At 36.2% G+C, this 287,083-nt stretch overlaps 18 protein-coding genes and 1 long non-coding RNA gene across 27 annotated transcripts in view; 8 read left to right on the top strand and 11 right to left on the bottom strand.

Annotated features, from left to right (window-relative positions):
* Positions 1–80: 80 nt before the first annotated feature.
* Positions 81–37,112, bottom strand: LOC125673678 (X-linked retinitis pigmentosa GTPase regulator-like). Of its 3 annotated transcripts, none has more exons than XM_056159331.1 (20): positions 37,049–37,112; positions 34,513–34,638; positions 33,691–33,783; positions 31,890–31,952; positions 30,435–30,587; positions 29,325–29,474; positions 28,284–28,436; positions 25,638–25,790; positions 25,148–25,272; positions 24,561–24,767; positions 22,382–22,511; positions 13,460–13,542; positions 12,700–12,765; positions 11,352–11,675; positions 7,878–7,961; positions 7,472–7,619; positions 7,048–7,208; positions 5,815–5,938; positions 3,081–3,220; positions 81–281 (listed from the first exon to the last, which is right to left on the bottom strand). In XM_056159331.1, exons 1-20 carry the CDS (start codon positions 37,077–37,079, stop codon positions 225–227), a joined length of 2,571 nt encoding a protein of 856 aa, XP_056015306.1. In that variant the 5' UTR covers positions 37,080–37,112; the 3' UTR covers positions 81–224. The 3 variants fall into 3 exon arrangements, with proteins under 3 accessions (XP_056015306.1, XP_056015307.1, XP_056015308.1); XM_056159332.1 differs by having other exon boundaries at positions 11,364–11,675; positions 37,049–37,104; XM_056159333.1 differs by lacking the exon at positions 11,352–11,675 and having other exon boundaries at positions 85–281.
* A 6,959-nt stretch (positions 37,113–44,071) lies between these two features.
* On the bottom strand, positions 44,072–54,957 carry LOC125673681 (GPI mannosyltransferase 4-like). Its single transcript, XM_056159335.1, has 3 exons — positions 54,813–54,957; positions 47,893–48,032; positions 44,072–46,398 (listed from the first exon to the last, which is right to left on the bottom strand). Exons 2-3 carry the CDS (start codon positions 48,026–48,028, stop codon positions 44,792–44,794), a joined length of 1,743 nt encoding a protein of 580 aa, XP_056015310.1. The 5' UTR covers positions 48,029–48,032; positions 54,813–54,957; the 3' UTR covers positions 44,072–44,791.
* A 177-nt stretch (positions 54,958–55,134) lies between these two features.
* On the top strand, positions 55,135–59,234 carry LOC125673725 (nuclear cap-binding protein subunit 2-like). Its single transcript, XM_048910506.1, has 4 exons — positions 55,135–55,292; positions 55,598–55,779; positions 56,287–56,425; positions 58,722–59,234. Exons 1-4 carry the CDS (start codon positions 55,221–55,223, stop codon positions 58,815–58,817), a joined length of 489 nt encoding a protein of 162 aa, XP_048766463.1. The 5' UTR covers positions 55,135–55,220; the 3' UTR covers positions 58,818–59,234.
* A 9,342-nt stretch (positions 59,235–68,576) lies between these two features.
* Positions 68,577–81,173, bottom strand: LOC125673742 (uncharacterized). Its single transcript, XR_008801395.1, has 6 exons — positions 80,781–81,173; positions 79,542–79,643; positions 76,105–76,263; positions 72,121–72,235; positions 70,593–71,083; positions 68,577–68,662 (listed from the first exon to the last, which is right to left on the bottom strand). It is a non-coding gene; the product is annotated as an uncharacterized LOC125673742 (long non-coding RNA).
* LOC125673691 (E3 ubiquitin-protein ligase Midline-1-like) lies at positions 69,043–72,089 on the top strand. The gene is made up of 2 exons (XM_048910380.2): positions 69,043–69,169; positions 69,433–72,089. The coding sequence occupies exon 2, from the start codon at positions 69,463–69,465 to the stop codon at positions 71,122–71,124; it is 1,662 nt and encodes a 553-aa protein (XP_048766337.2). The 5' UTR covers positions 69,043–69,169; positions 69,433–69,462; the 3' UTR covers positions 71,125–72,089.
* Positions 81,174–86,954: 5,781 nt separating the features above from the next.
* On the top strand, positions 86,955–101,009 carry LOC125673697 (uncharacterized). Its single transcript, XM_048910385.2, has 6 exons — positions 86,955–87,022; positions 91,443–91,594; positions 95,680–95,968; positions 96,859–97,044; positions 97,605–97,956; positions 99,745–101,009. Exons 1-6 carry the CDS (start codon positions 87,013–87,015, stop codon positions 99,824–99,826), a joined length of 1,071 nt encoding a protein of 356 aa, XP_048766342.2. The 5' UTR covers positions 86,955–87,012; the 3' UTR covers positions 99,827–101,009.
* Positions 101,010–106,823: 5,814 nt separating this feature from the next.
* Positions 106,824–108,888, bottom strand: LOC130053670 (uncharacterized). The gene is made up of 2 exons (XM_056161059.1): positions 108,541–108,888; positions 106,824–107,234 (listed from the first exon to the last, which is right to left on the bottom strand). Exons 1-2 carry the CDS (start codon positions 108,886–108,888, stop codon positions 106,824–106,826), a joined length of 759 nt encoding a protein of 252 aa, XP_056017034.1.
* Positions 108,889–115,154: 6,266 nt separating this feature from the next.
* On the top strand, positions 115,155–117,292 carry LOC125673726 (uncharacterized). The gene has a single exon (XM_048910508.2). It carries the CDS (start codon positions 116,444–116,446, stop codon positions 116,927–116,929), a length of 486 nt encoding a protein of 161 aa, XP_048766465.2. The 5' UTR covers positions 115,155–116,443; the 3' UTR covers positions 116,930–117,292.
* Positions 117,293–133,325: 16,033 nt separating this feature from the next.
* Positions 133,326–135,078, top strand: LOC125674511 (mucin-5AC-like). Its single transcript, XM_048911658.2, has one exon. The coding sequence runs from the start codon at positions 133,666–133,668 to the stop codon at positions 134,878–134,880; it is 1,215 nt and encodes a 404-aa protein (XP_048767615.2). The 5' UTR covers positions 133,326–133,665; the 3' UTR covers positions 134,881–135,078.
* A 2,965-nt stretch (positions 135,079–138,043) lies between these two features.
* Positions 138,044–141,867, bottom strand: LOC125673721 (perlucin-like protein). 2 transcript variants are annotated; one of them, XM_056159344.1, is made up of 6 exons: positions 141,747–141,867; positions 141,471–141,563; positions 141,048–141,151; positions 140,496–140,586; positions 139,301–139,559; positions 138,044–138,168 (listed from the first exon to the last, which is right to left on the bottom strand). In XM_056159344.1, the coding sequence occupies exons 2-6, from the start codon at positions 141,505–141,507 to the stop codon at positions 138,129–138,131; spliced, it is 531 nt and encodes a 176-aa protein (XP_056015319.1). In that variant the 5' UTR covers positions 141,508–141,563; positions 141,747–141,867; the 3' UTR covers positions 138,044–138,128. The 2 variants fall into 2 exon arrangements, with proteins under 2 accessions (XP_056015319.1, XP_048766457.1); XM_048910500.2 differs by lacking the exon at positions 141,747–141,867 and having other exon boundaries at positions 141,471–141,580.
* A 3,089-nt stretch (positions 141,868–144,956) lies between these two features.
* LOC125673727 (perlucin-like protein) lies at positions 144,957–153,626 on the bottom strand. Its single transcript, XM_048910509.2, has 5 exons — positions 153,472–153,626; positions 151,875–151,975; positions 150,987–151,080; positions 149,470–149,695; positions 144,957–145,050 (listed from the first exon to the last, which is right to left on the bottom strand). The coding sequence occupies exons 1-5, from the start codon at positions 153,503–153,505 to the stop codon at positions 145,026–145,028; spliced, it is 480 nt and encodes a 159-aa protein (XP_048766466.1). The 5' UTR covers positions 153,506–153,626; the 3' UTR covers positions 144,957–145,025.
* Positions 153,627–159,069: 5,443 nt separating this feature from the next.
* LOC125673722 (perlucin-like protein) lies at positions 159,070–168,927 on the bottom strand. Of its 3 annotated transcripts, none has more exons than XM_048910503.2 (5): positions 168,788–168,927; positions 168,161–168,261; positions 167,490–167,589; positions 165,451–165,682; positions 159,070–159,149 (listed from the first exon to the last, which is right to left on the bottom strand). In XM_048910503.2, exons 1-5 carry the CDS (start codon positions 168,822–168,824, stop codon positions 159,116–159,118), a joined length of 504 nt encoding a protein of 167 aa, XP_048766460.1. In that variant the 5' UTR covers positions 168,825–168,927; the 3' UTR covers positions 159,070–159,115. The 3 variants fall into 3 exon arrangements, with proteins under 3 accessions (XP_048766460.1, XP_048766459.2, XP_048766458.1); XM_048910502.2 differs by lacking the exon at positions 159,070–159,149 and adding an exon at positions 160,900–160,977; XM_048910501.2 differs by lacking the exon at positions 159,070–159,149 and adding an exon at positions 163,274–163,353.
* A 6,385-nt stretch (positions 168,928–175,312) lies between these two features.
* LOC125673715 (uncharacterized) lies at positions 175,313–183,631 on the bottom strand. The gene is made up of 6 exons (XM_048910487.2): positions 183,088–183,631; positions 182,220–182,317; positions 181,875–181,937; positions 180,327–180,457; positions 177,722–177,869; positions 175,313–176,175 (listed from the first exon to the last, which is right to left on the bottom strand). Exons 1-6 carry the CDS (start codon positions 183,161–183,163, stop codon positions 176,002–176,004), a joined length of 690 nt encoding a protein of 229 aa, XP_048766444.1. The 5' UTR covers positions 183,164–183,631; the 3' UTR covers positions 175,313–176,001.
* Positions 183,632–198,081: 14,450 nt separating this feature from the next.
* LOC125673732 (kappaPI-actitoxin-Avd3b-like) lies at positions 198,082–207,478 on the top strand. Of its 2 annotated transcripts, XR_008801392.1 has the most exons (4): positions 198,082–198,192; positions 199,879–199,979; positions 201,895–201,998; positions 203,707–203,749. XR_008801392.1 is itself a non-coding variant. In XM_048910514.2 (3 exons), exons 1-3 carry the CDS (start codon positions 203,330–203,332, stop codon positions 207,297–207,299), a joined length of 312 nt encoding a protein of 103 aa, XP_048766471.1. In that variant the 5' UTR covers positions 202,938–203,329; the 3' UTR covers positions 207,300–207,478. The 2 variants fall into 2 exon arrangements, 1 of the variants encoding a protein (XP_048766471.1); XM_048910514.2 differs by lacking the exons at positions 198,082–198,192; positions 199,879–199,979; positions 201,895–201,998 and adding exons at positions 202,938–203,345; positions 207,133–207,478 and having other exon boundaries at positions 203,707–203,835.
* Positions 207,479–207,700: 222 nt separating this feature from the next.
* On the bottom strand, positions 207,701–256,885 carry LOC125674512 (sialomucin core protein 24-like). Of its 3 annotated transcripts, XM_056159341.1 has the most exons (11): positions 256,668–256,885; positions 250,936–251,004; positions 239,960–240,052; positions 236,749–236,838; positions 235,838–235,924; positions 226,389–226,490; positions 222,326–222,415; positions 219,683–219,700; positions 218,071–218,115; positions 215,092–215,118; positions 207,701–211,771 (listed from the first exon to the last, which is right to left on the bottom strand). In XM_056159341.1, the coding sequence occupies exons 1-11, from the start codon at positions 256,738–256,740 to the stop codon at positions 211,599–211,601; spliced, it is 867 nt and encodes a 288-aa protein (XP_056015316.1). In that variant the 5' UTR covers positions 256,741–256,885; the 3' UTR covers positions 207,701–211,598. The 3 variants fall into 3 exon arrangements, with proteins under 3 accessions (XP_056015316.1, XP_056015317.1, XP_056015318.1); XM_056159342.1 differs by lacking the exon at positions 218,071–218,115 and having other exon boundaries at positions 256,668–256,870; XM_056159343.1 differs by lacking the exons at positions 218,071–218,115; positions 219,683–219,700 and having other exon boundaries at positions 222,317–222,415.
* Positions 256,886–263,762: 6,877 nt separating this feature from the next.
* On the top strand, positions 263,763–265,947 carry LOC125673724 (uncharacterized). The gene is made up of 2 exons (XM_048910505.2): positions 263,763–263,989; positions 265,402–265,947. The coding sequence occupies exons 1-2, from the start codon at positions 263,923–263,925 to the stop codon at positions 265,824–265,826; spliced, it is 492 nt and encodes a 163-aa protein (XP_048766462.1). The 5' UTR covers positions 263,763–263,922; the 3' UTR covers positions 265,827–265,947.
* A 4,739-nt stretch (positions 265,948–270,686) lies between these two features.
* LOC125673719 (probable serine/threonine-protein kinase dyrk2) lies at positions 270,687–272,741 on the bottom strand. Its single transcript, XM_048910492.2, has 2 exons — positions 272,458–272,741; positions 270,687–271,628 (listed from the first exon to the last, which is right to left on the bottom strand). Exons 1-2 carry the CDS (start codon positions 272,525–272,527, stop codon positions 271,120–271,122), a joined length of 579 nt encoding a protein of 192 aa, XP_048766449.1. The 5' UTR covers positions 272,528–272,741; the 3' UTR covers positions 270,687–271,119.
* Positions 272,742–277,090: 4,349 nt separating this feature from the next.
* Positions 277,091–280,141, top strand: LOC125673718 (uncharacterized). Its single transcript, XM_048910491.2, has 2 exons — positions 277,091–277,251; positions 279,137–280,141. The coding sequence occupies exons 1-2, from the start codon at positions 277,167–277,169 to the stop codon at positions 279,706–279,708; spliced, it is 657 nt and encodes a 218-aa protein (XP_048766448.2). The 5' UTR covers positions 277,091–277,166; the 3' UTR covers positions 279,709–280,141.
* A 6,279-nt stretch (positions 280,142–286,420) lies between these two features.
* Positions 286,421–287,083, bottom strand: part of LOC125674513 (tripartite motif-containing protein 3-like) — an 831-nt gene continuing 168 nt past the window's right edge. Inside the window, exon 1 of the mRNA XM_048911660.2 lies at positions 286,421–287,083. This exon is cut by the window's right edge and continues 168 nt beyond it. Coding sequence (XP_048767617.2) covers positions 286,421–287,083 — 663 coding nt within the window.

Raw genomic sequence — 287,083 nt, 5'->3', positions numbered from 1 at the left:
CAGTGATTCTCTATAATAATGACTGATTATCTATAATAATGACAGTGGAATACTATAATAATGACAGTGATTATCTATAATAATGACAGTGGAATACTATAATAATGACAGTGATTATCTATAATAATGACAGTGGAATACTACACTAAGGGAGTATGACTTGATGTACCTTCTTTTCCGGTGTCTTTTTGGCTGGTTCCTCCTTCTTTTCCTCTTTGGATTTCTCATCTTACCTCCTCCTCATCTTCCTCTTTATCTCCCTCCTTCTCCTTATCTTCTTCCTACATGCAAACATACTTTACATTACAGAATTGCCCAGACATGCTGAACTATATAGAGATTTCTAAAAACAATGTTCTACTAATAAAACCAGTCTCTCAACACCTCATGCAGGATTTTCTTGTCTCGGATAGAAACACACCGAGATGTACATTTACACAGAATTTCTAACTGAAATTTATAACGAATAATTCTAAATGATCTTCTACCGAATATCTAGAAACAGATGTTTATTATGAATAATTCTAAGTGATCCCTAACAGAATATCTAGAAACTGATGTTGATAACGAATAATTCTAAGAGGTCTTTATAGAATATCTAGATTGATTGATTGATTGCTCTTTTCTGCAACACTCAACAATTTGTCAGTTATCTGGTGGCGCCCAGTTTTTATTGGTGGAAGAGAGAACCCAGACACAATGTACTTGGGAAGAAACTACCGACCTTCCGAAAGTAAACTGGGAAATTTCTCACTTACCAGTACCGACACCACTCGGCACGGAGGCCCCAGAATATCTAGAAACTGATGTTGATAACGAATAATTCTAAGTGATCTCTTACAGAATATATAGAAACTGATGTTTATTATGAATAATTCTAAGTGTTTTCTCTAACAGAATATCTAGAAACTGATGTTTATTATGAATAATTCATAGTGATCTCTAACAGAATATCTAGAAACTGATGTTTATAATTACGAATAATTCTAAGTGGTCTTTAATAGAATATCAAGTTGAAATTAATGCGGGTTGGTGTTCTATATTTTGGCAGGTTTTCATTCAATGTAATGATAGTTTACATTGTACGCTGATAACTGCAATCTCAGCAGTATCTGTCATGTGTGACTCATAAGGTGCGTGAGTAACGACAGTCTCATTATCTCAGCAATATCTGTCACGTGTGACTCATAAGGTGCGTGAGTAACGACAGTCTCATTATCTCAGCAATATCTGTCATGTGTGACTCATAAGGTATGTGAATAACGACAGTCTCATTATCTCAGCAATATCTGTCACGTGTGACTCATAAGGTGCGTGAGTAACGACAGTCTCATTATCTCAGCAATATCTGTCATGTGTGACTCATAAGGTATGTGAATAACGACAGTCTCATCATCTCAGCAATATCTGTCACGTGTGACTCATAAGGTGCGTGAGTAACGACAGTCTCATTATCTCAGCAATATCTGTCATGTGTGACTCATAAGGTATGTGAATAACGACAGTCTCATCATCTCAGCAATATCTGTCACGTGTGACTCATATGGTATGTGAATAACGACAGTCTCATCATCTCAGCAATATCTGTCACGTGTGACTCATAAGGTACGTGAATAACGACAGTCTCATCATCTCAGCAATATCTGTCACGTGTGACTCATAAGGTACGTGAATAACGACAGTCTCATCATCTCAGCAATATCTGTCACGTGTGACTCATAAGGTATGTGAATAACGACAGTCTCATCATCTCAGCAATATCTGTCACGTGTGACTCATAAGGTAAAGGTGGAAAAGCCTAATAACTAGTGATCCTAATTGTTCAAGAACAATTAAAGGCCCTTCCATGTTTTACTTGCTTTTTCCAGACATTGTTGATCTTGGTCAGTTCTTCAGTTCCCATCGCCTAACTTAACAACACCCAAATTAAAAAAAACCCAGTTACCATCCATCTGAACAGATAAAAGTATCTTACTTGCATCATTAGGAGAAAATCTCTACCACAACACCAGACCAGCTTGCTTAGTAATGAAGGAGTAGAAGTGACACGAATAACGTCAGTCTCGTAATCTCATAAAGTTAGTGGATAACCACAGTTCTCAGTCATTGTACAGTGACAACAGTTCTCAGTCATTGTACAGTGACAACAGTTCTCAATCGTACAATGACAACAGTTCTCAGTCATTGTACAGTGACAACAGTTCTCAGTCATTGTACAGTGACAACAGTTCTCAGTCATTGTACAGTGACAACAGTTCTCAGTCATTGTACGGTGACAACAGTTTTCAGTCATTGTACAGTGACAACAGTTCTCAGTTGTACAATGACAACAGTTCTCAGTCTTTGTACAGTGACAACAGTTCTCAGTCATTGCACACCGACAACAGTTCTCAGTCATACAATGACAACAGTTCTCAGTCGTACAATGACAACAGTTCTCAGTCATTGTACAGTGACAACAGTTCTCAGTCATTGTACAGTGACAACAGTTCTCAGTCGTACAATGACAACAGTTCTCAGTCGTACAATGACAACAGTTCTCAGTCATTGTACAGTGACAACAGTTCTGTCGTACAATGACAACAGTTCTCGGTCATTGTACAGTGACAACAGTTCTCAGTCGTACAATGACAACAGTTCTCAGTCATTGTACAGTGACAACAGTTCTCAGTCATACAATGACAACAGTTCTCGGTCATTGTACAGTGACAACAGTTCTCAGTCGTACAATGACAACAGTTCTCAGTCGTACAATGACAACAATTCTCAGTCATTGTATGGTGACAACAGTTCTCAGTCATTGTACAGTGACAACAGTTCTCAGTCATTGTACAATGACAGCAGTTCTCAGTCGTACAATGACAACAGTTCTCAGTTGTACAATGACAACAGTTCTCAGTCATTGTACAGTGACAACAGTTCTCAGTCATACAATGACAACAGTTCTCTGTCATTGTACAGTGACAACAGTTCTCAGTTTTACAATGACAACAGTTCTCAGTCATTGCATGGTGACAACAGTTCTCAGTCATTGTACAGTGACAACAGTTCTCAGTCATTGGACAGTGACATCCACTTACCTCTCCTTCGCTCTTCTTTCCCTCCTCAGTCTCTTCTTCATCTTTCTTCTCTTCCTCCTCTTCTTCTTCCGTCTCACCTTTCTTCTTCTTGTCTTTTTTGTCTTTCTTTTTGTCTTTCTTTTTATCTTTTTCTTTCTTGTCTGCAAACAACATACATGTATATACCCAGCACCACTTAGAGAGAAATGACAGCTCTTACAAAATCAGAATTTTAACAAAATCAGGAACAGAAACTGAAATTACATTAATCTAATCAAACACCTGATAAATCTGCATATATCGGATGTTTAAAAAATCAAATCTAGAGAAAAGAAATGGCTTGGTGCTGCATTGCTTTCAAATGCTTATAAATGCAATAAACTAATAATTCATTTGGTATCTACTGTGAATGGGGGAACAATCACACAAAATCATTGACCAGTTCCTACTAACAAACCACACTAAGATGAGAGGGTTCTTTTATCCAGCCCCATTATAATGGACCCAGGTTCTATGCTGATGATTCATACGGAATCTGACAAATCGTTTTCTCAAAATTACATCAATTAAACACAAAAACCTTGCTATCTTTCAAACCCTGACCCTCACCATCTCCAAATGACCTAAGGTAAAATTCATGACCTATCCAAGTTCACCACCCAGAAGGCCGGCCTCAGCTAATCTGTGTTAGTATTTGATCAACACAGTCAGGAATCTGGATCACCATGTCAGCTTATTAGCAGGAAGTGTCAGCATTTAATATAAAGGGACTGGTTCACGTTTTTTGACAAAAATATTTTTTATTTTTTATGTTAAACATTAAAGATATAACTCATTTAATGCTGACAGCCAAAATTTAATCCTTCTGAATGTAAGAATAAAAGCAATACTTTAGCCTTAAATCTTTGCTATGTAAACAAATACTCGAGTCTTTTTATATTTACAAACAAGTGAAATGTTAATTTTGTAATTTAGAGCATCTTAATTTTGCACAGCCAAACATTTAACTTTTAGATGACACATCTTACCTAAAGAATACTTAAAATGTGATAGATATAATAAACTTAGATCGATGTCCATTTCTTTTTAAAACTGCATAAATTATAATATACCACAACCTTTGTTTACAAAACAAATGATAAAACTCTCTAAGATGAGCTTCTGTGGTAAAGTATAACCTTAATTGTTTTTGTAAAACCTTTTAAACACATTAAACAATTTTAGAGTTTGATCATTGAATGTAAAAACAAAATTTGGGGGAAATCGTGAATCAGTCCCTTTGAGGAAGAATATAACAATATCATCAAAGAGAAGTGTCTGCAGCATTTACTTTAAGACAAGAGGCCCATGGGACAAATCACTCACCTGAGTCACCTTGGCCCATATTTAAAGATTTTCCCTATATATTTGCATGTAAAATTTTGATCCCTACTGAGGCCCAAACCTAATCCTGGGGGCCATGATTTTTTTTACGAACTTAAATCTCCACTATGTCAGGAAGTTTTCACATAAATGTAAGCTTTTCTAGCCCAGTGGCTCTAGAAAAGAAGATTTTCCCTATACATTTGTATGTAAAACTTTGATCCCCTATTGTTGCTCAACCCTACCCCGGGGGCCATGATGTTAACAATCTTGAATCTAGACATGTCAGGAAGTTTTCATGTAAATGTAAACTTCTATGGCCCAATGGTTCTTGAAAAGAAGATTTTTTAAGATTTTCCCAATAAATTCACCTGTAAGAATTTGATCCCCTATTGTGACCCCAACCTACACCCGAGGGGGGGGGGGGGGGGGGGGGGGGGGCATGATTTTAACAAATTTGAATCTGCACTACGACAGGAAGCTACCATGTAATTGTAAACTTTTGAGGCACAGTGGTTCTTGTTGAGAAGATTTTTAAAGATTTTCCCCATATATTCACATGTAAAACTTTGATACCATATTGTGGCCCCAACCTACCCCCGGGGTCATGGTTTGAACATACTTGAATCTGTACTATGTCAGGTAGCTTTCATGTAAATTTCAGCTGTTCTGGCCCAGTGGTTCTTGAGAAGATTTTTAAATTTAGCATTTTTGTGATTATCTCCCCCTTGAAGGGGGCATGGTTCCTCATTTGAAGAAACTTGAAAGTCCCTAACCTAAAGATGCTTTTTTGCCAAATTTGGTTGAAATTGGCTCAGTGGTTCTGGAGAAGAAGTTGAAAATGTGAAAAGTTTACAGACGGATGAACAGACATCAGAAAAGCCCTCTTGATCTTTCAGCTCAGGTGAGCTAAAAAAACCTGATACCATCATCACAAAGAAGTGTCAGCATTTAAATCAAGGAAGAATGACACATCATCACAAAAGCTAAAATCAGAAATGATCCTTTCAGAATTTCCATCCATGTAGTTAGCTTGAATTTTAACATTAGGTGGGAACCTGTACATCTAATGTTTAGTTACAGAGGCATTTTTTTCCTTCATGTTTTTACATCAAACTTGCATGAAGTTGGAAATCTCCAAAACTACAACTACCTGTATATTAAGCATACTTACAGTCTTTAAGCATATCCTATACTTTCCATTCAGGAAGTTTGAAATCTAAATATGTATATCCTATAGTTTACATTCAGGAAGTTTGAAATCTACATTATGCATACCCTATAGTTTCCATTCATGACAAACGTGATATTCTTCCTTGAATTTTTTCCCAACAAAATGTCTGATATTAGCAGAATTACCCTCACAATTCAATGATGTTGACCCTATTCTCACCTTTCTTTTTGTCCTTCTTTCCTTTTGAATCTTCCTCATCATCTTCCTCCTCGTCATCTTCATCCTCCTCTCCTTTCTTCTTCTTTTTTCCTTTTTTCTTATCTTTCTTGTCTTTTTTCTTGTCCTAAAACATACAGTCACTCACTGTACATTCTTGTGAATGACATAGATTGGTTGGTTGTATATTGTTTAATGTCTAATGTCCCTCTCGAGAATTTTTCACTCATATGGAGACATCACCATTGCTGGTGAAGGACAGCAAAATTTAGGCCTACACACAGCAATTATGGCCTTTGAGCAGGGTGGGATCTTTATTGTGCCACACCTGTTGTGACACAAGATCTCAGTTTTTGCGATCTCATCAGAAGGACCATCCCCCAGTCAACTCTTATGACATGCAAGGGGTACTGAGGACCTATTCTAACCTGAATCCCCACGGGATTATATAGTGTTGTATAAATATCTGACATATAAAAGTTGAATGCATAAATATTTGACTACCGTATATACTCGTCTATAGGTCGGATTTTTGGGGAGTTGAAAATCAAGCGAAAGTTAGGGGTCCGACTTATAGGCGAGACATATTGTCGGGTATATTTTTGAGAGCAGAATTTTCTTTGATATTTTGGACGCCATTACAGACGCCATTACAAGTCACTTGTCAAATTTGGTCTTCCAATCCCGACTACACAGTTTAATTTTTTTTTATTACGAGCTAACTAAATATAAATATATCCCAAAAATTGTTGCAAAAAATCATGGTTTTTATTGCTGCATAAATATCTGACTATATACACGTTGTATAAATATCTCATAATCTGACTATATTAATGTTGTATAAATGTCTGATATAAAATTACATATCCGTTTAAAGAAAATGACAGTCATATCGGTTTAAAGATTTTTTTTATATATTCTACGACAAGTCTTTGGACCTAGCTTTACTGTGGTTCGGTCCCAATCCCTGTAATCAGTTAATCTGGGGTGGGGGGTGATCTTGGATGTGAATATACAATGTTATCACAGATAACAACTAAGATTGCTACGATGATTAAGTTTGGGGAGCCTAGGAGCCTAGTTGGAGACCTCTACTCTCTGATGTGCTATTCTCTTAATGCAGCTGGTCAACAGACTATAAACGCCCTAATCATACCCAATGGCATACAACATATCTTCCCTTCAGTGTTTACATAATATCTTCATGAAATAAAACCTTGGATCAGTAGACCTTACTTTTTTATCCTTCTTTTTGTCTTTCTTTTTATCTTTCTCTTTTTCTTCTTCCTTCTCTCTCTCCTCTTCTTCTTCCTCCTCCACCTCATCTTCCTCTTCCTCATCTTCATCATCGGACAATCCTGTCGACACTTTGCCAAACACCTTCAGGTCTTTCTTTCCTGGTAAAATAATCAATTTGAGATCTGTCACTCATATTACAGATTGAAGTATCTAACCTTTTTTCTGTTTGTCACACATACTACAGAAGTATCTAACCTTTTTTCTGTTTGTCACACATATTACAAAAGTATCTAACCTTTTTTCTGTTTGTCACACATATTACAAATTTAGTGCTTAACTTTTATCTGTTTCCCCCACACATATTACAAAAGTATTTACCCTTTTCTCTGATTTTTTCACACACATGACAGAAGTACTTTACCTTTTTTCTTGTCTTTCTTTTTCTTTTTGTCTTTATCCTTCTTTCCTTTCTGTTCTTCTTCTTCCTCATCCTCTTCCTTCTCTTCCTCCTCCTCGCTTTCCTTTGCTTTTGTTGGCCTGGGTTTTGGAATGGGAGGTTTTGGCATTGCCTGTTATAAAATGAAACTTGGTCATTAGTAATTCATTACAGATTACTCATTGTGTGAATATGGGATTTGGGATTTGAAATTACCTGAGTGGCAGGTCCAAGGTATTATTTTTGAAGATTTTTGATTTGCTGATTAGAGTTTTTCCAGAATTTTGATTGGCTGATTGGTTTTTTTTCCAGACTTTTTATTGGCTGACTGGGGATTTTCCAGATTTTTGATTGGCTGATGGAGGAGATGCATGTTATCTGATAGACTCACCCTGGTAGGAGACTCTTTGGCAGCTTTGACTCCTTCCTCTTCATCATCTTCCTCTTCTTCACTTTCTTCTTCTTCTTCCTTCTTCTGTGAAGTAAATTAAACATCTTTACCACAAGTCTTGGATTCTGTACTCTTTGCTTGCTGGTACTGATCACAAACATGGAACAGTAGTGATGTCTTACACATAGAAATACATTTAGAAAAGTTTTAAACTTTGCTTTTCTCAGTAAATAGATCCCATCTTTCACTGCGATTTCCAGCCCTAAATTTCATTCCCATTGTTTTTCTCTCTTTTATCCTACACTGTTTAATCTAACACCATGTCAATAACACACAGAGCAAGTCTGGACCATTTATCTATCTGTCTGTCTACCCATCCATCCTTTCATCCACCCATCTATCCATTCATTCATCCATCCATCCATTCCTCCACCCATCCATCCATCCTTTCATCTATCCATCCATCTGTGTAACTATCTATCTACTATTTCACAGTTCTATTTCACTACATTTCCCACTCTTTACAACAAGAGCAGTAACATTGATTACAAATTTAAAAATGAAAAATATCAATATAGAAATACATGTATGAAATTATCAAAAAATCAAATTAAATTAAAAACACATGTAAGAATAAAACAAGCAATGGATTAAAAGCTGTATAAAGAATATGAGCAGGATGATTTAAATTTGTTATAAAATTCAACATTTCAATTTTAGACTACAAGATACAATATGATGCATTTAAATTACAAATACAATATAATGCATTTAAATTACAAATACAATATGCAGTAAAATAGCAGTAATAGAGAATAGTGTAAGACGAGAGTGTTAATCAATAGAAATTTGATGCATATGTAGCCAAGCAAAAACATGTAATCACGTGCACACAATATATAGAGATTCTGGTGATCACTTCATGTCATCAGTGTGATTAGTGTAATCATCAGTGTGATTAGTGTAATCGTCAGTGTGATAAGTGTAATCGTCAGTGTGATTAGTGTAATCATCAGTGTGATTAGTGTAATCATCAGTGTGATTAGTGTAATCATCAGTGTGATTAGTGTAATCATTGGTGTGATAAGTGTAATCGTCAGTGTGATTAGTGTAATCGTCAGAGTGATTAGTGTAATCATCAGTGTGATTAGTGTAATCGTCAGTGTGATTAGTGTAATCATCAGTGCGATTAGTGTAATCGTCAGAGTGATAAGTGTAATCATCAGTGTGATTAGTGTAATCATCAGTGTGATTAGTGTAATCATCAGTGTGATTAGTGTAATCATCAGTGTGGTTAGTGTAATCGTCAGAGTGATAAGTGTAATCATCAGTGTGATTAGTGTAATCATCAGTGTGATTAGTGTAATCATCAGTGTGATTAGTGTAATCGTCAGTGTGATTAGTGTAATCATAAGTGTGATAAGTGTAATCATCAGTGTGATTAGTGTAATCATCGGTGTGATTAGTGTAATCATTGGTGTGATAAGTGTAATCATCAGAGTGATAAGTGTAATCATGGTGCTCTTGGCTACAATATAACTAGCATGGGAGAATCGGTCCGATATAAGTAAACGTGTGGTCGTGGAAATGACATCATTCTTACTACCATATTTCAAATTGTTAAGATACATGTAACTCTCTTGTTAGATAGACTAGGTAAGTAACTGGTTGTGGTAGTTCAGTGGTAGAACATTTGGAGGTTGTGAGTTTGAGCCCCATTCATGCCACATCAAACCTATGACATTAACATAGGTAGTGATTGCTCATTCACCAAACATTCGGTAATCAGAATTGAGAGTAATGCAACTTTTGGATATGACCATAAAAACAGAGGTCCCATGTCGCGGCAGGCATTGTCATGCTAAAGAACCCTCACTGCTACAGCCCCGAGCTTTGATAAATTACCTATCACGACATGTTTTACGCCACAAAAAGTCTCGATGCATTACATGTACTGGTATGATAACAGAGACCCAAACTGTCTCCATACTTCAGACTTGTTTCGTTTTAGTGTCTCAATGTTGACATGCTTGGTCATCATAGTTCCTTTCATACCAAATGTCCTGTGGGGATCCGGGTTAGAATATGTCCCCAGTACCCCTTGCTTGTCGTAAAAGGTGACTGAATGGGGTGGTCCTTCAGATGAGACCGCAAAAACCGAGGTCACCCTTCACAGCAGGTGTGGCACGATAAAGATCCCTCCCTGCTTGAAGGCCATAAGCGCCAAGTATAGGCCTAAATTTTGCAGCCCTTTACCAGCAATGTTGACGTCTCCATATGAGTGAAATATTCTCGAGAAGGACGTTAAACAATATTCAATCAATCAATCCATACCAAATATTTATCATGGCATTACTACTGTGTTTTTATATATACAAAGGTATAACTAAAATGTCAGTCTGTCAATATTCTTCAGAATCAATCAATGACATTACAATTCAGTATCAAAATACATACATTGTATCATAATTACTTAGGAATTACATATTTAAAAAATGTTGTCTCTAAAAACAAAATGTTGATTCTTGATTCAAGAAATGAATTAAATGCAATTGGGTAATTAAATAATAGTACCTGATTAGATCGACCTGATTATATTGACCTGATTACTAGATCGACTTTATTAGATTGACCTGATTAGATCGACCTGATTATATTGACCTGATTACTAGATTGACTTGATAAGATTGACCTGATTAGATCAACTTGATTAGATTGACCTGATTAGATCGACTTGATAAGATTGACCTGATTAGATCAACTTGATTAGATTGACCTGATTAGATCGACTTGATAAGATTGACCTGATTAGATTGACTTGATTAGATTGACCTGATTAGATCGATCTGATGATGTGTTGAGTACAGGTGAGATGTTACAGGTAATAAAAAGGGACCCCAAAAGCTTAGGAGTCCACTATAGAAAAAAATAATAGAAAATAAAACAAGAAGGCTGTTAAAGTCACACACACACATTAATCAGTGATCATTAAATTCTAACTACAGAGAAAATGATAGACAATAGAATAAGTTAAAGTCACACACACACTAACAGTGATTAAATTCTAACTACAGAGAAAGTGATAGACGATAAAATAAGTTAAAGTCACACACACATGTACACTAACAGTGATTAAATTCTAACTACAGAGAAAATGATAGATGATAGAATAAGTTAAAGTCACACACACACTAACAGTGATTAAATTCTAACTACAGAGAAAGTGATAGACGATAAAATAAGTTAAAGTCACACACACACTAACAGTGATTAAATTCTAACTACAGAGAAAATGATAGACGATAAAATAATTAAAAGTAAAATTGTTGAGTGTTGCGGAAAACATCAATCAATAAATCAATCACACACACACACACATTAATCAGTGATTAAATTCTAACTACAGAGAAAGTGATAGACAATAGAATAAGTTAAAGTCACACACACACACACTAAACAGTGAATGAACTCTACCACTGCACTAACAGCTTCTTTTGTCTCTGATTGGATGACTTCTTTTTCTGACTGATTAGTGTCTATCTGTGATTGGTTGGTATTAGCTGTTGGTGAAGCTGATTGGCTGGGGCCTGGCTCCTCCTCACTCTCCTCATCACTGACCTCTGACCCCGTTTTCACTTCGTCCTCTTTCCTCTCTTCTGATTCCTTCTTGACTTCCTCCTCTTTCCTCTCTTCTGATTCCTTCTTGACTTCCTCCTCTTTCCTCTCTTCCACTTTGTCTTTGTCCTTTTCTCCTTTGGAATCCACTGATTTTTTTCCCTCCTCCTGGTCTCCGTTGACCTGTAAAATTGTCTACTGTCTACGTTTCTACGACACTGAGTCAGTGTATGAAAGAGTACCAGTTTAATGCTATCTATCATCTAGCAGAAACCCTTATAAACAGACATTGTGATGAGAATAGGTCACAAAAGGGTCAGCCATTTTTTACTTAAATATGCACTACAAGTATGAATGAATCGAGGTTTTGATCCCTTAATTCATGATAGTCACCCTGTACAGGTAATTATCTATCTATGTATATTTATCTTTGTATGTGTGTGTTTTACCTAATTCACTTTCTTATAATGCACTTATCAAAATACCTGCCTATACTGAACCATTAGATGTACATTAACAACCCCTGATCTCTTCAAAACGGAAAACTTCTACTTCGTCAAAAGTTGCACGATTTGTATTTATTCAATGCATACTTTAAATTCACACTAATTTCTGTACACATCCTTTAAGGAGGCTCTTAACACCACGATTTATTTACTACTTTATGATACTAGGTCACAAGATGGTGATTTAAATATTTTGTGAAATAATTCGTATTGACCGGTTCATTTGTCTATCCTCGTAGCTCAGTGGACAAAGTATTGGGTTACTGACCAGCAGATCCCGAGTTTAAATCCACCAAAAATATTGTTCATATTTATTAAAATAAATGTATGAAAATCATGGGTTTTTTTAATCCAAAAATTACATTAATATTATTTGCCTTTTTGATGTATGTAGTTATTATATATTCAGTATATCTTTCATAATTAAATCATTTTGTGCTGATTTCAAGGTGTAGTGTCGAACCACCTTAAGTGAATACTGTACGTTTAGTCATTAATGAAACACAACTTTCTCAAGGGGAAATATGCTGACATTCCTTAATGCTAATCAATGAATAATTTTCCCCCTAGATATTTGTTACAAATCAATGTATGATTTCCCTCCTATATATTTGTTACACATCACATGCAGCTCTAGACATTCCATGCAGAAGCTATCTCTATATACATCAGCATCATCATTACATGCTAAACGCAGTTACCTCCTCTTGTTTCCGTGGTAACGGTCTTGGCTTTGGGACTGGTTTGCTATCACTTTCTTTTACAGCCTAAATCGTAAATATCAAATTACGATATTACTATATAACAATCAACTGTAACTCAATATCAAAACTGGATAGGTAACATACAACTTACCAGACTGAGAACATCATTTCTCAAGAAAACTATCACCATCACTGTTGAATTTTTAAATTTACACCAATAAAAACATTATAAAATTTCATTAAAGGAAGAAATCGAAGTTTTTGAAAACACTCGCTTACCTATTGCTACTGGTGGATGCTTTATAAGATTCCATTTGTACAACAACATCAAGAACAGAAATATTTCAAACAGCTTTTCTAATTTATCATAGACTTATCAACTTCATTTTGACTTTGAAAGACAAATAAATTATAAGAAAATTTAAACAAAATAAAGAAATTAAAAAATAATCAAAAACAAACAAAATAGAAAGAAAACCAAATTTGAATCACCATTCATATCTTTTTTGATTTGGAAAAATGAATTATCAATCTAAAAAAAAAAAATGCTGACCAAAGTTAAAGAAATTCTGTAAAAAAAAAATTATCCTTGTTTGAAAACTATAATAACACTTGATCACTTCTCACTATACATGACCCTACTCATCCTCTGCCAGAAATGTGACGCTTTGATCCACTCGAACTTTCAATCATTACCCTCCTTGACTCGCCTTTAACCTCTGACCTGTAACCTCTCAACCAACATGTGACCCCTGACCTGTGAATTCTGTACAGCTTTGTCTCCTTCCTCCTCACTTTCCTCTGACTCCGAAGACGATTCCTCCTCCTCCTTCTTCTCCTCTACAGAACAGAAATCATCACTTAGAACACTCCTCTACAGAACAGAAATCATCACTTAGAACACATGCACAAACAGGGGAGATTTAACAATAAAACTCACCAAGTTAAAAAATAATGTTTTAGTGAACACTGGCTTAAAAATCTTAAAATCAAATCTGATTATATACAGTCAGATATACTTATAGCTAAGTGTTGGCAATGTACAAGTTTGATTCGTTATAAACATAATATAGAATATATCAAAAAAGTTCATGATATGTTTTGAACTACAGGATTGCTGTAGGTATGAATTCATTATAAATGTGTTCATTATAAACATGTTTTACTGTACCGTACACAAATGCAATCATTCTTAAACACTCACACACACACACACATGTACTGTACATTAACAATAGATAGCTAAATACAAGAAAGAATTTCATGACAACAAATTGAAATTGATTCTTTTCAATGGAGTAGTCCCAAACATTATGCCACAACACTCACCTGAGGCACCTTGTACTACAGATAGAGTCCTTTTAGGCCACAGCACTCACCTGAGACACTTGTTTCTACAGATACAGTCTTAACAACATTTTCTGAGTGCTGATCATTTGAGCCTCTGTATCTAAGCTGTTTACTAAGCAGGGTTTGACACTAAGGCACGTCCGACCGACCGAGTCTACTAAATGATAGGTCAGGTCGGGTAAAATATCGATTTACTAGTCCGACTGGTCGTGTTGAAAAAATAAGCAAGAAACTTTAGTTTAAACCATAAGATATCTTATTTTTAACTAACAAAAATAACTGTAAAGAGTTTGCGAGCAATTTTGAACCGCGTGATGACAAAATCTCTATTTTTAGTTCTAATATATAAGTCGCTGTCGGAAGTGATGTTTTACGACATTTACTCTTTGTTAATGTGTGTAAAGCTATGTTTCGGATAAATAGATATAAACTTATTTATTTTCATTTAAAAAAACCAAAACAGATTATTTTAATTGAATATCAAATTAATAAATTACATCGTAAATAGCCATTTTTCGGTGTTGACACATGTGCGGGAATGTCTCGACTTCTCGTCCTCAAGGAAGGATGTTCCGAGAGAAAAAAAGGAATAGGTTGGGAAGAAACAAAACAGGGCTTGTGAAATAGAAATTTTGAGGCCATTTTATTCTAACAAATGGACTAAAGAATTTCTGTGCCGAGTAGAATTTAAAGAAACAGAAAATGTGTTTGAAAATAAAAGCATTAAATTGAATGATGAGACTAAAAGATGTTTTTGAGACAATTAAGTACGTTTTAGTTTAAACTTAACGTTTGTCATTTGAATTATGTACTTAAATATGGAGAAACCACCAGGGTTTTTTTCTCTGGTAAGGTTGGTCAGGGCTAGTTGATGTAAGGTCAGGTCTAGTAAAAATCATTTGAAGTAGCCCGACTGGTCTAGTGCTCAAAAAAGTAAATGTCAAACCCTGCTAAGACCAAAGAAAATTCACTGATCCAAATCAAACACGAACTATCACTTTTTCCAGTTTTGAAAAGAACTTTGTGGGAGAGAGTTCAAAAGTACTATTAGGTTTCTACTTAAAATGAGTTCAAGTGTGATAAAAAAAAAACCCCCGATATTTTACAATTAATTCTGATTACAATTATCATTTCCTTTGAATGTATGGCTATATAACTTTAACACAAAGTCAGCAATATTGATGATAAACCCAGACCTAATAGACTTGTATGTAATAATTCTTATTACAAGCCTGTCAGAGTTATTCTTATTACAAGCCTGTCAGAGTTATTCTTATTACAAGCCTGTCAGAGTTATTCTTATTACAAGCCTGTCAGAGTTATTCTTATTACAAGCCTGTCAGAGTTATTCTTATTACAAGCCTGTCAGAGTTATTCTTATTACAAGCCTGTCAGAGTTATTCTTATTACAAGCCTGTCAGAGTTATTCTTATTACAAGCCTGTCAGAGTTATTCTTATTACAAGCCTGTCAGAGTTTTTCTTATTACAAGCCTGTCCGAGTTATTCTTATTACAAGCCTGTCAGAGTTATTCTTATTACAAGCCTGTCAGAGTTATTCTTATTACAAGCCTGTCAGAGTTATTCTTATTACAAGCCTGTCCGAGTTATTCTTATTACAAGCCTGTCAGAGTTATCATATGTAATAATTCTTTTTACAAGACTGTCAGAGTTATTCTTATTACAAGCCTGTCAGAGTTATTCTTATTACAAGCCTGTCAGAGTTATTCTTATTACAAGCCTGACAGAGTTATATTCTTATTACAAGCCTGTCAGAGTTATTCTTATTACAAGACTGTCATAGTTATATTCTTATTACAAGCCTGTCAGAGTTATTCTTATTACAAGCCTGTCAGAGTTATTCTTATTACAAGCCTGTCAGAGTAATTCTTATTACAAGCCTGTCAGAGTTTTTCTTATTACAAGCCTGTCAGAGTTATTCTTATTACAAGCCTGTCGGAGTTGTCGCTCTTGATGACTATTGGTTACATCATTGGTAAGAAAAATGAACACTCTCGTGAGCAAGTGCGAGATTACCAGGACGTAAACAAAATGTTGACACTGTTACACCCCCCCCCCTTTCTTAAAAATAAAAACATAGTGAATTTTTAAATAAGATAACCATTGATGAAACTGCATTTTTAAAATGAAGTTTCTAATTAATACTAACATCAAAATTGACGGTTTTGAACTCCATCACACCTATTTTAAAAATTCCAAATATCATTGTTTTCTATCTGAAAACCATTAATTTTTTGTGATTTTTATAGTAGCTAAGATGGAGCTGAAAGATGTCAGTTGTATTAATTAGCGTTAAAAACGTCTTCTAAAATTTTAAAAAAAACTTGTACATTTTATGTAGTTTGACCAATGGATGTATTGGAAAAGAATGATGGGGGGGGGGGGGGGGGGGATACTTGTATGCTTACAAAGTCCATGCCATATGAACCTGTGCTAATTGCATGATAAAATGAACAAGAGGTACTGTGAGCAATGCTCACTAAGAATACCCCCCGCTTACCCCAATCTCCCAAAGGGTGTTGGTAATAGGTATAAACTACCTCTTTTCTGAATGTAAAAAACAAATGGCATGACAAACCGAACCATATTGCTACTTCGATGTCTAGTGCGCTTGACCTTTGACCTTTTGACCCCAAAATCAATAGGGAACATCTTCATCCCATGGGTAGTCCATATATATGATATGGTGACAGTAGGTGGAAAGGATAATGCTTTAGAGTCCAGAAACCATTGCGTCTACAGACGGACGGACGGACGGACAGACAGACGGACAACCTGATTCCAGTATACCCCTTCCCCCCACAACTTGTTGCGGGGGGTATAAATATCTGACAGTCTGACAGAGTAACTTTAAAAGCATATGAATCTCATTATTTGCAAGAAAAATTCTTTTGTTGGATGTGCATAGGTTTTTCCCTTCCACTACAGTTCTTGCAATTATATAATGCTTTATATTGGTCAAATTTGGCAAATTCAGTACCTGTGGTCCCTCACATAGTTAACAAGTTTTTCTTTTTTCTTGTTAAAATACTTAATTCTTTTTTACTTTAGAATTTTAATCAGTGTTGTAGTTTGCAGTAAATCAAAATTCATATTTGATGCAATATTACATATATATGCCTAATGTTTACATAATATATTGTTCCAGTAACTTTATGTGCCTTTAATTTGAAGAGTTCCACTTCAGTTTGCAGGCTACAGATAGATGAAGTTACGTGTCAAGCTTAAATGTTTGTTCCCTGTACCCCCTACATTTAGTAAATACCCCTTATTGTACCCCTGTTCTGTGTACTCCCTACATTTAGTGAATACCCCGTATTGTACCTCTGTTCTCTGTACTCCCTACATTTAGTGAATACCCCGTATTGTACCTCTGTTCTCTGTACTCCCTACATTTAGTGAATACCCGTATTGTACCCCTGTTCTCTGTACTCCCTGCATTTAGTAAATACCCCTTATTGTACCCTTGTTCTGTGCACCCCCTACAATTAGTAAATACCCCTTATTGTACCCCTGTTCTGTGTACCCCCCTACATTTAGTAAAGACCCCTTATTGTACCCCTGTTCTCTGTACTCCCTATATTTAGTAAATATTCTGTACCTCTGTTCTGTGTACTCCCTATATTTAGTAAATACCCCTTATTGTACCCCTGTCCTGTACTCCCTACATTTAGTAAATACCCCTTATTGTACCCTTGTTCTCTGTACTCCCTACATTTAGTAAATACGGTACCCCTTATTGTACCCCTGTTCTGTGTACTCCATACATTTAGTAAATACCCCTTATTGTACCCCTGTTCTCTGTACTCCCTACATTTAGTAAATACCCCTTATTGTACCCCTGTCCTGTACTCCCTACATTTAGTAAATACCCCTTATTGTACCCCTGTTCTCTGTACTCCCTATATTTAGTAAATATTCTGTACCTCTGTTCTGTGTACTCCCTATATTTAGTAAATACCCCTTATTGTACCCCTGTCCTGTACTCCCTACATTTAGTAAATACCCCTTATTGTACCCTTGTTCTCTGTACTCCCTACATTTAGTAAATACGGTACCCCTTATTGTACCCCTGTTCTGTGTACTCCATACATTTAGTAAATACCCCTTATTGTACCCCTGTTCTCTGTACTCCCTACATTTAGTAAATACCCCTTATTGTACCCCTGTCCTGTACTCCCTACATTTAGTAAATACCCCTTATTGTACCCCTGTTCTCTGTACTCCCTATATTTAGTAAATATTCTGTACCTCTGTTCTGTGTACTCCCTATATTTAGTAAATACCCCTTATTGTACCCCTGTCCTGTACTCCCTACATTTAGTAAATACCCCTTATTGTACCCTTGTTCTCTGTACTCCCTACATTTAGTAAATACGGTACCCCTTATTGTACCCCTGTTCTGTGTACTCCATACATTTAGTAAATACCCCTTATTGTACCCCTGTTCTCTGTACTCCCTACATTTAGTAAATACCCCTTATTGTACCCCTGTCCTGTACTCCCTACATTTAGTAAATACCCCTTATTGTACCCTTGTTCTCTGTACTCCCTACATTTAGTAAATACGGTACCCCTTATTGTACCCCTGTTCTGTGTACTCCATACATTTAGTAAATACCCCTTATTGTACCCCTGTCCTGTACTCCCTACATTTAGTAAATACCCCTTATTGTACCCTTGTTCTCTGTACTCCCTACATTTAGTAAATACGGTACCCCTTATTGTACCTCTGTTCTCTGTACTCCCTACATTTAGTAAATACGGTACCCCTTATTGTACCCCTGTTCTGTGTACTCCCTACATTTAGTAAATACGGTACCCCTTATTGTACCTCTGTTCTGTGTACTCCCCACATTTAGTAAATAACCTGTACCTCTGTTCCTCCTAATGACAATATATAGCATCATAAATACTAATTAAATTCTCCACTACAGGAGGGCAACATGAATAACAAGTAAATTCTACACTACAGGAGGGCATCACAAATAACTTCTACACTACATGAGGGCATCATGCAAGGTATAACAAATAAATTCTACACTACAGGAGGGCATCCTGAATAACAAACAAATTCTACACTACAGGAGGGCATCATGAATAACAAACAAATTCTCCACTACACAAGGGCATCGACACTACAGGAGGAAGACTCAGTTCCTGAAGGAATAATGTAAACCCTGTGTTAATCAGATCAGTTTCTGAAGGAATAATGTAAACCCTGTGTTAATCAGATCAGTTTTTATTCAGGTTTCCATGACAAACTTGTGTAGAACACTAGTACTGTACATATGCGATGGACATTACAAATTAAGCTAGCCTTTAAGTCTCTCAGTCGATCTATAGTGAATTTCATGTAAGCTATGAATCTCTCAGTCAATCGTTGGTGCATTTCACATATTAAGCTTCTCAAAGTCTCCCAGTCGATCGTTGGTGTATTTCACATATTAAGATTCTCCCAGTCAATAATTGGCGTATTTCACATATTAAGCTTCTCCCAGTCGATAAATAACCACTTTACAGTAACCCCACTAATGCGGGTTATGAATATTTTCTGCAATGCTTGCTTCTTTCATCACCCGATAAAACAGCAAAGATTCAATGGATTGACCTCTTCTGTTCAGCCCCCCACTGGTGAAAAACACTGCATATTACTCTGTAATTATCTACCCTGTGTATAGCACACAGTGAAACGAACATGTATAGTCACCGATCTTGTAACAGCCTTATCAACCATTCTCAGAGAAGAACATTAACAAAAAAAAAAAAACAAGCACGACTTTAACAACAGCAGTCAGAGGGGAAAAAGACTCCTTGATGAGGCAATAACTTGCATGCACAGAACACAGGAATATAACAGTTTTAGACAGACAATCAGTCTGATGATTTGAAAGAGTTAAGCAAAATGAAACCTGTTAGTTTGTGAAGATGTGACAATTCAGATTTGGTTATCATATCAATAGACACCTGAAATATGTGTGAGTGTGTGCAGGTGAGTATGTCAGGTTGTTGTGTGTGTGTGTGTACAGGTGAGTATGTCAGGCTGTTGTGTGAGTGTGTGCAGGTGAGTATGTCAGGTTGTTGTGTGTGAGTGTGTACAGGTGAGTATGTCAGGCTGTTGTGTGTGTGTACAGGTGAGTATGTTAGGCTGTTGTGTGTGTGTAGGTACAGGTGAGATTGTCAGGCTGTTGTGTGTGTACAGGTGAGTATGTTAGGCTGTTGTGTGTGTGTACAGGTGAGTATGTCAGGCTGTTGTGTGTGTGTGTACAGGTGAGTATGTTAGGCTGTTGTGTGTGAGTGTGTACAGGTGAGTATGTCAGGCTGTTGTGTGTGTGTACAGGTGAGTATGTCAGGCTGTTGTGAGTGTGTACAGGTGAGTATGTCAGGCTGTTGTGTGTGTGTAGGTACAGGTGAGTATGTTAGGCTGTTGTGTGTGTGTACAGGTGAGTATGTCAGGTTGTTGTGTGTGTGTGTACAGGTGAGTATGTCAGGTTGTTGTGTGTGTGTGTACAGGTGAGTATGTCAGGTTGTTGTGTGTGTGTGTACAGGTGAGTATGTCAGGTTGTTGTTGAGTGTGTGCAGGTGAGTATGTCAGGCTGTTGTGTGTGTGTACAGGTGAGTATGTCAGGTTGTTGTGTGTGTGTGTACAGGTGAGTATGTCAGGTTGTTCTGTGTGTGTGTACAGGTGAGTATGTCAGGTTGTTGTGTGTGTGTACAGGTGAGTATGTCAGGTTGTTGTGTGAGTGTGTACAGGTGAGTATGTCAGGTTGTTGTGTGTGTACAGGTGAGTATGTCAGGTTGTTGTTGTGTGTGTGTACAGGTGAGTATGTCAGGTTGTTGTTGTGTGTGTGTACAGGTGAGTATGTTAGGCTGTTGTGTGTGTGTACAGGTGAGTATGTTAGGCTGTTGTGTGTGTGTGTACAGGTGAGTATGTCAGGTTGCTGTGTGTGTGTACAGGTGAGTATGTCAGGTTGTTGTGTGTGTGTACAGGTGAGTATGTCAGGTTGTTGTGTGTGTGTGTACAGGTGAGTATGTCAGGTTGTTGTGTGTGTGTACAGGTGAGTATGTCAGGCTGTGTGTGAGTGTGTACAGGTGAGTATGTCAGGCTATTGTGTGTGTGTACAGGTGAGTATGTCAGGTTGTTATGTGTGATTGTGTACAGGTGAGTTTTTCAGGCTGTTGTGTGTGTGTACAGGTGAGTATGTCAGGTTGTTGTGTGTGTGTACAGGTGAGTTTTTCAGGCTGTTGTGTGTGTATACAGGTGAGTATGTCAGGTTGTTGTGTGTGTGTACAGGTGAGTATGTCAGGTTGTTGTGTGTGAGTGTGTACAGGTGAGTTTTTCAGGCTGTTGTGTGTGTGTACAGGTGAGTATGTCAGGTTGTTGTGTGTGTGTACAGGTGAGTTTTTCAGGCTGTTGTGTGTGTATACAGGTGAGTATGTCAGGTTGTTGTGTGTGTGTGAGTGTGTACAGGTGAGATTGTCAGGTTGTTGTGTGTGTGTACAGGTGAGTATGTCAGGTTGTTGTGTGTGTGTACAGGTGAGTATGTCAGGTTGTTGTGTGTGAGTGTGTACAGGTGAGTATGTTAGGCTGTTGTGTGTGTGTACAGGTGAGTATGTCAGGTTGTTGTGTGTGAGTGTGTACAGGTGAGTATGTCAGGCTGTTGTGTGTGTGTACAGGTGAGTATGTTAGGCTGTTGTGTGTGTGTACAGGTGAGTATGTCAGGTTGTTGTGTGTGTGTACAAGTGAGATTGTCAGGTTGTTGTGTGTGTGTACAGGTGAGTATGTTAGGCTGTTGTGTGTGTGTACAGGTGAGTATGTTAGGCTGTTGTGTGTGTGTACAGGTGAGTATGTCAGGCTGTTGTGTGTGTGTACAGGTGAGTATGTCAGGTTGTTGTGTGTGTGTACAAGTGAGATTGTCAGGTTGTTGTGTGTGTGTAGGTACAGGTGAGTATGTTAGGCTGTTGTGTGTGTACAGGTGAGTATGTCAGGTTGTTGTGTGTGTGTACAGGTGAGTATGTCAGGTTGTTGTGTGTGTGTACAAGTGAGATTGTCAGGTTGTTGTGTGTGTGTACAGGTGAGTATGTTAGGCTGTTGTGTGTGTGAGTGTGTACAGGTGAGTATGTCAGGTTGTTGTGTGTGTATACAGGTGAGTATGTTAGGCTGTTGTGTGTGTGTACAGGTGAGTATGTCAGGTTGGTGTGTGTGTGTACAAGTGAGATTGTCAGGTTGTTGTGTGTGTGTGAGTGTGTACAGGTGAGTATGTCAGGCTGTTGTGTGTGTACAGGTGAGTATGTCAGGCTGTTACACACCTGGTTTAGCTGCCTGTGGTAGTGGCCGTTTCCCTTGGGGTGAGGGTTTAGGGGGGTGAGTGGCACTGAGAGAATTGACATTTTTTGCGTTACTAGTGAGTGCTGGCAAAGTTCGGTTTAATGATGGTGCCTGAAAGGAAAAAAAAATTATATTAATCTAAATAAGCAAATGATTTAATTCATTCATAAAACATAATTATGTATTTTTTTGTTGATATACTAAAACATTTAATGTATTAGATTAATTACACTTCCTGGAAATCTGTTACTGATTTGTTTATGCATATACATGTAGTTACATCAGAAATCTAGGACACCAATTAAATTACAGGACAGTGGTTACCAAATTAAAATATATTCTAAGAATATTCTCTGAACCAGTCAGAAGGACTGTTTCCCAATGTATAAAGGGAGGACCTAAAGTGCTGTTACCAGTGTATAAATGGTGTACCTAAAGTGGCATACAGATCAGCATTTTCCACGTTGATAAAAAGACTTGGAAAGTGTATTTAACTCAATGAAGAGTATTTTGAAGGATTGATGTTAACATTTTTAAGCTAACAACGTTGTATTTTTAATAACACATCAATATTCAGAACTTCTCATACATGTATTTCAGCACCAACTTCCAATTCTATAATCAATACTTAAATTTAGAATGTTGTCTAATTCAAAAGTGTGGATTTCACCCCTTCAGAATGTATAATCTTTAAACAATGCTATGATTCTTATTTCAGCATCGTGACATCATGCTGATTTTTATAGGGTAACTCATGAGAGCTTGTGTCACTTTTTTGATGGTGAAATCATACTTCATACGAGGTATTTTAATGAGTCATTAAATAGAATTTTTGGTGTAACGATCCACCTTAATTTGGACTATAATTATTTTCAGTAAATGTGAATACATAGTTATCTACCCTTTGTCGAATGAAATTATGCTCCAACTTAGAATGTTTGTGTCCTTCGAAAGAAAGCCTTTCCACAAATAACGAGTACACCTAATCAAGTTAATAAATTTCTCTAACACAACACGGCACCAAAATTAAAAAACTGTAATTGATAAATCACTCAAACTCTCTGCCTGATTTTGATCGTTTATTACGTGGGCGGCTACAGAAGTTTTCTGACACATGACTTCTGACTGATTTATTACGCAGGGCTCGAAATTAACATATGCCCGTCAGTCTGTGACTGGTTAAAAGTCTGGCGGACTGACTGACATTTGTTTTAGTTATTCCAATGGGACTGATTAATTTTCTAAAGCATCATTTTGGAAATTATACTTTTGAAATTTATACACACATTTGGCATGCTTCGATATGTAGATATCAGAGGAATCTGATTTGTAAATATAAATCCCACATTTAAGTGTTACAATATTGTCTGAGGCATATTGAGTTAAATTTCATTTTAATAACATTAACGAAATATGTTTAATTATTTCTGGGAAAACTCTGTTGGACTGGTAAATTTTTCTGCGGACTCGTTGAAATTATACCCTATCAGTCCGGCTGGACTGGTGACACAAAAAGTTAGCTTCAAGCCCTGTTACGTGGACGGCTACAGAAGTTTTCTGACACACGACTTCTGACTGATTTATTACATGGACAACTACTGAAGTTTTCTGACACACGACTTCTGACTGATTTATTACGTGGACAGCTACTGAAGTTTTCTGACACACGACTTCTGACTGATTTTATTATTACGTGGACAGCTATTGAAGTTTTCTGACACACGACTTCTGACTGATTTTATTATTATGTGGACAGCTACTGAAGTTTTCCGACACACGACTTCTGACTGATTTTATTATTACGTGGACAGCTACTGAAGTTTTCTGACACACGACTTCTGACTGATTTTATTATTACGTGGACAGCTATTGAAGTTTTCTGACACACGACTTCTGACTGATTTTATTATTATGTGGACAGCTACTGAAGTTTTCCAACACACGACTTCTGACTGATTTTATTATTACGTGGACAGCTACTGAAGTTTTCTGACACACGACTTCTGACTGATTTTATTATTACGTGGACAGCTACTGAAGTTTTCTGACACACGACTTCTGACTGATTTTATTATTACGTGGACGCCTACAGAAGTTTTCTGACACTTCTGGTTAATCATTTATTACGTGGACAACTACTGAAGTTTTCTGAATAATTACCCGTTTGATAGTCTCCTGCCGCCGCCGATCTCTGGCCCCGAAGCTCCCACCAAGGTCCACAGAGCCGTCAACCTTTATCGATTGATTGAGGTTGGTTTTGTTCAGATTTTCATTTTCATCCTCCTCTTCTGAGGGCAGGCTGTCCATGTCGCCGTTCTGAAGGCGGAGATGTGCCAGTACTATCATGTGACATCCCCCACAGGCGACCTACAAATAAAATAAGGTCACTCCTAAAACAAGAAATAAATCTGGAAACCTACAGATAAAGCAAGGTCACTTCTAAAACAAAACGTAACTATGGAAACCTATATACAGATAAAACATTAAGTCACTTACTGGAGAAGTATTGATTAAAGCACCTGTAACAAAGATAAACTTACTGGAGAAGTACTGATTAGAGTACCTGTTTGAGATAGACTTACTCGAGAAGTACTGATTAAAGCACCTGTTTGAGATAGACTTACTTGAGAAGTACTGATTTAAGTACCTGTTTGAGATAGATTTACTTAAGTACTGATTAAAGCACCTGTTTGAGATAGACTTACTTGGGAAGTACTGATTAAAGCACCTGTTTGAGACTGACTTACTTGGCTGACATTAAACCTGCTGAAGCGCTCAGATTTCCTTGGGATGAATTGATTTGAGTAGTTTTCCTGATTAAGCCCCAATTTCCCATGACGTGCATCTCCAAATGTGAACAATTGACCTCTCTCTACAACAAACATTGTCAAATTGTTTTTAATATAATTTCATAATGGAATTTATTCTAGGCGGTGGCAAACAGAAATCCTCATTGAATACCCCACTCTGTTTGAGAAGCATTTATTTCTCATCTCTCCCGAGATGTATCCAATGGTCACAGGTAATAACAATGATATGATAAATCACAGGTAACAACATTTCATAGCTTTGGGTAGTCAAAACAAAAATATTCCAATCATTGGTGCCTCTTTATAATGCTTTCCAAAGAATACGAAGACTTGTTACCTGTAATTAAAGTGTTACCTGTAATTAAAGTGTCACCTGTAATTAAAGTGTTACCTGTAATTAAAGTGTCACCTGTAATTAAAGTGTTACCTGTAATTAAAGCTGTATGATTTTCCCCAGCGGCTATCTGTGTGACCTTGAACTTGAAATTGAGACTGTGAGGTGACGTGGAATTCTGTACTCTTGTTCCGTGACCCAGCTGTCCATGACTGCCCTCTCCAAACGTGTAAATTTTGCCACACTCTGAAAAACAATCAGTGAAGCTAAAATATCACAAGATATCTCTACTTATCAAACACTATCATTGTTGTCAATATCCTGAGATATCTACTTATCAAACACTATCATTGTTGTCAATATCCCGAGATATCTACTTATCAAACACTATCATTGTTGTCAATATCCTGAGATATCTATTTATCAAACACTATCATTGTTGTCAATATCCCGAGATATCTACTTATCAAACACTATCATTGTTGTCAATATCCTGAGATATCTATTTATCAAACACTATCATTGTTGTCAATATCCCGAGATATCTATTTATCAAACACTATCATTGTTGTCAATACCCTGAGATATCTACTTATCAAACACTATCATTGTTGTCAATACCCTGAGATATCTATTTATCAAACACTATCATTGTTGTCAATACCCCGAGATATCTATTTATCAAACACTATCATTGTTGTCAATATCCCGAGATATCTATTTATCAAACACTATCATTGTTGTCAATATCCTGAGATATCTATTTATCAAACACTATCATTGTTGTCAATATCCTGAGATATCTATTTATCAAACACTATCATTGTTGTCAATATCCCGAGATATCTACTTATCAAACACTATAATTACTGATGTTGATATCATAAGAGACATACGGTATCTATATATTAAACAATCATTCTCGCAATGATCTCGGTTAGAGGTCCTCAGTACCCCTTGATTGTCTCAAGAGGCAACTAAATGGGGAGGTCCTTCAGACGAGACCACAAAAACCAAGGCCCCGTGTCACAGCAGGTGTGACACGATAAAGATCCCTCCCTGCTCAAAGGCCGTAAGCGCCGAGCATCTGCCTAAATTTTGCAGCCCTTCACTGGCAATGGTGACGTCTCCATATGTATTGAGTGAAAAATTCTCGAGAAGAACATTAAACAACCAATAAACAAACAAAATTATAAATGTCACGATCACAAGATATTAATATATCAAATGTAATAATTATAAATGTCACTATCACAAGATATTAATATATCAAATGTAATAATTATAAATGTCACGATCACAAGATATTAATATATCACATGTAATAATTATTGATGTCAATATCATAAGATATTAATATATCAAATGTAATAATTATAAATGTCACGATCACAAGATATTAATATATCAAATGTAATAATTATAAATGTCACGATCACAAGATATTAATATATCAAATGTAATAATTATAAATGTCACGATCACAAGATATTAATATATCAAATGTAATAATTATAAATGTCACTATCACAAGATATTAATATATCAAATGTAATAATTATAAATGTCACGATCACAAGATATTAATATATCAAATGTAATAATTATAAATGTCACTATCACAAGATATTAATATATCACATGTAATAATTATTGATGTCAATATCATAAGATATCTACATATCAAACACAATCGGTGACATTAACATAAAAAAATATCTACACATTACATTAATTATTATCAGAATGATATTATGAAATCATAAAGCCCTTAACCATCTGCACTTTATCATTTGTCACACAGGTGCCAAGAAAAGGACAAGGTCACAATCATCCCACAAGTGAGATGGCGTTATAAATGCATTCACTTTTTCACATTCAAAATGGCTAGTCACAAAATATTTGAATAAAATTCATCAGACCACATTTACACTTGCAGTTCATAGCTTTAAGGTAGTCAAAATCAAGTCATCTGTGCCTCTTCATAATACTGAGAATTCTGATACAAAAATAGCTTGGTCATGGACAACAACACGACAGCTCTCTTTTGGATAGCCAGCCAATGACAAACAGGGATGGATAGATCTCAGGAATGCTCTATATATAAAGGGTGCTACGGGTAGTAAGCTTCATGCTGAACAGATATCAGACAAAGTGACTGCTGGGTAATATCTCAGCCATGTTTAACAGATATCTGACAAAATGACTGCTGGGTAATATCTCAGTCATGCTGAACAAATATCAGACAAAATGACTGCTGGGTAATATCTCAGTCATGTTTAACAGATATCAGACAAAATGACTGCTGGGTAATATCTCAGTCATGCTGAACAGATATCAAACAAAGTGACTGCTGGGTAATATCTCAGTCATGCTGAACAGATATCAAACAAAGTGACTGCTGGGTAATATCTCAGTCATGCTGAACAGATAGCAGACATGAAGAGTGCTGGGTAATATCTCACAAGACTATAAGAAATTTATAAAGAAGTCGAAAAATGAATATTTGAACAAATGTGGGACCCCCCCCCCCTTCCTCCCCAATCATACACAAGGTTTCCATATCATGTCCATTTACTGGTCAGGATTACAGTGTGGGTTACCTTATGGAGTCTGTTTACTGTGTGACCACTAAATGCCACAAACTGGGCTCTCTGTGATGTCCACTTACTGGTCAGTACTACAGTGTGTGACCCTCCACAGAACACTGATCTGCCCTTTTCTGGAATGTCCACTTACCGGTCAGTACTACAGTGTGTGACCCTCCACAGGCCACTGATCTGCCCTTTTCTGGAATGTCCACTTTCCGTGGTATGAAGGCTTGATCGCAGTCATCTCCCAATCCCAGCTTTCCACCGTCGCTTTCTCCAAATGTAAACACCTCTCCGTTTTCTACAAAATCCAAATTCTTCCATAAAATGCATTAAGTGTTATCACTTGCAGTTTTACCACTACACACCTTGAAGAACTTTTAACAGAATGTCCATCAAAAATTTGAATTCATTTTTTTTATTATTAATTTCACAGAACTATAGTTACTGTATCAAATTATCATGACTATGTAGTCAGTTTTTTGACATGTATTTTTGAGCCATATCTTTCAGGAGAAGCTCCGTGCTCAACAATTATATCACATACATCACATTGCTTCCCTCTGAGCCAATCAGAGACAAGAAGTCACTGAGAACTTGTGAAGCTTTTTGTCGTGTCTACTCATACCTCTGAGTACAGGAGACTGAGAATTTTTTATGTTGCAATCCAAAGATTTTATAACGCATGTAATTAAGGTAACCATGGATAATGTGAGAGTTTGTAAAATTGAACAGAAACTGGCACAGAGCCAGAAAGAAAATGAAGTGCACACAAAATATGGCAAAGGGGCTGGGAGCCGCCAGTGGGTCCAGGGCCCAGGGAGCGAAGACCCCGGAAGCTTCTAGGTTTTACCAATGATGAAATGACCTAATTTCTGTGCATAGAAACAGAGTTTTTTGTCAATTTCCAAACCCAAAAGAATTCACAAAATTATTTTCTAAAGTGTTTTATTATGCCAACTTACCATGTGTACTTGGACTGACTTTACATTTGTTTTACAGTTATTTTTTGAGGCATGGATAATTTAACGGCAAAAATCTCTCTCTCTCAAATGATGTGTACGCATTTGCGTACTTCGTATGGGCAGCTACGCGCCCGGGAATCACCTGTAACAATGTTCGTGTGGTAGTATATACGAGGACTGTACCTGTAACAATGGCCGTGTGGTAGTAAATATGAGGACTGTACCTGTAACAATGGCCGTGTGGTAGTAGCCACAGGCCACGCTGATGACCTTGTGGTCTGTTTTTAGTAAGGTCGGCTTGGGCTGGTCTTCCGTGTCTCCCATACCAAGCTGTCCTTCACTGCTCCCTCCCCACACATAGAGGTCTCCATCAGCTGGAATAGAACACAGTCATTATACATCATAAACACATCCCCCTCCCCACACACACACACACAACATAAACACATCCTCCCTCCCCACACATAGAGGTCTCCATCAGCTGGAATAGAACACAGTCATTACACTTCATAAACACATCCCCCTCCCTACACACACACAACATAAACACATCCTCCCTCCCCACACATAGAGGTCTCCATCAGCTGGAATAGAACACAGTCATTTCATCATAAACACATCCCCCTCGCCACACACACACAACATAAACACATCCCCCTCCCTACACACACACACACACACACACAACATAAACACATCCTCCCTCCCCACACATAGAGGTCTCCATCAGCTGGAATAGAACACAGTCATTTCATCATAAAACATAACCTACAACACCCCGCTCCATATTATATCAATCATCAACTAATTAAGTATAATTGTGTAAATCTTAATTAACATTACTACATTAAAGATATTGTATGTGTACTGTAAAACATCCTTAAAACAAACTGTTTTCCGTCTCCCTGGAGGTTCGCTACAACTGTGTTTTACTGTATAATAAAGTTTGGTTATAATGAACTGTTTACAATGTCCCTGGAGGTTTGCTATAACCCTGTTTTACTGTATAATAAAGTTTGGTTATAATGAACTGTTTTCCATGTTTTTAGAGGAGTTCATATTCAAAGGGGTTCATATCTCAGCAGGAGTAAAATTCTAGCAAGGTTCACAAATCAATGGGGGCCACATTTCAGCAGGGTTCACAGTTTGTTCATAGTCTGGTGGGGTTCATATTTTTAACAGAACTCAGTACAGCTGGATTAATATTTCAGCAGGTTCATATTTCAGCGGGTTTCACATTTTAGCCCCTGATCCACACTTTAGAGAGTGGCAGAGTTGTGTGCCCCTGATACAAACCTGCGAGAGCGACGGAGTGATCTGCCCCTGATACAAACCTGTGAGAGCGACGGAGTGATCTGCCCCTGCTGCCAGTGCTGTGTATTGTCGTGGTTCACACTCCACTTTGATTGGTGAGTTACTGCTGGGAATGTCTTCTACTCCCAGCTGTCCATCACCATTGGCACCAAATGTGTATAGACTGCCTGATTCTGAAACAAATGTAGATCATTGGCAAACTGTGAGCTCATGGAATACAAAATTTCTATTTAATACATAGACGTTACCCCTAATACATTTCCCCGTCTCCTCCTGTAATAGTATAAGTCTAGAGAGTAGTCATGTGACTACTGTTGTGTCAATATATTGTGACCCAACTCTTATTATCGACAACTTTATTTGTGATTAATTTACCAGATAATCTGAAACAAATATCAGAGACATTGCAGGACTGGTTCATGGCACAAAATATTTGTGACGCCATGGTTCTCACGAATCTCAGGGAAATTTCTCGCATGAAAATATAAGTTGGTTTACAGTAACAATCATGTTGGGACTGTCACTACTGTTTGTCTGTCAATACAGCGCACAGGGAAATGTTTCCCCTGTTTATTTTCCCTCCTTTCACCCTCGTTGTCAGTAAGTGAATTTAAGACAGGGCAAAATAGTGTTCTGTCTTTGTCTGGGAGGCAAAACCGTCTGCATGGATAGAAGGGCAAAAATAACCCTGTATACCGACTATCAATCATGTGGCTACCTCACAGGGAATTTAAATGAGGGAAGAGGGGTTGTGAACCAAAAAGATATCTTTTCTTCCCTATGAAATGGGACATGCACATACACACACACCCAAAAGGCACAAAATGATCCTGTTTGTTGAAGATTTCCAAAGAGATGGCAATCATGTGGGGTTGTATCCCCCATAACCCCCACTATAGATACATGTATGTCACAGAGCCATGTGACTACCATTGTGTTACTGTTATCAGTCAATACTATAAAGGTCTATAGTGACTCACCAGTCAATACGACAGATTTCTGTAGTGACTCACCAGTCAATATGACAGACTTCTGTAGTGACTCACCAGTCAATACGACAGATTTCTGTAGTGACTCACCAGTCTATATGACAGACTTCTGTAGTGACTCTCCAGTCAATATGACAGACTTCTGTAGTGACTCTCCAGTCAATATGACAGACTTCTGTAGTGACTCACCAGTCAATATGACAGACTTCTGTAGTGATATTTGTATGACTCACCAGTCAATATGACAGACTTCTGTAGTGATATTTGTATGACTCTCCAGTCAATATGACAGACTTCTGTAGTGACTCACCAGTCAATATGACAGACTTCTGTAGTGATATTTGTATGACTCACCAGTCAATATGACATACTTCTGTAGTGATATTTGTATGACTCACCAGTCAATAGGACAGACTTCTGTAGTGATATTTGTATGACTCACCAGTCAATAGGACAGACTTCTGTAGTGATATTTGTATGACTCACCAGTGGCTACTATAGTATGAATCCTTCCACAGGCTACCAAGGTCACCTTCTCTGGTTTCAGCTCTAAATATAGTACAATATACCATGAAAATATTAGCTAGTACTTAGTTACATTATCTAAAAGATCAGGTATATATATGATGTGCAATATTTCATGACATTACTGTAACAATATTATCATCAATAACATTACATTTATCAACTGGTTAATAGCCAAGTTCATGATGCACTACGACCTTAACTAAGACTGGGCGATACCTACCTATGAACAGAATTACCAGTCAATAAGTATCGTATCATACTAAACAATTCAAACTATTATATATAAGTACAGCATGCTGACAAGGTCAATCTACAGTTTTACTGCACTAACCAAGAGCACAATATTGACTGATCACTATATAATCACAGTAGTACTGACTTGCACTGGCCATTAATCACTTCTAACATGACTTGTACTGACCACTAATCACTTCTAACATGACTTGTACTGACCACTAATCACTTCTAACATGACTTGTACTGACCACTAATCACTTCTAACATGACTTGTACTGACCACTAATCACTTCTAACATGACTTGTACTGGCCATTAATCACTTCTAACATGACTTGTACTGACCACTAATCACTTCTAACATGACTTGTACTGACCACTAATCACTTCTAACATGACTTGTACTGACCATTAATCACTTCTAACATGACTTGTACTGACCACTAATCACTTCTAACATGACTTGTACTGACCATTAATCACTTCTAACATGACTTGTACTGGCCATTAATCACTTCTAACATGACTTGTACTGACCACTAATCACTTCTAACATGACTTGTACTGACCACTAATCACTTCTAACATGACTTGTACTGGCCATTAATCACTTCTAACATGACTTGTACTGACCACTAATCACTTCTAACATGACTTGTACTGACCACTAATCACTTCTAACATGACTTGTACTGACCATTAATCACTTCTAACATGACTTGTACTGACCACTAATCACTTCTAACATGACTTGTACTGACCATTAATCACTTCTAACATGACTTGTACTGGCCATTAATCACTTCTAACATGACTTGTACTGACCACTAATCACTTCTAACATGACTTGTACTGACCACTAATCACTTCTAACATGACTTGTACTGGCCATTAATCACTTCTAACATGACTTGTACTGACCACTAATCACTTCTAACATGACTTGTACTGACCACTAATCACTTCTAACATGACTTGTACTGACCACTAATCACTTCTAACATGACTTGTACTGACCACTAATCACTTCTAACATGACTTGTACTGACCACTAATCACTTCTAACATGACTTGTACTGACCATTAATCACTTCTAACATGACTTGTACTGACCACTAATCACTTCTAACATGACTTGTACTGACCACTAATCACTTCTAACATGACTTGTACTGACCACTAATCACTTCTAACATGACTTGTACTGACCACTAATCACTTCTAACATGACTTGTACTGACCACTAATCACTTCTAACATGACTTGTACTGACCACTAATCACTTCTAACATGACTTGTACTGACCACTAATCACTTCTAACATGACTTGTACTGACCACTAATCACTTCTAACATGACTTGTACTGGCCATTAATCACTTCTAACATGACTTGTACTGACCACTAATCACTTCTAACATGACTTGTACTGACCACTAATCACTTCTAACATGACTTGTACTGACCACTAAACACTTCTAACATGACTTGTACTGACCACTAATCACTTCTAACATGACTTACTTTTCACACAGCATGGTTTGGTGGACACTTTTATTGAATCCACACCCAGCTGACCCCAGTCATTCATCCCAAACGTGAAGAGGCGCCCACTCTCTGTTACAGGGATAAAAAAAAGATATAATTAGATAATATAATGTATCTAATGATGAACAATGTATATATAACATTGTGCAATTTACACAAACATTCAACTTCTAGAAGCAATTGAAATTTATGTGTTGCAATATCAGTACATTTATCTATGTATCATGTTAATAATCAGGCGTACCGCAACAGTAATCATCTTAATGACTAACGAGCTTGTTCATTCAGATTCTCACAAAAGTATTCTGAATTTAGATAGCTAGGCATTGCTATTTTGTCTTGTGATATATATAATTTAGCATTTTAATTTCTAAGTAAAAATTAACACATCTTTGAAATGATCAAATACTGCAATGAGATTACTAATCATTTCCAGTTGTTCAGAGAATATGACAGTAATAATTTGTATTGTTATCCTTTCATATAAATTAGATGAATTTGATTGGTTTAGAAACAGTCATTAAAAAGTACTGTTCCCTCTTGCATGCCTAAACCACACCTTCCGGGTAAAAGTGCATAGCAACGGTTGACAATGCATGACAACAGGTAACAGTATAAAAATTGTTAACTGCACAGAATGATTATGTGTACAGTTCAGTGTTTAGAACATGTAGAATATATACTGAAAAACATTCAGTATAACATAGAAAATATCACACGTTTTGTAGGGCAACATGTGGAATTGTCACCCGTTTTACATTGTATCACAATTAAGCAGGAAAAATGATGAAACTGTACCTGTGGCCAGTGCTGTGTGTTCGTCGCCACATACTACAGCATTGACCTTGTCACCTCTGACCCAGAACTTGTTGGGTATATTATCCGCAAATCGACTCCTCCCAAAAGTGAAAACTGCTCCCGACTCTGTAAAATCAAGAAAAGATTAAATCAAACCTGATATCGTAATGATGGAGTTCTAAACTTCTAAGTGTGCAACGTTTAAAGTCTGAAAGGATCAAAGCAGGGTAAAACAAGATAAAAACCATTGGGGGGGATTTGGTTTTAGTCTTTACAAAAAGCTGATCCATATTCATTGTAGGTTATCACTTTTGGCCTAACAAATGCAATAAAAAAAAAGTTGTTTTTGCCACATCGCAATGCCTTCAGTATGTGAAAAAAGGAGGAAGCCTTTATTAGATCTCTTACTACAATGCAGCGTGGTACATTGTATTGTGTGTGTTATTGTCAACTACTATTTTTGTAATTGTAATATCTGTTCTCAATCACTTTGGGGCTAATCCCATACTTGCTTACTAACCAGCTAACAATTTTTTTTATTTGCAACACTAAAACATGTCACAAATGTATGGTATCAAAATTATAAAAAGGAAATCTGAGAAGGGGGGGGGGGCGGGGGGGGGGGGGGGGGGAGGGGGGGGGGGCAGCTATACTGTTGTGTAATCCAGCAGTTAAAAAAAAATATCTAAACTTAGCATGCTTTTATACGTGGCACATGTATTTGAGTCTGATTACTGTACTCAGAACAAAGTCTGCTACCTCGAGATATAATCCACTTGTTTGAGTCTGTGTACTGGGAATTCACTTATACATAAATGCCTTTCATATAAAGTATGGATAGGCATCTTAACTAGATTATATCGCAGGAAAATATACACATTTTTATACAATATAAAAAAAAAATATTCAAAAGGTGAAAATAAAAGAGAATTTGAACCATGACAAAAAGGAACCTCAGAACACAGTGACAGTGGTGTAGCTTACTGAGCTACTCGACACACAGTGACAGCGGTGTAGCTGTCTGAGCTACTCGACACACAGTGACAGTGGTGTAGCTGACTGAGCTACTCGGCACACAGTGACAGTGGTGTAGCTGTCTGAGTTACTCGACACACAGTGACAGTGGTGTAGCTTACTGAGCTACTCGACACACAGTGACAGTGGTGTAGCTGTCTGAGTTACTCGACACACAGTGACAGTGGTGTAGCTTACTGAGCTACTCGACACACAGTGACAGTGGTGTAGCTTACTGAGTTACTCGACACACAGTGACAGTGGTGTAGCTTACTGAGCTACTTGACACAGTGACAGTGGTGTAGCTTACTGGGCAGTGAAATTGATGAATGGCTGTGATGTGACTGTGATGTGACTGTGATGTGACAATCTGATTAAAATGTGTAGTGACATATAACAATTACAGAGCGGATCAAAGATCTGATTTTAATCAGACTGGTGAGATGAATAACAGATGATGAGGAAGAAACGTCCCCATTAGTATCAGCCACATACTATACTGTTATCATATTGAATATATACAATAACATATTAGTATAACATATTGTAGTAGAGGAGAGGAGAAAATCTTGGCCTGGCAGGAATCAAACCCAGGACCCCTGCATTACTAGTCAGGTGCTCTAACCACATGGCAAGTATAGCCTTAACTACTACATTTCTCCTTCCTTCAATTTGTTTTTGTCATCAAAAGTACACAACATAAGATTTTCTTTTTTTGCCCCTGGCAGGACAACCTGCAGTTGTGGTCAACGGCCCCAACTGTAGTATAGGAGAGGTGAAAATTTGTGACTGGACCGAGAATCGAACCCGGAACCCCTGCATCACTAGCCAGGTGCTCTAACCACTGAGCTATCCTTGCCGATGTCCACGGTCTGTATAGCCCTATAAACTACTACTATATCAATTATTACATGGCATTTTCACATACAATGTTAACCCAATCTGATTAAAATCAGATCTTTGATCCACTCCATTATTGTTATGTCGGGTGGCGGATCAAATATCTGATTTTAATCAGATTGATGTTAACCAGAAATCATTTTATATCAGCCATCACACACCACATATTTTTACTAAATCATGCACTTATAGAAAATATAGAATACAAGATAGTTATATAACTAAATAGCCATGATCAATCTCATGTAAAGTAATAGCAGCATTCCACACTTCATGTGATGCAATATTGCATTGAAGCAGAACAGTATTAATTCTGGTGATTGCTTGAAATTGAAACTAGAGGATTTATCATAAATTACGATCATCAATTTCAGATTTCTTTTCAAACTCTTGCTATGAAAGAAGAACTATGTGCAGAAATATGTGACAATTTATCCCCCCCCCCCCCCTTCTCATTTTGAGAAACGTAAATTCGCACTAGATGCATAAATCCGTGTAATGCAGCATTTGGTGGGGAGTTGAACATGTTGCTGTTGTTCAGGGTGTTACCTCCCGTGCCCCCAACAGTCCCCCCATGGGCAGCTTGAGCTCGGCGGCGCCCGCCGGACAAGTTTAGACTTACCAGGAATCTCCGAGTCGTCCCCGGCCGCCATTACTGTATCCTAAACAACATTCTACAAGTACCCGGATGTTTACATTTTAATACCAACACGTGCGTTTGTTTATCATTGTGAAAGACACGCCCACATTCGATAATTCTCGATATCACATCGTGCTTTATTTATATAGCATACTTGATTCTGATAAAATCCGGCCGGGGTATACCCGGCGACTCGCTAAGGGATCGAGTGACTTTAAACTGAGAATAGACCTGAGTCTAAATTTCAAATCCAGCTAACTTTCGAAAAAAAATTCATAAACAAATAAAATTTTCAGTGTAGGCCTATATATCTGTTTGCATTCTAATTTTCTATAAGCCTGCATTTTTTAAAAACATCTGTGCTATAGATAAGATCTCAATCAAAATTTTGATCTAAATCTATTTTCAGCTTGGGGCCTGGCCTGGATTTCTCGAAATAATAATTAAGTTTGAGATTTTACCTGCTCAATTAAAAGAAAATCCAAGCTTGATTAACTTTGAGATTTTATTTCTTTTTTATTTTTTTTATTTTGGAGAAATCCAAATCTTGATTGTAAAGTATCTATTCGCATTCTCTATAACCATACATACAGAGTTTTGTTATAATGTACCAAAATAAACAGAATCATATTGTACTTCATAAAATGTTTATAATCATCGATCATCAATCTTGATTTTACCTATATTTATCAAGTTTAGTTCCGTCTTAGGGTCCTGGCGATGTACAGTAAAATGTAGATGCTGTTAGTTAAGATACGCCAGGATCTTTGTCTGAGATGATTTCACCAGTGGTAGGTTTGAAGTGCCACATTAATTCAAAATTCAGCGACCATTGCAGACCAATATAATGAATGTCATTGTTCGAAGTCTACCACGAATGAGTCTTACATAAGCTTGTTCTCACACATTAAGCTGGTTCTGACAAAGCAGATTAGCTTGTTCTCATACAGTACTAGATAAGCTTGTTCTCACATAGTACTAGATAAGCTTGTTCTCTCACAGTACTAGATAAGCTTGTTCTCACACAGTACTAGATAAGTTTGTTCTCATACAGAACTAGAGAAGCTTGTTCTCACACAGTACTAGATAAGCTTGTTCTCACACAGTACTAGATAAGTTTGTTCTCACACAGAACTAGATAAGCTTGTTCTCACACAGAACTAGATAAACTTGTTCTCACACAGTACTACATAAGCTTGTTCTCACGGTACTAGATAAGCTTGTTCTCACACAGAACTAGATAAGCTTGTTCTCACACAGTACTAGATAAGCTTGTTCTCACACAGAACTAGATAAGCTTGTTATCACACACAACTAGATAAACTTGTTCTCACACAGCACTACATAAGCTTGTTCTCACGGTACTAGATAAGCTTGTTCTCACACAGAACTAGATAAGCTTGTTCTCACACAGAACTAGATAAGCTTGTTCTCACACAGAACTAGATAAGTTTGTTTTCACACAGTACTAGATAAGCTTGTTCTCATACATTACTAGATAAGCTTGTTCTCACACAGTACTAGATAAGCTTGTTCTCACACAATGCTATATAAGCTTGTTCTCACACAGAACTAGATACATTTTTCCTTACACAGCACTTTATAAGCTTGTTCTCAACAGTACTAGATAAGCTTGTTTTCACACAGAACTAGATACGCTTGTTCTCACACAGTACTAGATAAGCTTGTTCTCACACAGAACTAGATAAGCTTGTTATCACACACAACTAGATAAACTTGTTCTCACACAGCACTACATAAGCTTGTTCTCACGGTACTAGATAAGCTTGTTCTCACACAGAACTAGATAAGCTTGTTCTCACACAGAACTAGATAAGCTTGTTCTCACACAGAACTAGATAAGTTTGTTTTCACACAGTACTAGATAAGCTTGTTCTCATACATTACTAGATAAGCTTGTTCTCACACAGTACTAGATAAGCTTGTTCTCACACAATGCTATATAAGCTTGTTCTCACACAGAACTAGATACATTTTTCCTTACACAGCACTTTATAAGCTTGTTCTCAACAGTACTAGATAAGCTTGTTTTCACACAGAACTAGATAAGCTTGTTCTCACACAGAACTAGATACGCTTGTTCTCACACAGTACTAGATAAGCTTGTTCTCACACAGAACTAGATAAGCTTGTTATCACACACAACTAGATAAACTTGTTCTCGCACAGCACTACATAAGCTTGTTCTCACGGTACTAGATAAGCTTGTTCTCACACAGTACTAGATAAGCTTGTCCTCACACAGTACTAGATAAGCTTGTTCTCACACAGTACTAGATAAGCTTGTTCTCACACAATGCTATATAAGCTTGTTCTCACACAGAACTAGATACATTTTTCCTTACACAGCACTTTATAAGCTTGTTCTCAACAGTACTAGATAAGCTTGTTTTCACACAGAACTAGATAAGCTTGTTCTCACACAGAACTAGATACGCTTGTTCTCACACAGTACTAGATAAGCTTGTTCTCACACAGAACTAGATAAGCTTGTTATCACACACAACTAGATAAACTTGTTCTCGCACAGCACTACATAAGCTTGTTCTCACGGTACTAGATAAGCTTGTTCTCACACAGTACTAGATAAGCTTGTCCTCACACAGTACTAGATAAGCTTGTTCTCACACAGTACTAGATAAGCTTGTTCTCACACAGTACTAGATAAGCTTGTTCTCACACAGAACTAGATAAGCTTGTTCTCACACAGAACTAGATACGCTTGTTCTCACACAGTACTAGATAAGCTTGTTCTCACACAGTACTAGATAAGCTTGTTCTCACACAGTACTAGATAAGCTTGTTCTCACACAGTACTAGATAAACTTGTTCTCACACAGCACTACATAAGCTTGTTCTCACACAGTACTAGATAAGCTTGTTCTCACACAGAACTAGATACGCTTGTTCTCACACAGTACTAGATAAGCTTGTTCTCACACAGTACTAGATAAGCTTGTTCTCACACAGTACTAGATAAGCTTGTTCTCACACAGTACTAGATAAGCTTGTTATCACACAGAACTAGATAAGCTTGTTCTCACACAGAACTAGATAAGCTTGTTATCACACAGCACTAGATAAGCTTGTTCTCACACAGTACTAGATAAGCTTGTTATCACACAGCACTAGATAAGCTTGTTATCACACAGTACTAGATAAGCTTGTTCTCACACAGTACTAGATAAGTTTGTTCTCACACAGTACTAGATAAGCTTGTTCTCACACAGAACTAGATAAGCTTGTCCTCACACAGCACTAGATAAGCTTGTTCTCACACAGTACTAAATAAGCTTGTTCTCACACAGTACTAGATAAGCTTGTTCTCACACAGCACTAGATAAGCTTGTTCTCACACAGTACTAGATAAGCTTGTTATCACACAGAACTAGATAAGCTTGTTCTCACACAGTACTAGATACGCTTGTTTTCACACAGTACTAGATAAGCTTGTTATCACACAGTACTAGATAAGCTTGTTCTCACACAGTACTAGATAAGCTTGTTATCACACAGTACTAGATACGCTTGTTTTCACACAGTACTAGATACGCTTGTTTTCACACAGTACTAGATACGCTTGTTTTCACACAGAACTAGATAAGCTTGTTATCACACAGAACTACATAAGCTTGTTATCACACAGTACTAGATAAGCTTGTTCTCACACAGTACTAGATAAGCTTGTTATCACACAGTACTAGATACGCTTGTTTTCACACAGTACTAGATACGCTTGTTCTCACACAGTACTAGATAAGCTTGTTATCACACAGTACTAGATACGCTTGTTATCACATAGTACTAGATAAGCTTGTTATCACACAGTACTAGATAAGCTTGTTCTCACACAGAACTAGATAAGCTTGTTATCACACAGCACTAGATAAGCTTGTTCTCACACAGTACTAGATAAGCTTGTTCTCACACAGTACTAGATAAGCTTGTTCTCACACAGAACTAGATAAGCTTGTTCTCACACAGTACTAGATAAGCTTGTTATCACACAGTACTAGATAAGTTTGTTATCACACACTACTAGATAAGCTTGTTTTCACACAGAACTAGATACGCTTGTTCTCACACAGTACTAGATAAGCTTGTTCTCACACAGAACTAGATAAGCTTGTTATCACACACAACTAGATAAACTTGTTCTCACACAGCACTACATAAGCTTGTTCTCACGGTACTAGATAAGCTTGTTCTCACACAGAACTAGATAAGCTTGTTCTCACACAGAACTAGATAAGCTTGTTCTCACACAGAACTAGATAAGTTTGTTTTCACACAGTACTAGATAAGCTTGTTCTCATACATTACTAGATAAGCTTGTTCTCACACAGTACTAGATAAGCTTGTTCTCACACAATGCTATATAAGCTTGTTCTCACACAGAACTAGATACATTTTTCCTTACACAGCACTTTATAAGCTTGTTCTCAACAGTACTAGATAAGCTTGTTTTCACACAGAACTAGATAAGCTTGTTCTCACACAGAACTAGATACGCTTGTTCTCACACAGTACTAGATAAGCTTGTTCTCACACAGAACTAGATAAGCTTGTTATCACACACAACTAGATAAACTTGTTCTCGCACAGCACTACATAAGCTTGTTCTCACGGTACTAGATAAGCTTGTTCTCACACAGTACTAGATAAGCTTGTCCTCACACAGTACTAGATAAGCTTGTTATCACACAGTACTAGATAAGCTTGTTCTCACACAGTACTAGATAAGCTTGTTCTCACACAGAACTAGATAAGCTTGTTCTCACACAGAACTAGATAAGCTTGTTCTCACACAGAACTAGATACGCTTGTTCTCACACAGTACTAGATAAGCTTGTTCTCACACAGTACTAGATAAACTTGTTCTCACACAGCACTACATAAGCTTGTTCTCACGGTACTAGATAAGCTAGTTCTCACACAGAACTAGATACGCTTGTTCTCACACAGTACTAGATAAGCTTGTTCTCACACAGTACTAGATAAGCTTGTTCTCACACAGTACTAGATAAGCTTGTTCTCACACAGTACTAGATAAGCTTGTTATCACACAGAACTAGATAAGCTTGTTCTCACACAGAACTAGATAAGCTTGTTATCACACAGCACTAGATAAGCTTGTTATCACACAGTACTAGATAAGCTTGTTATCACACAGCACTAGATAAGCTTGTTATCACACAGTACTAGATAAGCTTGTTCTCACACAGTACTAGATAAGTTTGTTCTCACACAGTACTAGATAAGCTTGTTCTCACACAGAACTAGATAAGCTTGTCCTCACACAGAACTAGATAAGCTTGTTCTCACACAGTACTAAATAAGCTTGTTCTCACACAGTACTAGATAAGCTTGTTCTCACACAGCACTAGATAAGCTTGTTCTCACACAGTACTAGATAAGCTTGTTATCACACAGAACTAGATAAGCTTGTTCTCACACAGTACTAGATACGCTTGTTTTCACACAGTACTAGATAAGCTTGTTATCACACAGTACTAGATAAGCTTGTTCTCACACAGTACTAGATAAGCTTGTTATCACACAGTACTAGATACGCTTGTTTTCACACAGTACTAGATACGCTTGTTTTCACACAGTACTAGATACGCTTGTTTTCACACAGAACTAGATAAGCTTGTTATCACACAGAACTACATAAGCTTGTTATCACACAGTACTAGATAAGCTTGTTCTCACACAGTACTAGATAAGCTTGTTATCACACAGTACTAGATACGCTTGTTTTCACACAGTACTAGATACGCTTGTTCTCACACAGTACTAGATAAGCTTGTTATCACACAGTACTAGATACGCTTGTTATCACATAGTACTAGATAAGCTTGTTATCACACAGTACTAGATAAGCTTGTTCTCACACAGAACTAGATAAGCTTGTTATCACACAGCACTAGATAAGCTTGTTCTCACACAGTACTAGATAAGCTTGTTCTCACACAGTACTAGATAAGCTTGTTCTCACACAGAACTAGATAAGCTTGTTCTCACACAGTACTAGATAAGCTTGTTATCACACAGTACTAGATAAGTTTGTTATCACACACTACTAGATAAGCTTGTTATCACACAGTACTAGATAAGCTTGTTCTCATACAGAACTAGATAAGCTTGTCCTCACACAGAACTAGATAAGCTTGTTCTCACACAGAACTAGATAAGCTTGTTCTCACAGTACTAGATAAGCTTGTTCTCACACAGAACTAGATAAGCTTGTTCTCACACATACATGTAGATAAGTATATCCTTCCTTTAATGCTATATCCTTACATCTTATCGGAATTGATTCCCATCCATTGACAATGTAATCAATATTAATCCTCATCTCCATTTTGCTCCATGTTATAACAGGTCCATAGTACCCCTTGCTTGTCATAATAAGCGATTAAATGGGGTGGTCCTTCGAATGAGATTGCAAAAACAGAGTTTACGTGTCACAGCAGGTGTGGCATGATAAAGATCCCTTCCTGCTCAAAGGCTGTAAGCGCTGAGCATAGGCCTAAATTTTGCAGCCCTTCACCTGCAATGGTGACATCTCCATGAGTGAAAAATTCTCAAGAGAGATGTTCAACAATATTCAACCAATCAATCATCTCCATATCTCAAAACATTTCTATGGAGGGAAAAGGATCAATCTCCATTATTTTTTTCAAGTGCATGGTGTTACCAACATTTAACAACCAAAAGTATATTTTTAAAGAAATGAGCAATTATATGAAACATGTCTATCTTAACAATCTTGGGGTGTCCCCCTCCCCCACTTGTATACTGTATACTATATATATCACAATTATGAAGAGATCTCGGCCCGCCATTTACTCTGTTCAATCTTTTTTTTTTTTTTGGCCACAACAAAATATCACCCTATTACATACCGTACTAATGAAAAATAATAAATCCTATAAATGCACTGTATAGCAAAACTGAAACTCATTCAAAAATACAAAATTAAGTTCTTGTCCATTTTATTACAAACTGTCCGTTCAGGTAATACAATACATGTACATGCATAATATGCCAAGCGCTCCAAATCTCAACATCTCTTCACAGTGATAATTTCTGGAATTCCCTCTCCAGTGATTGTGAAGTTTTTACACACAAGAAGACCACATCTCATGCTGATCTGCAATATTTGCATATCATTTCTTATCTTTATTTTCTTGAGCTGACATGCGATATTTATATACCATTTCTCGATCTGACCTGCGATATTTATATATCATTTCTCAATCTGACCTGGGATATCTATATATCATTTCTCGAGCCAACCAGCGATATTTGTATATCATTTCTGATCTTTATTTTTGCCTTAAGCTCATACCAAATTCATTTCGAGTCCTACATCTTTTAAAACTTATCTTTGATAAGTGTTAAAGCAAAAAGACGCCGAGATTCATGTCACTGAGGGTAAACAAAACAGCAACCCTCACTAGGAAAATAAACGTACAATAAATCAAACAAATCCAATAAAACACAATGGAATCCTGATAATTGATTAATTAGTATTGATAATTGATTAATTAGTACTGATAATTGATTAATTAGTACTGCAGTAATACACTTGTTATCATAATAATCTCCACAGCAGCATGGATTTCTCTTTGCGTGATATAAACATGTATATAACCAAATACAAGGCTCCAAACCCATTGTTCGAAATACACAGAGTTAATTCTTTAATTTGACGAGATAAAGTGACAACATATCAGGAAGTTTTGTTGACGCTGATTTGAAACTTTGCCAGAGTTCCCGCACGACCTCTAGCGGAGGAGGGTCCTCCACAGACAAGTGGAGCGGAAATATTTTTGTAACATCAAAACTGATGTTCTGTTGCACAAAGTCCTCCATGAGAGTTCCTGGAAGAGCTACATAACTACTGCCGAGCTGCTGTCTTTTTATGCTGTCGGTGAGATTCTGCATTGGAGATCCCTGAAGATCTATGATCTGTTTTAAGGATGAGTTGCTTAGCAACAAAGATCTTGGTGGCATGTATGTATGGTAGAAGAAAAAGTGATCCTGATGACTGAAAACTGCATCTGGACCATGTGAGTGTTTTTCTACATAGGACAAAAGGGGGACAACTCCCCCCTGATGTACAAATCCATAAAACAAGATGGTGGACAAATTAAATATACACCACAGAGATACGCATGTTTGTTTGTATCGGACATCTTGTAAACACAAGGCACACAGCAGAATTACCAGGGGTAGGACTGGCAGTAGAAAACGGGGCTCCTGATGAGAAAACATTGACAGAATCAGGATGGGGGTCAATACAAAACACAGCAGGAGACCACGAAGCGACATGGACCGTCTCAAAAGGAATACAAACAGTTCTCTCAGAAATAACAAGACAAGAGGCCCAAACAAAACCGGCAAGTTGACAAGGAAATGGGTGTAAAGGGGGTGTCGTCCATGTGAGGATAAATTGTCGGGGTCGGAGTTGTATTTCATGAAATTCCAAGGGGTCACCACAAACATCCCGAAAAAATCCTCCCAGCATTCAGCTACATTTTCAGAGGTCACCACGCATTGTCGAAATTTTGATAAAAAGTCAAGAACAGAAGTTCCATGGTAATACCGTGTGTCTACGAGAACGATTAAAATGGACGGAATCAGAGCACCGACACTCATGATGAATACGTACGACACCACACTCCTTCCACCAATCACAACGGCCGTGATAAGCCACACGATAGGACCAAAACTAAAGGCTGCAAAAGTTGGTCGGACAAATAATCCAATGGCCGTAACAACACCAATTAATAAAACAGTTAGTGTGGAGGAATCTTCGATGTGTTCACTCTCTGCACATTTTGAGTGTTTGTTTCGGAACTCCTCTAGAGTTATCCTACGATATTGATCATTCTGCCAAGTCTCAACCTCTTTAGATATTTTCGCTTGAGAACATTGGATACCTTTCACAGTTTTAGACACTAGAATTAAAAATAGAGAAAATACAATAGTCTCCAAGGCATTAGAGAAAGGTCTCGTTAGGTAGATGAGAACGACATACGACGATGCTAAAAGACGCAGAGGAGTCGCACTCTCCAAGCTGAACACACCACAAATACGAGCCATGGCGACATCCACAATCAAACTAAGAAGGCAGACGGTTAATCGTGGCAAAACAACGGCCCAGTAGGCTGTTCTAAACGAGGGTAACACCTTCATCAGATGGAATGGAGCACCCGACTGGAAGTACATGGGTGGAACGGATCGCAGTCCCGCAGAAAATTCCCAGCTCCGCACCACAGAAACATTCAGCACATCGCCTTTACAAAAGAAAAATTATAGAAGTTACAAGTACTTGTAAGAAACCAAATATGTTATGTGTTACATACAATGGGTTTCTAAATTTTAAAACAATTTAAAAGTCCTCGCTTGTCAATTAATGCAATAAGACATGATTCCTCTAACAAGGACAATACTTAATTATCTACTCATAAAATACAATTTAAAAGTCCTCGCTTGTCAATTAATGCAATAAGCCAAGATTCCTCTAACAAGGACAATATTTAATTATCTACTCATAAATACACGCAAAATATAATGATCAATTACTAGTATAGTGAAAGAATGATGTGTAGCCAATACTATAGACGCGAGGCCTAAGGGGGGATCCAACCGAACGCCCCCAGGGAGCAAAGCTCCTTAGAAGCCCTTGGGTTTTAGAGAAAAGGGACTTTGTTCACTTATTTGAAGGGAGTCTAAAATTTAGCACTTTGGCATAATAGTTCTAAGTTTTTGGCGTGGATGATAAAGGGTAAACAGAGATTTCCAGGTTTCAGTGCAGACCTGACCCAGTGGATACTTCACAGACGAAATACGACTCCTACAGAAATAACAACAGCAGTGTGGATACTACAGAAATAACAACAGTAGTGTGGATACTACAGAAATAACAACAGCAGTGTGGATACTACAGAAATAACAACAGCAGTGTGGATACTACAGAAATAACAACAGCAGTGTGGATACTACAGAAATAACAACAGCAGTGTGGATACTACAGAAATAACAACAGTAGTGTGGATACTACAGAAATAACAACAGCAGTGTGGATACTACAGAAATAACAACAGCAGTGTGGATACTACAGAAATAACAACAGCAGTGTGGATACTACAGAAATAACAACAGCAGTGTGGATACTACAGTAATAACAACAGCAGTGTGGATACTACAGAAATAACAACAGCAGTGTGGATACTACAGAAATAACAACAGCAGTGTGGATACTACAGAAATAACAACAGCAGTGTGGATACTACAGAAATAACAACAGCAGTGTGGATACTACAGAAATAACAACAGTAGTGTGGATACTACAGAAATAACAACAGCAGTGTGGATACTTTAATAAATAAACATTCATTCAGAACAGTAGTGTGTTTACATTCATCACTGTATCAAACATGTTACCAAAAGTCATACCGGTCACCATTGACGATGGGACACAATAGAGCCATTGTAGTATTCTACAGCACAAGGAGGTAAGAAAGCAGTCAGATGGCCCTTCAATAGAGCCATTGTAGTATTCTACAGCACAAGGAGGTAAGAAAGCAGTCAGACGGCCCTTCCAAACAAAAGCTGTTTCATTTGGAAACATATTTCAATGTGCATGCTACTGCATTTTTGCGAACATGTTGCTATGGCCCTGATAACAATGACCTCTCATTTACCTACGACAACCTCTTGTTTACCTATGATGACCTCTTGTTTACCTACGACGACCTCTTGTTTACCTGCGATGACCTCTTGTTTACCTGCGATGACTTCTGTGCTTTGGAAAAACTCATCAGGATGGATGTATCCTTGTTGCGGCAGAAAAACCAGACAGAACCGGAGAAAGACCAGAAAAAACCAGATCTTGTTGACCCGCAACCAGTCCATTGACATCATAGTTCTGAAGACAAAAAAATATACATATCAAGAGAATATACAGTAAAACAGTTAAACGATTAGAGCGAACACTTACAGTAAACCACACTTACAGCACACAATTATAATGTATTCATACTTACAGCGAACACGCTTATAATGAATTCATACTTACAGCGAACACGCTTATAATGAATTCATGATTACAGTAAAACACGCTTATAATGTATTCACACTCACAGTAAAACATGCTTACAACGAACACACTTATAATGAATTCAAGCTTACAGCGAACACGCTTATAATGTATTCATACTTACAGCGAACACGCTTATAATGAATTCATGATTACAGTAAAACACGCTTATAATGTATTCACACTCACAGTAAAACATGCTTACAACGAACACACTTATAATGAATTCACGCTTACAGCGAACACGCTTATAATGTATTCATACTTACAGCGAACACGCTTATAATGAATTCATGATTACAGTAAAACACGCTTATAATGTATTCACACTCAGAGTAAAACATGCTTACAGCGAACACACTTATAATGAATTCACGCTTCCAGCGAACACGCTTATAATGAATTCATGATTACAGTAAAACACGCTTATAATGAATTCATGATTACAGTAAAACACGCTTATAATGTATTCACACTCGCAGTAAAACATGCTTACAGTGAACACACTTATAATGAATTCACGTTTACAGTGAACATGCTTATAATGAATTCATGATTACAGTAAAACACGCTTATAATGTATTCACACTCACAGTAAAACATGCTTACAGTAAACACACTTATAATGAATTCACACTTACAGTAAACCACGGTTATAGCGAACACGCTTATAATGTATTCATGATTACAGTAAAACACACTTATAATGTATTCACACTCACAGTAAACCACGGTTATAGCAAACATGCTTATAATGAATTCACACTTACAGTAAAACACGGTTATAATGTATTCACGCTACAGCGATTACGCTTATAATGAATCCATGCTTACAGCGAACACATTTATAATGAATTCACAGTTATAGTGAACACGCTTAAAATGAATTCACACTTACAGTAAAACACGCTTATAATGTATTCACACTCACAGTAAATCACGGTTATAATGTATTCACACTCACAGTAAACCACGGTTATAATGTATTCACACACAGTAAACCACGTTTATAATGTATTCACACTCACAGTAAACCACGGTTATAATGTATTCACGCTACAGCGATCACGCTTATAATGAATCCATGCTTACAGCGAACACATTTATAATGAATTCACGGTTATAGTGAACACGTTTATAATGAATTCACGCTTACAGTAAAACACGCTTATAATGAATTCACACTCACAGTAAACCACGGTTACAGCGAACACCCTTGCAGTAAAACACGGTCACAAAGAACACGCTTATAATGAATTCATGCTTACAGTAAAGTGATTTTCATTCCCTTTAGATTTAAAACATGTTACTGGATATCAGGAATTATGTTCATATGATGAATCAAAATTGTTCATTCCCAGTACTTCACTACAAGTGTGTTTTACTGTACAACTTTGGTAAATGCTATGAATAAATTAATGAAAATCATAAGTTTTTAAACTCGGGGAGGAATTTATATGCAAATATATTACATACTTTAAATACATTTATCACTAAATATATCATCTTGGGTTAGAAAAAAATATTATATACCAATTAACAATATGCAAATGGTCATTTGATGATTTACATGAAGTACTGTGAGGACATTTAAGAAGAAAGGTTGATTGATTGAATGTTTTTATGTCCCGTCGAGAATGTTACACTCATATTGAGATGTCATCAGCTGTCAGTAAAACAAATTTAGACGTATTATATGCTTAGCACTCAGGACAGGGTCGTAGCAGTCAGGCAGGATTCTTTAATGTGTCAACGCCTGCCTCAACACGGGACCTCCATTTTAAAGGTAATATATGAAAGACCTGTGATTCTCACTTCTAAATGCCGAGCATTTGGCAAAGGAGCAATCATTACCTATTTTTTGACACGGCCATGGCACGAGTGGGGCTCGACCTCATGACTTACCTGTTATGAAGCGAACGGAATGTGGCAGTCATACAGGTTAAATTGGTAGGTCAGTTGATAGAGCACCTGAGTACAGATTCACTACAGGCCAACAGGGGGCTCTGATGAGTATACAGATTCACTACAGGCCACCAGGGGGCTCTGATGAGTACAGATTCACTACAGGCCACCAGGGGGTTCTGATGAGTACAGATTCAGGGGGTTCTGAGTTTGAGTCCAGTATGACCCATTGCACCATGTACAATCCCACAATCGGGGGTGCAGAATAGTGACCTTAGGGGGTACGGAATTCGAAGCATGTTTTACTAGACAAGTTGACATATTTAGCTTGGTTACAGCTATAGAGATAAAACTAGTCTTATATTAACATACGACGGAACACAGTGATGTCCCTGCTTACTCGTTTCCCGCCTTGCAGTTTGTGCTAGAAATAGGTGAACACTTCAACAATATTCGACAACCACACATAAGGATGCAAGTTTGATCGATATTTTGGTGAAATTTTTAATTATGCTGCCACTCCACACAATATGACTAATACGCATGGTTTCTGCACACAACTCTGTAGCAGATACTTCCATGATTTCCGAAATTTCACGTCAAATAAACGATGAAAACTTCAATTTTAGTGTGTGCCACTAGGGAATACAGCTTTCAGTGGAGGTAGAGGGCAATGAACCAATCTCTTAAGTTATTGGTTATTAAGGAAATATAGATTATTTCCAAAAATTCACATGGATCACAGCAATGAATTTGTTCAGGCGTTATACCCATGCTTTCTTTTTACGTTCTTTTAAATTACCACACATAAAAGTTTTTTTTATACAAAAACGCTATTTGGTATTAAACACAGTAACCCTTTATCCATAACCTAGTATCAAATATTCCTTCTATACTCTCAGACATGCGAGAGGAAAAACAAAATGCATGGCCTATGTAAAGGCTTTAGTACTCAGGCGACCGTTAAGGCTTGTGGGACTCTTGTCTAAAGAGTAAAGTCTGACGGTCTCCAAAAACAGCGAGTGCACTAGTGTGATTAATATGAGTTCCTCTATTGCAATGTGGAGCTTTAACAATAACACCCCCACCCACCCGTCTTTAGGCCAACATGAAATATATATGTGCTTCCTATTTCACTCCTAAATATATTTAGGTAGGGTTGTTAGGTAAAACTTTTATTTTATTAAAACATTTTATTTGAAATCTTAGTTTTTTATTACGCTTTCAATACAGGTCTATATACATTACAAACACCTTTTACACATTTTGAAGATCAATTACTAGTAGTTTTAATGTAAATCAGAGAAACTCGAATGCAAAAAGAATTTTGTTTCCAATTTCAGGATTTCTATTTTCTTTTATATACATGTATATTATCAATAAATTATTTAGGATCGGCAGCAAAAGGGTAGGTAGGGTCGGGAAATCGGAAACACACATACATTTTATTTTGGCCTCATCAGAAATATGTATTCCATGCAAACGGTGACTGGATTTTGGTGCAAACACTCTACATCTTTTTCAGTTGTATAAAGACGAGTGCCCATTCGCTTTTTGTTGATAGCATATTTTGGTCGTACATGTATTGCCCACTTCAGCCTTTTAAATATTTTGGTGTACGTGTATGTTGTAACTTTCTTTTCGGTAGGTTTAACCAGAGTTTACTTTAAAATTTTCTTCATGACATCACCCTGCAGTTACTAATAAAATCATTATAATTGAACTGACAGTGTAAATTAAATTTCAAGCCTGAATATCACAAACAACAAAGTAAATTTTAATCAGTAAGGTTTGCAACTCCTTGATATTCTTATTTACATACATCAAATATTTTAACATGTAACCACAGTGAAATATATTTTCCGTGACAACGACACAATAAGCGTTGCCCAAAACCAATTTCCCTTTTCTTAGATGACGTTAGTTTTGACACCCAATTTTGGAACATCTTGATGATGAAAGGTGAAGATAACGAACAGTGATCAACCTCACAACTCCTATAAGCCAGTTGGGCAAACACGGACCCCTGGACACACCAGATGTGGGATCAGGTGCTGGGAGGAGTAAGCATCCCCTGTCAACAGGTAACACCCGCCGTGATCAGGTAAACGGAGTTATCTGTAGTCAAAATCAGTGTTACCAAGAACGGTCTAACAATCGGTATGAAACACGTCAGACAGCATTTGACCCCATGATAGGTTGTTTTGACGTAAAAAATAATTCTCAGATCATAAATGTTAATGTACCGACTGCATTTATATACAAGCGACATTTCAAACCAAAGAATGACTACATCGCAAAGATGGTTTGATATTAATCTCAAATCCAAATGACACTTCCTTAAACTCATCACATTCAGATTGGTTCATTGCCCCCTACCTCCACTGAAAGCTGTACCCCTAGTGGCACACACTAAAATTGAAGTTTTCATCGTTTATTTGACGTGAAATTTCGGAAATCATGGAAGTATCTGCTACAGCGTTATGTGCAGAAACCATGCGTATTAGTTATATTATGTGGAGTGGCAAATATCGATCAAATGTAGTTGCCGACACATTGTTGAAGTGTTCACCCATTTCTAACACGAACTGTAAGGTGGGAGACGAGTAAGTGGGGACATCACTGTGTTCCGTCGTATGTTAATACAAGACTAGTTTTATCTCTATAGCTGTAACCAAGCTAAATATGTCAACTTATCTAGTAAAACACGCTTCGAATTCCGTACCCCCTAAGGTCACTATTCTGTACCCCCAATACTTCTCATTACCAGTTCATTAGAGTTATCGCGCTTTGATGACTCTTGTGCGTCATTGGTAAGAAAATGCACAAGTCTCGCGAGCAAGTGCGAGATTACTGGGACATAAACGAAACGTTCATAGCATCCCCCTTTTTCTAAGTTAAAGTACATTGTGTATTTTTAAATAAAATAGCCATTGGTCAAACTGCATTTTAAAAATATTCTACCATTAGTTTATCAAGGATGTTACATGTTTTTTTTAAAACTCTCCTACACCTATTCTAAAAATTCCAAACAACGATGGTCTCTGTCCTAAGTCAATCGATATTCGTAATTTTCAAAATATAGCTTAGATGCAGTTTGGAAACGCATTTGTTGTGTTAATTAGTGTTATAAACGTCTAAAAAAAGGGGGAAAAAAGGCAGTTTGGCAAATATATAACTTAGTCTAAAATATTGGAAAATGAGAGAGAGAGAGAGAGAGAGAGAGAGAGAGAGAGAGAGAGAGAGAAGGGGGTACATGAACGATTACAAAGTCCATGCCATATGAACCTGTCCGAATTGTAGGATAAAATAGAATGTCTTCATAGTCTGACAGAATAATTTTGATAACATATGAATCCCATTAATTACAAGAAAAGTGATTGTGTCGGATGTGCATATTGGTTTTTCCCTTCACAGTTCTTGCGATTGATGCTTTGACAGATTTAGTACCTGCACTCCTTCACATAGTTTAATAAGTTCGTCTGTTTTCTTGTAAGAATAATCAATTCCTAAATTTGCCTTTAGAATTTTAATCAGTGTCGAGGTTTGCAGTCGGTTATATATGTAATATGTATTCGATACCATAATTTATATTACGTATGCCTAAGTAATGTTTACGTATGTTGTCCCGGTATCACGACTTTACGCGCCTTTAATTTGAAGAGTTCCACTAATGGAAATTATAAGTATTGTGGGGTTGTACATTGTGCATATATGTTAAACGGCCCGAATCTGATTTTAGTGCATTGCAATTTAATCGAACCTTTTAATTTCAAACATCAAAGTTTCAAAATGTGAGGCGATCGAAGACAGGAAAAACTAATGCTTTAGATCTTTTCATCACAGGAGTCGGCAATTTTATCAATAAAGTAGAAATATATGAGAAATGGGCATGAATACTACCACCAAGCTTCGCGATAAAATTGCAGACTCCTGTACTTTTCAATCATGTTCTTGTACAATATGTATTTACACATTACAAAAAAATCAGGCACTATTTATCAATAAACAGATGAATCATGAGCATGCTTCATAATTTAGCAGAGCTGATTCACAGATGTTTTTCTCATGAAGAAAAACATTGTCATGTTTAACAGGTTGGGAACACTTCCCCTATAGCGAGATATTCTCGCTAAAACGCGATTATCCCTCTCTAGCGAGAATATATCCCGTACAACCGAGAAAAACACCCGTGGATTACATCTCTTCGTGTTTCACGTGAAAAAAAGAAAAAGTGCTAAAATGTCCGATACTTCTGCAAATATATTAATCAAAACAAAAACACTCACGATGTGTATTGGATTTCAGACTGCTTCCCTCTTACGCAGCAACTTTGATATGCAATTTCATGACTATGTTGTCAATTTCATAGAAACAATTCGCATCATTTTGAGTGTGTGTCGCACTTATTCAGCGTTGCACGGGATTTGCCATTATTTTCAATAAAGACGCCAAAAACACCTGTTTATGGTAATGTTTATTTCTCGCTAAAGAGGGATAATCGCGTTTTAACGAGAATATCTCGCTATAGGGGAAGTGTTCCCAACCTGTTTAACTCACGCCGCGCCGATCTAAGATCACATATACTTTCTCGCGTTTTACAGGAGTAACTCTGCAGGGAAAGAGCTGAACATTAGTTAAGGTCACGCTGCAGAAAGCATGCCTGTCTGACATGAGAAAAACCTTAATTAACTCATTGCTTACACTGTGTTGACTAATTTTACTAAGTTAGTCTAGTAGGTCATTTGTTTGTTATGCCCGTAAATTCCCTACTACACTGCAATCACAATGTTAATCAACTGGTGGCCGTGATTTCCATTCGGATTTCCTCTTGGTGTTGCCTGACCAACTCGTACCTAAGTCAACTTGTACCAAATTGGTCAACTACCCTGTCTGCAAAACTTATATCTTAAATAATAAAGATAGGAAGTAGCTATGAATATTTGGTAGATTTCCAAGAAAAAGCAGAATAAAAGTTGACCATTTGGGAAAGAATCATCCTTAGTACGAAATTGTCGAGGTACAACTTGACTGTGAAATAGTAAGTTCCGAAGGGAACTTAGCAGGAAAGCGTGCGCTGGGAACCAGTCCTAAAGGCAAACTACGACAAAAATGTCTGGGTTTCGAGCAAAATTTCCCTCCGGTTCGATAGCCCTTAGCTCTTACAGAGACCAGTTCTACAAGGTAATGGTTTATATTTGTACAAATGTTTATTTCTAGGAACCCCTTTCGCTAACGGTAATGAACATTGACCTGATCAGTATCATAGCTTATTAGCTATATTGTCCACGCCATGGCATAGGCACTCAAATCAAAAATATTCCATGCTATCGGACTCGAGGGAAGTATTTAGTCTTTAATGGAGTTTACTACATACTTTGATTTACTTAATAAACCATTTACTTATGCTAATGCCCCACTCAGACTTTACTATCCCGAGCGGAGTCTAGAGTAAAAGAGCTAGATCTGAAATAAAAGCTTTGTTCTAGGGAAGCCGGGCGGAGCAGGAGAAAGCCTTGCTGACCTCCTCCACATTGTATGTTGGAAACCTCTCATATTACACCACGGAGGAACAGATTCATGAACTCTTTGGCAAGTGCGGAGACATTAAACGTATCGTCATGGGCCTCGACAAAGTGAAGAAAACACCCTGCGGATTCTGCTTTATGGAGTATTCTTTGATGTTTCTGTTGATGAAACGGAAAAATCTTCAGTGATAATTAATGCAGTAGTTATAATCGAAAAAAAAAAATAAACAATAAAAAAAATATTCAATTATATTCTGAAATAGATTTTACAACTGCAATAGACGCAGAGGTGGACATGTGAAAGTGTTTATGTTTACCATTAAAAGGGTCGATTGTCTGATCAAACCCCAAAAAATTATCGTCACAACCCGAGTCAGGAATTATTTGTAGCAAAATTCAGGATCTATATTTATTTTCAAACAAACAAAGATTTACCAAAACCTTGAAATTTATCATTGTGACTGAAATACAACAATGATGATAACATTGACATTCTGTAGATCCCTGGGGAAAAAACCTACAGTTCTGTAGCTAGTGTGGGTATTGATCAGAAAGGCAAAGTTTCCAATGTACGATTATTTCCTTAGTAATTAAGATATTTTAAAATCTGAGTAAGTTTCCAACACATGATTATTTCCTTAATGATTAAGATATTATACAAGAGAAGATGCAGAGAATGCAATGAGGTATGTAAATGGAACACGACTGGATGACCGCATCATTCGGACAGACTGGGACCATGGTTTTAAGGAGGGACGTCAGTATGGACGAGGAAAAAGTGGGGGACAGGTAAGGTTTAGAGTACATTTCACAAAAATTTAGAATGTACATGTGCCTGCACAGGGTGTGTCTGTAATGTAGGGTGTGTTGTAAGATTTAGAGAGTACTTCGCATGCCTGTACAGGGTGTGCCAGTAATTTAGGATGTTGTAAGATTTAGAGGGTACTTTGCATGCCTGTACAGGGTGTGCTAGTAATTTAGGGTGTGTTATAAGATTTAGAGGGTACAATATATGTCTGTACAGGGTGTGTCTGTAATGTTGGATGTGTTGTAAGATTTAGAGGGTACAATATATGTCTGTACAGGGTGTGCCAGTAATTTAGGGTGTGTTATAAGATTTAGAGGGTACAATATATGTCTGTACAGGGTGTGTCTGTAATGTTGGATGTGTTGTAAGATTTAGAGGGTACTTCACATGCCTGTACTGGAGCTGAGTTATTCCAGCCCAGTTATGATTGATTTTTATATGCACTTGTAGATCACTTTATCATGTTTATGTACACAGTAAACAAAATTAGTTATGTCTTACATTTTGTCTACTGAATTACAGGTGTCGGAGATTATTTTAGGGTCTGTAAGGGGCTGAAATAAGGCCCCATTCTCAATGCTAAAAAGCAGTTATTTTTCCCAATTTGTGCTTTGAAATTCCCAAACCATGAGAACAGATAAAAGCAGGGTGACTTCATTATTCATAAATCTCCTTCACAGACCCACAGATTACATAAATCTCCTTCACAGACCCACAGATTTCATAAATCTCCTTCACAGACCCACAGATTTCATAAATCTCCTTCACAGACCCACAGATTTCATAAATCTCCTTCACAGACCCACAGATTTCATAAATCTCCTTCACAGACCCACAGATTTCATAAATCTCCTTCACAGACCCACAGATTACATAAATCTCCTTCACAGACCCACAGATTACATAAATCTCCTTCACAGACCCACAGATTACATAAATCTCCTTCACAGACCCACAGATTACATAAATCTCCTTCACAGACCCACAGATTACATAAATCTCCTTCACAGATTACATAAATCTCCTTCACAGACCCACAGATTACATAAATCTCCTTCACAGACCCACAGATTACATAAATCTCCTTCACAGACCCACAGATTACATAAATCTCCTTCACAGACCCACAGATTACATAAATCTCCTTCACAGACCCACAGATTACAAGTTTTGCTTCAAATTTGCCATTGGCAAGTAAACCTAATTATTTTGGCCTCTGATTATTTAAATGAGGTAAGCTTTGAACCAAAATGAAAGTCAGGAGTCCAGTTTATCTTTAATGCACTGAGATTTGTTTTCTCCTTCAGTGCTGAGTTTTATCCATAGAATATTTCTCCCAATTTCAAGCAAATGTCACTATTTTTCACAATTGGAATGGTCCAGGCCCATGAAATCAAGACCTTTAAAAAACCATGGGTGTTTGTGTTTGACATTTTGTTTACTAATTACAGGTGTTTGTGTCTGAAGTATTGTTTACTAATTACAGGTGTTTTGTGTCTGACATTTTGTTTACTAATTACAGGTGTTAGTGCCTGACATTTTGTTTACTAATTACAGGTGTTAGTGCCTGACATTTTGTTTACTAATTACAGGTGTTTTGTGTCTGAAGTTTTGTTTACTAATTACATGTGTTTTGTTTACTAATCACAGGTGTTTGTGTCTGACATTTTGTTTACTAATTACAGGTGTATGTGTTTGACATTTTGTTTACTAATTACAGGTGTTTGTGTCTGAAGTATTGTTTACTAATTAGAGGTGTTTTGTGTCTGACGTTTTGTTTACTAATTACAGGTGTTTGTGTTTGACATATTGTTTACTAATTACAGGTGTTTTGTTTACTAATTACAGGTGTTTTGTTTATTAATTACAGGTGTTAGTGCCTGACATTTTGTTTACTAATTACAGGTGTTAGTGTCTGACATTTTGTTTACTAATTACAGGTGTTTTGTTTATTAATTACAGGTGTTAGTGTCTGACATTTTGTTTACTAATTACAGGTGTTAGTGTCTGACATTTTGTTTACTAATTGCAGGTGTTAGTGTCTGAAGTTTTGTTTACTAATTACAGGTGTTAGTGTCTGACATTTTGTTTATTAATTACAGGTGTTAGTGTCTGACATTTTGTTTACTAATTACAGGTGTTAGTGTCTGACATTTTGTTTACTAATTACAGGTGTTAGTGTCTGACATTTTGTTTACTAATTACAGGTGTTTGTGTCTGACATTTTGTTTACTAATTACAGGTGTTTGTGTCTGACATTTTGTTTATTAATTACAGGTGCGAGATGAATACAGAACAGATTATGATGAAGGAAGGGGAGGCTATGGAAAGATTGTTGCTACTAAAATTAACCAATCTCGTGACCCCATGTGAATGGAATACTAAAATAAACCAATCTCGTGACCCCATGTGAATGGAATACTAAAATAAACCAATCTCGTGACCCCATGTGAATGGAATATTTGCCAATGAATGTTTGGTCTTATTCGTATGGAAAAATAGCCAGTGAAAGATTGTCATTTTCTGTGAAGAAGATCTAATGTTTAGTGTGAATGACGATGTGTGGATGATCAGTGCATTGGAAATTTTCTGTTTTGCTGTTCATATGTGAAACAATGTACATTTATTTTTAGTGACCATTCGCTGTCTGCATTCAGGGTTTCTCTGGTATACCGGGTGTATCTAAATATACTGATACAAAGACATGCACCGAGTTAACGGACGACTGATACAAATGTTTGTGTAATTAAATCGAACACTGTTAATTGATAAAGATTCTTATGTACATGTGATATTTAGTGGGTTTTTTTTATCGGAACAAATGCGGTATGTTATTTCACAGAAGTGGTAGGACGTTTTATGTTGTGGTGGTAAGACGGGTTTGATCGCCGGTAGCCCACATAGCTCAGTAGAGCACCTGACTGGAGATTTAGGGGGTTGGTTCATTGCATTGAAAGTAAAAGTTTTAAAGTTTCTTTGCCCAACTCTTTGTATTCCTTGTGGGAGTTGTGAGATTGATCACTGTTCGTTATCTTCACCTTTCATATATTAAAGGAAGGTATAAAATGCAATTGCCCAGACCAGGAGTCGAACCTGAACCCCCTGAATCTGTACTCTGTCAACTGATCTATCAGCCCACCAGCGATCAAGCCCAGCTAGTCACATCTGATAGAACCTGCCCACTGGCGATCGAGTCCAGCTAGCCACAGCTGATAGAACCTGCCCACTGGCGATCCAGCCCAGCTAGCCACATCTGATAGAACCTGGCCGACTGCCAGGAATTGTTTACATGGGTCTGGGATCAAATGATGATTATCTATCATTCAATTTGATTCAAATCAAAGTACACGAGACATGTTATGAACAAAACCTTGAAATTTTCTATGAATTTAATGAGAACAAAGTCACAAAATGTATAAAGTATTTATAAAATTGTATGTACCGTGACATTATACAACATTGTATGTACCGTGACATTATACAAGATTGTCTCTTGCTTATACGTGTTTGCAAATGGTGTCAGTTTCTAATTACGTATAATTAAAAAGTATACATACGGATTACAAGAATAATGTACAAATCCGAATAGCCCTGCTACATTAGGCCAAGTAAAATTAATTAGTAGATTATCATTCCCGCCCGCCCCTCGAAAATTGCCCCGCCCCGATTTTTTATATTTTTCAAAATTACGATTTCCGGATATTTTTATGTCCGGTCCGGTATCGTAAACGTACTTTGTTTCACTTTGCCTTTTAGAAACCCAAATACACATGTAATTATGATTTATAAAGCCTTTTCTCAATGAGAGAAGGCATTTTCGAGGTCAAGAATATCATGGCGAAAAATAAAAAATAAAATCCTCCCACCCGCCCCATTTTTTTGTGAAGTTTGAATGATAATCTACTAATCAATTTTACTTGGCCTTATCAAAATGCTTAAATAAAACGGACCCCTGGACATACCAAGGATTAGGTGCCAAGGAGAAGGAAGTGTTCTCTGTCGACCGGTCACACGCACCGTGAGCCCTCTATATTGTATAAAGAACAGCCTAACAATTGGTATGAATCGCGTCGGACAATATTTGACCCAATGACAGGTTGTATTGGAAAACTAGATAATTACAACTATATGATTTGCAAAATGCGGACAGGGGATGCTTAATACTCCTAAACACCTCATCCAACTTCTGGCTTATTCAGCCCAACTCTTAATTTTGTATTCCTTACAGCAGTTATGAGATACATTGCTGTCCATTATCTTCACTTATTCATTGAGCGGACAATGTTTTATTCAGTCCAGTTTAGCTTTTGACGTTTGATCTTGTTATCTCAAAATCAATCGGGGTCATTTTGTCTTAGACAGAACAAGTGTACAAAGTTTAACGCCTGTCAAGCAAACTGTTGAAGATATTGAGCAGACGATATCTTACTGTGTCCAATTTGATCTTAGAATAAGGAGGCTTCATATACGCTGCACCACTTAACTGTCGAGCACGTAATTATTTAGATATAGACCGACCAATTTATTGAATTTTTCAAGGGGGAGGGGGAATAATGGTCACAGTGCTTATTATTGAGTTGCATTGTTTTAAACGGCTTCTATTGGATTGAACATAAGGAATGGCACTTAAAATACGCAAAAAGTCGGCATATACAACTTTGAAGAACAATCTAGATAGGAACCATGCCAGTTTTGAAAATTGTACATACATGTAACTTGCAATGGCTTACCTTTGTATTTAAGATGGGATATAGAAAAGTCAGGTCTAAAAAAAGTTTTGAATTAATCAAACCAAATTTTTATATGAAACGTTGAGATCATTATCATGTCAAACTTCTAATTTCAAAAAGCAAAATTAATTTGTTTGGATGCCAAAAAATGACTTTAAATATGTTTGAAATGAAATATTTTGCGTAGTTTTTTAGTTTGAAAGCGACACAATTTAAATCGTGCGATTCGCATGCTTATTCCTCCTAGGCACCTGATTCCACCTCTGGTATATCCAGGAGGTCCGTGTTTGCCCAAATCTTTCAGGTACAGTGTGCAGTAATCATACTGAAATCGATTTCACCACTTTGTCATGACGCGTGATCTCCATTATATGGTGTTTGTATTGGGAGTTTCCGTCTGGAATTTTGTTAAGAATTATTTTCCCTATCTCTTCCTTCGGTGTTGACAGATATGTTAAAGTGAATCCTACACACCATAATAAACCAGTTATCTGACGTAGCTGACCAAGGTCCCGCGAAACCTTTCTTGAGCACGTCTTCATACTCAAACTCGAACTCTGTGCTCTAAATCGTACTCACGCATGCATTGTTTTCAATACTCTAGAACACATATTCACCTACAATCTTTCAAATAATCCATTCATATGCCTTGACTATGGATTACTCAGTTTGCCTGATCCAGATATGGGGCTCCGGCGGGATTCGGGTCAGAATAGATCCACTTGCTTGTCGTAAGAGACGACTGATTGGGGTGGTTCTATGGATGAGACTGCAAAAGCCGAAGCCCTGTGTCACTGCAGGTGTGGCACGAAAAAGATCTATCCCTACACGGATGACCCCGGATTTTACACCGTATTTCGGTGGCTACACGGACTTCTCCGTTGCTACACGGATGTACACGGTACCTAGACGGATCAATACGGAGGATTTTCTTCCGGGACGATTCGGGGTAAAAATTCAACATGTTTAATTTTTTTCACGATTTGGCTTCACCAAGCCGTATGGTTTCGGACGACGCCGGATGCATTACCGGTTTGTACACTGTGATGACGGATTATCACGGATTGACGATCCAGGATGATCCGGAGTCTCATCCGTGAATGTGTGAAATGGGCTATGACGCCGGATCACCGCGGATGAATAGAATTTTGCGTCCGGCCTCGACCGGTGTTATATTGTGACACGGAAGGGGGAAGTCTGGATATATAGTGAGTCCCCCAGGGGGAAGTATGGCTGTATAGGGAGTCCCCAGAGGGAAGTCTGGCTATATAATGAGTTCACCAGGAGGAAGTCTGGCAATATAGTGAGTCCCCCCAGGGGGAAGTCTGGTAATATAGTGAGTCCCCTAGGAACTTTTAAGGAATTGATGATATAATTATTTGTACATAATGAAAAGAGTATTAATTTTATAAAGGACCCCCTCCTCCTCCAAAAAAAAAACAAAAAACCAAAACAACTAATGATATTCATTCACTTAATTTATTCTTTAAACCAACAGATTCATCAGATTGATGGTATGTGTGTAGATTTGTAAATATTCAATCAATTCACTCATCAGTCGACTTGGCTTTAGCTGAAAATTTCCCTATACATGTAGGTTACACAATTCTTTCACACTTTCGTACTGAGTAAATTGACTAATTTAAACATACTTGGTCCATGGTGGTATTTTTTTTTTTTTTTTTTTGAATGCATAAACTTTTCTGATATCTGAATAAAATGGGCATTTCGGAATAAAATGAAACAATTCCTATGTCATTGCGAGCACATAGCGTATATAGACTCTCTGGGGCCTTGTGATATTCCAATAATGACCAACTTCGATGCATGCTTAACCTATGATTAGAAATTCTTAACTTAGTTATTTGTTTTCAATATTTGAAATCAGTTGCTTTTGTTTAGCAGGATTGCAAACGAAATCCATCAACATACTGAAAAAGTTGGCCTTTAGAGGGACGTGAAACCACATAGAACAGATGTTGTGTACACCGGTACATGTATGTAAATCAGATAATTATAACAGATGTTGTGTACACCGGTACATGTATGTAAATCAGATAATTATAACAGATGTTGTGCACACCGGTACATGTATGTAAATCAGATACTTATAACAGATGTTGTGTACACCGGTACATGTATGTAAATCAGATAATTATAACAGATGTTGTGCACACCGGTACATGTATGTAAATCAGATAATTATAACAGATGTTGTACACACCGGTACATGTATGTAAATCAGATACTTATAACAGATGTTGTGTACACCGGTACATGTATGTAAATCAGATAATTATAACAGATGTTGTGTACACCGGTACATGTATGTAAATCAGATAATTATAACAGATGTTGTGTACACCGGTACATGTATGTAAATCAGATAATTATAACAGATGTTGTGCACACTGGTACATGTATGTAAATCAGATAATTATAACAGATGTTGTGCACACCGGTACATGTATGTAAATCAGATAATTATAACAGATGTTGTGCACACCGGTACATGTATGTAAATCAGATAATTATGACAGATGTTGTGCACACCGGTACATGTATGTAAATCAGATAATTATAACAGATGTTGTGCACACCGGTACATGTATGTAAATCAGATAATTATAACAGATGTTATGCACACCGGTACATGTATGTAAATCAGATAATTATAACAGATGTTGTGCACACCGGTACATGTATGTAAATCAGGTAATTATGACAGATGTTGTGTACACCGGTACATGTATGTAAATCAGATAATTATAACAGATGTTGTGTACACCGGTACATGTATGTAAATCAGATAATTATAACAGATGTTGTGCACACCGATACATGTTTGTAAATCAGATAATTATAACATATGTTGTGTACACCGGTACATGTATGTAAATCAGATAATTATAACAGATGTTGTGCACACCGATACATGTTTGTAAATCAGATAATTATAACATATGTTGTGTACACCGATACATGTATGTAAATCAGATAATTATAACAGATGTTGTGCACACCGATACATGTATGTAAATCAGATAATTATAACAGATGTTGTGCACACCGGTACATGTATGTAAATCAGATAATTATGACAGATGTTGTGCACACCGATACATGTTTGTAAATCAGATAATTATAACATATGTTGTGTACACCGATACATGTATGTAAATCAGATAATTATAACAGATGTTGTGCACACCGGTACATGTATGTAAATCAGATAATTATAACAGATGTTGTGCACACCGGTACATGTATGTAAATCAGATAATTATGACAGATGTTGTGCACACCGGTACATGCATGTAAATCAGATAATTATAACAGATGTTGTGCACACCGGTACATGTATGTAAATCAGATAATTATAACAGATGTTATGCACACCGGTACATGTATGTAAATCAGATAATTATAACAGATGTTGTGCACACCGGTACATGTATGTAAATCAGGTAATTATGACAGATGTTGTGTACACCGGTACATGTATGTAAATCAGATAATTATAACAGATGTTGTGTACACCGGTACATGTATGTAAATCAGATAATTATAACAGATGTTGTGCACACCGATACATGTTTGTAAATCAGATAATTATAACATATGTTGTGTACACCGGTACATGTATGTAAATCAGATAATTATAACAGATGTTGTGCACACCGATACATGTTTGTAAATCAGATAATTATAACATATGTTGTGTACACCGATACATGTATGTAAATCAGATAATTATAACAGATGTTGTGCACACCGATACATGTATGTAAATCAGATAATTATAACAGATGTTGTGCACACCGGTACATGTATGTAAATCAGGTAATTATAACAGATGTTGTGCACACCGGTACATGTATGTAAATCAGATAATTATAACAGATGTTGTGCACACCGGTACATGTATGTAAATCAGATAATCATAACAGATGTTGTGCACACCGGTACATGTATGTAAATCAGATAATTAGTGTTACCGGCTTTGTTTACAAATGAATTAGTTATGGACTTATTCTAAGTCGATTTTGGAGATATATCAAACATGCAAAATAAAGGCAGGGTTTTTGGAGGGGGGGGGGGGTATTTTTTTATTATTATATTATTTTTTTACGGTTAATGATGCATACACATGCCTTGGTAGGTTAATAAATTTCGCAACACTTTTTCCTCAGCCTTCTTATATTGCTTGGTGTGACTGAAAGTGAATCTTTTTTTTTTTTTTTTATTTTGTAAAATAGAAATACAGTACCTGACCATAAGCAAGTCATCATTTCATTTTTTCACTATGTATATATTTCATGGGGAAAAAAATTATGAAGTGAATTTACTACCAATTTTCATGATTTTTTCACTTATGCCAAATTGTTAAAATTTCCTTTTTCTATGATGCTAAGCAAATTGTGATACCATGATCGTTGATAATAGTTCATGAAATCATCAAAGAAAATTTCTTAACCTTAAAATACCGTAATTTCTTAACAAATTTGTACTTTGCATTTGGCGTGTGATTTCATCGCAACACCTACAGTACCAACCAGACAGAAAGCAGTCCCAGGGCAGTCCCGCAGCAGTCCCAGTAAACAAACCGAAAAGCAGTCATGTGTGCAGCGGTCCCAGTAGGCGGGGCTAAAATAACTAGTGGGGAGGAGCTAAGCCGACAGTGAGATTATCAATAAACGTCGATAATCGCTGGAGCGCGTCAATACGGTAGTCGAAATTGAAGATAAATGACTTACAATGTAATTAAAGAGAAAAACAATACATTATACACGAAAACTGCACATATTCAAAATACTTCTTGGACACTTTTTCATGAATTTATATAACAAAATGATAGTTTATGAATACGAGTGAATAAAGATACATGCAGAGTTTTAGCTGCAGAGTTGACAGACCGGTCTGTCAGTATAATTTTTTTCCGGAGAGCTACAGTTCTGCAGCTAGCAGAGTTTATAAGTTTCACAATGTAAAATCAATTTTTGACGTCCTTATTCTGTCAGGCAATTTTGTTGTTATTATTCATTATTATTATTATTATTATTATTTTTTAGATATTTTATACATGTGAAGTGTATCTTGGGTTCTAAAAATTATATAGCATAATTATATTTATTTCTTAACTGGGTTGTTGAAATGAATGTGTTTAAAATCGCCTATATGATTTATTCACTTATCGTCTATATTAATTAAACTAACAAAAACGGCTTTCCAAAAAACGGCATCAATACGGTAGTCGTGTACACGTATTTTTTATTTGTAAATGATTGGTTAGATATGGGTTACTTATTGCCAGCGTTGTAAAATTGTTTAATTTCACTACAACATTTAGACAGATGTATATGTTGTTTTCATCTGAAATCGAAGGTACATTGTTTGTAAAGTGCATGTTCCCGAACAGACGTGTTCAAAGCGTTACCGACGACAACATTTAACTTTTCTACTCCTGATAGCCCTGTTTTGACACCTGTAAACACACGACGGCATTCCGCGTCTCCCGTCTCCATGGACACAGTATACCTGAGTAGCTTCCCCCTTCAGATCGAAGCTGCCGAGCCCATATTCCATCTCCCCTCAAGAATCATCTATAAACTCGTCCATCTAGTAAATGATCCAATGGATTTCATTTCTCAAGTGTAATTGACCAATTAAAATTAATAAAGCAAATTCTAATTGAATCCGAAAAGAGTAATTTTTCATTCTGGGTTAGAAAAATCCAACACCGAAGATGTCACAAAGACCAAAGCGGGAGCTGACAAACAAATAATTTTTTGCTTATTTATCACACGAAAATATCACTGAAGTACACATACTTTTAAATTGTTAAGTAAAATCATGATTTAGTGGAAAAAGAACATTTTTCACATTCATGTAAAATCTGCTTCTTTAAAAAACTAAAAAAGAAAAAAAAAAATGAAAGAAAAAAACCCTGTGCATACATGTGCGTGCACATGTAAGAAATCATGAATCAAATTGTTCTGGTTAAGACACTAATACTTAGTTACAAAGTAGAAAAAGTATAAAGTTACAAAATACTTGTGGGCTTATCAATCCACCATTTCCCATGACTTCAAAGACAGAACACTGCTTTTACCAAAGTAATTTAAGTGTGTTTACACACGTTGAACGTAGGTGCATTTGTTTGTTTGGGTTTTTTTTTCATGCGAATACGCCTCTGTACAAATGTTTCATGATTTTATATAATTATCCGCCGCCGAATGTAGGGAAATATTCTTGTTATTCTATTTCCATCCAATATTTTCCATAGTTCTCTAGTGAAAGTGTGTCAGTAAGCGGTGAAAAAAACTACTGAAGTCATTTGTGTATATTCTGAATACACGGTGGACAGGGCTTTCTTGTTAATCATAACATCACGTGATTCATTCATTCCCGTCGACTGCTGGGACTGCTGTCCCACTTTTTGAGAGAGCAGTAGTCCCAGTGACTAGCTCAGTAGATGTTCCCTATATATACTGTCTGCTAGCTAGCTCACTAGCGAGGCAGTAGAAGTTCCCTATATATACTGTCTGCTAGCTAGCTCACTAGCGAGGCAGTAGTTCCCTATACATCGCATGGGTCTTCTCTGACGATTCGTCTGTCCTCTAATAAAAAGTTTTTTATCAACGAACGCAGATGCATCCGTCAAAATGTATCATTAGTGGATTTTATATCATTAGTGGTTGCTACAGAGCTCCGAAGAGATTCTGCCTGAAGCAGGCCTCTCACCAAACACCCGAGTCCCTACGCTGCCACCGTTATGTAACGTGCAGCGATCTGAACACGCTCGTCTTTCTTTAACTTCCGTGATCCAGAGAAATATCACACCAGGTTTAAATGTACAAGTCCTCCTTTGACTGTACAAGTCAGCACTTCTCGCAAAAGTCCAGTAGGATAACTATTTATGCTACATTAATATGATGCGCATGTTTACATAGTTAGAATTAAAGCTTATCGCGAGTAACATTTCTAACAAATGAGTTATTTGTCATGTGACACTTATAATTTACATGTAATTGCTTTATATTCAGACGAACGCATTGAGATAGAATATCAAGTTCAGTTCTTGTTCAATTCAACTCTCCGACATCTCCAGTCAGCCTTAGTTGTATATGACGTGCATTGCACTCATCCTCTTTAAACGTGGTCAAAACAAAATATCGGCGTCAAGCAAGTTTTGAATTTGAGTTTAATGGAACAATTAAGCATGTAGCATTGTCGTTTCAGAGGATTGTTGGTTTTTCTCATTATATATAAACCTCCATATAACAAATAACACATCACTTTCCTCATTAAATGGATTCATACAAGCTTTTCTTGATTTGTGTTCCAATTCACTAGTTAAAAAAACCCCCAAAATATTCATAAAATAAAACCCGAACACGTGATATAGGACAAGTGCAACAAAAGTTTAATCATACACGTGTGCATGTACATAGATATCTGGAGGTTCATTATTCCACTCAACTCAACCTACAACAGAAAAAAGTGAAGTATTACTAAAACACAAATGTATATAACGCATTTCATACCATTCTCTCACCAGGGGGCGCGTAACGCAATCAACTCAACGGCTTAACCCGAGTTACATTTGTAAAAGACAAGCCATTGACAAGCACAAACAAATACGCAACAAAACGAATTTCTTGTACAAATCACGATTAATCCGAGTTGCATCGCATTTAAACAAAAATGGTGGCACTGAGAACTTATAGCGAGTCAGCGCGCTGCGATCACAAATGCGTTGGCACGATAATGAAGGTCTGTGTGAGTGCGCGTGTGCTCGTGTGTGTTTGTAATTTAATTTTCTTCTTTGAAAGAAAACAAGTATAGACCCTATCATCTGACGTCACCGACATGAACTAGGTCAAACAAACTTTAAAGCTATTTAAACACGAGATATCACGCAGATAGTGTATACAACCCGCACAGGACTAGACTGGAGGTCGAAAGAACAGGGAGGCCATGTTGGATTTACAGGTGAGACAAAATTTTATATACACCTTCTGGCATTACCGTGTCATTAATATCGATATTCAAGTGATCAATGAGATAGATCTCTTCACTTAAATTATAATTTCATACTATTCTGAGAAGGGGGAGAGGGGTGTCGTATATAGTTGCCAAATACATATCAGTCCAATTTAAAATATTAAAATGAATGTCCGTAGTTTTTATACCTAGCTTTTCAACTGTTTTGACCTAACAAAATCTTTAATCAAGATTCATCTCTTTATTGACAGTAAACAGCTTGTGTGATCCCGACATCAGAAATGCATCCCCGGCGCAGTGCCCAGGACGTCCTACTGTGTGACCTCTGTAAAACTGCCCCCCTACAGAGTCACTGTAAACTTTGTCATATAAATCTCTGTGTTATCTGTGTCGGTAAACATCTCTCCGATTCCTCTAAAGATCACAATGTCGTGCCCTTTATAAAACACATCAAGTCTACCCCTAACTACCCAAAATGTCCGAAACACGCCGACAAACATTGTGAACTGTTCTGTGAGAAATGTGACATTCCTGTCTGTTCTACCTGCATCTCCTCAGATAAACACAGAGGCCACAAAATATCAGATGTTCTGGAAAAACTCGGATCTAAAACAGAAAGTTTACAAAAAGATTTAGAAGAACTCGAGACCAGAATTTACCCGCGATATGAAGAAATGGCGTCCGATGTCCAAACTGAGAAAGCCGAGTTAGAAACGAAATACGGAAAACTGACAACAGTCGCCGATCAACAAGGAGAAATCTTACACCGGGAGATTACCGCCATTGTCAACAAAAGGAAATCCGACATTGTGGAGATGAAAAACAAACACCTGGCCGCTCTCAATAAAAATACAGATGAAATTACAAACCGAATTACAGAACTCGGACAGATCATTCAGGACCTGAAGAAAATACTGGACTCCAATGACGTCTCCTTAACCTCATCTTACAAATCTAGGAATTCCGAATTTAGAACATTACCGACTAAAGTCCGAGTCACATTACCGAGTTTCTCTCCTCAGAAAATAAACAAAGATCAGCTCAATGAAATGTTCGGTTCTCTGTCGCCATTATCCATTAACACAGAACATGGCGACACAATGAAGTCAGCAGAAGCTGTATCGTCTCCTCCAGTCAAACCATTACTTGATGAACCGCGCCTCACCGCCACCATAGACACTGGGTATAGACTACTATACAGTGTTAGCTGTCTGAGTGAAGATCAAGTCTGGACACGCGGGGATAGCAAAACCATGAAGCTCCTCAACCTCCGGGGTAAACTACTGACATCAATACAAACCAAGTCAGGGAACGATCCACAGGACATAGCAGTGACACGGGACGGAGATCTTGTTTATACTGACTATATCACTAGAACTATAAACTTAGTTAGGAATAAACAGATACAGACCGTGATCACACTACAGGGGTGGAGACCTCGCTATGTCTGCTGTACCGCCTCTAACCATCTCCTGGTTACCATGGTCAGTGATGATGGAGAACAATCCAAAGTCGTGCGTTACTCCGGCTCCACAGAGAAACAAAGCATTCAGTTTGATGATCAGGGTCGTCCTCTCTACTCATCTGGTTATAGCGAAAAATACCTCAGTGAGAACAGGAACCTGGATATCTGTGTGGCTGACTGGTTCACTAGAGCAGTAGTGGTGGTCAATCAGTCAGGAAAACTCCGATTTAGATACACTGGTCATCCCTCTAATACCGAGCAATCATTTAATCCAGTCGGCATCACTACAGACAGTCAGAGTCACATCCTGACAGCAGACGGTTACAATGACCGTATCCACATCCTAGATCAGGACGGACAGTTCCTCCGCTACATTCACTGTGGTTTAGAGTATCCATACGGTTTATGTGTGGACATCAGAGACAACCTCTTTGTGGCTGATGGAGATGATAAAGTGAAGAAAATTCAATATCTATAAACACAGTGTTAATTACAGATCTCAGCACGGTGTTAATTACAGCTCTACACAGTGTTAATTACATTTCTAAACACAGTGCAATTTACAGCCTTGTGTTAATTACAGTGCCATGTTAATTACAGTTCTGTGTTAATTACAGTTCTGTGTTAATTACAGTTCCTTGTTAATTACAGCCCTGAGTTTGAGATGTGTAATTAACATGTTCTTGTGTTTGTGTGTGTAAGGATAGAACACTAGTCTCTCACTGCTGTTTAGTAATTATATCTTACAATATCTGTATTATTATAATTAATGAGACACTGTTAATCTTAGTATACTAATTACATGTACTTATCTATTGACACAGTAGTTGTGTTCTTGTGTTTGTGTGTGTAAGGATAGAACACTAGTCTCTCACTGCTGTTTAGTAATTATACCTTACAATATCTGTATTATAATTAATGAGACACTGTTAATCTTAGTATACTAATTACTAATTTGACTGTATTACTAGTTATTTATCTCCATACAATCTTTTAAACACATGTGAGTCATGGACTACAATTTAATGAATGCATTAAAATTAGTTATTGTGAAGTACTTAGGAATTTCTCCTTGTCAGTAATTATTTTGGCCCAATTACTAAATTGACTGTGTTAGTATTTATTCATCTATCTATACAAAATCTTTTGAACACATGTTTATATAATCAATTAATTCAATGAAAGTAAATCAATTATTGTGATGTACTAAGAAATTCTATTTAGTGTGTAGCCATGAATTATAGTACATCCACTAGTGAGTACTTACATGTAATTAATTGAATTGAATTCTATATCCCTGAATTATAGTACATCCACTAGTGAGTACTTACATGTACCATTACTTGTTTTTGTGTGATGAACAGCTAATAGTACATTATTTTGTGAATTATTGTATTCATTATCTGTATTATATAACTGTGTATATATAAACACTATTTAGAGTTACAATCTTACATTATTACTGAGTACTTACTTAGATTTATAGTACTGTAACAGAGAGTGACCCCAAGCATCCTTCATCACAGATCTTCAGATTCAAGGTCACAGTCTTCTGTTTACTATCAACAAGGTCACAACACTCCACAGTCCTGCAAAATCAACACAGACAAAGTGTATTCATGTCAAACTGTATTGTCAAGAATTGTCTGTATTTGAACAAGGTCCATGGGCTACATTGCTCACCTGAGTCATCTTGGTCCATATATAAAGATTTCCCCTATATTTTTGCATGTAAAATATTGGTCCCTATTGTGGCCCCAACCTACTCCCGGGGTCCATGATTTTTACAAACTTGAATCTGCACTATGTCAGGAAGCTTTTGTGTAAATGTAAACTTCTCTGGCCTAATTGTTCTTGAGAAGATTTTCTCCATATACCGTATTTGTATGTATAACTTTGATCACCTATTGAGGTCTCATCCTTCCCCTAGGGGCATGATTTTAACGAACTTGAATCTGCTATATGTCAGGAACCTTTCATGTAAATTTATACTTTTCTGGCTCAGTGGTTCTTGTTGAGAACCACTAAATATTTGTATGTAAACTTTGATACCCTATTGTGGCCCCATCCTACCCTCGGGGGTCCATGATTTTTACAAACTTGAATTTCCATAATGTCAGAAAGCTTTCATGTAAATGTCAGCTATTCTGGCCCAATGGTTCTTGAGAAGATTTTTAAATGACACCTCCCTATTATTACATTTTTGTGATGATATCCCCTCTGAAAAGGCCCTTCATTTCAATGTACTTGAAACCCAAGGATAGTTTTTGCCAAGTTTGGATGAAATTGGCCCAGTGGTTCTACAGAAGAAGTTGAAAATGTAAAAAGTTGAAAGACAGACAGGCGGACAAGAGGGGATCAGAAAAGTTCACTTGAGCTTTCAGCTCAGGTGAGCTAAAAAGTCCATTTACAGTGGAGTATATTTACATGTTCATATACAGTTAAACCTTGGTATCTCAAACACCGATATTTTGAATACGGTGGATATGTTCAAGTGAGTTAGAAGTCCCAGCTACATTTTCTTTCCGTAGTTTTACCTCAATATCTCAAACCTGATATCTAGTTCAAGATACTGAGATTCGACTGTATAGGTAAATGTAATAGGAAGGACAAAATGACATTCGATTGTATAGGTAAATGTTATAGGAAGGACAAAATGAGATTGTAAAGGTATATGTAATAGGAAGAACAAAATGAGATTTGAAGGTATAGGTAAATGTAATAGGAAGGACAAAATGATATTGTACATGTAAATGTAATAGGAAGGACAAAATGAAATTGTATTGGTAAATGTAATAGGAAGGACAAAGTGAGACTGTATAGGTAAATGTGATAGGAAGGATAAACTGAGACTGTATAGGTAAATGCAATAGGAAGGACAAAATGAGATTGTATAGGTAAATGTAATAGGAAGGACAAAATGAGATTGTATAGGTAAATGTAATAGGAAGGACAAAATGAGATTGTATAGGTAAATGTAATAGGAAGGACAAAATGAGATTGGACTGTATAGGTAAATGTAATAGGAAGGACAAAATGAGAATTGACTGTATAGGTAAATGTAATAGGAATGACAAAATGAGAATTGACTATAGGTATATGTAATAGGAAGGACAAACTGATATTCGACTGTACAGGTAAATGTAATAGGAAGGACAAAATGAGAATTGACTGTATAGGTAAATGTAATAGGAAGGACAAAATGAGAATTGACTGTATAGGTAAATGTTATAGGAAGGACAAAATGATATTGTATAGGTAAATGTTATAGGAAGGACAAAATGAGATTGGACCGTTTAGGTAAATGTAATAGGAATGACAAAATGAGAATTGACTATAGGTAAATGTAATAGGAAGGACAAAATGAGATTTGACTGTATAGGTAAATGTAATAGGAAAGACAAAATGATATTGTATAGGTAAATGTTATAGGAAGGACAAAATGAGATTGTATAGGTAAATGTTATAGGAAGGACAAAATGAGATTGGACTGTTTAGGTAAATGTAATAGGAATGACAAAATGAGAATTGACTATAGGTAAATGTAATAGGAAGGACAAAATGAGATTTGACTGTATAGGTCAATGTAATAGGAAGGACAAAATGAGATTGTATAGGTAAATGTAATAGGAAGGACAAAATGAGAATTAACTGTTTAGGTAAATGTAATAGGAATGACAAAATGAGAATTGACTGTATAGGTAAATGTAATAGGAATGACAAAATGAGATTGGATTGTATAGGTAAATGTAATAGAAAGGACAAAATGAGATTCAACTGTATAGGTAAATGTAATAGGAAGGACAAAGTGAGAATTGACTGTATAGGTAAATGTAATAGGAAGGACAAAATGAGAATTGACTGTATAGGTAAATGTAATAGGAATGACAAAATGAGATTGGATTGTATAGGTAAATGTAATAGAAAGGACAAAATGAGATTCAACTGTATAGGTAAATGTAATAGGAAGGACAAAGTGAGAATTGACTGTATAGGTAAATGTAATAGGAAGGACAAAATGAGATTCAACTGTATAGGTAAATGTAATAGGAAGGACAAAGTGAGAATTGACTGTATAGGTAAATGTTATAGGAAGGACAAAATGAGATTGTATAGGTAAATGTTATAGGAAGGACAAAATGAGATGCAACTGTTTAGGTAAATGTTACAGGAAGGACAAAATGAGAATTTACAGATGTATATTTAATTACTGTTACAAAATTTAGAAATTCATTTCAAAATTAAGGATTATCTCCCTCACGCATAGTTCTTATCCTCAGACGAATTTGACTCCACTTTTTTAGTACACAGTTTTTCCTTAAAATAGCTTTAAAAATTCATTGTTATTTCGGATTTCAAACATTTCGGTTGAGCATCACTGAAGAGACATTATTTGTGGAAATGCACATCTGGAGCATCAAAATTGATACCGTATAAGTTTTACTGTATAGGTAAATGTAATAGGAAGGACAAAATGAGATTGTATAGGTAAAAGTAAAACTTATATGGTATAAATTTTGATGCACCAGATGCGCATTTTGACAAATAATGTCTGTTCAGTGATGTTCAAGCCAAAATTTCGGAAATTTGAAATCACAATAAACTTGTAAGAGCTAAAACTGGAGCCAAATTGTCCAAGAATAAGAGCTATATGCATGAGGGAGATAATCCTTAATTTTGAAATGAATTTCTAAATTTTATCCTATTAAATGTAATAGGAAGGACTAAATTTATGGCTACACCAGGAATCAAACCCAGGACCCTGTATTACTAGTCAGGTGCTCTAACCACTGAGCCATCCAGACCGACATCCACAGTACATATAGTCTATACTACATCCAGACCGACATCCACAGTACATATAGCCTATACTACATCCAGACCGACATCCACAGTACATATAGTCTATACTACATCCAGACCGACATCCACAGTACATATAGTCTATACTACATCCAGACCGACATCCACAGTACATATAGTCTATACTACATCCAGACCGACATCCACAGTACATATAGCCTATACTACATCCAGACCGACATCCACAGTACATATAGTCTATACTACATCCAGACCGACATCCACAGTACATATAGTCTATACTACATCCAGACCGACATCCACAGTACATATAGTCTATACTACTACAACATGTACTAGTAATTCTGTACTTATAAGCTGCACTTATATTTATAGGAAGAACGTTTCAATTTTGAATTTAAAAACTTTACTTTTATTTCTGATTAACAAATTCTTTTGAAAAATGTACATGTAGTAATTAAATTTGGTTGAGATGAATTCCAGATTGTTCAGTTGGTAGAGCACCTGATTAGAGATTCGGGGACCATGGGTTCAAATTCCATTCTGATCCATTGTATTTCCTGTAATGTAGAAAATTTGTGGGACACACAGTAAGACTAACCAGTCATTTATCAAAACAAAATAAATGACTCACACTGCCACCCCATCAATGCTGGTGCTCGGTCAAATGGTCAGGACATTCTTCTGCTGCAGGCTGAAGTCCAGCTGACTGACTTTGTGTTTCCCTGGATCTGGGAGAACTTGGAAAGTTCTGAACAACCAATCACTTCATGTCAAATTCTTCAGTCAATTTCTACAAGAATATCTAGGATGTATCAATAAAATGTCAACACAGAAAGTTAATCAATTAGAGCACTATGTTGAATCTATTTATAGCTTGGTAATATATAGGTAACTAGGTACATGACATTGTGTTCATAGCTTGGTAATATAGATATCTAGATACATGATCTTGTGTTCATAGCTTGGTAATATAAATAACTAGATACACGAACCTGTGTTCATAGCTTGGTAATATAAATAACTAGATACACGAACCTGTGTTCATAGCTTGATAATATAAATAACTAGATATATGACTCTGTGTTCATAGCTTGGTAATGTAGATAACTTGATACATGACCTTGACAAATGAATAGAACTCATTGTTCACGGTAGCGAATCCGCAATTGTCTAAACTTGGTAAATAAATCACTGATATACATCATTCACTCTTGTCTTTGTTATTTGCATTTTTTCACATTTTAAAAGTTCTTCGAGGTCCGCTTTCATGTGACTTCATGCTATTAATGGTTTAGAGTAGAAGAACTGTATCAATTTCTACTCTACTTAAATCACAATCAACAACCAAAGAAAACGTTTATGTTGTCATCTTTTTAACAAGAGGCCCACAGGCCGTATCGGTCACATGGATACTAGTGAAAAAGTTAAGTATCACTACTCCCAAGGGCTATGATTGATTGATTGATTAATGTTTCCGCCACACTCAACAATTTGTCAGTTATCTGGTGTCGCCCACTTTTTATTGGTGGAAGAGAGAACCTAGATACAATGTATCTGGGAAGATACCAGCAACCTTCCGAAAGTAAACTGGGAAACTTTCTCACTTACCGGCGCGAGCGGGATTCGAACCCGCGCCGACAGAGGTGAGAGGCCGTGTGATTTTGAGCATGATGCTCTAACCATTCTATAGAATAAGCTAAATTATAATGTTCAGCAACAGTATAAAACAAGATGTGTTCTTACAACTTCAATGCCCTCAAAAGTGCTTACACTGATGAAATGCTTTACATAATATCATAGATGTATCAACATTAAAACATTAAAAGATATATACCTAATTTGGAACCATTCTAGAGTCAAAACCCTGGATTGTGAAATTCACCATTTTTTTGTACATCTTTTTCTGCTATTCCTAAGTATGCATTTAGGTTGTATACAGTATCAGCAAACTTACACATAAACACTAGATACTAAGTTTGGCCTAACCCTGGGGTCAGAACACCTACCCCAGGGATCGTGAAATTTACAATTTTGGTAGAGGCCTTCCTGCTCTACATAATTATGCATTTAGTTTTCCTTAAACATGTGCGGTTCTACTGAGAAGAAGATTTTTTAAAAATTGGTAAATTTGGGGTAGGTTTTCCCCTGCCCCTAAGGCTCCAGCAATCCTGAAATTTATAATTTAGTCCCTTTTGTTACAAAGATGCTTCATATCAAATTTGAAAAGAATTGGTACGGTAGTTATCAAGAAGTTAAAAATTTCTATTGTTCAAACATTTAATAACTGACCATTTTGGCCCCCACCTGATACCAAAACCCCAGCCCCTGGGATCATCAAATTTACAATTTTGGTAACGGACTACCTGCTCTTCCTAAATTTCCACTTAGTATCAACAGCACCAAAGAAGATGTTATTTAAGTGTTTAACACTTAAACACTATAATATAGTAAATTTGGCCCTGCCCTGGGGTCAGAACCCTTCCCCGGGATCATAAAATTTACAATTTTGGTAGAGGCTTTCCTGCTCTACACCTCTAAGGCCTAAGCATTAAGTTTTTCTTATACATGTGTCGTTCTAGGAAAGAAGAATTTTGAAAAATGCTAAATTTTGGGCAGTTTTTGCCTTGCCCCTAAAGCCAGGGGGTGCAGGAATCCTGAAATGGCGTCAGTGGCCGGGTGGTTAGGCCGTCAGACTCTCGACCGAAAGGTCGTGGGTTCGAGTCCTGGCCGCGGCAGGGCTGACGTCGTGTCCTTGGGAAAGGCACTTTACATAAATTTCCTCACTCCACCCAAGTGTAAAAGGGGTACCTGGCTATAGACAGTGAAAGATATTGTTAGAATGTTAGTGCTCTAGCGCCTGTAACGGCAGCTTGCACTGTATGCTTCCTAGGAGGCTGAGAAAGTTCTAGATTGATATAAGGTCTGCCGGGGTAATAATGTACATTGATTATTGTAAAGTGCTTTGAGCAGCATACACTGGAAAAGGTGCTATATACAACCAATCATTATTATTATTATTAAATTTATGATTTATTTCCCCCTTTGTTCCAGAGATGCTTCATACCAAATTTGAAAAGAATTAGAATGATAGTTATCAAGAAGTTAAAATTTATATTGTTCACACATTTAATAACTGACCATGGCATTCTAGTCCCACCCTGATACCAAAACCCCTACCCCTGGGATCATCAAATTTACAATTTTAGTAAATAACTAACTGCTCTTTCTAAATATTCATTTAGTTTCAATTTAGTATCAATAGCACTTAAGAAGATGTTATTTAAGTGTTTTACACATAAACACTATATATATTAAGTTTGGCCCCACCCTAGGATCAGAACCCCTACCCCGGGAATCATGAAATTTACAATTTTGCTAGAGGTCTTCTTGCTCTACATCACTATGCATTTAGTCTTTTTTTTTTTTATACACGTGTGGTTCTAGGGAAGAAGATTTTTGAAAATTGGTCAATTTTGGGCAGTTTTTGCCCTGCCCCTAGGGCCCCAGGGGTGTAGGAGTCCTGAAATTTACAATTCATGTCCCCTTTGTTCAAAAGATGCTTCATATCAAATTTAAAAAGAATTGGAATAGTATATGTAGTTATCAAGAGGAAATTAAGAATGTTAAATTGTTAACGAACACGGACGTACGTCAACGAATTGCAATAGGTCACCTGGGTTTATTCAAGTGACCTAATAACCCATAAAATACTCTTTTTTGACCCATAGTAAATATCAAAAAATATTAGATCCCTGGGTCAGAACAATGTGAATATCATTAAATGATAATGAAGTATTGTACAAAAATTCAAGGTTATCTGATAAGCCATTTAGGAGGAGTGTAATTGTGTTCATGACTATTCTACACCCGCCACTTCTCTTAGTTGACTATGACTTCAAGGGGCATAACTCTGTCATAAATTATTGAAGCAGTTTCATTCAATAGTGAAGAGAATGAATGGGAACTGAATTATGACAGAGTGAAAGAAAAAGGCAACACTATATGCCCCAGTCTTTTCAGTGCCAGGGCATAAAAATAAAACATTTCACACAAATTTCATTCACAAACCTGACATTTTGTACAGCATTTGAGCTACCCAAGTCTTACAATGTATCACTTTCAGGAAAATTCTCCTCGTCAATCAGCCGGACATCTCCAGTAACAGCCACACTGCAAAATTCATTTTCAGGATAAGGATCCAGTTACCAAAAATTACATGTATGCAGCTTCTCATACGATTATATTATACCTTAAGAACACAAAACTATACAGTGCATTAATTCTAGATGTATCAAAATAAGACCAAACCTTGAAATTAGAAATATTTAACACACAACTCATTTGTAAAGATTAATTAGTCATCTACAGATGTTGTTGTCCATCCCTCTCACACCCCAACATAAAGTTCAGTATTCATAGACCAAAAATTGTCCATCCCTCTCACACCCGACATAAAGTTCAGTATTCATAAACCAAAAATTGCAAAACTTAAACAATTCTGCCAGTGATGTTGGCCTAGAAGTGTCACAGTTTTTGCAGCCCATTTTCAATATTTGTCAGTCACCAATAAAAAAAATCAGTATTATAGGAACTAAATAGAAATTGCTAAGTTTTTTTTTTTTTTTTTTTTTTTATAGATTCATTCCAATTTAATTACATTCTCAATTATTTTATTTCATTCACTTTCTCCGAATGCTTTTTTTTCTATCTGCATCTGTTTCAGGTTTTTTTAACATTTGGATTGGTTACACGTTATGAATTCACTACGGTTACTGTTCGATTTGATAAACTTAGTCAAAATTTAAAAGAATAAATTTTAAATGCGTAATTATAATCAATTGTTTACAAAGAAACTATTGTACAGTATTTGATGTTGGTAACTGAAATTATTTTCTGATGTGCATTTGGGCTGTTTACATGTGAAAAATACATGGTTTAGGTTATGAGGGTAGTTTTGTTTGTGGGTGAAAAACAATTTAGTCAATACCAGGTAGGGTGTTATTTTTCTGATGACATGAGGCATGTAAAATTTCTGTCAGTAACCTAATTTTCACAGATTTAACAACCTGATTTTTAGTTACATGTATTTGTTTTCCGCTGGTGAAGTAAATTATCAGCTTGATACAATGTATCTTGTATGACCGCTATTTAATGTTACAAAACAAAACTGAAACGGAATGGGTTTTAATGATCTGTAATATTCCCTACAAAAATAATTTAAACCGTTATACATGCACAAAACGGCAGAACATAAAATGATATTCGACAGCATGAAGTGAAAAAAATCAAAACAGAAAACAGGTCTACCTATATCCATCCTGTGTTGTACTGCCATGTAAAGTGAAGAAATGTTTTAAAGTTTGGTCTAAAGAGACAGGAAATGTTCCTGTGCCCAGGGTGTCACCATCTCTTGAGGCCCAGGGTGTCACCATCTCTTGTGGCCCAGGGTGTCACCATCTCTTGAGGCCCAGGGTGTCACCATCTCTTGAGGCCCAGGGTGTCACCATCTCTTGAGGCCCAGGGTGTTACCATCTCTTGAGGCCCAGGAAGCTGAAAAACCATTGTAACAATGAGTGCTGAAATAACCAGAAAATATAAACAGACCTAATCAGTAAGATTTTCTGGAAGTTAAAATTCTTAAGCATAATCTTGAAGATAATTTTGACAAATCTACTGTTTTAAGACGGAATATTAACTAGAACTGTCCCATCACTACCCATGGACCATATTGCTCACTTGAAATTTTGATCCCATATTGTGGGTTGTAAAAGGCTTACTGTGAACAAGGGAAGCAGAAATTACAGAAAGAACAGGAAGTCATCCTCAGAATCAACCATTTCATATAAATACCTCATACCAATGCATTATTTAATATGTATTTTAAAACGGTGGATTTTGCGGATGAATGTACCAACAGGTGCTTGCTTAAAGCTGTATGGTCCGAATTACATTTTTTTTTCCATCTCGTAAAAACGCTATAAATCATCGCACGTATGTAGTTATGAGGCTGTATGACATGTCATACATTATTTCACTTGTTTTAACCAAAATTATTTAATTCTAAATCGGTGTTTACAAACAACCACGTCACTCTGCCATTTCAAGCGACAGTCACGTGACCATACAGTTCAAACTTTCAGATCATCGGTGGTCTTATCTGTGTGAAGCTGTGTATTTTGTTACAACAGTAAAGTGCCATACGTTTAATAGAAATATAATCTAATTAAAATCAGATCCTAGGATATGCTCACAATCGCTATAATAGGATCTGACATAACCCCATTGGGGGTCATGTCCACATGACCTTTTGCTTGGAATATTCATGAGAACTATCAGCCAGTCAGATTGCACCATACAGACAATCAGTCTTCACGAAAACATTTAAAACTTGCTGGCCAGTCGGACCAGTGAACTGTCTGAATTTACTGGCCCACAGTGAAATTTACTGGCCCCCTAAATTTTCATATGTTTATCACATACATTATGGAATGCATTGTAAAATTGTACAATTTATTAATTTACTGAAACTATGGTTACTTTATGTGCTATTTTTTATTTATTTTTATTTTGATGGTAAATTTAAGCAAAGAAGACGTTTAGAATATTAAAATCCAACATTATATCTAATATGACTTACAAAAAATCTACAAGCCCGTTGGACTTCCTGATTTTTAATTTTCACTGACCCGACCGTAAAATTCACTGGCCTCGGTCTTCGGACCACTGAGTTTTCGTGAAGACTGGACAATGATGGCTTCAGGCGGTTCCCGGCAATTCGTAAACAAGTTGCAGTAATCGCTTTCCTACGAAGTTTATTGCACAGTGCAAACTATAAAATTGTTGTTCTCACACAAGGAATTCTAAACTTTCGCAATCATGCCGAATCTATTCTGTTGATACAAACAACAAGACGTACGATATAAAATACACCGAAATAAAATTAATTGTGAATTGTGATTTATGTATGAATAGGGATGGGTACGATTTGAATAGTTTTCAAAGTAGTTTACTTAATTAACGTGAGGAATATAACGCCAGTCGACGTAAACTGTGCATTGTGATGTCACATCTAACTGTGATGTGTTTTCTTTCAAACCAAACAACCGCAGCCATTTTCCTTGAATTGTAAACACCGACGGTTTCAAAGCCAACGCGCTGATTGGCTGATATAAAGTTCATCTGAACATGACCCCTAATCGGGTTATGTTAGATCTACTTACGCAGAGTATACAACGCAGATCTAAGAAGTCTGATTTTAATTAGATTGATAGAAATAAAAATATCAAATACCTCTAAGTAATTCGTTGTTATATACTCTTTCAGCCTTAAAACTAGACAGTTGCGTCTGAGTTAATACAACATGTGAGGATTCCCCTGACGCGTGTGGGGCTATTCATAGACGTCTAACACTGTATAATTTTAGTCTGGTCCCCCTTCCCCCAATTCCGTTCGCGCACTCTCTACATTGAGAGTGCGCGAAAGGAACTGTGGGAAGGGGGACCAGACTATGTATAGCTTATGCGTTATCTGGAACACCTCGGGCCTTTCACCGAATACACCGTGCTTTGGGTGAAAGGCCCAAGGTTTTCCGGATGATTTATATATGTACCGCACTATATTTACTTTCTAGATAATATTCTCACTGTTTTCTTTTACATGCAGATGTTTTCAAGCAGGTAATTAAGGAAAAGTTCATAACTTTGTAAAGTAATTAATCTACTTTAAAGTAATTATGTACAAAAATAATACATGAACATCGGGTCATACAGCTTTAATATTTTGCATAGTAAGTTTTTAATAAAATTTTTTAGCAAGTGCCTGTTGGCACCATCCTTTTTGCCAGCTTTGTCACCCCACCCCCCCCCACCCCCAAGATTTTGACAGTATGTTGTTTCACAAATGAAGAAGAGAAATAAGATAAACATACTGAAAAAGACTTGAATTATAATTGAATCCCTTTCAAATGATGTTACTTCTATCTGGCTGCTATTATGAGCCTATCAAATGAATAAAAGATTTCCTGTTTTCCATTCCACATTTTAGCAACACCCCATATTGTGGCCCCAACCTAGCCCCAAAGGATCACAACATCAATGAAAATAAATTCACGCAACACAGAAATGCCTCAACACCAATATGACTAACATGATCTTGCTGTTCTGGATAAAACCAAGGTCACAAATCACTGTATGATATGACTAACATGATCTTGCTGTTCTGGATAAAACCAAGGTCACAAATCATTGTATGATACGAAATACCTTGTCATAAGAAATCTATATACAAAATAAGAAAGTTCGATCTTGAATAGTTGAGGAGATATTAATTATTCAATAGGTCAGATTTTTATTAAAAGTAGGTCAGACTTCCAGGTTAAGATCACAAGATCGCACACCATTGCATCACATGAAATGCATTATCATAAAGAATGTATATACAAAATATGAAAACCCTAGCTTAAATAGACTTTTAGAGATATTTTTAAAGATTTTCCCCCATATATCAACATGCAGCATTTTGATTCCCTATTGTCGCCCCAGCCTGCCCTAGAGACAATTTGGATCTACTCTTTCATGTAAATTTCCACTATTCTGGCCATGTGGGTTTTGAAAATAAGATTTCTAAAGATTTTCCCTATATACTCGTATGTAAAACTTTGATCCCCTATTGTGGTCCCTTCTGGCCCAGTGGTTCTTGAGAAGAAGATTTTTAAAGATTTTCCCTATATATTTGTATGATCGATTGATTGTATATTGTTTAACGTCCCTCTCGACAATATTTCACTCATATGGGGACGTCACCACTGCTGATGAAATGCTGCAAAATTTAGGCCTATGCTCGGCGCTTTTGGCTATTAAGCAGGGAGGGATCTTTATCGTGCCACACCTGCTGTGACACAGGACCTCGGTTTTTGCAGTCTCATTCGGACCGCCCTATTTAGTCGTCTCTTATGACAAGCAAGGGGTACTGAGGACCTATTCTAATCCGGATCCCCACAGGATTATATAATTTGTATGTAAAAATTGGATCCCCTATTGTGGTCCCACCTGGCCCAATGGTTCTTGAAAAGATTTTTAAAGATTTTCCCTATATATTCCCATGTAAAACTATGATATCCTACTCTGGCCCCACCCTACCCCTGGGGGCAATGATTTTAACAAACTTGAATCTGCACTATATCAAGAGCTTTCATGTAAATTTCAGCTTTTCTGACCCAGTGGTTCTTGAGAATTTTTATAAAAAAATTACTCCACCCTATTGGTGCCTTTTGTTAAGTTTTGAACAACCTTGAATCCCCTTCAACAAGGATGATTTGTACTAAGTTTGGTTGAAATTGGCCCAGTGGTACTGGAGGAGAAGATGAAAATGTAAAAAGTTTACAGACAGAGGGACGACGGATAACAGGTGGTCAGAAAAGTTCCCTTGAGCTTTAAGTTCAGCAGGGCTAAAAAGTACTGGAGAGAAAAAGAAGAGGAAGAAACAGAGTAAAAACAATATGTTCTTCTATTATGCAAAATCCCTACTGTTTTGTAAAATTACATGCCTTTTCCTTTATTTTACATTGCAAATATTTCATTTTGATTCTGTAATAGTCTGCCCTTGTTAGGTACATGCCTCTCTTTCTGCCCGAAGGGTTGTTTCTTCATCCTCCATCATCTTTCGTCTCTTTGATGTAGATAGTGTTGGCAATGGACCCAAATCAAGCATCTGTGGTATATTACGACTAATTACTCAGTTAATTAAAACCCCAACTGTTCAAATTCGGAACTGTTCGACATGCTCTGCTCATTGTAGATCTACAACTACATGAAACTCGGGTATAGGTAAAGAACCAGAGAATAAATTTCAATAGTATACCCACAGGCATTTGTTTCTGTAAATAACTTATGACCTCTGTATACTAATATACAATGGTCATATCTCATAAGTTATTTACAGAAACAAGTGCCTGTGAGCATACCTAGTAATTTAGAAAATAGGCCCTATCAACTGATCCAACTCCGTACTGTGTCAATTTCCCCTATGAATAATGGATAGTATTATGTATAAAGGAATATACTTACCTGACTGGAGCTTGTAATTGTACTGTACCCGACAGTCACCTTTGCTAAATACCAGCAAAATAGCTTTCTTTCAGACTCGGCATCCATTTTCGTTTTCACAGCAAGTGTCTTCTGCTTCATCAAGAAATACAACTCTTGTAGTTTTTCCAATGGTATCAAATGAACAATGGCAGGAGTTGCGTTTCTTGCATTGATAACGTTTCTGGTCGTTTGTAGTGGCGGGTTAGAGAGGCTCAGGGACCCTTATAAATTCACATGGCATTAGGGGCGAGACCAAAAGTCCAATGTATAACAAAAAACTATATTCACCAAGTTTTTACCAAGACCCCCCCCCACACCCCCCCCCCCCCCCTTAAAACCTTAATAGAACATTAGAGCATATTTTATTTTCCAATCAAGGGGCAGCATGAAAATACAAATAATGTACATATACAATTACAAGTAAAGAAAGAAGTGATTACATAACACATAGTTATATACAAATACAGTGTCATATATTGTTCAAAATAAATTTTCCAGTTATATTTAGAATGGATGGCTCAGAACATAGTATGTAAATGAATTTTTGTTCATCATTGAGTTTAGTGAAAATTTTAACTGTTTTTTCTATAGCACCACAAAAAGATTTTCTTTCATCAGCAAACTTTTCATATTTAATCCAAAAATGAATCTCGTCTCCTAATGAACGGGAGTTGTATTTGTTACATATTCGTTCATTCCTAGTAATACCAGAATAACTACCAACTTCAACCATTAATTTATGAGCTGATACCCGTAACTTACAAATATAGATCTTCTAATATCAATTTTTTAAAATTTTTATTAAGATAGTTCTCAAAACCAAAGTGCTCCTTAAGTTTAAAATAAGTGCACAGTTTCCCATCAATTAATTTATTTCGATTATTGTACCAGGTTTCAGTGTATTTACCACAGAGTAATTTCTTTACAATTTTCTTAAATCTATACTGACTAAAATTTCTTAACGGATATCCAATTTTAACATATTCTAAAGCTTTTTATTATTCTAAATATGATGAATGTTAAAACTTATCGATTAAAAAGCAAAAACATACGAGTACAAATAACACTGCATACCCAGTGGCGGATTTAGAGGGGGCGCAGAATTTGTATATTCTGTAACTTATTCACTGTAAACTGGTATATATCATTCATTTTAATTTTTCCTTATTTTTTAGTTATAACAGTTAGGCCTACTGTACAGATACAATTATTTTGAAATCATGTGAAAACACTACTTGTAAACAATTCTGTATGTTTTGTTATTACATCCAGGAAAATGAGCTACAATGAACGCTGCAATAACTTTTTTTTTCTTCAGAAAGGCACTTTTTAATGAAATATAATTATAGTGAAAAAATTACCGTAGATTAGATGGGAAAAAAAATTGATCGGGATCGAGATAATCAATATTTCAAACAACAGCCCGAATTTTCTTACATTACGGGGATTCCGACATGGAGGAAGGTAAAGTGTTGTTATGGACGCGTTTTGATATCATTTGTTTTTGTTGTTGGTCAGACTGACCCTAACTGACCACAGGACTTGTCACATGATTTTATCGTTGTGTTGATTTTGATAATGTATAACGCGACTCACTAGTTTTAGGTGTTGTAAAGAGAAACAAATGTTTAATGGTTCATGACGATATATAAACAATGGAAACATGGAGTAACATGCCTAACAGACAAAGTTGATCATGCAGAAATTACTCCCATAAAACAAACAATATTGACATGTATTTAAAGAGGAATAGTGCATGCAAAGGGTTCGACACTTGTCAGAATTTTGAATCGCCATTCGGGCAACCTTAGTACACTACACTAGTCTACAGATTAGTCCGAAACATCTGACATTTTCCTGTCTTTTTTTTTAGTCTCATGCAACCAGACTCTCGGCTCTCTCCAAAAATCTCTGCTCGTCGGAAATTTGTGGAGACAGTAGAGTGTCTGGTTTAATGAGACTAGGCTTTTTTTATGAGTTTGATATTTACTGTGCCAGGAAAATGTCAGAACCAGCGCCATTACAAAAATTGGAAATTTCACTGCCTCCAGCTCGAAGCGGCGTTCTTGTGCCAATATTAAACACTTACAAACCGAACTTAATTTTAAACTCGCAACTAATCAATGAAACGATGCTTCTTGTACTTTACTATTGCATCGATTAAAAAATATCGCTCGAAAATTCGATAACAGAAGCACACAATTGTATTCAACCAAATTTTTGCTGTCATTTGAGCGATCGAGTCACGTGACTCAAAACAAAGGTCGACAATTTGTTAAATGTTTTCAAGAGACTATGTGATGAAAGAACCCCATATAATCAATATTATAGTAAGCACAAGAAACATCGTTTTATTGATCAGTAAAAAGTGTAAGTTGTGAGTTTAACATTGAATTCGGCTTGGAAGTATTTAAAATCGGCCCCTGAATGCCGCTTCCAGCTGGAGGTAGCGAAATTTCCAGTTTACGTTCTGACGTTTTCCTGGCAGAGTAAATATCAAAATCATAAAAAAAAGCCAGGAAAAGGTCAGATATTTCGGACTACCTACAGACATACACAAGTCAATGGCAAAATTTTACATTTCTTTTCGTTGCATTAGGGGATTGTCTACATGGGGAAAATGTACTAAAAAGACGTACCTGTGTTCAGTATACTTTGTCATTTCATCCATCACCCTGATAACTTTTCTCAAATGCCTTGGCAACGATCTGTAGAACCCCCGTATATAATCAACAGTCAACACTTCTGTATAATGGCATGTGAAAGTTCAGCAACAATCCTGTGTTCAGCACAATATTTCAATCTCAACATCTCTGGCTCTATGTATAGGGGCACTGACTTGTCATCTTGACAGAAGTTTTGGTCGGGGGAAATGCTGTGTGATTATTTTCCAAGTACCATCCACAGCAATGGACAACCTCAAATCATTACACTGACTTTTCGCTGGAATGGGGGACACACACAGTAGAGAGATGAGGCTTCATCCTTGCAGTGTCATCGGAAAATCCTCTTGTTTGCACCCAAAATAACTTAACTTTTGTCAGAAAAGATTAATTCGTCCCACTAACCATTTACATTCCACCTCATCTTACCCCTGTGCTAGTTCAGTCTCTTTTTATGGTTCGCTTCCCTTTTTTCCTCACTTTCTCCTGTGGTACCCTTGTAATAGAAACATCTCTGTGCAGTTCATTGAGATACTTGACTGTGTAGGTCTGTGTCGATTAAATCTGTTGGTTAAATGACTGAGAGGAGTTTTATGATTATTTCAAACCAGCCTCACTAGAAATCGTTCATCTCTGGGAACCAGCCTCACTAGAAATCGTTCATCTCTGTGAACCAGCCTCACTAGAGATCGTTCATCTCTGTGAACAAGGCTCACTAGAGATCGTTCATCTCTGGGAACAAGAATCAGTGGTCACCCGCTTGGAGATTTGTTTTCTGTGCTTCCCATTTTCTTAAATCTTACAATCACATCAAAAACTGTTTCACAGCGAATGTTTAGCATATCAGCAGTATGCTGCAGCGTATATCCTTCACTCCGTATTGATACAGTGATATTTCTAACATCAGGTGACAATTCTAAATTTTCCTGTTCTCATTATATTACATTGTTGATACTGTAGGTCTTGTGATTCTTAATCTTGAGGTATAATGCTAATGGACTATGACTTAGAAATAACAACAGAAAACTAAGAAATCTCAAGTTCTTAAAGTCACAGACAGTAGGATTGTGTTACACAGGCTGAGATTCAAACCCGGGTCCCCTGACTTTGTCAGTTCCACCAGAAAACCGACAGGGCTGTGTGTGGTTGTTATTAGTTGATGTCTGACAAATATGGAGAGTTCTAGGGAGAGGACTATTACAGTAATGCCTTGAAAAAAATGGTGTCTGTATATGATTTTAATGAATTTGTGTCTGCGTGGATCTGACAGTCCATTTCAGAGAAATCTGAGGTTGCAGTATCCCATGATGGAGTGTGTTCCAGAGTCAAACTTATTAAATCTTCGTGTAGCAGGTGGAATGCTATTGCTTAATTAGAATGAATAAGTGCATCGTGTTAATATGTGAAGTGTATCATGTGTCCTCAAACTGACATCAGGTGAAAATTTAGCTGGTAAATCTTAGAATATATATGATCCAGAAATCGGAGGAAAACTACAAAGGATGAAAACTAGTGTCAGGTGACTGGTGTCTGTGTATGAAGGCATGTGACTATAGTGTCAGGTGACTATCATGTGTCTATAGATGAAGGCATGTGACTAGTGTCAAGTGACTGTTATCACATGTCTATAGATGAAGGCATGTGACAAGTGTCAAGTGACTGTTATCACATGTCTATAGATGAAGGCATGTGACTAGTGTCAAGTGACTGTTATCATGTGTCTATAGATGAAGGTATGTGACTAGTGTCAAGTGACTGTTATCATGTGTCTATAGATGAAGGCATGTGACTAGTGTCAAGTGACTGTTATCACGTGTCTATAGATGAAGGCATGTGACTATAGTGTCAAGTGACTGTTATCATGTGTCTATAGATGAAGGCATGTGACAAGTGTCAGGTGACTGGTATCACGTGTCTATAGATGAAGGCATGTGACAAGTGTCAGGTGACTGGTATCATGTGTCTATAGATGAAGGTATGTGACTATAGTGTCATGTGACTGTTATCACGTGTCTATAGATGAAGGCATGTGACTAGTGTCAGGTGACTGGTATCATGTGTCTATAGATGAAGGTATGTGACTATAGTGTCAGGTGACTGTTATCACGTGTCTATAGATGAAGGCATGTGACTAGTGTCAGGTGACTATCAAATGTCTATAGATGAAGGCAGGTGACTGGTATACAAATGTTTATCACATGCATTTGTTTTTATACCCCCGCAAACGAAGTTTGGGGGGTATACTGGAATCACTTTGTCCGTCCGTCTGTCCGTCCGTCTGTCCGTAGACACAATTTGTCCGAAGTTTATTTCTAATACCACTGGACATATTTCATTCAAACTTTATGCACATATTCTATATATTATGTAGTTGTGCATCTCCTATTTTCATTGAAATATTTTAACAGTTATAGAAGTTACGCACATTTTCTTTTCATTTTGGGGGTTGCACACTTTGTCCAGAGTTTAATTCTAATATCATTGAACAGATTTGATTCAAACTTTATTCTCATCTTATACATATAATGTAGTTGTGCATCTTCTATTTTCATTGAAATATTTTAACAGTTATGGAAGTTACGGACATTTTCTGGTTTGGCATCCACATACTGTATCTGCAATCTTGTGACTTCTCGGTAAAACATAAAGTGGCTCATGTGTGTTGAATACTTATTTTTCAGATAATATTTATAATCTCAACTATCCCTGGCAATGGGATTCATAGTAAACTGCCTTTATTGCAGCTACTTAGAGTTGTTATACCAGTGGAAAAGATTACAATAATACCAATACTTGAGCTAATGTCATTTATTTACTGACAAAATCAATGACAAAGTAAAGTTAGCATAACATAATGATCTTTAACAAAGTGAATATAAACTAAAGACTAGATGAGTTGACCAGGGATTTGCAATCATACAGCCTAAAATGTGCCAAATAGTATTCATTGTTTATATTAAGCATATTTTTAATATTTCATGTACTGCTGTACTGTAGAATATACACTTATACGGGGGGTATTAGTCCCATTAGGACAGTTCTAGTTTTAACACAGTTTGCTGTGTAGTGGGTAATCACCAATGACCTATAAACAACACATGAAAACCATATCATGCCATGGCTTACTTGAGGTAGTTCTACTTTTCTCTTTCTCTCTTTATAACAATATACAACAGATTTGTTTTCTTTACGAAATTAATCCAGACATTTTTATTTTTTAGATGATGTTCCTCCACTGGAGGATATGTCTGACATTCTGAAGCAAGCAGAGGTCATTAGGTCAAAGGCTGATAGGTCACACATCAAACAACCAGCTGACTCCTCCCCCAGGGGACGAGTTCCACAGAACGGTCTCCATGATAAAGATACTGAGGTAAGACTGACATCACAAAGGTCAGACTCTGAACATCACAAAGGTCAGACTCTGAACATCACAAAGGTCAGACTCTGAACATCACAAAGGTCAGACTCTGAACATCACAAAGGTCAGACTCTGAACATCACAAAGGTCAGACTCTGAACATCACAAAGGCCAGACTCTGAACATCACAAAGGCTAACCTCTGAACATCTATAAAGGCCACACTCTGAACATCACAAAGGCCAGACTCTGAACATCACAAAGGCTAACCTCTAAATATCACAAAGGTCAGACTCTGAACATCACAAAGGTCAGACTCTGAACATCACAAAGGTCAGACTCTGAACATCACAAAGGCCAGACTCTGAACATCACAAAGGCTAACCTCTGAACATCTCTAAAGGTCAGACTCTGAACATCACAAAGGTCAGACTCTGAACATCACAAAGGCCAGACTCTGAACATCACAAAGGCTAGACTCTGAACATCACAAAGGCCAGACTCTGAACATCACAAAGGCTAACCTCTGAACATCTATAAAGGTCAGACTCTGAACATCACAAAGGTCAGACTCTGAACATCACAAAGGCCAGACTCTGAACATCACAAAGGCCAGACTCTGAACATCACAAAGGCTAACCTCTGAACATCTCTAAAGGTCAGACTCTGAACATCACAAAGGCTAGACTCTGAACATCACAAAGGCCAGACTCTGAACATCACAAAGGTCAGACTCTGAACATCACAAAGGCCAGACTCTGAACATCACAAAGGCTAACCTCTAAATATCACAAAGGTCAGACTCTGAACATCACAAAGGCTAACCTCTAAACATCACAAACTAACACAAAGGCCAGACTCTGAACATCACAATGGTAGATTTGATGACTGATGTAGTCACTAGTAGATTTGATGTCTGATGTAGTCACTAGTAGATTTGATGTCTGATGTAGTCACTAGTAGATTTGATGTCTGACGTACTCACTAGTAGATTTGATGACTGTCATAGTCACTAGTAGATTTGATGACTGTCATAGTCACTAGTAGATTTGATGTCTGATGTAGTCACTAGTAGATTAGATGTCTGATGTAGTCACTAGTAGATTTGATGACTGTCATAGTCACTAGTAGATTTGATGACTGTCATACTCACTAGTAGATTTGATGACTGATGTAGTCACTAGTAGATTTGATGTCTGACATACTCACTAGTAAATTTAATGTCTGACATACTCACTAGTAGATTTGATGTCTGATGTAGTCACTAGTAGATTTGATGTGTGACCTACTCACTAGTAGATTTGATGTCTGACCTACTCACTAGTAGATTTGATGTCTGACATACTCACTAGTAGATTTGATGTCTGATGTAGTCACTAATAGATTTGATGACTGACATACTCACTAGTAGATTTGATGACTGATGTAGTCACTAGTAGATTTGATGACTGACGTACTCACTAGTAGATTTGATGACTGATGTAGTCACTAGTAGATTTGATGTCTGATGTACTCACTAGTAGATTTGATGTCTGATGTACTCACTAGTAGATATTGATGACTGACATACTCACTAGTAGATTTGATGACTGACATACTCACTAGTAGATTTGATGTCTGATGTAGTCACTAGTAGATTTGATGTGTGACCTACTCACTAGTAGATTTGATGTCTGATGTACTCACTAGTAGATATTGATGACTGACATACTCACTAGTAGATTTGATGACTGACATACTCACTAGTAGATTTGATGTCTGATGTAGTCACTAGTAGATTTGATGTCTGACCTACTCACTAGTAGATTTGATGTCTGACCTACACACTAGTAGATTTGATGTCTGACATACTCACTAGTAGATTTGATGACTGACATAGTCCATAGTAGATTTGATGTGTGACATAGTCACAAGTAGATTTGATGACTGACGTACTCAGTAGTAGATTTGATGACTGTCATAGTCACTAGTAGATTTGATGACTGATGTAGTCACTAGTAGATTTGATGACTGACCTACTCACTAGTAGATTTGATGTCTGATGTAGTCACTAGTAGATTTGATGTCTGATGTAGTCACTAGTAGGTTTGATGACTGATGTACTCACTAGTAGATTTGATGACTGATGTAGTCACTAGTAGATTTGATGTCTGACGTACTCACTAGTAGATTTGATGTCTGACGTACTCACTAGTAGATTTGATGACTGACCTACACACTAGTAGATTTGATGACTGACATAGTCCATAGTAGATTTGATGTGTGACATAGTCACTAGTAGATTTGATGACTGACATACTCACTAGTAGATTTGATGACTGTCATAGTCACTAGTAGATTTGATGACTGACATACTCACTAGTAGATTTGATGACTGATGTAGTCACTAGTAGATTTGATGACTGACCTACTCACTAGTAGATTTGATGTCTGATGTTGTCACTAGTAGATTTGATGTCTGATGTTGTCACTAGTAGATTTGATGTCTGATGTTGTCACTAGTAGATTTGATGTCTGATGTTGTCACTAGTAGATTTGATGTCTGATGTTGTCACTAGTAGATTTGATGTCTGATGTTGTCACTAGTAGATTTGATGTCTGATGTACTCACTAGTAGATTTGATGTCTGATGTAGTCACTAGTAGATTTGATGACTGATGTAGTCACTAGTAGATTTGATGACTGACCTACTCACTAGTAGATTTGATGTCTGATGTTGTCACTAGTAGATTTGATGTCTGATGTTGTCACTAGTAGATTTGATGTCTGATGTTGTCACTAGTAGATTTGATGTCTGATGTAGTCACTAGTAGATTTGATGACTGATGTAGTCACTAGTAGATTTGATGACTGACCTACTCACTAGTAGATTTGATGTATGATGTTGTCACTAGTAGATTTGATGTATGATGTTGTCACTAGTAGATTTGATGTCTGATGTTGTCACTAGTAGATTTGATGTCTGATGTTGTCACTAGTAGATTTGATGACTGATGGTGTCACTAGTAGATTTGATGTCTGATGGTGTCACTAGTAGATTTGATGACTGATGTTGTCACTAGTAGATTTGATGTCTGATGTTGTCACTAGTAGATTTGATGTCTGATGTAGTCACTAGTAGATTTGATGACTGATGTAGTCACTAGTAGATTTGATGACTGACCTACTCACTAGTAGATTTGATGTATGATGTTGTCACTAGTAGATTTGATGTCTGATGTTGTCACTAGTAGATTTGATGTCTGATGTAGTCACTAGTAGATTTGATGACTGATGTAGTCACTAGTAGATTTGATGACTGACCTACTCACTAGTAGATTTGATGTATGATGTTGTCACTAGTAGATTTGATGTCTGATGTTGTCACTAGTAGATTTGATGTCTGATGTTGTCACTAGTAGATTTGATGTCTGATGTAGTCACAAGTAGATTTGATGACTGATGTAGTCACTAGTAGATTTGATGACTGACCTACTCACTAGTAGATTTGATGTCTGATGTTGTCACTAGTAGATTTGATGTCTGATGTTGTCACTAGTAGATTTGATGTCTGATGTTGTCACTAGTAGATTTGATGTCTGATGTTGTCACTAGTAGATTTGATGTCTGACATACTCACTAGTAGATTTGATGTCTGACATACTCACTAGTAGATTTGATGTCTGATGGTGTCACTAGTAGATTTGATGTCTGATGGTGTCACTAGTAGATTTGATGTCTGATGGTGTCACTAGTAGATTTGATGTCTGATGGTGTCACTAGTAGATTTGATGTCTGATGTAGTCACTAGTAGATTTGATGTCTGATGGTGTCACTAGTAGATTTGATGTCTGATGGTGTCACTAGTAGATTTGATGTATAATGTAGTCACTAGTAGATTTGATGTCTGATGGTGTCACTAGTAGATTTGATGTATGATGTTGTCACTAGTAGATTTGATGACTGACGTACTCACTAGTAGATTTGATGTCTGATGGTGTCACTATTAGATTTGATGTCTGATGGTGTCACTAGTAGATTTGATGTCTGATGGTGTCACTAGTAGATGTTTTTGATGTTTATAGCATTCTTTATGATCTTTATTTTTGTTATGTTTAGAAAAAGTTGGAGAAGTCAGTGCAGAGCCCTGCAGGAAAAAGTGAAAAACCTGTCAACACTGCATCCTCAAAATCTGACCCTGGGAACTTTGGGGGCTTCAGGAAGGGGTTCTTGTTTGGAGGAAGCAGTTCATCGAAGCCAAAGGTCAAAAGTTCATCTTCAGGGTCAAATGTCAAGAGTTCGTCAGAGATGCCATATATAACCCAGAAATCTGCTGACAAAGGTCACAAACTTCCAGAGGTTCAGCAAACTTTGACGAAAGAGGCACAAAAAATTGCAGAGAGTAAAGGTAAATATGTTAAATGTAATAGTGAGCTTTTTAAAGAAATGTAACGAGCTCACTCCAATAAATTATACATATGAATCTCGTAATTTGCTCTTCATCAGCTAAAAAATGATGAGGGTTACTCATAGTGCTCTGGAAAAATGTCGCTGTCACTCCAGAGCTATCGTACTTTCTTCACCTAGAATTTATCTTAATGACACTCCGTGAATTATGTTAGTTTCACTTGCTTTGAAAAAATATTAAATCACGGATGATGTATTGCAAATAGCAGTAAGCTCGGCTACCGATATATAGTGTGTCAAAATATATAACATCATAATACACCAATTTTTCACCAAATCTTCCACCAATACATACCATTAACTTACAGCCTCATAAAAACGAATTAAAGTCACAAGTAAATTTTAATGACGTGTTCATTTCATGTGTGTATTCCAACAGCCAATCTTCCATTGGTTTTTAACAACTCTTGGTTATTCGTCTCTTTCCATGACTGACAGAAGCTTGACATTGTCTGCTGTCAACCACTCAGACGTGCAAACTGTGATTGTGTGTCTGTGTGGCTCTAGTTATAGAAGCCTGGTGACAAACAGTACAGATTAGCATTTATCTGTAATCTGACAAGTCAGCACGTACCTTGTAAGTTTTGTTGCTGTTAATAATGATTTGAAAGAAAAATAAGTGAAGCTAAATATGACATCACAATACACTGTTTACATCAACTGTGTGATATTTCCTGCCTTAAATGAATAGGCAGATCAAATCTCTAAAATCATGTTGCAAGATGTTAAGAGTCATGTTCGTCTCAACGATCACATCATCAAACATATTACATGGAATGTAATGTTGAATGTGAGTTATTAGAGCTGACCGTGCATCTGTCTTTCTTACAGACGAATGGCTGACGGATGGCCTTATGAAAAAGATCGAGTCAAATGACAAACTGTTCAAGAAGCTAGGAGATAAGAAATATGTTGAGGCCGTGAACCAGTTTCAAGCAGATCCAGTCAAAGCCATGGAGCGGTACAAAGACGAGAAGGAAATCCAGGAATTCCTCACCTCATTCTGCAAAATCATGGGTAAATAATCAACATAGCAAAGACATTATAAACCTGTATAAAGAACATATTAAAAACCTTTGTGTATTTGTTTCTTGTTTGATTGTGTGTCTGATTGTTTGTGTGTCTGTTAGTGTATTTGTTTCTTGTTTGATTGTGTGTCTGTGTGTGTATTTGTTTTCTTGTCTGTCTGTGTGTCTGATTCCTGTTTGTTTGTATGTTTGTTGGTTTATTTGTTTCTTGTTTGTTTGTGTGTCTGATTGTTTGTGTTTCTCATTGTCTGTGTGTCTATTTCCTGTTTGTTTGTGTGTTTGTTGGTGTATTAGTTTTCCTGTTTGTTTGTGTGTTGGTTTGTAAACAGGATCTTGTAAAAGAGTGTTTAGTGGAGTTATGCAAGATAGGTTTAATAAAGTAAGGGAGGTAACTGTCACAATCTTTTAGAGTTTTCAAAATTTGTTTTCTACAGATTTAGTCATATCAATCATTTTACTAGTCCAAAGAATTTAAAATCTACTGTGAGGTCTTTAGTGATCAAAGCATTTGGACAGGTCAATTTTATAAACTGTAGTCTTTATTCTCAGGAGAACACTTCACTGGTTTAGCTGATGATCAAGACAAAACTGCAAAACCAAGCAAACCTGCTCCACCAAGTAAAATCGTGGAACTTAACTCTGAATCCGAGGTCCATGAAGCCAAGGCTAAACCCTCCCATACAATCAACCCAGGCAACACAGAGACTCTATACACAAGGTCACCAACAGAGGGCGCTGACATGTCAGTGAGGAGCTCCACCAATCCCAATCAGCCTACTGCAGAAGATGAAAGGAGGATGCAGGATATTTTAGCCAATCCAGAGATCCGTAACATATTAATGGATCCTAAAGTTATGAAGCTGATTGAAACTCTGAAATTCAATCCTAGTGAAGGAGCAAGGTATGCTAATATTCTGTGTTTGAATCGTATGATGATTTGATGTATACATGTGTTTGATATTTTCTGAACACGTTCTTAGAGGAAATTATTAAATTTTTTAGACATATATATATGATAATTTAATACATGTTTGATATTTAAAGCAATACAAGCTGTAACTGGTAGTATTTTTTCAACTATTCAATTATGCATTACATAACACCTATCGGTATAACTAATATAACCCCCTAGATCTCAAGAAAAATTCAGCAAAATAAACAAGGGAATATTGTTTGAGAGCACACCTACAATGAGCGTTTCGTATAAACCGCCATTGTGTCGTATACACGGACATTGCCGAACGTAATCGGGTTGCTGAGGCCGAGGTTTTATACAAAGACGGAAACTGACGCATTGTTTGTTTTAAAATTTACATCGTTTCATGAATGACACTACGTGGAAGAGAGTAATGATTACGCAAATGTGCTACTCAAATGAAATTTTGATAATGAATTTTGTATAAAATTGGCATGTTAAATTATTTACAAATCTGACACGTGCTCAGTGCCTCTTTTTCGCTTTTTCCGAACTGGTGACCCTCGAGGTCAATGCGCATCGGAGATTATGAGCAGGAATTACTGACAGGATGACAATGATTCATGAATCGATATTTTCTGCATATTTGACGGGTTTATTACTAAAGATTCACTCTGGTTCTATTAAGCTATATATATTCAATCAGAAATATGTTAGATATTTGTTCTTTTATATTTCAATTTATTTGCCGTCAGTTACAGCTTGTATTGCTTTAATCTTAACACATTCTTAGAGGAAATTATTTATCATAAATTATAAAAAATTTGATGCTTTATTGCGAATTTTATTAATTCTTTGAGACCTGTTTGTAGGATTGTCAAATTTTGCATAAGCATTGTAGTTCCAATCTGAGAATGTTACACAATTAGGAAATGTTACCCCGGTACACAATAAGGAAATGTTATCCTGGTACACAATAAGGAAATGTTACCCCCGCCGGTACACAATGAGGAAATGTTAACCCCGGTACACAATATTAAAGGCAATGTTTCTTTTCCCCCCCTCCCCCTCCCCCCCGGTACACAATAAGGAAATGTCTGTTTCCCCCCCCCCCGGTACACCACAATAAGGAAATATTACACACACCCGGTACACAATAAGAAAATGTTACACACACACACACACCCCGGTTAACAATAAGGAAATGTTAACCCCCCCCCCCCCCCCCAACCCCCCAACCCCCCGGTACACAATAAGGAAATGTTACACACACACACACACCCCTCCCCCATACACAATAACAATTCATAACACAGTAGCAATTCCTAGTCTGTGGTAAATAAACTATATAGAATGCCCATTCTGCCTGTGTTGGCTTCTTGTAATTAATCGATTAATTGTAATGAACTTGTAATTAATTGATTAATTGTAATGAACTTGTAATTAATTGATTAATTGTAATTAACTTGTAATTAATTGATTAATTGTAATTAACTTGTAATTAATTGTTACTGTCTCTGGTTATACAACTTCCAGGATTGTAGTAGTGTTACTACAAGGAATGGAGGGGGGGGGGGGGGCACAACAAGTGAAACTGGGAATAAAATTCAGTCATATTTATCAGCTTTCAGGTAAAGGAAAGGTTGAAGTTTTCTAACGTCACATCTGTCCTAGCTCCTGTCTAATGATTCCTCTACACAAAGCAAGACAGAGATCTCTGTCGGTATTTTGTAATCATTAGGTGAATCAGGTTTTGATTTCTGACATTTTCAGGATATTACAAACTGCTGACTTAGAGTTGAGGGGGAAGATCAACCAACTGGTGCAGTGTGGCCTGCTTCAGCTCCAGACCTAGGGGACCAGAGAGAGGGGGGGGGGACCAGAGAGAGATAGAGAGAGAGACAGAGAGAGAGAGGCACACACAGAGAGACACACACACACAGAGAGAGGGAGAGGCACAGAGAGAGAGACAGACACACACACACACACACAGAGAGAGAGAGAGAGAGAGAGAGAGAGAGAGAGAGAAAGAAACAGAGACAGACAAAGAAACAGATCTCCTTTACATTTAAGAACATGCATTTTTTCCAGTGTGTGAAGTTGTTATGACACATGTCTAGGTTTGATACCAGTATTGTTTTTAATTGATGTTGGAAGAAATAATTCTGATTTACCCAGTATTTCAGTAAATATAACGGAGCATTCCCCCAGTAAATATAACGGAGCATTCTCACAGTAAATATAACTGACCATTCTCACAGTAAATATAACGGAGCATCCCCACAGTAAATATAACGGAGCATTCCCCCCAGTAAATATAACGGAGCATTCCCCCAGTAAATATAACGGAGCATTCTCACAGTAAATATAACTGACCATTCTCACAGTAAATATAACGGAGCATCCCCACAGTAAATATAACGGCGCATCCTCACAGTAAATATAACGGAGCATTCTCACAGTAAATATAACGGAGCATCCTCACAGTAAATATAACGGAGCATCCCCACAGTAAATATAACGGACCATCCTCACAGTAAATATAACGGACCATCCTCACAGTACATCCCCACAGTAAATATAACGGAACATCCCCACAGTAAATATAACGGAGCATCCTCACAGTAAATATAACGGAGCATCCCCACAGTAAATATAACGGACCATCCTCACAGTAAATATAACGGACCATCCTCACAGTAAATATAACGGAGCATTCCCACAGTAAATATAACGGAGCATTCTCACAGTAAATATAACGGAGCATCCCCACAGTAAATATAACGGAGCATCCTCACAGTAAATATAACGGAGCATTCCCACAGTAAATATAACGGACCATTCTCACAGTAAATATAACGGAGCATCCCCACAGTAAATATAACGGAGCATTCCTCACAGTAAATATAACAGAGCATCCCCACAGTAAATATAACGGAGCATTCCTACACAGGGAGATTATGATATTGTTTGTCCGTCCAGTTACAATGATGTATTTTGAAGCTTTTAATGAATATTAAAGATTTTTGAGAATAGAATTTTATATGATTTTGAATTTGTACCTATTCTGTGATTAGCATGAAAATGTGTTATCCAGTGGTGCCATTCTGTGATCAGCATGATAATGTGTCCTCCGGTGGTGCCATTCTGTGATCAGCATGATAATGTGTCATCCAGTGGTGTCATTCTGTGATCAGCATGATGTGTCATCCGGTGGTGTCATTCTGTGATCAGCATGATAATGTGTCATCCGGTGGTGCCATTCTGTGATCAGCATGATAATGTGTCATCCGGTGGTGTCATTCTGTGATCAGCATGATGTGTCATCCGGTGGTGTCATTCTGTGATCAGCATGATGTGTCATCCGGTGGTGTCATTCTGTGATCAGCATGATAATGTGTCATCCGGTGGTGTCATTCTGTGATCAGCATGATAATGTGTCATCCGGTGGTGTCATTCTGTGATCAGCATGATAATGTGTCATCCGGTGGTGTCATTGATGGATGTTGGGTTGATTTTTGTAATTTCGAATTATGTCTCCCCATAACGTAACTTCAAAGATTTAGACTTCAATCTTGGAACATGAAGAGGTGGTATAAGGAGGGGTGCATGACGCCATTTTTTCTCCTTGTCACGGTCAATGTTTTACATCAGAATTTCGTCCAGGCCATAACTTTAGAACCCTTTGACTTTAGGACTTCAATCTTGAAACATTCAGAGAGGACATTAAGACAAGATTCATTTTATAAAAAAATGTACCTTGACCCATTTATTCATTTAAGGTCAAGATAAGAAAAATGTGACTCAACCGTAACTTTAGAACCTTTTAACATGAAGACTTGTAAATTGGAACAGCCATTAATGAGATAAAGCTGAGATGTACAGAAAACTCTGGTGACATATTGCAGTTGATTTACGCCCGTCATCTCTCATGCATTAACAATTGAACATTTTTAACTTCTTCATAACTACCAATTCTTTTGAAATTTACTACCAATTCTTTTGAAATTTAGTATGAAGTAATCCCGTGGGGATCTGGGTTAGAATAGGTCCTCAGTACCCCTTGCTTGTCGTAAGAGGCGACTAAATGGGGCGGTCCTTCGGATGAGACCGTAAAAACCGAGGTCCTGTGTCACAGCAGGTGTGGCACGATAAAGATTCCTCCCTGCTTTATGGCCATAAGTGCCGAGCATAGACCTAAATTTTGCAGCCCTTCACCGGCATTAATAGTATTAAGTATCCTTGGGTCCAGAGTAACACATAACCTTGTTAATTTCAGCACTCCTGCAATCCTTGGACCTTAGGGGTGTCAAAACTGCCATTTGAATATTGACCAATTTTTAAAATTCTTCTGTGCAACTGCAAATTTTTAAGAAGAACTAAATGCATAGTTATGGTGTCCGGATAGGGCCATTTGCAAAAGCGTGACTGCGCGTTAGTCACAACATGCCGTCACGCCAACAAGCAACACGCCTTCGCGCTCTCACGCCAACAAGCAACGCACCTTCGCGCAGACAAGCAACGCGCCTTCGCGCTCTCACGACAACAAGCAACGCGCAGACAAGCAACGCGCCTTCGCGCTCTCACGACAACAAGCAACGCGCCTTCGCGATCTCACGACAATAAGCAACGCGCCTTCGCGATCTCACGACAATAAGCAACGCGCCTTCGCGCAGACAAGCAACGCGGCGCGAAGGCGTATTGCTTGTTGGGGTGACGGCGCGAAGGTGCGTTGCTTGTTGGCGTGAGAGCGCGAAGGCGCGTTGGTTGTTGTCATGAGAGCGCGAAGGCGCGTTGATTGTTGTCGTGAGAGCGCGAAGGCGTGTTGCTTGTCTGCACGAAGGCGCGTTGATTGTTGGCGTGAGAGCGCGAAGGCGCGTTGATTGTTGGCGTGAGAGCGCGAAGGCGCGTTGCTTGTTGGCGTGACGGCGTGTTGTGACTAACGCGCAGTCACGCTTTTGCAAATGGCCCTATCCGGACACCATACATAGTGGTGTAGAGAAGAAAAGCCTTTACCAAAATTGTAAATTTCGCGATCCCTGGGGTAGGGGTTCTGACTCCAGGGCAGGGTCAAACTTGGTATATGTAGTGTATCCATGTGTGTGTAAAACATTTAAATAATATTTTCTTTGCTGTTAATACTAAATTGAAACTATAAAGATTTTTAGAAGGAGTAGGTAGTCCTTTACCAAAATTGTAAATTTCATGATCCTAGGGGATGAGGGTTTTGGTTCCGGGGTGGAGCCGGAATCATCATAGTGATTGTATTCTCTTTATCATTTGAAAAACTTTTTAAGACTTTTTTTCATTTCAAAATAAAGGATTATCTCCCTCACGCATAGCTCTTATCCTTAGACGAATATGACTCCATTTTTTGGCACACTGTTTTCCCCTCTAATAGCTCTAAAACTTCATTGTTATTTCGGATTTCAAAAATTTTGGCTTGAGCATCACTGAAGAGACATTATTTGTCGAAATGCGCATCTGGTGCATCAAAATTGGTACCGTACAAGTTTTACATTGGCTGATACTTTATAGAAATTAAATGCATGTTTAGGAAGAGCAGAAAAGATGTACCGAAATTATGAATTTCACAACCCCAGGATTTTCCTCATCGACAGGTTCATGTTAATCATATCATATTGATGTTACATACAATATTATGTAAAGACTTCCATCAGTGTAGGCACTTTTGTTTAAGTTTAAGGTACACACCTTGTTTGATACTGTTGCTGAATATTAGAATTTAGCTTCCACGTTCAGAACAGATTTTTTTTTTCGAGATTCCATAGCCCTTGGAACTAGTAATACTTGTAAATAATACACAGGTGACCACCAATAACGCCTGTGGGCCTCTTGTTGACCTTGACACATTTCTTCAAGCTCAACATGGTCAAATTATAAGAATACCAAAAAGTAGTCCTATGTTGCTAACCCTTTAACCCTTCAAACTTTTGACTACATTTAGCTGTACAATTTTATTGTAAGATGGATGACATCGACAAGATACAATTGTATAAATTTACAATGGCCCTCAATATTGTCTTCATCGTCCACTCATCAATGTTGCCCCAATATAAGAAAACCCAATCTCTGAAGGGAGACTTTTTATTTTATTGAGGGGGGGGGGGGTACCCACTAGTAATTCTGTATTTATAAATCGAACATTACGCTCACCTGCAAGTGCCTCCTATGTGAATACAACATTTTTATTTCCCCAATATCGAGCCAAAAATGATTCGATACCATCAATCTGATTAAAATTTGATCCTTGACGCCCCTGTATTTTGATATGTCATTTGAAATACAGGATTTAAAAGTCCTTAATTACAACGTTATTGTTTGGTTGTTGAATGAAAACTTGTGTCTGCTTACTTCGACGTCTTCTACTATAACTGTGAGAGGAGGGACTTCATTAAAACGTAACATCAAACTTAATCAGCTGTTAATGTGAATTAAAACGTAACATCAAACTTAATCAGCTGTTAATGTGAATTAAAACGTAACATCAAACTTAATCAGCTGTTAATGTGAATTAAAACGTAACATCAAACTTAATCAGCTGTTAATGTGAATTAAAACGTAACATCAAACTTAATCAGCTGTTAATGTGAATTAAAACGTAACATCAAACTTAATCAGCTGTTAATGTGAATTAAAACATAACATCAAACTTAATCAGCTGTTAATGTGAATTAAAACGTAACATCAAACTTAATCAGCTGTTAATGTGAATTAAAACGTAACATCAAACTTAATCAGCTGTTGATGTGAATTAACGTAACATCAAACTTAATCAGCTGTTAATGTGAATTAAAACGTAACATCAAACTTAATCAGCTGTTGATGTGAATTAAAACGTAACATCAAACTTAATCAGCTGTTGATGTGAATTAACGTAACATCAAACTTAATCAGCTGTTGATGTGAATTAACGTAACATCAAACTTAATCAGCTGTTAATGTGAATTAAAACGTAACATCAAACTTAATCAGCTGTTGATGTGAATTAACGTAACATCAAACTTAATCAGCTGTTAATGTGAATTAAAACGTAACATCAAACTTAATCAGCTGTTGATGTGAATTAACGTAACATCAAACTTAATCAGCTGTTAATGTGAATTAAAACGTAACATCAAACTTAATCAGCTGTTAATGTGAATTAAAACGTAACATCAAACTTAATCAGCTGTTGATGTGAATTAACGTAACATCAAACTTAATCAGCTGTTGATGTGAATTAACGTAACATCAAACTTAATCAGCTGTTAATGTGAATTAAAACGTAACATCAAACTTAATCAGCTGTTGATGTGAATTAACGTAACATCAGACTTAATCAGCTGTTGATGTGAATTAACGTAACATCAAACTTAATCAGCTGTTGATGTGAATTAAAACGTAACATCAAACTTAATCAGCTGTTGATGTGAATTAAAACGTAACATCAAACTTAATCAACTGTTGATGTGAATTAAAACGTAACATCAAACTTAATCAGCTGTTGATGTGAATACGACTGATCAGAAATTGTTTCAGACGTTTTAAATCTTTTAGTACCCTCTTTAAATCATTTAAGAAATGAATTCCATGAGGGGTATGTACTACAATATGCTGGACGCCTGCGCACTCCATGAAGCGTTGCTGGTCAGACTCTCATGTATTCTATATATCTTTTATTTTTTACTTTCTATTTCCAATTCTGTCTGGAAATTCCCAGTCGTTAAAATAGTCACGTGCACACTACAGATTCATACGAACATCGTTCACATTCATGATTGATTGATGGTTTCCGCCACACTCAACAATTTTTCAGTTATTTGGTGGCGCACAGTTTTTATTGGGGGAAGAGAGAACCCAGATACAATGTACCTGGGGAGACCACCGACCTTCTGCAAGTAAACTGGGAAACTTTCTCACCAGATTTGAACCCGCGCCGACCGGAGGTGAGAGCCGTGTGATTTTGAGCACATTCGTGAGAAAATGACTATACTTTCCATGGGTAAAAATATCAAAGGCAAAACTTGATTGATTGTATATTGTTTAACGTCCATCTCTAGAATTTTTCTTTCATATGGAGACGTCACTAATATCTGTGAAGGGCTTCAAATTTAGGCCAATGCTTGGCACTTATGGTCATTGGGCAGTGAGGGTTCTCTAGCGTATCTCACTTACTGTGGCACGGGACATCCGTTTTTTAGGTCATCTTCGAGGACCCGCAACATTCACACCTGATGACGAGCGTTTGGCGATGGAATTGTCACTACCTGTTTTAACGCCTTAGGTCTGCTGCGGCCGGGATTCGAACCCCGACCTTCCGCATGCAGGGCGAATGCTCTACCTCTAGACCACCGCGGCGGTTTCAAACATTGGAAAATGTAATTGTTTGGACACTTAAGGAATACAAACTCCTGTCTCTGATCACTTGTGTGTTGGGTCTTGCAGTCTATCTGTATATAAAGATGGCTGCCGATATATCGTTATGTAGCTCTAATGGTCTGTTCGATCATGCAGTGAAACAATTTGTTATTTTCTAAGTCAGTATGACACTTTAGCGACCCTACAGAAACAATATATATTCACCTTACACTCTGTGAATATTGTACTCGTCATTTACATTGTACCTAAACGTCATATTGACCTAATACAGGTTTTTGCACGTTGCAGTAAAATTGTAATGAAACCGACATAATATTTCTACTTGCCAACCGTTCTGAAATAAACGTAACTCGGAGCATGGTAAATGATGTCTGCCGAAAGAACAGATTAAAAGAGGCGTTAAACTTGACATTGAAATATTTTAATAAATTTGAATATATATATATTTTTTCATTTTAAAATACAAACAATTAATTCCAAGTAACAGAATTATAGAGGCAATCTGATTGGTTGAACTTGGACTGGTGCTGGAAAGTGTTCAGTAAGTTAACCGACTGTCCATCATTCCAAGGGGCGTAACTCGGTTCCTCGAAAATTCCCTCTGAAAACTCACAAAATGTTTCTATTTCCCCGGAATTATGTGAATTGTAGGTACAAGTTTGATCCATACGGGAGCAATCACGTGATGATGACGTCTCTGGAGAACAATAAGACGTCGAGAAGGGTTTGCTGGATCCCCAGGGGCCGGCGGAGGGAACTGTCTGGGGCCAAGGTGTTCCCGCATTAGTGGGTCTTTCTCTCAGACCGCCTGGGCAGATGGATTCTCTCAGACCGCCCGGGCAGATGGACAGTTTTTGGCCATTATACATTGCTTCCCAACCCTGAAAACAAAAGAATCTCGTGTTATTCGCTGTCTCTTATGCTAGTACTAACTAACAATTTCTTATTTCTTGTTGAATCAGAGCTAGAGAGAGAGAGAGAGAGGGGGGGGGGTAATTACCTAAATTTAAAGCAGTCTCTTTACAATATTTCTAGATCTGTGTTGTTATGTATTGACAATTAATTTAATTTTAAAACCAGAAAATGTAAGAAGTGGACATCACTAACATTACATGTACATGTAACTAATTTTCTTTCGGACGCCATGCCGGGCTTCATGGACTCAGCAGAACGATATGTTTGGCTTTTAAGTATCTCGGAGCCACAATTTGGCAAGTTTCTAGATTGTTCATGAATAAGTACTGCCTAAACACAAAAGTCGACGTTGCATTCATTCGTTTCCGTGTGAAAAACACGAATATCTCAATAAAAAAAAAAGACAACGAAATTCCTCGATACATTAAAACTACAATTCTGTTACATTCGTACTATTTTCCGTAAAAGTATTAAAACTCCGGTAACCTGATTTGACGTCAGTGAGATGATGGAGAATTCTGTGGATAGAACTTTTAGCCATTAATTCTTATTCTTAAAAAAGTCAGTACACATGAAACATTTCCATTTTGGAAAAGCTCCGAATTGTTTTAAAAGTTCCGAGACATTATGCACTGGTAAACATAAATTTCTTACACATAGATTATTATTTACTTATTATAGTATGTTTAAATTAGTTCATACACATAGATTATTATATACTTATTATAGTATGTATAAATTAGTTCATATACATAGATTATTATATACTTATTATAGTATGTTTAAATTAGTTCATACACATAGATTATTATATACTTATTATAGTATGTTTAAATTAGTTCATACACATAGATTATTATATACTTATTATAGTACATGTATGTTTAAATTAGTTCATATACATAGATTATTATATACTTATTATAGTATGTATAAATTAGTTCATACACATAGATTATTATATACATATTCAGTATGTATAAATTAGTTCATACACATAGACTATTATATACATATTCAGTATGTTTAAATTAGTTCATACACATAGATTATTATATACTTATTATAGTATGTTTAAATTAGTTCATACAAATAGATTATTATACTTATTGAATATGTTCAGATGAGTTCATATATATATGGATTATCATACTTAATTTGTTCAGATTAGTAAATTTCATATACATAAATTATTATACTTATTTAATATGTTTAAATTAGTTTGTAGATTATTATACTTATGAAGGGTGTTCCGCTGACGAGGAGTTATACCTGAGATATTGCTGGGGGGTTCTCTTTCATCTTGCCAGTCCCCATAACTCGGCAATACTCCACAAAGTTCCTGAAGCCCAGAATTTGACACATATACTCAATGTAGCCGATAGCGTTCGTCAGCACCTCCATCTTTGAAATCCTCAGTTCCGGATCCTGTCCGCACGTCGGGACTTTCCGTCGGAGTCCCTCAAACGCTTCATTTACCGCCTGTATCCTATTCCGCTCTCTTCTGTTGCGCCTATCAACATACTCGGAAGACCTCTGGGCGTGCGGGATATGCTTGCGTTTCCTTCTGGTGGATTTTCGGGTAGAATTCCAGTTTTCTGTGGTTTTGGAGATGCACATATGGGCAGTTATGGTATTGCTGTACATTTTATTACATAGAACCGTGCTGTAACGGTGCTGAACGATACCCAGTACTATAACAGTGCTGGGAAACTAACCTAACAGAATACCGGGTTTAGGGAGGGTCTTCTATATAAGGATATTTTCCTGAGAAATGTATTAGTGTCACGGAAGAAAGTCTTGATTTTTTACAAATACGAGCGTGGTGTCTTGGAGTGATAATTGTGGAGCGGACTAGGTCCTGAGAATCTTTCTCCATTCTGCGTATGTCAACGCTTTATTGCTAATCGTTCTTACGAATCCAAGCACAGCAAGCTCATCTCGAACCGATATCGCACGGCGCGATAGTTTACCTGCGGCGGCGAGATTTCTCGCGCCTTTCCGGTTTCTGGGCGGCAGTCCGTTAAATCAGTACCTGGTAGGAACAGGTGGGTGATGAAACGGAACTCTTACATTGATTGGATTAAATCACCGTTGATTAAGAAATGCGGCAGTTTACATACGGCGCCTTGGACGACTGGTATTTAACACGTCAAATTACATTCACCGAGAACGCGGTTTTCCCCCTTAATTTTAAGTATATCCAAAATTTGTTGGAACTTTAAATTAAATATGACTGCGATAATTACTCTTATCATAATCAGGTTTATAGTTATGAATATTGGGGTCTCTGTCTCTCTCTTTCTCTCTCTCTCTTTCAGAAAATTTAGTTTGTTAATTAATGAGCTAAATTGTGTCAGATTTAATGCATAATCATGCATTATTTATATTCATACAATTATAAAATGCTATTTGACATGATTTTACACTGAATAGAACGATTGGACGTTTTCTTTCCGCCAGTTATATTGAAAATACGCACGCTAATAAGTCATAGTGCATTAATTAGTTCAATTAACTTAATGTCAAATGAGATCTTCAAGTTCTCATTCTAGAACGTCGTTGAGACATTTTCGATATATTTCCTCCAACCAAATGGGAATGTTGGAGTACAAAAAAAAAAAAAAAAAAAAAAAAAAAAAAAAAAAAAAAAAAAAACAACAACAAAAAAACAGAGATAGAGGAAAAATAGGTATGCTTCGACAATTCAAAGAAAAGCAGCCATCTTTTCAGAAAAATTCAGTGATAAGTTTCTGTTAATTTCCTTTTGAATGACAGGGTTACACCCATCTTTATCTGTTTAATTAACAGAACAAGATTGACTGGTTGTCAGATTCTGTGATGTCCTAACGGTCCCCAGGACTATGGGATAGATAGATTGAGAGAGAGAGAGAGAGAGAGAGAGAGAGAGAGAGAGAGAGAGAGAGAGAGAGAGACTAGTTATTGAATTTTATTGGAATTAGATAAGTACACAGAAGAAATCATATTCAATGCATCCACTTTCAAATTTATAAACTAGGCAAATAGTATGAGGTTATTTCATTACAGTGTCGATCGATCCTGGAATACGTCAATTGAGGAGCCTGAATTCGTTGTAGAGTATTTCCTATTGATGTGGGTCAGGCTAAGGAATGAATGTCCCACATTGTCGCCAAAACAAATAAAAAATCAAAGAGATTCAAGGAGACAATTCGAAATTGATGGGGGAGGCTGAAGCTAGTAAAAGCCATATGATGATAAAAGTTTATATAGAATCAAATCGTCTAAGATATTGGGATTTCTGCAAAACCATTCATAAATCTGAAAATCATCGGGGAGGGGGGGGGGGGGGTTCCATCGATCTTCAATAAATCTGTATTGTGTTATCATTTTCAACTTTCCACAAGGAAAACCCGAGAATGGTTTGACAAAAAGGTGATTTTTTTCTCTCGTTATAAATATAGTATCGGATTGATTAGAAATACAGGAAAAAGCGATCAACACTAATATGTTTTCAATCTTGCGTACCAATATTCTGTCTGTAGTGTTCGGACAATAGGGATGTATTTCCCAGTATACTTATATACAAATTCAATTTAATATTACAGTCAGCATGCTTATTACGATGGACATGTATCTATCTTATTACCCTGTTTATAGGGAGAGGGCGGGCTAAACCAAACAAATAGATAAAGGGATAAAAAAGGGGGGGGGTAAAAAAAAAAAAAGCCAGAAAATACTGCCACATTTATGTAGTATAAGGCAAAATTGTACAATAGTTAGGAAGTATTTGATAAAATCAATTTTAAGGCATCTTTTTTCATTAGAATTCTTTTTGAAACGTGTTTGAAAATCGGTCATAAAAATGATTGTATGAATAAAATAATATTAGGTTATACATGTATATAAAAATTATGTTCATAGTAAGTTAAAAGAATATTCTGATAGTGAGAGATGAATGTAGATAGAGAGACAGAAAGAGAAATAAATGTAGATAGAGAGACAGGAAGAGAAATAAATGTAGATAGAGAGACAGAAAGAGAAATAAATGTAGATAGAGAGACAGAAAGAGAAATAAATGTAGATAGAGAGACAGGAAGAGAAATAAATGTAGATAGAGAGACAGAAAGAGAAATAAATGTAGATAGAGAGACAGGAAGAGAAATAAATGTAGATAGAGAGACAGGAAGAGAAATAAATGTAGATAGAGAGACAGAAAGAGAAATAAATGTAGATAGACAGAAAGAGAAATAAATGTAGATAGAGAGACAGAAAGAAATAAATGTAGATAGAGAGACAGAAAGAGAATCAGATAAAGAATACTTGCATGCGTGAATATTAACAGTGATGACCGCCATTTCATATTATAACAATCCCCTGTCTAGATCAGCGATCGACATCAATAAGAATGGTATTATACATCATTTAAATCTATCGATATATATGTGAAATTTACATAATACATGTGATTTGGTGTCAACACGTAAATACTGATTAATTGATATTCATAAATGCGCGACTGATCTAATCGATAAATTTTGTGACCACAAATCATAAAACCCTTCTCTCACGATACATTTCCCGTACATGAGAACATTTGTGAAGTTATAGATGGCATTCCTCTGACGACTACATTTGCGGACCATATTGTTCTCGGAGCTGGATACTGTACGTGTGTGTCCCCAAACGTGGTTTCTGTGTATCCGCAAATGTGTCTTATGGTTATCACGTGTTCTGAAAACTGGTTTTCCCAAAACTTTTATCCTATGTCCTCAGAACAAACATACTGGCATCCTGACAGTCGAACAAAGGATTAGGTTCAAAGAGTTTTATGATCTGTAAATATACATCACTCAAAGTTTTCAACTTCACAATTTATACTTACAAACTCACGATTTCATGTCTTTCTCAACAATGAAATCTGATATATTTTATACTAATATCATTATTCCACAAAACCATTTTTCCTCCATCTTTTTTTTACTACTGCAAATTCCCCGACTATTTTGGACTTTAGAATTGAGAAATAATGAGAATAAATTACTGTCCATACGTTAAATTGTATTTTACATATAAAAACATGTTTGTAATAACTTTCTCATCAAATATATTGCATAATTTAGTTAACAGGTGTGTCGTGATTTGAATGTATTGAAGTGCATTTATTCCAGGAATTAATGTGAAGTCTGTAGGGAGGGGGGGGGGTTGCAAATACATAGAACATTCTCTCAAACTTTCATTGTTTTACACACACACGCCCCACCCCTACAAACATTTTACATTGTAAAATTAAACTAGATGTAGACCTTTGGACGTCAGTATAAATTCCTACATGGGGATGTAAGGGCGGTTCCAGAATGGGGGGTGTTGTGTTTCCAGGAGGTCCGGACCCCTCCCCCTTTTGGTGAACCAAAAAATTAAGTTATTAAATTTTAACGAGACTTTGAGTCAAATGGTATGAAAGATGGACGCTTACATGTAATTGCGTCATTCAAATTGATCAACACCAGTGTATCATTTAAGAATTCTTAAAAAATATATAATTATACTTAACATAACGGTTTTTTAAGAAGTAGACAATTTAAAAGTGAAAAGGAAGTGCCTGGAAATCTTCAGAATGCAGGATTTTGCATCATTTACCCCAGGCCTATTGGGAGTAACCTTTAACTCGGCGTTTAAAAAAAATATTTGCAATCAGATCTGCATGATTATAGCGATACATGTAACAATGACTAGAAGATTAGGAAACAAGTAGTGAATGACACAAATCATTCTCATGTATAAGCTGTCACAAGATCCCCCCTAAAATGTTATGTACACAAGAAAAAGGTGTAAATGGGGTGGGGTGGAGATTGTGTAAAGTAGCTAAAAGATTAAGTGCTAGACCCACATCCCTTTCACAAATTCCTGGATCCGCCTATGGTATGTTTAAATATTGAATGCGGGAAGGATACTGATTGACGACACATTGGCGACTGTAAATATGTATATACATTATGTACATTGTAAGTATGATAGTGTTTCATCACGAAGACTCAGTATATTATATCTATTTCATTGGCCGTTTACTCTAGTATTCGCCACTGAAGGACTCGACACCTATAAATGTTTTAACTAAAGATTATCTATTTCAAACGTGTATACATACAAACGCACGTTACATAATGATCCCTTTATATATCGATGAAATTTATTGAAACATTTTATTAAATATCCTAGACTTTACAATGCCATAGAGCCGCGAGGCAACTCAGCACCTATTAATCAAGGCTAACAGACTGATTAAATCTATATACCTACTAAGTACATTCTCTGTAATCATTGCTTGAAATCTGCATATCATTAATTAAAATTCGGTCTATAAAGCGATTAATTAGCGGAAAGGACATCAATGTCAATTTTACATGTGAACCTGTCAGAACAGTTAATCAATTAACCTTGACATCGTGTTGAACATACACCTCCGGTTGAACTCGGAGTCTAGTAAATGTTTTGGTTATTCGGAACCCGTGGACGCTTGTAACTATAAGCTGTCAACACAGTACTTACCATTTTAATGTAAATTTTATGTTTTGCCGACACTGCAGTCATATGGTATACAAAGGAGAGGGGGGGGGGTGTAAACCTAAAATAAACCCCGTCTCCTTGCGTGATTTAAAATACCTTTGATAACATTTACATTCACTGAATCTTTTCTCTTATATTTCTTTTGAAATTGACATTGCTTTCATCAAAGACAATGAATGCATTGCAAACTCCAGCCTTTAGTACTGCCCGTTCACGTAATCATTACCAAATATGGAGCGTCATCAAGGTCAAAGGGTGCATTGGCTGTTCCAACGTAACGAATGGGTCAACCATCTAATATTTTAATTCTTAAATCTGGTATATATTTTTTAAAACATACACAGAAATATAAACAATAAAATGTCTTTCTTTGTTGTTTCATCGGGTGATGAAAGAAGCCATCATTGCAGAAAAAATATATAACCCGTTTACGCGGTTTATGAATTTTTTTCCCCCAATGCTTTCTACCTTCATCACCCGATGAAACAACAAAGAAAGTATTTTATTATTTAGATGATATAACATGCCCCCAAAAAGTGAACGGTGTGTGATTTATGAATATTTGTCAAAAAATTACAATAAAAAGCTCCACCCTCATGCGACTTTCGGCCAATTATGGGTTCAGAGTGGAAAAACTGTATTAATTTCCACTTAATACAGTTTAATTTAATCAATAACCAAAGAAAATGTATATTTTGTAACCTTTTTAAAGATGTCAGACATACAAAAGCGGAAGCATTAATTATGTCAACATCTGAAAATCACATATTTTCGTTGAAACAGCATACAGTAATATAAAAATATGTTGGATTTTTCTTTAAATGGTTAAAATTAAAAAAATCTAATGTTAACAGTTTAAAAAAATGCTACTCTATGAAAATGTATGAATTAATTGTGGATATGGGTGAAATCATTGTGTGCTAGTATTTAATGTATAACAGAAATGACCAGCATATGAGGAGTTATTGCCCTTGACAGCATTTTATACTATAGATACCGGTAATTGATTATTATAGAAAACTTATTTTTTTCATTATCAAATAGTTTACTATTCTTTTTATTATACCTAATGAATAAAAGTTCTCCAAAAGAATATTTCCAAGTTTGATCGATTAAAAGATTTTGCAAAATCCTCCGACATTATACAAAATTTGGGTGAATAAAACTTTGGTGAACGTGCATGTATACTACAAAAAACCCGACTATTCGGTATCTGAGTTTGTTTTACGTCCCGTCGAGAATTTTTCACTCATATTCAGACGCCACCAACTGTGAGTGAAGTACCATAAATTTAGACTCATGCTTAGCGCCCAGGGCTGTAGCAGTGAGTGTTCTTTAAAGTGTCAACGCTACATTCATAAAATAAATCCATGCTACTCTGCATTCACTATGTACCTTTGTAACTTAACAATATTCATGATACTCCCGAAGAAGCAAAGGGCTTAGTCGAGCATACTCAATCGCCTTCCTGATATTTTTATCATAATTGTATATAAAGTGATATGAAGGACTTTCATAGTAGGACATACCTCATATACCCGTGTCCTTTCGCCGATTGTACACCCTAGAGTCTAAGAATCATGCTGGCAGAAAACAAAGTTATCTAAGGCCAAAATCATCTGCCCTCGCCCCGAACAACTAAAATAAAAAATGGTGTCCCTACCACAATATATTTTTTTTACGCCTGAATTGAGAGCTGGTTATTGTAATTTGTATTTGTAAATTCTTCCAAAAAGAAAAGATTTTTTGCTTACCAATCTGTTTACATTTTCAATATAGATTCAGACTTGGGCAAGTAAAATTATCTTTCGTTTTAAATGTGACTCTACATATTTACACGTTAAACTGCGCTCGGCGTGTTCTGGTCCAAGTTGTTCAATTATCTTCATAAACAAACATCGATGAAGAAATTTAAAGAAGCTGCACAGATTTATCCGCCCCATAGACCTACTTCTTCTATAGTAAATTTCTCCGTCCTCGTCGAGTGCCCCGTTACTTAACCTGCGCGCACGCATTTATTAAGTTATTTCCCGCTCCATAATGTATTCTCTTACCTGCCCTTCGTTAATTCCCTGTGATAATTACATTATTGAGGGGAAAGTTTGTTTATTGCTAATATTAAAATGTAAATATGCATTCAGAAATTGAATAGTATGATTAATTTAATCATCTTATCATGACATGACACGCCGAAGGAATGCTCCCGTACAATGTCATGAATAATTCATTCTCCTTTTATCTGGTATATATAAGCTGAGGGTGGCTATGTCTTGTGTAGAATCAGTTTGTCAGAGTTCAAGTTTGCTTACATACGTCCAAAAAACCTGTCTATGAAAATGGTAAGCAGATTTATTCTCATTTTACGCAATGTAACTTTTTTTTCAGAACGAAAAAAAAAAATTCTATACAATTTTTTTTAAAAACAAAAATGAAACGTTTTAAATATATCGATTTAAAATCATAGATCTGATCCGTGAACATTGACTTACATGTCACTTTTCGTGTGATCACGTGATAATGATGTCATTGTGGCGCAGACTTTGCATTCATATTATAATCATATTGTCCTGCTTTATTTCAGGATTATGTCAAGTATCTTGCTCTGCTCCTTGTCTTACTCTCTGCTTCCATGGTTACCATGGCAGATGACAGTAGTGAGGAGAATGATGAAAACGAGGCTGAGGAGGAACAGGAAGACGCAGTCGAAGCCAACACAAATGACATCATGACAGCGCCATCTGTCAACTCAGCAGGGACACAAAATGTCGGATCCAAGGGGGTGATCATTCCGTATGGCAATGTACAAAAACCGAGCTCAACCTCCAAGTCTGTCGTAAAAGCAAAAGCAGTCATTTCCAAAATCACAAAGAAAATTAATCGGGTTGTGGGACTCCATCGCCAACGGTTCTCATTTTACAGATGTCAGACTTCCTGTCTAGTTGGCGCTATATCCTGCATGAATACTTGCCGTACTAAAGGAGCGTATACCTTTTACCGAGAACAGTACATGGTCTGCGGACGCAAATGTCGATTCAACCAGTACTGGTGTAAAAAGGTGTGCAAGGATGACCTCAGCAGGACCCGGGCAGAACAGATGAGGCGACTTAGATCATAAAAAGTTAATCTCAAAGTACTACCTCGGCTTCAACAATCAAATCAATAGGATTTGCTCGTGAGACGGTTGTCCCAGACTCAATCTAGGACATGATAAATGGCCACAAACTGATATAACATAATGACATTCTCTAACAGAACAGTATTCGTGTAGGCCAATATAAGTATATTTTTCATCCAGCAGTTGTTCCAGATGTCGGGTGTGAATAACGTGATCAGCGGTTGGACGATACAGTCTTGTCTGTGACCAATGAAATCGTTTGTAACAATACCAGTGTCTTTTGTGTGAAATCCATGTAGCTCTTTGTATACTTATCGTGTTGTTTTACATGTATTTATTATTTATTGAACAATTAAACCGGTTCTAAACAACACTGATTTTGAGTATATTATGTAAAGATGCGTAAATCATTTGCTTCTACGGCTTGAAACCCGAGATTTTAAAAGAACTTGTGAAGTGAAAATATCTTATTCTTAGGCAGTGATGACTCGGAAATCCCCAAACTGCAATTTGAATCATTCACACATGTATAAATGTAATGTATAATCTCTCAAAATGATTTTATTAACCTCAATATGCAATAATATTGAAATATTGCTCGATTAGGTATGCCAATTAATTAATAAAAATTGATATATCATGAGCACTGGTGAACCTTTTACCCTTCAGAAAGGAATGCGGATCAAAGATCGATTTAAGGGCATGTCACTGTCGAGGACTGCTGGCAGGTGCTTGATCACGATAGACAACAGGGCTACGAGCCCCCAACACACACACACTGGTAGAGAACGCACTGAGAGCAAAGGTTAAGCAGACGACAATCATTAATGACAAATAATCGAATCAATTAATGGGGGGAAAAGGATACAAATAATTGTAATGCATGTAAATTTTTCAGATCAGTCGGTAAGAATTTGTGTGTTCTATGAAACTGGGTCCCAGACAGTCACCACGAAATCATGAATGTTTCCTTTGTCATGAGTTGATTCGATTGAATTTGTCTTTGATTGAAGGTGTATAAAAAGTCAATTAGTTTTTCAGATCGCGTGAAAAAAAATATTTATGTTACAAAAGCCCTTTTAAAATGTATTCGTGAAAGGCTGATTTTTTCCTTAAATATCGATCTGTGACAATCTAATTAAAATTAGATGTTAGATCCGCTGTAGCGAGTATGTGAGCGGATCTAACATCTAATTTTAATTAGATTTGATCTGTGTAAATGCACGTCAATAAGATGAGAGAAACTGACGGGATCAAGGAACAACCCCTAATGTCGATAAAGGAGAGCCCCGGATGTTACACTTCATGATTATGTAAGTTTTCATTTATTGAAACTCATAACTACATGTAGCAATGACATTTGATAAGATTACCATCGCAACCAGATTAAAAAAGAGCTCACCTAAATGGATACATATAAATGAAATACATGTATACATTGAAATGAATGCAATATTCGTTTCTTGTTTTCTTTTTTTTTTTTTTTTTTTTTTTCGGGGCGGGGGATCGTGTTTTAGAACAATAATCGGGAATCTGTTTTTAAACTTGCTAGGAAACATACAGCGGTCCTGGGTGTTTTATTCTCATTACAAATCGCTTACGAGGTAGAATTTTTAGTTTTTAGGGTACACTGGAGAATTAGCAATACAGTATTTGTATATTGTAAACTTCTCAAAATTCTGGAACATGTGTTTATGCTGTATAACACTACATCAACAATAACATGTGCTGTATAACACTACATCAACAATAACATGTGCTGTATAACTACATCAACAATAACATGTGTTTGTGTTGTATAACACTACATCAACAATAACATGTGTTTGTGCTGTATAACACTACGTCAACAATAGCATGTGTTTGTGTTGTATAACACTACATCAACAATAACATGTGTTTGTGTTGTATAACACTACATCAACAATAACATGTGTTTGTGTTGTATAACACTACATCAACAATAACATGTGTTTGTGCTGTATAACACTACATCAACAATAACATGTGTTTGTGCTGTATAACACTACATCAACAATAACATGTGTTTGTGCTGTATAACACTACATCAACAATAACATGTGTTTGTGTTGTATAACACTACATCAACAATAACATGTGCTGTATAACACTACATCAACAATAACATGTGTTTGTGTTGTATAACACTACATCAACAATAACATGTGTTTGTGTTGTATAACACTACATCAACAATAACGTGTTTGTGCTGTATAACACTACATCAACAATAACATGTGTTTGTGTTGTATAACACTACATCAACAATAACGTGTTTGTGCTGTATAACACTACATCAACAATAACATGTGTTTGTGCTGTATAACACTACATCAACAATAACATGTGTTTGTGTTGTATAACACTACATCAACAATAACATGTGCTGTATAACACTACATCAACAATAACATGTGTTTGTGCTGTATAACACTACATCAACAATAACATGTGTTTGTGTTGTATAACACTACATCAACAATAACGTGTTTGTGCTGTATAACACTACATCAACAATAACATGTGTTTGTGTTGTATAACACTACATCAACAATAACGTGTTTGTGCTGTATAACACTACATCAACAATAACATGTGCTGTATAACACTACATCAACAATAACATGTGTTTGTGTTGTATAACACTACATCAACAATAACGTGTTTGTGCTGTATAACTACATCAACAATAACATGTGTTTGTGCTGTATAACACTACATCAACAATAACATGTGTTTGTGCTGTATAACACTACATCAACAATAACATGTGTTTGTGCTGTATAACACTACATCAACAATAACATGTGCTGTATAACACTACATCAACAATAACATGTGTTTGTGCTGTATAACACTACATCAACAATAACATGTGTTTGTGCTGTATAACACTACATCAACAATAACATTTGCTGTATAACACTACATCAACAATAACATGTGCTGTATAACACTACATCAACAATAACATGTGTTTGTGTTGTATAACACTACATCAACAATAACATGTGCTGTATAACACTACATCAACAATAACATGTGCTGTATAACACTACATCAATAATAACGTGTTTGTGCTGTATAACACTACATCAACAATAACATGTGTTTGTGTTGTATAACACTACATCAACAATAACATGTGTTTGTGTTGTATAACACTACATCAACAATAACGTGTGTTTGTGCTGTATAACACTACATCAACAATAACATGTGTTTGTGTTGTATAACACTACATCAACAATAACGTGTTTGTGCTGTATAACACTACATCAACAATAACATGTGTTTGTGCTGTATAACACTACATCAACAATAACATGTGTTTGTACTGTATAACACTACATCAACAATAACATGTGTTTGTGCTGTATAACACTACATCAACAATAACATGTGCTGTATAACACTACATCAACAATAACATGTGTTTGTGTTGTATAACACTACATCAACAATAACATGTGCTGTATAACACTACATCAACAATAACATGTGCTGTATAACACTACATCAACAATAACATGTGCTGTATAACACTACATCAACAATAACATGTGCTGTATAACACTACATCAACAATAACATGTGTTTGTGCTGTATAACACTACATCAACAATAACACGTGCTGTATAACACTACATCAACAATAACATGTGCTGTATAACACTACATCAACAATAACATGTGTTTGTGTTGTATAACACTACATCAACAATAACATGTGTTTGTGCTGTATAACACTACATCAACAATAACGTGTTTGTGTTGTATAACACTACATCAACAATAATGTGTTTGTGCTGTATAACACTACATCAACAATAACATGTGTTTGTGTTGTATAACACTACATCAACAATAACGTGTTTGTGCTGTATAACACTACATGAACAATAACATGTGTTTGTGCTGTATAACACTACATCAACAATAACATGTGTTTGTGTTGTATAACACTACATCAACAATAACGTGTTTGTGCTGTATAACACTACATCAACAATAACATGTGTTTGTGTTGTATAACACTACATCAACAATAACATGTGCTGTATAACACTACATCAACAATAACATGTGCTGTATAACACTACATCAACAATAACATGTGCTGTATAACACTACATCAACAATAACATGTGCTGTATAACACTACATCAACAATAACATGTGCTGTATAACACTACATCAACAATAACATGTGTTTGTGCTGTATAACACTACATCAACAATAACACGTGCTGTATAACACTACATCAACAATAACATGTGCTGTATAACACTACATCAACAATAACATGTGTTTGTGTTGTATAACACTACATCAACAATAACATGTGTTTGTGCTGTATAACACTACATCAACAATAACGTGTTTGTGTTGTATAACACTACATCAACAATAATGTGTTTGTGCTGTATAACACTACATCAACAATAACATGTGTTTGTGTTGTATAACACTACATCAACAATAACGTGTTTGTGCTGTATAACACTACATGAACAATAACATGTGTTTGTGCTGTATAACACTACATCAACAATAACATGTGTTTGTGTTGTATAACACTACATCAACAATAACGTGTTTGTGCTGTATAACACTACATCAACAATAACATGTGTTTGTGTTGTATAACACTACATCAACAATAACATGTGTTTGTGTTGTATAACACTACATCAACAATAACATGTGCTGTATAACACTACATCAACAACAACACGTGTTTGTTCTGTATAACACTACATCAACAATAACGTGTGTTTGTGTTGTATAACACTACATCAACAATAACATGTGTTTGTACTGTATAACACTACATCAACAATAACATGTGTTTGTGTTGTATAACACTACATCAACAATAACATGTGTTTGTGTTGTATAACACTACATCAACAATAACACGTGTTTGTTCTGTATAACACTGCATCAACAATAACGTGTGTTTGTGCTGTATAACACTAAATCAACAATAACATGTGTTTGTGCTGTATAACACTACATCAACAATAACATGTGTCTGTTCTGTATAACACTACATCAACAATAACATGTGTCTGTTCTGTATAACACTACATCAACAATAACATGTGTTTGTGTTGTATAACACTACATCAACAATAACATGGCAATGAATAGATGAATAAGGGATGTGAAAAACGTAGCAGGCAAGATTTTGATGATAATGAGTGGTTGAAAATCTACATGCATGTAGTGGTATATTTAGCTCTCCTACATGTAAATAGTCCTGTGGAATCCCTTCCGACTAAGAAAATTGAGTCTCTTACCATCAGGTGACCTGCATGAATCGTAATGTTAAAACGCTTAATCTTTTTCACTGAAGAAAGAAATCCACATGGCAACTTTGTGAAATATCGTTTTTTAATAACGACATTTTAGATTTTCTGAATATGATTAAATAATGAATACAGACTTATACAAACTTTAGACGAAACCATGTTTTTTTTAAAAATATTTATCATGGAAACACATCAGGGTGACCTTTGAGATCATTTTGTACCAAATAATAGCACATGTGCGGATCTAGAGAGAGAGAGAGGGGGGGGGGGGTCCGGACACCCCTCCCCCCCCTGGAATTTGCAAAGAAAAAAAATTACAATATAACGATTTATAAGAAAAATGAGTTGACTGTTATTATATCATAAATATTTTTTTTTGTGAAAAGGCTCCAACAATCCCCCCCCCCCCCCATGAAAAAAATTCTGGATCCGCGCCTGATAGCATTACTAGAGGTGCTACAAATAGACATTTTTATATACATAACAGAAAAAGGTGAGGAGTTTTCTAATTTCTTCTATAATGCTGTTTAAGGTAACAATTTCAAAATGTCTGTGATAAATAAAGAAACCTATCGCATAATGGCTTTAATAGATAATTTAATACCAACAGAGGTATTGCCCCTGGATTCAATATTTTGAAACATATAATTGATTATTCATATATAACTTAGACTTTTTAAATAGTTTATGGTTAACAAGATTTTTTACAATAACTATTGAAAAAGACTCCAATAAAAATTTATATTCCTGTCATGCATAAATCTTATTAAATCATTGACTTTGCGAAATCTTATGACGTCACAGAGGGATCAAAGAGATCATTAGGGATCAAAGAGATGGCCGTAAAACTTTCAAGTATCAAAATACCAAAAAAAAAAAAAAAAAAAAAAAAACCCTATGCAAATATTTGCAAATAAATATTTTAGCTTCTAATCCAAGTCGAGTTCCACAAGTGTCATGTTTATGATGTGCACTGGTCAGCATTCTTGTATATACTTAACTTTATGAGATATAAATCATGTTATTGTTGTTGTTATGCAATATCCTTAGTACCCTGCCTACATTCCAGTATGTGAATCTTTAATTACGTTCTGTATACTGTAACATAAGGGCCTCTTTGGATACAAGCTTGTACAAGGATTTACATCCCTAGGTGGTTAACATCATCTGTACGTCCTCATCCCTGGGTAGTTAACATCATCTGTACTTCCTCATCCCTGGGTAGTTAACATCATCTGTACTTCCTGTCACTTACATGAATATGCAATTTTTGTTGGATTGCATAGTGTCGATATTATGTGACGGGTCTCGATTCTTTTATTGCCATATTTTATGACATTTTGTATCATTTTATACTTGAAATGGAATGAAATTTGTTCGAGATCTGCGGAAAGAAAACGTACTGAATTATCAACTTTCTCACCAAAATTTCGAAAATATATATGTCGCGAACGGCTATTTACATATGCCCTTGGGATTTGGAGAACGACTTTCATCCATCTATTCGCTATTTATAAAATCTTTCTGACACTGTCTATATTTACAACTGGCGGACTTAGGTCCGGTTCACAGTTCTGATGCCGTCCTTGGAACCGCTCAGAAGGTCGGGCGGGGGTGGGGTGTGGGGGAGTGGGTGTGTGTGTGACAACCCACGATGGTAATTCATTCCGTTGTCTTGTCGATGACTGACTCAGAGTCCTGGAATAATGGAGCGAGAACCTGATGTCATGTCCCCGCGCTATTGATTTGGCTTCCCTTGGACAAGGTTAAGTATGTGATGTTATAGCGACAGGAAGTAATGGTGAACAACACGGTAAAGCTTGGTGACCTTGGCGGTAAAGCTTGGTGACCTTGGCGTTCGGTCTAGGACCTTGTAGTGTCTGCTGACCGTTTGATAAACGTTTGAATGAATAGAGGATATATGTAGATTTTAATGTTGTTAATGTAAAACTTATACAGTACCAATTTTGATGCACCAGATGCTCATTTCGACAAATAATGTCTCTTCAGTGATGCTCAACCGAAATGTTTGAAATCCGAAATAACAATGAATTTTTAGAGCTATTATAGCCAAAAACAGCGTGCCAAAAAAGTGGAGTCAAATTCGTCTAAGGATAAGAGCTATGCATGAGGGAGATAATACTTAATTTTGTAATGAATTTCTAAATTTTATAACAGCAATTAAATATACATCCGTATTTTCAAGCTAGTAACGAAGTACTTAGCTACTGGGCTGTAGAGACCCTCGGGGACTAACAGTCCACCAGCAGAGGCCTCGACGCAGGGGTCATAATGTAAAACTTATACGGTACCAATTTTGATGCACCAGATGCGCATTTCGACAAATAATGTCTCTTCAGTGATGCTCAACCGAAATGTTTGAAATCCGAAATAACAATGAAGCATCGTCGCATAACAAAACAGTCGTATCAAAAAGAAGAGTTATTCAATTTGATTGGGTGTTTCCAAACCAGTATATCTAGAACATACAAATAACTTTATAGGGAAAGGCGACCCTAACCACATTGTTGCTTTTATGAATAAAGTATTACTTACCGATATCGTAAATGATAGTCTTTAAGTACAAAAACCCTTGCTTAACGATTAAATCAATATTTATCGATCATATATTTCAAATTACCCGCCGCTAAGAGAGTGGCCATTGAAGTGTGATTTATGACGTCACACCGTCTGTTCCGGTTTATGTCATCAGCAGCACTGTAAACATGACAGGTCACGAACAGTTAAGTTTGGAGCCCTATAGATTTGAGTCCGTTCTTTTGCAAGAAGAAATTACCGGTAAGAAAAGGAAGACGTGCAGTCGAGTTGCAGACCAGGCAGATTATGTCTCGAACCTCAACTTGCCATTACGCAAATGATGGATCCACAGTTTACATAGGCCTAGTTTTTTCTTTTCAGATGACTTGGTTGGATCAAGATTTTCGAGAAAAAACAACAACAAACATTTTTATTCACATCTCCCCTTCGCATTAGTCAGATTAACTGCTCGACAGGAAGGCATCAACCTATTCATTCGAAAAATCTACCACATACACATATTTCTCATCAAAACCGGAACAGACGGTGTGACGTCAAAATCATTGATTTTTGTGGTCTTTAATACAAAAGAGTTCCACATCATGGCAGCCTGTATAGATGGCGGGAATTTCAATTTTTAACATTTTCAAATTAGTACTGACGCTTTCTAGGCCGTATATCAACAGAATAGTATGGAAAAAAATTATCAAATAATTAATCCTATCATTTATCATGTGGGTTGCCTCTCCCTTTAAGTATCTGATATAATTAATATCATATATATATAAAGCCAACACGGACCCCTGGACACACCAGAGGTAGGGTCAGGTGCTTAGGAGGAGTAAACATCCCCGGTAGACCGGCCACACCCGCCATAAGCCCTATGTCTTGGTCAGGTAAACGGAGTTATTCGTAGTCAAAATCAGTGTGCCAAGAACGGCCTAACAATCGGTATGAAACACTTCAAACAGCATTTGACCCAATGATATGCTGTATTGGCAAACTAGATCATTACAAAGGCCATTGAATTTGCAAAATCTGACTTTAAACGAGACTGTTGAAATCCCTGTAACATCAACCTGTTTGTCAGTAGTCTATCTTGATTTAAAAACTAATTATACGCATAAAAAGGCTCTTGCGTAACGAATCAGTTGAGAGATATAAACACAATATGCAGGTGATAATGAAATATTGTTACATAAATATGGGAAGTCGACGATGGAGAATCTGAAATCATCCCGTTTATCATAAAGTTGAGTAGTTAGTTTGCCGCTGATATCCATTTTCAATAATATATGTAAGTAAAAACAGATGTGGAGGACTCTGTGGTGTTTTTTATTTCGAGTTCACAGAGATCGACATATGAATGGAAATGATTATCGTTAATAGATAAAAGATCGTCGACGTATCTTAATATCACGTTGAAGGCCACAACAAGATCTTATTTTCTCATGTAGAAGATTTTGAATAAATTCTGCTTCATAAGAATATAAAAACAGATCAGCTAACAAAGTAGCACAGTTCTTTCCCATGGGGATTCCAACATACCATTGGAAGACCTGATCACCAAAGACCACGAAGATATTGTCAATGAGGAATTTCAGCATATTTTTTATTTAAACTTCAGAGTACTTCAAATGGAATCAGTGTGGTGTTTAACAAAGTAATTGTTTGGATGACTGATCAATAGATATAAATATTTCCCTATCCCATTTTTGTTGAAGAAGCAACTGTGTATGATGTCAAAACGTCTAGCTAATTATCGGGAGAAATGGTCGTTTAAAATGCTGAGGAGTTTTGATGTTGTTGGTTTGAGAAAAGTGTTGCAATTTTAAACTTACTAAAAGTTCTTTAAATGTTTTTAGGATCCACATTTAATTTGCAATACTTTTGGCATATGTTGTGGCACAGAACGTTTGAAGTTTTTCCTTCACAGCTGTTAATATTTTCGTAAGGAGCAAAGATGGAGGCTTGCTTGAACATTTACTTAATACAGTGTGGTACAATAATGTAGCAGTTATTACTGGTCATTCATACATGAGGGCACCTGCTATAATCACAATGCCGTTTGGAAGAGGTGTGTACTTCGTCCACCGTGTTTTAGTCCGTAATAAATATATCAGAAAGTTCTTTTATAGCCTCTCGCATTAAAACGGGACGGCGGAGTCAAATGCTAATTTCCTACTCGATATTTTGGATTAGATATGAAATTGAATTCTATTTCTAAAGGTCAACAAGACGAAATGTTAAATGTCACTTTGTGAATCTAAATGTGTGATCGATATCAAAGGGGATCTTTTTAAAATTAGGTTCTGATTTTTTTTTTGGTATGATCATGACAAAGCATGTTGTAATGCGTCAATTATCAACCATGCAGGATATTAGACAGCATTTTAGAAAATTGTGTAGTTTAATTAAGAGTATTGTAAATCATGTTGCGTTAATACAGGGTGTTTCAGAAATTTATCAATTTTGATTTGCATATCATTAGATAGAGTATGATACCACTTCTTCAAATTTATCCGCTGCCATCTTGTTTACTGGTTATTCTAGTGTTTAATACGCGCAACGATTGGCTAAAAAATGATGTGATTTTAATCAGCATTAGGCTAATAATAAAACATATGCAAGTCATCATTCATACGTGAATAATAACCCGTAGCGTCAACACCCTGTTCGAAATAAGTGTTCGAACTTTCATGGATTGTCCATGATACGTACGTATATATTTGTAGAGGCGGATCCAGGATTTAAAAAAGGGGGGGGTCTACCGTCAATTTCAGTTTTCTTTCGGGGGTGGGGGTGGGGGGTGGGGTGGGGGCTCAAAATGCAAAATCCACCTATCTTTTCCCCTCCCCCCTTCCGCATATATGAAACCTGCCTCAAACCCTGAAACATTTTGTATATTTAATAGTTCCTTTCAATGTCATTTTCTCTAGTCTTCAGTGCATCTGTGTATATAAATGCACTATTTTTAGACTTAAAGGTGTGAGTGATATTTTATTAAAATAAATCTCACTCGTTCAAAAACTCGAAATTGTAGTATTTCATTGATTTCATAACTAAATGCAATTTTCTATTCATTTCATTTTTGTTATGATTTAGATGAATAAGAAGATATGCACAATAAGTGCAGAGACATCCGATTATTGAGTGATTAAGGTTCATCATTCTTTCATGTTAATATTTGTAACAAAGCAAATCTTGACGATAAGGAATAATGACCAATCTCATTAATCCTATAAAACATACAAAATTCAGAGGAGGGCAAACACCTGGTTATACCAGAATCAGCTGTCTACAGCTGGGAGGAGTAAGCATCCACTGTTAACCGGTCACATCCGCTGTGAAACCTTTATCTTGGTCAGGTCAATGGAGTAATTCGTAGTCAAAATCAGTAGGTAAAGAACGGCCCAACAATTAGAAACTTGTGATGCTGAAAATGTGTCCGAAAATTTTGAATTATACGAGATCATATTTCTAATGGAAATAGTAGCACGTAGTTTAATATCATGATTTTATTCTCTCAAATGAAAAAGAAAATAATGGTAAAATTAATGACTTGTCTCCAACATAACAAAGTCACAGCAAAACAAGATTCGTTTTAAAGTTATGGCGACACGTCTTAAGAGGCAAAAGGAAACGACTACAGGAACTACCAGTTTAACTTTACTTTAGTCTTTTTAAAAGGAAAAAATGAATAAATAATTTCCTCTCTCTTATACATGTATAATCAGGTACCCCTATTTGCCCTGCTTCGCTATATACTTTTCCCGTGGGGATGCAGGTTAGAATAGGTCCTCAGTACCCTTGCTTGTTGTAAGAGGCGATTAAATGGGGGGGGGGGGTGTCCTTCGGATGAGATCGAGGCCCCGTGTCACAGCAGGCGTGGCACGATAAAGATCTCTTCCTGATCAAAGGCCGCAAGCGCCGAGCAAGGCCTAAATTTTGCAGCCCTTCACCGGGGGCATTGATGACTCCATAAGGGTGAAACACTTTCGAGTGTAAACAACATACAACCAATCAGTCAATCACTATGTAGTTTATCATGCCACTGTTATTTTATGGAAAAAATCCACATTATCAAATACAGGTTATTAAATGTACAAAATCCGAAATTTATCACAGGAAATACGGTCATTTTATGTACTTCATTGACAAGCCGCTGATTAGCAATGTTGGTTTGGTTAAACATAGAAATATATTAAACCATAGTTTTTGATTTGTTGATAATTTAGAAAATGAAACCACTGGTCAGTCAATTACATGTAAAGTTTGATGTACTCAATTTCACAGTCCTCTCGTTTGAAAACATGGTGACCCTGAACTAACATTGACAACAGAAAGAGGACAGCGACACCCACTTGCTTGTCAAAATAACGTAAAATGTTCTAAAGTTTCTGTATGTAAAATATCAGATCTCATCGGATCTTAACGAGAATCCATCATAAACGGAAACACGTGGTCTCATCCTAGCAATGCGCACAAAATACTTTTTAAGCTTTTGAAATATTTTTATATGCAGAAGAAATGACTGTCTCTTTTCTGTAAATCTGTATGTTCTCTGTAGTAAAAGCACTAATTAAAAGTACTTACTGAAATTGACATGGAGCCGAAAACGTTTACTACAATTTCATATCCAATCAAATCCTTTACATGTCAATCAAACTGATCAATCGTAAATAAGAAAGTCTTTCATACATAGCGTCTTTCTTCCAACTAAACATATCAATGGAGGACACGCTTGAGTGGAATAAATATAGCTGTACCGACGACCGGTCACTGCATCACGTGACTAATATCCGTATGCAACTCATTGATCTTCGTGATAAATCATACGATGACATTTGAATGATTTGTCTTTACAGGGATTCTAAATGTCTGCAATGACGAAGTTAGATATTGAATGCGACTAAAAAGTGACCCGTCTGTTAATGATGTGTCTATCCCTTTAGCTTAAATATATTTATGTTATATAATATATTTCATCTAACCACACACACACACACACACACACACACACACACACACACACACACACTCTCTCTCTCTCTCTCTCTCTCTCTCTCTCTACCTCTCTCATAAATTATATTGTTTTGAATTTATGATATTAATTTACTTTAGATTACAACTATTTTGATGTTGAATTAAAGTATCTTCTTAAAAGTTACAAAGGAAATTGAAATGAATGCTTAATCTTACTCCGCACCAAACGTTATAAATTTATCAATTTGTTAAAGACAACATGCTCTTTCTTGATCGTCGTGCTTTGACCTTGATAATTGAAAGACAACTTATATTAACCTTCATTAATAAGTATTTGATTAATAAGTAAATTCATTATCTTTCTAATAATTAAGCCTCCTTGTAACTTGCACCACATGACAGCCGGAGACATCAATTAACAAAAACGTGTGGTCGTCAAACAACGGGAAGTGCTGATGATTTGTGGTTGTCGTAAATATTCAGACCTATTTACATGTGCCTTATTGAAAACAAAACCGAAATTTTACAAAGAGCAAACAATTTTTTTTATTTTTTTTTTTTAGATTTATTTGGTATCCTTCAAAATTTAGTTTTGTATGTTTACACACATGTACACGTGTATCATGATGCAAATACTAGATTTTTTCACCCTGTTAGAAATATTTTTAAAATGATTATTCTACATGTATGTAGACAGATCACAAGCGACCTCCTGTATTATGTTAAACCTCACGGCTTTCTTTTTATGTATATTTCATGAAATCGATAAGATCATGTGTATCACTCCACATACAATATTTCTATTAATTTATAGATTAAATGCAAAAATTAAAATATAATAAAAACATACAGGTAGATTAACAATAATTTTTCTTCTAAAAATAATAATATTCCTAAAATATTGTTCAACTTACAGTATTTAATATAAAACCCAGATAAACGCCTGTTTTTCGCCACTATAGAGGAAAACTGAACTACAAAAAATAAACCTAGTAAAGAGAATGCATTGAAACAAAGACACCACGTCAAGTCTGATGAAATTTCATATAGAAAAAAAGTGTTCAAAATGCATTATTTAATTGCGAACAACCTTTTCCATAAGTCACAGGAAACAAACTATTTTATATACAGGGAAATATTCGTCCCTGTTTCTTTATCGTCCATTTCGCCCTCGTTGTCACTGGGCGAATTTGAAAGTGGGCGAAACTGTTTTCTCTCATATCTCTCTTTAGGCGAAAATAACACGGAACGAAAATAACCTTGTATGGAGTAGTCTATATGATTGTGTAACTACTGTACCTCAGCTCAGTGGCGTAGCTTCCATTGAGGCAACCGAGGCAGCTGCCTCGGTAGAAAAAACCCCACCTTTTACGTTGTTAAAATGTCGATAGCTTCAGACCCCCTGCCTCGGTAATATTCGAACCCAAGCCACGCCTATGCAGCTTTACTTTCTCTCTTCTTAATTTGCATTGTTTGATACATTAAATCATAACAATTCTTTTTAGACTTGCATTGTTTGATATTACATTAAATCCTAACAACCACCACGTGTATAAAAAACATATGGTATCCACAACATGTATTTAAATAAATAGCATTTTTGAAAATATCTAAGGGCACGAACTCCGATGCTTTACGCCAGCAGACTTCATAAAGAGTATGCTGCACGCGCTTCATGAAGAGTATACTGCACGCGCTTCATGAAGAGTATACTACACGTGCTTCATGAAGAGTATACTGCACGCGCTTCATAAAGAGTATACTACACGCGCTTCATGGGGAGTATGCTGCACGCGCTTCATGAGGAGTATACTGCACGCGCTTCATGAGGAGTATGCTGCACGGGCTCCATGGAGAGTATACTGCACGTGCTTCATGAGGAGTAAACTGCACGCGCTCCATGACGTACTCCGGCCGGAAGCGTCGCAGTTTATATCCTCATGTATTTTCAAAAATGAAATCTATTGTTTTTAATTCTGCATTTTACGTTCATTTTTGTTGATGACGATGGTGTAGATTTATAGTGCAGACTGCCCAGTAGGGGCCCTGCTATACATTTTTGTTGATGATGATGGTGTAGATTTATAGTGCAGACTGCCCAGTAGGGACCCTGCTATACATTTTTGTTGATGATGATGGTGTAGATTTATAGTGCAGACTGCCCAGTAGGGGCCCTGCTATACATTTTTGTTGATGACGATGTTGTAGATTTATAGTGCAGACTGCCCAGTAGGGGCCCTGCTGTACATTTTTGTTGATGACGATGTTGTAGATTTATAGTGCAGACTGCCCAGTAGGGGCCCTGCTATACATTTTTGTTGATGATGATGTTGTAGATTTATAGTGCAGACTGCCCAGTAGGGGCCCTGCTATACATTTTTGTCGGAGTATTCCCAGCCGTTAAAATAGTCGTACTATATTTATCAAGATTCATACGCACATTGTTCACATTCATGAGGGAATAGCTATCATTAATTGATATAGATATCGAAGGTAAAAGCAATGGAAATGGAAATATATTATAGCACATGAACGATACCTAAGTGTTCATTTCATTTGTTATTGTTTATAGTATTTCACAGTAGCTTTTATTAATAGTGATCTCCTTTTTTATATAGTTGTTTGTACTGAAGAACTGTACATCAAAATCTTAAACATTTATTACAAGGTATATTTCTGTCAAAATCAAATACCAAAAAAAAATCACAATTAAATGCCAAATAATAATAAAAAAAGAATTCAGTAGATATTTAATTAGTGATCGAAGCGCCTTCACATTACAAGAATGTCTTTAATTCCTCCGCCAGTGCCAGGGACGCGGACGGCTTTATGACAGCCTAATCACAAATCAAATATGTATATTTATTCATAAATGCATTCGGTCATCATTTCTCAAATAATTTAAAGTGCACAGAAAAAACGCTAAGTGAATTTCCTGATATTGAAAATCGAAATAAATTATTAATTTCGGTAAGATTAATGTCAGATCATTAAATTCCACACAATGTGCACCTCAGGGCCCCGGTGATGTAATTAACAAGCGAATTAACACCGGGCACCTCGTGATGGAAGACACTGCGGGGTGAATAAGAGAATTTTGATGACGGTATTAAAACAGCTGATCTCTTGAACAAGCAGGCAAATGTCTGGATTGTTAAGACGAAGTGGATAGTCTGTTGCATCTTATAAAATGGTAAGTCTGTTCTCTTAGCAACTGCCATAGTCATATGCTACAACACATGTATATAGAAAGTAAGTTTTTTGTATCAAATCGTAGATGAATCGACACAACGATGGGACAAATTCAGTTTTATTTCACATGTATATCTATAGTAATCAACAGCAGCTGATATGTTTCAGAATTTATTAATTATTTAATTTTTGTATTCTGTGTTCTTTTATTTATCTATTTTTTAAAAAAAGTTTTAAGTCAGTTTTAGAGTGCAAAGTGAACGCTTTTCCATCCTTGAAAGATGTTATTAGAATATTTATTAGTAACACCGCGAAAAAAACTGAAGACAAGATTTTGATATCTATGGAATGTTTCAACAGTTTTTTTTTGTTTGTTTGTTTTTTTTTTTTGTTTTTTTTTTTTGTTTACACTTTTTTGTATTTTAGACAAAGTATCATAATGATTTAAATTTTAAAAAACCCGAAGTGACATGATTATATATCATTTTAAAGATTCTTTTAGAAGACTTTAACCATTCATACAGAGCATATACAGATTTAATTTGTACGTCTACAGTATTAGTAAAACACTAAAATTTCTCTGCAGATCTATGTGTCACTAGAGAACTTATTCGTTAAGTTTTTTTGGTCATCCACCATAGCGTTTGAGGAGACAAAGAATTAGATACAAAATACAAACGATGGTCAAATGGTCTAAGAATTTCCGTGTCACAAATCGACTGGGGTCCATCGTCTTTATGTTTAAGATTGTCTTTTCCATTTTTCTCCAGGAGGCAATGAAGTTTCTAGTCGTCTGTGCTGTTCTCTTTCTCTCCTGCACTATTCCGATATCCGCTGACGACAGCAGCGAAGAAACGGATCCGGAAGTGATTCAAAAGACCGAGGAAACACCACAGCCGTCAGAAAAGACCACACCACGGACAGCCTCATCTCTTCCATCTTCCACCTTAAAACCGGAAATTCTTTCTGCAGACACATCTTCATTAAACAACGGACCCGTGGAGACTTCCTCCGTTGTTCTGGCGACTGAATCTGCGTCATCACCAGAGAAAACAAATTCTGCTGCATCCAACGTTTTGATTTCAGCCTCAGAGGTTTCCTCTAATACAGGTTCCTCAGTCTCCACGGCACAGTCGGCGACAAACACAATTTCGTCTGCATCTGAGGTATTTTCAAGTGGACTTCCGTTCAGTCCAAAGGCTGTGGCAAAATCTCCGACCTTTTCTTATGGGGCTCTTTCAAAAGCCAACGCAAAGTCTTCTGCCAGCGTTGTAACAGATGTGTCTAATGTTCCTTCTAATGCAGCTTCTTCTTCTTCATTCGTTTCGACCACACCAGCAGCTGCGTCTCTATCAAATTCAGCATCCTCTGTGTCCCTAGTTATATCCAAGCCCGTGGTCTCCTCACCATTGAGTGGAGGCTATTCCCCCATTGCAGACTTTTTGTCAAACCAAAACGCTACCGTCTCGACTTCCGCTTCTGGTGCAGTCGTTCCCACGACACAAGCTCCAGTTCCCACGACACAAGCTCCAGAGCCAACCCCCATTGCTAGCATTGATGAGCCTCCAGCGGTGACGCCTCCGGAGAAACCACCAACGCAACCCAAACCCTCAGCCGTCAGCACCGTCTCTAAAATAACCAAGAAGGTGAACCGCATCATTAACTTCCACCGTCAGAAGTTTAGCTTTTATCGATGCCAGACTAGCTGTCTAATTGACTCAATAAGATGCATGCGCAGTTGCCGCACAAACACGGTGTTTATCTTGTACAAAGATAATTACATGAAATGTGGAAAGAAGTGTCGAGTCAGGCAGTTCCATTGTAAGAAACTCTGTAAGACAGAGCTCAAACGGGAAAGGTCAGAACAGATGCTAGCCTGGCGATCCCCTAAGTAATGAATGAAGGGCTGTCCCAGGACATCTTCTATAACGTGAATTCCTCATACTGTGTGTGAGACAAGTTGTTTTGTTTGAACATGTTTTGTACTGGTTTTTCAGTAAATGGAGCACCTGCTTGAATTGCATCATATTACTTGTCGCAGAGGTTGTAGTCAATCAGTATTATTTATTTGATATGTGTGCGGGACCAATTGATTACTTGTATTTGTTATGTTTTGTGTTATTATTGCCACTATTTATCAATGAAACTTTAATTTAGAAAGTGTCTTATTTATTTGCAAAGAAAATCGATGTAACAGACTGATTATTTCGGGTCAATTAAATGATTAATTCCTGCAGTCTCTGATTGAGAAGAGTTGATGGATTACGTGTCAGTTAAAATCAACATGCAAGTTACATGCATACTCTTACATCATTGGGAAACAGGCGAACAAACAAACAAAACGAAGAAAACGAATAGTGATCAATCTCATCAACTTGCAAAGAATACAAAATGAAAAGCAGGTCAAGAGGGGGGATGCTTACCCCTCCAAGGCACCTCTGACATTTCCAGGGGTCCATGTTTGCCCTGCTCTGAGTATTGGTATTAATTATAGACATTAAGAAATTGATAACTGTTATCATCTCCTTTTCATTGAACACATGTATCACTGCTAACATACACCCTGTCCCTGTGACCAGACACACTACTGTACCACTGCTAGCGTACACCCTGTCGCTGTGACCAGACACACTACTGTATCAATGCTAGCGGACACCCTGTCCCTGTGACCAGACACACTACTGTATCAATGCTAGCGGACACTCTGTCCCTGAGACCAGATACACAACTGTATCACTGCTAGCGGACACCCTGTCCCTGTGACCAGACGCACAACTGTATCACTGCTAGCGGACACCCTGTCGCTGTGACCAGACACACTACTGAAATACATTTACTTGAATTCGTTTAATCATTTGCTTCTCTGCTCTTTTGTTTCATTTGCCAAACAGAGTTTACTCCCAATGGTGGGCAACTTACAAAGCTGAGTGAATAATTCGCTTTTCCCTTTTGCTACGTCGCTTGTCGAATAAAAGACACAGATAGGTTACTCCTTCAAACCTGAGAAAATTCGTCACATATTTACTGGTATACCTTGCTATTTGGAGAAAGGTAACATATATTCGTTACCTGGCTTGCTACATTATTTATCTCCCTTCCCTAACTGGTTATGGGATTGATCACTGTTCTCTTTCTTCATCTTCGCAGGGTTTCTCTCATACGCTGGGTCATTTGTCTGGCTGTACCCCACAAATCATCTTAAGACGCATTACTTCATTCTCATCTACATTTACTTCCTAATGGAACCCGTCTACAACCTTTAAGTATAAAACAATATCCAGGGTATTCCTACAGCTCTAGGTACAAATGTCATCAACGGCTTATCAACAGGCTCCTGGTTGAAATATCATCAACGGTGTATCCACAGGCTTTAGGTGGAAACATAATCAAATGTAGATATTTCATACAGCGCGTCTATAAATCTTTGATGGATATTATCAATTAATTTCATGTGGAGATATTATCAATAGCGTGTCTACAACCATTAGGTAAATATATTAGGAAATGCTTGTATACAACGATTTTTTAGACATTGTCAACTGCATGAAAAGGTGAAGATAATGAACAGTGAACAGCCCCATAACTCCTACATAGAATACAAAATAGAGTTAGACAAATACCAGGTGGGATCAGGTGGCTATGAGCAAGCCTCCCCTGTCGACCAGTCACACCTACCGTGCGTCCAATATCTTGATCAGGTAAACGGAGTAATTCGTAGTCAGAATCCGTGTGTCAAGAACGGCCTAACAAACGTATTGTATAACAACATATGCCAGAGGTGGTGTAAATCAAATGTGGATTCTAAAAACTTCTAAAAAACCTTTAGTAAATTTGAAATAGCAAAACATTTCTCAAACCAACATCAAAATGTATGACTTTTCAACACTTTAAGTGACCATTCCTCACGATAAATGAAAGATTAGACTTTTTGACACCAAAGACATTTGTTTTGTCAACAACAACAACAACAACAAAAAAAAAAATGGAAAAAGGAAATATTTAGTGATCATCATCTAAACATTTACTTTGTTAAACACCACCCTGATTCCACATACAAGTACTATGAAGTTGAAGTAAAAATATATTGGAGTTTCTCATTAACAATATCGTCGTAGTCTTTGGTGATTAGGTCTTCCAACAGTCTGTTGGAATTCCCATGGGCACGAATTGTGTTCCTTTGTTAGCTGACCTGTTTCTATATTCTTATGAAGCAGAGTTTATTCAAAAATTTTCTACATGAGAAGAAAAAATCTCTTGCTGTGATTTTCAACTTGACATTTAGATATATCGACGTTTTATCTATTAACAGTAATCATTGTCTTTCATATGTCGATTCGATATATCCCAGTGAACTCGAGATAAAAAGACACCACGTAGTCCTTCACATATGTTTCTTTCTTAGATATATTATTGAAAATGAATATGAACAGCATACTGACAACTCAGCTGTATGATAAACGCGATAATGTTAACTTTCCATGCCTATATAGCAATATTCCACTATTATCTGCAAATGGTGTTTGTATCTCTCAATTGATTCGGTACACAAGAGCTTTTTCTGTGCATGAAAATCAAGGCAGGCTACTGACAAACAAAGAGATGTTACAGTGGTTTCTACAGTCTGGTTTAAAATCAGCATTTCGCAAATTCTATGGTCGTTATAATGATCTACTTTGCTAGTACAACCTATCACTGGATCAGATGCTGTCTAACGTGTTTCATATTGGTGGTTAGGATGTTCGTTGCACACTATTTTATTACGGATAACTCCGTTTACCTGATCAAGACATACGGCTCAGGGCGGGTGTTGCCGGTCGACAGGGGATGCTTACTCCCTCTAGGCACCTGATCTCGCCTGTGGTATATCCAGGGGTCCGTGTTTGTCCAACTCTGTATTTTGTATTGCTTATAGGAGTTATGAGATTGATCACTGTTCGTTATCTTCACCTTTTACTGTAATGTTGTATGGAAAGTTGAGGATAACGATCCGTGATGAATCTCAAATATCCTATAAAGAATACAATGATAGCGATGGAAGCCAAAACAAAGCATGGACTGTTTTCTGTCATCAAGTGGAGAAATAGATAAATGTTTTATTCTAAAATACATTCACATCAGCTGTATCCCGGGGTAGGTAAATACATTATCCCACGACTACAGAGGCAGAGGCAAATGCAGACAATCTGTTGAAGAGAAGAACAAACAGTTTTATAAATCTGATACAGAATCATCTACATGATGAAAGATTGATGACTATGACATATATAGCACAGGTTTTTGTTTTACGTCTTTTCGAGCATTATTCACTGATATTGATTCGTCACCAGCTATACATAAAGTGTCACAATTTTTGACACATGCAGGGCACCGAAGTTCGTTAAAGTAGGTTCTATAGTGCCAACACCTTCAGTGACAAAGCTTCAGCCCTAAACTCTCAATTTTTCTAAATGTCGAGCGTTTGACAAAGGAACAAATCCTACACATGTTTGACGTGTCCACTGTATAAGTGTACACACGACCTCCGATTTACGTGGCAAACCACTTGCTACAACGACCGCTAGACATCACAACTGATTGACGATTGTTCATGCATATCATTATGTCATATACAGTAGTACGTCATCATGATATGCTGATTTTATATTCATATTGATTTTATATGATGTTGATTTATGATGTACGCCTTATGTTTGGTAATCTTCAACAAAGCATTTGAATAATAGTAAATTGTTTAAAAGTCTTCATTTAAAGATATTGAAGCAAAAAGCGTAAGCGGATAATTTTCAAAAATATGATATATTAATTGTACAAAAGATAATACGAATTTTCTATCAAAGGAATTTATCTAACTTAATCAAACCAATTAAATTGTGTGTTACAAGCGAAGTTATATATGTCTATCTTTTGTGAGAAAGCTTTACATAACTGTGTATAGACTTGTGGCTTCTCGCTAAAGGTTTACATTGCTAACTAAATAAAATAAATGTTTATTCGGTACATACAAAACATACATACATAAATACCAAGGATAACCCATGAAAGCTCGAAAGCTTATTTCCAATGGGGTCGTTTGATGCACGGATGTTTGCGCTTGGGGGTCATTTACGTGGAAGGAAATCGGAGTACCCGGAGGAAACCCACGTGTCCGACCGCCATACCCTCTCACATACAACCACTGCCTATCACGGGGATCGAACTCGGGTCGGAGCGGTGAGAAGCGAGAGCGCTGACTTTGCGCTACCCGGACACTCTGTGTAAAGACTCGCAACTTTTCACTAAAGGTTTACACATCTATTTACTAGTATAAAGACTCACGGTTTCTCGCAGATGTATCCTGGTAAATGGCTGTGATGTCCGTGGTGAGTGTGTGGAGCACAGAGGTCATCAGACCAACCAATGGTAGTTCTGTTAAAGAATCTGTAGGACATACAGTTAGCAGTGTTGTTTCCGTCCGGTTGGCCTGGGCCCCAGCCACTGTAAGACCCGACGGATCCTCCGGTCAACCATTGCCAAGTTCCCTCCACAGCGAAGTCACTTCCCCCTATCCACCAATGAGACGGAAGTAGTTTGCTACCTGATGGAAAAAACAACAACCAATAACCAATGCGTACTAGTTACTATGGAAACAAGAATGCAGGAATGTGTAGGACCTTACCCCACAGTGACCTTGATTTTACTTTCGCTTTTAGTGACCTTGATATTTCTCTCCTATTCAGTGACCTTGATCTTTATTTTACCCTTCAGCTATTTTAATCTTTATTTTCCTTTTCAGTGATCATGCTGTTCATTATCAACTTCAGTGACCTCGATCTTTGCCCTTAAATGATTTTGATCTTGACTTCCCCCTCAATGACCCCAGTCTTGATTTTTCCTTATGTGTTTGAAAATCAAAAACAATTCGCATATTTATAGAAGATAACCCTGTTTTGAAATTTGATGAAAACTGAATTGTGTAATTATTGAACACGAGGACAAACCAAAGGAGCACATGATCGCAGTAGGGAACACACATTTTGTACGATCTTTAGTATACGAACGAGTGAACAAGATCACCGCAACATATCAAAATACCGTAATGGACTTGCACTCATTTTCTTGTCTTGTTTACATTTTCATCTCACAAAAAGCATTCTTGAAAATAAAGCATAAATCAACGAAACATTCTTCTTCAGCTCAAACGTTATAACTCATGTAGAGATACATGTACATGTGTATGAAAGGAAATAAAATGCACTAGTAGCTCTTTTGCGTCGGAGGTGCGTTTATTACTTCTTTGAACGACAAAACATTTTTTTTCGCGCCTTACTCTCTTGAGAGCAATAACTCCGACGCATATCGAAACTTGTAAGATCTAGTTTTTAAGTTTGAATAGCTACAAAGGGAGTTTTATAACTATGATCGGAAAGATATGGAGAATGTGACATGCTAGGGAGACAGACAGGGAAATAATTCAATCTGCATAGTATATACTACCATTTAAGGGACCAGAAATAGGTAGAATCAAACTTACTAGCGAAGGCGTTGAGGAACTGCTTGATGAAGTTATCCTTCGCCTCGGAGTCCACTGTCACTAAATGGGCACCAATATTTCGACAAAAATTCTAAAAAAGATTAGAAGAAAAAAAAATCCAAAAGTAAACATTTAAAATTTCATCAATTCGTTACTTAGATTCTCGGGAAAGTGAACGTGGTGGATGGTATGAGTGTTTTAATAAACAATCCACCCGTCATTCTGTGAAATTAGGTACATTCGCGGTTGGGGTGGGGATTGTCGTGGACTGTCGAGCTTTTATAGTTTCGTTGGAATAAAATTTGGATGGTATGATCTTTGCGCATTCAAATTATAATAATAATTACAAAAACATGTATTTCCGTTGTGATCTGAAATTTGTGGAATAAGAGTATTTACGAAATCCACGAAAAATTATCTTACACGAAAAATTATCCTACACGAAATCTGCTGATCCCAAAATAAAATGATGAGAGAATAGGAAACATAAGTGACAAAGTTTTATGAGATGTGAATTACAGTAATGCTGGGTTTTGAATGTAGAATACTTACAGCTGAGTCTGTCCAGGTGTGTTGGTTCTTATTGAACTGAATGCAGTTGGTCTCAATCTGTACCCAATCTAACGGACATTTGGAGTCCACTACCACCAGAATCACTGGAGAAACATTAAGATATCTAGTGGGAAAGCTCTCTTTCCTAATAAAGTCATTTATCTGTAATAATTTTACTGAGGGTGAAAAATGCGAAAAGTTACAAGGATGCAAACTGAAAGTTTATGATGAAACAATGAAACAACGAAACAATGAAACAACGAAACAACGAAACAATGAAACAACGAAACATACCTCAATATTTTCATCAAAAAAAAATATAATAAAGCTGGAATTCTATAAAATCCGAGAGAAACATGAAGACAAAAGAGAAACTTAAAAAATCAAATCACTAACAAAGAAAACCGCGGGGAATCTAATTACCTAGGGCGGCTAATAGAGAGGAGACGAAGGACGCCATGTTCTGAATGTCCTGGAAATCGTGCTGTGTCAAGATCCGAACTGTTCGTCACTTATCTGTTAAAGATGACAGGTTCACATACAATGGGGGCTAGACCTGTTTATCTTTTACTGAAATCCATTCAATGGGTTCGCGTTTTCTTTATGACAAGGCAGTAGATTCTTCAGACCGACTAAATCCAATGCTTTTGTCAATGATTAGCAATGAGTTTCCTTTGCATAAAAATAATATATACCTACTCTAATTTGGGAGGGTATTGATTCTGCAAATAACTTATAAGTAAATTCTATATTTAACAATGTTTTGGTTAGAAATCTTCGCTGTTTCGTTGTATTTCAGTACTTCGCTGTTTCGTTGTATTTCAGCCCTAATTTGAACATACACTGAAGTGTTTAATTACCATAAAACTTAGAACATATAAAACGAACTTATGTTGATAAGAAATCAAGATTTTGTTTGATAATATTATTGAGTATAAAAGTAACGACAGCATGGGAAACTTCTGGTGAGTGGGTGGCGGTCCTGCATAAGCATAAAGGGTTTTGCCTTTCCATTATTTATAAACACCTACAATACAAGCTAGATCTCAATTCCTATCCCCTATTGCTGAACAATTTACACATGCACTGAGCAATATTTTAAAATTATGTTTAGATTATAAAGTTTAAAGAAGCTGTTTGGCTTAATCGTTTTCTCTGATGTTTTTCTGTGATTCAGATGTACTTTATGAATTATGTGAATGACGAATTGCACTAATCACGAAATCATGTGAATAGTGTTGACCTTGTTATCCTCTAGTGCGTCTTATCACGACAGATTGAACTACTTAAATGTACCAGTTTCACGTAAACCTTCTGTCAAATGATACAACAATAGAGAATCGTTCCCAGTGTATCTAGAGTTCAAACAGAACTTGTAAGTTACAAGCACGAGTCGATTGGACGTTTATGTCGCGCATGTATAGTCATGAACTTGTAGGTTATATGGACGAATCGATAGGACGTTCATATTACGCATGCGTCGTTGTGAACTAGTAGGTTGTGTGCACGAGTCAATGTGACGTTCATATTGAGCATGCGTAGTCATGAACTTCTAGGTTGCGTACAGGAGTCGATATGACTTTCATATTACGCATGTGTAGTCGTGGACTTATGGGTTGCGAGCGTAGCGTTGCGTTCCGGTATGTGCGGCCTCGTTTAAAATCGCAACAGTAGTCGACAAGTTTTCGAGGGGTAGAGGCTATTCCTACAACGTGAATGTTCGGCATTTGATTGTATATCGTTTAACGTATCTTTTCATATGGAGACGTCATCATTAACGGTGAAGAGCAGCAAAATTTAGACTTATGCTCCGCTGTTACAACCTTTGAGCAGGGAGAGATCTTTATCCTGTCACACCTGCTGTAACACGGGACCTCGGTTTTTGCGGTCTCATCCGAAGGACTGTCCCATTTAGTCGCCTCTTACGACAAGCAAGGGGGTACTGAGGACCTACTTTAACCCAGATCCCCTCGGGATTTGAAGTGAAGCTCACAGATACAGTGTGTATAGTATGAAAATTTCGACTCTTTAAAAAACCACTAATTACACCGATCTGAGTCTAGGGCATTAGTCAAGCTTTTAAATCGTATCGCAAATCGATCATGTCCCTATCTTTGTAAGATTAAATAAATCTCGTTTAAACTGAATATCTCATACAATAGTAGACACTGCACGAGACTATTGGTCCATTGTTTTTAAGTGAATCCAGCAACTGACGGATAAACATTGACACAGTATTCCTCTGAAGTATATGTAGCGTTCTTAGGTTTCACCTACGTTATGAATATTCATCATCAATTAAGGACGTCCGTTTGTTACGATCGATATTGTGCACTGATTTCACTTTTTCTTTTATTACTAAGGTCGTTCGTTCGTTAAGGTCGTTCATTTCTTATTATCTCCCTTTTCTTACTGTCTTCCGTTTCTTAACGTCGTCGTATTCTGAGTATCCTAAAGGACAAGATGCTCTCACGTTTAATTAAGGGCTTAGTAGTGAATGACAACGCGGGCTGAAGATAAGTTACTCCGAGTAAGTAACATAACCATATGAAATCATAAATAATCTCTATTGTTACTTAAGGGCAGGTTAGGAGAAAAATGGGCGCTTTGAAAGTGAACTTGTACATTCAAAGACTAATATTACATCTTCACATTTAAATATCATTTACACAATCTACATATGGTATTTATATCTCTCAACTCATTCGATATGCAAGAGCTTGATCTGCGTATGATCAGTTTTTTAAATCCAGCAAGGCTACTGACAAATTGATGGCGCAGGGATTGTAACAGTCTTGTTTAAAGTTAGCATTTCACAAATTCTATGGTCGTTATACAAATCTAGTTTGTTTGTCAATACAACCCATCATTGAGTCAAATGCTGTCTGAAATGTTTCATACTGAAATGGTTAGAGGAGTTACCTCCCGTTACTTCTTTATGTATTAATACTTAATTATTGTAAATATTGTAATTAATTGGTCGATTGACAATAGAAATTAGCAAGTAACATTAATAAATGATATCAAGTTAGATGATAAGCATATTTTTTTTTTGTCTAAAGAGGGCCAGTTTGCCGTAATTTTATCATACAATAGTTGGAAACTTTACTATATAGAAGAAAGTGGCGTATATGGGACATTACAACCAAAGTGTTGAGGTGTGTTATGTGCCAGTCTTTGAATGAATATTCTGTGCACCCTGTTGAAGTCTAATAGAATCGTCACGTTAGTTTCTAGGAGTAGACTGTGTAAGTATATCTAGGTAATATACTGTGATAGTGTAGCCACTTGGTAAAGGTACAGTTGCAAGGGATAGGCAACTGGTTGAAAGGCAACTGGCTAACAGTAAGACACCAGGCAAGTGTCGCATATTATTGAATGCTTATTGTCAACAGATGCCAGGCAGGCGTCGGCTGACTGTATATAGACAGTTGTCACTGGGTAATTGCAATAAGGCACCAGGCAGGTGCCATCATTAAAACACATAGGTCACTTGATTCAAAGACACCAGGCAGGTGTCGCACTATCTGTATATTTTACTTAATCAAACCTTCAGTAAACTCAGTAATCTGAGCACGGACCTACTGACCGCTAAGGTCCGACACGTTACAATACCGATAGTTAAGCCTTCATGGCACACTGAGTTTGACTACTGCTTGCCTAATCAAGATATAGGGCTCAAAGTGTATGTGAGCTGTCGATGGAGGATGCTTACTCCTCCTAGGCATCTGATCCCACCTCTGGTATATCTACTAGGAATCTGTTTGCCAAACTCTTTATTTTGTATTGCTTATAGGAGTTATGAGATTAATCACTGTTCATTATCTCCACCTTTCATTGCTCACTGTTCGTTATCTTCACTTTTCATTCTAGTGATGTGAAATATTCCAATTAATAGTAAGTTGAATATTTTCATAATGATTTTTGACTTTATTAATTAATAGCAACACAGTGTCTTCTTACACATGCGTCTTACTGTCAACCAATCACAGATGTTGGGGCACTGAAAAAGAGAAAATAAATCATGAGCATTGGATTTGTGAAATAATTTGCTAAATAACTAATGATGATTTCATGATGGTTATAGAACTTAGAATTATGGAAATGATCATAACTCCCTTTTTGAGCGGAAAAATACCATATTAGCGTTACATAGTATACAAAAAGTGTTCAAATAGAGAAATTGTGTGTAAGTAATTTTACATGGTATTACAGAAAAATATGTATGTGTACTGTTGAACTGCATTACAGAAAAGTGTTCACTGACAGTTTGTTGTATGTGAGCAATGTTACTTACGAAATAAGATATCGTTTTTTATTGTTATTGGGATATGACATGAAGTTAGTCACGTTATCAAATCCTATAACGCCCGAAGGGCGTTATAGTAGATTTGATGACGTACCAACTTCATTTCATGTCCCAATAACACTCAAAAATGATATTTTATTTTTTATACTTATATTTTCTATTTTGATTTGTGTTCTTACCGAGCTTCCATGATTATGTAGCAGATGACCGAAATAACGATCGTAGAACACAAAATATAGTTCGTTAGAGTTTTATCGAATAAAAGATTAGGAACAATATCAAAGAGAATATAAGATATAGATATTTGATTGAAAAGGTTTTTAAAAAAGACGAAACAGTTGTAAAATGAAGGTAATTTAAAGCGTAAAGTTAACTGAAATGAAGGCAAGAAGAGCAGAGTAAACTACATCCGTGATGTGATTTGGTCGCGATCAGCGATGGAGAAACTGGCGTCGGTCTAGCCTACAAAGTTGAAAACGCAATTGTTGAACACAGATTTCGACAGAAATTCAAAGGATTTGGGAGAATTGATGGAGGATATGATGGGTCAGGTTAACGTTAAGCTCTTTTGGTTTTGAAAAGAAACAACGGCATGTTCATCGTTAGGATTCGCGGTTGTAGCCATGCATGAGACGATTCGAGACCGTAGGACAGATTTAGACAAAGTGCAGGTATGTTGCTTCTTTTATTTACCTTCAGTGTGTGTAAGAGAAAATAAAAACGAAGTGATGGAGTTTTTGTTCACTTGAGAGATTTCTGATGTAGGATTTTAATGAAGACTCGCACTGATACTCTGACATGGACAATTTTTCGAGCTTCGAAATCAGCCTCGCTTATGATCATGCCGAGTCATAGCCGTGATGGCAGTTGCCAGGAAACAACAGGTTAACTTATCATTATAAAGTAAATAGGCTTATAACTCTGCCTACATTTTTTCGCTTCCAATATCATAGAACTTTATTTTATAAATTCGCCATGCAAAAGTTACAACTTAGGCATAGTTACAGACGGTATCTAAAACTGTTTAAAATAAAACAACAGAACGGTATGTTTAATGTTTCTGTTTTATAAATTGACAAAATTCTTGTTTGTTTACAAAATAAACTATGTATAAATATCCTGCTGTGTTTGTTTCTGTTATGATGTCATTGCATTGGCGGATCCAGGGTTTACGAAGGGTGTGTGTAAAAGTCAAGTATTAGTCATGATACGCAGCCTCTATTATTTAAATTTGTGCCTAAATCCCCCACTGCATTGCATAAACAAGAAGCCAGGTGAAAGTACAGGAACTGGCTTTTGCAGCGGTAACTGTATTCATAAGCAAGAAACGACTGATCATGTGACCAACTTCATCTTACACGAAATTGAATCTCAATTTCATTACTACTGTCATATAAGGAAGTGCATTGACAAATGTAAATATATTATAATACTGACAGTTCACTAACAGTTTGTTGTATGTGAGCAGTCTTACATTATAATACTGACAGTTCACTAACAGTTTGTTGTATTTGAGCAGTCTTACATTATAATACTAACAGTTCACTAACAGTTTGTTGTATTTGAGCAGTCTTACATTATAATACTGACAGTTCACTAACAGTTTGTTGTATGTGAGCAGTCTTACATTATAATACTGACAGTTCACTAACAGTTTGTTGTATTTGAGCAGTACTAGTCTTACATTATAATACTGACAGTTCACTAACAGTTTGTTGTATGTGAGCAGTACTAGTCTTACATTATAATACTGCCAGTTCACGAACAGTTTGTTGTATTTGAGCAGTCTTACATTATAATACTGACAGTTCACTAACAGTTTGTTGTATGTGAGCAGTCTTACATTATAATACTGACAGTTCACTAACAGTTTGTTGTATGTGAGCAGTACTAGTCTTACATTATAATACTGACAGTTCACTAACAGTTTGTTGTATTTGAGCAGTCTTACATTATAATACTGACAGTTCACTAATAGTTTGTTGTATGTGAGCAGTCTTACATTGTAATACTGACAGTTCACTAACAGTTTGTTGTATTTGAGCAGTCTTACATTATAATACTGACAGTTCACTAACAGTTTGTTGTATTTGAGCAGTCTTACATTATAATACTGACAGTTCACTAACAGTTTGTTGTATTTGAGCAGTCTTACATTGTAATACTGACAGTTCACTAACAGTTTGTTGTATGTGAGCAGTACTAGTCTTACATTATAATACTGACAGTTCACTAACAGTTTGTTGTATTTGAGCAGTCTTACATTATAATACTGACAGTTCACTAACAGTTTGTTGTATTTGAGCAGTCTTACATTATAATACTGACAGTTCACTAACTGTTTGTTGTATTTGAGCAGTCTTACATTATAATACTGACAGTTCACTAACAGTTTGTTGTATTTGAGCAGTCTTACATTACAGTACTGACAGTTCACTAACAGTTTGTTGTATGTGAGCAGTACTAGTCTTACATTATAATACTGACAGTTCACTAACAGTTTGTTGTATGTGAGCACTCTTACATTATAATACTGACAGTTCACTAACAGTTTGTTGTATTTGAGCAGTCTTACATTATAATACTGACAGTTCACTAACAGTTTGTTGTATGTGAGCAGTCTTACATTATAATACTGACAGTTCACTAACAGTTTGTTGTATGTGAGCAGTCTTACATTATAATACTGACAGTTCACTAACAGTTTGTTGTATTTGAGCAGTCTTACATTATAATACTGATATTTCACTAACAGTTTGTTGTATTTGAGCAGTCTTACATTATAATACTGACAGTTCACTAACAGTTTGTTGTATGTGAGCAGTCTTACATTATAATACTGACAGTTCACTAATAGTTTGTTGTATGTGAGCAGTTTTACATTATAATACTGACAGTTCACTAACAGTTTGTTGTATGTGAGCAGTCTTACATTATAATACTGACAGTTCACTAACAGTTTGTTGTATTTGAGCAGTCTTACATTATAATACTGACATTTCACTAACAGTTTGTTGTATGTGAGCAGTACTAGTCTTACATTATAATACTGACAGTTCACTAACAGTTTGTTGTATTTGAGCAGTCTTACATTATAATACTGACAGTTCACTAACAGTTTGTTGTATTTGAGCAGTCTTACATTATAATACTGACAGTTCACTAACAGTTTGTTTTATGTGAGCAGTCTTACATTATAATACTGACAGTTCACTAACAGTTTGTTGTATTTGAGCAGTCTTACATTATAATACTGACCGTTCACTAACAGTTTGTTGTATGTGAGCAGTCTTACATTATAATACTGACAGTTCACTAACAGTTTGTTGTATGTGAGCAGTACTAGTCTTACATTATAATACTGATAGTTCACTAACAGTTTGTTGTATTTGAGCAGTCTTACATTATAATACTGACAGTTCACTAACAGTTTGTTGTATGTGAGCAGTCTTACATTATAATACTGACAGTTCACTAACAGTTTGTTGTATGTGAGCAGTCTTACATTATAATACTGACATTTCACTAACAGTTTGTTGTATGTGAGCAGTACTAGTCTTACATTATAATACTGACAGTTCACTAACAGTTTGTTGTATTTGAGCAGTCTTACATTATAATACTGACAGTTCACTAACAGTTTGTTGTATGTGAGCAGTCTTACATTATAATACTGACAGTTCACTAACAGTTTCTTGTGTTCAGATCGTTATACTTCGTCTGATTGTAGATGTTCAAAGATACGGTATAGTGAAACCTAGTTGATATTGCCGGGGAAGTAAGGATCGCTGTGTGTTACTGACGATTCAATGCAACCTACAGGCTCTTTTCGTCTACTAGAGGGACATTTTTAAGGTTGTTTCACTGTGGTTACTCACGGATGTACATACACAGGATATATTCTTTACCTATTAGAGGGATTTATTTCAAACTTTTCCCCTGTGTTCACTTACAGATGTTCACAGTTATGGTAGTGTTCACTTACAGATGTTCACAGCTATGGTAGTGTTCACTTACAGATGTTCACAGCTATGGTAGTGTTCACTTACAGATGTTCACAGCTATGGTAGTGTTCACTTACAGATGTTCACTGATATAATAGTGTTTACTTACGCGTGTTCACAGATATAGTAGTGTGGTCTGGCACAGTTCGTATCGATCCACATGGAATTATCCCCGTTGAAGTTTTGCAGCATGCAGTCGTGTGAGTGATTACCATCTGGGTATCCGGGTCCCCACTGATTGAAGGAACCAATGTCAGTTCCGGTCTCGCTCCATCGCCACTCCCCCTCCTTTATATAGTCAGTACCTCCCAACCAGAAGCCGATTTGGTGAAAATCTTAAAGAAAATAAATCTTCATACTTAAAAGAATGGAAAATATTTTATGGTAAAGATGATATTGATTTCGAAACGAGAATTCAACACCATTACAAATTATTTATTATCATGCATATGCAAATTCTCTTAAAATAGCAAATACATATTTCAAAGTCAATTAGTTAGATCTAGTGAGAGCGATTAGCAGTATTCAAATTGAATTAGTCAATCCCCGAGGTCATCTCTCATGACACTCTTATCACCTCTACAGACTTACGATGTCACATTTATCCCTACAGACTTACAATGTCACTTTTATCCCTACAGATTTACAATGTCACTTTTATCCCTACATATTTACAATGTCACTTTTATCCCTACAGACTTACGATGTCACTTTTATCCCTACAGATTTACAATGTCACTTTTATCTCTACAGACTTACGATGTCACTTTTATCCCTACAGACTTACGATGTCACTTTTATCCCTACATATTTACAATGTCACTTTTATCCCTACAGACTTACGATGTCACTTTTATCCCTACAGACTTACAATGTCACTTTTATCCCTACATATTTACAATGTCACTTTTATCCCTACATATTTACAATGTCACTTTTATCCCTACATATTTACAATGTCACTTTTATCTCTACAGACTTACGATGTCACTTTTATCCCTACAGACTTACGATGTCACTTTTATCTCTACAGACTTACGATGTCACTTTTATCCCTACAGACTTACAATGTCACTTTATCCCTACAGACTTACGATGTCACTTTTATCTCTACAGACGTACGATGTCACTTTTATCTCTACAGACGTACGATGTCACTTTTATCTCTACAGACGTACGATGTCACTTTTATATCTACAGACTTACAATGTTACTTTTATCCCTACATATTTACAATGTCACTTTTATCCCTACATATTTACAATGTCACTTTTATCCCTACAGACTTACAGTGTCACTTTTATCCCTACAGACTTACAATGTCACTTTTATCCCTACAGACTTACGATGTCACTTTTATCCCTACATATTTACAATGTCACTTTTATCCCTACAGACTTACGATGACACGTTTATCCCTACATATTTACAATGTCACTTTTATCCCTACATATTTACAATGTCACTTTTATCCCTACATATTTACAATGACACTTTTATCCATACATATTTACAATGTCACTTTTATCCCTACATATTTACAATGTCACTTTTATCCCTACAGACTTACGATGACACGTTTATCCCTACAGACTTACGATGACACGTTTATCCCTACAGACTTACGATGGTAGGTACTGAGGAGCATGTTGATGTAGTCTGCTTTCTGTTGGTTGTCTACTGTTACCATGTAGCTTTTGTTAAATGCATGACATTTTGCCTGTAATGAACAAATATTCTTAGCACATCAAGTTTACGAAATTTACACAAACTGAATCTCACTGAATCTTACTGACATTAACTTTTAAGTTTTACACGTAACTTAATTCTTCTGTATTGAGTAACCTTATGAAACATTTGGTTGAATTTTATGTTTAAATTCTGATTTTTAAGGGGATTTCCATCGCTAAGGTGACGTCCTTGTCATTCAAAGAAGAAGGAAAAATAACTGCAAAGTTTTCAGACCATAATGAAAAGGCATTATATTCATGTTGAAATATATTATTTTCTTAAAAATTTAATAAGTTAAACTTCCCATGCAATTAACGAAAGGATGTCCACATATCACAGTTCATTCTTATTTTGTTTAAGATCGGACAATTTCATGAAAATCTTTTAAAAATGAAATAAATTCCCCATTAATTTCATACGTCTTCATATGAGGGACATTAAACAAGATACAATCAATCAATCAAATGTGACACACGTCTTCAAAAGAAAACCATTACATATGCTTGACCTTTGACATAAATTTGATAGTAGTTCATTCGTGTCGTCACAATGATATGATAGATCAGAGTCTGTCATACAATGTTGCTTCCGTTGGGGGCTCAATGTTCGCGGATTTCTTGGGTACCCGTATCACACGAATTTCAGACCACAAGGAAATACACAATTTATACATTTTTTCGATGTACAGACACCATTTCCACAAAATTTCATCCCGTCAAAATATTAAAAATCTCCATTGGCCCCCACGAATTTAAGTGATTCCACAGTAGTTTTAATGCTCACTGCAGAGTCCGCCCATGTATGTTTATCGTGGCTGAAGTAAAGGCATTCCCCATTAAACTCCGCCCAGCCCACACCACAATCACCGAGACACACCACCAGTACTGAAAAGTAACGAAAAATTAAACCTAGTCCACATCCTAATCACCGAGGAGTAGTCACTGCAAAAATAACGTAACATTAGACTCCGCCCCAAACACGTCACAATCAATGTGACTTACCATCAACACTGAAAAATAAAGTAAAATTAGACTCTGCCCAAAACAAACCACAGTCACCAAGATGCACTGTAAAATCTGAAAAGTAACATAAAATTAAAGTTTGACCAAACCACGTGACAATCACCGAGATCACTGTCAAGAGTAAAGAGTAGCGTAAAATTAAAAACTCCATCAAACTATGTGACTATCATCCAGAATCGCTGTCAGAAGTAAGACGTCGTGTAAAATAAGACTCCGCCCAAACAACGTCACAGTCACCAAGACTCGCTGTCAAGTGTAAAAAGTAGCGTATAATTACAATCCGCCCAAACTACGTCATAATCAGCGAGACGCGCCATCAAATGTCAATCGGATCTCTTCGAATGTCTCGCGCACTCGACAAAGATGTCGAGTGCGTGAGACATTCGAGGAATTCCGATTGCGTCAAGAGTAAGTGTAGTATAAAATTAGACTCCGCCCAAACCACGTTACAATCACCTTTACTCGCCGTCAAGAGTAAATAGTACCGTAAAATTAAACTCCATCCAAACCGCGTTATAATCCTTAAATCTCGGTGTCAAGTGTAAAAAGTTGGGTAAAATTCAACTTCGTCCAAATCACGTCAGAAGTACCGAGACTCGCCGTCCAGAGCGAAAAGAAGTGTAAAATTAGACTCCGCTCAAACCGCCCCACAATTACCGAAACTTGCCGTCAGGAGTTAAATGTAGTGTGGAATTAGATTATGCGCAAACCACATCACAATTAACTAGACTCACTGTCCAGAGCTAAATGTAATGTAAAATTATGTTTCACCCAAAACAGAAAAAGGAAAAAACGCTCGGTGCAATACGCTTTTTAAATAACAACTGTGACATGGTGCTTATATCTACATCGAATTCTGACATGTGATATTTTGCTAATATTCTGATAATTTCAGGTTTCATATAACTTCACATGATTGTCGGTCATTGGATACCCACGGCTGCTATTTTCCTCAAAGTGATTGGATGGATGGGCATTATGACGTCAACGTCATATTTCGCCATCAATTCAAACGGAGAATAACACAATATCGCCATATATCGTAAACCCGGAGGAAGTTCACACTAACTAATAAGACAAAATCATTTTCTAGTGTCAGTTTCATCCCATGCCATTTCAGTATTGTAAATATAATTTTTGGCCACCACAACTAAAACTGTTATTTTTGTCAGCTGCATAATCTGCAATAACGAATGATCGTAGATTCAAAGTTTTGCTAAAAAAAACAAAACAAAAAACAAACAAACAACAATGAAGCAGAATATCTGTCTTCCATTTTGTACACGTGATGGATATTTAGCAAATGTTATTTTACATTAGTGATACACCCTTATTTACGGATAGTAAAGATCACATACCAGATAGGAGTGAGAGTATAGGCAGGGCCGTCATTGTAAGTGCTGCGTTATGATGACAGATCACTGATAGTACCGTTGGTGAACTAAATCCAAGTAGTCTTATCTCCTGTGTGTGGAAGAGTTACACCATTACGTGAAAAATGTCAATGGAACACAAGTCTAGATCTGGAACACACCGAGTGATCTTATTGGTCAGTTGATATCATATAATATCAATCTATTTTCACGTTTTCAGTGCAAATCTTTATCCTAACTTCACTCTGATGTTAAGGTCTTGCCGACAATAAAAGTATTCCATACTCCAATCGTTTACCCCGTTGTAATACCTACAACAACCATTTCTTCCTCAATAATGCTTCATAATTGATTTGCTTTTTCTAAAATTCCATTATGTATTAGGTTTTCAATTCGATTTGTAAGATTTGAGCTTTTATTGAGAAATAGTTGAAAGGTGAAGATAACGAACAGTGATCGATCTCATAACTCCAATAAGCAATACAAAATAAAGAGTTTGGCAAACAAGGACCCCTGGATATACCAGAGGGGGGATCAGGTGCCTAGGAGTTGTAAACATCCCCTGTCGACCGGTCAAAACAGCTTTGAGCCTACATCTTGATCAGGTAAATGGAGTTATCCGTAGTCAAAATTAGTGTTCCAAGAACAGTCTAACAATGATGTTACATAAATATGGGACGTTGACGACGGAGAACCTGAGATCATCCCGTTTATCATAAAGTTGAGTTGTTAGTTTGTCATTGATATGATGCACCAAATGCGCATTTCTTTATTTTCAATAAAACATCTAAGTATGAAGCAGAAATGCACGACTCTGTGGTGTCTTTTATTTCGAGTTCTCATGGATACATGTATATCGAATTGACATATCAATGAAAATTAGCATTCTTAATGGAAAAAACGTCGTCGATATATCTAAATGTCATATTGAAGGCCACAGTAAGAGATTTTGTCTTCTTACGTAGAAGTTTTTGAATAAATTCTGCTTCACATGAATAGATCAGCTAACAAAGTAGCACAATTCGTAGCCATGGGATTCTAACAAAGATATTGTCAATGCGGAACTTTAGCGTATTTTTACTTCAGCTTCATAGTACCTGTGTGTGGAATCAGAGTGGTATTTAACAAAGTATTTTTTTGTATGACTGATCACTATATATGAATATTTGCTTTTCCATTTTTGTTGAATAAGCAACTGTCTATAATGTCAAAAAGTATATTCTTTAGCTTTTCGTGAGGAATGGTCGTGTAAAGTGTAGAAAAGTCATACGTTTTGATGTTGTAGATTTGAGAAATGCTTCGCGATTGAAACAGCTGACAAACCTTAAGGAAGTGTAAAAGATTAAATTTTCTATGTAGTGATGATTTCACGATTTTCATTTCTGCGATTATAGCGAAAAGCAATTCTCCGAGATGTTTGATATATTTTTGCATTTGTAGAATATAAATTTATTATAGATTTACGATATTTGTATTGCTTATAGGAGTTATGAGATTGATCACTGTTCCTTATCTTCGCCTTTCATATATTAGATTCTTTCAACACCAATTGTATATTACAGATGCATAGATTGTTGGTATGCTATGATAGATTTACGTATATAATAGCTTAAATACTTAGTACATCACAAATTCATAGATGAGTGGTATACAGCATTGCACATATGAAAGGTGGAGAAAACGAACAGTAATCAATCTCATAACTTCTATAAGGAATACAAAATAAAGAGTTGGGAAACACCGACCCCTGGACACCAGAGGTGCCCCATGTCTTCATAATGTAAACAAAGTAATCCGTAGTCAAAATTAGAGTGCCAAGAACGGCCTAAAAATCGGTATGAAACATGTCAGTCAGAATTTGACCCAATGATAGGTTGTATTGACAAACTCATTATAAAGACCATAGAATATGCGAAATTCTGACTTTAAACGAGACTGATAAAACCCTTGTACCATCAAAGTGTGTGCCAGGAGCCTGTCTCGATTTAAAAGCTGATCTTACACAGAACACGGTCTTGCATATTGAATCAGTTGAGAAATATAAACACCATATGCAGGTGATAATGGAATATTACTACATAGATATGGGAAGTTGACGATGGGGAACTGAAATCATCCCATTTGTCATAAAGTTTACTTGTTAGTTTGCCGCCAATATTATTTTTCAATAAGATATATAAGTACAAAACAGATGTGGAGGACCCTGTGGTGTCTTTTATCTCGAGTTTACGGGGATTTATCGAATCGACATATGAATGAAAATGATTATTGTTAATAGATAAAACGTCGTCGATCTAAATGGTCATATCAAGAGATGATTTCTCCTCACGTAGAAGGTTTTCAATAGACTCTGCTTCATAAGAATATAAAAACAGTTCAGTTAACAAAGGAACACAATTCGTACTCTTGGAAGACATGATCACCAAAGACTACGAAGATATTGTTAATGAGGAGCTCCAGTAAAGATTAAAACCCCCAACCACTTGCTTAACCCTTTAAATGAAAGGTGAAGATAACGAACAGTAATCAATCTCATAACTCCTATAAGCAATACAAAATAGTTAGTTGGGCAAACACGGACCCCTGGACACACCAGAGGTGGGATCAGGTGCCTAGGAGTAAGCATCCCCTGTCGACCGGTCACACCCGCCGTGAGCCCTATATCCTGATCAGGTAAACGGAGTTTTCCGTAGTCAAAATCAGTGTGGCAAGAACGGCCTAACAATCGGTATGAAGCATGTCAGACAGCATTTGACTCAATGATAGGTTATATTGACGACCATAAAATTTGCTAAATGCTGACTTCAATCTCGACTGTTGAAACCCCTGTACCATCAAGCTGTTTGTCAGTAGCTTAAATACACGGAACCCTTAACAAATACAGAAACCTTCAACATATACAGAATCTCTCATCATATGCATACAAACAATAGATACTGGAGCTCCTCATTGCCTTGGCGATCAAGTCTTCTGGGATTCTGTTGGCATTCCTATGGGCACGAATTGTGTTCCTTCATTAGCTATACTGTTATTTGTAAGAATCAGAATTTGTTACAAATCTTCTACATCAGACGAAATTGTTATATCAACGACGGTTTTTTTTTGTATTAACGATATTCACTTTTATTCATATGTGGATCCGATATATCCCATTAAACGTGAAACTTTAATTAGTACATGTTACATATTCTGGAATATTTTGTGGTAACAGAAGGAGATAACCTAAGACGAAAATTCATAAAAATGACAACCATCATGTGATCGGGAGGTTGTGAGTTCGAGTCCCGCTTGAACCTTGGTCACGTCAAACATACACCGTAAGGATAAGCAAGTAATGATGGAAAGGTAAAGATAACGATCAGTGATCAATGTCATAACTCCTAAAAGGAATACAAAATAGAGAGTTGGGCAAACACGGACCCCTGGATATACTAGAGATGGGACCAGGTGCTCAGAGGAGTAAGCATCCCCTGTCGACCGGTCACACCCGCCTTGAGCCCTATATCTTGAACAGATAAACGGAATAATACTTTGTCAAAATCGGTGTGTAAAGAAGGGCATAAGAATTGGTATGAAACACATCAAACATCATTTAATTCATAGACAAGTTGTATAGTTATATCGACCATACAATTTGCGAAATGCTGACTTTGAACGAGACTGTTGAAATATTACTTCGCCAGAGACTAGAGAACTAATTCAGTGACGTTGGTCTTTAGGATAAGAACTTACAAATAGATGTGCCGTCTCGTTGCAGGCGTTGACACTGTACCAAACTTCTATCAGTACGTCCAGTGCGACAACTTAGTTGGACTTATTTACGCCAAAATTGTAGTGAGAAATACGCAGATCCAAGAAATGCTGTAAAAGTAGCACGTGGTATCACACAGAATTTTTTTTGTAAAACACAAGCTGTATTTTAAAGCTGTTTTATACTCATTTAAATTTTTACTATCCTAATTGTTTGTACCATAGTATTGATATCTTTATTAAAATCTTGCCAAAAAAAACCTGCAGCATGTAATAAACCTACGACAACAAATGCTTATCACCGTCTGTTTTAATCATGCATTTTAAATAAAACTTATTGATTGCGTATTTACGAATGCATTCAGGTTCCTTCTACGTTGAAATGACAAAACTATGCAGTTACAGTAACAGGAGTTATGAGATTGATCACTGTTTGTTATCTTCACCTTTATAGGAGTTATGAGATTGACAATTGTTCGTTATCTTCACCTTTACAGGAGTTATGAGATTGATCACTGTTGATTATCTTCACCTTGTCAATATATCAATCCAAGGCAAGAACGCATCCGTTGAAAATGCTTACGACGCATCAAACGCAACCCCACAAGAAGTGAAGTTTCATTTTACATATTCTATGCCGCAGTTTGTGAAGAAGCAAAGGATCTCAGAGAAGAACCATAACTTCTATGATATCAATAGGTACCTAGGAATTCGAATGAGGTATCTGCACCTTACAGATATGAGACACCAAAGGCTTACTATTGACAGCAATACTGTTTCAGGGTGGACTAGAAGCAAGAATTCGACAGCATAACATGGACAGTGTCAAAACATCTCCAAGCTGCAAATGATAATTTACCGAGTTACCATATGTAGTATATGATCTCTACAAGGATCACAGATTAGTTGTTAACTATCCAACTTAAAATGCTTCCGGACATTTTACCGAGGATACAGGGAGGAATATAAAGGAGATGAAATCTGTAAATTCGATTAGTCAGTCCATGGCCAAGGATGAGGTTACAAGGAGGCTCCTCTCGGATGTCGTCAAACTCCTGAAATTCTATCTGACTATTTCAGTGACTACAGCGAAAGCTAAAATGTCTTCTCATCACTGCGCAGAATCAAAGAGTATTTCCACAGTACCATGAGACAACAGATCCTACACAACTGCATGCTAACCTATGTCCACAAAAATATCACTGATAATGTATCAGTGGGTGTCCGGGTAGCGCAGAGGTAGCGCTTTCGCTTCTCACCGCTGTGACCCGAGTTCGATCCCCGTGATTGGCAGTGGTTGTATGTGAGAGGGTATGGCGGTCGCTCGGACACGTGGGTTTCCTCCGGGTACTCCGGTTTCCTCCCACATAAATGACCCCCTAGCGCAAACATCCGTGAATCAAAGGACCCCCTTGGAAATAAGCTTTCGAGCTTTCATGGGTTATCCTTGGTATCTATGTATGTATATTTGTATTTATGTATATACCGAATAAATATTTATTTAATTTTATTTTAAATATTCAAATAATGTATCAAATATTCAGATTGCAATGCAGTTCATTAGCATAAATTCTTCGGAAAGTATCGGGTATTAAAGCGTTCACAAATGCTCAAATTCCCCTTAGGTTTTAGGTTTTGTTTTCTCTCAGTTACGCTAAATCTGTTTATAAAACAGTCAAATAAACCAAACGATGACTTTATCCTATGTTTTGTTGCTGTGCATTCATCATCCAATACCAAAGTGACACTAGTATAGTTTCATTCCCTACCCCTTCCATTCTTCTTAAATTGTTTGATATACTTGTATCATGCTAGAAACAAATACATAAAGAACTCAGTCAGAATATTTTATTTCAATTGAATAGCAAGTAACTTTCTTTTATCCGATGGGATTGGAACCTCCAACGAAGAGACTGAAATAAAGGTAAGTGTGACTTTCTTTTATTGTATATATGTATATATTGACTGGTAAAACGTGACCTATTTTCTTCTGTACATAGGTGATATTCAATCTACAAGTCTCATGCTTCACATCATAACCATAGCACTGTATTTAACCATAGCACTGTATTTAACCATAGCACTGTATGTAACCATAACACTGTATGTAACCATAGCACTGTATTTAACCAAAGCACTGTATTTAACCATAGCACTGTATTATCATGTAATTTTTAGACTGAGTGAATAAACAATGTAATCGCATCTGATCTTACATACATGTATGTAGTTACATGTATGTTGAACGATATAAGTAGTTATGTCGTTTCTCTCTCTCTCTCTCTCTCTCTCTCTCTCTCTCTCTCTCTCTCTCTCTCTCTCTCTGGTGTGACATGTTTATATATTTATATTTACTATTTAATCCTGTAATAAAATGTATTAGAGAGTCTTGAAGGATATTTGCTTATAACTGCAAAGGCGGAATAACTATAGATCTGTTAGGCGTATGAACACTGTCTAGCATGTCATTTGCATCCAGCATCTCGACCACAAGAATTGGTGATTTTGTGATAATAATAGTACGGGTCTATACAAAACCACTTCTTAATAAAATCTTAATAAAATTATTATTACCCCTTATAAGGAGGTGGTATGGTGTAAGCCCCTACTATCATTATACAAAATTACCAGTTCCTGCGCTCGGTCGCACGTGTACAGAATGAAAACAAAGCTTTAATTGTTTTCATTCCCGTGTCAGATAACACAAGACCACTTCATTCTATGCATGAGAAGTTGATACCTCTATAAATGTAGTTAATACAGCCAAACAAACCCAACAAATCAATCCATGTGCGGATTTTTCAGCAATTCTTCTTTTAGTGATTCTAATTCATTTTCTCGAAGTGACAACATGACCGACTAACACCAACAGTAACCATACCTACGCTGTTTACAGTTTTAAAAATAAATTAAAAAATATATAAACTGTTTAAACCCAGTTCACACATTGTACAACTTTGTTGATAATTTGATGGTTATGACATTAAAATTGAAAAATAATTCAAGAATTGGACTATTACTTTTTTTTTTTTTTACAGAATTCCGCACGCCTTTCTTTTAAGTTGTGCCATCACATTTTGCTGTTCCTTGGCTGTTCCGTTAATCGCTACTCACCCAAAGAATTAGGCGGGGAATTTAAAATATAGATAAACAATGGCCACATTAAAAAAGTTTTTAAAATGTAAATATAAGCAATGATTTAAAAAAAAAAATATGATGTAGTATCAGAACTGCAACGGCGTATGTATACAAATTGAATAAAGCGCGTTATCATGTACGTTGAATCTGAATGCAAACACACATTGAAAGCTACGGTCTGTCAGACCAATATAACCTTGCACGGAAACAGTGTATTGAAATTTCGGAGTGTCCAAATTTCATAAGGGACGTCAGAGTTGCCAAACTCTCTGAACGGAAACGGCGTATCAAAACTTTAGGGCGTCAAGTGATTATATCCACCATACGGAAGCATACTATAAAAACTTCAGGGCGTCATGTGATTAACTTTTATCCAATCAATTACCTTCAAATTTGTCTGAGGTTCTTCCGAAAATATCAGTTAACAGTGCAACTAAGTTTTTTCTCCCACTAATTCTTAAATTCAAGGTGAGAGATTTCACCCAATGCTTTTTGTCTGATAAAAACAAATTTAAAAAAAAAGAATTCGATCAGAATTTTATTTCATTTAAATTACAATCAATTTTCCTTCATCCAATGAGATGGGGACTTCCTGTGAAGAGACTGAAATGACACGTAAGTATGACTTTATTCTGTTATATATTGACTGATCATGTGACTATTCTGTTATATATTGACTGATCATGTGACTATTGTTGCAGCTGATGGTCTATAGTCACTCCCTGTGCTTCTTTGATTATTATATACACCTTTTAAAACCGTAAACATCGGCATGTATCATTATGTAATCTCCAGAATCAACATCTAAACAATGTGCACTCATTAAAGGTGAATATGATAAACAGTGATCAATCTCCTAACTCCTATAAAGGTGAATATAATAGTGAACAATCTCATAACTCTTATAAAGGTGAAGATAATGAACAGTGATCAATCTCATAACTCCTATAGAGGTGAAGATAACGAACAATGATCAATCTCATAACTCCTATAAAGGTGAATATAACAGTGATCAATCTCATAACTCTTATAGAGGTGAAGATAACGAACAGTGATCAATCTCATAACTCCTATAAAGGTGAATATAATAGTGAACAATCTCATAACTCCTATAAAGGTGAAGATAATGAACAGTGATCAATCTCATAACTCCTATAGAGGTGAAGATAACGAACAATGATCAATCTCATAACTCCTATAAAGGTGAAGATAACGAACAGTGATCAATCTCATAACTCTTATAGAGGTGAAGATAACGAACAGTGATCAATCTCATAACTCCTATAAAGGTGAATATAATAGTGAACAATCTCATAACTCCTATAAAGGTGAAGATAATGAACAGTGATCAATCTCATAACTCCTATAGAGGTGAAGATAACGAACAATGATCAATCTCATAACTCCTATAAAGGTGAAGATAACGAACAGTGATCAATCTCATAACTCTTATAGAGGTGAAGATAACGAACAGCGATCAATCTCATAACTCCTATAAAGGTGAAGATAATGAACAGTGATCAATCTCATAATTCCTATAGAGGTGAAGATAACGAACAATGATCAATCTCATAACTCCTATAAAGGTGAAGATAACGAACAGTGATCAATCTCATAACTCCTATAAAGGTGAAGATAACGAACAATTATCAATCTCATAACTCCTATAAAGGTGAAGATAACGAGCAGTAATCAATCTTATAACTCTTATGAAGGTGAATATAATAAATAGTGATCAATCTCATAAGTTTCCCAGTTTACTTTCGGAAGGTCGGTGGTCTCTTCCCAGGTACATTGTATCTGGGTTCTCTCTTCCACCAACAAAAACTGGGCGCCACCAGATAACTGAAAAATTGTTGAGTGTCGCGGAAAACATCAATCAATCAATCAATCATAACTCCTATAAAGGTGAAGATAACGAACAGTGATCAATCTCATAACTCCTATAAAAGTGAAGATAACGAACAGTGATCAATCTCATAACTCCTATAAAAGTGAAGATAACGAACAGTGATCAATCTCATAACTCCTATAGAGGTGAAGATAACGAACAGTGATCAATCTCATAACTCCTATAGAGGTGAAGATAACGAACAGTGATATATCTCATAACTCCTATAAAGGTGAAGATAACGAACAGTGATCAATCTCATAACTCCTATAGAGGTAAAGATAACGAACAATGAACAATCTCATAACTCCTGTAAAGGTGAAGATAACGAACAGTGATCAATCTCATAACTCCTATAAAGGTGAAGATAATAGTGAACAATCTCATAACTCCTATAAAGGGGAAGATAACGAGCAGTGATCAATCTTATAGCTCCTATAAAGGTGAATATAATAGTGAACAATCTCATAACTCCTATAAAGGGAAGATAACGAACAATGAACAATCTCATAGCTCCTATTGAGGTGAAGATAACGAACAATGATCAATCTCATAACTCCTATAGAGGTGACGATAACGAGCAGTAATCAATCTTATAACTCCTATAAAGGTGAATATAACGAACAGTGATCAATTTCGTAACTGCTATAAGGAATACAAAGTAAAGAGTTGGGCAAACACGGACCCCTGGATATACCAGAGGTGGGATCAGGTGCCTATCTGATCTTATATATGTAGTTATGTTGAACGTTACAGGTCGCGTCTATTTTATATATGGCATATGTACATGTAATTATATTCACTGTTACAAGTCGCGTCTCCCTTACAAACATTTGACCAAACAAGCAAATACGTCATTACAAAAGACATTTTTTTCTGATCTTCTCACCCAAATACCAGTTAACAGGTGCATTTAAGTTTATTCCCCCAATTTTCAAACTGTTGCTGAATGGTTTCGCTCCAATGCTTTTTGTTTGATATATCCTGTTGAAAACGAATAAGAAAGAATTTGATGATAATACTTTATTTCAATTTAATTACAGTTAACTTTCTTTCATCCAATGAGATTGGAACTTCCTGTGAAGAGACTGAAATGACACGTAAGTATGACTTTATTCTGTTATATATTGACTGGTTACGTGATCACGATTGGTTTCTTCCATACAAAGCTGTTGTTCAATATACGCGTCTCATGCTTCTCTGATTACCATATACACCATAACCGTAAACATAGCAATGTTTAGTACCCTTATTCAAATTGCACAGTATTAGTGGATATGTCTTCGGATGGATTGAAAATTATTTGTTAGATAGACAACAAAAAGTTGTAAGTGATGTTTTACATCTAATCTTGAAACAGTAAATGCTGGGGTTCCTCAGGGTTCTGTATTGGGACCATTTTTATTTCCTTTTATTTTTAATGATTTTTTTTTTCAAGATTTAGTTGACAATGTACGACTTTTTTTTGCTGATTACACCTTTTTTATGCAATTATAGACAATGTTATAATTACAAATGTTACAAAGTCACTTACAAATGATTTAGAACATATACTAGTATATGATAAATCTAAGAAATGGCTTGTTGAATTCAATCTAAACACAACTGTTAATATTGATTTTTCTACAAAAACACATTGTGTATCCTTATGTTAAATGTGGTGAACACGGACCAGAAATTGTTCAAAATAAATCGCACACCCACTTAGGTCTCCAATTTCAGGGTGATGAGCACTATGTGGACACCACATAGACTTTCAATTCACGAATAGGCTACAAAAAGATTAAACATTCTTCGAATGCTAAAATATAAGTTTAACCGTAAAACACTAATTAAAATATATTTGGTATTTATTGATCCGTGCTTGAATATTCTGATGTTGTTTGGGATAATTGCTTTAAAAAACCTCTAAATTATTAGACGACATTCAAGTTGAAGCAGTCAGAATTATTACAGATTTAAGATGTAACTCCACACGTTCAAAGTTTTTATGATGAACTAGGATGGGATTTCTTACAAACAAGAAGAAAAATTCATAAGTTGCTGCTGTTTTTTAAAATCGTTAGTGGCTATTCATCTTACTATTTGTACAATTTCATAGAAGCCTATCGTCCAACTCTTTTCTGAAATATCCGAACTGGTACTTTAACGTTTAGAATTCCTTATATTAGAACAACATCACATATAGAAAGCTTCTTTCCTTCCACTGTCAAACAATGGAACAACTTGCCAGACTATATTAAAAATCCTTCTGGAATTTCTTCTTTTAAGAGTCTCCTAAATATTTTTTGTAAAAACAAATGATAAACTTTTTTTTCATTTAGAAGAGCATCGGTTTTATAGAATACATTGTCAGATAAGAAGCAATGCTAGCCACCTTAATATAGATGTGTACGAGAATAATCAATGTTTATCAGGAACTCCTATGTGTATAGATTGTACTGATTTTATTGCAGATGCATATTACTACTTCATCTGTTCTAAATATACAATTTCTAGAAATACATTTTTTTTGGTATTATACAACATTATTAGTAGTGATAATAATCCACCTGAACGTGAATAATTGTTATATGGTAGTTCCAATTATGGACTAAATATCAATATTCAAATATTTGAAGCAATGCATGCTTACATTGCAGCAACAAAAACGATTTGCCTAAAATCCTATGTGTAAAAATTTTGCCTATTTGTTTTCTATACCGGTACTGGATATAACTTTTATATATGTTTTTTCTTCACCTATTCTTTTCTATGCTTTCTATACCTTGACATGTGTATATATTTATCTACATGTATATGACCTTGATGTTGGAGGAGGACTGAAATAGGTTATGCCTGCTGCCCAATCCCTTTCACAATTTGTGAATAAGATAATTATAAAACAAAGCACTGTATAATCATGCAATCCTCAGATTTAGTATAAAAACAATGTGCACTCACCTAATCTTATACATGCAGTTATTTATGTTGACTATTACATGGTGGCTTCTCCCTTACCTTGTCATATTTAGTTATGTTGACCTGTATATGTAGTTATGTTGACCTGTATATGTAGTTATGTTGACCTGTATATGTAGTTATGTTGACCGGTATATTTAATTATGTTGATCACGGGTTGCGTCTCTCTCACCTGATCTGACATAAATAGTTATGACGACCGATATAAGTCGCGCCTCTCTCACCTGATCTGACATATGTAGTTATGATGACCGGTGCAGGGGGCGTCTTTCCAGTACGTCTCTGTGCTATTTTGTGTGAATCCCACCAGCATGCAGTTTTGGGAGGAGTTTCCATTAGGATCTCCGGGGGCCCAGTTTGTGAAGGGCCCGATCCCTAAGTTAGTCTGTTCCCAGCGCCACTCTCCCTCCACGCCGAAGTCGTTCCCTCCCACCCAGAAATTAGACATACCTATACCTGTCAGATAAATTACCATACAGTTATTGAAAGGGCAGCAATGATAAGTTATTTTTCAGAATACTAGGAGATATCTATCATTGACATATGTGTAATCACCTAGAAAAGAAAATCACTTTTTCCGAATCGCCATGTTCAATTACATAGACACGATTACGGTTTGGAAAATTTTGTCAAGAATTATTATTGTGCAATTGATCATCCTCAGACTAGCGAACCCCCTCCCCCCATATCTCAGAAGACACAGTCATGATGGGGGAGGGGGATTAATACAGTAAGCCACGCTTATCAAGTGCTGTAAACTAATTATTTTGTTTCGTTATGAACGTAATTCGCTATATTAAGTGAGTTTTTAACATGGTAAAAAAACAACACGGAAATGAAAATTATTACGCATGTCTGCTTTGATCGTATTTTATTGCATACGTGAATTCGTTATAAGTGTGTTTACTGTAACTGTGTTTTACTATAAGCGTGAATTCATTATAAGCCTGTTTGTTGTGACCGTGTTTTGCTGTAAGCGTAAATTCATTATAAGTGTGTTCACTGTGACCGTGTTTTACTGTAAGTGTTAATTTATTATCAGCGAGCTTGGTGTAACCGTGTTTTATTGTAAGCGCGAATTCACTATAGGCGTGTTCACTGTGACCGTGTTTTACTGTAAACACGAATTCATTACAAGTGTGTTCTCTGTGACCGTGTTTTACTGTGAGTGTGAATTCATGATAAGCGTACTCGCTGTAAGTGGGAATTCATTATAAGTGTGTTCGCTATAACCGTGTTTTACTGTAAGTGTGAATACTTTATAAGCGTGTTCACCTTAACCGTGTTTTACTGTAAGTGTGAATTCATTATAAGCTTACAAGGTGGATGTGACCGTCTTTTGCTGTAAGCGTGAACTCATTAAAAGCGTGTTCGCTATAACCGTGTTTTACTGTAAGTGTGAATTCATTATAAGCTGACAAGTTCGCTGTGACCGTGTTTACTATATGTTGAAATATGGACGTTTCTGGTCTGTATAGTAACAGGCCGGTGTATGTGGCACACACATTGACAAGTTCTGGTCTGTATAGTAACAGGCCGGTGTATGTGGCACACACATTGACAAGTTCTGGTCTGTATAGTAACAGGCCGGTGTATGTGGCACACACATTGACAAGTTTTGGTCTGTATAGTAACAGGCCGGTGTATGTGGCACAAACATTGACAAGTTCTGGTCTGCATAGTAACAGGCCGGTGTATATGACACACACATTGGTTTTCCGTACTGACAGGAAGCTGATGACAATTTCCAGTACACGTGAGTGGTGGTGTATTATTTTTCATTGTTGTGAACTGTTTGTAGATATTGTTGTGAACTGTTTTGTAGATATTGTTGTGAACTGTTTGTAGATATTGTTGTGAACTGTTTGTAGATATTGTTGTGAACTGTTTTGTAGATATTGTTGTGAACTGTTTGTAGATATTGTTGTGAACTGTTTTGTAGATATTGTTGTGAACTGTTTTGTAGATATTGTTGTGAACTGTTTTGTAGATATTGTTGTGAACTGTTTTGTAGATATTGTTGTGAACTGTTTTGTAGATATTGTTGTGAACTGAATTGTAGATATTGTTGTGAACTGTTTTGAAGATATTGTACACTTTTAATCTAATTCACTCAACATATATGTGTAATGTACTTGTGACCCGTTTGGATGAAAGTCAATGTAAAATAACTTGAACTATAGGACCATCAACCTATGATATCTAAGTCACAATTTTCTATACTTACATGTACAAACACTACGTACCTGCCTACTATACTTACTAGGACTGGCCAGTACTTTTGCTATGGTGTTTATCATTGACATTTTCTCATAGCTATCAATTGTCGCCAGGACAGAGCGATTGTAATGCTTGCAGCTTCTCTGTAATCAAAATCAGATCTACACTGTAATAAGATATAACATGTTAGTACGTATATTTAGGGTGAAATTTAGAACCACACTGTAATAAGTTATAACATGTTAATACGTATATTTAGAACCACACTATCTTTCAACTGATTCGATACGCAAGAACATCTTCTATATATGATCAATTTCTAAATCGAAGCAGGCTACTGACAAACAAGTTGATGGTACAGGGTTTTCAACATCCTCGTTAAAAATCAGCATTTCCCAAATTATATGGTTGTTATAACGATCTAGTTTGTCAATATAATCTACCTTTGAGTCAAATGCTGTCTGACGTGTCTCATAACAATTGTTAGATCGTTCTATACACACTAATTTTGACTACAGATTACTCCATTTACCTGGTCAAGATAAAGAGCTCACGGCGGTTGTGACCCGTCAACAGGGAATAATTACTCCTCTTAAGCACCTGATCCCACCTCTGCTATATTTGTCCAACTCTTAATTCTGTATTCCTCATAGGAGTTATGACATTGATAAACTTTTCATCTATAGAATAATAATTTATAGAAAACAATCATACCGCAGCATCAAGCCAGGAAGTGTGACCCTTGGCAAACATCAGGCAATCTTCTCCCACAGCTATCCATCCTCGGGGACAGGCTGTATACACCCCAATCACCACTGTAGAATAAAATCAAAGTACTGTGAGAACTCAGAGGCGGAGATACATCTCTGGGTGAGCGGTAGAATACACTCCAAACACCACTGTAAAAGACGTCATCAAAGTACAATTAGTACTGAAAGACGAATTCCTGTGTTGGAATCAGGTAAATATTTGATAACATGCAATATATACTACAAGCACCGACCAAGCAAGGAGACCAGTGCTGTATTAAGATATACACCCGGGTTCAGACTTCAACGCAGCCTCCATTGGTATAAATTTTGATCGAACTAATATAGAACTAATGCATTCTTAAAACATATCTAAACATTAAAGGCAACTCAGAATGCATTTAGATAAGGCTTCAACGTGCATTCAATTGTCAGAAATAAACGAGAATTCTTCCACGAAACAAGGTCTCGAACTAGGTCTCGATCCAAAAATAACGAAACGTGCATCTTTTTTTATTTTCACGATTGAAATCAATAACAATATCCATGATATCAAGATCTTTAGAAATCAAGAATGAATTCATGTACTTACCAACTGAAAACACACACAATTTCACCAGGTTCCCCATAACAGTGCTCGACTTTAGATAATGGAGGTCAGAAAGTCGACAGTACAAGCCTGTCCCTGCTAATCAGGCACAGAGATTCCGACACATGTTCCTAACTATTACACAATCAAGCGTACGCAATATTTCAGTCCTCCTCCAAGTTCTCGAATACAAAAATGATTCACATACAATTTAGAATGTCAAGTTTTCATGCAAGTAGGTGTATAGTAGTTCAAATAGATCAAAATCTTGGATCATTCTGTTTATTTTTCTAAGCAGGTTTGCATGAAACATGGAATGCGGTTTGGTGTATGAAACACTGCTACCTGCCATGAATCTGTATCAAGCATTTTGAATGAATAGTTCATCACCAGCAACATTTCCTTTGAGACAATCTCTAACTGGTAGTTTAATATGAGATAAGATCGGATCGACAACACTCACTCGGAATACATTTCCATTTCTAGGCTATTCGATCATATTTAGCAGAGGGAACACATTAAAAAATGTAATTATATCAAGTTTCTAAATCAAGTATTGTTGTTGTTTTTTTATTTCAAAGATAATTCAGTTATTATTTGATTCAAGTTTGCAATGTAAACAGGTACTCGGAAAAGCGGAGCGTCTCCTTGTAATATTTCATAATGCAAGATATTTACTACTGCTATTGAAGTGTCTATTTCGGATACCTCGACTTTTTGTATTTAACATAAAAATCAAGCATGAATCAAACATTGTGTGCGAGATAGGATCGTGGTGAGTACCTCTGAAATCTACACACAATAAAAACTTGTTTACGATGAAATTAACCCGTCATCTTGAAAAATTATAGGACTAAAGTTTATCAAGGTCTCGTCTCGGCAATGCCGGGTAAAAATCGGGTATTAAATAATGGCTTACACTTTTCATAACGCTATGCGAGTTATTTCCCCCTGATTACAGAGGGCGCGCAGCAAATTTCAGTCCTCAGTTGACGGTGCCAAACAAGGAATAAATAGAAAATTTACAATTTTTGATTGCCATCAATTGCCAGTTAAGGAAGTTTTCTAAGAATTAAGTGTAATGACTTAAAAATAGTATAACTGAACAAAATATCTTAGTCACTAATTACATTTATATGTGTCCAGTGTGAGGTTTTCTAGCAAGCAATGCATGGTCATGATGTAATAAAGTATGTAAATATTACCTAGTCCTCGATTTCTTTAGATCAGAATCATGATGTCCTTAGTATATCAGCAATTCTTCGTTTTTAATTTTTATCAATATTTTCGACAACCAAAACACAAAAAACATGCAATACGATATGCCTAAAAACACATATACAACGCATACATGTACATTATCAATTTATCGTCTCACACTGAAGAAAACCTCTTGCTACTAAATGTACACTAGGTGCCAATAAATAAAGCATTATCTCGAATTGGTATGTCTAGTGTAATATTTTTGTTAAAATTATTTTTCATGAGTGATTCAATCTTTTGAAAGTTAGATTTTGTGTACATCAACTTACACCTCTTCTTGCACTTCAATTACTCAAATGAGCACAAAAACAATCATCAGACCCCTAGCAAAAATGGATCTGCCTCCTCTTATTATTACATACAAACTTCGTTATTTTTACGTGCAGATATAGATCTATAGTCGGATAGGCTGCCCCCTTAAATAAAGCATTGTCGTGAATGGTAAAGGGAATGTAAATTTTAATCGATTAATAGAACTGAAAAATAATCCCGTGCCGCCTTCCTTCCCGATCTTTGGTTTAATATTATTTTTTTTACTTTTCAAGATATTGTAGGAAATATTATGAAGTCAACCCCCCTTACGATGCTATGTGCCTGATTGTATCACAGTCATGCTTTCATTGTACTTTTAATTCTAGGTGTCTGTTGTTTTTAAAACAGATTACTATTGAACCCCTCGGTATTAATTGCATAATTTGGACAGAAATAAACGTTGAATATACCTTTAACATCCACCCACCCACCCACCCCTTCGCCAACTCAACGAAGTGCATACTTTTAAACGTTTTCTCCATGAAATCAAAGAAATTAGACCTTGTTTTTGTCATAGATATAATACAACCTGTTAAAACTTGGTATACTATAGAATTTGGTAACGTAGACTTTACTATCTGAAGCTTAGGACCGCAATCGTAAGCGCGCCCCCAACTTCCGGTGTAAGGAGAGTAACTGCAAAACTGTAGGCCATTTCGTTGTGCATGTTGTACGCCATTCGGATTAAAAATCGGGTAAAATTGTGTCCTAAATATTGTGCACAAGTTGGATGAAAAATTTGATAAAAGTTTAGATAAGACTGTGCGCAAGTCTAATGAAATAAAATTCGGGTATTGGTTTCGTTTAGATGTGATTGTACAGACGTCAGATAGAAATCGGGTAATAATTTTGTCTTTTAAAATATTGTGCACAAGTCGTATAAAAATTCGACTAAGATTATATATTGTGCACAAGACGTATAAAGAATCGAATTAGACTTTCGTCTTCTATATTGTTCCAATCTCTAACCAGAGTTGTCGTTCCTTGTTCTCACTTACGTAAGTGTGTGTAAGGTACGATAACTCTCGGTAGAGATTGATATTGTTCTAGTGATTGAACGAATAGATACAAGAACGAATTGTCAATATATTCCAAGAAGGTGAATTGTGGGTGGCTAGGTGGATTGTCTTGACTTTCCAATGAGTTATCATGATGCCCAAATTTGGTATGAATAAAATATACTCATCAAAATGATCTTTTTAATCAATAAACCATAATATGTTGTACGGTGTGACCGTTGAGACGAGCGAAGCCCATTAACATCTTGCAACACGACTTATAAACATTTTATCCGCCTCTTTATTTAACGCGGGAAATATCATGCGGTTGATGTAAACAGTTACATCGTGACGTCATATTAGCTGCAATTTTCTTCTTCTTTTAAACCAAGCAAACACAAAACGTTTGAAGCTATGAGAAATCTTGTCTGGAATTTAAAAACGTTTATGGTACTTTCTAAACATTCTAATTGATTTAATTACGGGATTGTCAATGAAGTATACCGCAGTGACGGCGACATTTTTCCAGAAGCATTATGGGTGATACTCATCTTTTTTCAACTGATAAAGAGCAAATCACCTGACTCATATGTGTAATCTATGGCACGCCAAATTCACAAAAATGAGCTAAACATAGTTTCACAGTTGATAAACTAGGTTTATCGACTGTAAACTAATATGTATACGGTGTGACCGTTGGACCGAGCGAAGCATGTAATGGTCATTGGAGTGTCCCAAGTGGTAATCATAATTCCGTTAAGTATGGTAGGTTATGATTCATTTAAAAAAATATATTTTTAATGAAATTTTCCTTGCGCTAAAAACCCAGTAACATCTCATATATATGGGGACAACAGTTTTACAGGATCCGCCTATTCATTGAACGCGGGAAATAAAACGCAAGGCGACGTAAACTGTGTATTGTGACGTCACATTTAGCCTTAACCTTTTTCAAAGCAAACAATTATAAACAACAATAATACATTCCGTATGCAATGAAAAAGGCCGTTATAAAACTAAACAAAATTAACCAATAAATTCAAAATGGTAAAAATGTAACCGTAATTTTATCGTATATTCTTATTTAAAGAAACTCATGAACTCGTTCATCTATTTAGTCGTATTACGGTTTTATATGTAATTATTTGCTAAAACCTGTTACAATGATAATTATACTATTCACTTTGAACAAACTCAATGTTTAAATTACGAATTGCACGTCAGAGTCTTCTATTATTGGCATTCAAAATAAAACACGAATAACTGTTGAAGCAGGTGATGAAAAAATAAATGGCGGCGCCCATATGGATCACGAAAATTTCAGTTAACGTATATAGAGATTGTCTCTTTTTCTTTTGCTGATTTTGACTTTTTTCTTTTACATACGTGTTACCTTTAGAGCCTTGCTTCGCGGACGGGCCTTCGGCCCGTCCGAGCTTCGCTCGGTATAATTTACGAACTGTAAACTATAGTTAACGATTCGTTAACTATAGTTTTCATCCGTAAAACTATATTTAACGGTTGTAAACTATAGTTTACAAATGCTAATCCAAGTTTATCTGTCTTTAAATAAACGTTAACAATAGATTTTGCTGATAAATACAGATTCACATTTGTAAACTAATATGTTGTACGGTGTGACCGTTGAGACGAGCGAAGCCCATTAACATCTTGCAACACGACTTTTATCCACCTCTTCATTTAACGCGGGAAATATAACGCGCTTGGTGTAAACAGTTACAAATTGTGACGTCACATTAGCTGCAATGTTTTTTCTTCTTCTCTCAAACCAAGCAAAAACAAAATTTTTGAAGCTATGAGAAAGCTTGTCTGGAATTTTAAAACGTTTATGGTACTTTCTAAACAATCTAATTATTTTAATTACAGGTTTGTCAATGAAGTATACCGCAGTGACTGCGACATTTTTGCAGAAGCATTATGGGTAATACTCATCTTTTTTCAGCTGAAGAAGAGCAAATCACGTGACTCATATGTGTAATCATTGGAGCGAGCTCGTCGCGTCGCTTTGCGACGCGAGCTTCGCTCGCTAATATGATTACGATGTGACCGTTGGGGCGAGCGCAGCATATCTAAATACATTTTTAAAAAAATTATATTGAAAACAAGGAAAACTGATCTGGTTCACTGTCAATACGTAGGATTACTGTCTTGCTCTTCTCGCCAATGCAGGAACCAGTTTAGCGGGAAATGCAACGAGCGTGTTGTGACGTAGCCTGGTAGTTGTGCCGTGACTGTTTACATTTCTTTAGACAATATTTTAAAAAGAAAAAGAAAGGGGGAAGAATATGATTGTCATCCTTTCCTTTCAAATAAGAAAGGTTTGTAATACTTCAAAGATTTATTTTATTATTATTTTACGAATCGAACCATCCGCCATTTTGTACGAGGGACTTCTGGGATTGGCGTCAAAAAAAAATTCTTGTTAGAGGTTGAGATTTAGCTCGGATTATTTCCCGCGCTCTAATCATTAGAGCTCGCAGTACGAGCCAGCGCTCGCTATAATTTACATTCGTTAACTATAGTTCACAATTGTTAATCCTAGTTTCACAAATTGTGATACTATATTTATCAGACTTGTAAACCGTAGTTAACAATCGTGAAACCGTATTTATCAGATAAACTATGTTTTGCAATCGCTAATGATTGTTTTCATTGTTAATTATAGTTTACGCTTGTGAAACATAGATTTTCTGTTAACTATGGTTTACAGATGTGAAATATAGATTAACGTCGTTAACTATAGTTTACGGTCCGTAAACTATAGTTTACAGTCGATAAACCTAGTTTATCAACTGTGAAACTATGTTTAGCTCATTTTTGTGAATTTGGCGTGCCATAGTAATCATTGGTGCGAGCTCGTCGCTTCGCTCGCTATAAGTGAACTGTACTGCAAATGGATTGGGAATGTCAAAATAATAAAAAATATCCGTTAATATTGTTTTCATACTCAATATCGCAAATATAGAAAAATAAAATTAAATGAAACTGCCAGGGGCGTAGCTAGGACTACATGTATTCCAATGTGTAGGCCCGAACAATGAAGGTTTGACCGAGGTGCAAACGCCGCCCCCCCCCCCCCCCCCTGGGGGGGTGGGGGGGGGGGAGTGCGGGAGGTGTTGTCCCTTCCCGCTGAGGGGGGGGGGATCGAGGTGCCACCCCGACATATTTTTAGAAATGTTCTGACTCATTTGCACTACTCTGAGCATCAAAATAATTGTAATACATACTAAATATTGTACAACGTTTCAAAGATTTTTAAACTGTTAAGTCGAGTGAGTCAATGTGATTACCATAAGTTTATAATAGAAAATATGCAACCATTATTTATATCATGTAGAATGCATTATAAAAAGAAAAGGCCCGACGGAACAATAATTTTATATCCGATTTTTAAAACAAGAAATATAACATGAACATATAGTTTTTGCAAATATTTATGAACAAAAATATGTTTTTAAAATGTATAGGCACGTGCCTACTCGAGCCTAACGAAGCTACACCCCTGACTGCAATGTGATTTCTTTCGTTTGAGGAACGAATTAGGCAGAAATCAATTTCTACTTGGTAACTATAATGAATGGATTGTTCCGGATAATATTTCAAGTTTTCAATCAACATCGAGGAATCGAGAAGCCAGCCCAGATGTTCCGGTTGCGAAGCGAGAGTCCAAACCACTCACTACTGACATTTGACACTTGTAGACTTCGTTCACAAAACGAAATCTGAACTTCCTTTGATGAAATCAGAAAATCTTCCCCCTTTCAGTAAATACTCTTTCTATTTACCATTGTTTCAAATGTAATCTCCGGTATTGAGAATTTTCACATGCATATGTATAAGTATATAATTAAATATTCATCATTGATTTGATCACCATTACATATACATGTATGGTGCATTTGCTGAACCATTAATCATAACAGACACACAACTCTTCTAAATTTAGAAATTTCATTGTATATCAGAAACGAATGTATGACCATACTTTAAAGAAGACCCATGCAATAATATGCTTTACTTTATACAAACACCATACGAAATAGCAAGGTTCGCCAAGCGTACAAAATACATCGTCAGAAATAATGAGGACTAGATATATATAGAATCGTACAAAATAGATAGAAATTATATCATAAATTAAATCGTCATATCATTTCAATTTAGATTTTCCCCACGATCAAAATTACCGTATACAGTAAGACACGCTTATACCGAAGTGTTGGGGGATGGATAGTTTCAATTCGAAATAAACGTATATCGTTATACCCAATAAGTTCATGATATGTTTTAAAACTACAGGGAACAAAAATCACTGTAAGAGTAAATTCATTAGAAGCGTGTTCGCTTTTTCTGTGTTTTACTGTATACGGAAATACAAATGTTATGAAAACAATGAAGACGTCAGTAACTACACAATTACTGTGAACAAAATCCTAGTAATGTAATAACAGCATTAGTGCTGAATCATGAACACTTCTGGCAAGTACTTTGGCAATATTGAAATATCCTTGAAATTAACTATCGGTCCGAATTTCCTCTGACTGGTATTGATTGTCGAAGACAGCGATCCGAAGGGAGACCAGCGTCGTACTTTCGATATCCTGGCACGGCCATTACAACCTCTCATATCACTGAGTCCTCAGTCGTCGTGTTGTCGACATCTTTGGTAATCTTATCTGGTGTGTGTTGTTCTATTCCAGTGCTACCCGACAGTGTAAACAGTTTTCCCAATGTCTTCTTGCCATTTCCGTTGGCTGTGTTGTCATAGTCGAACAAAACACCGGGTATGTCCTCAATCTGTGGGAATGTTTAATAACATAGTAAGTAAAAATCATTATGTCCTCACTCTACAGAAATATTTAATAACATACTGAGTAAAAATCCTTATGATCAAGTGATAACAAGCATCTGTTTTATGATGATATGAAGAAAATGGGTATTCTTAAAGAATCACTGTCTGGTATTGTGGGAATATGAGGGGTAATTAAGTACAATAGAAAACGTAATTTGCATATCAGCCAATTCGTTATGCATAAATCATCACCTATTCCATTGTAGGTAATTACTCCCAAATACTCCCACAAACTAGACAGCGATTCCTTGTAATTTATATTCGAAACAAAGCTATGAAATCGACATATAAAAACACCGCCTAATAGAAACTGAAATAAATATGACATTCCATATTAATGTAATTCCCATAGTCCCCGCCCACTGACATCATTCATTTGCATGAACTGAAAAGTTTACATCATGTGATTTACACATTAGAGCTTCAAAGGGTTACCACTGATAAACAAATGTAAATATCAAGAATTCAACCCATTTAATTCAGACCAGATCAAAGAAAAAAAGCATGCCCAATTTTGAAACAAAGTGATTTTGTGCAAAGAGAAAATTAATTCAATTAGATTTTGAAATTGACAAGTAAATGTAAGAATCACGTTTTTCAATATCTTGTAAGATCTCTCGATTTCATGTTGGCTTCCCCAGCTTATTTTCATCCGTACAACACTCGTCTGTTCTCATGATGACCATCCCTCATTGTCTGGAGTTCCCTCACTATACATGTAACACGTGCGCTTTACGTCACACATCACAACTTACCTCGTCACTACAACACATGCGCTTTACGTCACACATCACAACTTACCTTGTAACTACAACACATACCCTTTACGTCACACATCACAACTTACCTCGTCACTACAACACATGCGCTTTACGTCATACATCACAACTTACCTCGTCACTACAACACATGCGCTTTACGTCACACATCACAACTTACCTCGTCACTACAACACATGTGCTTTATGTCACACATCACAACTTACCTCGTCGCTACAACACATGTGCTTTACGTCACACATCACAACTTACCTCGTCACTACAACACATGCGCTTTACGTCACACATCACAACTTACCTCGTCACTACAACATATGTGCTTTATGTCACACATCACAACTTACCTCGTCGCTACAACACATGCGCTTTACGTCACACATCACAACTTACCTCGTCACTACAACACATGTGCTTTACGTCACACATCACAACTTACCTCGTCACTACAACACATGCGCTTTACGTCACACATCACAACTTACCTCGTCACTACAACACATGCGCTTTACGTCACACATCACAACTTACCTCGTCACTACAACACATGTGCTTTACGTCACACATCACAACTTACCTCGTCACTACAACACATGCGCTTTACGTCACACATCACAACTTACCTCGTCACTACAACACATGCGCTTTATGTCACACATCACAACTTACCTCGTCACTACAACACATGCGCTTTACGTCACACATCACAACTTACCTCGTCACTACAACACATGCGCTTTACGTCCCATACGGTTTCAACCAGACACAAGAGAATACAGCTAAGATACGTCACAATGACGATGAAGATATTGACGTGGACCTGAAGGAGTGTGTCGCAGTCCATGTTTATTTCCGTCCCGTCCCTGTGTAAGACAGAAATCATATACATGTTTATTTCTCTCCCTGTGTAAGACAGAAATCATATACATGTTTATTTCTCTCCCAGTGTAAGACAGAAATCATATACATGTTTATTTCCGTCCCTGTGTAAGACAGAAATCATATACATGTTTATTTCTCTCCCTGTGTAAGGCAGAAATTGTATACATGTTTATTTCCGTCCCTGTGTAAGGCAAAAATCATATACATGTTTATTTCCGTCCCTGTGTAAGACAGAAATCATATACATGTTTATTTCTCTCCCTGTGTAAGGCAGAAATCATATACATGTTTACTTCTCTCCCTGTGTAAGGCAAAAATCATATACATGTTTATTTCTCTCCCTGTGTAAGGTAAAAATCATATACATGTTTATTTCCGTCCCTGTGTAAGACAGAAATCATATACATGTTTATTTCCGTCCCTGTGTAAGACAGAAATCATATACATGTTTATTTCTCTCCCAGTGTAAGACAGAAATCATATACATGTTTATTTCTCTCCCCGTGTAAATGTTTTCTGTTTAAATAATCCAGACGGTACCAATTTTTCTGTTTAGATGAAACAGACAGAGTGTTTTTCTTTATTGGTAATATAGTAGCTACCCATATCTACTGTATATCACCAATAAAGCAAAATAAACTAAAGGAACTCTTCAATATCAGGAAATAAACAATTATTTCATTGAAAATTTAGTGACTTTTGGGGGATTTTCCTGCCTAGACGGTAAGTAATGCAGAATTAACAGTAATAGACAGTTAGTCTAACAATCAAATTACTTATTTGAAGCGAACAACAGTGTCATCAATTGTTAGAACCACCTAGAACGTGCATTTCCAGACATGAATTATGAAGGACTGTTCCCATATTCGGCGAAATATCCAGCCGAGTCGAATTTCGGCCGATATTAACCGTGTTCATTACCGCGCCTGTTGTCTGGGACAGCATTGTCAGACAAAGGCCCCGGTGTGCCATTAAACTACAGCACACAGACCGTGAACGTAAATATTAGCCCCGACTTACTTAATCCCATTAAAAAGATTATCCAGATATATTTAATCTAGGACCATATATGTAATGAGTTTTAGCGCAAAATATTTGGGCATTTATCTAGAAAATCACTTTTTAAGAATAATTGATTATTAGACAGAAATTTGATCCCGTTATTGGTCGACATTTATCAATGTTTTGTTAATAAACGTCACACTCTGTGTGTATACAAGACTTTTAATACAAATCTCGTTGTAACAGAATCTTGAATACCTTACATGAGGAGTGCTTTAAATAAAAAGTTTTTCGAAGCATAAATCTATCTATAATTATCTATCTTTATGTTATAAGTGATAAATCTATCTATAATTATCTATCTTTATGTTATAGGTGATAAATCTATCTATAATTATCTATATTTATGTTATAGGTGATAAGTCTATCTATAATTATCTATATTTATGTTATAGGTGATAAATCTATCTATAATTATCTATCTTTATGTTATAGGTGATAAATCTATCTATAATTATCTATCTTTATGTTATAGGTGATAAATCTATCTATAATTATCTATCTTTATGTTATAGGTGATAAATCTATCTATAATTATCTATCTTTATGTTATAGGTGATAAATCTATCTATAATTATCTATCTTTATGTTATAGGTGATAAATCTATCTATAATTATCTATCTTTATGTTATAGGTGATAAATCTATCTATAATTATCTATCTTTATGTTATAGGTGATAAATCTATCTATAATTATCTATCTTTATGTTATAGGTGATAAATCTATCTATAATTATCTATCTTTATGTTATAGGTGATAAATCTATCTATAATTATCTATATTTATGTTATAGGTGATACATCTATCTATAATTATCTATCTTTATGTTATAGGTGATAAATCTATCTATAATTATCTATCTTTATGTTATAGGTGATAAATCTAAGGAATAAATGGCTAGCCTGTTTGTATCTATATAAAACAACGGAAGTAAAACGTTGGGATCATGGGATAACTCTTTGCCGACGGTTTTTGTTCCCTAACAAAACTCACGTTTGATTTTGGTACATCATTAAAGGATTACCTGCAGTCACACCTTGTACATCATTAAAGGATCACCTGCAGTCACACCCTCTACATCATTAAAGGATTACCTGCAGTCACACCCTGTACATCATTAAAGGATTACCTGCAGTCACACCCTGTACATCATTAAAGGATTACCCGCAGTCACACCCTCTACATCATTAAAGGATTACCTGCAGTCACACCCTGTACATCATTAAAGGATTACCTGCAGTCACACCCTGTACATTATTAAAGGATTACCCGCAGTCACACCCTGTACATCATTAAAGGATTACCTGCAGTCACACCCTCTACATCATTAAAGGATTACCTGCAGTCACACCCTGTACATCATTAAAGGATTACCTGCAGTCACACACTGTGCCATTGGATAAACAGTTCGAAACATCAAATGTCTTCACATTGTTTGCAATGGCCATGAATGACGTCGTCGAAATTAGAATGGTGAGGCTAAGGAAGGCGGCGTGGATGTTCAACTGAAAAAGAGGCTGTGTAATAGTAATAGTAACTTTTCTTTACCCACCTGTATGTGTAGGAATAAGTTTGTGTAGGAATAAGTTTGTATGTGTAGGAATAGGTTTGTATGTGTAGGAATAAGTTTGTATGTGTAGGAATAGGTTTTTATGTGTAGGAATAGGTTTGTATGTATAGAAATGATCTGTAAGTGTAGGAATACATCTGTATGCGTAAGAATAAATCTGTAAGTGTAGGAATATATCTGTAAGTGTAGGAATATGTTTGTATGTGTAGGAATAAATATGTAAGTGTAGGAATAAATCTGTAAGTGTATGAATATGTTTGTATGTGTAGGAATACATCTGTATGCGTAAGAATAAATCTGTAAGTGTATGAATATGTTTATATGCGTAGGAATACATCTGTATGCGTAAGAATAAATCTGTGAGTGTATGAATATGTTTGTATGTGTAGGAATAAATCTGTAACTGTAGGAATAGATCTGTAAGTGTAGGGATAGATCTGTAAGTGTAGGGATAGATCTGTAAGTGTAGGAATGTACCTGTACGCGTAGGAATACACGGGAATGTATAGAAATATTTGGTACTAGCTGTAACGATTATAAATTGGCTAAATTTTCATTCTTCTCCACTTTTTAAGCACCGTATATATGTAGTGATGAAAAATGACGAGCAGGTTATTCTTCTAGAACGTGATGTAAATTCTGAATATATAGAAAAATATAATTGAATTACAGAAACACAAGGGATGTGTGTGGGTTACATATAATACCGACAGGGGCGTAGCCAGGGTACATTTGATGTGGACGCCCGAGTAGGCAGAGGGTTTGGGGCTACCTTAAGGCCCCCAATGGGTACAGGACAAAGCCCTGGTGGGGGAGCCAGGTGGCGAAGCCCCCGGAAGCTGGTAAATTTTAGACGATTTAGATGTGTATATTCGACTCTCCTGAACGCATTTTCCGTACACTTTATAAAATTTGTTACGCAGCCATATTCGAGGTCTGTTCTGTTTTTGTACGAAATGCGGACAAACACTTGTAAAATCTCAAAAACGAGAAAGGATCTGTCCAATATCGTTGTATGACGAACCCACTACAAACAATTAAACTGAATCCGTTAATAACAATTCCGGAGAGGACAAATATAATTTCATAAATATTGCCCTTCACTACTTTTTGATATTTCTAATCTCTCTCTCTCTCTCTCTCTCTCTCTCTCTCTCTCTCTCTCTCTCTCGTTGTTGCAAAAATGATGTAGACGTTTGCGCGTACAAACGTACGCCTGGCTACGCGCCTGACCGAATTGCCATTTACATTTACTGCATGTAATTTTTAAAGCAATCAACTTTCACCTTTAAAATTGTTATGATAAATACATTTCCATGACAATGTTCATGATGTTAATGGTTTATGCCTACCAGCCATTTCATTGTGTCTCTGTAGATTGATAGAATCACGCCTAAAAATCCAGAGATCGCAAACTGAAAAAGAAGACAAAACTCATTCATGTTAAACGTTATGTTTCTATAAATACATAATATATAATTTTCATTAGTGTAAGCTGTATGTTTAATCAATTCTGTATGGTTATTAATATAGATATATCGAGACTATTGTGACTAAACTCGATATAAAGCCAAAAGGGTCTTTTACAAATTGAGGAGGGGTGTAGGTCTAGAGGGAGCAGTGTACTTTTGCTTTATGACAAAGTTTTGTTCATCACCCATGCTACTTTATTTTCTGTTTACAAATTCAGCACGTACCACCACGACTGGAAAAATGAACACGTGACCGGAAGATGCCGCGTCTGGAAATACGGGCTCCGACAGTCCGGTGTTGGCGATTATTGTAATGATCATATCTAAATAAATAAAAATAAAGTATACCATTATATTTTGTAGATTAGAACTGAGCAGTCTCAAAGTTAACAACCTATAAAGAAAAATTCACCATTAAGAAATATTTTAACAGTATAAATTCAACTAATTTTATAACATAAAGTACAATAAAATGGTTGAATTCTTTAAACCTAAAACGTTAAAATAAATAGTGATTGTTTTATCGCCAAACGCTCGACATTTAGAAGTGACACTCGTTATTGTTTTAGTGAGGAAATAATTTATAGCATTCCTCATTTGGACATCTTTAACTGATTAGCATACGTAAACACAATTTGAAAATCAAGCTTCTCTCAATACGTGTATATTGGACAATAGAGACTTTCTGTGGCCAATTGATGCCAGAATCACGGGTAGATTTGCCATCCAATAAAAATAAATCACAGCGATTGGAATTGCTGACACCTTGCAGAGGCGTTTAGAAGACTTACATTCCCTCCTCATCATTGTGATAAACTTGTAAAATGCACCACGCCGGGGGGGGGGGGGGGGGGGTAGTCATTCAGATCAGCTGTTATACCAGTGGATAGCATAGTTATGTCTACCTAAAATCAGCTCAATTATTCTTAAAAATTTGCAATTAAAATTTTGACAAAAATTAAACCGAGTATGATTCCATTTCCAAAGTAATATGACTTTCTCTTTTTCTCTGTTTCTTTTTTTATTTTTATTTAATCTCTCTCTCTCTCTCTCTCTCTCTCTCTCTCTCTCTCTCTCTCTCTCTTGTACTTACCCCCTGTCAGCAGACTCCCAGACAACATGCCGGAGATGAGCTTTTCCTTATTATTTCTACAAAATTCACGCATCATCAAAAGCACCCCTCCATGTCTTTCATCTTATGGTTGGTAAACAGATTTTGATTTCGTAATGGACTGTTTTCGTCGATATTTCAAAACCAGCCGATCAAATAACAAAGCCATTTTTAAAATCGCCGAGTTGAAAACACTCTCCGAAACAGCTGAGAGATTCTGAAAAGCATTTCCTATTGTGGTAGAAGTGCATGTAAATGAACAGAGAAAGACGATTTATTCGGTGGTGGGTATCAAATGTTTGTTTAGGCGATGAGGTTGTGTTTGGTTTGTTGAGATGGCCGGACTTAATGCCCATGGTATATGGAGATTTTAAGAATGTACTTTACGTTGTTTTTATTTAGCTATTTAAACTCGATGGTTTGAAGAGTGATACTTTCACGGATCATTGAGCCTATTGTATGGACATTAAATGCATGTGTCGATTTCATTCCATCAAGTTTAAATTATTTTATTTAAACACATATATCACAGACACCTGAAGTATGGATATTACTAATCCCCCCACCCCACTTCTGATTTGTGTATACTACCCCCACCCCCACCCCTTTCTGATGTGTGTATTTCATTAAAGCGGTAGAAGGTCAATCTCTAAAGCTTGCAAAAAACATGAAACGACTACATAAATCGAAATTAGGATAGAATAGACAGGGAATCCACACATTTCGGTGAAATTATCGCCACAACAAAAATCAGAAAGGGGTGGGGTGGGGGTAAGTAACCGATACTTCCGGTGCCTGATATACATCAGGCACGCATAGCATCGTGTTTCAAAGTTGTGGGGTGGGGGTGGGGGTGACTCCTTAGTTGTCTAAAAGCCCCCTCCTGTCCCTATCTGATTCTACGTGACTGTAAGTGTACAGAATGCTACAGAATAGTATACCATGTACAGAATAGTATACCATGGTTTGTAGATCGACGGATGACCATCACAACATTTTGGAAATTGAAGTTAGACAAACCTACATGTGAGGAATCATGAATCAGTTATAAAGAGTATTATAATTATCTATAGATTCATAATATCTACACTTTATATACTTCCTCATTCATACCATGTATACACTATAAAGAGTATAATGATTATCTATAGATTCATAATATCTACACTTTATATACTTCCTCATTCATACCATGTATACACTATTTAGACTTTCTGATTCATATGATATGAACTATATACTTCACGAGTCAAATGATCTACACTTCCCATACTCTCTGATTCATATTATATATACTTTAAGTATTTCCTGGTTTATATCATATACACCTATATACTTCCTTATTCATTTTAAATACACTGCATATGCTTCCTGATTCATATTATACACACTTATTATATTTATCAATCCCTATTATATACACTTTATATATTTACTAATCCATATTATATACACTTTATATATTTACTCATTTAATCACCCTTATGTGACTTCACACGAGAATCAATCTACCTTAATTTATTTTTCCTCTTCAAACTTAATTTTCCTGCTTACCTAGTTTAGATTTATTTTAACTTGAAATTTCAACTTCGCCCCACGTCGTCATTTTCTTATGAATCTGTGTAACGCTCCATGTCAGAGAGGCCTTGAAGACCTTTTAACCGTTGTCCGTTTTAAATTTTGTTTTCGAACTTTACCATTGATCATTAATACGGACTGTTTTCAATGATTTGTCAAAATCAACAGAAATTTTCCGTTATTTGATGACGAGTTTATAATGGGACGAAAAGCGTGATCTGGATTTGGGAAGAAAATTTAAATATCCATTCAAATAACATCCAATTCAGTGTCACGGGTAATTTAATATAAATTCATATTTAAAAAGAAATTACAATTACACGTTCCGCCTCATTGGCTGAGATTAAATTCATGTCTTAATGTACATTAACAAAATACTCACAAAATCCATGTTTATAAACTCTCTATGACTGAGGGTATTTAAAAGTCATCTTCATGCAAACATGAATATATACAAACATTTACATACCTAACACATGTTTTCATAGACTCTACATCTACAAAACTAAATTTCCTCCACTCCTATAAATCCTTAATCAGCCCTATCACTATTATGAGTCACCTGACAAAAGTGCATGATTTTGTTTAATCAGTGCGGATCTAGAGGGGGTGGTACGGGGGTTGCAGCCCCCGCCCCTTTCCACCTCTTTTTGATTAAATATGTTTAACAAAAAAAGTATATTTTTGCCATTTTGGGGAACTTTAACCCCTCATTCTTCTTGGGTGAAAAAGTATAAACTTGAGTCGCAACACCCCCTCCCTTGAAAATTGTCTGGATGCGCCCCTGTAAGCAATCAATTGAACAAAATCTTCACAGATAACAAACACAAATAAATAACAACCACACAAACAATAAAAACAAACGAACAATAAGAATAGCCTTGATCGTCCAGAAGTTAGAAATGGCCAGAGCTTAGAAATGGTCAGAGGTTAGAAATTACCAAAAGGTTAGAAATGACCAAACGTTAGACATGTCTAGAAATGGCCAGACGTTAGATATGACCAAAGGTAAAAAAAATGCCCAGAATGGCCAGAGGTGGCCAAAATGTCCTGGGGTTTGAAATGGCCAGAAATGTCCAGAGGTTAGAAATGGTCAGATGTTAGAAATGACCAAAGGCTAGAAATGTCCAGAAATGGCCAGAGGTTAGATATATTTAGAAATGACCAGAGGTTAGAAATGTTCAGAGATGGCAAGAGGTGGCCAGAAGTTAGAAATGTCCAGAGGTTAGAAATGGTCAGATGTTAGAAATGACCAAAGAGTAGAAATGTCCAGAAATGGCCAGAAGTTAGAAATGGCCAGAGGTTAGAAATGGCCAGAAGTTAGAAATGGCCAGAGGTTAGAAATGACCAGAGGTTAGAAATGACCAAAGGTTAGAAATGTCTAGAAATGGCCAGAGGTTAGAAATGTTTAGAAATGACCAGAGGTTAGAAATGTCCAGAGATGAATTTTTCGGGAGGGACAAGGTTTGTCAGTGAAGACTGAGAAGTATAAATTTTCTCTAACAATACAATGCGGTACCTCCGGTAACTTAGCTGTATTCAACACAGGGTCACATTCAATGATCTACACACAATCCGCCGGTAACTTGAGTGTATTCAACACTGGGTCACATTCAATTGTCTACACACAATCCGCCGGTAAAATGGCTGTAATCAACACTGGGTCAGACATAATCCACCGGTAACTTGAGTGTATTCAACACTGGGTCACATTCATTTATCTACACACAATCCGCCGGTAACTTGGCTGTATTCAACACTGGGTCACATTCATTTATCTAAACACAATCCGCCGGTAACTTGGCTGCATTCAACACTGGGTCACATTCATTTATCTACACACAATCCGCCGGTAACTTGACTGTATTCAATACTGGGTCACATTCATTTATCTACACACAATCCGCCGGCAACTTGACTGTATTCAACACTGGGTCACATTCATTTATCTACACACAATCCGCCGGTAACTTGACTGTATTCAACACTGGGTCACATTCAATTTTCTGTACACGTCTACACACAATATTTCAGCTGTCGTTATATCTCTTGTCATGAAGTGATAGAAGTATAGCATGTACATTTGACAATACAGTCAGGGTCCAAGTGCGTATGTAACCGTCTCAATGTATCGAAAACACACACACAAATAAAAAGCCCACAAATGAAAACACTCATAAAGAAAATAAAAACACAAATTACCCCCCCCCCCAAAAAAAACCCAAAGTAGTGGTTGGGTTCTATCTCCATTCCAATTCTGAAGGATGATGTTTAAAAAATTATAAATACACAAGCATAAAGTATCCTCCCACTCTAGCATTCCCACATTTTTATTAAAATAATGATTTCAAAATATTTAGAATTTAATAATTATATAATAGATTAATAAATATTTACCAACAGAGTAAGTATTCAAACTTTTACCGTAAACTTGGGAAAAAAACAACCCCAAAAAACCTGGGAGCTGATGAAACTAAGATTCTAAAGTAACTCTGTACTTAATTAAACAGTAAAATACAATCACTGTCCGGTACACGTATGCTGGAGTGTTGTCTGTTCTTAGTGGAATTAGCGCTAATCTTGCTGATACAGCACCACAGCCAGTAACTCGCAACCGCCATCCAATCGCAGCACTGGAAACTCTGAGATGCTATTTGAGTTAAAGTTACATATATATGATGAAATGATGAATTATATGATGAAAATCTAATGATATCAATATATCAAACATGAGATATTTCATCCTGTAGCAGGTATTTCAGAAGAGATTATCGAACCACTGAAATTAGAAGGAACAAACTTAAACCCGTCACTGTAACAATATAGAATCTACACATAAAAAAAAATACTTTTGAACTGATACAGCTGGGATATTATATCAATTGACAACAGTGTCAAGCGAGACAACTCCTGTCAGTGGTTCTAAATTAATATTGCAGCGGGGCGGAAGGAGTAAAGTGGGGCGAAAGAAAACCCGGGGGGGGGGGGGGGGGGGGGTACAACAAGAAAGGTTTATATTTACAGCCGATACAACAAAATATAGTTTTCGATCGTAAACTGTTTAAATAGTCTTCGTAGTATACCGGTTATATTAACACGCTGGATTAGGCACATACATGTACAGAGTGTGACACCGTTTATCAAATTCAGAAGAATAACAATGGCACACAAAAATAAATAAATGAATAAAATAATAACATAATAGAAATAAAAAAAAAAGAAAGAAAGAAAAGAAGAAATTAAATAATGATGATAAATAAATATGAACAAAAAAACTAAAAGTAAGAACCGCCCATCGTATTATTTGGCAACCGAGGGGGCTTCCCCTTCCCGGCTCTACCTGCCTGTAAATCCATCAGTGTCTGTCAGGTAACATCCCAGACTGTACTCGTCAATGCTGGTACCGGACATCCATGACTGTCACACTAATGTCAATCGCTAAAATTTACAATACTATTGTTTTTCCTCATTTTAATTATTGTTGTACAGTATGGCAGGATACAAAGAACAAGACAAATATTGGTAGGCTTTTTAAATTACAAAAGAGGGCAGCAAGAATCATTTTACATATCAAAGTACCTCATTCAGTGTCAACTTCTTGCATGCTATCAAATTTGAGATGGATGCCTTTGATTGACTATTTTATTTATCGAAAAATTATTCTTATGTTTAAAGTTTTACATCATATGACTCCAGAGTATTTACATGTTTTTAAATTTGTGAATGAGGTAAACACAAGAAATACAAGACAGAGCTCTACAAATTTTAACTATGTTACAAGAGCCAAAACAGAATATTTTAGAAGATCTTTTATCATTTCAGCAACAATTTTATGGAACTCGTTACCAGATTTTATAAGAAAATGTACAACTACCACATCTTTTAAATCAGCCTATCTAAAACATTATTTTAACACTCAATGATACTCGTGTGTTTATTGTCTCTTTTCATTTAGTTCTTATCTGTATGTATATAAATTGTGATATTTCCATGCTTTGTGATATATTATGTTCTCGATATGTATATATGTTATAGACAGGACCACAATGTAAACTAGTTTATACAACTAATTGTGCAATCCTGTATAAATAAAGGATATTATTATTATTATAAAGTCGGAATGCCAGAGCAAGATTTTCCGAAATGTTCAACCTGTAGTAAATATGTTAATAATTACGGATGGTTTTTGAATGAAAAATACCCCATGTGTAAATATCAAGAAAAGAAAGCCGATTTCTAATAAATGTACTGTATAGAAAGCTGTGATCGCCAAAAGGTCATATTTACTGGTGAGTGAAAATATCGAGGAAAATGTATCATAGACTCTAGACAAAGAGAATAAATCTAATTTCTATGCATAAATCCATTGTATAGATCGCCACAATCGCTAAAAGTAACATACGACAGCAGTCAAAACACACAAGTAAACCAGATATTATCCAAGTTTCTTTTATCAATACGAAGAAACAAGAAATTGAAATCAGGGTCTACATTATCCACCTCTGTACGCTACCTGTCCTGAAATCATAAGATATTTTTCATCCATGAGTGTACATTGTGAGTGTGCCTCATACAAAATCTACTACTTAATCTGTCCTGTATTGACAACGTATTCTACATCCATGACTGTACCTGTGCCTGATTAACAACATCCGTGACTGTACCTGTCCTGTATACACAAGATATTCTACATCCATGACTGTACAAAACTAGGTACATATCCATGTATGATATAATATGATTTAGGTATTATAACAGTTAATCAGATGATTACAATGTAATGGTGGCAGTTTGAGTATTGCAGAAAAATTTCAAATAATATACTGCCTACCTGAACCTGGATGACTGTATGAATAATGTATAATGTAACAACTTTATCAGAGAGAAATTCACAGAGCATTCCTATAATGAAAGAATCTCATTCAGAATAGCTGAACAGATATCAAAGTCAAGCAGGAAGCATACAATTTTAAATTTAATGAGATAAACTCTAAAACTTGCAAGCAATGAGGGCAATGTTATCAATCAACAACAATGTCGGGCTTTTTTTCTGTGGACAAACTTCTCTGTTTTCTGAGCTGTAAACAAGATGAAAAATATTTAGTCTTCATGTAGCCACTATGAATACAATGTTGTTAACTTTCAAACAGTACTTGTTCAATTCACTCAGATAAGATGAATCGTTGATACAAGTGTAAACAGGTGCGAGACAATCAATATTAGATATAGAGATATAGTTATATTAGAGTTATAATCTGAAACAAATTGTAAAAAAAAAAAAATTGGCATAAGGTATAGTAATTGTAAACCTTTTACATATTTCGATTTCGATTAAATTCCTATGGTAATTTTGGAATTCTTACGGGAAAAATATAAATTCCTGCGGGAAAATAGAATTTCTATTTTCAGACAGGAAAATTGAATTTCCGGTAGGAATGATTCTAAAATTCCAATCGGAGAAAAATAAATCCCGTAATCTCAAATTCCTGCAGGAATTTAAAAATTCCCATGAAGATGTAAAGGTAAATAATTCACCTAGGTGCAGGTGTCCCCCTTGTTCCAAATATGTTTCATACTAAATTTGAAAAGAGTTGGAATGATAGTTATCAAGAAGTTAAAAATGTCTATTGTTCACACATTTAATAACTGACCATTTTGGTCCCACCCTGATACCAAAACCCCTACTCCTGGGATCATCAAATTTACAATTTTGGTAAAGGACTACCTGTTCTTTCTAAATATCTACATTCGTATTTACTTTCAATTTAGTATCAAAAGCACTAAAGAAAATGAGAGTGTTTTATACATAAACACTATATAACAAGTTTGGCCCTGCCCTGGGGTCAAAGCCCCTACCCCGGGGATCATGAAATTTACAATTTTGGTATAGGCTTTCCTGCTCTACATCACTATGCATCTAGTTTTTCTTACATGTGTGTGGTTCTTGAGAAGAAGATTTTTGAAAATTGGTCAATTTTGGGCAGTTTTTGCCCCGCCTCTAGGGCTCCAGGAGTGCTTGAGTCCTGCAATTTACAATTTATGTCCCCTATGTCCCAATGATGCTTCATACCAAATTTGAAAAGAATTGGAATGGTAGTTATTAAGAAGAAGTTAAAAATGTTCAATTGTTACAGACGACGACGGACGACAACCAATTGCAAGAGTAAACTCAGGTGACCTAATAAATACGGAAGCCGATAGGTGCCAAGGTACAGAATTAATATTCATTTAACTGGTGTATGTCTTTTTTTTTTTTATAGTTTAATCTAACTGTGAGAGAGAGAGAGAGAGAGAGAGAGAGAGAGAGAGAGAGAGAGAGAGAGAGAGAGAGAGAGAGAGGAGTTGAATAAATGAACTGACGGCCGGCGCTTGATTTAACTGGCGGCTGCCACATAAATTAATTGGCGGCCGCCAGATAATAAGTGGCGGCCGCCAGTTAAATTAAATAGCGGCCGTCAGTTAATTTATATGGTGGCCGCCAGATAATAAATGGCGGCTATGATTGGCCATCCTACCCACAATTATTTATTTACTCTACCAGTAAAATTAATTTTACTACCAGTAAAAATAATTTTACCACCAGTAAAAATAAAACACTGGTCAAAGCTACCCACAATTAATTATTTATACCAGTAGTAAAAATAATTTTACTGGTAGTAAATTTAATAAATATATATTTTAAAAAAATAGTGAAAGTATGTAAGTGTATCTGGAGAGGTTTAGATCTCAAACGTGTACTTGTACGGGTACTTGTATAATATTTACACGTACACGTACCCGGGTTTTTTTCTGTTGAGATTTTCATGACTTGTAGAATAAACGTGTACGAGGAATTCGCGCAGTTAATCATCATATGGATAAACATGTTACATGTTCAAAATACGTGTAAATGAAGCTAGAAATTCTGTATAATGTTTAAAAATAAAATTACCATTCATTAATCGGCTAGTTTTTATCGTAAGAGCTACAAGTTACAAGTTTGTACTTACGTGTAAATGCCTCTCCTCAAGTTATGAGGACGTGTAGAAACCTTGTCATCACCAAAAGTGATGACGTAATACGCGAGTAATTTCGGTGATTCCCCTTATACCAGTATACACGTACCCGTACACGTTTGAAATCTCAACCTCTCTATTATCTGTACTATTATCTTACCTTTACCTTTGTTACAATCGATTATCGTTACTTTTATTTTCTTTACTAAACTGTTCGAAAAGAACGGTAAATTCAAATGATATATACTATCTAGCATTTGAAATCAAGTTTAATTAATTTGAACGGAAAAGTAATCTTTTGGGTTGATTAAACAAAACAAAAACTGAATTTTAACTAAATTAATTATGTAAGCCAGAGCTTAGATATTTTATGATGTAAATGTAAGCTCAAATTTAGAAGAAAAAGCGAAGTAATTACAATGGTTACCTACAACCCAAAATATAAATGAGATCTAAATACTTTCAGATCTTTAATCAGCTTCTCATATTAAAATTTCAAATTGTGATTCATAATTCATCTTAGATGCATCCTGTGCTTGTCTTCTACATATTATAAAGATAAATTATTAAAGAGTGAGAATGAAAATGATACTTACCTCAAGAGATTGCCAAGCAGCGAAGACTAGGCTTGGTGATGTAGCTGGGCTAAGAATCGCAGGCACACTTTGCGACATCAAAGACAATGTCAATCTTCGAACATGTTAACAAGACGTCCTTTGAATTGATGCATTTTTATTTCACTGCGAGAGGCTGATAGCTTTTAGGTTTAACTATAATATATTGTAAACTGACAAAAACACCACGACACCAGTAAATGAATTGAAACAAATAGGCCTCAACATTAAACAAACAGTAGGCTAATATATTTCGGATTTTTTAATGTGCGTATGAATGAAGATGCAAATCTTACATCAATCTACAATACATTTAAACAATACAGTGAAACTTCTCCAAACCGGCCCCTCAGAAAACCGGTTCTCCCTGAATATCGGCCGATTTTCAAAGTCCCGGCAGAAACCTTAACATTTCCTTACAAGGAGAATCCCTTACAAAGAAAGTCTCACAAAACCGGCCACCCCTGAAAACCGGACATCGGCCACTTTTTAAAGTACAATTGTTAACAAACATGTGTAATTTACCCTTATAATACTGGCCACAATTTGAATACTAGAAAATTTTGGCCAGAGTGGTGATTAAGACTGGCCAGGTGTGAAAAATGACTGATCTACCGGCCAGGTGGGAAATTATCGACCGCAGGTGTGAAAAGCACAAGTGGCCTCTATAAGTTCTATAGTTTACCTGTGCTGTCCAGGGTGTTAATTGGTGCTTGGCTAATCCAAGTGACCCTTTCAAATTTCTGTACGAAATGTTATAAACAGATATGCACATATTGAATGAATACAATCAATACGCCATATTGTTGCACCATGGATATAAGCGGTAGTTAATTAATAACAAACCCATGACTGTTAATGATAATTTTCAATAGATAAATGATTTTTGGGGGGTTTCCATAGACTTAAAATTCCTAAGAAACATCAAAATTAAAATTACTGTACTTTTCAAAAACATCAAAACAAATTTGTTAACGATATAAGCAATGGACGTAAACAGAGTTTTTATAGGTAAGAGGAATTCCAATAAGAGGCCTCTGTGTTTTCTTTATGTATCCTGTTATAAATTTTTAGTTAAAATTAGATGATTGCAGCAAGACTATTTCTCGTAATAATTACCTGTAGGTACTAGTGGTCTAGTTTGATCTCCACCGATAATTGATCATAGATCCCCATATCAAAGTGAGCAGTACCTACCCTGTACCTACTCTGTACCTGTAATTGCAGCAATCAAATGGCGATGTGTTTGTTTTGTTTATTAAAACAGAAGTCGAAATTCTACAAAAATGCTGCTAGTCTACAGATTTCTATACATATATATCAAATGCAGTTTTATTTAAACGGAATGTTTTCCATTATTTATGCATGTCAATGTAAAAATGTTTATTCATATTTAATTAGTTTTAGTGCTATAAATTGAAAATAAACATGTTAGTAAATTATTTTGTTTTATTTCCAATAGTGAAATAATGGTCCTTGAACACCATATTGTATGGTTTGTGGTATGTCAATGAAATATCTAATACAAATTGAGCTGAAATATCTTTAAATGCTAAATTCTCAGTTTACCGGCCACCCCTCTAAACCGGTCGTTTTTTTCGGTCCGACAGCTGGCCGGTTTAGAGAAGTTTCACTGTATATTGATTGATTGTTTGATGTTTTCCGCCACACTCAACAATTTTTCAGTTATCTGGTGGAGCCCAGTTTTTATTGGTGGAAGAGAGAACCCAGATACAATGTACCTGGGAAGAGACCACCGACCTTCCGAAAGTAAACTGGAAAACTTTCTCACTTACCAGCGCGAGTGGGATTCGAACCCGCGCCAACGGAGGTGAGAGGCCGTGTGATTTGGAGTGTGTTCCTCTAACCACTCGGCCACGTAGGCCCCTTTTAAACAATATAAATCAACCAAATAATGGCAAATTCATAAACGGACATTAGGTCGTGAATTGGAGATTTATTTTTTTTTTTTTTTTTTCATTTCTCATGATTTTAGATAAACATCTCGCCGATCAGCAAGATAATTTTTTTTCTTTGATCATACCGTTACCATAAAAAGGAAATTTAAAATCTAAATTCAGTAGAATAGGATTTAACATGTCTTTAAAAAAATTGCGAAAAATAATACTCTGATGAAAAAATTTCTCAGGAAAATTTTGTTGTTTTTTGTTTGTTTTTGTTTTTAAAGTTCCATGCATATTTAACTCTATTTAAAGGAGTATTATCCATTATAGTCGTTTTCATTGTAAAATTGATATGTTGTAAATGAAATGAACCATGATTAAAACATCGACAGACGAATTACAGGCTGATTACACACTACTACTAATTTGATATAGCCACCTTTGATCATAGCGAAGAAAAAATAAGTCAGGAAGGTACAAAGGAATTGCCACTGGTAGGAACCGCGAGGGTTAGTAGCTTTTTTTGAGAAAATTTTATTGAAAAATGTTGTTCGTCAGATATAACAATCATCCAAATACTCACTTTTTTAACTTGGCCAACCCTTTATATTTCATTCTCCTTCATGTCACAACCTTTGATTACTTATCCGTTATTTTTTCTTGTCATACTTCAACCACCTACTTAACACCCCCCCCCTCAGAATATCCCTCCAAAATTCCTTCTAAAATTCTTGACAGGTACATATAGTTACATCATTGTTTCAAATAATCTTGGATGTTTAGTACCATACATGTATGCACGAAGGGTGGGGAAAGTAATAAACGTATAGAGTGCCTGATGCAGAGGACAGCTACAGTTATAAACGTCATCATATTTCTTTTCATCTTTTATTTATCAATTCTTTTGAGTGTCATTTAATCATTGAATTGTGAAGTGTAGATACATGTAGTATGATTGCACTAATAATTTACAATAGGTCTTTGTTTATTAACACAATAAAATGCACTATTCTATCCCAAAATGTTTTCAACTGTGTTTTGATACATTATTACACCTAATTCTTTAATATATCATGATCATCCATAATTCTTTTGATCCAAGATTATAAATTATTTCTTTTTTTTTTTAATCCGCCAACAAAGTTGCGGGGTATTATTATATTAGTTTACAGTTGGTCATACATGTAGGTCAAAGGTAAACGACAAATTTAAGTAAAATTAATAACGGTAACTTGGTTATGAGTAGACTCATTGATGTCCGTTTTGAACTGATGATTGTTAATGATTCTTAATGATTTTCACGGTCAAATTTCAAAGTTCAAGGACACTCTGAAAGATAAGAATTCAAATTTGCTGAATCATGGTACGTATACTTAATTTTACAGTAGCTCTTAGACTCAACAAGTTTAAGGTCAAAGTTCACAGGTCAAAATATCATCTTCAAATCACTAATTCTCTTTTTTGATTATTGCGTGTAAAGGTTTCTTTTTTTAATCAAGATTTTATATCACTGGTTTGATTAGTCTCAGAAATTAGTTTAAGGCTAAAATAACAACAACAAAAATGTTCTCCCGCATGTACTCATTATCATCACTTTGCAAAGTGATATTGCAAAATATGATGATGAAATACAGTCAATGTTTTTATGATTTTAATCTACATGTATTTTGAATGGATTAACTTACCATATTAAATCTCCCTTTAAAGAGTGAATTAAAAAAGTGCAGAACAATATATATATATACAATATAGAAATATAGCAATTTGGTAAACAAACTTCAAAGATACTGAAAGGAAATGATGATGGGTCTCTAGGGACTCGGAGTCAACATTTGATGCAGCAGCCTGAAGGGTTATCTTGTCTGTAATGTATTCTGTCAAATAAGACAGTGATTAATGAATAGAATTATCTGAAAGCAACTAGCAGCTCCTTAAAGTAGGATTTAAAAAACTAATTATCTTTATGTATTCACGAATGTCTATTTTAAATATTGTTCATTTAAGGTGCTGAGATTAGCAGTCATTTCATTTGCCTTGTGATTCCAACACATTTAACATGTCTTGGTTTTAGGGCTTGTGAAATATATAGGACTTAATGATAACAAAATAAACAAAATGAAAGCAAATACGATGAAGAAACATGCTAATTAGATAAAGGGCAATGAGAAATACTCTAACTGGTCTCTTGGGTTCAATTATCAACACTGGCTGCATGCAGCAGCTTGTAGGGTTAAATTGTCTGTAATATATTCTGTCAAATTACAGTTTAATCAATTTCATAAACATTCATTGATAGCTTTTTCTTAATTTTATTACCACTGTCCATTGCTGAAAAAGATATATAGATCTATAAGTTACTGTCGGTGGGTAAATAAATTGCCACGTTTGAGTTGCTTTTGTTAATATTTTTTAATATCATGTTTTCTTGTATCCTCCTTAGTATCGTTTTTTTTATGTTGGTCTGTTGATATTTGGAAAGAAGTCACTTTCTTCCAGATTTCCTGGGGAACCACCTTATCATAATGACACAGCCACAAGTGGACATACGTTACTTTCACTGATCATGGCTTGTCCAAATCATTAGAAGTTGTGTCATCATGATATTTAATATGATATTCGGATCCCGTTCCTGGTTTACTTCGACTCACCTTTGTAATTTAAATTTAGTCCAAACAAATTGATGGTCTGTTTGTTTAGTGTTCATACTGCGTACATGATTCGTTTAGTCAGTTTTGATGACTCGCTCTGGTAGGCAAAACATTGTTAAAATACATTATTGATTAAACCAGCTCCGTAGATGTTTATCTCCCTATACTACCAAAGTCCTCCCGACGTATGCGAGTAGTTCATGTGCATGGGACGTGAACTTGTAAATTAACTGTTTTCAGTTCAATCTTTCTTTTGAAAACATGAGATAATTAAGTAAACAATCAAGTAGAATTGTTAATTATTTTTATTTTGCTTTACTTTCACCACCCATTCACACCCATAGATGTAGAGTAATACTTGTTCAAATTCATTGTTTGAAGAGTACTTTTTTGAATTTCATATACAGTTGCATGCAGAAATTCATAGCTGTAAAAACAAGCTTTTCGATATTAACAATTTATCTGTCCCCCCCCCCACCTCCTTTATGAAATTTCGATATCCGCGCCTAAGTCCCAAGTATCAGAATTGCATTGAAAAGTATATTATATTCATAGAACAGAGTGAACAACCAAGGAATATGTTCAGAACCACATTTTCCCGGGAAAGGGCGAATGTTCCAATTTATACACGGCAGCTTTACTACCTTGGTCAATGTTACTTTTTGGCGATAATGGCATTCCATACAGGCGATTTATGCATAGAAATCAAATCAAATCCAAAAATAATACACGGGGGTATGTATCCATACAGTTTGTCATACATATTTACTACGTTGAACAATCCAGAAAATCTTGCTCTGACATTCCTACTTTGACATTAGTGTGCAGGTACAGTCATGGATGTCCGGTACACTGTACCAGCATTGACGAGTACAGTCTGGGATGTTAGCTGACAGACCCCACTCTGTAAATCACATACACACACGAGTCAAAACGACGAAAACTGTGAGCCCCCCCCCCCCCCTCCCTCTTTATACAAAGCCAACAACATCTCTCTCTAAAACAACATTATACCAATATGAGTGAAAGCAATTTATTTCTACTATTATCATCCAAACAATAATCCACTTTTAATTTCAGAACCCCGCCGTATATGAGTTATACAAATTAGCATTATTGATTGAGGTAGAGACACAGCGCTTTCCATTGAGATATTTCCCTGTCCAAAAGACCGATCTGATCGCCGCAGCCGTACCTACCTGCAACAGGTGTAATAAATTAGCGTGTCAGTTTCACTGTAACACCTGCATACCGAGGATTTTAATGTACACGTGTCAGAAATAAAACAGGAGAAACAGTTAAATCCTGGGGACCAGAAATTGGTGTTTTTTCTAAAAAAAAATTAAAAGTAAGTACTACTTGTCTTCGTTCTGAGTGTTCTTCGTATGTCACGTGGTACATGGAGGTAGTTCAACTTAAGGAGGAATGTAACACATCATGATGGGGATGGAGAGCGGTCCTCGGAATACATACAGTAATTTGATATTTTGAAATGAAAAGTTTCAAATTTACTTTCTTTGGTTGAATAACGCAGTTTTAGTAGAAAGTAATCGGAAATTGGGGGTTGGGGTTGGGGTGGGGGTGGGTGTCAAAAACTCCTGTTAGCCTCGAACACACGAACTATGGATTAACAGTTGACAGATAAACCGACTAAGCTGCCCAGCTGGGCGGTTAGATGTAAAAGGAATATTTATATGTATTGCTAATCATCATTCAAGTCAGCCATTGTGACGGTGTTCCATTCCTCCTTAAGACAGAAATAGTCGAAATGTGTGAGTAGTATTTGTTATACTAGCCAGGGGCGGGAGTTTATGAGGTGTCGCATTGAGGCCCCCAGTGGGTCCAGGGCGAAGTCCTGGTGGGGACCCAAGGGGCGAAGCCTCTGGAAGCTCGTGGATTTTACAGATTTTATAGGGCTTGAAATATATCTCCTAAGTAGTAATTTCTACTATTTTCTGTCATATTTAATAAGGTGAAATTAACAAAATGACGCAATTCTAAGGGTTTGGGGGGGGGGGGTGTCAGTTCTCCCAATAAATGTAATTCAATAAATCAAAACATTTTGTCATTTATTTCTCCGAGGGTGGAAGAAATTATTGCTTCATTTATCGTTTACATTTTTCTGAAATTCATTGGAAACAGTTATTTGTTGTTATTTTAATATAAAAACATCAAAATATTTTTTGAATTGCATTTATTTATCGGGAAACATGTCAATAACTAAAACACATATCATTTTCAATATGTTCATCAAGTTTTAGAATAATGTGTGCAAAATTATTGAATTAGCGTTATTCCCCAAAATGTTAAATAACAAACAAATGTGGACGCATTCTCCTTATAGCATGGTTTACATATCATTTTTTCTGTTTATATTAGTAGAGTTACATCTGTTATAGTTATTCATGGGGGAAAATCCATACCTTTCCTTAATAATTTCAAATCTATAGCTTCCAGATTATGTATACCCCCATCAAAAACTTAAGTCTGGCACCATACAGCTGAGCTATTTAAAATCACTCGGGATTAAAATTTTATGTAATTTCATGAAAAGACACAGATAATGATTCCTTATCACCTTGGTAAAATGTTTGTCAAAAATAAAGGAAATCTATCGCATTATGGACTTGATAAATAATTGAATGAAAACAGAGTTATTGTCCTTGGATTTAATATTTTGAAACATATCATTGACTATTCAAATATAACTAAGAATTTTGAAATATTTTATGGCTAACAAGATTTTTTACAATAACTATTGAAAAAGATTCCAACAAAATTTATGTTCCTATCATTAAATCATTGACTTTGCAAAATCCTATGACGTCACAGGAGTGTGGAACTACGTTAATTTATCTCATTTCCCCCCCTTTCAATGCATGGCCATGTTAAAATGTCGAATACCACATCGTCAGAGTATTACGAATGCATTAATGATATGATATTTCCAACTTATTCTGACTTACTACAAGAGACATCTATCTTAATCATTTTATCAGAGTGTAATCAGGTGTGTCCTTATGACATATTTCAGGTAATAACAAATGAAGGATACATGTGGAGACGGAGAGAAAAAGAGGAAATTCAGACGAGTGGTGAGGGCGTTCCGCAGATTCCTCATTCGATCAAAGAACGGTAACCAAAACTCCATTAAAAAAAACTCTTATAAAGAAAAGAAAAGAAACCGCAGATAATACCTCATTCACCGAACAAAAAGAAAGATAGAAATAAGAATGAATTTCAGTTTGGAAAATACACGAGGGCGTGAACTGCCACGCTTTACGTCAGCATCGCGCTTTGAACATGAAATCATTCTGGCGTGACTCTAGCGTTGTAGTTCATACTCTCAGGCATTTTTCATAAATAATTCATTTCTGTACATTTTTGCTTATCAACATTTTACTCTCATTTCTGTTGGAATTTCCAGCCGTTAAAATAGTCGTACTATATTTATCCAGATTCATACGCGCATTACTAGATCAGCGCCATCTGACGGGGAATTTGTTTTCGTAAAGAAATTGTCCAAACGTTTGTTGGAAGTATATACAAACGTCAGGATGGCCCAGATTAACAAACAAGTTATCATACACCCATTCATGAGGAAATTGCTATCATTTGAGTTAGTAAAGATGTCAAAGGCAACAAAAACACTGGAAATATAAATATTGATAAATTCATGTAGACATCCTGGTGCCCCTACTGAAAATAGTTTTTAAATATAAGTTCAGAGTTGAAAACAACTAGGAAAAATATTAAAAGCTGTTCACATTTGACAGTATATTGATTTCAACAGCCACAAGTCTATATGTTAACTAGTCTGATCTAATTCTTTTTTTTTTTTTGGTAAGAGTTTTCGCTTGCAAATATTTAGTGAAACTTCGGAGTTCCAGTTTTTATCTTTAGTCTGTCCCGTTTGTTAGTCTGGGTCATCCTGATGTTTGTGTATACTTCCAACAAACGTTTGCACGGTTTCTATCTCTATCAAAAAAAAAAAGAAAAAAAAAAAAAAAAAAAAAGAATTCTTGTCAGATGGCGTTGATTTAGTAAAACAAAAGTTAAGGACGTCATCGAAAAATTCTGTTTACCATGATAGACTATTACGTTTTTAAGCAAGCCAATCAGCGTCTTTTTAAGAATTTCAATAAGCCTCACTTTGAGTTCGAAAAAATACTGAACAAAGATTTCAGACATTGGTAAAAATAGACCAATAAAAATAAAAATGACCCAGCCTAAAATTTGTTTTCAGATAGAATTAATCCGAGATTCCTCTGACTCATACCCCCGCTCCTGCCCTGCGAGGGCGCATGTCACAATGTAAAAGCGGGGGAAAGAGTCATAGGAATCTCGGATTAAGATAAAATGTATTCTATTCAATTCTTACCTGGACCAAAGTAGTGGAGGAACATACATTTGTGCCAGCATGGATTTATTTTTCGAATATTTTAGATAAATTCGTTCACTGCAACCCCCCCCCCCCCCCCCAGTCACGGATTGATCAATTTTACAGGTGTTCTATTGTGTAACTCGGTCACTAGTAATTAATCTTGTTTGAATCTTAATTGCATGTGTGTTATTGTTAAGTAACTAGGTTACTAGTAATTAATCGTGTTTGAATTTTGATTACAGGTTTGGTATTGTGTAACGCGGTTACTAGTAATTAATCGTGTTTGAATCTTAATTACAGGTTTTACAGGTATGCTATTGTTGTGTAACTCGGTAACTAGTAATTAATCGTGTTTGAATTTTGATCACAGGTTTGTTGTTGTCGTGTAACTCGGTCACCAGTAATTAATTGTGTTTGAATCTTAATTACAGGTGTGTTATTGTTATGTAATTAGGTTACTAGTAATAAATCGTGTTTGAATCTTAATTACAGGTGTGTTATTGTGTAACTTAGTTACTAGTAATAAATCGTGTTTGAATCTTAATTACAGGTGTGTTATTGTGTAACTTAGTTACTAGTAATTAATCGTGTTTGAATTTTGATTACAGGTGTGTTATTGTGTAACTTAGTTACTAGTAATTAATTGTGTTTGAATCTTAATTACAGGTTTGCTATTGTCGTGTAACTCGGCGCCCGCGGAGGAGGATGGTTGGATGTACAGCAGTATATCTAGGACGTGGGTGTGGATGGGGTAGTGCTTTATCTCCAAGGTAACAGTAAACAAATGGATATAAATCATTTTAATCCTCCGTGTTAACTGCATGCTATGTACACAATCACAGGGACGGGTTATTTTGTCCATAATAATGATAGTAAGGGTCTATACCATACCAACCCTAATACAAACACAGGAACCGGTTATTTTGTCGGTAATGATAATATTAGGGGTCTATACCACACCACCCCTAATAAAAACACAGGAACTGGTAATTTTGTCTATAATAATAATGCTAGGGGTCTATACCATATCACCTCCTACATGTAATAGATATTTCAGTCGCAGGAGGAGCCTAAGAAAGCTGTTGACAGTTTGATCAGCTGTCAATAGATAATGATTAGTCTGAAGGCTCTACATTTACACCAATATAAACCATTCATTGTAACGATTCAACATCAATATAAACCATTCATTGTAACGATTTAAGATTATTTAAATTTTATGTTCTGCGATCTAAGTTGAATCAATTATGGGTACATGTGGGGTTAATTAGTTTTTGGTCAGTCGATTCATTTTGTGTGCCACATTAACCTTGGAAATATCTTTTGAACCGCACATCATACTGAAAGGTCAAGGTCAAAGATATTACAGAAAAAAGGTCAAGGTCATTCATGGAGGTCTACTATGGATGGTGATTCATAAAGCATTTAGTTAAAATTTCTGCTAAAATATTATGAATTACACTGCATAATAGCGAAGAGATAAAGGCGTGATTTTGTCTTAAAGAATAAACAAAGAATATATCTATAATGTTTTATGTATAATTCCCCAACTATACATTTAACAAAAGCATTTATTTTGTTGTTGAACTCAAATTTTCGTTAACTACTCTAGTGATTTTTAAAAATCTTTTTAGGGGGGGGGGGGGGTTAAGTTTTTTCCCCTTAAATAAATAAAGAATAGAGAAGCCATTTCTGTGAAATGGTGTGTTAAGTAAAGTGTATGTTTCATGAAATTGATACTCTGCATTATTGACGATACCACCGTAAATTATTTTTCACATAAAATTAGTGACATTGTAAAAAGTCTGTAACAATATCAATCACTGCATCATTGGAATTCTTTATTTATAACGACTGCGACATGGAATTAATTTTTTCTATCATGTGCCCGTTATTAATAGCATGCTTGAATATCCTACGGACCACTTAATAATTATATCACACATGTCACATCCGTCGTGATACAGATTGTGATGATAGCTCAAATTAATCGCTTATTTTAAAATAATTGCTGACGTCACTGTTGTACGTGTAGACGTGGATCACGATATAAATTATGGGACTCATTTACTGGATATCAGTGTTGTGTTGCTTGAATTAAATGCACAAATTTGCAGGTAATTAGTTGCGGTTTTTATGCTTTACTTTGTATACAACTTGTTTCTTACGTTTAGATAGAGTAAATCCCGAGAAGTCTTCTCAATAGAATTTTCTTCTACCGAACCTGGATGTTCATTAGCGAGACTTTTAATTTTAGCATAACTTTCGATGTAACGAAAATTTAGTAATTTAGTGATATTTTGTTTTTCTTGAGTGTACTACAGTAGAAATTAATGTGGTTTTTATTTTCGACTATAAATCTATCTTCCCATATTCACAAAAATAAAATCTGGATTTAAAAATCCGGATTTACAATTACCTGACTTTTCCAGTATTTTATAATTCGATTAGCAATCTTATTGTCGTGTCTCTTTGCAGGTGTCTGGATTTTGGGGGGTTCCATTTTAAATTCTCTGGATCAGGGTTCAATGATGAGACCAAGTTTAGTAATCATTTTCTTCGTACTAGTAATTGGCCACTATTGTGACGTCACAGCATTAAAACCAGGTAAGAAAATCCTATACTATCAAATTTCTGTAGTAGATTGAATATGAGCCATTTGACCTAGCACTCAACCACACCCCACCCTCCCAAACCAATAACGCTCAATTATCCTTTTAATCATTTCCATTAGGACAAATCATCGAATTTGTACAAGAGTGACCATTTTGTCAGTAAAGAGAGAGGAACTGCTGCCCGAGGACTTTGACCTCGAGGAAACATTTCATGCCAAGGCGCGGGCAAAGTTTCTATTGTTCTCATACCCACCAAATGATAGTTCAGTCCCGAAACCCAATTACGGATTTCTTTGAAATCCATGGAGACATAAGCCATTTGCAAACTTTGCTGTAATCAAAGAACTTGTGACTGGGGTGGGGGTTGAGGAGGGGGGATCCACCTTCCCATTCTTCCACCTTCTCTCTTTTACATCTCCACCTACACCGCCCCCTCCCCTTTCCTCACGAAGTGCAAAATTTAGAATGAAATTTCCCAGAGGTATGATATTTAAAACTGCACTAGTTTTGTTTTAAATCACCCGAGCCATGAGTTGAAGTTATTATTTTTGCATAAAATTTTTGTCTTCGTTTGTTGCTATCGTTGTTAATATTTTCAACCATTCTCTACCTAGAGTTCCGTGCGCTCCTCGCACTACACCTCTGTCAACGGCTTTTTACAGAAATCTTGTAAAAGTTTCTAATATCCAACATTTATGTTTTCAACTAAATATTTAGCCATGCTATGAAATGCTTTTGTTGCAATTAAATTGATGCTTACTGTAAATTGTTTAAAATCGTCGTTTCTAGCTGATCCTAAATTTGAAACTACTTCGTAATATGCGTATGAATGTAGGACATCCACGTGGTGAAGATTTGAATGTAAACATGGAATTAAAAGTAAGAAAGACTGTAAAAATACGATAAAACTTGTGAAATAAGAGACAAACATCTAAATGGTAAATATGTACTTATCAAAGTGCCAGTGGGCTATGAAAAAAGCCTGATGTCATCACGTGTTACCAGAACTTTTAAAGGGAAAAGAAACCGAGAATTATTGTTTACATCATGTGATTATATTGTCACGTGATTCCAAGCGTTGACAGAAGTGTATGTGAAGCTTGCGTAACACGCCCTCTGGTGAGAGAATGATTTTCAACTTGTTCTCCACAACTACCGGTTAATTTCAACCAAACCTGGCAGAAAGTATTCTTGAGGAAAGGTGATTTAGAAGTGTAAAGCAAATAATCTCATTAAGGAGGCGATAATACACCGATCCACTGTAGCAACATAAACCCCGCCCATCATGGTTACGTCATAGCAATAACAGAGATATATGAAAATAGGGCGTTCACACTGGACCAGACAAGTTTTAATACAATGTTTTACATAGAGAATGGGGAGGGGGGGGGTGTTGAAATACTATTATAAGAGCCACAAGGTATAAATTTGTCAGATCTTCAACGGTGGAGTCATTTCAAGTTCACTCATGCTATGAACCCTACTCCACCCCCGGGTCAGAGGGAGGAAAAGAGAGGCCACGGTTCAATAGGAGTTAAAGTTTTATCCGGTTTTTTTTTGTCCACGGATAAACACATCGAACACACGCGACCAACATTTTATAAATCTAGTCTTCCTTAGTGGCGGTAATGAAAGTTGTTCTGCAGTAACACCTGCCGACTTACATCCACGCCTTGTTAATAAGATGAATAAGATGCCGTTCTATTCTTTACGACTTGCACTCACGCCTGATTATTAAGATACCGTTCTTTTCTTGACGACTTACACCCTCGTCTTGTTAATAAGATGCCGTTCTTTTCTTTACGACTCACACCCTCGCCTTGTAAATAAGATGGTGTTCTTTTCTTTACGACTTGTTAATAAGATGGCGTTCTATTCTTTACGACTTGTTAATAAGATGACGTTCTATTCTTTACGACTTGTTAATAAGATGGTGTTCTTTTCTTTACGACTTGTTAATAAGATGCCGTTCCTTTCTTTACGACTTGTTAATAAGATGCCGTTCTTTTCTTTACGACTTGTTAATAAGATGCCGTTCTTTTCTTTGCGACTTGTTAATAAGATAAATAAGATGGCGTTCCTTTCTTTACGACTTGTTAATAAGATGAATAAGATGCCGTTCTTTTCTTTACGACTTGTTAATAAGATGGCGTTCTTTTCTTTACGACTTGTTAATAAGATGAATAAGATGGCGTTCTTTTCTTTACGACTTGTCAATAAGATGGCGTTCTTTTCTTTACGACTTGTTAATAAGATGCCGTTCTTTTCTTTACGACTTGTTAATAAGATGAATAAGATGGCGTTCTTTTCTTTACGACTTGTCAATAAGATGGCGTTCTTTTCTTTACGACTCTTTTCTTTACGACTTGTTAATAAGATGCCGTTCTTTTCTTTACGACTTGTCAATAAGATGGCGTTCTTTTCTTTACGACTTGTTAATAAGATGAATAAGATGGCGTTCTTTTCTTTACGACTTGTCAATAAGATGCCGTTCTTTTCTTTACGACTTGTTAATAAGATGCCATTCTTTTCTTTACGACTTGTTAATAAGATGGCGTTCTTTTCTTTACGACTTACACATGCCTTGTTAATAAGATAAGATGGCGTTCTATTCTTTACTTGTTAATAAGATGCCGTTCTTTTCTTTACGACTTGTTAATAAGATGGCGTTCTTTTCTTTACGACTTGTCAATAAGATGGTGTTCTTTTCTTTACGACTTGTTAATAAGATGCCGTTCTTTTCTTTACGACTTGTTAATAAGATGGTGTTCTTTTCTTTACGACTTGTTAATAAGATGCCGTTCTTTTCTTTACGACTTGTCAATAAGATGGCGTTCTTTTCTTTACGACTCTTTTCTTTACGACTTGTTAATAAGATGCCGTTCTTTTCTTTACGACTTGTCAATAAGATGGCGTTCTTTTCTTTACGACTTGTCAATAAGATGGCGTTCTTTTCTTTACGACTTGTCAATAAGATGGCGTTCTTTTCTTTACGACTTGTTAATAAGATGAATAAGATGGCGTTCTTTTCTTTACGACTTGTCAATAAGATGGCGTTCTTTTCTTTACGATTTGTTAATAAGATGCCGTTCTTTTCTTTACGACTTGTTAATAAGATGCCGTTCTTTTCTTTACGACTTGTTAATAAGATGCCGTTCTTTTCTTTACGATTTACACATGCCTTGTTAATAAGATGAATAAGATGGCGTTCTTTTCTTTACTTGTTAATAAGATGGCGTTCTTTTCTTTACGACTTGTTAATAAGATGGCGTTCTTTTCTTTACGGCAGAGTGTCTGTTGCCCACCTTTACAGGGGACTACATCAGCCTTCACGTATTCTGGTCCTACAGTCCTACCCTGGGTCAGTGTGTGAAGATGACGTTCGGTGGACCCTCACGCTCCGGACAGAACCACTTTCATACACTGGAAGACTGCGAACAAGCCTGCGTGGACTGACGGATCGTGCGGCGCTTACACCGCCTCACTTGCGTGGACTGACGGATCGTGCGGCGCTTACACCGCCTCACTTGCGTGGACTGACGGATCGTGCGGAGATTACACCGCCTCACTTGAGTGGTTATTGGCTGAATTGTGTACAATTGTAATATTAAACATAATAAATCTCAGATCTAGTACTCGATAGCGTAATATCGTCAACTGGTCCACCGTTGCAATACACGTCTAAATACGTTTCTTTCCCCTTTTACCGTGAGAGGGAGATGTGCTATGTTTTAGCCGTATCTTGCGATGACGTACATTAAAGGCAAATCTCTCTCTATCTCTCTCTCTCTCTCTCTCTGTGATAACCTAGAACTTGGCTTCGAATTCCTAAGCCTTCACATAAAAAACAAAACAACTTTGTCTCGTAACAAACGTTTAATGAAATGAACTTGGAATCAATGCATAAGGACAAATGTTTTCTTATCAGTAACACACACTGCTGATTATTTACTGCCACAGGAACCTGTCGCTAAATGTTCTCATATCAACATCTGAATTTCAACAAACACACTTTGGATAACAATACCAAACCAAAAAGTCATTCTTACTTACAATATTAGGTAATTATATTCTACTGTCCTATCATATTTGCTGTTATGGGAATTCATCCAAAAAAATAATAAAATAAAGATTACCATCAAATTGTACTTATGTGCTCCCAGTCACCAACTATTTAAGGTAAAACATCCCGGAAGTCAAACAACAATAAAATGAACACCCCCCTCCAAAAAAAAAAAACCCCACCCAGGTTTCCCTTTAGTATACCTCCCTCCATCTCTGAGCTGTGGATAATTAGGTGAAAAAAACCCACTTAAAATGAAGAAATTTACTAGGCAAATAACTTTATCAAACGTGTGCACTAAATTCGAAAAATCATTCTGGAAAACGTGCTTTGAAATAAAAATTGAAATTTTCTGGAGAAAAAATACAATAGCGATAAATTTTACTTTTGAGAAAGGGCTTGGGGAGGGGGGGAGCAGAAAAGAGAAAACACTAAAAAAAATAAAAATTAAAATCAAAATTGAAAAAAGAATATTGGGTAGATTCCTTGTCATATTTTGTTGTCTATTTCTAAGTAATACCAAGACAGATCTATATAATAAACTCGCCAAATATTACGCACAATTAAATTTCTCACTAATTAAAATGAAGGAATCTACAGAATATCGGAAATTGTTGCGTTTGTCGGGGATGTTTCACCTAAGTTATAACATTTGTTTTTAAATACTTAATATAAGGATCTAACAAAGCTAACAAAACGTTTTGAAAAGTGACAGTCTGCTTGACTGCGCGGATACATGGCAATCAGTAACACCAAATTATGGAAACATACAATATCAAAATATATTATTCACAATGAAAGAGCATTTGAAGAACAAAATAACCGCTTCAATCAAGCACATTAATATGCAAACTGTGACAATGTCTCCCTACAATACAATTCTAAAACATGACATCACACTTCTGTTTTGTTTTTTATCAACCAAAAAATAACATCATTATAACCTCATTTGAATCTGACGATAAACTGTTAATGTTGTACCCCTGACCAATACGAAAGACGAATTGAGATTATAGTAATAATGATAGCACAGAGACATCACCAGAATCACGTGGTAGTGCCCGCTTGTCTGCACGAGGTTAACAGCAGGACACGCATGAGATCACACAGCCCAACCCAACTTGAGCATCACGTGGGTAGGAAAAATGCATATCATTCCGGAATTTACAAGTTCGTACTGACAGTATCCAATTTTTGCTAAATTTCTTTCATTGTTGTGGGAAAAGAGAACTAAATTTGTTTACTGCTTGAGGGCAATAGCAGTGGATCCGAAAGTAGTGGATCCGGTTCAAAAGTAGTAGAGCCGGTTCAAAAGTAGCAAATCAGGTTCAAGGATTGAAGTGCGACACAACTGCCAATGTTTCATCTAATACAACCACTTCTTCAACCATTCTCATCGTTACGTCACCTTAATCTTACAATTCATAACTTTAAATCAAATGACATAATAGTATTTAAATATCGCACCAAATATTAAATGTTTACCAGTGAATAGTGAATGGTATATGGTTAAACGATTAACTAGGTTCTAATCTAATTTGATGTAACCAACACCCACCATTTCCTATTTCAAAAGCCCACTTATCACACACTGATCATGGCAGTAAATCTAGTGAGGACTAGTCAAGGTCATACTCATTATTCTCCCACCAGATAATAATAAATGCATCTCTTTTTTCTTCTTCTTTTTTAAAATATATTCCAGAAGCAATACATTCAAACAAGAACAAAAAAATATGGCATTAAGGAGAGTTATTTATACAAGGGAAAATTAAGGAGGGATAACACCAGGGGAATTTGATATGGATGAAAAATGCTGGATATGTACAATATTTTGAAATTATAAACTTTCAAATTTACATCATTTAGTCAAAAAATGCAGTTTTAGTAGAAAGTAATATGAATTTTTTTTTTTGAAAACCCCTTCTAGACTCGAACCTGCAAACTACGGATCAGCAGTTGACACAATAATTTACTGACCTATCCAGCTGGGCAATTAAAAGAAATATACAAATATTGATGATAATTTAATATTTCCATTCATGTTTAAAAAGGGAATCAGCCATTTAGACGATGTAGTGTACCTCCTTAATTTGTACAACTTTTAAATACTTTCATATGAATTGAAAATGTTCCAATACCAGAGGAGAGATCTGAATATATATACATCTAAATATAACTGTTAAAATGATTATCTGTACATATAGACCTTTAAACGCAGGCACTAGACTAATAAACCCATAGCACTTTAATCCTAGCATATATATTTTACATCAGGAACCTTTGCTTCCTGTTTGAACAATTCACAGGCACAGAGTACACGATTTCACAACCTGTTAATAGCTCATACAAATACAGAAAATCTGATTACAGCTTAAAAACTGACTGCATTATGAGCCTATACTAGACTTAGTAGATGAAAGGTAAAAAAAAAAAAAAAAAATCTGAGTAGAACGTGTAAACGTTTTTTGTTCTTACTTACATTTTTGAGGACTGAAAACATGGATGTCTAGCGAGGATATTTTTGATACAGACAGGGAAAGCATGTAGTTATAAGTCAGTGGAGCAAAGCAAGGTTATACGGAATGTGTTCACTTATCACAAGTCCTATTAAATGCACGTTCTACGATTAAAAACTGATATACATTAACATGTCACTACAAAATCTCACACTATAGTCCAAATACTGCACAGTGCACATCAACTTGATGAGAGTATCACTTCAAATTATATGTCACCACCACTTCATTAAGTACAATGTCTAGCTGAATATACATGAGGACACTTTTTACAGATTTGCCCCCCATCTTTACAAAAATCTAAACAATATGTTGGGGTGTAATTGGGAGATGGAAAGGGGGGGGGGGGAGAAAAAAAAAAGACAAAACATTTTCTTTTCTTACATAGAAAGATGTCTGGCATATTTTCATGGTATACTAATGGTAAACTGTTGAATTTCCTTTTGTGTCAAATACAAATCAACCAATCAAATCAGCTGTTACTTACAAACCTGTCAGATTAAATACAACATAAACCAATAAGATTTGAATTTTAGATTTGAATACCTATCAGATCTCTTGACAAATGCTTTTATAAACCAATCAGATCTCAGACCAATTCACGTATTGACCAATCAGATCACATATATATATGCATTCTACACATAATTCACACAAACACAAAACTGAACATTAAACACCAGAAACATTTCTTGTTTAACTCATGATATCTTACTGTAAAAGTTTACTTGTACAAGCTAAGTAGTGTAAGATTGCTCAGATCTTTCAATTTAAAGAATTAAAATATTAAAATGTTACCGAAAAGTAAAGTAACGAAGAAGAAGGATGTGAAAGTAGACTCTTTTAAACATCTCAAACAAAATGATACAATGACACTCTTTCCATAAAAAATACAGAAAGAATATACTAATTTGCAAGTAATTGTATCATAAAAAATATAGAGTAACACTAAGCAAGTTCCCTAAAAAAATAGATGCTCTCAGGTATCAAAACGACACTTAATATTTCTGACTTGTATTTTGGCAAGGCAATTGAATTCTCTCATTCAAAGCACCAGGATCTATCCGCAACCTTTCCTAAAACAGTTTTAGAACAATTTTTTTTCCGAAGATCCACGTTCCTCAGATAAAAGAGATGCCGAGGAACTTGACGAGGTGTGTAGCTGGCCAGTATTTAAAGGGTGCGGTAACTGCGGTCTTTACGAACCCTGTAGAACTTGAGTGCGAAATAGGCAATGGCGATGAGGCCACCCATCAAAATCATTCCACCCACAAAGGAGGCGCCATCAAAGTGCTGTCCATGTGGTGGTACTGTGGTACCCTTGGCGGTTGTTGTCGTCTGCTGGGCTGAAATGAAGAAAACAATCAGTACATACACTTGGACAAGCATTTTGATATCAGAGGTACACATTTTGATATCAGAGGTTCACATTTTGATATCAGAGATTCACATTTTGATATCACAGAGATACACATTTTGATATCACAGAGGTTCACATTTTGATATCAATACTGGACTAGCTAGAGTAAATTTTCCCTTGATGTTAGCTTCACTTAATGAAAGTGCAGGGCTGGTACAAGTCATTGGGGCACTGAAATGTTCTAGTACTCTGTTTAATAATACATGTATACAGATTCATACAAATCCTGTGTTATAGTAATGCTTCACGAAAATAAGAGGCCCATGGGCCACATTGCTCACCTGAGTCATCTTGGCCCTGCCATTGTTCAGCTGTTGTGATTATTAACAGATTGTTTCATGATCAATCTTTACTCCCATGAACAATTTTGAACCCATATTGTACGTGGCTTCAACATAGCCCTAAAGGATCACACCACAACTCAAATGAATTCACATAACACAGAGATGCTTCAACACCAATATGACTAAAATGATCTTGCTGTTCTGAATAAGAACAAGGTCATAGATCGTGGTATGATATGAAATATTTTGTCATAAGAAATCTATAAACAAAATATGAAGGCTTTCTTTTAAATAATTGAGGAGATATTCAACAGGTCAGATTTCAAAAAGTAGGTCAAACTTTGAAGCCAAGGTCGCAGGCTCAGACACTGAAGTATGTCAAGGTCTTGTCATAAAGAATCTATATACATACCTTAAATAGTTCAGGAGATATTAATTAGGTCAGGGTTTTTTAAAGAAAGTAAGTCAAAGTCAAATTTGGCCCTTCAATTGAACAAACTTGAACCCCCTTCACCCATGGATGATTTGTACCAAGTTTGATTGAAATTAGCCCAGTGATTCTGGAGATGATAAAAATCTGAAAAGTTTATGGACAGACGGACGGATGGAATGATAGACAGACGGCAAAAGGTGACCAGGTGAGCTAATAAAAAGAAATCATCAAACATTCATGTACTGTGGTGAAGCTTAATTTTTCACAAAACAGCAAATTAAAGCTTGGTGGACACGAGCTAAAAAGTTCAATGGGTTCTCAGTTCAATTACTGTCAAAGAATTTATTTATATAACACATAAGTACATAGTATTATTAGTAACACATTAGTATATAGTAGTATTAGTAACACATTAGTACATAGTAAAAGTACTGTCACAGTGATGTATATCATTCTCAAGCAAGATATGGTGGAAGAAATATGCATGCAGCCACAGTAACTCTGGATTCCCAGCTATATTTTCAACTCGTATATTCTAAAAGCCTATGTAAATTTGCTAATGAATTTTTTTTAAATGCGAAGTAGAATTCATTAGTAAATGATTATTAATTTTAATTCCAGTGTTAATTGATTAATTGATCTTAATGATTAGAGGGTAGAAAAATATGTTCCTTTAAATCAGGCTCATACTAGTATATTCTAAAATGCATATTCGAATACGAAACGAATATGAAACTGATGCATCCCGATTCTGATTGGAAAGAAAACTACGAATATGACCATTGAATATAGTGAAGTGGAGACAAATAATTCATATGACGACCGTCACTTAGTTTATCTGGTGGCAACCATATAATTTAACTAGCGGCTGCCACTTCATTCAAGTGGCGGTGCCCCCCCCCCTTAATAATAATAATAACTCAGCAGTACGAAGTAAATTATTTTTTAAATATGCAGCTGCCACGAATACTTAATTTTTCATAAAGTAATTTGTAAACAGCGGAAAATGTACAGTTAATGTTACTACAATATTCAAAACATACTCAGGGTCTGAATTTAGTGGGTTAAGGAATTTTATGCTTTTATATGAAAAAATGCATTGATTTTAATTTGATATTTTACTAATAGAGTTAAATATTTGTAAGTTACAAAATATATGCTAAACACTGTATAGAAATCTGATTGACAATTATGGTTTTCTTGGGGTGAAAATTTTTCAATATTACCTTCAACTACATGCAATATTTATATATCACCTTTTAAAAGGTATTTGTGTTTCGGAGGGGGGGGGGGGGGGGGTGTTGGGGGTGTTTTAAAGATATTTTCTGTTTCCCATTGATTTCTATAACCCAAATTAGAGAGTTATATCTTAATAGTTAACTGTTAATCACTGGTTGTGGGCTTGATAGCGGATAATAGTTAGCTGTTAATTACTGGTTGTGGATATAATAGTTTACTTTAATTACTGGCTGTGGATAATATAAACCATTAATTACTGGTTGTGGATAATAGTTAACTATTAATTACTTGCTGTGGATTTGATTGTGGATAATAGTTAACTGATAATTACTGGTTGTGGATAATAGTTAACCATTAATTACTGGTTGTGGATTTGACTGTGGATAATAGTTAACTAATAATTACTGGTTGTGGATAATAATTAACTATTAATCTTTGGCTGTGGATTTGATTGTGGATAATAGTTAACCATTAATTACTGGTTGTGGATTTGACTGTGGATAATAGTTAACTTGTTGTAGATGATAGTTAACAGGTTGTGAATAATAGTTACCTGGTTGTGAATAATAGTTAACTCGTTGTGACTGATAGTTAACTTGTAGATGATAGTTAACAGGTTGTGAATAATAGTTAACTGGTTGTGAATAATAGTTAACTGGTTGTGAATAATAGTTAAATGGTTGTGAATAATAGTTAACTGGTTGTGAATAATAGTTAACTTGTAGATGATAGTTAACTCATTGTGGATAATAGTTAACTGGTTGTGGATAATAGTCACCTGGTTGTGAATAATAGTTAACTGGTTGTGAATAATAGTTAACTGGTTGTGAATAATAGTTAACTTGTAGATGATAGTTAACTCATTGTGGATAATAGTTAACTGGTTGTGGATAATAGTCACCTGGTTGTGAATAATAGTTAACTCGTTGTGGATAATAATTAACTGGTTGTGGATGATCATTTATTTTTTAATTAATGTTTTCCGCCACATTCAACAATTTTTCAGTTATCTGGTGGCGCCCAGTTTTTATTGGTGGAAGAGAGAACCCAGAAACAATGTACCTGGGAAGAGACCACTGACCTTCCGAAAGGAAACTGGGAAACTTTCTCACTTACCGGCGCGAGTGGGATTCGAACCCGCGCCGACAGAGGTGAGAGGCCATGTGATTTTGAACGCGATGCTCCAACAACTCGGCCACGGAGGCTGTTAGTGAACTGGTTGTGAATGATAGTTAACTGTAAATGAATGGTTATGGATGTGATTGCAGATAATAGTTAACTGGTACTTACAGGATGAGGATGGCTTAATGGTGGTTGCTGAAAGAAGAAAAAAGTTCCTGTTGAATTTGACCCTTAAGTTTTGCTCTGCTTTACAATATCTGTGTAGTAATCATTTAGTACTATCAATTTTCTAGCAATACTTTCAGTAGTACATCACTCAAGTCATAATCACACTAGTACACCACTAGATACTACAAGCTTTCTAGTAATACTAACACTAGTACACCACTAAATACTACAAGCTTACTAGTAATACTAACAATAATACACCACTAGATACTACAAGCTTACTAGTAATACTAACAATAATACACCACTAAATACTACAAGCTTACTAGTAATACTAACACTAGTACACCAGTACATACTACAAGCTTACTAGTAATACTAACAATAATACACCACTAAATACTACAAGCTTACTAGTAATACTAACACTAGTACACCACTAAATACTACAAGCTTACTAGTAATACTAACACTAGTACACCAGTACATACTACAAGCTTACTAGTAATACTAACAATAATACACCACTAAATACTACAAGCTTACTAGCAATACTAACACTAATACACCACGAGATACTACAAGCTTACTAGCAATACTAACACTAGTACACCACTAGATACTACAATCTTACTAGAAATACTAACACTAGTACATCACTAGATACTACAAACTTACTAGCAATACTAACACTAGTACATCACTAGATACTACAAACTTACTAGCAATACTAACACTAATACACCACGAGATACTACAAGCTTACTAGCAATACTAACACTAATACACCACGAGATACTACAAGCTTACTAGCAATACTAACACTAGTACATCACTAGATACTACAAGCTTACTAGCAATACTAACACTAGTACACCACTAGATACTACAATCCTACTAGAAATACTAACACTAGTACATCACTAGATACTACAAGCTTACTAGTAATACTAACACTAGTACACCACTAGATACTACAAGTTTACTAGTACTACTAACACTAGTACACCAGTAGATACTACACGCTTACTAGTAATACTAACACTAGTACATCACTAGATATTACAAGCTTACTAGCAATACTAACACTAGTACATCACTAGATACTACAAACTTACTAGCAATACTAACACTAATACACCACGAGATACTACAAGCTTACTAGCAATACTAACACTAGTACACCACTAGATACTACAATCTTACTAGAAATACTAACACTAGTACATCACTAGATACTACAAGCTTACTAGTAATACTAACACTAGTACACCACTAGATACTACAAGTTTACTAGTACTACTAACACTAGTACACCAGTAGATACTACACGCTTACTAGTAATACTAACACTAGTACACCACTAGATACTACAAGCTTACTAGCAATACTAACACTAGTACACCACTAGATACTACAAGCTTACTAGCAATACTAACACTAGTACACCACTAAATACTACAAGCTTACTAGCAATACTAACACTAGTACACCACTAAATACTACAAGCTTACTAGCAATACTAACACTAGTACATCACTAGATACTACAAGCTTACTAGTAATACTAACACTAGTACATCACTAGATACTACAAGCTTACTAGCAATACTAACACTAGTACATCACTAGATACTACAAGCTTACTAGCAATACTAACACTAGTACATCACTAGATACTACAAGCTTACTAGTAATACTAAGACTAGTACACCACTAGATACTACAAGCTTACTAGTAATACTAACATTAGTACACCAGTAGATACTACAAGCTTACTAGTAATACTAACACTAGTACACCAGTAGATACTACACGCTTACTAGCAATACTAACACTAGTACACCACTAGATACTACAAGCTTACTAGTAATACTAACACTAGTACACCAGTAGATACTACAAGCTTACTAGTAATACTAACACTAGTACACCAGTAGATACTACAAGCTTACTAGTAATACTAACACTAGAACATCACTAGATACTACAAGCTTACTAGTAATACTAACACTAGTACACCAGTAGATACTACAAGCTTACTAGCAATACTAACACTAGAACATCACTAAATACTACAAGCTTACTAGTAATACTAACACTAGTACACCAGTAGATACTACAAGCTTACTAGCAATACTAACACTAGTACATCACTAGATACTACAAGCTTACTAGTAATACTAACACTAGTACATCACTAGATACTACAAGCTTACTAGTAATACTAACACTAGTACATCACTAGATACTACAAGCTTACTAGCAATACTAACACTAGTACATCACTAGATACTACAAGCTTACTAGTAATACTAACACTAGTACACCACTAGATACTACAAGCTTACTAGTAATACTAACACTAATACACCACTAAATACTACAAGCTTACTAGCAATACTAACACTAGTACACCGCTAGATACTACAAGCTTACTAGCAATACTAACACTAATACACCACTAAATACTACAAGCTTACTAGCAATACTAACACTAGTACACCACTAGATACTACAAGCTTACTAGTAATACTATCACTAGTACACCAGTAGATAGTACAAGCTTACTAGTAATACTAACACTAGTACACCAGTAGATACTACAAGCTTACTAGCAATACTAACACTAGTACACCACTAAATACTACAAGCTTACTAGTAATACTAACACTAGTACACCACTAAATACTACAAGCTTACTAGCAATACTAACACTAGTTTATTGAGACATGGTACTTACAACTTACTAGTATTACTAACACTAGTTTATTGACACACTGTACTTACAGCTTACTAGTAATATACTAACACTAGTTTATTGACACATGGTACTTACAGCTTACTAGCAATACTAACACTAGTTTATTGACACACGGTACTTATAGCTTAATAACAATACTAACACTAGTTTATTGACACACGGTACTTATAGCTTACTAACAATACTAACACTAGTTTGTCGAGACATAGTACTTACAGCTAGTGGACTTGGAGGAAGTAGAAGTCGGTACTACTGTGGTTGCTAGAAATAGAATAAATTTTCTGCACCACCGGGACATTGATTTACTAAATCATGTAAAATTAGTGAGGGTTATTTACTGTCTAACAGTGAGGGTTATTTACTGTCTCTAACAGTGAGGGTTATTTACTGTCTAACAGTGAGGGTTATTTACTGTCTAACAGTGAGGGTTATTTACTGTCTCCAACAGTGAGGGTTATTTACTGTGTCTAACAGTGAGGGTTATTTACTGTCAACAGTGAGGGTTATTTACTGTCTAACAGTGAGGGTTATTTACTGTCTCTAACAGTGAGGGTTATTTACTGTCTAACAGTGAGGTTTATTTACTGTCTAACAGTGAGGGTTATTTACTGTCTAACAGTGAGGGTTATTTACTGTCTCTAACAGTGAGGGTTATTTACTGTCTAACAGTGAGGGTTATTTACTGTCTCTAACAGTGAGGGTTATTTACTGTCTCTAACAGTGAGGGTTATTTACTGTCTCTAACAGTGAGGGTTATTTACTGTCTAACAGTGAGGGTTATTTACTGTCTAACAGTGAGGGTTATTTACTGTCTCTAACAGTGAGGGTTATTTACTGTCTAACAGTGAGGGTTATTTACTGACTCCAACAGTGAGGGTTATTTACTAACAGTGAGGGTTATTTACTGGTTCTAACTGTGAGGACATTTTCCATGCAAAAAGATTGATGTGCTTTCATTTCTGATTTAAGAAGGTTGATAATGGAACCTATCTTAATTGATTGGTTTTATAATAATACTTTTTACTGAAATTAACAAGAGGTACTGTGAGCAATGCTCACTAAGAATACCCCCCGCTTACCCAAATCTCCCAAAGGGTGTTGGTAATAGGTATAAACTACCTCTTTTCTGAGTGTAAAAAACAAATGGCATGACAAACCGAACCATATTGCTACTTCGATGTCCAGTGCACGTGACCTTTGACCTTTTGACCCCAAAATCGATAGGGAACATCTTCATCCCATGGGTAGTCCATATGTATGATATGGTGACTGTAGGTGGAAAGGATAACGCTTTAGAGCCCGGAAACCATATTGCTACTTCGATGTCTAGTGTGCTTGACCTTTTACCTTTTGACCCAAAAATCGATAGGGAACATCTTCATCCCATGGGTAGTCCATATGTATGATATGGTGACTGTAGGTGGAAAGGATAACGCTTTAGAGCCCGGAAACGATATTGCTACTTCGATGTCCAGTGCGCTTGACCTTTGACCCCAAAATCGATAGGGAACATCTTCATCCCATGGGTACTCCATATATATGATATAGTGACGGTAGGTGGAAAGGATAATGCTTTAGAGCCCGGAAACCATTGCGTCTACAGACGGACGGACAGACAGACGGACAACCCGATTCCAGTATACCCCCCCCCCCCCCAACTTGTTGCGGGGGGTATAATTATATGTGTTACTGTAGTTACTATCACCCTAGATACGATCACCATAGATACAGCAATAGTTAATCTACTGTTGTTACATTTACTATAATCACAGTAACATAGTTTCAGTTACTTGAGCAATTTGTGTGAAAACAAAACTTCTATACTTACAGGTAACAGGATTTTTACCTGGAATATAAAAAAAATATTAATTTAAGCTGATAAGCCTTTATGAACTATATTGCAGTGTACAAGAGCTAAACATTACGTGAAGGTCTCATAGAATCTAAACATTATGTGAAGGCCTCATAGAATCTAAACAGTGATCAAACACAAGCTGTTAAGATACAGGGTGAATTTCCATTCAGGAGACCTTACACAAATAGTACTCACATTATTTAGAGACCACACACATTGTACTCACATTATATAGAGACCACACACACACACATTGTACTCTATATAGAGACCACACACACACATTGTATTCACATCATCTAGACACCACACACACACATTGTACTCACATCATCTAGGCATGTTTTTAACAAATTTAAATCTGCACTATGTCAGGAAGCTTTCATCTAAATTTGTACTTTCCTGGCCCAGTGGTTCTTGAGAAGAAGATTTTCCCTATATATTTGTATGTAAAACTTTGATCCCCTATTATGTCCCCATCCTACCCCTAGGGGTCATGATTTTAAGAAACTTAAATCTGCACTATGTCAGAAAGCTTTTATGTAAATTTCTACTTTCTTTGTCTAGTGGTTCTTGAGAAGAAGATCTCTAAAGGTTTTCTATATATATTTGCATGTAAACCATCCCACCTAGGGGTCATGATTTTAACAAAGTTGAATCTGCACATGTCATGAAGCTTTCATGTAAATCTCAGCTCTTCTAGCTCAGTGGTTCTTGAGAAGATTTTTAAATGACCCCAGCCTATTTTTGTGATGATCTCCCCTTTGAAGGGGCATGGCTCTTCATTTGAACAAACTTGAATTCCCTTCACCCAATGATGCTTTGTGCCAAGTTTGGTTGAAATTAACCAAGTGGGTCTGGGGAAGAAGTAGCTGCAGAACTGTAGCTCTCTGAAAAAATATTTTGACATGACAGAGAGCTACCCCTTATAAAAACCTTCGATTTATGGCGCACAAAAAGCTGCGCACGGTTGAGACCTTATATCGTTGTATTCTTGAGTTGCTGTCTCATAAATATAATATCAAAAAATTCTTAACATATTTTCCTACTATACTTGTGTCTAAACATACCTTCAAATATTCATTAAAGTCCCACACGACCTGAAATCTCCCAGCTTCAAATGATTTCGTTTGTTGACGTAGCCATGTTAGGTAGCCAGTCAATTCGAATCCTGGTTAATTTCCATACTTGCACAATAACGTCTAGATGTGAACTAATATCCCCACAAATATTTTAGCTAAATATTTTAAATAATATATCATCCCAGTGCCTTTAAATAATAATTATTCAAATAGCTAAACTCACGGCAATGCGGCTTTTATTATTCTGGTACGGTCTCCATCCCTGCCACACGAGTGTTCAGGACTTTAGTAGCATTTTCATGAATCAAGAGCTTATTTTACCTTTAGAAAAACTTTATTTTTTTAATTTCTATAATTTATTCGTATTGATAATAAATGAAGAGCGAATACATAACATATAACGAATTTTATGAATATATACCAACAACAACAGGGTACGAATTGACCCGGCTACCTAGCATGGCTACGTCAACAAACGAAATCATTTGAAGCTGGGAATTTTCAGGTCGTTAGGGGCTTTAATGAATATTTGAAGGTATGTTTAGACACAAGTATAGTAGGAAAATATGTTAAGAATTTTTTGATATTAAATTTATGAGACAGTAACTAAGAATACAACAATATAAGGTCTCAACCGTGCGCAGCTTTTTGTGCGCCGTAAATCGAAGGTTTTTATAAGGGGTGGCTCTGTAGCTCTCTGTTATGTCAAAATATTTTTTCAGAGAGCTACAGTTCTGCAGCTAGGGAAGAAGATGAAAATGTGAAAAACTGGTTAATAAATCCCAAATTAAAACTTTATCTGCAACCCACTGATATACATGTATTAGGAATCAAATATACATTTTTAATTCAAGAGCTGCAAGGATAGACAAAAAAGTCCAAAAACCTGTCAAATCTCTAAAAATCCATAGGTCAATCAAGAAAGCCAAAACTCAACCTTCATCTGTTGTAAGCCAATGTTCATTATAAATTTTCAATTCAATAGCTCCAAGAATTACCAAAGAATTTGCGAGTACAGACGAGACACAGAGGCTGATCATTATAGGGCAACCCCCCCCCCCCCCCCCCCCCCCTTGTTACCGGTCACAAATGAATTGCGTTTTGACAAAAGTATAGTTTTCAACTTTAATTTGCATTATGTACATGTATATGTATATAGAAAAATTATACGAGTTCCTTTCAATGCATATCATACTATTCTGTACAATATCTAATATTTTCAATGATGGTTTCATATATACATTACCACAACTATATTTCGAGAAATTAAGCAATAAATTATCAACTAATAAACAGCAGTTTGCAAGTCAGTATGCATATCTAAGACAGTCCAGGAATACAATAGGCAGTTATATCATTCTTCCTTCATAAAACGCAACATATGGGGACACCCAAAAGTCGCGAAGTCAAACATGTCCAGAATGACGACCTTTAGTAAAACTGTGTCCACAGAATATCATGTTGATAAATTGAACATTATCTTAATACTAATCAGTTAGCATACATTGTGTGTCATTTAATGAACAAAACTTACAGATATCCTTCTTGCCAATTTCAGTGATGGCGATTTTACAATCTTCGGCTGCATGTTTTTTGTCAGTACTATTGTTGAGGTTGTGACAACCTGGAAAAAAAAACCAAGATGATGTCTATGGCAGCAAGATTGATAATGGCCAAGGTTAAAGTTTTTCAAAAGTGGGTCACATTTCAAGGTAAAGGCTAAAAATGTTGAAAAAAAAGATCTTGTCACAAGGAATGCACTTGTGAAATAAGAAAGCCCTAGCACTAACTGTTCAAAGGTTATGACAAAGGTCAAAGTTTTTTAGAAGTGTGTCAAACCCAAAGTCAGACATGAGATCCAAACTTTTGCCATTTAAGAGTTGGTTGATTGTTTTGTTTGTTTAACCTCCTGTAGAAAACCTTTCATCCATATTGAGACGTGACCAGTTATAGGCGAAGTACCACAAATTTAGACCTAATAGTATGTTTAGCGCTTATGGCTGTAGCAGTGAGGGTTCTTTATCGTGCCAATGCCTGCCGCAACATGGGACCTCCATTTTTAAGGTCATGTTAAGCATTTGGCAAAGGAGCAATCATTACCTATGTTTGTGTCTTAGTTTTGGTGTGGCCATGGCGTGAGCAGGACTCGAACTCACAGCCTCCCTGTTATAAAGTGAACGCTCTACAACTGAGCATCCCTGTTATAAAGTGAACGCTCTACAACTGAGCATCCCTGTTATAAAGTGAACGCTCTACAACTGAGCCTCCCTGTTATAAAGTGAACGCTCTACAACTGAGCCTCCCTGTTATAAAGTGAACGCTCTACAACTGAGCCTCCCTGTTATAAAGTGAACGCTCTACAACTGAGCATCCCTGTTATAAAGTGAACGCTCTACAACTGAGCATCCCTGTTATAAAGTGAACGCTCTACAACTGAGCCTCCCTGTTATAAAGTGAACGCTCTACAACTGAGCCTCCCTGTTATAAAGTGAACGCTCTACAACTGAGCCTCCCTGTTATAAAGTGAACGCTCTACAACTGAGCTATTGCCATCTAAAGAAAGGTTTCGTCAAAGAATGCACATGTATATGAAATATGAAAGCCCTATCACAAACCTTTCAAAATTTATTACTGAGGTTAAAGTTTTTTCAAAAGTAGGTCAAACTCCAAAATTAAGGTCACAAAGTAAAAAAAAAAGGTCTTGTCACAAGGAAAACACATGTGAAATATGAAAGCTCTAACTCCATTTTTTTTCTAAAGTTATGGTCAGGGTTAAAGTCAGATGGACAGTCCAACAAGAGGCCCATGGGCCACATTGCTCACCTGAGTCACCTTGGCCCATATCTGAAGACTTTCCATATATATTTGCATGTAACACCTTAGTCCCTATTATGGCCCCAACTACCCCTGGAGGCCACAATTTTTGCAAACTTGAATCTACACTACGTCAGAGAGCTTTCATGTAAATGTCAACTTCTTTGGCCCAATGGTTCTTGAGAAGAAGATTTTTAAAGATTTTCCCTATATTTGAATGTAAACACCCCCCCCCCCCCCCACTTGTGGTCCCATCCTACCCCCCGGGGGCCATGATTTGAACAAACTTGAATCTGCACTATGTCAGAAAGTTTTCTTGTAAATATCAGCTTTTCTGACTCAGTGGTTATTGAGAAGAAGATTTAACTATATATTTGTATGTAAAACTTTGATCCCCCTTGAGGCCCCATCCTACCCCCGAAGGCCATGTTGTTGTCAGTTCCTTTTTATTTCCGTGCAGTATCACTGGTAGTGTCCACACTAGTGGGCCCCCTTCCAGGTATCTGGCTGGCTGCACGCATGGCAGATCTCACTTCAGATCTCCATTCTTTCCGGTCTTGAGGGTTGGCAGTAGAGAGCTTCCATTCTCTACGATCTTTCTCCGTCAGCTCTCTCCAAGAAAGCATTGGCCGACCAACTCTACGTCTCCCAGGAACTTGTATATTTAGAGTGCACTTGACTGCACTGCTGGATCTGACAACGTGGCCATACCAGCAGAGTTTCCTTTCCCTTAAGATGAGGTCGAGGTCGTCGATGCCAAGCCACCTCAGCAATTCAGTTGAACTTACAGTGGCCATATCTTCAGGCTTGATGCTACAGATCTGTCTTATCATGGCCCTGTCATTGCGTAGTAGGCGATAAAGATTTGGCTTGGTCAGTGCCCAGGTCTCACTGGCATGGAGCATAGCGCTCCGTACACAGGTGTTATACACTCCACCACGGGTCTTATACGACAGGTGGCGTGATGTCAGGACTGGTAGCAGCTCCCTGAATTTCTTCCAAGCGGTCTTCACACGCGTAGTGGCTGCAAGGTCACAGCCACCAGCTGCGGAAAGCATGTCTCCGAGGTAGCAGAAGGAGCCTACAACCTCCAACTTGGATATCACTCTGCGGCCTGCTTTGATGATTTGAACAAACTTGAATCTGCACTGTGTCAGAAAGTTTTCATGTAAAAATCAGCTTTTCTGGCTCAGTTGCCCTTGAGAAGATTTTTCCTATATATTTGTATGTAAAACTTTGATCCCCCCTTGTGGCCCCATCCAACCCCCGAGGCCCATGATTTGAAGAAACTTGAATCTGCATTATGTCAGGAAGCTTTCATGTAAATCTCAGCTTTTCTGGCTTAGTGGTTCTTGAGAAGAAGATTTTTAAAGTTTTTCCCTATATATTTGTATGTAAAACTTTGATCCCCCCTTGTGGCCCCATCCTACCCCCAGGGGCCATGATTTGAACAAACTTGAATCTGCACTATGTCAGAAAGTTTTCATGTAAAAATAAGCTTTTCTGGCTCAGTGGTTCTTGAGAAGAAGATTTTTAAAGATTTTTCCTATATATTTGTATGTAAACCTTTGATCCCCTACTGTGGCCCCATCCAACCCCCGGGGCCCATGATTTGAACAAACTTGAATCTGCATTATGTCAGGAAGCTTTCATGTAAATCTCAGCTTTTCTGGCTTAGTGGTTCTTGAGAAGAAGATTTTTAAAGTTTTTCCCTATATATTTGTATGTAAAACTTTGATACCCCCTTGTGGCCCCATCCTACCCCCGGGGGCCATGATTTGAACAAACTTGAATCTGCAACATGTCAGGAAGCTTTCAGGTAAATTTCAGCTCTTCTGGCCCAGTGGTTCTTGAGAAGAAGATTTTTAAATGATCCCACGCTATTTTTGCATTTTTGTGATTATCTCCCCTTTGAAAGGGACATGGCCCTTCATTTGAACAAACTTGAAAGCCCTTCACCCAAGGATGCTTTTGGCCAAGTTTGGTTGAAATTGGCCCAGTGGTTCTGGAGAAGAAGTCGAAAATATGAAAAGTTTACAGACGGACAGACAGACGGACGGACGACGGACAAAATGTGATCAGAAAAGCTCCTTCGGTTCAGGTGAGCTAAAAACTATATACCCCAAATCTCTGAATATAGAGGCATAAAATATGAAGATCCCTTACCAAAAAAACCCAACCTTTCTTACAAAGATTTGTCATCACCCCCACCCCATTTAACAAGCATAGGCAGTGTCAATAGTATTTTCTGTCAATATCTCCATGTTCTGTTACAAGCAATGATAAATTTACACCTTTGCTACCACTGACCTTGACCTTTATCTTAATGACCTTGTGTTAAATTAAAGACACAATCGTGATCATTAGCAGCTTTGGTGTGAGGGTCAAGTCTAAATTAATCTGATGTTTCTCTCTCACAAAAGGAAGGATTGACTCTTATTCCTTGTGACCTTGAGGATGTTGTCCAAATGACCTTGATACAGTTCAGGTCTAAGACATATAAAAACGTTAGCCACCAATCACAAATTAATGTAGTTTTATAAGTTCATATGCAACATCAATTTTCATTGGTTGAGCATTTTTGATAACCATTAGAAATACCGTAGTTAAGCTTTCTAAACATTAAAAATGGAAAACTAAATTTTGAAAATTTTCACCTTAAACCGTGCCCCTTTAAAGCGACTTACAGTATTCAAGTAAGATTATTCCAGAGTTACATCATATTAATGGTTATAAACTTATCTGGTAACAACAAGAGACAGTTTTCTTTCAGCTGTACTCACTTTCATGGATTTCTGTGCCTACTGTACAATTAATCCAGGCACATGCTGTGTCCTCACAGCAGGCAGTCTGATTGGTATACACAGTGCAATCCACACTGGCCACTGAAACAGGTCACAAGAGACTCGTGTTATTAAGAAGTTACCCCCACAGAAACACTCATAAACTTGTACATCTATCTCTCCACTACAAATTACATTGGCCACTGAAACTGGTCACAAGAGACTCGTATTATCAAAAAGTTACCCCCACAGAAACACTCATAAACTTGTACATCTATCTCTCCACTACAAATTACATTGGCCACTGAAACTGGTCACAAGAGACTCGTATTATCAAAAAGTTACCCCCACAGAAACACTCATAAACTTGTACATCTATCTCTCCACTACAAATTACATTGGCCACTGAAACTGGTCACAAGAGACTCGTATTATCAAAAAGTTACCCCCACAGAAACACTCATAAACTTGTACATCTATCTCTCCACTACAAATTACATTGGCCACTGAAACTGGTCACAAGAGACTCGTATTATCAAAAAGTTACCCCCACAGAAACACTCATAAACTTGTACATCTATCTCTCCACTACAAATTACATTGGCCACTGAAACTGGTCACAAGAGACTCGTATTATCAAAAAGTTACCCCCACAGAAACACTCATAAACTTGTACATCTATCTCTCCACTACAAATTACATTGGCCACTGAAACTGGTCACAAGAGACTCGTATTATCAAAAAGTTACCCCCACAGAAACACTCATAAACTTGTACATCTTCAATCTCTAGACATAACTTACATAAGAATTTCCTAAAAGTAGGTTAAAGGTCAATGTAAAGGTCAACAGGTCAAAGATTTTGGTACAAATGGAAATGTTTTGCCACAAGGAATGCACATGTCAAATAGGAAAGCTGTACCTCTTATGTTGTAAAAGATATGACCAAGGTTAAAGTTTTTTTCCACAAACAGACAGACGGACAGGCCAAAAACTAGATGCCCCTGAATCTTCCCCTGAATCTTCGATTGATGTCACATTTTATCACTTATGTTTGAAAAGGTTGTTGGATAAGATAAGGGTTATATTTGTTAGGAATGGCTCATTTTATCATATAAAGTTTGTTGAACATGTGATAACATTCATCATATATGAACAATGTTACATGTAATTCTTAATGTGGTATGGGTAATCACTTTAATCCAAAAGAATATTTCTAAGAGTGAGTAGTATGTTGTTTATCTGGAGTGAAGTGAGGGTTTGTTGTTTATTGATAGTGCTGTGAGGGGTTGTTGTTTATTGATAGTGAAGTGAGGGGGTTGTTGTTTATTGATAGTGAAGTGAGGGTTTGTTGTTTATTGATAGTGGTGTGAGGGGGTTGTTGTTTATTGATAGTGAAGTGAGGGGTTGTTGTTTATTGATAGTGAAGTGAGGGGTTGTTGTTTATTGATAGTGTTGTGAGGGGTTGTTGTTTATTGATAGTGATGTGAGGGTTTGTTGTTTATTGATAGTGAAGTGAGGGTTTGTTGTTTATTGATAGTGAAGTGAGGGGTTGTTGTTTATTGATAGTGATGTGAGAGTTTGTTGTTTATTGATAGTGGAGTGAGGGTTTGTTGTTTATTGATAGTGGAGTGAGGGTTTGTTGTTTATTGATAGTGAAGTGAGGGTTTGTTGTTTATTGATAGTGATGTGAGAGTTTGTTGTTTATTGATAGTAAATGAGGGGTTGTTGTTTATTGATAGTGGTGTGTGGGTTTGTTGTTTATTGAGAGTGGAGTGTGAGGGTTTGTTGTTTATTGATAGTGGAGTGAGGGGGTTGTTGTTTATTGATAGTGATGTGAGGGTTTGTTGTTTATTGATAGTGAAGTGAGGGGGTTGTTGTTTATTGATAGTGGAGTGAGGGTTTGTTGTTTATTGATAGTGGAGTGAGGGGGTTGTTGTTTATTGATAGTGGTGTGAGGGTTTGTTGTTTATTGAGAGTGGAGTGTGAGGGTTTGTTGTTTATTGATAGTGGTGTGAGGGGTTGTTGTTTATTGATAGTGATGTGAGGGTTTGTTGTTTATTGATAGTGATGTGAGAGTTTGTTGTTTATTGATAGTAAGTGAGGGGTTGTTGTTTATTGATAGTGGTGTGTGGGTTTGTTGTTTATTGAGAGTGGAGTGTGAGGGTTTGTTGTTTATTGATAGTGATGTGAGGGGGTTGTTGTTTATTGATAGTGATGTGAGGGTTTGTTGTTTATTGATAGTGGAGTGAGGGGGTTGTTGTTTATTGATAGTGGAGTTAGGGTTTGTTGTTTATTGATAGTGGAGTGAGGGGGTTGTTGTTTATTGATAGTGGTGTGAGGGTTTGTTGTTTATTGAGAGTGGAGTGTGAGGGTTTGTTGTTTATTGATAGTGATGTGAAGGGGTTGTTGTTTATTGATAGTGATGTGAGGGTTTGTTGTTTATTGATAGTGGAGTGAGGGGGTTGTTGTTTATTGATAGTGGAGTGAGGGTTTGTTGTTTATTGATAGTGGAGTGAGGGTTTGTTGTTTATTGATAGTGAAGTGAGGGGGTTGTTGTTTATTGATAGTGATGTGAGAGTTTGTTGTTTATTGATAGTGGAGTGAGGGGGTTGTTGTTTATTGATAGTGGAGTGAGAGTTTGTTGTTTATTGATAGTGAAGTGAGGGTTTGTTGTTTATTGATAGTGGTGTGAGGGTTTGTTGTTTATTGATAGTGGAGTGAGGGGGTTGTTGTTTATTGATAGTGGTGTGAGGGTTTGTTGTTTATTGATAGTGGAGTGAGGGGGTTGTTGTTTATTGATAGTGGAGTGAGGGTTTGTTGTTTATTGATAGTGATGTGAGAGTTTGTTGTTTATTGAGAGTGATGTGAGGGTTTGTTGTTTATTGATAGTGGAGTGAGGGGGTTGTTGTTTATTGATAGTGATGTGAGGGTTTGTTGTTTATTGATAGTGGAGTGAGAGGTTGTTATTTATTGATAGTGGAGTGTGAGGGTTTGTTATTTATTGATAGTGATGTGAGGGGGTTGTTGTTTATTGATAGTGATGTGAGGGTTTGTTGTTTATTGATAGTGGTGTGAGGGTTTTGTTGTTTATTGATAGTGGTGTGAGGGTTTCTTGTTTATTGAGAGTGGAGTGTGAGAGTTTGTTGTTTATTGATAGTGAAGTGAGGGTTTGTTGTTTATTGATAGTGATGTGAGAGTTTGTTGTTTATTGATAGTGGAGTGAGTGTTTGTTGTTTATTGATAGTGGTGTGAGGGTTTTGTTGTTTATTGATAGTGGTGTGAGGGTTTCTTGTTTATTGAGAGTGGAGTGTGAGAGTTTGTTGTTTATTGATAGTGAAGTGAGGGTTTGTTGTTTATTGATAGTGATGTGAGAGTTTGTTGTTTATTGATAGTGGAGTGAGTGTTTGTTGTTTATTGATAGTGATGTGAGAGTTTGTTGTTTATTGATAGTGGAGTGAGTGTTTGTTGTTTATTGATAGTGGAGTGAGGGTTTGTTGTTTATTGATAGTGGTGTGTGAGGGGTTGTTGTTTATTGATAGTGGTGTGTGAGGGGTTGTTGTTTATTGATAGTGAAGTGAGGGTTTGTTGTTTATTGATAGTGATGTGAGAGTTTGTTGTTTATTGATAGTGGAGTGAGTGTTTGTTGTTTATTGATAGTGGAGTGAGGGTTTGTTGTTTATTGATAGTGGTGTGTGAGGGGTTGTTGTTTATTGATAGTGGTGTGTGAGGGGTTGTTGTTTATTGATAGTGGTGTGTGAGGGGTTGTTGTTTATTGATAGTGAAGTGAGGGTTTGTTGTTTATTGATAGTGGTGTGTGAGGGTTTGTTGTTTATTGATAGTGAAGTGAGGGGTTGTTGTTTATTGATAGTGGAGTGAGTGTTTGTTGTTTATTGATAGTGATGTGAGAGTTTGTTGTTTATTGATAGTGGAGTGAGTGTTTGTTGTTTATTGATAGTGGAGTGAGTGTTTGTTGTTTATTGATAGTGATGTGAGAGTTTGTTGTTTATTGATAGTGGAGTGAGGGGTTGTTGTTTATTGATAGTGAAGTGAGGGGTTGTTGTTTATTGATAGTGGTGTGTGAGGGTTTGTTGTTTATTGATAGTGAAGTGAGGGGTTGTTGTTTATTGATAGTGATGTGAGAGTTTGTTGTTTATTGATAGTGGAGTGAGTGTTTGTTGTTTATTGATAGTGGTGTGAGGGTTTGTTGTTTATTGATAGTGGAGTGAGTGTTTGTTGTTTATTGATAGTGATGTGAGAGTTTGTTGTTTATTGATAGTGGAGTGAGTGTTTGTTGTTTATTGATAGTGGAGTGAGGGTTTGTTTTTTATTGATAGTGGTGTGTGAGGGGTTGTTGTTTATTGATAGTGGTGTGTGAGGGGTTGTTGTTTATTGATAGTGAAGTGAGGGTTTGTTGTTTATTGATAGTGGTGTGTGAGGGTTTGTTGTTTATTGATAGTGAAGTGAGGGGTTGTTGTTTATTGATAGTGAAGTGAGGGTTTGTTGTTTATTGATAGTGGTGTGTGAGGGGGTTGTTGTTTATTGATAGTGATGTGAGGGTTTGTTGTTTATTGATAGTGGTGTGAGGGTTTTGTTGTTTATTGATAGTGGTGTGAGGGTTTGTTGTTTATTGATAGTGGAGTGAGGGTTTGTTGTTTATTGATAGTGATGTGAGAGTTTGTTGTTTATTGATAGTAATGTGAGAGTTTGTTGTTTATTGATAGTGATGTGAGGGGGTTGTTGTTTATTGATTGTGGAGTGTGAGGGGTTTGTTGTTTATTGATAGTGATGTGAGGGGGTTGTTGTTTATTGATAGTGGTGTGAGGGTTTGTTGTTTATTGATAGTAAGTGAGGGTTTGTTGTTTATTGATAGTGCTGTGAGAGTTTGTTGTTTATTGATAGTGGAGTGAGTGTTTGTTGTTTATTGATAGTGGAGTGAGAGTTTGTTGTTTATTGATAGTGATGTGAGAGTTTGTTGTTTATTGATAGTGGTGTGAGGGTTTGTTGTTTATTGATAGTGGTGTGTGAGGAGGTTGTTGTTTATTGATAGTGATGTGAGGGTTTGTTGTTTATTGATAGTGGTGTGAGGGTTTTGTTGTTTATTGATAGTGGTGTGAGGGTTTCTTGTTTATTGAGAGTGGAGTGTGAGGGTTTGTTGTTTATTGATAGTGATGTGAGGGGGTTGTTGTTTATTGATTGTGGAGTGTGAGGGGTTTGTTGTTTATTGATAGTGATGTGAGGGGGTTGTTGTTTATTGATAGTGGTGTGAGGGTTTGTTGTTTATTGATAGTAAGTGAGGGTTTGTTGTTTATTGATAGTGATGTGAGGGTTTGTTGTTTATTGATAGTGGTGTGAGGGGTTGTTATTTATTGATAGTGATGTGAGGGTTTGTTGTTTATTGATAGTGCTGTGAGAGTTTGTTGTTTATTGATAGTGGTGTGAGGGTTTGTTGTTTATTGATAGTGGTGTGTGAGGGGGTTGTTGTTTATTGATAGTGATGTGAGGGTTTGTTGTTTATTGATAGTGAAGTGAGGGTTTGTTGTTTATTGATAGTGATGTGAGAGTTTGTTGTTTATTGATAGTGATGTGAGAGTTTGTTGTTTATTCATAGTGGAGTGAGGGGTTGTTGTTTATTGATAGTGAAGTGAGGGTTTGTTGTTTATTGATAGTGATGTGAGGGTTTGTTGTTTATTGATAGTGAAGTGAGGGTTTGTTGTTTATTGATAGTGATGTGAGAGTTTGTTGTTTATTGATAGTGATGTGAGAGTTTGTTGTTTATTGATAGTGGTGTGAGGGGGTTGTTGTTTATTGATAGTGATGTGAGGGTTTGTTGTTTATTGATAGTGGAGTGAGGGTTTGTTGTTTATTGATAGTGATGTGAGAGTTTGTTGTTTATTGATAGTGGTGTGAGGGGTTTGTTGTTTATTGATAGTAATGTGAGGGTTTGTTGTTTATTGATAGTGGTGTGAGGGGGTTGTTGTTTATTGATAGTGATGTGAGGGTTTGTTGTTTATTGATAGTGAAGTGAGGGTTTGTTGTTTATTGATAGTGATGTGAGGGGGTTGTTGTTTATTGATAGTGATGTGAGGGTTTGTTGTTTATTGATAGTGATGTGAGGGTTTGTTGTTTATTGATAGTGATGTGAGGGTTTGTTGTTTATTGATAGTGGAGTGAGGGGGTTGCTGTTTATTGATAGTGAAGTGAGGGTTTGTTGTTTATTGATAGTGAAGTGAGGGGTTGTTGTTTATTGATAGTGGAGTGTGAGGGTTTGTTGTTTATTGATAGTGATGTGAGGGTTTGTTGTTTATTGAGAGTGGAGTGTGAGGGTTTGTTGTTTATTGATAGTGGAGTGTGAGGGGTTTGTTGTTTATTGATAGTGGAGTGTGATGGGTTTGTTGTTTATTGATAGTGGTGTGAGGGTTTGTTGTTTATTGATAGTGGTGTGAGGGTTTGTTGTTTATATAAAGTGTTGTGAGGGGTTGTTGTATTTTGATAGTGGTGTGAGGGGGTTGATGTTTATAGATAGTGAAGTGAGAGGTTGTTGTTTATTGATAGTGGAGTGAGGGGTTTATTTTTTATTGATAGTGGTGTGGGGGTTGTTTTTTATTAATAGTGGAGTGGGGGTTTGTTTTTTACCTGGAGTGGTGTGGGGGTTTGTTTTTTTACCTGGAGTGGTGATGGGGGATTGTTTTTTACCTTGAGTGGTGGTGGGGGTTGTTTTTTATTGATAGTGGCGTGGGGGTTTGTTTTTTACTTGGAGTGATGGAGGATTGTTTTTTACTTTGAGTGGTGGTGGGGGTTGTTTTTTATTGATAGTGGCGTGGGGGTTTGTTTTTTACTTGGAGTGATGGAGGATTGTTTTTTACTTGGAGTGGTGGTGGGGTTGTTTTTTTATTGATAGTGGAGTGGGGGTTTGTTTTTACCTGGAGTGGTGATGGGGGATTGTTTTTTACCTGAAGTGGTGGTGGGGGTTGTTTTTATTGATAGTGCAGTGGGGGTTTGTTTTTTACCTGGAGTGGTGGTGGGGGTTGTTTTTTTTACCTGGAGTGGTGGTGGGGTTGGTTTTTATTGATAGTGGAGTGGTGGTGGATAGTTTTTTACCTGGAGTGGTGGTGGGGGTTGTGTTTTATTGATAGCGGAGTGGGGGGGGGGGGTGTTTTTTACCTGGAGTGGTGTGGGGGTTGTTTTTTATTAATAGTGGAGTGGGGGTTTGTTTTTTACCTGGAGTGGTGTGGGGGTTTATTTTTTTACCTGGAGTGGTGATGGGGGATTGTTTTTTACCTTGAGTGGTGGTGGGGGTTGTTTTTTATTGATAGTGGAGTGGGGGGTTGTTTTTTACCTGGAGTGGTGTGGGGGTTTGTTTTTTACCTGGAGTGGTGTGGGGGTTTGTTTTTTACCTGGAGTGGTGGTGGGGGATTGTTTTTTACCTGGAGTGGTGGTGGGGGTTGCTTTTTATTGATAGTGGAGTGGGGGTTGTTTTTTTTACCTGGAGTGATGGAGGATTGTTTTTTACTTGGAGTGGTGGTGGGGGTTGTTTTTTATTGATAGTGGAGTTGGGGTTGTTTTTTACCTGGAGTGGTGGTGGGGGATTGTTTTTTACCTGGAGTGGTGGTGGGGGTTGTTTTTTATTGATAGTGGAGTGGGGGTTTGTTTTTTACCTGGAGTGGTGGTGGTGTTGTTTTTTTTTATAGTGGTGTGGGGGTTTGTTTTTTTACCTGGAGTGGTGGTGGGGGATTGTTTTTTTACCTTGAGTGGTGGTGGGGGATTGTTTTTTACCTGGAGTGGTGGTGGGGTTGTTTTTATTGATAGTGGTGTGGAGGTTTGTTGTTTTACCTGGAGTGGTGGTGGGGGATTGTTTTTTACCTGGAGTGGTGGTGGGGTTGTTTTTATTGATAGTGGAGTGGGGGTTTGTTTTTTACCTGGAGTGGTGTGGGGGTTTGTTTTTTACCTGGAGTGGTGGTGGGGGATTGTTTTTTACCTGGAGTGGTGGTGGGGTTGTTTTTATTGATAGTGGAGTGGGGGTTTGTTTTTTGCCTGGAGTGGTGGTGGAGTTGTTTTTATTGATAGTGGTGTGGGGGTTTGTTTTTTTACCTGGAGTGGTGGTGGGGGATTGTTTTTTACCTGGAGTGGTGGTGGGGTTGTTTTTATTGATAGTGGAGTGGGGGTTTGTTTTTTACCTGGAGTGGTGGTGGGGGTTGTTTTTTTACCTGGAGTGGTGGTGGGGTTGGTTTTTATTGATAGTGGAGTGGTGGTGGATTGTTTTTTACCTGGAGTGGTGGTGGGGGTTGTGTTTTATTGATAGCGGAGTGGGGGGGGGGGGGTTTACCTGGAGTGGTGTGGGGGTTGTTTTTTATTAATAGTGGAGTGGGGGTTTGTTTTTTACCTGGAGTGGTGTGGGGGTTTGTTTTTTTACCTGGAGTGGTGGTGGGGGATTGTTTTTTACCTGGAGTTGTGGTGGGGTTGTTTTTATTGATAGTGGAGTGGGGGTTTGTTTTTTGCCTGGAGTGGTGGTGGGGGATTGTTCTTTACCTGGAGTGGTGGTGGGGTTGTTTTTATTGATAGTGGAGTGGGGGATTGTTTTTTACCTGGAGTGGTGGTGGGGGTTGTTTTTTATTGATAGTGGAGTGGGGGGTTGTTTTTTACCTGGAGTGGTGGTGGGGTTGTTTTTATTGATAGTGGTGTGGGGGTTTGTTTTTTTTACCTGGAGTGGTGGTGGGGGATTGTTTTTTACCTGGAGTGGTGGTGGGGTTGTTTTCATTGATAGAGGAGTGGGGGTTTGTTTTTTACCTGGAGTGGTGTGGGGGTTTGTTTTTTACCTGGAGTGGTGGTGGGGGATTGTTTTTTACCTGGAGTTGTGGTGGGGTTGTTTTTATTGATAGTGGAGTGGGGGTTTGTTTTTTGCCTGGAGTGGTGGTGGGGTTGTTTTTATTGATAGTGGAGTGGGGGTTTGTTTTTTGCCTGGAGTGGTGGTGGGGTTGTTTTTATTGATAGTGGTGTGGGGGTTGTTTTTTATTGATAGTGGTGTGGAGGTTTGTTGTTTTACCTGGAGTGGTGGTGGGGGTTTGTTTTTTTACCTGGAGTGGTGGTGGGGTTGTTTTTATTGATAGTGGTGTGGGGGTTTGTTTTTTTACCTGGAGTGGTGGTGGGGGATTGTTTTTTACCTGGAGTGGTGGTGGGGTTGTTTTTATTGATAGTGGAGTGGGGGGTTTGTTTTTTACCTGGAATGGTGGTGGGGGATTGTTTTTTACCTGGAGTGGTGGTGGGGTTGTTTTTATTGATAGTGGAGTGGGGGATTGTTTTTTACCTGGAGTGGTGGTGGGGGTTGTTTTTTATTGATAGTGGAGTGGGGGTTTGTTTTTTTTACCTGGAGTGGTGGTGGGGGATTGTTTTTTACCTGGAGTGGTGGTGGGGTTGTTTTTATTGATAGTGGAGTGGGGGTTTGTTTTTTACCTGGAGTGGTGGTGGTTGCATTAGTTGTGGTAGTTGTGGGAGTGGTGGTTGGAACTGTAGCAGTCGTTGTATTTAGTGGTGATTCACCTAAAAATAAACATGATTTAAGTAAATACATGCTAATATCAGGCCACTGTACCAGCCCCATTCATTAAACCCATGTGCTTATTGAATTGTACATGATTACCAGCCCCATTCATTAAACCCATGTGCTTATTGACAGCTAATTAAGCATGAAACTCTGTCCTGTGTACACTTATATGGTGAATTGGTAACGAATGACACTAGGCAGTCGAAGAGGGAAAGCGATGTTAAGATAGATGATTCTGTATGATATTGTGTAAAGCTGATAATGTCACTCAAATAAGAGGTACTGTGAGCAATGCTCACTAAGAATACCCTCTGCTTACCCCAATCTCCAAAAGAGTGTTGTTAATAGGGTCAAATTACCTCTTTTCTGAATGTAAAAGAGAAAGGGCATGACAAAACCTTGGGTAGTCTCTTCTCTAGGAGTGTGCTTAAACTTTGGACAACAAAATCGATAGGGAACATCTTCGTCCCATGGGTAGTCCATATGTATGATATGGTCACTCTAGGTGGAAAGGGTAACTCTTTAGAGCCCGGAAACCATATTGGTACTTCGATGCATGTCCAGTGTGCTTAATCTTTGGACAACAAATTCGATAGGGAACATCTTCATCCCATGGGTAGTCCATATGTATGATATGGTGACTGTAGGTGGAAAAGATAACGCTTTAGAGCCCAGAAACCATTGCGTCTACAGACGGACAGACAGACAACCTGATTCCAGTATACCACCCCCCACCCACCCCCAAAACCCCAACACTTAATACACTCCTACGTTGCTCACACTAATATTTTTAATTGGGTACAAGAACTACATAACTTACAGATATTATTCTTGTCAATATCAGTGACGTTGATTTTACAAGCTGTGGCTGCCTGTTGTTTGTCAGTATCATTGTTGAGGTTGTGACATCCTGAAAAAAATATCAACGCTTTCAGCTTTAAAAGGAAAATACCATTATACATTATATGCATGAAAACCAAACCAACTGGCATATACTGTAAAAGTGGGGGTGGGTTAAGTACGCGTTGTTCCATGACCAACATTACGCACGAGGGGGGAAATATATGCAGTAATTGAATTCTATATCATCAAACATTTATAACTATGCAAGTATGGGAAATTTACACGCATTTTACGTAACATCAAAATTAGTGTAAATCCCCCCCCCCCCTCCACCATGTTTAAGTGTATAAAAAACCACTTTTACAGAATATCAGCAAAATGAAATCCTTTGTAAATTTTTATATTCACCACTGTCACCTAAAGTCTGATAAAAACAATAATAAACTTAATCAGTTCAAACTTCAGAACCAAAAGGCATCTCAGTGTTCTCTGGTTTGGAAATAGTTTGCTTTTAAAATTGTGACTGAATCTTCGCAATTAATTTTTACTTCAAAGTTATCATTGGTTTGTTCTGTAAAGTGTATCCAGGGTTTGACACTAAGGCGCGTCCGACCCACCGAGTCTACTAAATGATAGACCGGTCGGGTAAAATGTCAATTTACTAGTCCAACTGGTCATGTTTAAAAAATAAACAAGAAACTAAAAAGAATTTACTTTAAACCACAAGATATTTTATTCTTAGCTAAAAAAAAAAAAAAAATAACTGCAAAGAGTTTGAGAGCAAGTTTGAACCGCGTGATGACACAATCTTTATTTATAGTTCTAATAAATAAGTCGTGGTTGGAAGTGATGTTTTACGACATCTACTCGATGTTAATGTGTGTAAATATTTATGTTTCGGATAAATAGATATAAATTGAATTCATTTTCATTAAAAAAGAGTTTAATTGAGTTAAACATTTATAAGAAAGTGTTTATCCAATTAATCAATTACGTCCTAAACAACCATTTTTCACTGTTGATATATATGCGGGAATGTCTCTATATTAAATATGCCTTCTCGTCCTCAAGGAAAGATGTCCCAAGAGAAAAAAAAATGAAAAGGTTGGGAAGAAACAAAACAGGGCTTATGAAATAGAATTTATTTTTTTTAAAACGGTTTAGTTCATTTTATTCTAAATGGACTAAATAATTTTCCGTGCCGGTAGAATTTAATGAAACAGAAAATGTGTTTGAAAATAAAAGCATCAAATAAATGACAAGATTAAAGATTTTTTTGAGACAATTAAATATGTTTTAGTTCAAACTTAACATTTGTAACTTGAATTAAGTATCGATCTATATGGAGAAACTATCGTTAACTTTTTTCTGGAAAGTTAGTCAGGGCTAGTTGATGTAAGGTCAGGTCTAGTAAAATTCATTTGAAGTAGCCCAACTGGTCTAGTGCTCAAAAAAGTAAATGTCAAACCCTGGTATCGTATTGAAAATATTGAATAATCTATAAGTATCACATTTTGTGAATTTCAGCCCCAACATTATCTTGCATTTTCCATCTTCATGTTACATATTTGTTTTATACATTTATTGCATGATAGTGAGGGCAATGAATTGTTTATTATACCAAAACAAAGCAAGGCTACAAAAATGCATTTGAAATTGGACCCCACTCATCTATACATTATATGTAAATGAGATTGCCCTTACGGAAATACCGCGCCGTCAATGTATTAGAAGGTACAAACAACGAAATACAGTGATATGATAACCAGTTTTTGTATTTCCATCCTCCATGAATGCTGATTTACTTGCTTGTTTTTTTATCAACCAAAACCAAGTGATTTTACTGTATATCAGAGACTCGCATATTTTTTGTCTTACGAACGATGAAAGAACATGCAATGACTCGGACTTATTGTGACGTCACAATAAACTTCGTTTACCTTGACGTTAAATTTATGGAAAGTGCATGAGGCTGATGAAACCTCGCCAAGTTTGTTGTCTGCCTCATTCGGAACACTCGGGTTTGTTCATTTAACTCATTCGGAACACTCGGGTTTGTTCATTTAACTCATTCGAAACACTCGGGTTTGTTCATTTAACTCATTCGGAACACTCGGGTTTGTTCATTTAACTGGAAACGAAAGTGAAAACAAAGAGATATCCGAAGGGGAGGTACACTACGTTTTGTTGCAGGGCAAAACATGACGGTCACGTGACCTTCTCGGCAAATAAGATTCTGTTTTATTAGTGATTCTCAATATGAGATATAATAATACACTTTATTCACCATCATGTTACACTGGTTTACATTTTATTCACCTTCATGAAACATTATTTTACACTTAATTCACCTTTGTGTTACATTGTTTTACACTTTATTCATCTTTGTGTTACATTGTTTTACACTTTATTAATCTTTGTGTTACATTGTTTTACACTTTATTAATCTTTGTGTTACATTGTTTTACACTTTATATTCACCTTCATGTAACATTGTTTTACACTTTATTAATCTTTGTGTTACATTGTTTTACACTATTAATCTTTGTGTTACATTGTTTTACACTTTATTAATCTTTGTTACATTGTTTACACTTTATTTACCTTTGTGTTACATTGTTTTACACTTTATTAATCTTTGTGTTACATTGTTTTACACTTTATTCATCTTTGTGTTACATTGTTTTACACTTTATTAATCTTTGTGTTACATTGTTTTGCACTTTATTAATCTCTGTGTTACATTGTTTTACACTTTATTAATCTTTGTGTTACATTGTTTTACACTTTAAATCTTTGTGTTACATTGTTTTACACTTTATTAATCTTTGTGTTACACTGTTTTACACTTTATTAATCTTTGTGTTACATTGTTTTGCACTTTATTAATCTTTGTGTTACATTGTTTTACACTTTATTAATCTTTGTGTTACATTGTTTTACACTTTATTCACCTTTGTGTTACATTGTTTTACACTTTATTAATCTTTGTGTTACATTGTTTTGCACTTTATTAATCTTTATGTTACATTGTTTTACACTTTATTCATCTTTGTGTTACATTGTTTTACACTTTATTCATCTTTGTGTTACATTGTTTTACACTTTATTCATATTTGTGTTACATTGTTTTACACTTTATTCATATTTGTGTTACATTGTTTTACACTTTCATTTGTCTTACTCACCTTCATGGACTACTGTACAATTAATCCAGGCACATGCTGTGTCCTCACAGCAGGCAGTCTGATTGGTATACACAGTGCAATCCACACTGGCCACTGAAACAGGTCACAAGAGACTCGTGTTATCAAGAAGTTACCCCTACAGAAACATTCATAAACTTGTACATCTATCTCTCCACTACAAATTACACAGGCTGCTGAAACAGATCACAAGAGGCTCGTGCTTTCGTTACCCCCGAAGAAAAAACAGATTTGTATGTGTTCTATCTCTCCTCCAGTACAAATTACACAGGCTGCTGAAACATGACACAAGACTCGTGTAACAAATAGCAACCTATGGAGTAACAATAGTACCGCCAACAGTACATAATATGCCTCTGAAAAGCTCATGATTTGTAGAACTTGGCTTTAAGTAGTATCAGCAATCGTCAGGGTGTTACATACTGTCTAAATCATAAAAACAGACAAATCATGTACTGTCCATGTAATATTTCCACTTGTCATATTAAAGATGTATGTGTACAAAGTTTGATGGCCCTAGTCCCATTGATTCAGTCTGTATCCTGCTACTACGACCTTGACCTTTGACCTTCAGAAACAATAGGCATCCTCTATTTGACATAAAGTCCATGTGTACCAAATTTGATGGTCCTAGCCCCAACACGTCGGTCTGTATTAACTGCCTACAAGGTTTTCCTAATAAGTTTTACTATGACCTTGACCTTTGACGTTTGACATTGAAAAACAATGGGCATCTTCCTCTTATCATGGTGATCAAATGTACCAAGTTGCAATATCCTGGAGCTTACGGTTCGATTTGTATTCTGCTCACAAGGTTTTCCTACAAGTGATACTACGACCTTGACCTTTGACCTCTGATTTTGAACAACAATAGGCATCTTCCTCTTATCATGGTGATCAAAGGTACAAAGATCCTGGAGCTTACGGTTCGGTCTGTATCCTGCCCACAAGGTCCGGACAGACGGACAAACAAACGTAAGCACCATACCATAATACATCTCGTCTTTGACGGGCATAAAAAAACATTCACATTCATTACTTTGTATGTTGGTGTCTGGGTATTTTCAAACCTAGTGTATCAGTAGTCATTTAAACAATAAAATGCTTTCTTTGTTGTTTCATCGGGTGATGAAAGTAACTAGCATTACGAAAAATATTCATAACCCACGGAAGCAGGTCATAAAAAATTTGTTTATATTTTCAATGATTTTTAAAAGATATAAACTAGAATTAAGTACTGAAATGGACCAATTTACACTTTAACTGGAACAGCCGATGCAACCATTGACCTTGGCACTACTCCATATTTGGTAATGATTATGCAGACAGGTGGTACTAAAAAAAGACCCAAGGGCTACATGACTCACCTGTGTGACCTTGACCCTACCATTGTTCAGCAGCTGTGATTTTGAAAAGAAGTTTTATTCCCATGAAAAATTTTGACCCCCATATTGTAGCCCCAACGGATCACAACATAACTGAAAATGATTTCACAAAACAAAGATGTGACCTCAACATCAATATCACTGACATGACCTTCATGTTCTGCTTAATACAAAGGTCATGGTGTGAAATGCAATATCTTGCCATAAGAAATCTATATACAAAATATGAAAGTTCCATCTTGAAAAGTTCAGGAGATATTGATTACATCAGATTTTTAAAATGTTTGTCAAGGTCACAAGATCAAACACGATTGTATCACAAGGTTATATCATAAAACATCATAAAACATCAGATTCTGTGTACGAAATATGAACGTCAAATATGAACGTCCTACCGTGACTAGTTCCAAAGATATTTGGTTGATTATATTTTCTAACAAGTAGGTTATAAAGTATAAGGTTACAAGCTGAAAGGTGAAGATAACGAACAGGTCAAAGGTCACATGTGAAATGAAAGGTCTTGTCATAAAAAATCTCTACACACAATATGAAAGGTCTACACTAAATAGTTTAAGAGTTATTGAATAGGTCAGATTCTTAAGAAGTAGGTAATAGCACCGTCTTATAATAACTCTGAATCTTTAAAGTATGTAGTAAAACAGACATATTATGCTTAACTAGGTATCTATGGAAACGCAACATCACACACTAGGAACACGACACATTGGCTAGACGACAAAAGCTTCAAAAATTGTGTAAACATAAAAGTTCAAGATCAAAGGTCACTATCCATGGTACCCAGCACATCTACATGAGATGATCATTTATCTGTACTTGTATGTCAAATATCAAAAGCCTATCGCAATTTAAGACAAAGCAGTAACAGCCCAAAGCAGGTATTGATACAAATTATTAATTCTCTTGACATCTTCAAATATCTTGATCGCCTCTTCCTTCGTTCTTTTTACATGAAGTATTCCCGCAAAAATGTACCAAGTGCTAAGTGAATGATGTTAACGCATTCATTGTAACTTATTTAAACAAAGCAAATATAATATTTGTTAATTCATTTCAGATAAATTTTCATCAGAATTCTGTTAGAATAATATGGATTAACATTTACATGTGAAACAACACAGACTGCTAATGTGAGTGTAAGGAATGATAACTCTGGGTAGAGACTGAACACTGTACATAATTCATGTGCTTTCATGTTGTCTCCAAACCATATGATAAAGAAAAATCATAGGTAACATTGATTTTAAATGCAAGAACACAATAACCAATAGTATTACTTTGTTTAAACCCACTACCTTGATATACACAATATTTCCTATATTTTTCTAAACTTTCAATGACCAGAGATTAAGAACTATTTGCAATATCTCGCATATATGTATCAACAAAAGGTTTGTACTCAAAATCCGAAGTGCAGTGCCGGTGATAAATTGTGAGCTGCCTCAAAAATATAAAATCCATAGCTTATATAGTGCAAGAGATTTTTTTTCCTATCTATCAGCATATGTACAACTTTGATTCCCTATTGCGTCCCCTATTCCTACCTCCAGGGACCATGATTTGAATAAACTTGAATCTACTCAGTCTATGTCAGGAAGCTTTCATCTAAACTTCCACTTTTCTGGTCGAGCGGTTCTTGAGAAGATTTTTAAATGACCCCAACTTATTCATTTTCGTGATTATCTCCTTTTTGAAGGGGAAATGGTCCTTCCTTTGAACAAACTTGAATCCCCTTTGCCTAGGGATAATTTGTACCAAGTTTCATTGAAATTTGCTCATCATACTTCTATACATCAGCACGTAAAACTTGGATCCCCTAACCCCAAGGGCCAAGATCTGAACTCATTTGAATCTACTTTATACCAGAAAGCTTTCAGGTAAATCTCCACTCTTATGGCCTAGTGGTTCTTGAGAAGATTTTTAAAGATATTCCCTATATAATTGCAGGCAAAATTCTGATCCCCTATTGCAGAGTTGTCGAAATTTTTAGATCACTGTTAGACATTTGGTCTGACTGATATAAGGTTCCGTCAGACCAGACAAAGTTTTGTCAGACCAGATACATGTACCTTGACCTTGTATTGCATAGAAAGAACGAAGGAAAAAGAACTGCACCAAAATGCCTTTTATTGTTTTAACAGCAATGCATCACCCACTCATATCCAGTCAAATACGGTCAGTTTTCCAACCATCTTGGAACTCATGAACACCACGGAAACCTTCGTAATTTTTAAGTGGTCTAGGTTCAGCATTTTTTAAAATGCCAAGTTGTTTGTTTGTTTTACATCCCGCCAGGAATTTTCTCCTCATATTGAGACGTCACCAGCTGTAGGTGAAATACCACAAATTTAGTCTAGACATGCCATGCTGTGTACTCTGAATCAAGGTCGTAGTAGTGAGGGTTCTTTAATGTGTTAACACCTGTCGCAACATGGGAAGTCATATCCGAAAGACCTGTGACTCTCACTGCTAAATGCCGAGAGTTAGGCGAGGATATATTTACATCTTAGGTTTGACGTGGTCATGACATGAGCAGAAATCGGAACTCACGACCTCCCAGTTACGAAGCGAACGCTCTACCTCTGAGCTATCATAACCAATCTTTACTCTGTGGGTAGAGAAGCTTTCACAAATTTGATCGGGCACGCGGCCATGTTGATTGAGTGACCTTCACTTGCGCATCCTGAACCCGAGCTCTAAAATAATCAGATCACATCCAATATTTTCAAACGGTCATTTGGACCGACATTTTTTAACAACTTATCGGTCCAGGGAATTTTTTTTACCGGCCTTGCCGACAGGACTGACAGTTTTCAACAACTCTGGTATTGTGGCCCCACCCACCCTCAGGGGTCATGATTTTAACAAACTTGAATCTGCACTATGTCAGAATGCTTTCATGTAATTTTCAGCTTTTTAGGCCCAGTGGTTCTTGAGAAGATTTTTAAATGACCCCATCATATTTTTGCATTTTGTGATTATCTCTCCTTTGAGGGGAGCATGGCCCTTCAATTGAATAAATTTTGACACCCTTCACCCAAGGATGATTTGTACCAAATTTGGTTGAAACTGTCCAGTGGTTCTGGAGAAGGAGTCGAAAATGTGACAAGCTTACAGACGGACGACAGTCAGGTGATAAAAAAAGCTCACTTAAATGAGCTCAGGTGAGCTAAAAACTGGATCGAACCAGTTCACAAGAAACATGTATTCATTATCTACGATGAAAGCAATATCAATTTCAAAAAGAAATATAAGAGAAAAGATTCAGTGAATGTAAATATTATACAATTATTGCTCTTTTTGACGTCAATACGATGATTTAGCCACCTGAGGAGTACAATATTCACCGAGCCCGAAGGTGGGTAAATCATCGTATTGACCTCAAAAACAGCAATAATTGTTTTATTATATGATTAAATGATTAAACAAGAAACCCATGGGCCACATCGCTCATCTGAGTCACCTTGGCCCATATCTGAAGACTCTCCATATATATTTGCATGTAAAACCTTAGTCCCTATTATGGCCCAAACTACCCTTTGCAAACTTGAATTTACACTATGTCAGAAAGCTTTCATGTAAATGTCAACTTCTTTGGTCCAATGGTTCTTGAGAAGAAGATTTTTAAAGATTTTTCCTATATTTGTATGTAAAACTTTGATCCCCTATTGTAGCCCCATCCAACCCCCGGGGGCAATGATTTGAACAAACTTGAATCTGCATTATGTCAGGAAGCTTTCATGTAAATTTCAGCTTTTCTGGCTTAGTGGTTCTTGAGAAGATTTTTAAAAATTTTCCCTATATATTTGTGTGTAAAACTTTGATCCCCCCTTGGGGCCCCATCTTATCCCCGGGGGCCATGATTTGAACAAACTTGAATCTGCAACATGTCAGAAAGTTTTCATGTAAAAATCAGCTTTTCTGGCTTAGTGGTTCTTGAGAAGAAGATTTTTAAAAATTTTCCCTATATATTTGTATGTAAAACTTTGATCCCCTATTGTGGCCCCATCCAACCCCCGGGGCCCATGATTTGAACAAACTTGAATCTGCATTATGTCAGGAAGCTTCCATGTAAATCTCAGCTTTTCTGGCTTAGTGGTTCTTGAGAAGAAGATTTTTAAAGTTTTTCCCTATATATTTGTATGTAAAACTTTGATCCGCCCTTGTGGCCCCATCCTACCCCCAGGGGCCATGATTTGAACAAACTTGAATCTGCAATATGTCAGGAAGCTTTCAGGTAAATTTCAGCTCTTCTGGCCCAGTGGTTCTTGAGAAGAAGATTTTTAAATGACCCCACCCTATTTTTGCATTTTTGTGATTATCTCCCCTTTGAAAGGGACATGGCCCTTCATTTGAACAAACTTGAAAGCCCTTCACCCAAGGATGCTTTTGGCCATGTTTGGTTGAAATTGGCCCAGTGGTTCTGAAGAAGAAGTCGAAAATGTGAAAAGTTTAACAGACGGACAGACAGACGACGGACAAAAAGAGATCAGAAAAGCTCACTTGAGCTTTCAGCTCAGGTGAGCTAAAAACCCTTCAAGATTGTTCTTTGCTTTAATTGTAAGTTTCAACGACCTATTTTTGGTCCTATGTGGAAAAAATAATTCCTTAGGTTCACCTGGAAGGTCACGTGCAGGTAAACATAACGTAGTATGATTTCTACATTGTTGGATCTCAGCCAATTAGAGAGCTAGGAATTATTCAATCATATAATAACAAACATTAATGTATTTCACACCTGGGATGGCAGTAGTAATTAAACATTAATATGGTTTTCATAACTGGTCGGGTTTCTCAGTAGTCATTATAAACATTCGTGTTTTTCATACCTGGGTTTTTTAGTACCTATTAAACATTAGAGTTTTTCATACCTGGGTTTTTCAGTACCTATTAAACATTCGTGTTTTTCATACCTGGGTTTTTCAGTACCTATTAAACATTAGTGTTTTTCATACCTGGGGTTTTCAGTACTTATTAAACATTAGTGTTTTTCATACCTGGGTTTTTCAGTACTTATTAAACATTAGAGTTTTTCATACCTGGGTTTTTCAGTACCTATTAAACATTAGTGTTTTTCATACCTGGGTTTTTCAGTACTTATTAAACATTAGAGTTTTTCATACCTGGGTTTTTCAGTACTTATTAAACATTAGTGTTTTTCATACCTGAGTTTTTCCGTACCTATTAAACATTAGAGTTTTTCATACCTGGGTTTTTCAGTACTTATTAAACATTAGAGTTTTTCATACCTGGGTTTTTCAGTACTTATTAAACATTAGAGTTTTTCATACCTGGGTTTTCAGTTGTTTTTTTTTCTTTCTTTTTTTTTTTTTTTTTTATACCTGGGATGGCAGTAGTAATTAAACATTAATATGGTTTTCATAACTGGTCGGGTTTCTCAGTAGTCATCATTTTTTTTTTTTTTAGTTTAAACAATATTTATTCGTAAATAATTCGATAATGTTTACAAACAATGTTTTATACATGAAATAGATTGAGAAACAAGCCAAAAGGCTTATATTAATCTCGCTCTAAATATCTTACAAGTAAGAGGTGAATGAAAATTCTAAGTAAAATAAGTCGTATACTAATTATTACAATACATGCAAAAAGAAATAGGAATAAGAGAGAAAAGCTGGAATTGAGTATTGGGAGAAAAAATAACACACGTTTATATGTATAAGTGTCAATACAGATCAAATGCATATAAACTAAAGACAAAGTTGAAATAATAAATTGTAGAGTTGTGCCATATAAACAATAAGTAATAAACACAGGTTTCCCACTTATTACAACCTTGGTGCACATGAGTATATTTTATATACAATATGACAGTATTACATGTAGATGTAGTAGAACAGCTTTCAGAACCTTTTACTTTCAACAAGAAATTTTTGGGCTAAATAAAATATGCTGTTGTTCTCACTTTCAGATAAATTTTCATTACCGTATAACAATAATTCTACATTAAGTGGATATGGCAGTGTCAAAATTGTATTGGTCCTAACTCTTGAGTACATATTACAGCGTAAAAGAAAATGATCAATACTTTCTACTTCTCCACAAATGCAAAGGGGTGAATTAAATAATTTTCTTTGAAACATATGAAGATTAAGAGCACTGCATTCTAATCTCAATTTTGCATGAAGAGTCTGTCCGATTCTTGTTCCTAAATAAAAATAGTTTGGAATATTAATGACACTTATATTTTTTTCTTTTTTTCTTTTTTTTTTTCCTTTCAATATCTTTTATTTCTAGCTAACATACATTTGATATTTGGGGGTAATGTCTCCGCAGAGACCCCCGAATAATCCTCACCTAGGGTGCCAAGGGCTCCATGGATTGGATATATGTATATATATGTGTTAACTATACATGTATGCATATATAAGAAATATATCTACATGATATCAAACAGTATAGTTGATAATATTGTTTTTCTTTTACACTTAAAGATTTACATGCTAGATAGCAATATTTTTCAACTAAAAAAAAAGCAAAGTATATTTAGGTGTCAAAATTATATCAGTATGAAAAATCTAATCTACATATAAAGCAATGATTGATCCATATTGTTGCAGGGGAGACACAATCACAAACAGTTCACCACTCCCCTAACAACAAGTACTGAGGAACAGGTCACCCTCAAGTACTGGTGGAATGCTATTGTTGGAAACTGAATATCAGATACATAGTACATACAGATTATTGCAATACATGTGTTATAATATAAAGCATTAAAGTAACAAAGAAAGTCTCTCAAATAATTTGTGATCTAGGAAATCGTACCTTGATTTTCTTAATGTTAAGTATGTTCTATAACAGTCTAATTTAACCTGTATCAACAGATTATTCACACTTTCAGTTTTGTTTTCAAGTCTTAACATCATTTTACTTTTGTAAATTCTGAAAGCAATATATGAAATCACAAAGTTAAATGTATGCACTTTAGGATTATCTTCATGAAAAAAGCCGAGAACAATATGTTTCCATCGAATGTCAATTTCAAGCACCATTTCAACAGTATTCCATATCTGTCTTACATTTTGACATTCAAAAATTAAATGTGCATTGTTTTCAATGACATCAGCACAAAATGTACAGTTTCTATGAACATCTTTTTTCCATTTGCTAAGTAGATAATTGTTGCATAAAAGATTGTGCAAGAGTTTGTAGTTAAATTCAGCAACATTTTTATCAACAACTTTACATACATTATTTCTATAAATATTAGTCCAGTCTGACTTTTCCAACATAAAAGTCTTTTCCCACATACTTTCCATATATGATCTTTGAAACTTGTCATCAACAAAAATGTCGTAAAAGAATTTACAAGATTTGCCAATTATAGATTCAATTTTTCCATTTTTAAATATTAAAAACATGTTTTCTTTTTCTATATGGTATTCTGTCTTATGACTTATTTTATTAAAAACATTTCTTAGTATTTTATATTCACACAACCAGTTATGTTTGTTTGTAAGATTTGAAAAATCAGTAATATCCTTGAATCCAATTTCATTAAACAGATCATCTACTTTTAAAACACCACTTTTCATCCAATTTGTAAAACAAAGTGTCTCATTTTTATAAGTAAATCTTTTATTTTTCCAAATATTTTGGGAAAATTGTAATGTTGTCGAATTGCCCTTAGCTTCATTGAAATATGTAATAATTTCTCTATAAAAATAGGGTATATATTTATGTAACATTCCACTTTCACTCAAAAATGAGTCGTTTGTCTTTAATAGATAGTAAATATCATATTGATTCCTTTGACAGAAACTCTGGAAAAAGTCTTTTAATTTATGGTTACACGATATTATTTTTGGGATCCATGATGCTTTAAGCGCTTTGAATTTGGATTTTAAGTCAACTATGTGTATTCCTCCTTTTAGTTTATCTCCTATCAGGGTGTTTCTTTTAATCCTGTCTTTCTTAATCCAAATGAAATTAAATATTATTTTATTTATTTCTTTGATAAATTCATCACCAGGAGTTGGTAATAAAGTTGCTGCATATACTAATTTTGATATTGCCAAAGAGTTTATTATGCAGCATTTTCCAAATATTGTAAGTTTTCTGGTTCTCCATGAATCTAATAATTTTTCTATATCTCTTTGATACCGTATCCAGTTTTTTTCAAAACACTCTTCTTTAATATGACCATTGTGGATACCTAATGCTTTAATTGATTTTTCATTTACTTTCAGATTAAGAATTTCTTTTTTTGTTCCTTTAAGCTTTCCTAATAATAAACATTCTGTTTTATCTTTATTTAGTTTTAATCCTGAATGTTTACAAAAAATATCAATTGTGTTTAACGCTATTTGTAATGATTTTTCATTCTTAATAGGAATCGTACAGTCGTCAGCATGCTGAACTATTTTTATTTCTTGTTTCATTTCTTTGATCTTAAACCCATTTATATCTTTATTTGATCTAATATTACAGGCAAGGACTTCTGCTACAAAAATAAAAAGCAGGGCAGACAATGGACAACCTTGTCTGATTCCTCTATTCATTTTACACGTTTTAGAAATCCATCCATTATTTTTCACTCTAAAAATAGGAAATAGGGTCTTTGTACATTATTTTTATCCATTGCATAAAACTTGCACCAAAATTAAACTTCTCCAGTGTTTTAAATAAAAAATTCCACTCCACCGAGTCAAAAGCTTTCTCAAAATCACAGAATAACAAAATTTGTGGGTCATTTGAGTTTTCACAATATTCATATATATCAAGGATAGTCCTTGCACTAAATCCAATAAATCTGCCTTTAATATAAGCAGTTTGGTCTTCATTGATTAGATTATCAACTACTTTTTGTAGCCTTCTAGCTAACACGAATGCTAAAATTTTGTAATCTGAATTTGTTAAGCTAATCGGTCGATAATTTTTTATCTTATCTCTTTCTCCCTTTTTATGCGGTAATGATAAAAGTGAGAGCCTTTGTGTAAAGGGCATATTACCAGTTTCAAAAGTGTATTCAAGAGTTGCATTAAAAAAAGTCTTTAATTTCATTCCAAAAGGTTTTATAGAATTCATTAGGAATTCCATCCATCCCGGGTGATTTATTATCTTTAAGATTCATTACCGCTTCTTTACATTCTTGAAGAGTAAACATTTCATCGCAACATAATCTTCCATTTTCATCTAATTTTTGTTCAATATTTACTTCATTTTACCTGGGTTTTTCAGTACCTATTAAACATTAGTGTTTTTCATACCTGGGTTTTTCAGTACCTATTAAACATTAGTGTTTTTCATACCTGGGGTTTTCAGTACTTATTAAACATTAGAGTTTTTCATACCTGGGTTTTTCAGTACCTATTAAACATTAGTGTTTTTCATACCTGGGTTTTTCAGTACTTATTAAACATTAGAGTTTTTTCATTACTTATTAAACATTAGTGTTTTTCATACCTGGGTTTTCCCGTACCTATTAAACATTAGTGTTTTTCATACCTGGGTTTTTCAGTACTTATTAAACATTAGTGTTTTTCATACCTGGGTTTTTCAGTACTTATTAAACATTAGAGTTTTTCATACCTGGGTTTTCAGTTGTTATTCTTTCGTTTGTCATAGTTGATGGAAGTTCAGTTGTTACTGGGTCACCTCCTGCAAGTATCATCAAGTATTGATTTAAATCATCAAACCAACAACTTATTCATCTAAATCATCAAACCAACAACTTATTCATCTAAATCATCAAACCAACAACTTATTCATCTAAATCATCAAACCAACACTTATTCGTCTAAATCATCAAACCAACAACTTATTCATCTAAATCATCAAACCAACAACTTATTCATCTAAATCATCAAACCAACACTTATTCATCTAAATCATCAAATCAACAACTTATTCATCTAAATCATCAAACCAACACTTGAACCTTGCCAGATAAAAATCTACCTTCAGGCAAATTTTCACAATTTCATTATTTTAGATGTTACATGAAATACAGATCAAGAAATCGAAAACGGGACCTAAATATCTGTAGTAATAACAAAGATATATTGAAGTATGAAAATGGCACACTTTATAAAGTTACTTTTAAAAACACCGATATTCTAGATTCAATTGTGACGCCATTAATTTTTTATAACATGTTCTGTTACTGATTAGTTTTATCAATATGTCATATTGATGTCGATAATACAAAGAATTCAGCTTTGTCTTATGAAATGCATATCATTCATTCCTCCTCAGGAGCGGGACATGTGACATCTTTGTATGGCGTTTTTACATAAGGTCTGATCTCACGGAAGAGGTATCGCATTCTGTTATTAGAAAGTCCACCTGGCAAACTAACTTCTGGAAATTCAGTGTGCAAGTCATCTAATTCGACACTCTGCATTCGTGATGCAACTGCATGCTTACATCAGGCAATGGTTACTAAAAATATTATGGGGCTCTATGAGGGAACATGTTTTTTAAAGATGGACATGATGCTAAAAAGTATCTTAACAAGAGATGTTTGTAAAACACAAATGCTACCCATGGTGCAAAATTGAAAAGGGTTATACACACACATCATTTAATTGAGAGTAGTATCATCAATTCAAAATATTGAGCAGACAATATCTTCCTATGTCCAGAGTGGATTGACCAGGTGACTTAACAATCAATAGGGGTCATCAACTCCTGAAGATATACCAGTGTACCAAGTTTGATGTCTGTCAAGCAAAGGATTCTCGAGACATTGAGTGGTCAATATATTCCTATGTCCAGTTTGACCCTTCACCTTTGACCAGATGACCTCAAAATCAATAGGGGTCATCTACTCCTTAAGATGTATCAGTGTACCAAGTTTGATGTCTGTCAAGCAAAAGGTTCTCAAGATATTGAACAGAAAGTATATTCCAATGTTCAGTTTGACCCTTGACCTTTGACCATGTGATCTCAAAATCAATAGGGGTCATCTTCTTCTAAAGATATACCAGTGTACCAAGTTTGATGTCTGTCAAGCAAAGGATTCTCGAGACATTGAGTGGTCAATATATTCCTATGTCCAGTTTAACCCTTGACCTTTGACCAGGTGACCTCAAAATCAATAGGGGTCATCTACTCCTTAAGATGTACCAATGTACCAAGTTTGATGTCTGTCAAGCAAAGGGTCCTCAAGATATTGAGCAGACAGTATATTCCTATGTCCAGAGTAGGTTGACCCTTGACCTTTAACCTTTTGACCTGAAAAATAATAGGGGTCCTCTTCTTTTCATTACAACCCACATATGAAATATCATTACGATCAAGTGAATAGTTCTCAAGATATTGAGCAGACAACTTGTGGTATATCGACCGACTGACCGATCGACAGGTGCAAACCAATATGCCCCTCTTCTTTGAAGGGGGGCATAATAATTATTCCGCTTATCGATAGACGATTTTGTGGATATCTGAAGCTGTTTTACATGTCACAGACAATATAAAACATGTGTAGAAAAATACCAGGAAATGTTTGTTATCTTTGTTCGTTTGTTTCTTTATTATTATGACGTTGAACGCCACAAGGTCAATTTCTATCTGGCGAGGCTCACCCATTCATCTAAATCATCAAACCAACACTTATTCATCTCAATCATCAAACCAACAACTTATTCATCTAAATCATCAAACCAACAACTTATTCATCTAAATCATCAAACCAACACTTATTGACAGTTTTTCATGAAAAGTCTCTCAACCAATATAGATTTAAGGATCATCCAAAAGTTAGATATTTGTATACTAATAAAATCAAATTCTGAAGTAACCTGATAGGTTGTTCACACACACACACACCCCTCCCAGTCCCCCTCGTCAAAAAGAAACCATCAAAGTAAACATTTAACATAGTTCGTAGAACATATTTCTCTGGCTTTCCAAAATTTCAAGCATTGACAATTAAGTATCAGTAGTTTGACTTTCCTTCTCAAATCATGTCTGATTTATACCATTTAACCCAATGTCCAAACTCTGCGACATGTAAACATAAATTCCACAGCTGGAATATGCTCTGATGAAGATAGCATCCAAATAATTGATGTTAATCTGTATATAACAATTATACAATTGCAAGCAATGACGTATGTACGTGTTAATAACTCTCATTACCTACCCAATGTATAATTGTGATATACGAATTAACAACAATTTTCAGTGTAATCGTCCCTGTGGTCAGTAGTACACTCGGGTCGTCAATATGACAACAACAATCGTCCCTGCGGTCAGTAGTACACTTGGGCGCTCAGTAGTACAATCGGGCGGTCAGTAGTACACTCGGGTTGTCAATATGACAACAACAATCGTTCCCGCGGTCAGTAGTACACTCGGGTCGTCAATATGACAACACCAATCGTCCCCGCGGTCAGTAGTACACTCGGGCGGTCAGTAGTACACTCGGGTCATCAATAGGACAACAAATAAACGTACATAGGACATGACGGAATGACAAATAATTATTACTGTGATGGAAGAGATTTCTTGTTTGCCGGGGGATCTGTAAATCATAACAAACGATGCTACTTTCGATTCTGATAAAAATAGCTATTGGAAGGTGAAGGTTTGCTTTATTTTCACACATTTGCGTGTTAATAACAGAGGAAAGTGTCAGCTTGTGTTCTGATTCTGAATACGAGTACAGAAAAAATACTTCTCAATTAACTTTTCTTCAAAGACCTGATACAAATCACGAACTCATGAAATTTTCATGGGACTCGAGCTGATCATAAACCATGAGTCCACGACTTGCCTTGAAAAATCCCTAGTGACAAGCCTGACGGTGAATAAACATTTCTATTTAAAATCACTCTAGCAGCTTTCTTTTTAAGTTTGCATATTAAATTTGTCAAGCCCAACATTATTTCTCATATTACCCCAAAACAGTACAACAGTAGTTAAAACAAGGAAAGACAACAGTATCAAAGATTTACCATAATTCAGCAATCTCTACCTAGAGTTATTGTTCTTTACATTATATACCTCTGTCAACGTCTCAAGGGTTTTACAAGATTTTTGTAAAATGGCACGTATGCTCAAATAAAGTATGGTTTTGACTTCAGTTACAAAAATATACGTAAATAAAGTCTTTTTGTGGCACGATTAAGAAGCATTGATTTGGAGTGAAGCGCGGATAAGCCGGATATTAGGTTGTTCTATTGCACCAGGCCTTAATACATAGGCAGGGCTTGAAGCTAACTTTTTAAGTCACCAGTCCAGCCGGACTGATGGTGTATAATTTCAACCAGTCTGCAGAAAAAACTACCAGTCCAACAGAGTTTTCCAGAAATAAACAAACACACATAAATGTGGGATTTATATTTACGAATCAGATTCGTCTGATATCTACAGATCAAAGCATGCCAAATGTGTGTATAAAATTTCATAAGTATATTTTCCAAAAGGATGCTTTTAAAATTTACCAGTCCCATCGGACTGACTAAAACAAATGTCAGTCAGTCCGCCAAACTTTTAATCAGTCACAGACTGACGGGCATATGTTAATTTCGAGTCCTGCATAGGTATATGAAGAATGCATAGTAAATGGGGAAAAAACTACAAATAATTACTTGTCCTACATTTTCCCCGATATTTTATATAAAGTAGTTCTTAGTTTTATTAGCTGTAAAAAAAGTGGATTTACATGTGGAATAACATTGTTTATTTTGAGACAATGACAGAGGTGCAAGTGAGTGTAAGGAATGATAACTCTGGGTAGAGATAAGAGATTGCATGATTCAGTTGTAATATTTATTTAGATATTAGAAAAGTAACTTCACCACCAGTGACAATATGCTATGGCATTGCGTTTACTAGTTCATACTTGTCAAAGTAAATAAACAAGGTGTGATGATACAACCTAACGTAGTAGTTTCATTGAATAAACATTCATTTCAAAATTTATTACTTTCCAGAGCAGCTCACAATCACTCCATCTCACTTTCCTAAGATGATATTGCACTTGCCCCAGGCCAAAGGAAAGCATAATTCTAATTTATAACAGACTACTGCTTGGCATATGCATTAATGGCTTTCAAACCTGATGTCTATCTGCCTATTAAATGGTTCATTTAAAGCATGCTAAAGAAAGGAGAATGGAAATAGAATGGGATACGAGACACGGAAAGGAAAAAGAAAAGTCAGCAAACTTTTGAGCGGCAGTGGAGAAAGGACAGTAGAATTAATAAATCCTTTTTCTACCACACCAGTCAGATTGGCACCGGTCAATTTGACCGGCTAGCACATAAAAACTGGACTATGCAAAAACGAGTGGTCTTCCGTGATATTCGAGCACAAATATATAAAAACAATAAAGATGTTAACATTTAATTCAGAATTTGTGTGTTTTTCTCACTAGAAATGAATATATGTACCATAAAACTTTTCTCCAAGCAGGATGTCCTGCTTGATGGTTAAAGTTTTGAAGAACTCTGCTGCAGACAGCCTGCAGTAGCTTATCATTTCAAGCAACAACAACCTACATGTAACTTAGTGAATAACTATTGACATAACTATTGATGTCTATTGAATTTGTAATTTGTTTATAACAGCAACTTTTATACGGACCTATTAGGACTGAAATGAGGCCTCATTCCCAATCAGAAACGCCATATGGTAAAACAAACTTATAGCAAAAGTTCTGGGGACAAACATTTTAGATTCATTATAAACGTAACTCGTTATACCCAAGAAGTTTAATTCATCATATATTTTAAAACTACTTTTTTAATTGCAAATGAAAAGGCATTAAAAAAAAGCTCTGTCATTCGGAATAGATTTAATCACTGGCACAAGCCTCTCATTCAAATTTTTGAGAACTTAATTGAATTTTCACGGGAATTTTTTTTATTGAAATGGCTATAAAATGTCATTTACTCATTGTCACAACAAATCAATACCATTGTCCGTTGCACTTCCTCCCTTCCTGTTACAAGTCATCTTTATATAAGAAAAATCATTTTGTGAAAGTTGTGCAGCTATATTTAATGTAATAGCCATGATCATTGCTTACTGAACTTAAATAAGGTTATTGAAACATCCATAAATCCTAACGAGAAAGCCTATCTCTTTGTTTACGATTGGCGCTTCCGTGTTGAATCTTGATATTTTACGTTTGTTATGTGTGAATTCTCATAAAATCAATTCAATCAAATATAAAATAATCACTTGGGTGGATATCGCCAATCCTCTTGTTTAACGCTAGGGGAGAGGGGGAGAGTGAAGGATGGGCAGACACGCGCCTCGGGGGCGAAGGACACACGTGTCACCTGTCACAAGTCAGATGATCGACTTACCCCAACAAGACGTCACACAAATGACAACCAAAAACACAACAGCGACTCCAAAATCGACAAGTTTTTTGTTCATGGTGGTAGTTATATGAATTCAATACAGCTGTCTTTCAATCTGCGCGTCTTTTTTGGTCTTATCAGTTTTCTGTCGATTATATTGCTTTCGTTTTCACAATTCTTAGCATCTATTACGTCATAACCGGATATACCTTATATTTTTTAAATTTCGAACCCGATGCAATGCTAAATTTAAGGTAAATCGTGGTATCTTGTTTAGAAAAATGTGCTAAACGATAAAAGAGGCAATAATTTCTTCCACCCGGGAGAAATAAATGGCAAAATCTTTTAATTTCTTGAATTACTTTATTGGGAACTTCATTTTTTTTTCAAAAACCCTTAAAATTTGCGTGTTTTATTAATTTCACCTTATTAAAATGATAGAATATAGTATAAATGACTAAATAGGAAAATCCAGGAGCTTCCGGGGGCTTCGCCCCCTGGACCCCCACTAGGACTTTGCCCTGGACCCACTGAGGGCCTCAAGGCGAATCCAGACCCTCTGCCTCATAAAGTGGCGCTCCCCGTAATCGCAATTCCTGGATCCGCCCCTGGCTGATGCCATGACATTCAACGATATATTCTCAGTATGCACAACCTAAAAATAATAATAATAATAATAAAACCCACTAGGCCTTAATATAGTATTGCCAGCACCAAACACAATTTTATGCCTCGTTCACACGGATGCGCATTAAATTTTACTTCGCATTAAATTTGATGCGAAGTAAAATAATGCGCATTAAATTAGCGTTCACACGGCGGTAATATTTAATGCGAGGTAAACTAATGCGCATTTAATTCGTATGCATATATATTAAAGGGTGCGCGAAATAAATTAAAGAATAGACTATGTTATTGAAATTTATTTTTATAGATATTTTAATGAATATTGTGTAGATACAGAATTCTTTGTTCAAAACGCTATATACATGTAGTATACTACATGTTTACAATTTACATGCTTATCTACACATAAGGAGTTTTGTCGTGTTTATTTATATGTTCTCAAGAATTTACTTGTTATTTCCTCTGACGACCAGCATTCAATCTAGACAATTTATTGTTTCTTCATGGGCCCTTCGGAACGTCTTTTTCACCATTCCGCTGACTACTGTTGTGACGTAATTTTTAATTACTAATACGTATTATAAGTCTACTATGACGTCATATGGTATAAAAAATTAACAATGAGCGGCATATTTGTTTTAAAAAATGTAAAAAAGAAAATTATATCATCATTATTTTAAAACACTTTTGTCGTATTTAAAAACAATTCCTTCCACATGCATTACTCAGTATGCCTATGCAGAACACAGATTTACGTCTGACATTATCTAATGACATGCTGTTTGTACATGTTTTTAGTGATTATTATCATTTTGCTTAGTTTTTCGTACAAAACTGACATTATTATATATAGTTGACCATGGGTATGATGCATGTGACCCAAATTTGCCATTAAGCATGCGTGTACATTTAATGCGAATACTTCTCATTACCAGCACATTAGAGTTATCGCGCTTTGATGACTCTTGTGCGTCATTGGTAAGAAAATGCACAAGTCTCGTGAGCAAGTGCGAGATTACTGGGACATAAACGAAACGTTCATAGCACACACCCCCCCCCCCCCCTTTATTTAAAGTTAATGTACATGGTGTACTTTTAAATAAAATAATCATTGGTCAAACTGCATTTTAAAAATATTCTAAAACTAATTTATCAAGGATGTTACATGTTTTTTTAAACTCTACTACACCTATTATAAAAATTCCAAACAACGATGTTCTCTGTCCTAATTCAATCAATATTTTGCAATTTTCAAAATAGCTTAGATGCAGTTTAGAAACGCATTTGTTGTGTTAATTAGTGTTATAAACGTCTAAAAAAAATGCAGTTTGGCAAATATATCACTTATTCTAAAATATTTGAAAATGAGAGAGAGAGAGGGGGGGGGGGGGGAGGGGGGTTACATTAACCATTACAAAGTCCATGCCATATGAACCCGTCCAAATGGTATGATAAAATAAAATGTCTTCATAATCTGACAGAATAATTTTAATAACATATGAATCCCATTAATTACAAGAAAAGTCATTGTGTCGGATGTGCATATTGGTTTTTCCCTTCACAGTTCTTCTTACGATTGATGCTTTATATCCAGGGGCAGCACTTTATGAGGCAGTGGGTCCAGGGTCCAGGGTCCAGGGGGCGAAGCTCATGGATTTTACAGATTTTATGGGCTTGAAATATTTCTCCTATCTAGTGTACTATTACCATCATTTTAACACGGTGAAATTAATAAAATGACCCAAATTTTAAGGGTTTTTTGGAAAAAATTAAGTTCTCTCAATAAAGTAATTCAAGAAATCAAAAGGTTTTGTCATTTATTTCTCCAGGAGTAGAAGAAATTATTGCTTCTATTATCATTTAGTACATTTTCAGAATCAGATACCGCGAATTACCTTAAATTTGAAAATTTTAGCTGCGCCCCCTCTAAATCCGCCACGGATATCGGTCAGATTTGGCAGATTTAGTATCATTAAATCTAATGATTCACATAGTTTGATAAGTTCGTCCGTTTTCTTGTAAGAATAACCAATTCCTAAATTTGCCTTTAGAATTTTAATCAGTGTCATGGTTTGCAGTCGGTTATAATATGTATTCGATACTATAATTTATATTACGTATGCCTAAGTAATGTTTACGTATGTTGTCCCGGTAGCACGACTTTACGCGCCTTTAATTTGAAGAGTTCCACTAATGGAAATGATAAGTATTAGCTTCGCTTAGCGTTCACTCCGTGTGAACGCGGTTCAGATTTAATTCGCATTAACTTACGTTTAATGCGAATTAAATTCTTCGTGTGAACGAGGCATAAAACTCGCCATACAACCCTACCCTCTACTTTCCAAATGGATTAATTAAAGTGTAATTCAAACGATTTGGTGGGTAGGGATGTTTCGATAAAAGTAGATGATTGTAAAAAAAAAAATCATGCTCACTGTCAGGGAGTGAAGCCGGATGGGCAGACACGTGACTTCGTTAGGTTAGAGTAGACACATGTCTAGACGCGTCACTCAAGTTTTAAATTTTCATAGCATATTTTTATAAGATATGCACACAATGAAAAAAATAATATTTTTTTTAGTACTAGTGTTTTGAATCTCGGGTGGAGGGGCTGCAGGTGTATTGGAAATAAGCCATATGGCTTTCATGGGTTATCCTTGGCATAGGCATATAGGCCTACATTAATTTACTCACTGTGCTCTTAAAGTCAAATAGCTGTTAAAATTTACCTTTTTATCTTATGTATTTAACAACAACTTTTGTTTTAACTATGTGTTCCTCTGTGATATTGTCTTGTATTTATATTGTATATGTGCCTATTCCTAAATAAATAAACTAAACTAAAATATGGTATAGTATTATAGTATGTTATACATGTAGTTTATACTTGAATCTCAGGGGGGGGGGGGGGGGGGGGGCTGGTGTATGGTATAGTAATTTATTAGTTTATACTTTTATTGATTTACGTTCTATACATGTAGTTTATACTTGAATCTCAGGGGGGGGGGGGGGGGGGGGCTGGTGTATGGTATAGTAATTTATTAGTTTATACTTTTATTGATTTACGTTCTATACATGTAGTTTATACTTGAATCTCAGGGGGGGGGGGGGGGGGGGGGGGGGGGGGGGGGGGGGGGGCTGGTGTATGGTATAGTAGTTTATTAGTTTATACTTTTATTGATTTACGTTCGTATCCTGGATCTTCTTTCTACATTGTGTGTAATTCAGACGATTAATATCAACTATTCTAAAGATACAATAATTAGTGTACTCAAAGTGATATGAAGTTTATAATCCGCAAAACGACGAAAATGACAGTGTCATGAATAGGTCCTACCAACAACACACAACACCCCCACCCCCGTAAAACCACCCATCTTATCCAGATATTGGTATTTCAAATAAAATCTATAGCTTAAAATCCAGAATCCGCACAGATAACACAAACATCCCCATGGCACTTCATAAGTTGACATTTTATTTAATTATTTTTTTAGATTTAAAACGCTGTGTATTTTTATTAAAATATCATTAAAATGTTTATAAAACATTTCACTAATTGTCAAGGCTACATATTAAAAAATGTTATTATAGGATTAAATATTCTTTTTGAAGAATTTATCGATATGTAAACTCTGGACATTTTACTCACAAACTGAATAAAATGTCCAGAGTTTACACATCGATAAATTCTTCAAAAAGAATGTTTGATTCTTATAATTCCAATTCGTTTCCTACATTATCAACTTCAATAATTTGAATACTTTCCCCGCACTATGTTGTTTGTTTTCAAGCGCGTATGTATACATAGCGTTTTTGGATTTATTGATGTGTAAATTTTCGTTTAGATATATCTTTGTCCAATCAAAACAATTGTAATAAATGACATTGGAATTATATACTTGTATATGCTTTTAAAAATGTTTTTAAGATATCTAACTCAGAAACCGATTAAAAGGCAAGAATAACTTTTTTATTTCATAACAGAAGAACACCAGTGTAGACAACTCTCCTACGCAGTTGTGTTAAGTAGGGCCATAGAAATATGTCAGGAAAAAAGCGTCAATAAACAGATCAATTTGTGACAAATTCTGTAAACACAGCCCTTTTATACAAAAACAATATGTATATATCATTAAGTGCATATTGACCTCTTATACATTTTTCACCAGACCGACAGTCTCTACATCAACTCTGTATCACGTGATCAATCATCAAGATAAAAACGTATCGTGTATGTATAAATTGTTAAATTGGCACGATATCCAGATATCAATGCAAGTTGAAGTTAATATAACTTCAAAGCATATTAATTTCTTAATTTGAAAAGTGCTGAGAGCAAGTTTATTGTGACTTGTAACATGTCTAATTTTTGTATTGAATATGCAAGATGTAGCGATTTTTAGACATACGAAGTTGAATCTAGCCTGAAAAACATATTTTCTGTTGAAGCCAGAACTTGCTCCCCTAACTTTCCTCTGGCACTGAGGTTCACATGTCACATAAATCAAACATCTTTCACTTAAAAACCTCGGGGTGTCGTGCTAATAATGAAATTTTTATGTACGGAAACCCTGTTTATGCAAATGAGTCCATTGTGAAAGTAACTATACGTGTAGATTAGGGGCGATATCAAGATCACAATATAATATGGATATTACTTTAGCATGTATGCTATATAAAGAAGAAATTGAAACTTTTTCAATATCAAAGAGAATTAATATAACCCATTTGACAGAAACTTTTACGCGATTGCAGTTTACCATTTGACAGAGGTGGTAAATAACGAACCAATATTTTGACATTTCCAACCACAAAAGGACTGTAGATATGTACGTCATGACCTTCGTCGTGACGTATTTTTCATTGTGACGTCGTGCAATATGCCAGTGCGGTAAAGTATATTTATGTACAGCACTGGTATTAAACAATTTATGGGGAAAGCCTTAACTCAACCGCGTACTCCGGTAGTAACATACACGTGTATCCGGTATAGTAAACATACACGAGCATCCGGTAGTAACATACACGTGTATCCGGTATAGTAAACATACACGAGCATCTGGTAGTAACATACACGTGTATCCGGTATAGTAAACATACACGAGCATCCGGTAGTAAACATACACGTGTATCCGGTATAGTAAACATACACGAGCATCCGGTAGTAAACATACACGAGCATCCGGTAGTAACATACACGAGCATCCGGTAGTAAGCATACACGATCATCCGGTAGTAAACATACACGAGCATCCGGTAGTAAGCATACACGATCATCCGGTAGTAAACATACACGAGCATCCGGTAGTAAACATACACGAGCATCCGGTAGTAAGCATACACGAGCATCCGGTAGTAAACATACACGAGCATCCGGTAGTAAGCATACACGAGCATCCGGTAGTAAACATACACGAGCATCCGGTAGTAAACATACACGAGCATCCGGTAGTAACATACACGAGCATCCGGTAGTAAACATACACGAGCATCCGGTAGTAACATACACGAGCATCCGGTAGTAAACATACACGAGCATCCGGTAGTAAACATACACGAGCATCCGGTAGTAACATACACGAGCATCCGGTAGTAAACATACACGAGCATCCGGTATAGTAAACATACACGTGTATCCGGTATAGTAAACATACACGAGCATCCGGTAGTAAACATACACGAACATTCAGTAGTAAACATACACGAGCATCCGGTAGTAAACATACACGAGCATCCGGTAGTAAACATACACGAGCATCCGGTAGTAAACATACACGAACATTCAGTAGTAAACATACACGAGCATCCGGTAGTAAACATACACGAGCATCCGGTAGTAAACATACACGAGCATCCGGTAGTAACATACACGAGCATCCGGTAGTAAACATACACGAGCATCCGGTAGTAAACATACACGAGCATCCGGTAGTAAACATACACGTGTATCTGGCAGTAAACATACACGAGCATCCGGTTGTAAGATGTATGTGCGAGTATTCGGTTGTTCAATGTATTCGAGCATTCGGTTGTACAAGATGTATGCGCGAGTATCCGGTTGTTCGATGTACACGTGTATCCGGTTGTAAAATGTATGTGCGAGTATCCGGTTGTTCGATGTACACGTGTATCCGGTTGTAAGATGTATGTGCGAGTATTCGGTTGTTCGATGTACACGTGTATCCGGTTGTTCGATGTACATGCGTACATGAATGGTATCTGGTCGTCTAATGCACATGAATATCTGACTGTCTAACGTGCACGTGTACAGTATTTGAGCCTGTCTAACGTATGCATGTGCATCTAGTTGTCTGACAAAAACACGTGCATCTGGTTTTTCAACACCTATGCCTGTATATGTGAATCTGGTTGTCTGCAGACGATACACGTGTGTCTGATTGTGCTATCAGTATCCCACGTTCTCTCATATTTAAATGAGATAATTTTAATCTAGTAAACATAAATGTCATACATGTATTTATAATTTGAAGATACGCTGTTATCTCCGATTCAGAGTCATTTATGGGTAACTACATGTAATGTACAATCTCCTGTTGCTATAAATGAGCAGTGGTCACTTTGTTGGATTGGATCAGGAGTAACACGGAAGGTCTTCCTCTTCCAGATCATGAATGAACAAATGCGATTGGTTGTGTTCGGACTTCTCTATTTCTTCCTAGCGTCCTGTAATGCGCGTAAGTTCCATTTCTTATGGTCACATAGAGGGGACGACCTCTCAGTACGAGTAGTCAGGTCAACATACCGGGCGATGAGCTCTCGGTACGGGTATAGTCAGGTCAACATACCGGGCGATGAGCTCTCGGCACTGGTAGTCAGGTCAACATACCGGGCGATGAGCTCTCGGTACGGGTATAGTCAGGTCAACATACCGGGCGGTGAGCTCTCGGTACGGGTGTAGTTAGGTCAACATACCGGGCGATGAGCTCTTGGTACGGGTATAGTCAGGTCAACATACCGGGCGATGAGCTCTCGGCACTGGTAGTCAGGTCAACATACCGGGCGATGAGCTCTCGGTACGGGTATAGTCAGGTCAACATACCGGGCGGTGAGCTCTCGGTACGGGTATAGTCAGGTCAACATACCGGGCGATGAGCTCCCGGTACGGTAGTCGGTGAAGATTTGCATAGACATTTAGGAGGAAGGCGAGTGAAAGGTAGTTATCATAACCCACATAAAAATATATTTTACAGATGTAACATACCATTCCCTCCTTTGTTTTTTGTCTCTTGCCTGTTTGCCACCTACACACTTGTCCTGTGAATCCGCACTTCACTGTCCACTGCTCTAGGTCCGCCCCAGTATTTTCCCCAAAGATCTCCACGTAATGTGCCTTAAAGCTATGATGCCACCCTCAAATTCTCTTGAACAGTAGATGGAGACCTGCCCATGTATTATGTGTTGTGTAGCGTTATTGTCTAGCGTTATTGTGTAGCGTTATTGTCTAGCGTTATTGTGTAGCGTTATTGTCTAGCGTTATTGTGTAGCGTTTTTCTGTGGCGTTATTGTGTAGCTTTATTGTCTAGCGTTATTGTGTAGCGTTTTTCTGTGGCGTTATTGTGTAGCTTTATTGTCTAGCGTTATTGTGTAGCGTTTTTCTGTGGCGGTTTTTTTGTGTGTAGCGTTTTCCTACATCCTCTTGTAGTGTGTCCTCTCTGGGAATCTTTTCTATATAATTCTATCGTGACACATACTTCTGTACATTTTTTGGATAGCGCACAGTTGATTGTCACTTCCGGGTCTTTCTTTTTTATATACAGCGTACAAATATTTGTTATCTCTCTCTCTCTCTCTCTCTCTCTCTCTCTCTCTCTCTCTCTCTCTCTCTCTCTCTCGTACACGTACATACAATGTACAGATGCATATTACATCCAGGTTTCCGTTTCTCGGTATGCTGTATGTAATTAGTTTTTGAGTATTTCTCATCTTTGCGTTATTTTCTTTTAAAGCATACTTTTTATGTTTACCTTATGTGTATCGTTTTATGTATATATCGGATTTGTATGTCATTTAAAGGTATTGCGAATATCTGATCCGACCGTGTGTTTGTTCGTATCGTGTATGTCTGATTTATGTGTAATTTTTACAGAGTCTACTACGGAAATCGCGCAAACAACGACAAACACAACGGGATCCATTCGAACAACAACGAACACAACAGGATCCACCCAACCAACGACAAATTCTACGGGATCCGCTCCTTCATCGTCAGTAACGCCGGTCATCCTATCAACAGTTACCAATGACAACACAAGTACGGAAGTTTCTAACTCCACCCAACCTACTACAAAAGATTTTACCCCACAGATTTCAATTCTCCCAGCTAACGAGACTTCCACCCCCAAAACCACGAGATCTCCACCCCGCTCCACTCCAAAGCCTGGATTTGACGGAGCGTTGTTTGGAGGGGGGATAGCTCTGGGGGTTGGAATAGTGTTGCTTTTCGTATTCGTCGGGGTTGGAATTATGTCGACAAGGAATAAATTCAAAGGACCTAGTTATGAGGTGTTATAGGGTATGATTTGAACACTTTTTGAAATACTTTTCTGTGTTGTGTTAATACATGATTAGTTTTCATCTTTCAAACAAGTTTATTTCTTCGTGTAAATACTGTGGCATTAAATAATTAATTTCACATGTGTATTTCTTATTTACCCTTTTTTCAAGTACCAAAATTGTTGACCTTGACCTTGGTGGTTTGACATACTTTTGAAAAACATTTAACCTTGGCCATTATCAACTTTGCTACCAATCGGGATCATCAATGTTTCACAAATATGCCCATTTTTATTTTTAGTTTTGTACCCATGACCTTTAGGGTGTGACAGCTTCCTTCTAATCACTTGAACAAGGACAATGTGGTTCAAAGAGAACGTCCTAACGTCAGGTGCACGAGATGCTCAGGGATTGATCGATTGTTTTACATTTTGTACGTCCTGTCGATAATTTTTCACTCATATTGAGATACCACCAGCTGTAAGTGAAGTAACACAAATTTAGACTTATGCTGAGCCCTCGGGGCCGTAACAGTGGTTTTTTTTTTTATCATGCCAACGCCTGCCGCGCAAAAAATATCCTGATTTTAATGTCACATCCAGAAGACCCTCTTCTAAATGCCGAGCGTTTGGCAAAGGAGCAATCCCCACCTACTCTAACGTCTCAGGTTTGATGCAGCCATCGCACGTGCGGGGCTCGAACTCACGACCTCCCGGTTACGAAGCGAATGCTCTACCACTGGGCTGCGTTCAAGATCGTAGCTGCTAGGCTAGATATCTAGGTCTATTCAAGGCACTGTATGAATTAACACTTGTTATCCCTACATAGGGCTAGCCTAGCTCATCGTTCAAGATTGTAGCGCTATCGAGTCCTACCTAGCCGCTAGGATCTTGAACGCAGCGCTGTTCTATTTAATCGTTTTCTGAGGGAAAATCAAATATATGATCTGTGTGAAAATATTTCTGAAACTGTATTTCACTTCTTCATGAATTGTCCAAAATACAATTTACAAAGACAGAAACTAATCCGATGTTTTGGGAATTTTACAATTGCCGTTACAGCTATCCATTAAAGTTATTTTGAACGGAGATAAACAGGTTACATTCAACCAAAATATTGCAGTATTTAAAATTGTGCATGAATGTATTCTGTCTACAAAGAGATTTGTGTAACCAATTTAATTTTATTGTCAATTGTCAACCAATATCCAATTTTCTTTCTTTTCATGTTTCCCTTTTCTTTTTTCCTGTTTTAAATCTTCTGTTTATGATATGTATACCTACAATTAAAGTGTTGACTATTAATTCCATACGATATTATAAGAGAATTAATTACAAGCTGCAATATATGATAAATTACCTATGTTATTGCAATGTTCAGATCATTAGATCCTTTGTGTAACACTGTATTTATATATTCTAAAGTTTGTATGACCTTGTACCTTCTACGGAGAGGACTTGTATAAGCAGTGCCTGCTGTCCAATCTTATTATGAATAGTCATAATAAAATACTGTTTAAATTATTAAAAAGTACATACTTAATGAGTACGTGTACATACACTGTACATATATATATATATATATATATATATATATATATATATATATATATATATATATATATATATATACAGTATAATTTGTCCAAACCGGCCTCTGAGTACCCCGGCGCTCTGTCAATTCCGGCCACAAAATATAGTCCCTAACATTTCTTTAACAAATCCTTTATTAATAATTCCCTGTACTCCGGATACTGCGTATTCTGTATATCGCCCGGCTTACACAGTCCCAACTGCTATCAATTAACTTTAATTATCCTGTGTAAACCGGCCCCTCGATGATACACCACCCTAATTGTTGCGGTCAATGGTATTCGGTGTACACAAGGTCCCAACTGCTCGTAATTAGCTCTAATTATCGCATTTAAACCAGCCACCCCACGATGACCAACCTGTCGGTATTCGGTCGATCACACGCGGTGTACACAAAGGTTGTCTCAAGGGAAGCCACAGGTAAGTAAAAGAGTGCAACTGGCGATGAGTCGCGATCAGTTTAAAATAAAACCTGATTTTTAGGGGTGCACTTTTCAATTATGACAGCACCACGCACAAGGTAATGGCGCCCTCCCCCTAACGACAGAGACGAGAACTGACATTAAAAGACAAAGTTCAATTAATCGATGAATTCGATACATTCTTGGAATAAAACAAAATCAGCAACGATCCCGTTATGTTTTCCAAAAGCAAGGTTTCCCCTCGTGGACTTCTCGGAGCTCTACGGCGAGTCAGACAGAGATGATATGCAGTTAGTTAGCACAACTCGCCATGTCCAGTCGATCACTCGGCATTACATTAGTTTCCGTTTCACAAATTGAGACAGTTGAAAGCGATACATTTACAATGAAAGCTGGGAAAAACAAATTTTAAACGAACACAACACACACTTGACGAACATACATAATGTAGCACTTGATAACGGCGATGATGTAGACGAAATCGACAATATACCAACAGAAAATTGCGCGAATAATTCCCAGATTTTAAACTGTTTAATAAAAATTGAAATTTTTTCAAATGAGCACGACAATAAAACACTGACATTTATATTTTTACATTTTGAATTCTTTTGTGATATATTACAACGTCAGCAATCACTACACACGTATGCATAGATAGTGAATACAAGGGAAGCAACTCTCATTCTTGTCAACATTCTGCACTCCGGACTCTGCAAACCGGCCAATTTCTTTGGAACCACACATAGCCGGTTTAGACAGATTATACTGTATATATATATATATATATATAAAGCACTAAATAATCACAATTAGGTACTGAAAATTTTCGCCCCAGCCCGGGGTCGAACCAGCGACGTACGGCACCCACCGCCTAGCAAGATTGTCAAACCAGTGCGTAAGTCCACTCGGCCACAACGACTTCCCTTGGAAAGGAAGTTTTGTTATGCTCCTAAAGCGCTACTTATACACACTGATGCAATCTCACACAGTCGCTCTGTATATCTATATCTAATGATTCTGCCATTGGTTGATTGTATATCTTTTAATTGAGAAAAAGGTCACTGTAACACAGTACTTTATGCTTAATGTGATTGAGATTGATTGATCGAATATTGATTAACGTCCATCTCGAGAATTGTTCACTAATTAACATGGAGACGTCACCATTGCCGGTGAAGGACTGCAACATTTAGGCGTATGCTCGGCCTTTAAGCAGAAAAAAGAAGAAAAGAATTAAGGTCTTGCGTCAGGGAAAGCACGATACCATTAATGGTACCACTCGCCATACACAATGTACATAGGTTAGAATCTGTGACGTCACAATATCAATGAAAAATTCTCGAATGGAAGACAACAAACCCACAAAATGAAGGTAACTATCACTACACCAACTCTTACTGTTTGTAACATGTACCATTTTAAAAATGTTATCAGCATCTGTTCAGCAAGATTCGTCACTACAAGCTGTACCCGAGCGATATTTACTTAATTTGGTCATTGCGAAATACAAATACCATCCCCCCTAACACTGTATCTAATCAGCTGTTGCTGTTCGTTGTAATATTTGTAGTTGTACAAATACCTGCGGTTTATCTGCCAAGCCTGCATGAACTCCGACCATCCGAATCTTACAAATATGTTGCAATGACCATTGATAAGTGTACCTCTTTTAGTATGCGGAGCGACTTTGTCCCTTCAAATTGTTAGTGAATTTTATTTAACGGAAAGATGGTGATACATCCATTGAGCCCCTGATAATTATAGCACAATCACGTGCTTACTAGAGGTATCAACTCATTTTTTATTCCTTTGTCCTTCTACATTTTCAAGCTTGTTTCCTCCTGATTTGAATTCGCCTATACATATTCTTATAGTTCCAGTTCAATTTATTCTTTCAAACCATTAATGGTACATGAGGAACAGTAACAATATATGTATATGATAAATAGAGATATTAATCAATTATATACAACGAGGACGAAATTAAAATTCGGGGCGAAATCAAAACAAGGTGATTGTCTCCGTGTACAGTACAGTGAGCTTCGAGGAAACGTTTGTAGCCGACAATCTGTGACGATCTGTAGCATGTATATCCTCTATTCGTGTGCCTTCTGCTGCGCACTATCGAGGTCATAGGTCACTGCTGCATGCCGCATTTACATTTTGATATTTTAAGAGATCTGTAGAATATTTTACCCACTTTGTCAAGACAAACCTTGAAACATTCATTAAAACCCCTTGATTCCTCTTGTTTAAATTGCCTTGTTAGGCTTAAACATAGAACCGAATCATGCACAAAAATTCACTGTAAATAAAACAAAATAATGATGGATTCGATTATGTATCCCAATTTTTCACATGTAGTTCCCATTGTGCTACAAAATGAGGAGTTAGATCTTGTATACAGTAAAACGCTTATATAACGAACACGTTAATAATGAATACACGCTTATAACGAACACACTAATAATGAATACACGCTTATAACGAACACACTAATAATGAATACACGCTTATAACGAACACACTAATAATGAATACACACTTATAACGACGGGATTTTTCATTTTCCATATAAAGTAAATTAAGAAAATAATACTTGAATAGGACGAAATACGTCTCTAGCAATTTATGAGATTTCCCCGACTCTTCACATTAATGTTGATATTTGTATAACTACCGATAGCGATGTAATAGACTGCAACAGAACGTTTATATATTCACCATGTTCACGCAAGATTTAGCACAATTTAACAGTAAGGACACCCGTACCAGGATCTCATTTATTCATCACGAGGACATTCGTCATATTGTTCCAGACTATGTAAACTCTGGTTAAAAAGAAATTAAAGAAAAACCAATACAGATTTACTACTTTATTTCAACAACAAAAATTTCCATCGTATAAAAAAACCAAGTACCCCACACGTACCAATTAATACGTCAATTAAACAACTTGTTCGTTAGCTCGCGCCCATTCACTCAGACAATTTCTTAAACCATAAACAAAAACATCACTCTTTTCATACCAACTACATTCTTACCATTACATTCTTTTATAAAACACAAATATCCTAGCTACAATCGTGTAAAATGCTTCCTATATATATACAGTGGTAATAAAGAAAGTTTTACATATCCCCACTAAATTACAATTTCAACATATCTACGACTAACATTTTTTTCTGTCCGTGTTTTAAAGGAAAAATAAATTGTTTTTTATCAAACATATTAATTGTTTTTATCAAAGGTAATATTTGCACTTGAATATCACAGAAGAGATTTCAGCTTTATTTAGTATTGGGAATACCCGCTATTTCGGCTCCTATATTTATAGATACCAAACGCTAATACAGCTGCCAACACAACTCCCAAAGCGATCCCCCCACCGAATGAGGCTCCGCTGAATTTAGACGATTTCGGAGCACTTGTTGTCGTGGTTGTTTTTGCTGTAGTTGGCTGTTGATTTGTTGGTGACGACATAGGTCCTTGTGACGTCACAGGCATACTAGAATTTCCTGTTGCTGTTGTCATGGGCACGGTTGTCATGTTGTTGGTCACGTTACTAGTTGACACCTGTCCAGTTGTCGTGTTCAGTTCGGGGGTAGTGGACATGTTCATCATGGCTGTGCTATTACTCGTTGTCATGGGCATAGTTGTTACCGCGGACGGATTTGACGTCATGTTATTTGTTGACATGGGTAGAGTTGTTACCGCGGATGAATTTGTCGTAGTTGCATTACTGATAGCTGGAGCGACAGAACTTGCTGCGACTTGGAAATCGTCAAGGTGTTTGAGTGGAACTGAAATTGCAAATTCTAATATTAGGCGGAAGAATCAGTTGATATGGCGACGCTCGATATTTGTATTTGTCATTTTCTCTACAAAATCACCATGGTTGTGCCGCATTATTCGCGTTATCAAAGAATACACCTTATATATTTGTTGAAAAAATAATTACGATTGGGGAGATGTTAAATGTTGAGCCATTGTTATGCAATAGAAATATTTAAAACATTTTCACCGGAAGTGCATATTTATGATGTTAGAAATAACACAGCTTTAATACTCAGTTCAACAACGTACCACATATATACATTACCAATGACAGGAATAATGATTCAATGTTTTCCCTTTTAATATCGGCATTGGGGACGAAAATTATATTCAAATACATGTATTTATGAGAATGTTATTCACACGTCAGACTTATATCATGTTAACGGTTTTCACAAGAACGAGGTAAAAGTGGGAACATTTTCTATTTAAATATGATTGATTGTATATTGTTTAACGTCCCTCTCGGGAATTTTTCACTTATATGGAGACGTCACCATTGCCGGTGAACGGCTGCAAAATTTAGGCCTATGCTCGGCGTTTACGGCCTTTGAACAAGGAGGGATCTTTATCGTACCACACCTGCTGTGATACGGGACCTCGATTTTTGCGGTGTTACCCTAAAGACTAGTCCATTTAGTCGCCTCTTACGACAAGTAAGGTTACTGAGGACATATTCTAATTCGAATCCCCACGGAGTTATCTAAATATGATCCTACAACTAGCGTATAATTAATGAACAATGTCCAGACTGGTCTCACTTACATCAATAAAAATATAAAAATGTGCCCTTACCTGCGGAAACAACAATCCCTTCCAAACACAAAAGACAGAGAACCACTGAAACACAGACAAGGTAATTCATGCCGAGATTTTGGAGCCCGACGTTCAACGAGAAAACTAGCGTCAGCAGCAGATCGACTCGACGTGATCGTGGACCAGACTCACCTTTATACTTAGAGGGGGTGTGTCACAGTTCATTTATTGATCAGACTGTACAGGTGATTGCACACAGGTGTAGCAATCAGTGTCCTTCTGACCGATAACGGCGGTATATGGGATTGTGAGGGAGATGAATGTGACCGACAAGGTCACGTGACCGATTGATGTGCTGCTGAGAGGGAGGCTAGACACTACACAGTGACGTCACTGAAAAGTGGTTTTTATATCAAATTTATAGAAAATCGCGATGTTAGGTGACACAAAGTTTCGCAAATTATGGGATAATTACATGTAGTAACATAGTCATCTGGGATGTACGGCTGACGTCTCTCTCTCTCTCTCTCTCTCTCTCTCTCTCTCTCTCTCTCTCTCTCTCTCATATTTAGGGATAGATGTATCTTTTTAAAAAGGATTTTCATAGGTTACGAATTTATATGCAACAAAATGTACCAAAATGTGTAATTTATGAAAATCAACTCATTTGAAAGTGAGAAGTTAAAGATTTTCAGTAGAAGATATCACGTGTTTAGAGAGAAATATGACGTAACTGCTAGTTCCATTGGATATTTATATGGATCTGACCACGCGATCGTTCACTCAGTATAGGGCATTCCAATATGGCGTTGATTCTGTTGATTTGCAGATTAGTGAAAGGTTAATGTATTGTACCAAGTATGAAACTGTTATACCCAGATGCACACGCACACACACACACACACACACACACACACACACACATTCAGATAATAATTTTAATTAATACCCCCTCTTTATTTAGATCCGCCACTATATTCTATACGATATCTATGACTAACTCTGAGCGATGTTACATTTGACAATGAACTCATATTTGAATATTCTAAAACGATTTGAAAATATTCATAACATCAGACTGTTGTTGTTAGTGCGATGATTTCAATTTTTTTTTTGGTTGTCATGCCAACCGAAGGCCAAGAGTACAATTTCGCATCAAATATTTCAATGATATGAGTGTCCACTACACGGAATATTATCCAAATCTTTACGCCCCCCCCCCCCCCCCCCCCCCACATTGTTCGATGATTACAAAGAATAACTCATCAGAAAGAACTTGAATTATAATTGAAATCTTCTCTTTAACTTCGATGATCATATCAATCCAGTGGCGGATTTAGAGGGGTTGGCGGAGATTAGACATACCCAGTGGCGGATTTAGAGGGGTGGCTGGGGTTACACATTCAGTGACGGATTTGGAGGGCGTGGCGGGGTTACACCTATCCAGTGGCGGATTAAAAGGGTTGGTGGGGGTTACACCTATCCAATGACGAATTTAGAGGGTGGCCGGAATTACACCTATCCAGTGGCGGGTTTAGAGGGGGTGGTGGGGTTACATCTATCCAGTGGCGGATTTAGAGGGGGTGGCGGGGTTAGACCTACCCAGTGGTGGATTTAGAGGGAGTGGTATGGGTTACACTTATCCAGCGGTGGATTTAGAGTGGTGGCGGGGTTACACCTATCCAGTGGCGGATTAAGTGGGAGTGTCGGGGTTACACCTATCCAGTGACGGATTTAGAGTGGTGGCGGGGTTATACCTTTCCAGTTGTGGATTTAGAGGGGTGGCGGGGATAACATCTCTCTTTGGCTGAGTATTTTAGCAAAAATGTTCTGTTCCGCCTTTTTGGGCTCTTCAACCTCTTCTTCCCTTTCAAACTTGAATAGCAGCTGCTGGTTGTCGTGTAGTATGTGTGAGACAGGCATTACTCGTGGTCGTGTAGTACTTGTGAGACAGGCATTGGTGGTGGTCGTGTAGTACTTGTGAGACAGGAATTGGTGGTGGTCGTGTAGTACTTGTGAGACAGGAATTGGTGGTGGTCGTGTAGTACTTGTGAGACAGGAATTGGTGGTCGTCGTGTAGTATGTGTGAGACAGGAATTGGTGGTGGTCGCGTAGTACTTGTGAGACAGGAATTGGTGGTGGTCGTGTAGTATGTGTGAGACAGGAATTGGTGGTGGTCGCGTAGTACTTGTGAGACAGGAATTGGTGGTGGTCGTGTAGTACTTGTGAGACAGGAATTGGTGGTGGTCGTGTAGTGCTTGTGAGACAGACATTACTGGTCGTGTAGTACTTGTGAATTGTTTTTAAAGGTAATTTGAAACACAGACAATTTATAGCTGTAAAATTAACATATGAAGAGGGAAGCTATAAAGAAATGAAGCATACGCACCTAAGATAGGTTCACATAAACCTTTTAAAAGCTTTCAAATTGAATTCAATATACAATGTACTGTACAATGACGATATTTGTTCAGATAAAGATCACGTTTACATTGGTGGACACTTGACTACAACGTCACATATATCAGAATTATACAACAATCCACACATTGATCTGAACAGCGTACAGGATATCAAATGTTAAAAATCTATCAGAATCACCACAATACAGGACATCAAATGTTAAAATCACCACAATACAAGATATCAAATGTTAAAATCACCACAATACAGGATATCAAATGTTAAAATCACCACAATATAGGATATCAAATGCTAAAAATCTATCAGAATCACCAGAATACAGGATATCAAATGTTAAAATCACCACAATACAGGACATCAAATGTTAAAACCACCACAATACAAGATATCAAATGTTAAAACCACCAGAATACAGGATATCAAATGTTAAAATCACCACAATACAGGATATCAAATGTTAAAATCACCACAATACAGGATATCAAATGTTAAAATCACCACAATACAGGATATCAAATGTTAAAATCACTACAATATAGGATATCAAATGTTAAAATCACCACAATACAGGATATCAAATGTTAAAATCAATACAATACAGGATATCAAATGTTAAAATCACCACAATACAAGATATCAAATGTTAAAATCACCACAATACAGGATATCAAATGTTAAAATCACCACGATGTAGGATATCAAATGATAAAACCACCAAAATACAGGATATCAAATGTTAAAATCACCACAATACAGGATATCAAATGTTAAAAATCTATCAGAATCACCACAATACAGGATATCAAATGTTAAAATCACCACAATATAGGATATCAAATGTTAAAAATCTATCAGAATCACCACAATACAGGATATCAAATGTTAAAATCACCACAATATAGGATATCAAATGTTAAAAATCTACCAGAATCTGACGCCACAGTAGAAAAATATTGATATCGTTGGGTACATGTATTTCCTTACGATATTGCCATATTGCGATTTTCAGTGGTGGGTCTGGGAAATTTGAAGGGGAAGTGGCGAGGGAAGAGGGTGCAGGTGCGACTGAAGTTTGTAGCTTTTCTGGACAAGAAAGGGGCGAGGGAATTGTCATATTGTAAATTTTGAATTCACTGGGTGGGTGTAAACCCAAACTTTATGGTACAATATGACAACTGTTGTCAGATTGTAAAATTTGGGTTTACACCCACCCAGTAAATTTACAATATGACAGAATGACGACGCCAAAATGGTAAAAACCCTTTAACACCTCTCTAGATCCACCACATATTGTGAATGGTCAACCCCCGTAATACCCCTCTAGATCCACCACAGATTGTGAATAATATCTAGTCGTTTGTTAACAAGTTTAAAAGCACACATAATGCCTTTTTTTTTTTATCCATTTCCTCGTGTATGTTATTATTGGTTTAGACAGCAGAGAAATAGGGATAATGGTCTTCAGGTAATCCGATTCAAATGCCGTTAATTTATTAATGTACTAATCAAGATCACACCTTGATAAACCTTATATACGTAGATGAACAGGCAGATAGGTCCGTGATATGTGATATTAACCTGCGATATATAATATTGACCTGCGATATACATGTATAATATTGACCTGCGATATATAATATTGACCTGCGATATATAATATTGACCTGCGATATATAATATTGACCTGCTCAAACCCTTCCCCCATTATCAACGGGGTTCAGTGGACATGTACTGTGTTATAGTACAGGGCAATTACAGGCCTGAATCCCCCCCCCCCCCCCCCAAAGAAAACTCCCGATAAAAATATAAATCTAGTACTCAGTATTTTCTTCTGCGTTTTCATATAAATCTACCACTATCATATTTTCATATAAATCTACCACTATCATATTTTCATATAAATCTACCACTATCATATTTTCATATAAATCTACCACTATCATATTTTCTTCTGGAAATCGCACGATTTCAAGCCTTTGGTTTATGAGGACATCATCAAGTATATGATAATTCCAAAAATGTATTTCCGTCAACTTTCCATTTTTCCATTGATTAGTTGATTTATTCTAATCTTCGCTTTTTGCATACCCTGGATCCGCCACGGATGCATGTTGTGATGTAACTATCTTAATTTATATGACGGGTATAAATGTTTACGAGATTAAGACGGCTTTATCAACGATGGACTCATCTCCTTGTGGATTGTATCGGGTACTTATTGACTCAGTGATAACGGTACCAGGCCTCCGTGACCTCTGACCTATCACATGACAGCGGATGACGTCGTGTGTATATATGAATGAAGAGCTACATTGGGTGTCCGTATGGTTGTAAACATGAGGTTAACAAATTCAGGACTCCTTATATTTGCTCTGTTTGTATGCAATGTTAACGGACTTTCTACATCGGGTAAATATACATTAAACCAACTTATTGTTCGATATTGGATAATCATTTCACATTAATCAATTATAAACTGTGACGTGTTGCTGGCGATTTATACGTTCCTCTCCCCACCCCCTCATTTTAATTGTCGCTATTAATTTTGATATGTGACGAGAATATGGAGGATTCCTTTTCAGAAAATTTAAAGCAATACAAGCTGTAACCGGCGATCTTTTTCAATTATCCAAGTATATGCACCAATTCACACCTATCATATATAATATACATGTATATATTAGGATAATTTATAACTATATTAACTGGTATAACTAATACAATCCTTCCGATTCGATGAAAAAAATCAAAAAAATAAACAAGGGAACATTGCAACAGACGTACAAATGCGTAATGAGCGTTTCAGTCGTATTTAGAAACCGCCATAATTCAAACGCAATCGTCATATTATTCTCTTTAGAGAAGTCGAGAGGCATAGCCTTCATCGACTTCTCTTCGCAAGCATTCATATTTTAATTGAAATTAAAAATTTTGATATTAGAAGATCTATTTGTAAGTTACGGGTATCAGCTCATAAATTAATGATTGAAGTTGGTAGATATTCTGGTATCACTAGGAATGAACGAATATGTAATAAATACAACTCCCGTTCATTAGGAGACGAGATTCATTTTTTGATTAAATGTGAAAAGTTTGCTGATGAAAGAAAATCTTTTTGTGGTGCTATAGAAAAAAACAGTTAAATTTTTTACCAAACTCAATGATGAACAAAAATTCATTTACATACTATGTTCTGAAGAGCCATCCATTCTAAATATAACTGGTATATTTATTTTGAACAATACACATGTATATGACACTGTAATTGTAGATAACTATGTGTTATGTAATCACTTCTTTATTTACTTGTATATGTATATGTACATTATTTTGTATGTATTTTCATACAGCCCCTTGAGGGCCCTTGATTGGAAATAAATATAGTTATAGTTATATAGTTATTTTGATTCTGGAAAACGTGTAAATGCCGGCGTCGGTGACGGTTTATGCTTCGACCGACGTTTCGACTCAGATGTGCCTGGATTTACGCAATAGACAAGTTGTTTTCAAACATTTAACAGCAATGCACAAAACCGTCACAAGGAAATCAACACTTACTTGCTTTTAATCCATTTTCAACATGCCCCTGTCCCGGGTTTAAATCACAACTCTGATCACGTCAGCCTGCTTTTCTCTTAACGTGTCCCCTATTGTGACAGCTCCCAAGACTATTCACAAAAGATCTTACCACTAAGATTAAAAAAAGAAATCTGTCTGATAATCAAATACCGATCACAAGGTCATACGTATGTATTAAACTTTTATAAACCATAGATGTACTTTACATATCAATTAAGAAAGTCTACAAGAAATAAGGAAATAACAGTGTTTGTAAATTTTGATCTTAGTCGTAAGATATTTTGTGAATAGGTGCCCAGTGAACGTAAACCCGGGAAAGGGGACAAGTTGAAAATGGATTAAAAGCAAGTAAGTGTTGATTTCCTTGTGACAGTTTTGAGCATTACTGTTAAATGTTTGAAAACAACTTGTATAAATTTGAATTTGTGTTAACTCACCTGTGACATCACATCTTCTTATGAAATTCAATTATTGTGCATGGCGCCACATGTGTTCATATCAGATGCAGACACCTCGTCGTTTATTACCTAAGATTTATAAAATTTATGCAAAAAATTGCAAAATTGTGTTTTTAAAAGAATTATTGACTATTAGGAAATATGCCCCGCCCCCTACTTGTTGTTCGGGAAGGACCTCGCAAGCCCAGTCCACTTTCCCCACACAATTAACTGAATTCAAATGAAATTTAAGATTAAAGTTCATTTCTTTAATGTAGGACTTCGTACTGGGGGAACCGGGACAACCCTTAATAAAGATTCTTCCACTCAAACGGAGTCCTTGTCAGCACAATCAAGTTCCGGTGTTGCATCAACCAACACATCGCCGACCAGCATGACGACAGGGCCCTCGTCCTCCATTATGTCAACGCAGTCAACCGCAGCGCCATCTGATGTGACTACTGAATCGACCATGACAACAACTACATCTTCCACAAATCTGACAACAGAACCAAGTCATTTAAATATGACAACACAGGTTTCAACAGCATCAACACAGCCGACAATAAACATGTCCAGCGAAGTTCCATCCAACGTTTCAACCTCACCATCGGACATTTCGTCACAGTCTGCCATGACGTCATCACCATCACACTCCATTCCCCACACTACTCCACGCGGGAATCCTCACGTGTCATCTCCTTCAAAGAACAAATTCAACGCCTGGAGTTTCCTGGGGGGTGTGGCCGTAGGGTTATTTGTGACATTGGTGTGTATTGGGTTGGTTCATTTCGTCAACAAACGAAAGACACAAGCGAGTGACAGCGTGCAGTATAAAGCAATGATATAATGCTCTCTTTTTTCTCTTCATAACATTGTAAGATTTCCTAGTCCTCTGTTGATTCCGTCGTTTCTTTACATCTAGTCTGATGAACTAATCAGTGGCATCTGTTTGTTTCTCTAATGCAAGACATAGTTGATAACTGAGTTCTGAGTGTGACGGAATGTGGTTCGCAATCCAATCAAATTCAAATGTTAGATCTGCTCGTGTACAAACATGTATGTAAGTATGCGAATTGGATTGCTTTCATCGTAGACATTTCACAGTATGTAAACAAGACTTTGTTAGATTAACGCGCACAGGGGGGTTATGTTCGGTCGTGAGTGTATTTTTACTTTTACATTTGACATATAGATACATGTATTAAGTTATTTTCTATTTATCTAATGTTTTTGTACGTTGCATGTATATTGAATGAAATAAAAACGACACTAAAACAAAACTTTTCCCTTTGTGAATGCACATACGCTCATTGGATTACAAACATTTAAGGTAGCTCCATCCTCATGTGACGTATCAATATTAATAGTTAAAAGTCAGCGGCGTAGCTACATTGTAGCACTGTAAGCACGTGCTTTCAAATATTTTCGTTAAATCTTTATTATATATTACGAAAAATGTCCTCAGCTTCTAGGGGGCTGCCGCCCCCAGACCTCCTGCTTACAAATATTTAAAACCTAGCTAAGCCACAGAAAGTAGAAAACTGTATTAATATCCATTCAACATTAATTTAATTGATAACCAAAGAAAATGTGTAAGTTGGCACCTTTTTAAAGAAGTCAGACACACAATAACTGAAGTATATGTCAACAGAGAAAATCACACATTTTTGTTTAACAAAATAAAAAAAAAAAGATAAATAAAAACTTGTTGAAATGACAAAATTTAAATATCAACATTTTTTTTTTTTTTAAAAACCTACTTATTCATAACTACGTATAGATTGATAATTAGGAAACCAATGTCTAATAGATATGATGTAGAGGAAATTCCAGCATAGGAGTTTTTACCCTTGGCAACATTTTTTTTTATCATAAATAATTAATTATCTATGAAAAACATAACCTTTTTCAGGATTAGTACCGAACGAAGCTCTGGCGGGCCGAAGCAAGGCTCTAAAGGTAACACGTATGTATAAGAAAAATGGGAAAATCAGCAAATGAATAGAGATTATCTCTGCATACATTCATTGAAAATTTTATGATCCATATGGGCGCCGCCATTTTATTTTGTTCATTCGTTGCCTCTACAATTATTCATGTTTTAATTTTAATCGGCAAAAATTCAAGACTATTGTGTAATTTGTAATTCAAACACTCAGTTTGTTAAAAATGAATGGTATTATTATTATTATTGTTACAGTATATAGCCTATCATCATATATACAGACAGTAATACGACTGAATAGATGAACGAGTTCACGAGTTTCTTTGAATAAAAATATTTGAAATATTTACGTTTACCTTTTAACCACTTTGAATTTGTTAGTTAATTTTTGTTGAGTTTTAACTGTCTTTTTATGAATGTTGATGAATTATAGTCTATTTTGGAGTATTTTGACTGAAAAGGGATATAATTTAACAACTAAATACTTTAGCTATATAATAAAAGGGTTATTGAACTTATATTGGTGAATATTGGCACTCGTTGGCTGTCAAAATGCACTCGCAAGCTCGTGAATTTTCACAGGCAACTCGTGCCAATATTCACCAATATAAGTTCAATAACCCTATTATATATATATATATATATATATATATATATATATATATATATATATATATATATATATCCAAATTGTGTTTTTAAAAAAATCACAGTGTCCGGTATGAAATATTAAAGAAATAGAATAAACAGTACACAAAGTTAAAAATTTAACGCAAGCGCTTTCATTTTATAATCCTCAGGCGTTACATATTGAAATACTTTTGAAATGGTTTGACGTCATAAAGGCGTCCTAACATTTCACGTACATAACGACGTCATAAACGAATGAAGGGAAAAGGATTTTACGTTAAGCATATTATGACGTCATAGATAATAACAGTAAACATATTTTACAGTAAGCTATTGAGAGCCGGTTTTAAAGTCTTAATAAAGTGTCTTTCTTTTTCTCGTCGGGAAATAGTATTTTCTGTATACAGTTTAATATGTATACGGTGTGACCGTTGGACCGAGCGAAGCATGTACGTAATGATCATTGGAATGTCCCAAGTGGTAATCATAATTCCGTTAAGTATGGTAGATTATGATTCATTTAAAAATATATATTTTGAATGAAATTTCCTTGCGCTAAACACCCAGTAACATCTCAATATTAAAGGGGTTTATATGGGGACAACAGTTTTACATGATCCGCCTATTCATTGAACGCGGGAAATAAAACGCAAGGCGACGTAAACTGTGCATTGTGACGTCACATTTAGCCTCGACCTTTTTCTCTTTTTCAAAGCAAACAATTATAAACAACAATAATACATTCCGTATGCAATGAAAAAAGCCGTTAAAACTAAACAAAATTAACCAATAAATTCAGAATGGTAAAAAAGTAACCGTAATTTTATCGTATATTCTTATTCAAAGAAACCCATGAACTCGTTCATCTATTTAGTCGTATTACGGTTTTATATGTATTTATTTGCTAAAACCTGTTACAATGATAATTATACTATTCACTTTGAACAAACTGAGTGTTTAAATTACGAATTACACGCCAGAGTCTTCTATTATTGGCATTCAAAATAAAACACGAATAACTGTTGAAGCAGGTAATGAAAAAAAATAAATGGCGGCGCCCATATGGATCACGAAAATTTCAGCGAACGTATATGGAGATTATCTCTTTTTCTTTTGCTGATTTTGACTTTTTTCTTTTACATACGTGTTACCTTTAGAGCCTTGCTTCGCGGACGGGCCTTCGGCCCGTCCGAGCTTCGCTCGGTATAAAACGGAAATACACTGAATTGTCCGTGGCCACACACATCTATATGTTCACTAACTTTAATTTTTCTGTATTCGGGTGCTGAAATGTGTTGTTTATGATATAATCATAATATGCTTAACGTAAAATCCTTTTCCCTTCATTCGTTTATGACGTCGTTATGTACGTGAAATGTTAGGACGCCTTTATGACGTCAAACCATTTCAAAAGTATTTCAATATGTAACGCCTGAGGATTATAAAATGAAAGCGCTTGCGTTAAATTTTTAACTTTGTGTACTGTTTATTCTATTTCTTTTAATATATATATATATATATATATATACATACACATATACTCCTACACTAATGATCCGTGTAAAGTAGTTGTCTGACATACTCTTCCACTAATGATTAGTGTAAGGAGATATCTGACACACTCCTCCACTAATGATTAGTGTAAGTAGATATCTGACGTAATCCTACACTAATGATCAGTGTTACAAACAGATATCTGACAGACTCCTCCGATAATGATCAGTGGAATCAGATATCTGACATACTCCTCCATTCTCTCACCCATCCAACATAACCTTCCTGATTATTCGAGTCTCGTCATTTGGATATTTGTATAGTCACCCCAGTGAGACCGACAACAAAGAGCCGTGGTTCCGTCTTTGATCCGTGGTTCCGTCTTTGAAGTTAAGCAAAATATATGGGATTAAAATGGCTTTATTTTCATACGAACAGTTAATCTCATTTCATTCTCGTGTCTTTTAAATCAATAAATCAATATCTACATTTACTGTATAAATGGAAACAGACTTAATACTTTTTGGTAGATTTTAAGTGAAATTTTGGTGATCAGTGTTAGATTTTAATGTTTACATTCAATAAATCTTTTCTCTTATATTTTCTTTTAAAATAGACACGGCTTTCATAGACAATAAATACATGTTTGTTGCAAATAAGTTTGGTCCGGTTTTAGTACCACATGCCTGTGTAAGCATTACCAAATACATGTATGGAGCGTCATTAAGGGCAAAGGAGGCATTGGCCGTTCCCTTAAAAGTAACGATATGGTCAATGATATATTTCATTAACTTCAGTCAAGTTTATATATATTTTTTAAAAACCATGAAAATATAGATAAGAACATTTTGTAGATGTACATATTGTTGGGACAGGAGGATACAATTGTCATCCTTAAAGTTAGAATGCATTTAAGAGGAATGGGTGGTGTGATTGTGAACATTTCTTCTATATGGATTATTAGATAGCCTTGAAATTGTGTAGAAATACGTCATCATTATTTAATTATGTTCTCTTTGTTCTGGCCCTATAAAATCTAATAATTTTTACAGTGGATCAAAGATGCATGTTTTTCATGTACAAAGGTATTTTCACTTTCTTACTGGTACTTCAGCATAACGGTCTGTATTCTATACAATACTGACATAGGGCACAAGGTTGCATCTTTCTACATCGTTTTCCTCAATGCACAAAGCGCAGTTCATAATTTCCATGTTCCAGCTCATGCTTTTTCTTCCATACCATGTAGGTCATTAAAGGGAGTAAGATATGTAATTTAGAGTCAATTTTGGAAGTTGAGGAGATATTTGTTATTAACAAAACTGATTTTTTTCGAGATCAGAAGAGAGTTTGTTTGAAATCTAAAAATTATTAATTCTCTGTACGGTAACTACGGACATAAATTTATTTTTTTAAGAATAAAATTGCCAAATCTCAACATGAAGTAGCTTACTAATCAACGTGAGTGAGTTGTTGAATAAACATTGCGGTACATAGTAAAACATTGGTTACATTTTGCCGTTATACTACATTCATGAATGCATCAACATATTTATGTCAACTTTTAATCAATAATGGTGCACATATATTTTACCCTTAAAATTCACGAAACACGATCGATATCGATACAATATCGGAACAGTTTTGTTGATATCGACGATATCGACAAAGCACCCAGCGTCATTTATGATGATTGACGATATCGAACTGATATTGCCGATATAGTCGATATCGACATGATAGTTAGTCTGTGGTAAATTTTCAATATTAATTATTTCACAAATCTCTGTCAATTACAAAAACTCCAAATGGTTGATATCGAAACGATATCGACATGACATTGTCGATGTCGTCGATATCGATATTACACTCGGATTTGGACATGTATGGCTGCTACGGCGCTGAGCGCTAAGAACGAAAGTCTCGTTTCGCGACAGGCGTAAGAATGATAAGGAACCTCGCTGGTACGGCCCTGAGCGCCAAGCATAGGTCTGAACTTGTGACGTATCAATATGAGTGAAACATTCTCGATGGGAACAATCAACCAACACTACACAACAAGGTTGATCCTGAAAGATATCAGACGTTTCATTTCTGTAGATGACGTTACTTGCTGGTGAGCTAGCGACTTCAGACATTGATATCCAGATTATATGTGTGCTCGCTACAGCCCCCAGTAGTCAATGAACCATTTATCCGTTGTTATAAATTTTTAGCATGTTTTTTCCTCTCCTACATATGTATGTGGCGTTTTCTTTAAAAAATATTCTGTTTAAGAAATTTCCTCAATTTTGAAAGTTTATTCCCTCCTTTGCTTTCCATTGATTGTATTTGCTCCAAAGTAATCTATCTGGTCTCAAACTTGAAATAAATATATTGATTTGAACGAAACTTCACCAACACATACACGCATCTCAGGATGATATACACATTAGTTTCTTCAAAAGATTGATCGTATATTGCTTAAGGTAGATCGATCCTCGTGTGATGCCATAGGTTTTTGCAAAAATCTTTAATGAATTAAACTGCGCATGATAGAAGTATATATTTCAGAGGAATTTTATTCACTGGATATTTTTTTAAATGGTAAATTGATATTGAAAATGTATTTTCCATTGATAATCAATTATCTATAATGATTTTTTTTTTTAGACAAGGACAATAACTCTTATGTTGGTATTTCCTCTACTGTATGTCTATTTCATACTGATTTCCCTAATATCCATAATTCATTTATGAATATCTATATAATAGCAGCTTTCCTAAACTGTTGACATTTAAAATTGTCATTTTAAGAACTTTTTATCCATTTTTTAAAAATTATTTTGTTTTACAAAAATGTGATTTTTTTATCTTGACCTATACTTTTATTTTGTATGTCTGGCATCTTTAAAAAGTGGCAACATATACATTCTCTTTGTTTATCAATTAAATTAAACTATATTGAGTGGAAGTTAATACATTTTTCCACGTTGAACCATTAATATTTATAAGTCACTTAACGGTGGAGCTACCCTAACATCCCTCTCGAGGATTTTTAACTGATATGCAGATGTCATCATTACCGGTGAAAGGCTACAATATTTAGGCCTAAACCCGGCGGTAATGGACTTTGAGTTGGGAGCGATATTCATTCCACCATACCTGATGTAACAAAGGGCCTAGTGGTTTGCTGTCTCATCAGAACGACTGCCCCATTTAGTCGCCTCTTACGACGTGCAAGTAGTGGTGAAACCTATTCTACTCTGGATCCCCACGGGTTGTAATTTATGCTGGGAACCTATTATAACCCGGATGCTCACCGGATTTTTTTAAGAACAAGTAAAGCTTACTACATCTCTTTGGATATCAATGATTTTTATTTAAGATTTTGATACGAAACCGAACATGAAAAGTACAATGTGTCCAAAATTAAAAGTAGGTTATTCTCCAAAAAACTGCAGAAATGATTGGCCCTGCCATGCTTAATATTTATATGTATTGAATTATTCTAAATAGACCTGGTAAAGTACTCAGCCACAAAGAGATTGTCTCTACTGTCCACACATAATCCCCATGGCTCTCGTAAACGACACTTCCAAATGTAACGGAGAAACTGTCCGTCCTGATCTAGGATGTGGATGCGCGCATTCTGAAAGTCTGCTATCAGGATGTGACTCTGGCTGTCTGTAGTGATGCCGACTGGATTAAATGATTCCTTTGTATCAGAAGGATGACCAGTGTATCTAAATCGGAGTTTTCCTGACTGATTGACCACCACTACTGCACTAGCTCCATTGTCAGCCACACAGATATCCAGGTTCCTGTTCTCACTGAGGTATTTAATGTTACCAGATGAGTAGAGAGGACGACCCTGATCATCAAACTGAATGCTTTGTTTCTCTGTGGAGCCGGAGTAACGCACGACTTTGGTTTGTGTTTCATCGCCACTGCACATGAAAACCAAGAGGTCGCCAGAGGAGGTGCTGCATAAATGAAAAGGTTTCCACCCCTGTAGTATGATTATGATCTCTATGTGTTTATTCTTCACTAGATTTACAGTTTTATTATCAGTGTCAGTATAAACAAGATCTCCATCCCGTGTCACTGTTATGTCCTGTGGATCGTTCCCTGACTCGGTTTGTATTGATGTCAGTAATTCACCCTGGAGGTT

This window comes from Ostrea edulis, chromosome 3 (assembly GCF_947568905.1).
Source record: "Ostrea edulis chromosome 3, xbOstEdul1.1, whole genome shotgun sequence".
Lineage (NCBI taxonomy): Eukaryota > Metazoa > Mollusca > Bivalvia > Ostreida > Ostreidae > Ostrea > Ostrea edulis.
Note: the sequence above shows the minus strand (reverse complement) of the source record. Positions and strands in the feature narration are given on the sequence as shown.

What these genes read in the sequence shown, in the direction of transcription:
- LOC125674511 (XM_048911658.2), top strand. Translation starts at nt 133,666, where the DNA reads ATGGTCAAATGGTCTAAGAATTTCCGTGTCACAAATCGACTGGGGTCC.
- LOC125673725 (XM_048910506.1), top strand. Translation starts at nt 55,221, where the DNA reads ATGTCTGGGTTTCGAGCAAAATTTCCCTCCGGTTCGATAGCCCTTAGC. An exon ending in ACAGAGACCAGTTCTACAAG is followed by an intron (nt 55,293 to 55,597) that starts GTAATGGTTTAT and finishes GCTTTGTTCTAG; the next exon opens with GGAAGCCGGGCGGAGCAGGA. An exon ending in TGCGGATTCTGCTTTATGGA is followed by an intron (nt 55,780 to 56,286) that starts GTATTCTTTGAT and finishes TTAATGATTAAG; the next exon opens with ATATTATACAAGAGAAGATG.
- LOC125673724 (XM_048910505.2), top strand. Translation starts at nt 263,923, where the DNA reads ATGAATGAACAAATGCGATTGGTTGTGTTCGGACTTCTCTATTTCTTC. An exon ending in CCTAGCGTCCTGTAATGCGC is followed by an intron (nt 263,990 to 265,401) that starts GTAAGTTCCATT and finishes TAATTTTTACAG; the next exon opens with AGTCTACTACGGAAATCGCG.
- LOC125673697 (XM_048910385.2), top strand. An exon ending in TCCATGATAAAGATACTGAG is followed by an intron (nt 91,595 to 95,679) that starts GTAAGACTGACA and finishes TGTTATGTTTAG; the next exon opens with AAAAAGTTGGAGAAGTCAGT. An exon ending in AAAAATTGCAGAGAGTAAAG is followed by an intron (nt 95,969 to 96,858) that starts GTAAATATGTTA and finishes TCTTTCTTACAG; the next exon opens with ACGAATGGCTGACGGATGGC.
- LOC125673715 (XM_048910487.2), bottom strand. Translation starts at nt 183,163, where the DNA reads ATGATGCGTGAATTTTGTAGAAATAATAAGGAAAAGCTCATCTCCGGC. An exon ending in TGGGAGTCTGCTGACAGGGG is followed by an intron (nt 182,318 to 183,087) that starts GTAAGTACAAGA and finishes TTATTTATTTAG; the next exon opens with ATATGATCATTACAATAATC. An exon ending in TCATTTTTCCAGTCGTGGTG is followed by an intron (nt 181,938 to 182,219) that starts GTACGTGCTGAA and finishes CTTCTTTTTCAG; the next exon opens with TTTGCGATCTCTGGATTTTT.
- LOC125673721 (XM_056159344.1), bottom strand. Translation starts at nt 141,507, where the DNA reads ATGGCGTCCTTCGTCTCCTCTCTATTAGCCGCCCTAG. An exon ending in ACACCTGGACAGACTCAGCT is followed by an intron (nt 140,587 to 141,047) that starts GTAAGTATTCTA and finishes AATCTTTTTTAG; the next exon opens with AATTTTTGTCGAAATATTGG. An exon ending in GGATACATCTGCGAGAAACC is followed by an intron (nt 138,169 to 139,300) that starts GTGAGTCTTTAT and finishes TCTCTTCAACAG; the next exon opens with ATTGTCTGCATTTGCCTCTG.
- LOC125674512 (XM_056159341.1), bottom strand. Translation starts at nt 256,740, where the DNA reads ATGAACAAAAAACTTGTCGATTTTGGAGTCGCTGTTGTGTTTTTGGTT. An exon ending in TTGTGTGACGTCTTGTTGGG is followed by an intron (nt 251,005 to 256,667) that starts GTAAGTCGATCA and finishes TGATACTTGCAG; the next exon opens with GAGGTGACCCAGTAACAACT. An exon ending in TATTGACAAGAATAATATCT is followed by an intron (nt 235,925 to 236,748) that starts GTAAGTTATGTA and finishes GTTTATTTTTAG; the next exon opens with GTGAATCACCACTAAATACA.
- LOC125673732 (XM_048910514.2), top strand. An exon ending in CGTCACAGCATTAAAACCAG is followed by an intron (nt 203,836 to 207,132) that starts GTAAGAAAATCC and finishes TCTTTACGGCAG; the next exon opens with AGTGTCTGTTGCCCACCTTT.
- LOC125673681 (XM_056159335.1), bottom strand. Translation starts at nt 48,028, where the DNA reads ATGATGTCAATGGACTGGTTGCGGGTCAACAAGATCTGGTTTTTTCTG. An exon ending in AAGCACAGAAGTCATCGCAG is followed by an intron (nt 46,399 to 47,892) that starts GTAAACAAGAGG and finishes TCTTTTGTAAAG; the next exon opens with GCGATGTGCTGAATGTTTCT.
- LOC125673727 (XM_048910509.2), bottom strand. Translation starts at nt 153,505, where the DNA reads ATGACGGCCCTGCCTATACTCTCACTCCTATCTG. An exon ending in ATACATGGGCGGACTCTGCA is followed by an intron (nt 151,081 to 151,874) that starts GTGAGCATTAAA and finishes TGTTCATTACAG; the next exon opens with GCAAAATGTCATGCATTTAA. An exon ending in TACTATATCTGTGAACACGC is followed by an intron (nt 145,051 to 149,469) that starts GTAAGTAAACAC and finishes TCTCTTTTTCAG; the next exon opens with TGCCCCAACATCTGTGATTG.
- LOC125673719 (XM_048910492.2), bottom strand. Translation starts at nt 272,527, where the DNA reads ATGAATTACCTTGTCTGTGTTTCAGTGGTTCTCTGTCTTTTGTGTTTG. An exon ending in AGGGATTGTTGTTTCCGCAG is followed by an intron (nt 271,629 to 272,457) that starts GTAAGGGCACAT and finishes TTGCAATTTCAG; the next exon opens with TTCCACTCAAACACCTTGAC.
- LOC125673722 (XM_048910503.2), bottom strand. Translation starts at nt 168,824, where the DNA reads ATGGGGAACCTGGTGAAATTGTGTGTGTTTTCAGTTG. An exon ending in CTTCCTGGCTTGATGCTGCG is followed by an intron (nt 167,590 to 168,160) that starts GTATGATTGTTT and finishes TTTTGATTACAG; the next exon opens with AGAAGCTGCAAGCATTACAA. An exon ending in AACTACATATGTCAGATCAG is followed by an intron (nt 159,150 to 165,450) that starts GTGAGAGAGGCG and finishes CCTTTATTTCAG; the next exon opens with TCTCTTCGTTGGAGGTTCCA.
- LOC130053670 (XM_056161059.1), bottom strand. Translation starts at nt 108,888, where the DNA reads ATGTGCATCTCCAAAACCACAGAAAACTGGAATTCTACCCGAAAATCC. An exon ending in ACCCCCCAGCAATATCTCAG is followed by an intron (nt 107,235 to 108,540) that starts GTATAACTCCTC and finishes TTTTGTTTTCAG; the next exon opens with GGTTGGGAAGCAATGTATAA.
- LOC125673691 (XM_048910380.2), top strand. Translation starts at nt 69,463, where the DNA reads ATGCATCCCCGGCGCAGTGCCCAGGACGTCCTACTGTGTGACCTCTGT.
- LOC125673726 (XM_048910508.2), top strand. Translation starts at nt 116,444, where the DNA reads ATGGTTACCATGGCAGATGACAGTAGTGAGGAGAATGATGAAAACGAG.
- LOC125673718 (XM_048910491.2), top strand. Translation starts at nt 277,167, where the DNA reads ATGGTTGTAAACATGAGGTTAACAAATTCAGGACTCCTTATATTTGCT. An exon ending in TAACGGACTTTCTACATCGG is followed by an intron (nt 277,252 to 279,136) that starts GTAAATATACAT and finishes TCTTTAATGTAG; the next exon opens with GACTTCGTACTGGGGGAACC.
- LOC125673678 (XM_056159331.1), bottom strand. Translation starts at nt 37,079, where the DNA reads ATGGCGGCCGGGGACGACTCGGAGATTCCTG. An exon ending in AAGAAGCTGTTAGTGCAGTG is followed by an intron (nt 7,962 to 11,351) that starts GTAGAGTTCATT and finishes TTTACTTCACAG; the next exon opens with AAGAAGGAAGAAGAAGAAGA. An exon ending in ACAAAAAGAAGGATAAAAAA is followed by an intron (nt 5,939 to 7,047) that starts GTAAGGTCTACT and finishes TGTATGTTTTAG; the next exon opens with GACAAGAAAAAAGACAAGAA.